Raw genomic sequence first — 232,599 nt, 5'->3', positions numbered from 1 at the left:
GAGTCAAGGAAAAAGAGGAAACAGTAAAAGTATGTTCCAAATAAAAGAACAAGACAAAACCTCAGGAAAAGACCTTAATGAGATGCAAACAAGTAATCTACCTGCTAGGGTTCAAAGTAATAGGCATAAAGATGCTCACCAAACTCAGGAGAAGAATGGATGAATACAGTGAGAACTTCAACAAAGAGGTAGAAAATATAAGAAAGAACTAAACAGAAGTCACAGAGCTGAAGAACATAACTGAACTGAAAAATACACTATAGGGATTCAACAGCAGGCTAGATGATGCAGAAAAATGGATCAGCCACCAAGAAGACAAGGCAATGGAACTCACTCAAACAGAGCCACAAAAAGAAAATGGAAATTTAAAAAGAGAAGATAGATTAGGAGACTTACAGAACAACATCAAACAGAATAACATTAGTAGTGTAGGAGTCCCAAAAGGAGAAGAGAGAAAAGGACAGAAAACTCCAAAGAGATCCACATCCAGACACATCATAATTAAAATGTCAAAAGTTAAATAAAAAGTCTTAAATGCACCAAGAGAAAAAAAAAATTATGTACAAGGGAACCCCTTAAGACTACTGGCTGATTTTTCAGCAGAAACTATGCAGGCCAGAAGGGAGTGGCATGATATATTCAAAGTGCTGAAGAAAAGAGAACTTCCAACCAAGAATATTCTACCCAGTAAATCTATCATTCAGAATTGGAGAGATAAAGATTTTTCCATGCAAGCAAAAGCTAAAGGAGCTCATCATCACTAAACCAACTTTACAAGAAATATTAAAGGGATATCTTTAGGCAGAAAAGAAAACACACTAATAACAAGAAAATATAAAAATAAAAATCTCACTGGTGAAGGCAAATATATAGTAAAAGCAGGAGAAAAACCACTTACAAAGCTAGGATTAAGGTTAAAAGATAAACGTAGCAAACATAACTATAATAACTAGTTAACAAATACACTAAATAAAAAAGATATAAAATATGACATCAAAAACATAAAACATGGGGGAGAGGGCACCTGGGTAGCTTAGTCAGTTAAGCATCTGACTCTTGATTTCTGCTCAGGTCATACTTTCTTAGTTTGTGAGATCGAGCTTCACATCAGGCTCCATGCTGACAGCATGGAGCCTGCTTGGGATCCTCTCTCTCTCCCTCTCTCTCTCTGCCCCTTCCCTGCTCTTGCTCTCTCTCTTTCTCAAAACAAATAAACCTTAAAAAAAATTTTTTTAAATAAAAACAACATAAAACATGGTAGGGACTAAAAATGTAGAGGCTTTAGAATATGTAAAAATTTAAGTTGCCATTGACTTAAAATATGCTGTTTTATATATATATAAATTATTATATGTGAATTATTATATGTGAACCACATGGTAAGCATAAAGGAAAAACCTATTATAGATACACAAAAGATAATGAAAGGAAAAAACTAATCATAACACTAAAGAAAGTCATTAAAGCACAGAGAAAAAGAGTGAAAGAAGAAAAAAGGAACAAACAGGAAATACAAAACCAGCTGGAAAGCAATTAACAAAATGGCAATAAGTACATACCTATCAATAGTTACTTTAAATGTTGGGAATGCAGGCTGGTGCAGCCACTCTGGAAAACAGTAAGGAGGTTCCTCAAAAAACTAAAAATAGAACTACCCAACGACCCAGCAATTGCACTACTAGGCATTTATCCACGGGATACAGGTGTGCTGTTTCAAAGGGACACATGCACCCCCATGTTTATAGCAGTACTATCAACAATAGCCAAAGTATGGAAAGAGACCAAATGTCCATCAATGGATGAATGGATAAAGAAGATGTGGTATATATATACCATGGAGTATTACTCAGCAATCAAAAAGAATGAAATCTTGCCATTTGCAACCACGTGGATGGAACTAGAGGGTATTAGGCTAAGTGAAATTAGTCAGAGAAAGACAAAAATCATATGACTTCACTCATATGAGGACTTTAAGAGACAAAACAGATGAACATAAGGGAGGGGAAGCAAAAATAATATAAAAACAGGGAGGGAGACAAAACAAAAGAGACTCGTAAATATGGAGAACAAACTGAGGGTTACAGGAGGGGCCGTGGGAGAAGGGATGGGCTAAATGGGTAAGGGGCACTAAGGAATCTATTCCTGAAATCATTGTTGCACTATATGCTAACTAATTTGGATGTAAATTTAAAAAATAAATAAATAAAACAAGTTAAAATTTAAAAATTACTTTGGGGCACCTGGGTGGCTCAGTCGGTTGAGCAACCGACTTCAGCTCAGGTCATGATCTCATGGTTTGTGAGTTTGAGCCCTGAGTCGGGCTCTGTGCTGACAGCTCAGAGCCTGGAGCCTGCTTCTGATTCTGTGTCTTCCTTCCTTTCTGCCCCTCCCCCACTCATGCTCTGTCTCTGTCTCAGAAATAAATAAACATTAAAAATAAAATAAAATAAAATAAAATAAAATAAAATAAAATAAAATAAATATAAAAAAATTACTTTAAATGTAAATTCTCTAATCAAAAGACACAGAGAAACTGAGTGGACTTAAAAAAAACAAGACTCATCTATATACTGCTTAAAAGAAACTCTGCAGAAGTAAGGACACACCTAGACTGAAAGGGAAGAGATTAAATAAATATTCCATGTAATAAAAATGAAGAGAAAGTTGGTGTAACTATACTTATACCAGAAAAAACAGACTTTACAACAAAGACTATAAAAGACAAAGGGCATTACCTGTTAAAAAAGCAGTCAACCCAACCCAGGATATAAAAATTATATTTGTGCACCCAACATAAGAGCACCTACATATAAAACAAATATTAGCAGATCTAAAGGAAGAAATTGTCTGCATCAATAATTGTAGTGTGCTTTAACACCCTACTTACATCAATGGATAGATCATCCAGATAGAACATCAATAAGGAAACATTGGCCTAAACCACACATTAGACCAGATGGACTTAATAGCTAAATACAGAATATTTAATCCCAAAGCAGCAGAATACTCATGCTTCTCAAGTGCACATGAAACACTCTCCAGGATAGATCACATGTTAGGCCACAAAACAAGTCTCAATAGGTTTAATAAGACTGAAATCCTATCAAGCATCTTTTCTGATCACAATGGCATGAAACTAAAAAAAATTACAAGCAGAAAACTAAAAAAAAATCACAAATATGTAGAAATTAAACAACATTCTACTGAACAATCAATGGGTCAACAAAAAAAAATCAAAGAGGAAATCAGAAAATACCTTGAGACAAATGAAAATGTAACTATAACAATTCACAATCCATGGGATGCAGCAAAAAATGTTCTAATAGGGAAGTTCATAATGATACAAGCTTACCTCAAGAAACAAGGAAAATCTCAAATAAACTAACTTTACATCTCAAAGAACTAGGAAAGAATAAATAAAGCCCAAAGTTAGTAGAAAGAAAAAAATAAGAAAGATCACAGCATAAATAAATGAAATAGAAACTAAAATTTAAAAATCAATGAAACTAAGAGTTGGTTCTTTGAAAGGATAAACAAATTTGACAAACCTTTAGCTAGACTTACCAAAAAGAGAAGGCTCAAGTTAGTAAAACTAGCAAGAGAGGTTATAACTGGTACTAGAGAAATACAAAGGATCATAAGAGACTTCTATGGACAATTATTTGCCAATGAACTGGACGACATAGAAGACATGGATACATTCTTAGAAACAGATAATCTTCCAAGACAGAATCAAGGAAGAAATAGAAAATTGGGATAGACAAATTACCAGTAAGGAGGTTGAATCAGTAATCAAAAACCTCTCAACAAACAAAAGCTCAGGACCAGATGCTTCACCAGTGAATTCTACAAAACATTCAAAGATTCGATACCTATCCTCAAACTTTCCAAAAACGCTTTAGAGGAGGGAATGCTTCTAAACTCATTTTACAAAGCTCTAATACCAAAACCAGGTAAGAATGCCACAAAAAAAGAAAATTACAGGCCAATATCCCTGATGAATATAGACACAAAAATTCTCAATTAAATATTAGCAAACTAAATTCAACAATACATTAAAAGGATCATACACTATAATCACTGACCTTATGGAACCCTGCCTTAGACTGTTGTAACAGGATACCATAATATGGGTGACTTAAACAACAAATATTTCCTAAAGTTCTGAAGGCTGGGGAGTCCGAAATCAAGGTGCTCATGGATTCGGTGTCTGGTGAGAAGGCCCTTTTCCAGTTTGTACCTTCTTGCTATAATCCTAACATGGTGAAAAAAGTGATCATCTCTCCTGTATCTCTTCTTATAAGGGCACTAATCCCATTCATGAGGGCTCCACCTGCACAATCTAATTACCTCCCAAAGGCCCCACCTCCAAATACCATCACCCTGGGGATTAGGGTTTCAACATATGAATTTTGCCAGGGGTGTCACATTCAGTCCCTACCAAATCCTTATTGTAGAAAGAACCAACTGAAAGCCTCTGAATATGCTTTCCCTGGCTAAAACAGTAAATGAGAAGCAATTTAAGCAAAGAACTGCAGACATTAATGCCATCTTTAAAGATTTTAAGGATGTGGGCAGAGTCTCTATATCCCCACTGAATTCACCTCTCTGGGCCTGGCAAAATTTAAATGGAAAGAGTTCTAGAGAAAAATGGATGGTGATGGTTACACAACAGTGTGAATGTACTTAATGCCACTGAATTGTACACATAAAACCTGTAAAAATAATGAATTTCATGCTATGTATTTTTTATTACACATAAAAAACAAACTAGATGGATTGTGGCAGAAAGAATGAACTATCTCAATTGCAGCTATTCTGGATGCTGTATCCTTGTTCTTTCTTTTTTTTTTTTAAGACAGCTTTATTGAGATAGAATTATTATAAAGTTCACTATTTTATAGTGTACAATTCTGTGTCTTTAGTATATTGACAAAGTTGTCACTGATCACCACTATCTAGCTCCAACACATTTTCATCACTTTGAAAAGAAACCCCATATCCTGGCAGCCACTAATCTACTTTGTTTCTCTCCATTTGCCTGTTCTAGACATGTCATATAAATGGAATTACAATATAGGGTCTCTTGTGACCATCTTCTTTCATGTTTTTCCAAGTTTATTCATGTTGTACCGTGTATCACTATTTCATTAATTATGGCTGAGTAATATTCTGTGTGGAAATATAATTTGTTATCCATCCATTGATAGACATTTGTGTAATTTCTACTTTTTTAGTTATTATAATATTGAAGCTATGAATATTCATGTATAAATTTTTGTGTGGACATGTTTTCACTTCTCTTGGATATATACCTAGAAGTAAAATTACTGGGTCATAAGGTAACACTGCTTAACTTTTTGAGGAATTGCCAAATTGTTCCACAGCAACTGAAGTTTTACATTCCCATCAGCAGTAGATCAGTGTTTCAATTTCTCCATATCCTTGCTAACACTTATTATTTTTCCATCTTTTTTGTTTGTATGTCAAGTGGGTATATTATTGTGACCTTCATTTAAATAGCTGCAATATCTTTATTAGAAAAAAAAATTAACTCATTCTCTGCCACTTGGTATGTAAATGCTAAACTGACAATGCCATCATTCTCAGGAATATCAAAAGCAGTTCAATTTAAGTTGATGCTACATATATGGGTTTATCATTCCTTGGATATAACAGGATCATATATTCTTGCTCATTGTCATATGACTTGACTCTGTACCCTGTATGAAGTCTGTGTCCCTGCCCTTGACTCTGGGGTTGACCATGTGATATCCTTGCTATAAACCAAAAGAATATGACAAGGCTTGACATTTGCCACAACTGAGCAGAAGCTTACAATTCTGTTTCCTCTGTCTCTCAGTCCTATATTGTCATATCCCAGAAAGGGGATGCTCCTTGAGCCTGGGTTCCATGATGAGAAAACTCATACAAAATAATCTATCTGTAGTCAAGCAAAGCTAAACCTATCACATGGTAAATACTTGGTAGATGAATTAAAATTTTCATGTGCATTTTTAAGTTAGCAAGAACACCATGGAGGAGGGGAAGGAAAAAAAAAAAGTTAGGGAGGGAGCCAAACCATAAGTGACTCTTAAAAACAGAATAAACTGAGGGTTGATGGGGGGTGGGAGGGAGGGGAAAGTGGGTGATAGTATTGAGGAGGGCACCTCTTGGGATGAGCACTGGGTGCTGTATGGAAACCAATTTGACAATAAATTTCATATTAGAAAATAAATAAATAAAAAATAAAATAAAATTATCATGTGTATTTTTATGTGCATAGAGGAAAAACAGTCACAAAAATTCACACTAAACTGTTGGAGGGACAGATTAAATCAGTATATGCATCAATAATTTTCACTTTTCATTTTGTTCATTTCTGTATCGTTTGAATTTTTAATGAACATGTACTATTTTTGTAATTTTTTCTTCACTCTTTTTTAAAAAAATTACCCATGCTGGCCTCCATTCAACATAGATAGCTTAGATTAAGTTATAATAAATTTACTTTTAAAGAAAAAGAAACCAACAATAAAAGAGTTGCTTTAAATAAAGCATTTTGTACGTGTGATTACATTGATAGCTCTCATTGAAAATACAAGCTTAAGAGAATAAAAATTATTAGTTCTTAGTGATTTCAAAAAGTTCTTTACATAAATAATAGATTCATAACAAATTAATTCCACCTTTACCACCATTATTAATGTAAATTTGCTTAGGTTAAACAGATCCTGTGTCATATCTGCCATCTTATATAACACTATCTTCTCTAAAACCCCACCTTGCTCTGGGCTACCCCAATTCTCAATTTATTCCTCCATTCTGCCTGGGGCTGAAAGACTGCTCAAGTATATTAAACCAGGCTAATTATAGGCTACTTGAGGGACATTCTGCCTAAGGTAGTTAACTTGATCCACTTCATCTATAAACAGTGCTATAAACATCATTCTCAGCTATTTTAAAAATATAAAGGATCTTCCCATGATTCTGTATATGCTGCATTCCCAGAAAAATTAACCTCAACTAGGAAACAAAATACTCCCTAAGACATTCATTTTAGTTTTTAAAAAAATTACTAGGGTCACCTGGGTAGCTCAGTTGGTTAAGTGTCTAACTCTTGGTTTTGGTTCAGGTCATGATCTCACAGTTAGTGAGTTTGAGCCCTATGTCAGGCTCTGTGCTGACAGCGCAGAGCCTGCTTGGGATTCTCTCTCTCTCTGTCTCTCTCTGTCTCTCTCTCTCTGTCCCTCCCCCACTCACACACACCATGCATGCTCTTCCTCTCTCTCAAAATAAATAAATATACTTAAGACAATACTAATCTGTCTTGGTTAAAAGACATAAGATGGCAAATAAAAGTAAACACTAAAATCGAGAATGTTTGTTTTAAAATCATGGCCTATGATTTATTTATGTTTAAAATATATTTGAGAAGTTCTTACTACATTATTTATAGTCAGTGTATAATTTCAATAGAACTTTAAACAATTGCAGTTCAACTCCATGTAGTATTAACTTTTCTTCTCTTCTGATTCTTGTGTCAATTTCAACTTTTTTTTAAATTCCATCTTATCTCGGTAGTACTGTTCAAATATTGGTTGATAAATATACATTCCTCCAGCAATTCCAAGGATGCTAGCAAAAAGCAGTTGTGGAAGAGTCAATCTCCCAAACATTTTTCAACAAATGCATTCAGTGCTTCTGCCACACAGTGGTTTTGAAAAATTATAGTCCACATCCAGGAAAGATCTTCAGATCTGTGTACAAAAATAAATGGGAAGCAAAGCAATAACTTAGCACAGCATCCTTGAAAAGATTCTATGCAGAGTGAATAGTATTTTCATCATAATATGTACATATCACTTGATTTAACTAAAGCACGAATAGAAATATATAGGGAGTATGGCAAATGAGGGTTGGGGATGGTGTGAGACAAAGCTAAATCCTATTACAGCATATTCTCCATAGTTTTAAATGGATAATTTTTAAAATGGCAAAAGTGAGGGGGTGGAGAGAGACATACTGTTTACACCTTCACATACTACATGAAGCTAACTACTGTAACAAACAGCTCCCAGAAGTTGAAAGTGACTGTCAATCCAATCTGAAGTAGAAGAAAGAGAATTGTTACTTTTCATTATTGCCCCCCCCCCCTTTAAACTATTTTATGGGTTTTGGCAGTATGTGTGATTAAAAACAATTTTTAAAAACAGGCTAAAAGATTTTGTGAGTTCCCTTTGATGCTTTAGAAGGTACAAGTAGACATCAAACAAATAATTTCCATCCACTTTTGATAAAAATATAAAGGAGATCTGGGTTTACTTTTAAAAGCTGAGGAGTTAAAACTCCACTATTTCTCAGAAAGTTATACTTGAGAACACTTTAGTGTCTGGAGAAAACATGTTTGTGAAAGAAGAAAGCAAAGTAAAAGATTTTCATGTTTTCTCATAGCAATCTTTCCCCGTCACCTAGACCAGCCCCCGAGGTTACAAAAATTAGTGGCAGAACCGGTACTAGAAACCAGGTTGTCCTTAACATCGCTAAAATGGAGAAGAAATCTAAATAAATGACAGCTTACGAAGCATGCTATGGTTAATCGCCTGCTGAATGTAACAGAAAAAAAAAAAAAAAAAAGCAAGTCAGCTGTTTGTAAGATAAACCAAGACCAAATAGGGAGATTCCTTCTTTTGCCGCTAGCTTGCTAAGTGACCCTATCCAAGTCACTTAACCTTTCCTAACCTCATTTCCCACATCTGTACATCAGCTTAAATCATCCTACCCTACCCACTTGGTTCGACAGTTACTGAGCGACCACCCAAATAGTGAAATGTCACGCAAACAAGTTTACTATTATCTTTACCACCAAAAACGTCCCGAACGCGTGGCCGTGGCTTCGCTGACCCCGCCTCCTGCCTGCCCCAGCGCAAGGGAGCTCCGGATCCTTCCAGCAGCTTCCGGAAGAGAAACCTGGGCTCAGAGACCTAGAAGCCAACTCCGGGCAGCAATCTCAAGAGAAGGAGAAGCCAAAGGAAAAACGCAGGCGAGCTCACGACAAAGCTTACCCGCGCCAGACAAACGTGCAATATTCCGAAGCATTCGCAGGCCGGCGTGAGGAGGCTGCCTTTTCCCAGGTATCTCCGCGCCTGCGAGCTACGGCTGCTGCAGTGGCCAAACTTAATGAGCGGAAGAGCAACGCGCGTTACTTCAGGGTCCTTCCGAGGGACTGAGGTGTCAGGGGATCCTCAGTAGATATCGAAATAGGTGCAGGATGGAGCAAGAAGGTGGCAACGGCCGACTCTTTTTCCGCGGTCTGCAGAACCGCTCCCACGAGAAGATGAAGCTGCGAAAGAGAAAGTCAACTTTGTACCTCAGCCCCCCGAATAGCTCCGAGCGCAGCGGAGGTGAGTGATGAGGTGCGGGCGCGGAGCTCCGAGGCAGTGGCGGGAAGCCGCGGACCCTGAGCTAGGGCTCCATCTGCTGGGTAGGGTTGCCAAGAAATCGTGCGATCGAGACCGGATTCTCGATCCCTGCCTCTTGGAGAGTGCTTTTCTGCATCAGTTAATTCTGCCGCCGCCGGCCGTGTGGAGTGAATTTACATGACGTTGCCACCCCCATTTTAGAAAGGGGGTACCCAGTCCGGGAGTTACCTGAGGTTTCGTAGCCGCGGAGGGGTTGATTCCTGGATGGGGTGGGACCAGGTCTGACTCCTAACCCATTTATTTTTCCCACCGCCCCCTCTGTCTTCTCTTTGGTATGTCGTGATGATGTTGACAGGAGAAAAATCACCCCAGCAAGTGGGTTTTTGATATGTCGGAGGGGGGTTTTAATATAAAGATGGACTTCTCATTCATTCAGTAAATATTTGAGCGCATTATATATACCAAGAACGGTATAAGTGGCTGAAAAGAATGCCGCGTTTGTCTTCTGGAAACCTGAGACCAAGAAAGGGGAGAATCATTTTGCTAAATGAAGAAGGAGGGTTGTGACGGGGGGTAAGGGAGAGGCAGCTGGACAAATAGTTGAACTTTTAGGGATTCAAGATCATCTGTCCAAGGGCCAGTTCTATGTACTGTTTATTCTCCCCAGTCCACAGAGTAAAAGGGTTTTTTCACAAGGTATGCTTTCAGCAGATATATTTCAGTCGGGAGGTTTCTTTAAGTGTTTCTGAAAGATGAAAGTTGAGATGGGGCATGTATGTTGTGTTGAATGTACCAATTGTCTGGAAAATGTTTAAATGTGATTCCTGGAGAAGAAAGGAGGAGAGTGGCAGGAACCTAGAATGATAGCAAAAGACTCAAAATGGATTAGAGTGCAAACACAAATGCTCAGGAGGCCAGACAGGCACGTCTAAATAAGTTAAAGCACCTTATATTTCAGAACCAGCCAGTTGCTGCCAGTTGAGCTCTGCGTCAGTTCTTAGTTTTGAAATGCGACAATATAGATTTTAATATAAAATAGGATTTTAAAATGTTGGCAACTAGATTCACATTAAAAAACAACAAAAACAAAAACAAAAACAAAAACCTCTGTATTGAGCCTGCAGACTGTCCACTTGTGGTAAAGAGCAGGGCTTTGGATGCAGCAGACAGACCTGTGTTGAGTCCTGGTTAGTCATTTACAACCTTTTTGACTTTGGACGAGACAGTTTAACGTCTTAGTCTCAATTTCCTAGGTAAAATGGGACCAATATCTACCCTTTAGCCTAGTTTGGAGGGAGGAATAAACGAGGTAAGGGGTGTGAAGGAATGAACTCAGCACCTTGCATAAACATCAATAAAGGCTATTTAAAAACATACAAAGGACCATTTGATATGCCACTGTTTGACATATATAGAAGAGTTGCTCCTTAGTACTTTGTTAGCTGGTTTCTTTCATTAGCTACCCATATAGGATATTACCTCATTAGCCTCAGGCTTTAGTTAACCCAGTCTCTTTTTCAGTATTTATCTTACTATTCTCTTTATACAGTTAGTTCCAAGAAAGATGAAAGGAGTGGCAATTACCCAATGGTGAGACTCTGGCCCTTGTATAACTTTCAGCCCAGTTCTGTTTTTTTTGTTTTTTTTTTTTTTAATTTTTTTTTCAACGTTTATTTATTTTTAAGACAGAGAGAGACAGAGCATGAACGGGGGAGGGGCAGAGAGAGAGGGAGACACTGAATCGGAAACAGGCTCCAGGCTCCGAGCCATCAGCCCAGAGCCTGACGCGGGGCTCGAACTCACGGACCGCGAGATCGTGACCTGGCTGAAGTCGGACGCTCAACCGACTGCGCCACCCAGGCGCCCCCAGCCCAGTTCTGTTTTGACGGGAGAGGCCAGAGTGTAGAGAGGCCAGAGTTCTCTACGGTGACTTAACAGAATCTAAGCAAGGGGCGAACCAGAGCATTAGTTCTGCAAGTGGAACTTGCCTGACTTTTATGCCACAATTACCTGTTTTGTTTTGTTTTTCAGATCTTCTTGGTGAAAACATTTATCTGGTCTTGTTTACTATAGCATTACGAATATGTAACTGTTTTTTAGTCCAGACAAGTTTTGTTCCAGATGAATATTGGCAGTCTCTTGAAGTTGCACATCACATGGTTTTCAAATATCCTTTGTAGTTTCTTTCCTATATTACGAATGTATATTCATCTTAGAAATTGTGTTAGCTTCTATTATGTACTTTTAGTCGATTTTCCATATATTCTCTAAGTAATTTTAACTTATCAAAGTATACCATTATTTTACACTAATATTTCTTCTATATCTTTCTTTGATGTTAATATACTTGACTCAGCCTTGAACTAGCATGTATTCCCATAGTGCTCAGTACTGTGGAGGATGTAGATGAAGTAAAAAAGCACATTCCCATCTTGAAGAAGTTATGAGTTTAATTGGTCGATTCTATTTTTAGTTTGAAAAACCAGTATAAAATGCTGTGTTTTTAAGCTTCTTTGTCAAAAAAAGAGTTTTATGTATAGAAATGAAAATAGGTTTTGTTTCAGTGCTATTTAACATTAGTCCTTAATATTACTAATTATGGTTATTTGACCTGGGAATGGACAGAACGATTGAGAGGTTACACTTATCCCTTAATCTTTGCAAGCATTTACAAGATTCTACACCTTTTGGGGAAAGATAGTGTTCAGCTGCTGGTAAGTTTAAATAAAAGTAATGAAAATAGTTATTAAAAGTAGACTTACTCCATCCTTTTAAAAAGGCTAACAATATATATTAACTAACTGATAGTAATTAAAAGTAGATTTATTCTACCCTTTTTAAAAGGCTAATGTATTTTAACCAAATGATAGTGGTATCAGAATATTTGTTTTTAGAAAGATACTGCTAAACTCTGACCATATCTAGGAAGCCCACAGTTCCAAAGACGTACTGTGATGTGTAACTCTTCATTACATGCTAAAACACAAAACTGAGCATGGAAGTGTCCTCCTTCAAGGAATCGTGTTAAGATATGCAGACTTTGAGAATGACTACATTGTATATTCATTATTTGGACTTTAGAGGTATTCTTCCTTCATGAAAGAATCACGTGACAGCCGTGTTGTAGCTAGTTGTTTTTTTTTTTTTTTTAATTTGCCAGCAGAAGACCATGTTATAGGAGCTTATGAAGACTGAATACATATAAACCTACCCAGGATTTAGTGTTGAAATTAAAACCTAGGGAAAATTAATTTCACAAGAATTTAATGATATACACAATTATTGTGCTATGTATGTAGTAATTAGGCAGCAGTAGTAAGTTAGATTGTAATTACCAGATCATGAATTTCTGGGGTCATTTGCCAAGAGAGGGTACAAAAGAAGAACTAATGGTGCCAAAGATTCTCTAAACTCATTTTCCTTTAAGCTGTCATCAGGTTAGACTCAGAAGTTTGGGACTTCCCCATTTTCTGTTAGGGAAGTGGCCCAGAATTCCAAAGGTAATCCAAATCCTGAGGGGTTTTTGGAGCCTGGAAAGAAAGACACATGGAAGGATCATGGAGAAGGAGAATTTACAGCAGTTGCAGAGTTTCTCCCACTGATACATGCAGAAGTTAGGAGCTGTGAATTCTCTTCTCCTGTCAGGGCTTCTAGATTGTGTAGGATAACTATAAAGTCTGGAAACACAGGCATATATATATTAAGGATATCTTATATGCCAAGAAGTAGGTTATATTATGAATGAAGGGTTCTTCAAGATAGAAAACTTCCTATTCCTTCAGAACCAATCCACTTTCCTCAACGTGTAGCTGACCCACCTGGCCATTTTGTGATTTAAAGTAAGCCTCCTATAGTCCCCATCCCCACCCTGCTGTGTTCCCCAAAACCTCTGTCCTATCTGGAACTTGACCAGGTGGAGAAACATTAAGATGCTATCAGTTGGTCACTCATACTGTCATAATTGATTATTTTAAACGTAGATTACATAATTTTGAAACTAGAAGTGGTCAGAGAAGTAAGGTAAATAGACCAAGGTCACAGCATGTCAAAAGCAGAGCTAGGGGAGCCAGGGTTGCTCAGTCAGTTGAGCGTCCAACTTTGGCACAAGTCACGATCTTGTGGTTTGTGGGTTCGAGCCCCGTGTCAGGCTCTGTGCTGACAGATCAGAGCCTGGAGCCTGCTTCAGATTCTGTGTCTTGCTCTCTCTGCCCCTCTCCTGCTCATGCTCTTTCTCTCTCTCTCTCAAAAATAAACATTAAAAAAAATTTTTTTTAAAGCAGAGCTAAAACTAAATCCTAGGTCTACTTATTCACAGCCTATTGCTCTTACCAGATAGCTTCTCTCCAAACTGCATAAAGTGTGTATACAGAATTAGGAATGGCTTAGAATTGCGCTAATATGGTAGCCACTAGCCACGTGTGTCTATTAAACATTTGAAATGTGGCTAATCCAAATTGAGAAGTGCTGTTAGTATAAAATACATACTGGATATCAAAAAATAAGTATAAAGTAAAAATGTAAAATATTTCTGCAACTTTTTTATTTTGATGAAATGATAATATTTTAGATATATTGGGTTAAAATAACTAAAATTAATTTTACCTGTTTGGGATTTTTTTTTTTTTTTTTACTTTTTAATTTGGCAACTATACACTTTTAAATTATGTGGCTCATGTTATATATAGTTCTGTTGGACAGCACTGGCTTAGCACATGTGAGAGGAAAGGGATATAGAAGGGAGACCTGAACAGGTTACCACACTGGGGACTTTCAATAGTCAGAAGATGCACAAGGGCATTTGGCCTCTGGAGTTTAATGGAGGAATCAGGAATTTAAAGAACAGGAGAATGGTAAACTGTCAACACAGCATCATACTCAAGGTTTACCCCTTGCATGTTCCTTCATACGCCCCAGCCCACTACTTTTTATTTTCAAGGGCCATATGCAACTATTATTTAATTCTTCCCAGGTCCTTACTATAACCTAGAAAATTATGGTATCTTAAAAGTCTGGAGAGGGGGTTCTCTGTCCTGACAGCGTAGAGTCTGCCTGGGATTCTCTCTCTTCCTCTCTCTCTCTCTGCCCCTCCTCTGCTCTGTCTCTCAAAATAAGTAAACTTAAAAAAAGAAGAAAAATAAAATGTCTAAAAAAAAAGTCTGGAGAGACTTCTAATAACTGAGAGTTTACATCTCCATTTATTTTTGTGTTGTACTAAAAATCAACCTTCTTTTAAATTCAAGATTCCTACATGACAGCCATTCAAAAAGTTTTATTTATCCAGGATAAACGTCTCCAGTTTTAAGTATCATAATCAGATAATGTGCTTTAGACATCCTGTAATTTGTTAATATCTGTCTTAAAATGTAGGTTTCCAAACTGAATACATTATTAAAAGCTAGAGTAGGAGCACCTGGGTGGCTCAGTCAGTTGAGCATCTGACTTCGACTCAAGTCATGATCTCACAGTTCGTGAGTTTGAGCCCCATGTCAGGCTCTGTGCTGACAGCTCACAGCCTGGAGCCTGCTTCAGATTCTGTGTCTCCCTCTTTCTCTGCCCCTCACCCACTCACTCTGTGTCTCTCTCTCTCTCTCTCAAAAATAAACATTAAGGGGCACCTGGGTGGCGCAGTCGGTTAAGCGTCCGACTTCAGCCAGGTCACGATCTTGTGGTTTGTGAGTTCGAGCCCCGCATCAGGCTCTGGGCTGATGGCTCAGAGCCTGGAGCCTGTTTCCGATTCTGTGTCTCCCTCTCTCTCTGCCCCTCCCCCGTTCATGCTCTGTCTCTCTCTGTCCCAAAAATAAATAAAAAATAAAAAAATAAAAAAAAATAAAAAAATAAACATTAAAAATTTTTTTTGAAAAAAAATAGAAAGAAAGCTAGTGTAACTACTTCAGAATACAGTGTAACCATTAACTCCATAAATACTATACTTCTGTCAATGCACAAGGATTCTTTCAGTTTTAGTGACTTCCTCATATTGTTGGCTTATATTATTTGTAGCCAAATTGGCTTTTCACATGAACTACTTTCAGTCCTGAAAGATAAGACATAAGCATATAGATCTTTATGCAGAGTAAACAAGGTATGTACATAGATGTCTTTTGCTGTATTTTACAGGACACAGTTTAAGTGAAATTATGAAGTACAGCATACCTTTAAGACTTAAACATTAATTTACAGATTTTTTAATTTACAGATTATTGACAAAGAAAAGGAACATAAAGTATTAGAAGCCACTGATACCTGATAGTAAAGCCACTCTAACTATAAAGTTAATAAAGACTGATCTAACAGAAATACAAATTTACATATATTTTTAGAAACACATCTTTTGAACAAAGTTTAAAAAACCTGTTTTTAGGGGCACCTGGGTGGCTCAGTCGGTTGAGTGTCTGACTTCGGCTCAGGTCATGATCTCGTGGTCTGTGAGTTCAACCCCCGCATCAGGTTCTGTGCTGACAGCTCAGAGCCTGGAGCCTGTTTCGGATTCTGTGTCTCCCTCTCTCTCTCTGCCCCTCCCCTGTTCATTCTCTGTCTCTGTCTCAAAAATAAATAAAACATTAAAAAAATTTTTTTTAAAAAACTGTTTTTACATTTATTTATTTTCAGAGGCAGAGCACGAGTGGGGGAGGGGCAGAGAGAGAAGGAGACACAGAATCTGAAGCAGGTTCCAGGCTCTGAGCAAGAGTTCAGCACAGAGCCTGACACAGGGCTTGAACCCACGAACAGTGAGATCATGACCTAAGCTGAAGTTGGACACTTAACCGACGGAGCCACCCAGGCACCCTTGAACAAACTAAGTTTAAATTGTGTTCTATCAGTGTGTTATTTTGTTAATAATAACTGACATTGTTTTAAAACTCTCAAAGATGCCAATGTGTAGCATTAGAATTACTAACTGTAATTAAGTTATAGTACATTTATTCTTTAGTTTTACTCTTAAATTTACTTTTTTTTAAAGTGTTCATTTATTATGAGAGAGAGAGAGTGTGAGCAATGGAGGGCCAGAGAGAGAATCCCAAGCAGCCACTGGCTGTCAGCACGGAGCCTGATCCAGGGCTCGATCTCACGAACAGGGAGATCATAACCTGATCTGAAATCAAGAGTTAGATGCTTAATCCACTGAGCCACCCAGGCTCCCCTTAAATTACTTTTTAATGTCATCTGATTACTATGTTTCTATAACTGTGGAATACTTGTCCTTTTATGAAAAAAAAAAAGTAATTTTATCATCTTTATTGCAGGATGGGGAAGTAATGTAACTTAGTAGTTAAGAGCACAGACTTTAGAATTAGGCAGACTTGGGTTTGAATTCTGGTTTCCACACTAACTAGCTGTGCAGCCTTGAGAAAATTATTTAACCTCTCTGTACCTCAGTTTCCTCACTTATAAAGTAGTACCTATCTCACAGAGATTGTTAGCAGGACTGAATGAGCTGATATATATAAAGTACTTAGTATGATACCTAGCACACATTACTGTATATAGTTCATAAAAATTTAACAAAAACCACTAAATGTCCTTGTAACATAGAACCTTAACACAATGAAATGTTTTGCTGGCTATCTAAATTAAAAGTAGTAGTGTTGGAATATATAAATTACAGAGCAAGAATGAGAATGATAAAACTACCTTGGGCATTTCTCTGAAAAATTAATGTAATTTTTGTAAAAAAAAAAAAACAAACAACAAATCTATTTTTGCAGAAGAATACTATATTGTCTATTTTTGTACTAAGAATGGCCTTTAATTGATAGTTGGATCAGTTTGTTGATTTCTTATGACAATTCAACATGAACCATTAAGATGTTTTTAATATCTTTTTTTTTTTTTTTAACTGTTGAAGATTTGGATTCCTAGACTTGCCCAAGCACTTCTGTCTGCTGTAGCAGACATCAGGCTTTATTCATTAATGAAGCAACTAGAAAATCAGCAAATGGCAAAATGGGTGGTAAGTCCTAAACACTTTAGAAACTATATGTCACTTACTTCATTCCTACAGGCATGAAACACATGGAAAAATATCAATTCTCAAAACAGCTTCAAAAGATAATTTGTACAACTTTTTTGAGGTACTTCCATAATGAAGAAAAACAAAATACAAGTGGTGCATGCCATATATTTCCTTCTGATTGCACCTTGGGTGACAGAAGCCACTGATGCCCTCAAAATCTGTGAGAGTCTGAACCCTAGGAACAGCCTGTTTAAGGACCTTCACTCATCAAACCTGTCAGAATCCTTGCCTCACCTTCCATAAAATTCAGTAGGAATTGCTAGGGGCACCTGGGTGGCTTGGTTGGTTGAACGTCCAACTTTGGCTCAGATCATGATCTCACAGTTTGTGGGTTCGAGCCCAGTCTTGGGCTCTGTGCTAACAGCTCAGAGCCTGGAGCCTGCTTCAGGTTCTGTGTCTCCCTCTCTCTCTCCCCCTCCCCTGCATGCTCTCTCTCTCAAAAATAAATAAACATTAAAAAAAAAAAACTCTTAGAAAAAGAAAACTCAGTAGGAATTGCCTACCTCACAGATCACATCCACTGTTTACAGGCTTCGTTCACTACCTCTAGCTACCTGAGACTGAGCCTAAGAAGTACATTTTCACTGAAGCATTCCTTCACCTCTAGCTAGAATGTTTGAAATAGACTCTGTAAGGGAGAGAATGTAGTGTAGAAAACTGTCTTTTGTCAGACTTTTTATTTCACAGTAGGGAGATTCCTGATCTCACACTCAATCTTGAATTCAGCCATTCAGTGGTTCCCATTGAAACCATATTCTGAAGAGTGATTGGATTCTTTAATATTGTGGTTAACCTCACTTGGCTCTTTCCTAAATTAAATAAACTTATATGAGCCAGCTTAGAAATCTTACTACCTTTTTAATCCTGTCTACTAGAAAATGTGTTCCAAGTTCCAAGTGACCAATTAATCAACACATTTCTGGAATATAATTTATTAAATATTTATTAATAAATATCAATAATTTAGTAATCATTAATAAGACATCTGCTGGTAGGGTGTTTGTTTGCCTTAAAAAGACAGATTGGAGTAGTGATTGACTCCTTCCTAATTTGATTCAAGGATAAAATCAGTCTCTATATACTGTACATTGCTGAAGGCTCAACCTAAAATGGCAAAAGCATAATGCCTTTGAAATCCTTACTCCAGAGTAGCAGTACTAGATTCTTCTGGTTTAGGAAAAGTCTTTAAATCCACAAACAATTGGAACATTTTTTAAAGGCTACATTTCAAGAGACAGGAAGCTAGTACTGCATGTTTAACATCCTTACACCAGCTAACAAGTGTCTTGGAAGACATTTGCTTTGTAGACTTGACGGTTCTGTTTGCATGTTCTCCCAAAAACTGGTTTATTATTTTAGTCAATTTCCAAATTAAAATTTAACGATACATCCTGATAGTCATGTTTTTATTCTCTCCTGTGCTGTCTTAATTTTTCATCAAAATATAAGGCAACATTCCCAACCAAAGTCAATAAAAAACCGTCAAAATACTTGTCAGTAATAAAAGGCAATTTTCAGGAATACTGACTGGAAGAATCTACTTATGAACTTCAGTCTTCTATAAACTCTATCAATCTGTTTTATGCCTTCTCTTAGTGGGAAGTGAGACTTCAATCAAATGCAATGCCATAAGAATTTACCTGAAAATATAAACTTAACTTTAACATATATATATGTGGAATCGTCACAGACCTGTGTGTAATATAACTTCTTAGAAACAATGTTTGGGCATGTCTGTTTTCAATATCATTTACCTTTTGATGTGATTTTTGCAGTATGTTGACTTGCTGTTTTCCATAGAAGAAGGTAATACCGAGCTTTTCCACTTCCCATTCAATATATGTTTGCTTATAATTGTTCTTAGTTTTTTTGCCAGTTATGCTCTTGGTTCACGTGGTATTGCTGTACCAGAACTCTTACAAACACCATGGAAACTGTTCTCACTATAATTGCTCTTTTCTACTATCCTTTGGAAGGTTCAAAGTCTATGAACAGGTGAGATATATTACTGTTAATAATCATGTACAAAACTTGGAAAATCTTAAATATCAACATATGTAATGTCTGGTGGACTCCCTAATGTTCAAGTTTATTAAAACCACACATTTTCAGTTGATATATTTATTATAGTAGGAAACAGATGTATGCAAACTAGGTAATGAAGGGCAGTTTAATAAAAGGACTATGTACAAATGTTTAGTCAGTGTTTAGAAAAGTCAATAAGGAGATAATCAGAGTACCCCCGGGCTAGTCACAGGAGGAGATTTCTGTTACTCCTTGGTCCCCAAGGAGAGGAAATTGTTACAGGAATCCATACAGAACTGTAACTTTCAGAGAGGACCCCAATAGGAGACAGGCACAGCCAGCCTTTAGCCATAGCAAGGAGAAAGCTGGGCGGGGGCGGGGGGGGGGGGGGGGGTTAAAATACTCTGACTCAACTCTTCTGCCCTCCAGTTAACCAAAGCCAACCAGAAGCCAGAAAGCAAGTGGGCTCATTGATGTAGTCCAGACAGGTCACCATCCCTCCACACAGAATAAGTTTAGAGTAAAGGAAAAGAGATATGGAAGGGCAGACAAAAAAATTTATGGATCCAGGAAATTAGGTCCAATATGGCAGCATAAGAAGATCCTGAACTCACCTCCTCCCTCAAACATACCAACTCTACAGGAACATATGGATTATTGCCTCCCAAAAAAGATCTAAAAATGAGATGAACTGCTGTCCACAACAAAGGGTAAAGATAGGTAAAAAAGGCAGAGACACAGTCTCACGACCCCCCCCCCCCCCACACACACACATACAGTATGGCAGCACCCAATAGGGAGGGTTCTCACCAGCTAGGCATTTGTTACAGAAGAGCAAGGGATTGGTGCTACACATCAGGCACTCCAGGCCCTGGGATCTGTACCAGAGAAACAAGCGCCCAGTACATCTGGCTTGGAAAATCGACAAGGTTGATGTCCGGGGTCCCCAAGTGCTATCGGAAACTGTGATTCCCCACTTGGAAGGCTCACATGTAGGCTTGCTTACCATTTAGACCCAGTGGAAAAACAGTAGTTTGAGAAGTATCCAATAGTGACCCACAGCAGGAGGGATATCACAGGTGTAGAGGTCTTCTCTGTGGAGAAAGGGGATCAACTCCACATCAGGAACACCCCCTTCTTGGGGATCTGCATCAGGAATATGGGTCCCTATGATGTCTGCTTTTGAAATCAGTAGGGTTTAACTCCAGAAGACCCGAGGCCCATAGGAAATCTAGACTCTGCTGTTTAAGGACCTACAGACAGTATCACTTGATCCAAGAACCAGCAAAGAGGCAGCAGTTTGAAAATCACCTGAGCCAGACATAAGATTTATTGACAAATTTTAGGGTGTGTACTGGAGAGGCTGGGCACTTTCTTCAGGAACAGAAGTGCCAGTAGACACCATTTTTCTTGTCCACCTTCAGCCCAGCTAGCCCAACACTGGCAAGCAATAATTTAGTACTTTCCATTTACCTCACTAGCATAGCTCATCATTCTCCTGCAGACCTGCCCCACCCAACCCACCCACCCTGGCAGGTGCCGCTCCAAAGCAGCTCCCACCCAGAGGGCACCCTCTGTTGGGACTGGTACCCCTTCACAGTGACTCCAGCCCTGGGATGGGGGTAGACAGCCCTGCCCACCAGCATACCACACTAGTTGTGGCTGGGTTTCGGAGCCAGCCACACTGAGGCCTAATGCCATCCATCAGCATGTCCACAGCAGCCACAGCCAGGCCTCTCAGCCAGCTGTGCCAGGGGCTAGCCTGCCCACCAGCACGCCCACAGCATTTGTGGCCTAATCACAAGAGGTCACACAGCCCATACAGAGGATACCCCTAGAATGCCTGGTTCTGGTGACCAGGGAGAATTGTACTTCTAGGCCCACGGGACACTACCTTTAACACAGGACACATAGCTAATCTACCTAAAACCAAGAAACAAACACGGAGAGATAAAACAAGATAGAGGAATATATTGTAAATGAGAATAAGACAAAACCTCAGTTAAAAAAAAAAAAAAGAAAACCTAAACTAAATGGAGACAAGCAATCTACCTGATAAAGAATTCAAAGTAATAGTCATAAAGATGCTTACTGAACGTAGAAGAGTGGATGAACTCAGTGAAAACTTAAGGAGATAGAAAAAAAAAATAAAAAATATATATATACCAGTTCTTTACAATACAATAACTGAAATGAAATATATACTAGAGGGAATCAACAGCAAATTAGAGGATGCAGAAGAGCAATCTAGAAGACAGGGTAGTGGAAATCATCCAAACAGAAGAACTAAAGGAAAAGGAATTTTTTTAAATGAGGAAAGGTTAAGGGACACTAGGACAACATCAAGCAGACAAACATTTGCATTATATGGGTCCCAAAAGAAGAGAGAGAAAGGGGTAGAAAATTTATTTGAAGAGAAAATAGCTGAAAACTTCCCTGACCTGGGGAAGGAAACTGATATCCAGGTCCAGGAAGCACAGGGAGCCACAAAGAAGATGAACCTAAAGAGGTCCAAAACAAGACACATAATAAGGAAGATGCCAAAAAGTAAAGTTAGAGAATATTAAAAAAACAGCAAGAGAAGAGCAACTACTTACATACAACAAAACACCCATACAACTACTAGCTGATTTTTTACCAAAACTTTGCAAGCCAGAGAGACTGGCATGATATATTCAAAGAGCTGAAATGAAAAAACCTATAATCAAGAATGTGCTACCCACTAAGAATTAAAGAGAGATTAAAAGTTTTCCAGACAGAAGTTTAAAGTTCATTACCACCATGCCAGTGTTACAAGAAATGTGGAAGGAAATCCTTTAAGCAGAAAAGTCCATAACTAGCAGTAAGAAAATTATGAAAGAAAAATTTCACTACAAAAGCAAAATACAGTAAAAGTAGTAGATCAATCACTTAAAGCTAGTATAAAAATTCAAAGACAATAATTATTTTTTATTGTCTTTTTACTTGTAAAAGTAAAAAGATAAAATTAGTAAAATCAACCACATCTATAATAATTAGTTAAGGGATACAAAAATAAAAATTTGTAAAATATGATCTCAAATACATAATCATGCAGAGAATAATGTACTGTGCTTTTAGAATGTGTTCAAATATAAGCAACTGTCAATTTAAACTGTTGTATACATAGTGTTATACATGAACCTCATGGCACTAATAAAAATCAATAACAGATACACAAAAAAATAGGAATCCAGGGGCACCTGGGTGGCTCAGTCGGTTAAGCGTCCAACTTCGGCTCAGGTCATGATCTCACGGTCTGTGAGTTCGAGCCCCGCATCAGGCTCTGTGCTGACCACTCAGAACCTGGAGCCTATTTCAAATTCTGACCCTCCCCCGTTTATGCTCTGTCTCTCTCTGTCTCAAAAATAAATAAACGTTAAAAAAAATTAAAAAAAAAATAGGAATCCAAGCAAAGCACTATGAAAGTCATCAAATCACAAGAGTAAAGAAAGAGAGCTACAAAAACAAACAATAAACAGTTAACAAAATGACAATAAGTACATATCTATCAATAATTATATTAAATGTAAAGGAACTAAATGCTCCAACCAAAAGATATAAAGTGACTGGATAGATTAAAAAAAAAAAGAAAGAAAAAAAAAAAGACCAGTCTATGTGCTGCATAGAAGGGACTCAATTCAGACCAAAAAATATGTACTGAAAGTGATAAATGCAGATATTCCATGCAAATGAAAGTGAAGAAAAAAGTGGTGGTAATATTTAGACAAAAATAGACTTTAACACGAAGACTATAATAGGAGACAAAGAAGCACATTACATAAGGATAAAGGGATCACTCCAACAAGAGGATATAACAATTGTAAATATCAATCCAACATAGCAGGACCTAAATATATAAAGCAAATATTAACAGACCTAAAAGGAGAAATACAGTAGTAGGAGGACATTTTAATGCCCCACTTACAACAATGAATAGATCGTCCAGACAGAAAACAGTAGCTCTACTGACGCATTAAATCAGATGGGCTTAACAGACATAGAATAGTTCATCTTCAAACACTAGAATACGTTTGTTTTTTTTTTAAGTGCACATGGAATATCCTCCACAATAGATCACATATTAGGCTAAAAATAAGTCTCAATAAAGTTAGGAAGACTGAAATCTTACCAAGCATCTTTCCTGATCACAACAGTATAACACTAGAAATCAATTACAGTTTTTTTAAAAAATGGGGGAAAAAAAACGTGAAGGTCAAAAACATGCTACTAAACAAGCAATAGGTCAACAAAGAAATCAAAGAGGGAATCAAAAAATACTGAGACAAATAAAAATGGAAACACAACATTGCAAAATCCTTAGAATGCAACAGAAGCAGTTCTAGGAAGGAAGTTTATAGCAAAACAGGCCTACTTCAAGAAATAAGAAAAATCTCAAACAATCTAACCTTGTACCTAAATGAAGTAGAAAAAACAAAGAAAACCCAAGGTTAGTAGAAGAAAACAATAAAAAATCACAATGGAAATTTAAAAAAAGAAAATATCTGTGAAACTAACAACTGATTCTTTAAAAGGGGGTGCCTGGGTGGCTCAGTTGGTTAAGCATTTGACTCTTGATTTCAGCTCAGGTCATATCTCATAGTTCGTGAGTTCGAGCCCCACATCAGACTCCACGCTGACAGAGTGGAACCTGCTTGGAATTCTCTCTCTCCTTTCTTTCTGCCCCTGCCATGTGTGCATGCCCCCTCTCTCTTTCTAAAACAAATAAACTTAAAACAATTATAAAAAAATAAATAAAAAATAAAAAGATAAGATAAATAATGTTGATAAACCTTTAGCCAGACTCATCAAGAAAAAAAAGGACTTAAATCAGAAATGAAACAGAAGTTACAGTCAACACCATAGAAATATAAAGGATTATAAAAGTACTACAAAAAATTATATGCCAACAAATTTGACAACCTAGAAGAAATGGATAAATTTGGAAACATGTATTCTTTCAAGACAATTAGAAAGAAATAGAAAATCTGAACAGACTGATTTCTATTAATGAAATTGAATCAGCAATTAAAAACTCCTAACCACTAAAAGTCCAGGATCAGATGCCTTTACAAACAAATTCTATAAAACTTTTACAGAAAAGTTAGTACTTATCCTCAAACTGTACCCAAAAATTGAAGACAAAGGAACACTTCTAAGTTCATTCATTGTGAGGCCAGCATTACCCTGATAACAAAATTAGACAAAGACACTAAAAAAAGAGAAGGAGAAGAAGAATATTATGAGCCAATATTCCTAATGAATATAGATGCAAAAATACTCAACAAAATATTAGCAAACTGAATTCAACAATACATTAAAAGTTATCATTTACCACAGTCAAGTGGAATTTATACCAGAGTTGCAAGGATCAATATAAGCAAATCAACATGATATATATACCACATTAACAAAATGAAGGTTAAAAAGCATTTGACAAGGGGCATCTAGTGGCTTAGTCAGTTAAGCATCTGTCTCTTAGTTTCAGCTCAGGTAATGATCCCACGGTTTCATGGGTTTGAGCCCTGCATCAGACTCTATGCTGGCAGCACAGAGCCTGCTTGGGACTCCCTCTCTCTCCACCCCCCCACCCCCCGCCTCTCCTCCGTTCACACTGTCTCTCTCTCAAGATAAATAAACTTTAAAAAAAAATTAAGAAAAGCATTTGACAAAATTCAACATCCATTTAGGATAAAAACTCACAACAAAGTGGATACAGAGGGAACATACCTTAACCTAATAAAAGCCTTATATGACAAACCCACAGCTAAAAGCTTTCAGCTTTTCATCTAAGATCAGGAACAAGACAAGGCTGTCCACTCTCACCACTGTTATTCCACATAGTACTGGAGGTCCTAGCCACAGCAATCAGACAAGAAAAAGAAATTGGTATGGAAGAGGTAAAACTCACTACTGCAGTTAATATACTACATATCAAAAACCATAAAGTCTACACACACACACACACACACACACACACAAACACACACACACAAACACAAACTATTAGGACTAATGAATTCAGTAAAGTTACAGGATACAGAATTAATATATAGAAATCTGTTGTGTTTCTATACAAACAAACTAGCAGAAAGAGAAATTAAGAAAACCATTCCATTTATAAATGCATTTTAAAAATACCTAGGAATAAATTTAACCAAGGAAGTGAAAGACCTGTACTCTTAAAACTATAAGACATTCATGAAAGAAACTGAAGATGACACAAGTAAATGGAAAGATATACCTTGTTCATGAATTGGAAAATTAATATTGTTGAAATGTCCATATTACCCAAAGCTATCTCATCAATGTGCCAATAGCATTTTTCTCAGAAATTAACCCTAAAATTTGTATGGAACCGCCAAAAAGCCCTGAGTAGCCAAAGCAATCTTGAGAAAGAACAAAGCAGTAAGTATCACACTCCCAGATTTCAAACTATACTACAAAGTTACGGTAATCAAAAAAGTATGGTACTGGCACCAAAATAAAAACATAGATCAATGGATCAGAACAGAGAGCCCAGTGCCTAGGTGGCTCACTAGATTAAGCATCTGACTTGATTTCATCTCAGGTCATGATCTCACTGTCATGAAATTGAGCCCTGCATCAGGCTCTGCACTGGGCATGGAGCCTGCTTGAGATTCTCTCTCTCCCTCTCCCTTTGCCCCTCCCCCATTTTGTGTGCTCATGCTCTCTCAGAAAGAAAGAAAGAAAGAAAGAAGGAAAGAAAGAAAGAAAAGAGAAAAGAAAAGAAAAGAAAAGAAAAGAAAAGAAAAGAAAAGAAAAAAGAAAGAGAAAGAATAGAGAGCCCAGAAATAAACCCTCACTTCTGTGGTCAATTAATCTATGACAAAGCTAGGCAGGAATACACAATGGGTAAAAGACAGTCTCTTCAAAAAGTAGTGTTGGGAAAACTGGATGGTTACATGGAAAAGACTGAAACTCAACCATTTTTTTCAAACCATATACAAAAAAATAAAACAGATTAAAGACCTAAATGTAAGACCTTTAACCATAAAACTCCCAAAATAGGTCGTAAACTCTTGGATGTCAGTTTTAGCAATATATTTTTAGATCTGTCTCCCCAGGCAAGAGCAACAAAAGCAAAAATAAGCTATTGGGACTACCTGGAAATAAAAAGCTTTTTTGCACATCAAAAGAAACCAACAAAATGTAGAGGCAACCTACTGAATGGGAGAAGATATTTTCAAATGATATATCTGGTAAGGGGTTAATATCCAAAATACATAAAGAATACTACAATTAAAAATCACATGAAAAAAATGGGCAGAAGACCTAAATAGACACTTTTCCAAAGAAGACCTATAGATGGCCAACAAACATGAAAATATGCTAAACATAACTAACCATCAGAGAAATGCAAATCAAAAACTACAATGAGATATCACCTCACACTTCTCAGAATGGCTATGTCAAATAGACAAAAAATAAGTGCTGGCTTGGATTGGAGAAAAGGGATCCCTTATGCGCTGTTGGCAGGAATGTAAATTGTTGCAGCCACTATGGAAAACAGTATGGAAGTTCCTCCAAAAATTAAAAATAGAAATACCATACATATAGTCCAGCAATTCCACATCTGGGTATTTATCCAAAGAAAATGAAAACATTAATACACACTTCTATGTTTACTGCAGCATTATTTACAATAGGCAACATACAGAGGCGACCTAAGTATCCATTGATAGATTAATGGATAAAGAAGGTTTGGCACGTGTGTGTGTGCGTGCACATGCGTGTACACACACACACACACACACACACACACACACACACACAGTGGAATATTACTTAGCCATAAAAAAGAATGAAATCTTGCCATTTACAACAACATGGATGGACCTAGAGGATATTAGTGAGGTAAGTCAGACAGACAAAGATAATTACCATATTATTTCACTTAAAGTGGAATATAAAAAACAAAACAAATGAACAAACTTAACAGACTCACAAATACAGGGAACAAACTGATGGTTGCCAGATGAGAGGAGGGGTGATTGGATGGGAAAAAACATGTGAACGGGATTATGAGGTACAAAGTTCCATTTATAAAGTAAATAAGTCAGGAAGATATAAAGTATAGCATTGGGAATATAGTCAGTAATGTAATAACTTTGTATAGTAACAGATAATAACTATATTTATTGTGGTAAGCATTTTATAATGTACATGTCAGATCACTATATTGTACACTTGAAACTAATAATACTGTGTATCAACTATACTTCAATTTTAAAAAGTAAATTAAAATATATATATGGGCCTGATTTGGGCTTATATAACAGGGGAAGCAAATGCCAAGCAAAGGGAACAACAAGAGCAAAAACACAGGCTGTAAAAGGGTTTTATCTTATCGTGGACAGGTTGTCCATTCTGCCACACACTCTAGTGTTCTCAGTTCTGTAGTGAGAAGAGAAGAATAAGGGATGAGTCAGAAATGGGACTCTGCCCTTCTGCAGAATTTAGACTTTATTCTGTAGGTTGTAAGAAACTATTGAATATTGAAGACTTTTGAAAAGCATGACATAACCAAATATGATTTAGAAAGAATTCTCTTGCAGTACCAGTATTTAGGATATAGTGAAAGGGGGAAAGCCAGAATTTGATCTAATTAAAAAACTAGTATCCATTCTTCCTATATAAAAAGGTTGTTGGGAGAATCAAATCAAATAAAATCGTTTCTGCATTAGACTCCTGATTGCAAGAACAGGCATTCAGTTAAGCATACCTATATGATGAGAGCTTTACTGTAAGGTTAAAAATAAAAATAAGGAAGGGGCGCCTGGGTGGCTCAGTCGGTTGAGCATCTGACTTCGGCTCAGGTCATGATCTCATAGTCCGCGAGTTCGAGCCCTGCGTCAGGCTCTGTGCTGACAGCTCAGAGCCTGGAGCCTGTTTCAGATTCTGTGTCTCCCTCTCTCTCTGACCCTCCCCTGTTCATGCTGTCTCTCCCTGTCTCAAAAATGAAATAAACATTAAAAGAAATTTAAAAATAAGGAAAAGAGGCACCTTGTAGCCAGGCGCAGAAGAAAATTATAGAATATCTCAGCCACATAAATGAAATGAATGAATTTTATAGAATCCAAGGCAGTTTTGAGGAAAAGTCTGTTCTGTTGTGTCTTTATAGCCTCGTCTGTGAATCTGTTTTGGTTGTCTAATTTTAAGCTTAGAGCTAGTCTCCATTTCTGTCCTCACTACCAACTGTCCAACATTCTCTATACACGTTCAGTTTGAGAAAATCTGATTAGGTCTGTTAAATGCATTATCCCTATTTGGACATAGTTTCACACTAGCCTGTCTTAGATTGCCTGGGTTCAGATGCCCTCCCCTGATTCAGTCAAGCAGGGAAGGTCACGTAGCACAGACGACTACTGCATAAGCATTCTTCCCTGGATAAGCATGACAGGTACTATTCCTGGCCTTAGAATATATGACATTTTGCAAACTTCTTTAAAAATGCAGTTATTACAGGAGCGCCTGAGTGGCTCGGTCGGTTAATTGTCCGACTTCGGCTCAGGTCATGATCTCACAGTTGGGGAGTTCGAGCCCCGCATCAGGCTCCTCATTGACAGTGCGGAGCCTGCTTGGGATTCTCTCTCTCTCTCCCTCTCAAAATAAATTAACTTAAAAAAATTTTTTTTAATAAAATAAAATGCAATTACTATAAATGAAAGATTTAATGATGGTGTGAGAATACCTAAGCATTGATTTCGGTAAAATGATAATAAAACGTCTTCATTAGAATTCAGTGAGAATCTATATAAAACATATAGCACAGGGTCTCTTACAAAGTAAGTGCTCAGTAAGTGTTGCTGATGACAATGATGTTAATTAAGTAAAGGGATATTTGAGGGCAATACAAAGGAAGGAAGGAAGGAAGGAAGGAAGGAAGGAAGGAAGGAAGGAAAGCAAGGAAGGAAAGCTTGACGAAGGGGAGGAGGGGGGAGGAGAGGAGGAAAGGAAGGAGGGAGGGAGAGGGAAGAAGGAAGGAAGGAAGGAAAGAAAGAAAGAAGGAAAGAAAGAAAGAAAGAAAGAAAGAAAGAAAGAAAGAAAGAAAGAAAGACATAGCAAATATTCCTGACAAGTGACAGAACTTGATGTAAAATGATGGGAATGGGAAGGAAACAAAGTGGATGTGTGGGATGAGATGCTGCTATTTAAGGGACTCTAAAATTTTAAGACTGAGAAACTGAGTGATACTATTAAATATTAGACACTGAACAGTTTTCGGAGAAGGTTTGGAGCTTATTTCAGACACTTTGATTTTGAATGCCAGTATAGATCTGTGTAGAAATACTCAGAAAAAAAGTAAGAAATACAAGTGTGAAAGTTTGGAGTGAGGTTAGGACTACAAGTGCACATCCATCCGGGGATGCTGTTAGTAGTTTCACTACAGCAGAGGTTGCATTAGGATGTATGCAAAACAAACCAACCTATGAATATATTTTATTTCACCTGCACAGTGGCTTTTGTTTTGTTTTTTGAAGAAACTACTTGGAAACATTTTAAAATTGGGAGATCTTACATAAAATCTGAATTTCTGGTTTCTTTTGAAAAAATGAGAGGCCCAGCAACATTTTGGGCAAAGATTCCTTCGTGTATCAGAGCCTCCCCATGGTCTGCATCACTCATTTTTATTATTTATGTGGTCTCTGTAGGCACTTGAATTTGAAATCCCTGCTCTTATATCCTCACCAACATCACAAATTTCTCTATAGCTACTTATTAGTTAATAGATATATAATGGTACCATAAAGTTGTTTTGTTTTCCCTGATTTAAATTTTAAGCAGGGCTAAGTGTATTTCCATGTAATAATCTGTCTGTAGTCCTCATGATTAACTTATTAGTCTCCTTTAGCCAGTTATTGAGAGAAGTCCTAATAATAAAAATCCACATTTCTATCCATGCTCTTAGAGTTTGTATAGTAGGGTTTGTTTTTTTTAATCAATTATACATACATATTTTTCATTTGGATAAAATTAGCAGCTTACTTTCAAAAGAAAATCATATGTACTCGGAAGCTCATCATTGCCTAAATAATCCTAATGTTTCCTTAAATGCATTTATTTTCTTTTTCTTAGAGAATGGTTTTGTGTGACTTTCTTTTATCTCCTTAAGAGAGACTTGATCATTTTTCCATCAGGAAAGCAACTGGCAGAGTTGTATAGCTAAAAATTAGTATACCTTTCAGCAAACAAGACCAACATTAAGACAATGAATAGCTTCTTAATTTAAAAGACTAGAATTGGGATATCAGAGCTGGAAAAAACCTTAGATATTACCTCTTTTAATGGATAAGAAAAATTAAGAGTCAGAAGTATAAGTAACTTACCCAAGATCACACAGCTATTTATACCAAAAGGAAAATGCTATTATTTTTTTAAATGTTATATTACAGCATAAATTGTAGATCACTTCTAAACTTGTTTCCTATAACACATTTTCCTTGCTTATAGTGTCAAGTACTCATCCCTGGTGGCACTTGCCTTCATAATTCGTCCCACAGCTCTCATTCCATGGATACCTTTGGTCTTCAGACATTTCTGGCAAGAACAGAAAAAGCTTGATCTTATTCTGTATCAGTTTTTACCTATAGGGTAAGTATGGCTACAATCCATCTATTAATTTTAATAACCTAAATAGATTATGAACAAGATTTTACATTTGTAGTCAATTATTATATCTTTTAATGTCAATGAGAATTGTCAGACTAAGGAAACAATATTTCCAAATTTATATTTTATATTTTTATATTTATGATTATGGTTAATAGTAATTAATTTGCTTCAGTGGGATTCTTTGCAATTTTTCTAATTTAGAACTTTTTATACTTCATTTCCTAAATGTTTCTTAAATACATTTTAGAAATACGTGATTCTTTTATATTTGTGTAAGGCTTTATAATTTATAATGTGTATTTAAGTATTATTTCATGATCACAATTCTTGGATCTAGACAATGTAGGTATTTTTAGTTTGTAGTAGAGGAAACAGACAAAATTAAAAACGAGTTAGCTAGAGTCATTGGTTGGTAGCTGTGATAGAACTGGGATTGAAACCCATGTCTTCTGTGCTCAGTTCACCAGCATATATACTAAAGTTAGGGGGGCACCTGGGTGGCTCAGTCAGTTAAGCATCCAACTTCGGCTCAGTGCATGATCTCACAGTCAGGCTCTGTGCTGCCAGCTCAGAGCCTGGAGCCTGCTTTGGATTCTCTGTCTCTGTCTCTGTCTGCCCCTCCCCCACTCGCACTCTGTCTCTCTCTCTCTCTCTCTCCCTCTCTCTTTCTCAAAAATAAACAGTAAAAACAAAAAAGTTTATACTAAAATTGGAACAATACAAAGAAGATTAGCATGGCCCCTGTGCAAAAAACAACCCGTTTCTTCTAATTTTGAGCTCCTAGGATCATACGTATCCCAAGTATCTAGTAGAGTATCCAAAACAATTATTTATTGAAAGGGCTGCATGCATTCTGACTCTTATAACAGTAATTTTTTTAATATACTAGTATTCACTCTGTCTGAGTATTTTTGGGTAGGAATCAAAAAGGGCTAAATCATCTGGAAGCCAAGTTGCCACTGCTGTCATTTCTCAGATTAACATTGTTTTTAATGTATTATATTCATTCAGTAAATATTTGTTTAATCCTAGTATGTGCCAGGTACTGTCCCAGGTGCCAGAGATATAGCAACTTAACAAAGTCCCTGCCTTTATGAAATTTATATTGTAGTGGGAGAAGACCATTAAAAACATGAGTAATATATATTTGTCAATTGATAATACATGCTATAGGGAAAAATAACAAGAGATAAGCATAGAATGCTAGTGTAGGAGGGAAGCAGTTATTTTTTATAGGGTAAATGGGGATAAGGTGACATTGGAGCCAAAACCTAAAGGAATTGAGATAATGAGATAAGGAAAGAATATTACAGGCAGAGACCAGCAAGTGCAAAGACCTTGACATAAGGGTGTATTTGGCATTTTTGAGGAACAGCAATGAGACTGAGCTAAAGGAAAGTGAGTTTGGAAGAACATGATAAATGAGGTCAGAGAGACAGCAGAGGCTCAGATCATGTAGGCTTTTACACAGGGAGATGAAAAGCCTTTTTTCTCTCATCAGCAATATGATGTATAGTTTATTCATTCAACAAGTATTGATGTTTTGTATCAAGCATTTGATGATTCAAAAGTGAGGAAGATGCAGTGTCTGCTCCCAAGGTCAAAATTGGTGGGGGGGGAAAGAGATATAACAATAATTCTTGACCAGCAATATAAAGTGTTCTAAGTAGTTATATAACAAAAATGTTATAGGAAAAAAGATAATAAAAAGCCTAATTCTGCTTGAAGGGGAAACATTATATTGGGAAACATTTATAAAGTAGGGGAAGTTTTAAATAACATCAAACATGAACATGAGTTTGCCAGGTCTAGGGAATCAGCATGCTTCAAGTTGTAAAGGCCTGAAGGAGCCTATTCATATAGATCAAATACTTGTTTATTTTGAAGGGAAATATAGGAAAGAACAAATGAGATAATGTATATGAAAATACTTTGAAATTGTACAGTGCATGACAAATATGATTCACAGTCCTAATTAGTCTTACACTCTCAAGTATTGGTACATAGAGTTTGGCCCTAGCCAAAAGCCTTTTATGTATTAAGGACACTTTATTTTTTTTTAATGTTTTTTTAAGATTTATTTTGAGAGAGAGGGAGAGAGAGAGAATCCCAACCAGGCTCCACTCTGTCAGCGCAGAGCCTGACATGGGGCTCAAACTCACAAACTATGAGATTATGACCTAAGCCAATATCAAGAGTCAGACACTAAACCAACTGAGCCACCCAAGCGCCTCATGCATCCTTTCAAAACCAGTTGCAGAGTGCCTGGCTGGCTCTGTTGGTAGAGCATGAAATTTGATCTTAGGGTCATAGTTCAAGCCCCACATTGGGGGTAGAGTTCACTTTAAAAAAAAAAAAAAAACAACACAAAATTCATCTAATCTAAACACTCCCACTTTGTAGATGAGGCAGTGGAGGTTCAGGGAAGAAAATGATACCTGCAAGCTCTTTTGGCTGATCAGGGTCAGAACTGGGACTAGAACCAAAAACCTCTACACCTTGGGCTTTTTATTTTGAAAAAAAGAAAAGAAAAAACAAGCAAACAAACAAAAAAACAGTTGCATATCCAGACAAGAATAGTATCTCTAAATATGGAGAAAAATCTCTTTAGTCTTAGGAAAATTTCTAATATGTATGGACCTACTTCTTTTTGCCTTTTACATGACCTTGAGAATTTGGGACATCATTTTGTCATTCATTCTGTAAAATCAAACATAATTCAGTTGTCTTTCAGCTGCCACATTCTCTCACCAACAATTAGCAAGACAAAAACATAGTATGGGACATCATTATAGATCATGTAGACATTAAGGAGATAAGAGGATAATATGAACAACTTTTTGCTAATAAATTTGACAACTTAAATAAAATAGATGAATTCCTAGGAAAATACAACTTACCAAAACTGGCAAAAGAGAAAATAGTAAATATGAATAGTACCATATATAATAAAGTGAATTTGCAATTAAGAACTTAAAGAAACGCCAGGCTCAGATGGCTTAACTGGTGAATGCTACCATATATTTAAGGAAGAAAAAACATTAATCCACACAAAATATTCCACAGAATAGAAGAAAAAAAAATTCCCAACTCCTTTAATGAAGATCCCATACCCTTGATCCCCAAATCTGACAAGGAACCTTGCAAGAAAAGTCAATTATAAATCAATCTCTCTCATGACTATGAATGCAAAAATCTAAACAAATCTTACCAAATTGAATCTACTGATATATTAAAAAGGAGAATGAATACATAACCAAGATTGGTTTTAGCCCAAGAATGTGAAGTAGGCTTAGTATTTGAAAATCAATCAGTATGAGTCATGACATTAACAGAATAAAGGAAAAAATATATCTGACTATCTTAGTAGGCACAGAAAAGCCATATGATAAAATTAAAAGCCTATTCATGATGGGAGAGAAGGGAAGAACCATTAGAAAATGTGTAATAGAAGGGGTCTTCATTAACATGACAAAGATTTCTATAAAATGTTACAGCAAAATCACACTAAGTCTTGAAGCACTGAAATCCTTTTTTCCGGAGACTGGAGACAATACATGTATGCTTATTATTTCCATTGCTGTTTAACAGTATATGTACTAGCTAGTGCTGTAAGGCAAGAAAAACAAATATTTGGAAAAAAAGAAGTAAAACTATATGGCATGACTGTATGTAGGAAATCCAAAAGAATCTAAACAATTAGGATTAGTAAATAAATTCAGCATGCTCACTGGATACAAGGTCAATATATGAATACTGACTGCCATTTGTATACTAAAACTAGTGGGTAGTCTCAATGTATCTTGCTATAAAATATGTATTAATTACAAAAGATAATTTTACAGTAGAGAAACTTGACAGATACTTCCTTAATCAAGTGATCAAAGTTAAGGGGCCCAAGGCTGGCTCAATCGGTAGAGCATGCAATTCTTGATCGCAGGGTTGTGGGTTTGAGCCCCACATTGGGTGCAGAGATTACTTAAAAATAAAAAATCGTAAGTAAATAAATAAATAAATTTTTTGGAAGTGATCAAAGTTAACATTGCCAGTAATTGGAGAGGTCAGTATCATGAAACTCCTGATTAGAAGCAGAGAAAACACCTTGACCCTTCTGTGGTATTACTGCCATAATGCATAGCCTGAATCTAATCATGAGAAAGCATCAGGCAAACCCAAAGTGACATACATTTTAGAAAATAAACTGACTTGTATTCTTCAAATATGCCAGTCATGAAAGATAAGGAAAGATTAAGTAAATATTCTAGATTAAAGGAGACTACAGACATACAACAAGTGAATACAAAAAATAATCAGGGTTTTCTTTTTCTTTGTATAAAGGACACTATTGGGCCAATTGGCAGAACCTGAACAAAGTGTAAATTAGATAGCCATAAAAATTTAATATTAATTTCCTGGTTCTCATTATTTGTGGTTTATGTAAGAGAATTTTCTTATTTTTAGGAAATACCACTAAAAGTATAGAGATGAAGGCGAATGATGTCTGCAACTTATTAAACAGTTAAGGAAAAAATGCATATTTAAAGAGAGGAAAGAAAAAGATAAAGCAAATAGGTAAAATGTTAATTTTTGGGGAATCTAGGTGAAGTATATATGGGAATTCTTTATACTATTCTTGCAACTTTTCTCACTCAGAATTATGTCAAAATAAAAAAAGGAAAACTATAATTTACAGTGGCATCAAAAAACATCAGATTTCTATGAATAAAATAATGAAAGGTGTACAAGAACTCTACACAGGAAGTTATAAAACTTGGGGAGAAACTAATGAAGACCTAAATAAATGGAAGAGTATATATATTATCTTCATGGACAGAAGACTCAATATTTTAAAGATATCAGTTCTCTCCAAATTGTGATCTATATATTAAGTGCAATTCCAACTAAAGCCCAGTATGGGGTGTGTATGTGTATGAAGAGATAAAGCTGATTTTAAATTTTTCAGTGGAATGCAAAATACCAATATTAGCTAAAAGAATCATAGAAAAAAAATGTTGGAAGACTTAAACTAATAGATATTAAGACTTATTACAAAGTTACAGTAATTAAAATAACTTAGAATTATTGCAAGGTAAAACAAATAGACTGGTGGAACACAATAGTCCAGCAACAGGCCTAGACATATAATCGCTCATTTATAACAACAGTGATAAGGCAGTAGAGAAAGGATAATTTTTTTCAATAAATATATAATTAGCTGGATATCCATTTGGGAAAAAATTAACTTTAACTCCTCTTCCCATAAGCAAATAAATGAATGAATAAATATCCAAAAGAATTATAGATCTTAACGTAAAGGTAAGAGAGTGGCACTTCTTCAGGATATGATAGAATATCTCCATGAACTTGAGGCAGGCAAAGATTTCCTAAATAGAATATAGTTAAGTATTAACTATAAAGGAGAAGATAAATACATTTGAATACATTAATATTTAAGACTTTTGTTCATCAGATTCACCGCTGAGAGTGAAAAAGCAAGCCACAGACCAGAAGATATATGCAATACAAAAAACATCACCAAGAAAAAAATTCCAATCAATTATATACAGAACTTGTTAAAATCTGCAAGGTAGCAATAGAAAATTGATTAAAAGACCTGAACTTCAAAAGATAAAATTTAAGTGGCCAAGAAGTATAAAGATACTCACCTCATTAGTCATCAAAGAAATGTAAATTAAAACCATCATGACATGCTAGTGTACATCTACCCAAATGGCCTAAAAAGATACAGAGCCCTTACATATTCCTGTGGGAATATAAATTGATACAACCACTTTGGAAAACTGTAAGAATTTATTAAGGCTGATTGCACATAAACCCTAGGGTCCAGTAATTTCAATCCTAAGTATATACTCAGCAGAAATGTATATGGGAAACAAAAGTTGCATAAAAGAACATTCATAGCACTGTTAAAAAAGGGAAGCATAGTGTTCATCAACAGAATACATACATTGTGGTATGTTATTCGTATTCAGTGGAATACTATATAGTATTGTAAATGAATGAGCTACTGAAATATACAAAAAACTGTGGCTTAATCTCATAAACATAATGATCGAAGGAAACTGGACATAGTACATATAGTGTGATTTCATTTTTGTAAAACTCAATAAAAGGCAAAACATCTACACTATCAGAAGTCAGGATAGTAGTTACCCTTGGGAAGAGAGTGGAGATTGGTTGGAAAGATGAAGAAGCCTTTTGAAGTGCTTCTAATGCTCCATATCCTGTAATCTATATGACAGTTACACAACTGTGTTAACATAGTGATGATTCATGAAAGCTTATATTCATAGTGTACTTTTCTGTGTATATGTTTATGGTAGGCAGCCTCTGAGATGGCCCCCATTGATCCCATGCCCTTGATATTCATGTACTTGTGTAATTCCCTTCCTTTGAGCATGTGCTGGACATTTTGACTCCATTCTGACAAGTAGAAATGTGGCAGAAGGGATGACACTTCCAACATTGGGTTATAAAAGGACTGTGGCATCCAGGTTGGTGCCCACCTTACTCTGTCTTGGCTGGCTCACCCTGAGGTGCCGATCTCCATGTTAGGAGGTAGTCTTAAGAAAAAGGTCACATAGGGGCGCCTGGGTGGCGCAGTCGGTTAAGCGTCCGACTTCAGCCAGGTCACGATCTCGCGGTCCGTGAGTTCGAGCCCCGCGTCAGGCTCTGGGCTGATGGCTCAGAGCCTGGAGCCTGTTTCCGATTCTGTGTCTCCCTCTCTCTCTGCCCCTCCCCCGTTCATGCTCTGTCTCTCTCTGTCCCAAAAATAAATAAACGTTGCAAAAAAAAATTTAAAAAAAAAAAAAAAAAAAAGAAAAAGAAAAAGGTCACATATGGGAGACTGATCCCTGATCTCGACAGCCATGTGAGAGAGTGTGGAAGCAAATTTCCCCACCAGGACCAGTGAAGCTTTCAGATGAAACTGTAGCCCCAGCCAACATTTTGACAGTTCATGAAAGACTCTGACTCAGAGACACCAGCTAAGCTCCACTTGGATTCTTGACCCACAATACTGTAAGATAATAAATGTTCATAGTTTTAAGTTGCCAGGTTGTGGGGTAATTTTGTACAGCAATAGATAATACAGTGTTTATTAATTTAGAAACTTTCCTTAAATACAGCCACTGTCAGTGGAAGATCTTTCAACATGTGTAAATCCACATTCAGTTGGCAAAATTATAAAGCATTTTTAAAGTGACTTTTGATGCCAAGCATTTGCGAAGCCATATGCCAACATTGGATTTTCAGTAGGTTCAGAATATTAATCACTCTTCTGTTTTGTTTTTCAGATTTATCACTTTAAGTTTGTCCCTGATAATTGATCGGGTTTTTTTTGGTCAAGTAAGTAAAAACATATTAAACTAACAGCTATTTTTAATTTAACCATTTATTACACTAAAAACTCAACCTGACTTCTTAATCTGTGAATATTTGGGAACACAGGCAAATCACTTTTTTAAAATTTTATGGGATACATTAAAAAAAAGGATTGGCATATACCTTTCATTCAATTTGCTGTGCTTTCTATAAAACATAATTTTGTATTCCTAGTTGAAGTTAAAAGGAGTCTATTTTATGACATTTTTGTCAAGTTTGTACAATTAAGTCAGGTTTGTTAACAATAAAGGTTAACTTTTTAAATGATTTTAATTGACCCCAAGTTAATCATTCAGAATTCCAAATTAATTCAAATACTCTCTATTCTTCAAGCATTTTGTTTGACTTTTTTTTTTTTAATTTTTTTTTTTCAACATTTATTTATTTTTGGGACAGAGAGAGACAGAGCATGAACGGGGGAGGGGCAGAGAGAGAGGGAGACACAGAATCGGAAACAGGCTCCAGGCTCTGAGCCATCAGCCCAGAGCCTGACGTGGGGCTCGAACTCACGGACCGCGAGATCGTGACCTGGCTGAAGTCGGACGCTTAACCGACTGCGCCACCCAGGCGCCCCTTGTTTGACATTTTAATGTCATGACTGTTGGTAATGGCCTTTGGTTGTTTTAAGTTCCTTGATTTTAAGTCACTTAGGGGCTCTGGAATCAAACGGACACAGTTTGAAAGCTAGTGCCCTCATTATTACCTATGTGACCTTGGATAAGTTATGTACCTTTCTTGCCATATTATGTACCTTCCCTATCTGGAAATAACTGTGGTATCTGTCTCATAAGGCTGAAGAGTTAAATGAGATACTGCATGTAAAGGCTTACTTACTTACAACAGTGCCTGGGAGAAATGACCACTTACTGTTACCTACTGTTGTTGATGTTACTATCTTCTTTGTGCTTTAATTCAAATGGTAATGTTTTCAAAGCTTTATCTTAATAATGTGTGATATCATAAGGTACTAAAGTTTTGAATATCAGTAACACACATACTCATATAAAAACTATTTTTGAGGATCTTTATCTATTATTGCATGTAAAACTTATATTATCAAAATACACATCAACATTTAATCATGCTTTCTTAAACTGCAGAAACTAGCTTATAAATCAAAAGAACATATTAAAACTTGGAATTTAAAAAAATGAATAAAGAATGATTTCATGGGGCACCTGGGTGGCGCAGTCGGTTGAGCGTCCAACTTCAGCCAGGTCATGATCTCGCGGTCCGTGAGTTCGAGCCCCGCGTCAGGCTCTGGGCTGATGGCTCAGAGCCTGGAGCCTGTTTCCGATTCTGTGTCTCCCTCTCTCTCTGCCCCTCCCCCGTTCATGCTCTGTCTCTCTCTGTCCCAAAAATAAATAAACGTTGAAAAAAAAAATTAAAAAAAAAATGATTTCATGTGGTCATTAGTCAAAATTATTAATATAAACTATCATCTTTTTTTTTAACTTCATTCCTGATTTAATGCCAAGATTCTGCCAAATTCTCTAATGCCAAAGATTCATACCTGGCACTAATACAATTCTATTTCTTTTTCCATCAACTATCCCAGTGGACCCTGGTTCAATATAATTTTTTGAAATTTAACGTGCTACAGAATTTGGGAACGTTTTATGGTTCTCATCCATGGCATTGGTACTTCAGTCAAGGATTTCCAGCTGTTTTGGGTACTCACTTACCATTCTTTATTCATGGCTGCTTTCTGGCCCCAAAGAGGTACCGAATACTTTTGGTAACTATACTGTGGACACTGCTAGTTTACAGGTAAGATTCTATTTGTGCAAATAATTAGACTTTTTTAATGCTACCAAGAAATTAACTAAATTCTTCAAAAAGTAAACTGTCTTCTGGAGATGTGTTAACTCATGATTCGTTACTGATATTATTTAGCAGACAGAAAAGATAATAATTATGCTGATGCTCAGAATGAATACTTCTGATATCTTTAGTTCACTTGTCAAGGATTACAATCAATTTTTAAGAAGTTGAAAACATTTTATTTGCTTCTAAAAATTGAAACTACCAAAATTTTAAGTACTGAAGGACCAGAGAAATTATATTTTTCAATGAAAATGTATATATCTTTATTCCAAATTTGAGTAATAGGACTTAGTTGGATTGGTAATAGAAATCTTTTTTAGAATGTAATTGTACTTTAGAATTTCACAGTGACATCAAATGTTAGGATTACTTTTAACACATCATCTCATAACTAAAAAGAGACTGCTTCCTGAGGCATGAAATTCAGTCTCAGTATTTAGAAAAACAGATGTTAACTATATTTCATTTTAAATATATTTATTTCTCAAACTGTCATGTAATATGAGAAAACACTATTTTCTCTTAATATCTGTTTTTATTATAGCATGTTGAGCCACAAAGAATTCAGGTTTATCTATCCAGTTTTACCATTTTGCATGGTGTTCTGTGGTAAGTATTTTTATTTAATATAGAAAAAGTTGTATTTATATAGAAATAGTTAAGACAATAAATTTTCCATAAAACACGAAAATAGTTTTTAACTAAGCTAAATGAGAAATTCCTAATTACAAATTATACTACTGCAGTATTCCTTTTGCAGCCTACTTTTTCCTGTGTCCTGTAATGTGAAATAAAAACAGGATTTAATATCCAAAGCCTTTGGGTGGTAATATTTCTGGCTGTTAGAAATCTTTCCCTATAAAGTAATGGAATAGGTCTATTTAGCATTTTAAGTTTATGATTAGACTATGAAATTCTTCATTCCATAAATAAAAAATATATTTATAGCTGTTGAAACTACTTTTTAATGTTTCTTTGTACACATCTACCCCTTTAAGACTCACTCTAATGCCTATGCAATTTTTAAAGTGATGCATACCTCTGATTTTATTTTTGACCTTTTCTCCATTTTTCCACTAGGTCTTTGCAGTAATTTTTTTTTTTACATATGACTTGTACAAAGTCTTCTATTCCTCAACTCTGGAAAATGTGAATTTTTACATTGGTTGGTTTGGAAAAACTGAAATTGAAACTACTAACTGCAAGTTTAATTCAGAATAAATGACTGTTGGCTTCTTTCAAATCACTAAAAAAAAAAAAAAAAATCACTGAACTAGGGAGGGAAGAAGTAAGTAATCAACTGAGACTGGAGGCTGGGAAAAACTAGGTAGTCAATGGCATCAAACTTTTTACTTAAAAAACAAAACAAAACAAAACCAAAAAACAGCAAACCACCCAAGGTTAAGCAGCCACCTTTGACCAAGTATACATCATGTACAGATCTCAGATGTACTGTCTTCAGTTGATAGACACACACACACACACACACACACACACACACAATCTAAATATTTGATACATCTGAAGTACTGAAACCAAAGGTCATTTGTGTCTCTATAGTCTTACGTCATATAAAAATGCAGGCACAAAAATATAGGCATCAAACAGAACAGCTATTTGGCAAGTCTTAAGAATACTGGGGCCATTCACCAGAGCAAATCTGTTTATGAACCACTATTCAGATTTAAATTTTTGCTTTACAATGATGTGAATTGGAGTTAAAGTTATAAATTGTTTGGTTTTTGCCCAGGTATATTGCCATACTGGAGGACAAATATTTGTGTGTGGTGTTGTTGTTTGGTTAATTTAGGAATTTGGTTTCATTCCATTTGTATAATTTGAGTTTTTCCAGCATTCCACTTCTGTGCCTTCTGTCTTTAGAGAATGTTTTAGAGAAAGACTGAGTTGTGTGAATCCTCATTCCCAGTCCAAAACAATGAATTGTTTAAATGGCAGGTTCCTCGTGACATTTCCAGTCCCAGAGATTGAGAAAAAATGCTGATGAGGGCTGAAGAGATCCCCTTCTAATGAACGATAATCAGCCTTTGTGCCATCCTGTGTCCACTCAGAAGGATCCCTAAAGGACCAGGAACTAGCAAAACCCCTCATCTTCTCAGAGAATGTGATCTTTTCCTGTGGATACATGTATCTACAGTCCTTGAATTAGACCTAAAAATTCTAATTCCTAGGAGACGTCTTTTCCCACTAAGAGTCCATAGTGAACCAACAGACATTAATCTTTGGATGTTCAGGAACAGTAGCAGGCAGTAGTTCTCTTTGGAGTTGTTTTAAATGGTCCAGTCTGTGTCATGAAATCTTGAGTTTTATTATATCTCAAATCTCAGTTTTTGTTCTTTTGTGACCTCTTTTAACCTGATTTTTATATAAACACAACTCCATCAATTGCTATGTAACAGCCACCTTTTAGTGGCTTAAAACTTCACTTATTATGTCTGTAGTTGGCACACTGTCCATTCCACCACATTCTTTTGGTCAAAGCAAGTCGCAAAGCCAGGCCAGATTCGAGAGGAGAGATAAACTTCAGGCTCAGGTAGGGACTGGACACATGAAGAGGAAAAACTGCAGCCATTTTTTCAATCTCCAATAATTTCTCTTGCCTAATTTGAATTTCCCTGAGTACTGTTCAAAATAGGACCTAACTCTGGAAAACATATCTTCTATATTTGGCTCTTATCCTTAGTGATCTAACCTTGTGCGTCAGTTTCCTCATCTGTTAAGACAGGTGCCATTGGCCTAGTAACATTGAAATTTTTAGTTGAACCTCTGTCATTTGTGCTGATGAGGTTCCTAACATCTGCTACTAATTCTACATTGAGTATCTGCTTAATTTGTTTCTACCAAAGTGGCCAATGCAAACTTGCTGATCTCTGATTAGGCCACTTTGTTTCTCCATATACTATTTTTGTCAAAATTGCACATGCCTGTTGTTTCAAAAGCCATTCCCTAAGTTTGTTTTAAAAAACAATGGTTCCCTTCCCACCCTCCCAGTTCCCCTTCTCAGAATTACCTAAACTCTTTTAGGTGGTTTGATATTCATCTCTTTAAATAAAATGCTCATAATGCCTTTAAACATCTTTGTTTTTGGCATTATTTAGGACTTCTCGCCATGAAGATGAAAATAGCTTTATTTCCTCAGCAAAGTAGGAAAACAAAATTCTTCCTGATACCATCCTCTGTGCCCAATATTCTTATTACTCTTATTCTTAATAAAGTCTCCTTTCAAATAAAAATAAACCCTCTCTTTCCCAGGCCCATTCTCCTGTATGTTACATTACAGAATTAAAACCACCCTTTTTCTCATGTAAACACTGAATTTAAGTTAACCTAACAGCTTTCCTAGAGTATTTCAAAATGAAAAGTTCAACACAGAGAAACACCTCTGGTTGGTAGAACCTGGTGGATCAGGAATATACAGCCCCTTACTTTCTCATCCTCTCCATTACAATGAACCTTACCTTGGGAAGAAGGAACTCATCAGTTACTGCTTAAGAATACAGATTGTAACATTAAGTATCCAAAACTTAAAAAGTAATTGTGTATATCAAGATAAATCATGTGATGATTAGAAGATACGTCTGAGTAAAAAAAGAACCAACTCATGCAGGGCCTTCTTTGCATATTCAAGTTTTTAGATTTTATCCTGGAGAGTGGTCAACTGGGACATAATGGTTTAACAATAGTCTGATAGTGATTGGATAAGAACCCAGTGTGTGTATTATAAAAATATACTCATGGTACAAAAAGACAAAACCCTATAGTTGTCACCCTCTGAATAATCTAGCCCCATTTCCCAGAGAGAATTTTCACTTTCTTATAAATTCTTACAAAAACTTCCTGTATACCCTTTTTTATGTACCTTTGTTGGCATAGGTAACAGAAGAAAATTAAATATTCTGGGATGTTATTTAGCACTGAGTTAGAATTTATGGTAGGCCTGCCCCTATTCATGGCTCACTTTCCACAATATCAGTTACCTGCAGTAAACTGTGGTTCAGAAGTACATGATCTCCTTTCTGACCATCCTGAGGTCAGTAGTAGCCTAATGCTACGTCACAATGCCTGTGTCATTCACCAGACTTCATCTCATCACATAGGCATTTTATCATCTCACATCATCACAAAGAGGATGGCTACAGTACAATAAATTTTGAGACCACGTTCATACAACTTTTATTATAGCATACTGTTATAATTGTTTAGTATTAGTTATTGTTAACTTCTTACCATGCCTAATTTGTACGTTAAACATCATAGGTATGTAGGTATAGGAAGAGTATAGGGTTCTCAACTATCAGCAGTTTTAGGCATCCAGTGGGAGTCCTGGAATGTATCCCCCGCAGAGAAGGGAGGACTACTGTATGTGAAGTGAAGGAATCTGTATCCTGACAAGTAGTCACTGGGTTCTTACCACATCTTTATTCTCGTAGAAATTACATGATAGGCTGACAGATTTCTGTAAGTGGTTTATAGAACAGATAGAAAGCTCCCAGAATCTTCAGTAATTGGGAGAGAGGTCTCACATTTCAGGTTAGGTAATGCTTACTTACATTACATTGTGAGGATTATTCCTTTCAGAAGCTAGTTCACTTTAGGGTGGATCCTTTCAATGAGAGCCGCATCTCCATATTATTTGTACATACAATTATGTAAACTTACTGGGCAGCAGTTACTAGGATCTTGTTAATTGCCTCTTTAAAATGGTGAAGAAACCATAGTACTTCCCTGTAAGAAAACCATGGATCCTAAGCTTCTCCTGTGGCACAGACTAGCACTGTAGCTATACTATATTTCCAACTCTCCCTTTAACAACTCCAGTTTCAGAAATCCCCTTGGAAATGTTCAATGTCAGTTTGAAAACCCTCAGTATTCAAATTCAAGTCTGTTCAACAGTTCATTCTTTCCTTCTCTTCCCAGCATTTTCTATGTATTATTTCTACAAATATGGAGACTGAATTCTCTCTGAAAGAATCCATCCTAAAATCACCACAAAGAAATAGAAGCATTACCTAACTTAAGACTCCTCTCCTTACTGAAGAAGCTGGAAATACAAGCACATTTTCTTCCAGCATTCTACCTCAAATGCCATTTTTACAACATTCACCACCATGTACTCCAGTTTTGTATCAGTCACTCATAACATTGTCTCCCTAATGCCAGTTTCTGAAAAACTTTAAGGAACATTTAGTGAATGAACAAATTGTTAACTAGTGTACCACTTCCCAGATGCCCAAGTTATACTTTATTTGAATATTCCTGAGGGCAAGCTGTCTTCTAAAGTACCTTGCCAGGATAGACTTGATAGCTTTTTGTAATCTGAGGCACTAGGTGACAGGGATGTGTGATACTCCAACTGATGAACAGAATGAGCTACAGGTAATGTTATCTAAAACATTTCCTTGAGGAACAAAATTGGGTATCTAAGATTTCCTGCACAAATTTGATTCAGCTATCAAGTAAGTGGCAGGTATCAAATGTCTTGGAATAGATGAAGTTATTTTCATTATTATTTTCAATAGCCGTATTTTCAATTATATTGTTTATATGCATTATGTTATCTATAATCTTCAAAGCAACGAATACAGATAAAAGAAAAGCTGTTAAGGCCCCGTATCTAATTAACATTTAAGTGTACAATGAAAGGTATCTTCAGTTTTTCCTAAACTGAATGTTAACAGTTTTCTTAATCTGCAACAATGGTAACTTGAAAGAATGAGTGTCTTCAGTTAGTGTCAAGTACTAGATGTGATTCAAGTGAAATACAGATCTTAATTTACTCCTGTTTTTGAAACAATCCCTCCTAGGCCAACCTTATGTTAATGTCCTTATATGGGAATAGTTCAAAATTAATTTTATTCATGTTCAATTGTTTTTAGTGATTGAGCCAAGCTGAAACAGCTGATAACAGTCAATTAGGTGATAATCATGGAAAACAGTGCCTTGGCCCCAGTGGGAATTAGTGCTAAAATTTCAGGCAAGCCACAGACTAGATTCTGGGTACCCAAATTCCAAAAGAACAATGATCTAATTCCAGGAGACAGTACATGTGGATGGAGAATGAACAAAATGGCAAGAAAGCTTTTTCTTTCCCAGTGTAAAGGCCTGTTATTTTATGGTATTTTCATCAGATCCTAATGTGCTCATTATCAATGATTATTACTGGGGAGCAGGACTATAGGAGGAGGACAGGGGACTTTTACTTTTCATTTACTCTGTTCTGCTTGGGGTTTTTTGCCACATGCAAGAGTTATTTTACAAATGGAAAAAGTGTTCAGCATCTCCAAATTGCCCAACATTGTAGCAAAAGACATAGTTCTTTCAGAAAACGATATCCATCCATGCCACCAAACATATAGGAACTACTGAAAATCTCCCCAGTGGTTTATTTTTCTAAGAGGATACTCTGCTGGTCTTCGTCCAGAATTACTGAGACTATATGTATGCAATCCAATGCTAGTGCTTGGGAGATGAAAGAGAAGAGATAGGTAAACAAACTACTATGTACCATGACAAGCACAGGACATACATTTTTCTAATACTTGGAAAAGTTACTGTTATCCCATTTGCAGATGGGAAACCTAATGCTCAGCAAAGGAAAGCAATTTGTGCCAGAGTTAGAATTCAAATCTGGGTCTGTTGGACTCCCTAGCCATACTTTTTCCACTATCATTTTTTCTAGAAAAAGGTCAAGACCAGAGGGCAATGATAGTGAATGGTTTAGAGAAATTATAAAGATCACCTATTGCTTATTTCTTGTTTGTCTATGACAGCATTACAGTTTGTGCTACTTCCATTAAAGATTACAAACGTATCTGCAGTTAACATTTGCTTAGCTATCCTAAAACAAGAGTGCCAGTATTATGGTTCAACATGTCTATCTTCATACAGGGTACTCACTAAACCACCTCAAAACGTGGAAGAAACCAGCACTCAGTTTCCTGTTTTTATCAAATATGCTCCTCGCCTTCTATACTGGTTTAGTTCATCAACGAGGTACTCTTGATGTCATGACTCATATTCAAGAACTCTGTTACAATAATCCCAATATATCTTCAGCCTCAGTGTTTATAATGATGCCTTGCCACTCTACTCCTTATTATAGGTAATACAAATTGTTCCACTATATGCTATTAAGAAAATGAAACTGACTACTTAAATTCCTCAGATTCCTGAGTTTAAATTAACTGACCACTGATCAAGTGATCTCTTTTCCTATCAGTTGTCTCACCTATAAAAATTAGTTAATTCAGTTAGATGATATCCTAATGCTTGAATTAAGTGTTTCTGAGAAATATAACACTAAAATTGCCTTAATTTTGCAGGACAGTTTAAAAGATATCCATTTGGTCCTATGCTTCTGTTCTAAGCTGCATTCATTACCAAATGCCCAATAATGGTACAAGAGTAAACTGCTTTCTTTTAAAAAGTTATACACCTACTTAACCTGGCTTTAAACAATCTCAAGTTAATTTTCCATGTGCATAGTCAACTAAATATCAAAGTTGATATCATTTTAAGGTAACTTAACACTTTTGCAATACTCTGCTTAACTGAATCATCAATGCCGGATCATTGATACACAATTTGGAAAGTTGGGATTGGCTAGCAAAAGCCACCAGTTTGATTTAAGACCCCAAGTATCCCTTCAACTTGAGGCTCACCTACTATATAAAAAAGACCAGAGCTGAGAGTGGGACATTCACTATCTATCCATGCTCATGATAGCAGTAATGCTGCAGACAACAGGAATTCTAAAGGCACCAAGATGCTTTTCATACATGGTTGTAGCAGTTGATGTCTTAGGCTTTGAATAGTTCACCAAGTTCTTATCTTACATTTTTCAAACTGCACAATGGAGCAAAAAATGTCTAATGCCTACTTTGGAGTAGAAGGCTGGCAACTTTTTCTCAGGTGTTTCTATTTTCTCCCTGAAGCAAGATTTTCATCTCCTAAATTATAAAAGTCCATGAAGTGTTAGGTCTTGTGTAAATTTACTTGTATGCATTTCATAGATAACAAAAACCTCTATCACACAGTTATATTTCCTGAGGCTAAGTTATAAACATGGCTTTTGCATGGTGCAAGCAACTGGCTTAAGTTGTCCTAATTCATCATTCCATCTTTTTTACATGCACTGTAGTCTTTCTATGCCACAATAAAACCATTACTTATTTGGATTTTAATCAGTGAACATATGTTGCTCGGTTACTAAAGCTTATTTAAATAAATCTAAAACAAACAAAAAACAAAAACCACACAGGAAAAAACTTATTTAAAGGATGTGATCCATCCCCTTTCAGAGCAGAAAGGGAAGAAAGCGAGAATCCTTTGTGGTTCATGAAATTTTCTACCTTGCCAATTAAGCCTATGGGGAATTACTCTTATTAACAAGTAACCTACCTGGTCCCAAAGGCCCCTTCCATTCTTGCAAGAGCATACTGTTACAGAAGATGGAGTCTCCCACACTACTTACTATCCCACCTTGAAGTGACGTTTCATGCTTTAGTTTGGACTTGATGGTTATGCTGCTGCGGCAACAAGCAACATGGTGTAAGAATCATATTGTCCATCTCTGAGAAAACTACATTAAAGGCTTGCTTCTTCACCTCAATTGGAACCCATTTAAGATTCAGATTTCACATTTTCTTATGTGAACATGATGGATTTTAAGAGTACTTGGAAAAAAAAAATTTTATTACTTCTTGTAACTTTTAACTTAACTTTCTCTTCACAGCCATGTCCACTACCCACTTCCAATGAGATTTCTCCAATGTCCCCCAGACCTGACTGGAAAAAGTCAGTATCTTGATGAAGCAGATATATTTTATCTAAATCCCTTAAACTGGCTTTATAGAGAGTTTCACAATGATTCAACACTGCCTACTCACTTGATCATCTTCAGCATTTTAGAGGAGGTAAGGAAACATGAAAAAAGGGGAAACTTACTATTTATATTTCACCTCAAGTTTAGCACTCAAGTAAATAGACAACATAACTTTTTTAAGGTCCCTTCCAACACCCATATATTTTTTTAAATGTTTTACTTATTTTTGAGAGAGCATGAGCAGAGGAGGGGCAAACAGAGGGGGACAAAGGATGTGAAGTGGGCTTTGCACTGACAGCAGCAAGCTGATGAGGGGCTCGAACTCAAACCGTGAGATCATGACACTCAATCAACTGAGCCATGCAGGCACCCCACCATCCCCCATAATTTGTAATTCGTCTTTTCCCTGGTGAAAATCCGTCCCAGTTCTATAACTATCAAGATACATATGTTACTTAACAAGTTAATTCTTTTATTAAGGAACTATATTGTTTTATTAAGAAAAAAGTGGTAGAGACGCAAATGAGGTCATTCTAAAATTCTTGAAACAGTGCTCAGCAAAATGTAGCCTTTATTTATTTAAACGTTTATTTACTTCTAGGAAATAAGTGCTTTCCTAATTTCAAGCAGCTACGAGAGAACTGCTGTGTTCTTCCACACTCACTTGCCAGAAGGTCGAACTGGAAGTCACATATATGTCTATGAACGGAAATTAAAAAGGAAACTCAACAGAAGCTGAAATTCTCAACTGTGTTTAAATCTTTTCTAGAGAAACAGACACTGCTGGGTAGAAATATTCAGATGCTGCGTAAATACTCCTGTAAATACTGGGTAAAATTTATGAACTAGCAAAACACCACTGAACTGATTTACCAAATATCACTACTGAGGCAATGTATGAAAAATATCACAAAGTATAAAATCATATATTAATACAAATGCCAGATTTTAAATAAAGACCTTTAGTTTTCCTCATGGTGTAGTTTTATTGTTTCTTCCACAATATTCAGATGTGCAAGAAATTTCACAAGAGAACAAGTCAGCAAGCTCATAAGAAGGCAGCAAATTCTTCACAAGTCAACGGGCTCTTGAACCCACAAAAAGACAAGAAGCAAGTGTAAGATTATAAAGTGTTAAAGATGAAATTCCATCACAAGGTACTTTTTCAAGCTCTACTGCAAATTTAACACAAATATCAGTGTTAATTACACTTTGTCATAGGATTTGAGCTTGCTTTAAGCTCATACACTGAAAGGAAGACTCATTTCATGCACAAAATCTGTTGCATGCCTGGCTTCCTTGAAACTACAGTTGAACATTTCCAGTGCCAAAAAAATTTCAGCAAAACTAAACTACAGGAAAATGCAAGTTAGTAAGCTTTTGCTTGATGCTTCTGAGTAATAATGTAAAGTCATCAAACTGATACTTAGAAATGATAGAAAGACATTATCTTGATAATTTCATTTTAGTTTCAATACCAAACATTGTAGATACCATCCATGTTTCTGTTACCATTTTCTAATTTAACTTAATCATGACAATCAATATTTAGGGTCAAAAGGTAACTGCCCCAATTCTATTTCAAGATTTGCCATGTGTCTTCCATTAGTGCGACCATATTTATGCCATTTACCTTCCCTTTTATAAGGTTGTGGCTGAGGGTGCTTCTGCTCTTGTTTTCGATGCCTGGAGTTTTCAATATTTACCATACGTTGCTTTTTATCTGGTCGACTGAAAGCAGTAAACACATTTTTCATCTATGTTAGAGTTAAATTTAAACAAGAAACAATTTTAATGTTTTTCTCCATTAATTATCTGAACACTGAAAAAGGATGTTAAATTAACCTGAAGTATAATCCTAATACAACCATACCAAAAAGATTCAGTATTATACTTTTATCCTACAGGCAGAAAAAATAGACAAACATAACTGTAGTGGCAACAAAGGGGAAATACTCAACAAATAAATAGAAATGTGACAATAAAATAATGAGATGTGTTTCCATTATTTTTCCTTTCCTGCAAAACCAATCCCTCCCCATTGGCTTCACCCCTCAGCAGGAATATTTATACATCTCTTACAAACAAAAGAAAGTCTTTTTTTTTTTTTTTTTCCTCTTTACAGCCGCAGCTAAGGTTCATAAACAAAGGTCTGTATTTACGGTTTTCCTCAAACTCCATAATCAGGCTTCTTCACTACCTCACTAAAACAGTCCATAATGCCATTCATGGCCACCCAATTCCCCAACCAAGAAATCCAGTCTCTTTTGTTTAATGTTTAAAGCATTTGACACACGTCTGTATATTCCTTTCACTTGAGATGATCTTTCAATTTTCATGATGCTATTCTATGGTCTTCTTCTCAGCCTTCATTCTCCACAACCCCTTACGTGTTAGTGTTCCCCAAGATTCTGATAAACACCCCCAGCCTAGACTATCTATATGCACACAGAATTTGGACTAGAGTCATGTATCTAATGGCCAACTAATTTTTTCCATGTGACTGTCAATAGTTACCTCCAAGCCCAATTCTCAATTCCAATTCCCCTTACTCAAAATGCCCTCGCATCCCTTACCTTAGTGATGCCACTATCCAACTAGTGATCCAACCCAGAAATCTGGAAGAAATGTTATTTTCTACTTCTCTTTCACAAGAAATACCACCAATTTTTCTTCTTATATATTATTCAAATCTCTCTCCCACTCATACTATTAACCTAGTTAATCATCAGCTCATGTCTGTACTTTTTCAAAGACTACCTACCAGCTTCACTCTTTCCAACTAATCTTCCAGGCTATTGCCAATGACCCAAAATGCAACAAGTCTTTTAGCATAAAATGAAGTCCTTCTGATCTTCACAAAAGATCTGTATCTTTTCATACCCCAGCACTACCTTGCCTCCTTAAAAGGACATGTCTTCACATCTCCAAATGTGTGCAAATGAAGTTCTCTTTGAATAGAATGTCCTACTCTATCTGCTTGACAAATTCTCATTTCTCCTTCAAAAACCAGTTTAAAGAAGTTCAGTTCAAAGACCACCTCACTCATGAAGCCTCCCAAAACATCTCCAGGTTGAGGCCACCACATACAATATCTCCATTCCTCACTTCATTTCTTATATTTACCTAACTCTCCAAAAGCTTGTGAGCTCCTTGATGGCAAGAGTTTTTCATGTTTCATCAGGGCAGCCTCACACTGTTTTGCTCATTGAGGCACTAGATATTTAATGACTAAAGATACCAGAATCAGTCTCATTATTTTATAGACACATTACATTTATTCAGAAAGATAATATATAACTATCTTAAGGATAAAAAAATAAAGCTAACATTTGAAGATTAGGTGAGTTTCAGGTTACAGAATATAAAGCTAATAAGCAATGAATAGTTTTATTTAGAAATTATGCATATAAGCCACACATATTATAACCTGTAGCTTGCTAAGTTTGCCTCTACCTTTATCAAAGATAATTTTGTACTAACTATTAAGTATCATAATTTAGTTGGTAAGTGGAATTAGATAAGTAAGTGGGTCAATGCAAACTGTTACACACGAGTTCTTCCAATTTCAGAGTGAAATCTGAATTTACTCACCCAAAGTGAGTAAAAAAATAAAAGATTAAAGGAAAATAATTTCACTTAATTACCTTTTCATATAAACTATAATGAAAAGAAACAAGATAGGCTAAAATAGGATCTTTTTCCCTTAACATATTTTTAAGGCAGAAATTAAACCATTTGCTCGAGTCAAAGTGATCATATGAAATTTTCAGTTTGTAATAGCTATTAAAATTTTATCTTTCCATTTAATTTATTCTAAATTCTCTAGCAATAAAGTACTTTTACAAATAACACTTTTTTTCTTTATAAAAAGTACTTTATGGATAGTAACATTCCACGATGTTAAAATGATAAAAATGCTACCCAATCTATAAATGTTAAAAACTATTATAATAACATGGTGCTATGTAAACCGACCTGGGTCCATATGGAGGGGAAAGAGTGTGACCAAAGAAGTGTCTATATATATATCCATCCAACTTCTCAAACACTCCATCATTATCTACTTGATATTCCTTCATGTCTTTAAGATAATCTTTAACATCATTAACAAAGTCTGTGAAGAGCTTCTGATCATGTATAAAGACACCATTTAGGAAAAACTTATTGATGAACTGATCAAGTTCTTTCCAGTGATGAAAACTATCCAGTTTTTCTAATAAATACCTTTCAATTAACTGTCTAAATTCATCTATCCTTACAGGATTCAACACTTTCATATTAAAAAGGTTAATGGATTCCTGTTGAGCACATTCAAATACACCAGAACAAGACTTTCTGAAAGAATCAAAATTTGCACTACAGTCATGCTCAGAACTGCATTTCTGTGATTTTGTATTTTTTCTAAATTCTTCAAAGTGAATTGGCTTTTCTTTCCTTCCCTCTCTTTGCATAGTAGGGCCTCTATTATTCTGGTTTTGTGTACGTGACTTATACTGTGGGTGTAAATATTCACTAAAGACTGTCGGTTTTTTAGCTGCTTCTTCTTTTGTTGCACCAAATCTTTTATTGCCCTTTTCATCAAAGATATTCTTGGTGGTATCTTTGAAATGCCTGAAAGTGGATTTAACTGAATCTGAAAACTTTTTCAGATTTTCTTTCACAGCTTCTTTAGCTTGTTTAATTTTTTCTTTATGATGTCTCACAAACTCCTTGGTAGAATTCTTCATGGCATCAAATGTTTCCTTAACTGAACCCAAAAATGTTTCCTTTGATTTATTTTTAGCCCTGTGGTTTCCTCTGCTCCCTTTCTTTTTTCCATCAGTTTCTTGTTTTACATTTTGATCTTTTGCCTCAATATACAGCCTTTCCCACAAATCAGAACGCTGCTGTTCAAAGTTTAGCTTCTGCTCCAGCTCAGTGAGTCTTTCCCGTAAGATTTCTATTTCCTTTTTTTCAGTCAATACATTCGGAGAGTCTGGGTTGCCATATGATTCACTAGAGCTTAACTGCTGGAGTTCCACCTTTAAAGCCATGGTTATCAGTCGTTCTCTCTCCAGTTCCTTCCTTAGCATCTTTGCTTCTGCCAAAAGAGTCTCCCTTTGATTAAGAAAGCTGTGTGTCTTCAGCTTTTCTTCTTCCAGATGCTGCTTAAGTTTCTGATTTTCTGTAACTAATTCAGTACCTGTCCCTTTATCTTCCAATAGCCTAATCTGTTCTCTTAGTTTCCTTAACTCTTCCTGTAATGAAGATAAGGCTTCTTCTTCCTTCTCCAGAGATATTCTTAAATACTGATTTTCTGTATCAAGGTTCTTTTTCTGAGTTTCAAAGGCCACCTTCTCTTCTTCAGTAAGGGCCCAACATCTTGCAAGGTTTTCCTTCAATGACTAAATTTTTTGAAAGAGAAGAAAGAAAAATGTCAAATGCCTTATTTAAAAGCTCAATTTAAATCTGTAAGATGAAATCATATATAACCAATACTCATAAATTTTTAGTATCTATTTTTTTTAAGATTTTATTTTTAAGTAATCTCCACACCCAATGTGGGGCTCAAAGTCACAACCAAGATTAAGATCCAAGAACCAAGATCACTCTACCGACTGAGCCAGCCAGGAGCCCCACGTGTCTATTTCTGCAGACTACCCTTTATGCAGTATATGTATTTGTAGTGTATATGTATGTATTTCAAGATGTAAAAATAAAAAGGTTCATATGGAAGAAAATGCACAGCACAGAGCTACATCAAAATAATAACATAGCTGGGGCCCCTGGGTGGTTCAGTATGCAAGTGACCAATCCTTGATCTCAGCTCAGGTCTTGATCTTGGAATCATGAGTTCAAGCTTCACACTGGGCTCCATGCTGGGGTGTAGAGCCTACTTTAAAAAAATTTTTTTTTAATGTTTATTTAGTTTTGAGACAGAGAGAGACAGAGCATGAATGGGGAAGGGTCAGAGAGAGCGGGAGACACAGAATCTGACACAGGCTCCAGGGTCCAAGCTGTCAGCAAAGAGCCCGACAGGGGGCTTGAACTCATGGACCATGAGATCATGACCTGAGCCGAAGTCGGAAGCTCAACTGACTGAGCCACCCAGGCGCCCCAGGGGTGTAGAGCCTACTTAAAAAATATATATAAAATGAAATGTTTCATTAAATATAAATAAACAGCAACAACAACAACACAGCATGTTGGAAGAATTTAAAGACCGGAAAAAAATTAGCTATAGCCTAGTTTATCCCTAGTAAGATTTCTAAAATAGAACTAGGAGTACTTCTGATTAGTGTTCATTAGTGATTACTATTTCCCATAATCATATTAAAGCCTTAATGGTTTCTAGGTCCACTTACAAGTTAGAAGAAAAGGAGACAGGTCTTCTATCTTTTGACTACAGGACTCTAATCTCTCCTGAGAAGTCTCCTAAAGAGAATTTAGGCAGGACTAGAGGCTTCTCGGACCCTTAAGTGAAGATAATTTTTTATAAAAATAAAATTATAGCTAGAAGTCAGCACCCTTGATAGAGAAAAAAAACTATGTTCAATTAGGTTTACAGAATTTTGCTGCATTTCAAAGTAGCCTTGAATGATCTTTCTTTCAAGATGTTATTAGTAATAAACGTTCACCAAAACAGCAAGAAACTAAACAATATGCTTAAACAAGTTAATTGTTATAGCATTATCTAATCAGTTAGAGTATCTTATGTATAAATCAGCAAATGACACTTAAATTTTACTTAATTTACCACAGACATTATGGTTATTCATTTGAATCAGACAAAAAAAAATCCGATATACAAAAACAAAAAAAAAAGTCCTTTAAGAGAATAACAGGGGGCACCTGGGTGGCTCAGTTGGTTGCGTGTCTGACTTTGGCTCAGGTCATGATCTCACAGCTTGTGAGTTCGAGCCCCACATTGGGCTCTGTGCTGACAGCTCAGAGCCTGGAGCCTGCTTCGGATTCTGTGTCTCCCTGTCTCTCTCTGCCCCTCCCCTGCTCGCACTCTCTCTCAAAAAAATAAACTTTAAAAAAATTTTTTTAAAAAGAGAGAGACAGAGAGAGATAGAGAATGACAATATTGGAGTGCGTGGGTGGCTCAGTCGGTTAAGCGTCCGACTTCAGCTCAGGTCATGATCTCACAGTCCATGGGTTTGAGCCCCGCATAGGACTCTGTGTTGATAGCTCAGAGCCTGGAGCCTGCTTCGAATTCTGTGTCTCCCTTATCTCTCTGTCCCACTCACACTCTGTCACTCTCTGTCTCTCAAAAATGAGTAAATGTTTAAAAAAAAATTTTTTTAATAAAAAAATTAAATAAAAGTATTTCCACTTGAAAGATAACCATCTGAAATGGACAGTTCACTGTCTTCAGTCTTCGAAGAACAAATTAAAATTTAAAATTTCATTATCATCATTTTATCTGCTCTCCAAATGAGAGAGAAAACAAGTTTCATGTATGCAATGGAAGTGGACCACAGGGTAGTACAGGGTAATGTAGCATTATCTTTAAATGCAAAAGCATAAGGGGCCACAGAATGACTGCAGGGTATATTCTGCATTCAGTAAACTCCATAGTCTTGAATTAAGTGCCTGATAAGCAAATCCAGGGTCAGGTCTCCCATGAAGATCTTCAAAGCCACATTTAACAGCTGGAGATAAGAGATCTGCAAGAACTGACTCAGTGAAGATCTATGCAGGGTCAGTCTCCTAAAAGTCAACATCATCCTATGGAACCAGAAACCATGATGGTAAAGAAGAAAATGGCTACTCTTTTTACAACATCCTTTGATCCAGGTAGGAAAAACTACACTATTAACAAATAACTTGAGTAGTCCCTGCCTGAAAGAATTCAGATGTCAAGTGGGATTCTTTTAAGGAAATGTAATGTGACCCTATAAGGGATACACACATCAACTGAAGGAAATTTAAAGGAATGGAAGAAAAAAGCAACAGTTTACTTTTCTACCCTGAGTTCTGCAAGCCCTATGCCCTTCTTATGGATGAACCAGATAGGAGACCAGCTATCGCGCTGGTCCTCATACCCACACAGGTATTAAAAGAGGTGCTGGGTGGTAGGTAAGTTTTAGGTGGGAAGTAGAACATGCTCTCTCTTCCATCCGATCCAACAAGAAACCAAAGAAAAAAAAGGACTGGCTGATTACTTCGTTTCCCTTGATGAAGGAAAGATCTTAGAGAGAGGCTACAAACTCCTCTTTCTCACTTATTGGAAATGTTTTGTTCAGTTCTATAAAAATAATGCTAATAATAACAATGTTTTCTATATATATCAATTAAAAATGTTAATTATAATAATCAGAAATAACATCTTTGGTGTCAGATAAATTCAGCTCTGCCAGTTGCTAGCCTTGGAAAAGTTAGCTTTTTTGAACCTCTTTCCCACTTTCCCATCTATGAAATGAAGTTAATACTTGCTTAACTCACAGAGGTGTGGTGAGCATTAAGAGTAATACTGTATGTGAGGTACTCACAGCAGTGACTAGGACACAGTAAGTAATCTACAATTATAATAGTATATTTACTCACTAATAATCTTCTTTGTACTTGTATCTGAACAGCACAATAATTATTGGCTAACAAGTCTTTTTTATAAAGTTTGTTAGTAGTACCTACCTTATAATCTATAAAAGATTCTTGTTCCTGTTGACATTGGGAAAGATAATCCTTCATATCATTCAATTCATCTTCATGTATCTTTCTGACTAACTGTTGACGCTTCTGAATCTGAATTGTGCCTGAAAAATGAATAAGTAAAATCTCATGATGTCATTCATCAAATAGTGGTAGATAAATGTTAATATAAATCAGGCCAAGTAGGTTAATGCATTTTTTTTTAATTTAGCACACATCCACAGATACTTAAGCAGTTCACTATCCTTTTGATTAAAACAAGCCAGTCTACCATAACAATGGCGCTCAAGTTTGTTGTTTTTGAGAGATGGCTGAGATATAAAAAAATGTTGTCTTCAACGGAAACAAACAAACCATGAAATCCATTCACAGGATATAAAAATAAAATAAAAATAAAAGGAAATAAAATAAAAATAAAGGAAAAATAAAAATGTCTATTTTTTCTCACTACATTTTTGCCTAAATGATGTAACACAGCCCAAAAGGTATAGCAAGGAAAATAATTGGCTGTGATTACCTACCCTTCTCACAGCCAAATCTTTTAAAAATTCTGCATTAGTTAGGTCTGTGCTAGAGTGCCACCATCCCCATCCCAGCAGTGAAAAATCTTAAGCCAACTAGGAGTCTCTAAGTTTTCACCCTAAAAACCAAAATGTTAATTTGCCAAGACATGCTGTTCACATGCTGCTACATTCCTCATGCATGAGAGAGAAAAAAACAAAATAAAACACTAAGTCAAAAATAAGGCAAAAGGGGTGCCTGGGTGGCTCAGTCAGTTAAGCATCCAGCTCCTGATTTCAGCTCAGGTGATGATCTCACGGTTTATGGGACTGAGCCCCATGTCGGGCTCTGCGCTGACAGCGTGGAGCCTGTTGGGATTCTCTCTCCTCTCTCTGCCCCTCCCCAGCTCATGCGTGCAAGTGCGCGCGCTCTCTCTCAAAATAAAGTAAACATTAAAAAAAATAAGGCAAAAGGCATTTGGCAACCATGACATTAACATCTACAGTGGAATTCTATTATGTAAAGACATCACAGAATTTGGAATGAAAAGATGTAATGATAGTTTACTACCTCTTCCCCTACTGCTAAAAAAAAAAAGAACCTTTGATTTCTTCAATAATCTTGAGAAATAGTAAAGAGAAAACTTTTGCCAAATTATAAACAACTGTTACCAGCTCTGATATTCTTCTGTTAGGGTTCACTTCCTCTCTTTTAATTTTCCAATTTATAAAAGTATGGTAAATTTGTTTCAATATTACTCAAAAGAATTTCAGATTTTTTAAATGTTGAAAATTCATTTGTAGTTCCCCAAATAACCGAAAACCTCTTTGTTTTCAAACTGCTGACAGGATGAATTCCTTCACCCCCTTGGAAAATAACCTAAAACTATGTGTTGAGATCTGAATTTGCAGTACTATTACACAGTACACGTTGGACATCTGTCTTAATGTAGCCTGATTTACCTCCTCTGCTATAGTCCAGCCAGTCTTCTCACTGCTCCCAAACCCAGCAAAGTTTACATTCAGATTATCATGTTCTCCGTTGCTGCAACAATCCACTTTCCTTCTACCTAGCATAAGCATAAGACCAGACCCGGCTCAAATCCTACCACCTCCAGGATGACTCAGTAAGTATAGCCTTTGAGCTATAATTCTTGTCTGTGCCACACAACTTAGTACTTAGTTATATTCTGTTACAATGTCTGAAGAGCAGGGTAGCCTATCAATACTTAAAGCAACTCCATGAGAAAGTCGAATCAACTGAACTCCACTGTTGATTTAGAATATGGATAGCCGACATGTATAAAGAGTAAGGAAGACAGGTGCTTCAAACACGAAAAATTTTTTTAACTTTTGTAAGCACCTTCAGACCCTAAAGCAGTACCATATTATCTGTAGTACATTGTTTTACTATCCTCACTCCTGCTAGTTTTCCTTTCCTTCTAGGAAAGGTCTGATTCTCCAAGCTCATACAGAGCCAAGCTTGGTGAATGTTCGGAGTGATTCACTTAATGGGATGTTTTGTTACATAATTAGTAACCAAATGATAGATTATGGAATGCAATGACTAATTTCATGGTGCATGAGAAATTCAAACTGGCTCTGAAATCAACTCAGAAGAGCTCTTAAAGTGTTGAGATAAGTGCCAGAATTAAGAAAAAAATGTGATGTCCTTTAAATAGTGACCTTGAAAAACTGTCAGAGAAGTTTTTATATGTTCACCAAGCTAATCTCTTCACGATGCAGACCTATTTCATATTACCCAGGCCTTTCATATTCCAAAAAGATGCTTTTAAAAAGTATAAGAAAATGTTTTCTTAAATATAATCATTAAAGTAAAATTTACAAGTAACCAAAATTTTAAACAGAGCAGTAGTTTCTTAATTTTGAAGGCACTCGTTTCTAAGTTATTCTTTCCACTAAATACTTAAAGGTCATGCAACTGGTGGGGTTTTAATGCAATTTGGATTAACATTAAATCACTGTCCAATTTTTTTAGTAAGAAAAAAAAGATTAAGAGAAGACCTTCTCCTTTGTTACCTCCATGTTTACCTGTGGGGAAAGAAATCATGCTCAAAAAAACATTCATACATTTGTTCCAGCTAGAAAATAACAAAATTAAGCATATATTTCAAGTCAAATCTCATTACAACAAACTTCAAGGGAGGATACAAATTACAGTATCTCAGTACTAAATTCAAGCAGATATCCACCAAGAGTCTAAATGTTCATTTTTTAATATAAAGTTAGACAAGAAGAAACACATTTTATTGACTCTGACTTTAAAGAAGTATTGACTGTCTTACTTATTCTAACATTACACTGTGCTGAATAATGTATCTTTTCCAAAAATTAACACATGGTGCATTTTGCATTAAGGTACACATTGTTGAAAGGAACTAGCAAAACAGGAATATTCCAAAAGTTAAACTGTGGATCATATCAGCAAAACTCAGAAGTTCATGTAAGGCAAATTGAAATCTATAAAAGTGACAAGATCTAAAACATTTGCTTCATGTGTTTTTTTTCAAAATTCTAATACAGCAAAGAGTGTGAATGCTCAGTTCTCAAACAGTCTTATCTTTGTAGAAACAATCACATAACTAAGATTCAACAGTTAGGCTCCCAAATGAAAAATAACACCATATGGAATTCCCTCCTCTTTTCATCCAAAACACTTTTAAGGGCTTTGCATTAAAGATGATCAATATACATAAACACTAACAAGAACAACAATGAGAAAAGTATAATAATAAATTATAAAAAAATAAATTCTCAATTCATATGAATCATGGAAGCAGCAACAAATGTCACAAAATATAATGTTTGCATAAAACCTGAGGGGAAAAATAATGAGCACCAATTATTATGACATTTCAAATATAACCATTTCAACTGAGATTTAAATAATCTTCCAAATAAAGCCACAATTAAAGCTAGTTTGTGATTCTAAATTAAAATGATGTCCCTTGTGGTAAGCACTTCAGATTTTTAATCTTTTTCTTTAAAGAAAAAAAAAAAAACATGGATGCTACATTTCTTAAATAAATACCACCAAACTTCAGTGAAAAACAGCTTTGTGAGATAGGCAGCACTATCCCCATTTCCAAATGAGAAAACTGAGGCTCAAACAGATGGCAAGCTTTGCAAGGTTATATATTTAATGAGGACACTGAAAACAGATCCCAGAATTCCTCACTCTTAGTAAGGGTCCATACACTAGACCATGAATTTTTATATAACCAATTTTCAAATACTTACCATAGAAATGTCCAAATCCCATGCTGATTGCAATCACCAGAGCAAGTATAACACATTTATTGAGACCACTGCTGAACTGGCGTTTATGCAACTCCTTAGAGGGTTCGGTTTCTTGTTCGGGGAGTAGCCGTTCTTCAGAGTCAGAACTAGAAACAGTCTTCTTCCTAACACGGCGTCGTCTAAAGGCAGGACTAGGCTGATGACTGGTCTCATCGCTACTTGATTCGTCGTCGCTAGGCTGGGATGAAAATACTATTTTAAAAAGAAAAACGTAAATATTAAAAATTTTAGAATAGTTTTTCTAGTAAATATGATTTAGAATAATCAATGCCATCCCTACATGCCCTTTTACATAAGACAGCCAAAAACAAAAACAAAAGAACACAAACACTCAAGTTTTCAAGTTTATCAACATAAAGCCATAAACATCAAAGATTTCAACTGTGATACACAAGAATCAACCATAGTCTGTGCCTTTGAGGGTCTATCTGGTTTTATTTTTCAAACCTCTCTTAAAGTTTATACTGTTAGAACAATCATTCTCATAGTCTATTAAATTTCTTTGCTATTAGAACCATAAACAGATACTGTTTCTGGAAGGAAAAAAAAACTGTCAATCTCTTCTTTCAATTTCAAATAGAGGCAATTTAAGCTCAACTGTTGAAGGGACACAGGGAGGTATACAAACAGTTCCTGTGACTTACAAAGTACAACAACTACCTAAAGTTTTCTTGGGTGTATCTGGACCCTAGTTTCATTTCCATTCCTTGAGTCCTCAATCAAGGTTCAAAGCACTATAGTTTAACACAGGTATCCAGAAGTCAGATGAGCCCTTCCCTTCGACTGCCACTCTTACTAGAAGGTTATTAATTTTACCCTCTAGTAAATATGTCAGCATGAGGAAGTGACACAACAGCTATCTCCGATATTAAGGACTAGTCTGGTGCTGCTCCTTTATGAAAAGAATAGTAAAGAACAACAACAACAACAAAAAGCCACAAGAAATCTCAAGTCCTGGTATATCCACTAAAAAAATCACCTTTGGTTTTTTCAAATTTATAATTTGTTAACACCGCTCCATCAATCAATAAACTATATGTTAACACAGAAGGTTAGATAGCTTGGTAACAATTTCCACAGGCCAGTTAGAGGAATAAAAAAAAAAAAAAAAAAGCACCAAAAGGATAAATGTGAACCTCAATGTTATACAAAGAGCTCCAAAATAACAAACATTCATGCTTCAAAAAAGTAAAATGGTTCTTCAGAAGACAGGATAACCATGCCACAGGAAAGTTGTTGACTTAGGTTAGGCAATACTTTTTAAAGATGGATCACAGAGGAATTCAGGTAACTTTCACACTGACAACAACAAACACAAAGACAAAAAGAACTACTGAATGAACGAATATTCCTAATATTTAGTGATACAGATGCCACTGAGAGATCTTTGGTCATGACCCTTATGCCCATCATGTTTATCTGGTTATTCTTGATCACTAGTTTTTCCCAGATGCCGTCGCCTCAGCTGTGAGGTTACATTTCTTGGACAAAGAGAAAGAAAGGAAGACTTAAACAAAGCATTACATAATACAAAGGCATTCAAGATCATGGTTGGAGCATTTAAGTCAGACTCTCTGGCAATATGTATTAAGATGGATAAATGCAAAAACAATTTGTCAAGATTCCTTTCAAATTTCATTTGAAATGTCACAAAATTAAATTTATTTAATTCTACATTAGCATATCACCATCATTATATATTCTAAGTAAACAAGGCAGCCTAATCTATATTAATAAATTCACCTCCTTATCTAATGCTTCCATCTTTTTTAACCCATACATAGGAGAGCTAAAATATTTTGGTTTTAAATTTCTTCCAAAGCTTAATTTGGCCCACAGTCCAAGATGCAGGCAACGCAAAGGCATGCAGTAAGCTCAGCCAGCTTTATTACAAGACCAATTTGAACACCTGTTTAGAGTATCACAGATGACAACAGATATCTTTAAAGCACTAAGTAAATAGTAAATGTGACTAGGCACACTCAGCTCTGGAAAAGCTGATCAGATTTAGTCACACCACCTTGGAAAGCGAGTTGGCTAGGAACATGGTGTTTCAGCTGATCATCCCATCCCCTTATGCATTCAGGAATCTTCCACAGCTTCTCCCACCACCTTTCTTTTGTGAATAAACAGGAAAAAAAGATGTATAAAGCTTTGTTATAAAGACTAAAAAGGAAAAAGAGAATTGAAAATACTTATTTTAATTATCACTTAACATCGTTATTTGTGCTCCATCAAAATTTTACAATCAAGCCTTTTAAAAAAAACATATGCAATACAAACTTTTCTTTTTTTTTTTTCCAACATTTTTATTTATTTTTGGGACAAAGAGAGACAGAGCATGAACGGGGGAGGGGCAGAGAGAGAGGGAGACACAGAATCGGAAACAGGCTCCAGGCTCCGAGCCATCAGCCCAGAGACTGACGCGGGGCTCGAACTCACGGACCGTGAGATTGTGACCTGGCTGAAGTCGGACGCTTAACCGACTGCGCCACCCAGGCGCCCCACAATACAAACTTTTCTACAGCTACCAACTTTGCTTTCCTGGGGGAGAATCCTCTGGCAGCAGTGGACAGTATTCTCAAATAAACAAAAAGTATATTGTCCCAAGAATCTAATTTAGAAGAAGAAAAAACCTAAAGATGAAATCCTACAGAGATGGAGAAGGGAAAGGAAAATCAAAATAACCAGGAAATAGGTAGTCAGGAATTAAACCAAGAAAAATAGGAGATAAGAGAGAGAAAACAAGACTCTTAGCAATGGATTTCTATATAGTATTTTCAACGTAATCCAAAATGTCCTTTTTTCTTATTACTTTGTAATACTTTATTGAAATAACTTACTCCTTTTGGAGATAGCAATGGATAAAAATACTCCTAATAAAATATTTCTCTTAACTGAAACTGTAAAATCCCCAAGAAGTCCAAGTTCAGAATGGAGATATAAACTAGAATAATGTGCTTTGAAGTGTCCAAATTCCTGAGAAAAATTGTTTATAGCATCAATTTCTTAGATGTCTGATTGGACTCTTCTGCTACTCCTGCTTCAATGTGACTACTTTTTCTGGCCCATGAATATTCTCAAATTAAACCAGCATCTACAGTTTTCCAAAAAAAAGGAAGGATGGAAAGAAAAAAGACTACTTGAACACAGCATGAATCCTGGATTTAAACAAAATAAAATCTGATGAACAAAAAAGGTTCTAAAATCATTTCATTAGTCCTTGTAATAAATGTACTACGTATACATTCTGGCAAAGGCTGACCACCACTAAGAATGCCAGTTGAGTATTTAAATATTTGAATGAAAAGCTCTTGTATACTAACTGAAAATAACTACCATTAAATGAGATAGCTAAAAATCTCTACTTGACATTTTTTTAGCTTAAAGTGGAATAAGAGAAATTCCATTTGTCTGATTCTGGCAAATGTTAAGTATTAAAGAATGGTAAATTCTAAGAAAATGATCCAAAATAGACACGTCCCTATTTTTCCATCAAATTAGGACATTTTGGAATCCCTTAGCAGTGCACCAACTTGTCTTTCCCACAACTCATCCTTGAGCTACTGCTCAAGTTATTGGTTAATAAGTGTGAGTTAATTCCAGGTCTGTTTATCTTCCAGTAACTTTGTGTCTAAATATTTATGTCCATGTGAAAAGACGTTATTATATACATCCCTCCAAATGAGCCAAAGAAATATAGAAAGGAATTAGCTCAGTAACTCACATTTTAACTTCCAAATCATTATCTGGACAGTAGGCATGAACTGCATTAATAATATGACTTAAAATAGGAACCTTTCATAACTCAATCTAAAATGAAAGATACAAAGGTCAGAGGCTTTGGGATGCTGCTGTGCTGCCAGCTCTTTGAACCCTGTTTAGCACATAGTAGCATCCAATAAATGTTTGTTAAATGATTAATAACTGAAAGGATCTAAAAGACTTCAATTAATAAGCTTATTTCTAGAATATAAAATTTGTACCACTGTAAGTAGAAACCTTAACTTTCTCCTGTTTTTAGTTACAATGGCACAATCTCCCACCCTTAAAGATCTAAAAAATGTATCAAATGCATTTGAGTGTTTCAGACAGTAACAAATCTCCTTGAAGATATTTTTTTCATCTTTCACTTAAAAGATGTTGTTATTTATTGTTATAGCAATTGTACTCTAAGTCCTACAATGTAAGAAAACACCAGATTTAATAGTAGGTTTTACAAAAAAAATCTCAAATATATTAAAAACTTGACCATTATATATATAAAAGGTGGTCACAGGAGAACTTAAGTCTGTCATCAGTGTATTCTTTATGCAGTTCTTACCAGTTTCTGGCTGACAGAATGTATACTGGCTGCTAGAAGAAGAGCCCATGTTAAAGTCTTCTGGACTCTGTGCTTCTTCAACAATTATAGCTTCCTGATTTCCCATTTCTTCTAACTTAGGTGGCTCAAGGGTAACAATATCAGAATCATCACTGACAGTTCCAAAATAGACATGGTCTTCCGACGACTTTTCTTCTCTCTGAAGAATAATTTTAAAAACAGTAAATTTAACAATTATTTAAGAGCCTTATGTTTTCTATGCAGTTCAAAGTGTACAACAGTTCTTAAGTGCTATGGTAATTTAGGCTTAAAATAAAAGATAGGAGTCCTGCCCAAAAGACAAAGATTACTCAGGAGTAGACTCATCTTTCAGATTGAAAACACCATCAACCCCCTTGACAATTATCTCTGTCAGAATTAGATCAAACTGCTGCCTAATTTTCATGGGCTACAGAAACTAAAAAGCTCACCTTTAAAACACAAGAACCATGGAAAAGAGGATTCATTTCTCACCAGTTCCATGGGTTTATTCGAGCATAATTCTATAGTCAGGAAGCCCGTAAAAGACTGATTACAAATTTCTCTGGTTGCATATGTAATAAAATTCAATAGCTATGCCATGTAAAAATCATATAAACTAGTTTTATCTAGAAGTCAAGTAAAACACCAAAAAACAAGATTTTGTTTGTTCTCAAATTTAAAAACTAATCTTCATTTTTAGAGATCAGTCCTAATAACTTAATTTCTCAGTATAATTCTAGAATGTAATCTACTTCAAAGTAAAATTATATTGGAGAGTAAATGAACAGATCTTTCACACATTTCCAAGAAACTACTTTTGTAAATTAAAAGGCATTTCACGGGGCGCCTGGGTGGCGCAGTCGGTTAAGCGTCCGACTTCTGCCAGGTCACGATCTCGCGGTCCGTGAGTTCGAGCCCCGCGTCGGGCTCTGGGCTGATGGCTCGGAGCCTGGAGCCTGTTTCCAATTCTGTGTCTCCCTCTCTCTCTCTGCCCCTCCCCCGTTCATGCTCTGTCTCTCTCTGTCCCAAAAATAAATAAACGTAGAAAAAAAAATAAAATAAAAAAAAAAAATAAAAGGCATTTCACTTAAGAGTTGAAACAGAAGCTAACGCTAATCATAAAAGTGACCAAACTGTGGAATCTCAAAATTTTTAATAAATGTTGCATAATTCAAAGAGGAATAAAAGTATAACTAGAAAGGGAAACCTTAATTATTCCTTAATATTCCCTAAGGAATACTGCTTACCATATATCCACAGAGTAAAACATATGTTTACCTCAAGTGCCGACTTCGTTTCCTCCAAAGCTGGATAAGCAGTTTCTCCCATTAACACTGTGCCATTTTGGCTACTCTCTGATATAAAGCAAAGATCAATTCAATCAATTATACTTAACTGACTTTTTATAGGCCACATATATTATAATCTGAGTACATAAAATCTATTCCTAATTTTGTAAGTGGATTTAATGAAATGTCATATACAATCATAACATCACTCTACTAGTGCTAAAAAGATCTCTGTATTTCAAATATAATTATTTGAAATTGTCAGAGGATAATTTTAGATACTGAACTGAACTCATTTAAATTCTACTAAAAAAACAATACAATCTCTAAGTAAACAACATAATCTCTACTGTACAATACCAAAGTACTAAATTTAAGGTGTTTGTAAAAATCTGTTAATATGGGAAAACATTTTTCAGACATCTGATGGTACATTTCCTGAACTCTTAGTTTATTCAGAATTCCTAAAAGTAGCACTATTCTAATGACTGTCAATACCTGGTAACTCAACAAACAAAACTACAGCTTCAAATTATGAGTTCTTTGCCATGAAAAGGACTATAAAAAATAAGGATTCAAAAGAACACAGAAAAACAAAATGTCACTACAGGAGATATATTTTATAAGTAACTCCTCAAAGAAAAAAATGTACAAAAAAACCCCTAGAGTTCATACAATTCTATTTTTCATACAAAAGGCTATAAAATTTTCATAGAAGTTAAAAATATTAAAATAATACATGATAAACATAAATTTTATGCACAGCCAAGAACATATACCAAACGTTATATGCATTTGCATATTTTATTACATTAATTTAAGATTACTATTAATTTTATCAATTTTTATGTATAGCAGTTATCTCCAGATAAAAAGAATTAAGGGTGACTTAAAATTTGTTTTGTTCATCATTTTTTTCTGTCATTAATGTGTGTATTTCTCATAGAATTTAGTCCCTCCAAAAAAAACAGAGGAGGAAAAAAAAGAAAAACTTTGCCATCTGTATGTGTTACATAGCCCCTAATAGAGTATTAATCTGAAATTAAGTCTTTCAGCAAAGGTGGACTTAGGTCCAAGAACTCCCAAGGAAGTCTGGAAATACTTTTACATATGTGAGTATGTGTATTTCTTGGGAGAAAAATCTGACCTATCAAAGATGAGGATCACTGTTCAAATGAGAATAATCAATACACAGGCTGAAAACAAGATTAACAGGTATAAACCATCATTACTTCTAGACATGATGCATCCACTTTATTCTCCTGAGGAGAATATGTTCTATTTACATTTTAATACAATTTTTTAAAACTGTTTAAGAAGTCATTTAAAAATGAAGAGTAAAGCAGTTAAATGCCTTTTTTTATCACCTCTTACCAAAAGTAATTTGAAGTGTGATGCTAACTAGAAAAGAGTTTAGTAAATCTCTTGTATTTTGTACATCACTAGTCTTAAAATTAGTAGTGTTTAGTTACTGGTTACACTTGCATTATCAAAGAGTTTATACGGAGGCTGAAATACATACTACAGCTGCAAATAAACCACTGGTTGGTGTCACTACCCAATCCACACGAAAATTTTAGTCATTTAGTGACCGTATCTGATTAGCCAGAAAGGCTGCCTGACTAGAAAGAATGCAAGATTCACACTATTGTTCACACATCCTATTTGAAAAAAATAAAATCAGACTCCTTTTAACATCGTACCTCCTTCCTCTGATTGCAATACTTGTAGCTCCTCTTGCTCTAAAGATGTGCATTCTGGAGCGAGCTCACAGCTGTCACTGGCTGTGCCATGTTCAGAATTCACCATCTCTATATCAGACCCCTAGGGAAAAAATGATCATCAGTTATATGTCTATCAAATCAAGCTCAAAGCTGGGTTTCACTACATGGAGATGCTTCCATTGTTAAAAGTCCTGGATGCTGCCATACTTCAAAGGGAACAGTATCTAATCTGACTACCTTTTATTCAATTTAGTCCATAATGGCCTATGTCAGGGAAACAGCAGAATGGAATCACAGGGTTAGGGTTAACCCTAACCCTTAGAATCACAGGATTCTAAGAGAAGTCAGCCAAAAGTCAAATGCTGTACTCTATTTTATAAGCCCAAGCAATTAATTTGATCACAGAGGGTAGGTTTTTAAGCTTTGCTATTTCTATTAATTTACTTCTACTCAACATTTACGAAGGTACTATGCAAGGCACTCTGCCATGTGTTATGAGGTATAAAAACCTCAATTCCAAAATTCAAATTTGCAACCTATTCAGAGAAATTTCCACATGCAAATAACTATTTACTATGGCAATGCAGAACTAAAAGTCTAAAGGCAAGGATTAAAATGTATCTATAGAACTGATGGAGTAAATTTTCTCTATAAAATTTTAGATTATTCTTTATTCTTCCAAGGTTGTCCTCCCTACTTTGATGTCAACTACCTTCTCTTTAAGAAAATAGTGGATCTTACAGTTTTTTCTCATACCTTAATTAGTAAAATAAAGTTAACCACTAAGTTGATTCTACCTATCCTCATGCCCCTCTCCCAATTTTTTGTGATTTACTGATCCATGAAACTGAAAGGTCTAAGTTCTCCTAATATACATAACTCAAAACAGCAAAAATTAAAAGAATTCATTAAAGGAGTAGGTTTTGAGTTTAGTCCTAAGGAGAATTCTGAATGTTAAGACTCTGGGAATGCCTAAAAGTGGTAGGGAAATGACAGAAACAGGGTAGGGCTGAATTGGGGACTGCAAGGGACACAGGTTCTGGCCTAAAACAGAATGGTAGCAATGGAAAAGGAGAGGAAACACATGTAAGAGACATTAGCAAGAAAGAGTAGAACTGGATAACTAGATACAGAGGGAAGAGGGATGAAAATACGAATCTGATCTACTCTGTGACAAGATTATCTCCAACAGAAGCACCCTAATGACACACTTTGCTAAGTGCATGAGAGGCTTCCTGCCTTGCTTCACAATGCAGAATCCTAAGACTCCCACAGCTTCCTTGTTCCTATAATGTTAATTATCCTTGAAGGAAAAGTTACTGCTATGGGAGCTGATCTAAGCTTTGTATAAAACAGGTTAAAAACAGAAAAGTCACTTATTTAAAAAGGAAACCACCCCAATCTCAATTGGTACAGCGGCTATTAAATTTTCCAACTATACTACAGAAAAAAAAAAAAAAATCCTTCTTTGGTTAATAGTGATTTTTAGAAGACAGGAGTAACCAACTGTCTAAGCCTTAAATTATCAAAGTAATTATAAAAAATACCATTTAAAACTTTTATTAGTCAAGGAAAACAAGTCAAGCCTTAAGAGATCTTAAAAACAAATAGGAAAACTGTAGACAAATCCATTAAAACTTTAAATATAGATGACTTTTAACTTATTGCTTCTATTTATCAGTATTTTATGATTTTTCTACAATGAACATATATTACCAATGTGGAAAAGAAATTAATGGTTATTATATACTAGTCATATAACATCATACTTTTGTAAGAATATTCATTTTTTTAAAGAGTTCTGGCCATAGCCTTGTTTCTGTCAAGTTCTGCTAATAACATAACATAACATAACATAACATAGCATACCAAAAGTAGAACATATGTTCTCCATGCTCCTTTCTGGTATGTTTTAATGCAGCCAACATTTCCTAGTTATAAAATTTGGCCAAATTAGCTAACCTCTCTAATCTCTAGTTTTCTCAACTATGAAATGAGAATGAAAACAATCTATACCACAGACGGTTGTTTACAATTCTATGAGAATGTAGGTAAGGTGCAGGCCCTACACAATAATAAACCTTCAATAAATATTTGCCTAATGTCTCAAAGCTGAGGAAAGCAATGTACTATAATGCAAAAGATACTGCTCGTTAAGAGTTTTCAGTAGTAAAGTTTAATATGGGTGCAAAAGTGTCCAAGCTATGGACAATGGAACCTTAGGCTTCAACATAAAAAAATAATGGCCTTCAAAAAGCCCAGCTTACACCACTAACACTGTAATATTACAAATTGCCTTATTTGTATTAAATAGCATTAAAAGTATTAATAGCATATTAAATATTAAGGTATTAAATAGCATACCTCATGTATTGAAGTATTAAATAGCATACCTCATGATTGATGACAGTCCAACCACAAGATGAATCACTGTCACTGGAATTTTCAGACATTTTTCAGGTCTACAAATATAAAAATATATTGACATGTGGGGTATATTTTTAAAAATTCTATAGGAAGCACTACATGTGATCTAGTATGAAAAGTGGCATGCTGCCTTCCAGGTGAAACTGAGACAACCCACCCACAGAATTATCATACAGGGCATATAACTGCATATTTCTATGAACAAATACAACCAAACTTTTAAGACAAGAGAACCTCCTCAGTTAGACTATACGGACAGTCATATTGTTGGAATAAAGAAATAAAGTCTGAAAGAAAATGTAGGATTTGGCCAGGCAGAACTGAAGGGAAAGGAGAAGCCAATTTGACTCTGTGAGTAAATCAAGGGTTGAGAGACCAAATAGCGGAAGAGCTCCCAGGCCAAGCAAAATGAAGTCTACTGTGTTGGCAACATGAAGCAATATAGATTTTTCAAGCAGGGAAAGAATACGATCAAACAGTTTTTATGAAAATAACTATGTTAGCAATACTCCACCTGAATTAAAATAAAGCAGGGGGAGGGGGGAGACCAAAAATGGGTTAGAAACTTGAGGTCATTGACAATAACCCAGACTCAAGTCCTAAAGCAGTATATATATTGGTCACTCTACCTGGTTTGTTCTCCCCTTTCTATCTGAAACTCCTATTTAAACTTCAAAACCAAGCTAATCAAATGATATTTTACTGACTTCGTTCAACATATTTAAGTCCTATAAATGCTCCTATTATTGTACATACACTGAGAACACATTAAATTCAAGTTGAATTAGCATTTCTAACAGAACGCTAATGCAGATAGTTCAATATGGAAACAGTGCTCATTTACAAACAGGCCAAAAAATATTGGTCTGAATCTTCTATTAGTGATTCTGGAAAAATTAACATTTTAACATGAGAAAATATAAAGAGGTGCTTGGCCACTAATAATATAAAAATTAGCATGTATTCAGACAAATTACTCAAAACCTAAAATGAGATACAAAGATGACTGTGTGACTTATACTGTCATGCTAGAGCATTTTCTAGTAAGTCACCTGATTATTTGATTTCCTACTTACAACTGATTAGGGCCCATGCAGTTTATAACTCCATAAATGTAAAGGTAAACTATTCCAGTAGAGACGATTACCCCAAAGGCTATAGCACTCCATATTAAGCTATTATACAATTCCCAATTCCTCATTGAACCAGTTTTTATGAGTTTAAAAAAAAAAAAAAACTTTGATACATTACTATTTGTACTTGAATTCTTTTATAACAATTTGAAAATTATGAGCTGACATATGAGACTACACAAAAACTGAGCAATTAACTTCACAGGAGGAAAGAGGAATGGTCAAAGTCTTTATGAGGTTACAATGTTTTTTAGACATGGGAGACAGCAAGTTTTAACTGAATTAGTTGCCAAAATTTAAAAGTTGAGAGATTTCACAAAAAAATAAAGTTGTTTCCCCTTTAGAGATGACACTGGATGTCCCAAAAGAACAGAAAAAGCATTACAGAGCAAAAACAAAGGCAGAAAACAACTAAATATGAAAGTTCTAAGCAAGGCAATTAATCTAGCATGAGTGGAATGTTAAAAGAAATCAGGTATGAATCTTTAAAAGTGCATATATTAAGATGAGGTAGCAAGCAATTAAAGAGCCCTAGACCTGGGAGATGCAAGCCATCAGAGCAATACTCCCTGGAGAAGATGAGTATACATTTAACCAGGATTCATGAACGGGAGGGAACAAAGAAAGGACAGGGTTAGGAAAGATTTGAAAAGACAAAGATTTTTGTTTTAAAGGATTTAATAACCAAATACAGAAGGGAGAGAGTGTTGGTAGGATAACTCCCAGGTTTCTGGTTTAAGTGACTGAGTAGTTGGAAAAACCATGGAACAAGAAGTAGGATAAAGAAAACTACCTGAAGCCTAAACATTCTTCCTTCCTGTGAAAGCTTCTAACCTCCTTTATAACCCACATTCTCAATACTGCTTCATCTCACCTCTGAGACTTACCAGTGCTTTACTTTCTTAATAATCTTCCAAAACTTGTGGGTTGATTACCAAACCCAGAGATATTTAGTGTGTACATATCTCCTACTTTTCTCTAGGTAATTTCCATTTAAACGGCTCTTTTAAACAGGTAGTTCCTAGCTTTCGTTTTCTAACAAAGTACTCTAGTAGCTCAAGTGTTCAAATTAACAAAGCCAACATTTCAAAATAAAGTTATATACATTGCTAAACTGGAACAACTTGAGCATATTTGAGATTTTCAAATCAAGGAACCCCATTAAATCAGGCCCCAGTTTAATTCTTAGTTTACTCATCTGGAAGGAAGGACAAATTTGACATCCAGTCCAAATGAGAAAAAAAGATTCCCTACTGGACATAACACCAGAGAAACAGTTTGGTTAAGTAGAATTCAGAGCCTTACTAAAGAACCCACTTAAGTCAGCAATTCTCAAAAAGTTGGGTGCACTGCAATTAAAGCAAAATTTTAAAAACTGAGCCCCACCCTAAATACACTGACTCTAAAAGGTGCCATTGTATATGAACCTCCTCATTCGTCAGTGACCTTCCTAAGATGATAATTTTATTATATTATTCCTTTAACATGCTAAGATTTTCATACTGTCTTCAGGGTAATGCCCAAAGGTACTGAATATCTAATGTTTCATCTCTAGCATCTCATCCTCACTCCATTCATTCCCTCTTTGCTCAGACTCTGATACCCTAAAAGGCTTGACATTGCAGATATTCTGATCAGTTCCCTAGCCCCTTACCTCAACCCAAACTCCTGTGCCCGTCCTTCCTATCTCATCCCCAAAGACTAGTATTTTCCCTAATCTACCACTTAAGAGAATGCTGTGCTGTAATTGCTTATTTACTTGCCTATTATACAATCCCAACACACAAGCACAGTGCTTGACACATATTAGGTACTCAAAAAGAAGAAAGGCAGATTGCTGGATGATGATGCAGTTAGTAACACAAGTCTAAACTGTTCAAGGAAATCAAAATTCCGCAGGGACCCATGAAGTTCCTCTCCCATTATTTTGACCAAAGGTAAAGGCACAAACTCCTCCCATTTTAAGAGCATTACTAATAATTTAGAAATATGCAGTTTATGGGAAGTTACAAAGGCATAAATAATCATACAAAGTTATAAAGTTAAGGTACTTTATATGAAGATGATAAACTTGAAGCACTTTTCTAGACCCAGGCTTCCTTTCAGTCTTAAGTAGTTTCTTTCTCATACATTTCCCATTGCTTAGGCTTCTTGGGCATTTCAAATATAACATCTACAAGACTTAAAATCATCTTCCTGCTGTTCTTCCTATTTTTGCTATCTCAGAGAACAGCATTAGCCAAAAACAATCTGGCTATAAGGAAAAGCCACAAAATATCAACCCCTAGATTTAGGATAGCTAAAACTTCACCTTGACCCCAAAATCTACTCTTACCCCAACTTCATCATTTCCCACTTCAGTTAAGGTAACAGCTCCCTCATGGATCTCTAACATGTGATCAATTCCCTTCCAGTCACTCCTTTACAAGGCTGCCCACACTAAGTTTATCCAAAAACATAAATCTAATCATTTGAACTACTCAAATCACTTAAAATTAGTCTCCACTGCCTTCCAGATAAAACCCAAAGTCTATAATAAGAGATTCCAGAATAGGAGACATCATTTAAATGGACTCTCACCTCGCAATATGTTAAGATTTTGTATGTAGAACTCTATTGAAGAGAATTTGACAGTAAGTATTACAAGCACATGGTATCACCAGAGAATACAGCACAAGCTGGTGATGATAGGATGTAAATTTACTCCATGGAGTCTCATCTCATTTATGAAGCTACTTACAGCAGAAAGACCAATTCTACATGGGTATAATTACACATTCTTCAGCAGACAGGAGGCCTAAGGTGATTACCATTTTAAATTCATTCCTTTACCCATCTGTTCAACATTTATCAAGTATCTAGGCACTTGCTAGGTATTGAAAATACCATACACCCAAGTACAAAACAGACAGGAGTCTTGCCTCCTGGGGCTTGAATTCTATTCATAGTTGAGTATTTTGAACTGCATCTGAGCCCTGTGATGGAGGAAAGCAAGGAACACTGAAAAATCTCCCAGTCCTGTTTTGTCTTCTGACAAATGACTAAATGCAAAAGGGCCAACCTTCCCTCACAAATCCCAGGTTAAGAGTCACTTCCACCTCTCCTCATGATTCCCTTGTTTACTTGCCCTTATAAAACCCCTTGGTTTCCTCTCTCTTTGAGATGTTTCTCATTAATGAACTTTCTCTATATTGCAATAGCCTGAATTAAAATCATCAATTATACTGTGCATTTCATCTTCCACAATGGAGACATTCAATAAACAATACATAAACAGCTAAAATACACAGTATATTTGATGCTATATTTCTAACTATGAAGAAAAACAAGAGAGGAGTACAGAAAATCCAAAGTTGGAAGGGACTGATTTTTAAAAACATAGTCAGGAAAAGCTTCATTAAGAAAAGTATATTTGAGCAAATATTTGAATAGGTGAGGCTATCCTTATGTGGTTAACTGGGGAAAGAGCATTTCTGACCAAACTGCAGGTACAAAGTTGGAATGAACCCTGCCTCCATCTCTGAGGAACAGCAATGAGGTAGAGAAGAGTGGTAGAGAAGAGTGGCCTGAAAAGAAAGCAGGAAAAGATGAGGACAGAGGGCTAACAAGCACATAGAGCCTTATAGATCCTAAGACTTTATAGCTTTTTACTCGGAGTTAAACTAAGAGTCACAGAAAATTTTGGGGGAAAGAAAGAAAACACTCTGGTAGCCTTCTTTAGACAGCACTGTGGGGGAGAGCAAAGGCAGAAGCAGGAAGATCATTTACAAAGCTACAATATCCAGCTGAGAGATTATGGTGGTTTGGACCAGAGTGATAGCCATAAAGACAATCAGAAGTGGACAGATAACACAAATATATTCTGAAAGTACAGCTAAGTAATGACACTTCCCAATATACTGAACATAGGGTGTGAGAGAGGAGTCCTGGCCTAAACAAATACAAAAACCAAATTGCCACTGAGACAGGAAAGACTTCAAAAGCAGTAGGTTATGAAAAGAAAACTGGTGAACTATTTTGGGGCATGTTAAATTTGAGACAGCGATTATCACATCCAAGTGGAAACATCAAGCAGGAAGCTGGAGACTGAGTTTAGGGGAGTTATGGGCTAAAGACGTAAAACACTTCAGGTGGCAGTTGTCAAAAGTAATAACAGCAACGTTAATTTTATCTCAGAAAGTATAACTGGATTGAGTGTTACCTGATATGATGGTGCCCCTCATCCTTCCTGAGTAGCTACATTTTACTATGGAAAAGGGTAAGGTTTCCTATCACCATATCTTCTAGAATTAGACATGATGGAGAAGAATGGGAGCATTATTCTCCCACAGGTCTATAATTCCAATGTAAGCCAACCAATGGGCTGTCAGCAAAGGTCTCAAAAGTGCTGCTGTGCTGTAAGTGGGATCAAAGATAAGGCAGTCTAGATAGCTTTCAAGAATCTATTTCAAAAATGTTTTTCAGGGGCGCCTGGGTGGCTCAGTCGGTTGAGCGTCGACTTCAGCTCAGGTCACGATCTCACGGTTCGTGAGTTCGAGCCCTGTGTTGGGCTCTGGGCTGATGGCTTGGAGCCTGGAGCCTGCTTCCGATTCTGTGTCTCCCTCTCTCTCTGCCCCTCCTCCGTTCATGCTCTGTCTCTGTCTCAAAAATAAATAAACATTAAAAAAAAAATTTTTTAAATGTTTTTCAAAGGCTCTGGAACTTTCACCTCCCCAAAAGGATATCAAAATGCCTGCTTTAAACCAGACTTCATCATGAGAAAGGGAAGAGGATCTAACATCCCAACTAATAAAAAATGTTTAAACACCCTTTATATTTAATTTTTTCTCCAATAACAACTCTTCAGAAATATTTTAAATGAGCCTATCTTGATCTGAAACATAAGTATTTCATTCATTGAGTCAGCATATACTTCTTGAGCAAGTACTATGTGCCATGCATGAATTATTCCAAGTGATGGGGATACAGCACAGCAGGGTGGCAAAACACCAGGACCTTCCCTGAAGAGTTCATATTCTAGGGCTACACACAAGCAGAATATATGGTAAGTCAGTTGGTGGCTAATAACTGTGGAGAAAAATCAAGCACGAAGGGGGAAAACTGAATGTAGGGATTGGAGGATAGGGATCAGAATAAGATTAGATAAGGTTAGGGAAAGTCTCCTACCAAAATATGAGGGCAACTATTTCTCCATAACCTCAAAAGGCTAACAACCATCATTAATGTCTGATCATCTCCTGAGCAAAAACTATCTTATTTTAATGCACATTCCCCAGATAACTTAGTGGGGTTGTATTATCTTTCCCAATGTTTACTGACTATCCTTATTTCCTTTTCTGTAGATTATCTCATGTTCTTATGTTCACTTTCTTATTGGATTATCTTTATTGATCTGAAGTTCTTTAAATTGGGTCACAAAATAATTCACTATTACACCCATCACAAATATTTTCTTCTAAAATGCTTCAGTTTTTTAAAAATACCTTCTATCATAAATTTTATGCAGTCAAATACAGAGGATGGAGAACAGGGTGTTCTTTAGAACACCTATATTATATATCTTGCTTGCTCTTAAAAAGTCTTTCCTAATCCAAGGATGACAAAACTATTCTCCTATATTTTCTATTAGGACTTTCTCAGTTTGGGCTTTACATTTAACGGTTTAAATCTATACATCTGGATTTTTTTCCCTTTTGGTGTGAGAAAATATCCCGATTATGGAAATTTCATACTTTTTCTATGATTTGAAATGCCAGTTTTTATTATGTAAAGTTCTATAGGGACACTTGGGTGGCTCAGTCAGTTAAGTGTCTAACTTCAGCTCAGGTCATGATCTCATGGTTCGTGAGTTCAAGCCCTGTATCAGGCTCTGTGCTGACAGCTCAGAGCCTGGAGTCAGTTTCGGATTCTGTACCTCCCTTGCTCTCTGTCCCTCCCCCGCTGTCACTCTGTCTCTCTTTCAAAAATGGACATTAGAAAAAAAAATTTTTTTAAGTTCTATACATTTATGAATCAATTTCTGTAGTCTCCATTCTGTTCCACTGATCTATATTCCTGTACCAATGCTGTTTTAATTATTATGGTACTTGTCACTTTCTCTAGTACCATTTTTCAACACTTTTCTTACTCCCTTCATAAACATATATAAACACCCAAAACAATTATATACAGGCAAAGATGAAACTGACGGCAGGTTACATACAATACTTACTCCAATCTGACCTTGAGAATAACTATTCTCTACAAACAGTCAAACCCTTTACAGAGAAATTCAGAAACTTTCACTATCTGGCAATCACTTAAGTCTCCCTCCTGAACTATCTCACCTGGTCAAAGTAATCTACTTACTATGTCTCCTGAATACGGAATGGACACTCATTCATCCATGTCTTCACTTACTCAAGTTACACTTCCTGGAATGCTTTCCTCCTCCTTTCTTCTCATTTCTATACTTAATGCTCAGCTCTCCTCCACGAAATTTTCCTAGATCAGTTTCTGACACAATGGTCTCTACTCCTGAGTCTTCAGCATTTACGTCTTACTTCTTAGCACAACTTGCCTAATGTAGTTTGTGTCACTTTTTTCCTTGAGTTACTCTGCTTGTTAGTATTATGTTCAAGGCTTTGTTTGATAAAGAGCTTCAACTTTAGCTCCACCCCTAAACTTGCCTGTGTTAAACTGAGCATAGTTATGAGTATTTTTTTAATGCTGTGTATTTTCAAAAGGGATTTAGAGCCACTAAAATCACTACCTACCACAGTGAAGAGGTCGAAACAGAAAAGCTTAAGAAATCCATTATCATCTACAAATTTCACCCACTCTTCAACTTCCAAATGAAGTCTCTAGCAGCAAGGAAAGAAAATTTGATGAAACCTAATGCCACATCACCCCAGTGGTCTGACCATGTTACTGTACTTCTCAATTCTAAAAAGACCTCTTACAAAAGCATAGCAAAAATCTATTGTAAAAAATGAAAGTCTCCAGCTGGAGCTGGCTTCTGTATCACTTCATCTTACTTTCAGCAGTCAGAGACAATACTCTTGTATCTATCAGGAGACCAGCCTTCCTGGTGTAATACTGAGGATGCTCTCAATTCAGTCTTAAAGATAGTGAAGCCTAGTTCAGATCTACGCAAAGGCATTTTACTCTAACTCTGTAGCACAGACAGCCCTCATAAAAGTGCCACACCTTAACATTACCAACATCAACTTTGCTTTGTTGTGATGCCACTGATGTACATTAAGAGTCACTTTATTTTTTTTTCAGAAGTTTTTTAATATTTATTTATTTCTGGAAGACAGAGACAGAGTGCAAGCAAGGGAGGGGCAGAGAGACAGAGACACAGAATCCGAAGCAGGCTCCATGCTCCTAGCTGTCAGCACAGAGCCCAACACTGGGCTTGAACCCACGAAGTATGGGATCATGACCTGGAACAAAGCTGTACACTTAACCGAATGAGCCACCCAGGCACCCCAAGAGTTGCTTTAAAAAAGTCCTACTGAACTCATTATCTTGTTCCTTGAAATTGTTAGTAAGCACATACTTCACTACATTTTCAAGCATCTTCTTTACAAAAGAGATCAGTAGAAATTTCTGACTTTAGTGTTAGAAGAACTGAGCTTATTCTGAACAGGTGGCTTCAGTAACTGAAGAGTTTTCCCTCTTGATACCTAGCCTTGGTAAATAACATAGACCTCATAATGTATATTTTGAGTAGAGGAATATCTTCATCCCTGGTTCCATTTCATAATTCCTACCATTATGCTGTCTCATTTTTCTCTTCTACCTGTGTTACCTTCTTCTATTTTGTCTACCTCAATAAGTTGCTTCAGCCCTCTGGCAACAAGATAAATTCATTCATTCACGTTCATTCAGCAATTATTTATTAAACATCAACTATATGACACTGTTCTAAATCCTTTTGTTTTAAATATTATCATTTAGGGGCTCGAAACAGGTTTTGATTAGGCAAAATGCAAGGTGAGTACAAACAGAAGCAAAACATGCAGATAAGATGGGGAGGGTATTTCAGGCAAAATGAAGAGCATGTACAAAGGCAATAAAAGGAACAGGCAAAGAAAATCTTCCTCAACAGTGGTGGTACATACAGTTTATATTTGCTGCAAATTTCATTTTTTAAGTTTTACTTTTAATTTATATCCAAGTTAGTTAGCATACAGTGCATTGATTTCAGAAGTACAATCCAGTGATTCATCCCCTAATGTAACACCAGTGTTCATCCCAACCAGTGTCCTTAATGCCCCTTGCCCATTTAGCCCATCCCCCTACCTATGCCCCCTCCGGCAACCCTCAGTTTGTTCTCTATATTTAAGAGTCTCTTGTGTTTTGTCTCCCTCCCTGTTTTTATATTATTTTTGCTTCCCTTCCCTTATGTTCACCTGTTTTGTATCTTAAATTCCACCATTCATGAGTGGAAGAGATTTTCTTTCTCTAATTTCACTTAGCATAATACACTCTGGTTCCATCCACATTGTTGCAAACAGCAGGATTTCATTCTTTTTGATTCCCACGTAATGCTTCATTGTATATATATTCCACATCTTATCCATTCATCCTTCAGTGGACATTTGGGCTCTTTCCATACTTAGGCTATTGTTGATAGTGCTGCTATAAATGTTGGGGTGTATGTGCTCCCTCAAAACAGCACACCTGTATCACTTGGATACTTACTGCAATTGCTGGATTGTAGGGTAGTTCTATTTTTAATTTTTTGAGGAAACTCCATACTGTGTTCTAGAGTGGTTGCACCAGTTTGCATTCCCACCAGTAGTGCAAAAGGGTTCCTTTCTCTGCATCCTCACCAGCAACTGACAGGTGTGAGGTGGTATCTCATTGTGTTTTTGATTTTTATTTCCCTGATGATGAGTGATGTCGAGCATCTTTTCATGTGTCTGTTAGCCACCTGGATGTCTTGGCTTTGGAAAAGTGTCTATTCATGTCTCTTTCTCATTTCTTCACTGGGTTGTTTTTTGAGTACTGAGTTTGATAAACTCTTTACAGATTTTGGATACTAACCCTTTATCTGATATGGCATTTGTAACTATCTTCTCCCATTCCATCAGTTGCTTTTTAGTTTTGCTGATTGTTTCCTTTGCTGTGCAGAAGCTTTTTATCTTGATGAGGTCCCAATAGTTCATGTTTCTTTTGTTTCCCTTGCCTCTGGAGACGTGTGGAGCAAGAAGTTGCTGCAGCCAAGGTCAAAGAGGTTTTTGCCTGCTTTCTCAAGGATTTTGGTGGTTTCCTATCTTACGTTTAGGTCTTTCATCTGCTTTGAGTTTATTTTTGTATATGCTGTAAGAAAGTGATCCAGGTTCATTCTTCTGCATGTCACTATCCAGTTTTCCCAACACCATTTCCTAAAGAAACTGTCTTTATCCCATTGGATATTCTTTCCTGTTTTGTCAAAGATTAGTTGGCCATATGTTTATGGATCTATTTTTGGGTTCTCTATTCTGTTCCATTGATCTGTGTGTCTGTTTTTGTGCCAGTAATATACTGTCTTGATGATTACAGCTTTATAATACATCTTAAAGTCCAGAATTGTGATGTCTCCAGCTTAGGTTTTTTTTTGTTTGTTTTCAGGATTGCTTTGGCTATTCGGGGTCTTTTCTGGTTCCATACAAATTTTAGTATGGTTTGTTCCAGCTCTGTGAAGAATGCTGGTGTTATTTTGATAGGGATTGCATTGAATATGTAGATTGCTTTGGGTAGTATCAACATTTTAATGTCTGTTCTTCCAATCCATGAGCATGGAATATTTTTCCATTTTTGTGTGTTCTTCAATTTCTTTCAAGAGCTTTCTATAGTTTTCAGTGTTGTTATCCATGGATAATATATACCCTACAGTAGTTTACACCGAAGTGAAATTGAGGCCCAAGAGAGAATCTTTGCTTTATTAATTTTCCAGCTTCTGGATCTCACTCTCCCAGCTTTTCTCATGCAACAATAAAGCAGACTAAAAGTAATTTCTCTCCCTGCTTTCAGTTTTCAGGATGCCCCACAAAAGATCGGGAAAGAACCCCCTCTCGTTAAAAATAATAATGGTATAATTATAAAATGGTATAATAATAATAAATGCTCAGCAAATAATGCAGTTAGGTTTCTCCCCCAATACTATAAACATGGAGGAGGTCAGAAAAAGGCGTTGAGGGTCTTCTGAAACTGATTTTTCCATCACCATTGCACAACTTCATTTAACAGACCACGGAGTTAAATCCTTTTGGAATGACGAAAAAAGAAAAAAAAAAAAAAGATTTTTCACCTCTTTGGTTAGGTTTACTCCTAGGTATTTTATGGTTTTTTTTAATGGTTTTTGGTGCAATTATAAATGGGATCAATTCTTTGATTTCCCTTTCTGCCGATTCATTATTGGTGTATAGAAATGCCACTGATTTCTGTGCACTGATTTTATATCCTGTGACTTTGCTGAATTCACGGGTCAGTCCTAGCAGTTTTTTAGTGGAGTCTTTTGGGTTTTCCATATACAGTATCACATCACCTGAGAAGAGTGAAAGTCTGACTTCCTCCTAGCCGATTTGGATGCCTTTTATTCCTTTGTGTTGTCTGATTGCTGAGGCTAGGGCTTCCAATACTATGTTGAACAGCAGTGGCAAGAGTGGACATCCTGTCATGTTCCTGACCGTCTCTCAGTTTTTCCCCACTGAGGATGATATTAGCCATAGGTCTTGAGGTATGATCCTCCTATCCCTACTTTCTTGAGGGTTTTATCAAGAAAGGATGCTGTATTTTGTCAAATGCTTTCTCTGCATCTACTAAGAGGATCATGTGGTTCTTATTCTTTCTTTTATCAATGTGATGTTATCACACTGACTGATTTACGGATATTGAACCAGACCTGCATCCCAGGCATAAATCCCACTTGATCATGGTGAATAATTCTTTTAATGTATCGTTGGATCCAGTTGGCTAGTATCTTGTTAAGAATTTTTGCATCCATGTTCATCAGGGAAATTGGTCTGTAGCTCTCCTTTTTAGTGGGGTCTTTGGTATTGGAATCAAGGTAATGCTGGCCTCAGAGAATGAGTTTGGAAGTTTTCCTCCATTTCTATTTTTTGGAATGCCTTCAAAAGAATAGGTGTTAACTCTTCTATAAATGTTTGGTAGAATTCCCCTGGAAAGCCATCCAGCCCTAGACTCTTGTTTTTTGGGAGATTTTTGATTACTAATTCGATTTCTTTACTGGTTATGGGTCTGTTCAAATTTTCTGTTTCTTCCTGTTTCAGTTTTGGTAGTTTATATGTTTCCAGGAATTTATCCATTTATTCCAGATTGCCCATTTTATTGGCATATAATTGCTCATAATATTCTCTTATTACTGTTTGTATTTGTGCAGTATTGGCTGTGATCTCTCCTCTTTCATTCTTGATTTTATTTATTTAGGTCCTTTCCTCTTTCTTTTTGATCAAACTTGCTAGGGGGTTATCAATTTTGTTAATTCTTTCAAAGAACCAGCTCCTGGTTTCACTGATCTGTTCTTTTGTTTTGGTTTTGATAGCATTGATTTCTGCTCTAATCTTTGTTATTTCCTGTCTTCTGCTGGTTTGGGGTTTTATTTGCTGTTCTTTTTCCGGCTCTTTAAAGTGTAAGGTTAGGTTGTATATGTGTGGCCTTTCTTCCTTCTTTAGGAAGGCGTGGATTGCTATATACTTCCCTCTTATGACCGCCTTTGCTGCATCCCAGAGCTTTTGGGCTGTGGTGTCATCGTTTTCATTGGCTTCCATGTACTTTTTATTTCCTCTTTAATTTCTTGGTTAACCCATTCATTCTTTAGTAGGATGTTCTTTAATCTCCAAGTATTCGTTGTCTTTCCAATTTTTTTCTTGTGGTTGATTCTGAGTTTCATAGTATTGTGGTCTGAAGATACCTGCAAATTGTAAATGTACCTGGGATATATCCTTCCAAACATTTTATATAAGCATTGGGGTCAAAAAGTATCCTGTTTAACAAACTTCTTAATGTTTAAAAATTATTCAAAAATGACTTTAATGACTAAAAAATGTAGTGTTATATTTATCATAGTTTATTATCCTATTAATGGATGTTTAAGTTGTTGATGGGTTTTTTTTATCATCAATGAAAAAGAGTGATGCAAGAAAAAAGTCATCTAAGGCTTTTAGTGTCTAATAAAGATGGTTCTGTCACTATACTTTATGGTAATTTGGCAGATTCACATTTTAAAAAGTTACACTGACATAAATATTTCTGTAGTTAGATGGTGAGAAATCTCTTTCAGGAACTAAGTAGTCTTCAATAGGTTCACTGTGGGAGGAATGAACTCTCCACTGTATTTGCTTTCTTTTTTCAAAGTAGTCTAACCTTAAGTGATAGGTCAGTTTACACTTTTACCATCTACAGTGTCGACCTCATTTTGGTCCCCAAATTCTAGCAATAAATAAACCTAGCTTAGGAGACCAGTTCAGCCAGTAAGCCTTTGTGCTATGGGAAGCAGAAATACTACCCTAAGGGAAGTTGATTTCAAGGCTTACTGGCTAGAATGGTCAGGAAAACCTTTTATTTGAAAAAGACTTAGAAAAAAAAAAGAAAGAAAAGAAAAAGGAAAAGACTAAGTTTCTGTAGGACTTTTAAACTGTTACAGCCGATAAATCTTGCAACGTATTTTCAGCAAGCAAAGGCCAAAACTAAGTGGCTTTCCAAAAGCATCAAGGAACAAAAAATTTGACAGGCAATTCTGAATATGGAACTAAATGCTGGCTATCATTCTGGATGCCCACAACACAGCACAGAAGCTTCCCACTGTTGATGTAGAAGGTAGAGGATCAAAGAGACGCAGAAATACAGCCACTTTCATATAAAATATTTCCAAATTAAAAAAGAAAGCAAATTTCATTGTTCTCCCTATCCTGCATCCCAAAGGAAAAAACTCAGTTTTTGCCAAGTTGCATCATTCAGGAACACAACCTCCACGTTCATAAACATGATGTTACAAAAGACTTTCAATGTCATCTTTTGTTTCCCTTGTAAAAGATAAGCATTATTAATATACAGCTTCTTAAAACTTTTAAGACCACCTGGTAAAATAGGGCTAAATATTTAAATGTACAAAATGAAACAACAAAAAGAATCAAAGAAATTGGAAAACAGCTTTATAATCCAGAGGTAAAGATGATCTTTTTCTGGGGCACCTGGGTAGCTCAGTCGGTTAAGTATCCAACTCTTGATTTCAACTCAGCTCATGATCTCACAGTTCACACAAGTTTGGGCCCCGCATACAGCTCTGTGCTAACAGTGCAGAGCCTACTTGGGATTCTCTCTCTTCCTCTCTCTATGCCCATTCCCACTCAGGTTCCTCTCTGTCTCAAAATAAATAAATGTTAAAACAAAACAAAACAAAACAAAGATTATCTTTTTCTAAGCTTTACACAAAACCCAGAAATTGTAAAGGAAATTATATAAAAATATACACTTGTTTGCCAAAAGTAACTATATGTAAAAATGAATGATATACTGGGAAAATATCTGAGACATGTATGCAAGAGTTTTCAAAACACTTCAAGTGCACCAATAACCAATAAGAAAAAAGGTGAAAGCACTGAGTGGAAAATTTAGCAAGGAACATGCTCAAGGAATTTTTAAAACACATAAAGTAGTGTAAAAAGAGAAACAAGATTATTTTAATGCCTAACAAATTAACAAAGACTAAACAGGTTAGTAGGTTGGATAAGATATCGGGAAATAGGCATTGCACACAGGGGAAGTGTATACTGTTATCTTTCAGTGATGTTTTTAAAGTTTTAAAAGTAATCTCTACATCCCATGTGGGGCTTGAACTCATGATTCTGAGACCAAGAGCCGCATCTTCCAACTGAGCTAGCCAGGCGCCCCTCCTTTCACTGATAGGCAGAAAACCTGTGACCCACCAATTCCATCTCATTTCCTATTATTTCATTTCTAGGAACTTATCTGACAGAAATGCTAACATGAGTATGAAAATATATACACAAGGGGCATCTGGGTGGCTCAGTCAGTTAAGTCTCCAACTTTGGGTCAGGTCATAATCTCAGTTTGTGAGTTCCAGTTCCACATGGGGCCCTCTGCTGTCAGCACCAGGCTTGCTTTAGATCCTCTGTCCCCCTCTGTCTCTCTGCCTCTCACCCACTTGTGTGCGCACATACACACAAGCTCTCTCTCAAAAATAAACATTTACAAAATTGTTTAAAAATTAAAAAATATATATACACACGTGTAAGAATGGTTGACGGAGTAATTTTTACAATATAAAATTAGAAAGTAAAATGCCCACCAAGAATGAATTTATTAAAATTAAAATTTGTAGCATCTATAATTAACACAGCCATTAAAAAGATCAAGTAGATCAACATGCCTTGGCATGGAGAGGTATCATTAAAAAAAGCGAGACAGAATAATATGTATAACAAAATGCTATTTATATTAACCTATGTGCAACATTAAAATTTCAGAGTATCTTTCAAATCTAAAAAAATTAAAATTATATGTAATATATCTGCTAAATTTTCAATGACCATTATTACCTTTATAGTCAGCAGAAAATAAACACTTTTTTAAAATGAAAAGACAAACCCAATTTTAAGCATAGTATATGACTGATACAAATCCAATCATCTTCTGGATGACCAGTTTCTTCAAAACAAGTTAAAGGGCTTAAGGGAGTCATAGAAAAATGTTTACTATCTGAGGTATGAGAAGTTTACTGTGGAAAACTGACACTAGAGAAGACAGCATTACTCAGGGCTTTTGATGAGTCCACAGTGCAATAATTACACCATTAAGATGTGGGTCCTATGGCTGCCCTGACTCTTGGTTACTATATTCATCGTGTGAGTGGATGCAAAGATAAACATAACCGATCTTTGTAAGTAACCCTCTCCTAGTTCTAATGGAATGGAATTTCATTTAAAACACTGAAATCTATCACTAAAAATAGGTATCTGGGGAAAAATCTAGAACAGAGTAGTAATTTCACATTATCCACATCCAAAAAGAGGCACCAACACTGTTACATACAGCAGAGTACAGCAGATTAACCTTTGGATCTAGAAAATAAATTCTCTAAGAAGTGAATCAATACACAGTTTCTTCACAAATTTCCTTCTATGATGTAACATCCCTCAAACAGGGAAACAAAAGCAACTACTGCCATATTCAAAGATAAAAGTATTCTATTTTTGCCTCAATCTAAAAGAAGCCACACCTTTGATAAAAAGTTTGAAATGAGGTAAACATTATGAATTCAAACTTCAACACTATGATGAAATTAAGATGTCTGTTAGCATGTAAACATTCCCTTCACCAGTATTCTCATTCTAAGAAAAAAATCTGAGATTGTTATATCTTAATTCTGGAAGAGCCCAAAAGAGCCAATAAATACATAAACTTGACCAGGCTCCATACTCACTTGGGGACCATGAGCCTCTGGTGGCCCCTTTTTCCCTTTTATGAATAAATACATAAATAAAACTGTTGGGTTTTGTCTTTTTGTTCTCCTTTATTCTCAAATTTTTTTAAAAATAATTTATTTTTGCTTGTTAAAAAATAAATATTCATCATAAATCTATACTTTTTCTTTAATTTGTCCTAATTTTATGAAAAACAAAGGGATTTTACACTTTTCTTGTTTTCCATTTTAAAAAATATAGAATTAAATATACATCCATTGTTACTTTTTAGTAGTAATATTAGAAAATATTAGTAAAGATACTGAGTTATCAACTAATCATATAAACAGCTGTTACCAACCCAGGATACATAATGTATTTCTTTGCCTTTCACTTTCATATAAATTTACTTACAGTCCTTAAAAAGTTTCTAAAAGACTTTTTTGCTTTAATATTCTATATGTCCATCTTATTGAAGTTAATCTCAAGGGTCAGATGCTATAATAGGCACTGCTGATTTCCCAAGAAGGTGTCTAAGCTGTAAACTATTTCTGAAAGACCAAGGCTTACACATGCAATGTATCTCTCAGAGGACCTACGATTTCATATACAGTGTAAGCTCACTGTTATGAGCCTGTTATGAAATCAACTTAAACCAACATTTTAGAACATTAAACACATTTAGAACATTAAAAACATCCACTTCCTACTGTTAGAAATTAGAATGATATGATGTGCAATTAAAAAAAAAAATCAAAACCAAAATTAAAAGCCCAACCATAAAAGCACACTAAAGTTTCAGGACCTTTAATGCAGAAGAGTGCAAAGTCACAGTCAGGACAAGGGCCAGGTTTCCTTCAACCTAGAAAAAGCCAAAAGTTCTACCAAAATATCAAAGTAATACCCCATTTGACATTTTCCATCAAACTTCCCTGTCAAAAAATACATTGTCACATTATCATCACACTTCAAATGCATTATATATTTTTATGTAAATGTTACTTTATGTAGACCAATAATACTATGCATGCATAGATCACTCTGCCACTTACAAAGTAATGTCTTTTTCATATCTGATTTAATCTTCACAAATACCCTAAGAAGTAAGGCAACCAGCTATTATGTACAATGTACACAGGGAAACAAAAGAGACTCATAAATTATGTTTATGTGCTCAACATCATTAAACATCCCGACTCCCAATCCAATGCTCTTTTTACATGTCATCACATTGGTAACATGAACTAGAAGGTTTTAGGGTTGTGATTCATGGACAAACACTAAAGAAAAATTAGATATCTGATTTACTGTAATGAAGGAGGAAAATCTTTGACTCACTTTACTCATTTTTTAATACTTCCTTCAGAAAACCCTACTGGCCCTTCTTTAAACACACACCAGAAGCCCTTTTTTAAAAAAAGAAAATCCCTAAACTTACCAGTTAACTGCAATCCTTCTCACATTATAGGGCTAAGTTTCATCTTAGAACTCAAACTGTAAACTTCTTTCAAGTTTATCTGATGCAATACATTGGACATATCCTTTGAAACACATTCATATCTCTAAATTGTTTTAATCTAGTCAAAACTGTAAAACTGCCACAAGGAAGTTCTTGAAAATAGAAGTTATCACATACATTATGGCAACTTCCTCACCTAACCACACATAACATGCAAACAATCCAGCCTCTAGTAGTTCTGCATTGTTAGATGAGTCTGCATTTTCTGTTTTAAGATATCCTGGGCTTAACAGGCCTTGCTGCTGTGTCCATGTTCTTTACATGTCAGAAACTACTGCTCTAGGATCTTAGCAGTTCATACTCACCTAGCTTTTTTAAATGTTTATTTAACTTGGATAAGAATACAACTACACAGTCTAGACTACAGTACCGTGGAAGCAGTTAGTAACTCAAACATGTTAATCAATTATGTTTCTTATGTCCAGTACATGGACCCAAATATCTAGTAAGATATTGAGGCAACACAATACACAAAATATACAAAATTAAAAAGTACAAAACAGTGAAAAGGATTTGGAATTTGAGGAGGAAGCAAAGCTCCAAAGAACAACAATCTAAGGAAATAAAATATGACTACTATAACTTGAAAAACAAAAAGCTTTAGAATGGAGTTTTTATTAACAGTTAATGGACACTTGGAGTTGAGGTTAAATCTCAATTTTTCAGGACTGATCATTGCAAACATAGATAGAATATTCCTATAGAAGACCAATGTGACCCTTTCCTTATGACAGAAAACCAAATGTGGGCTAAATAATGTGCTTCTTATCCATGCATAACAGACATATCCATAATAGAAAATAAAACAAAAGTAAGCATAATCCAAAATATCAGACATATTAAACATGGTACTCAAAGTGATTCAATGAAAACAAGCTTTAAAAGCCCACATTTTGTTACTGTTTAACTTCTTTATTTCCACTGGCAAATGCTTACAAATAATAAATTCAAATTTTCCCTATCTCCAGATCTTTTCAGATTAGTATGCCCATCTTTTGTCACCTGATAGATTTACAGGAATAATCAAGATTGTACTGCCTTAACACAAGACTAAGCACTTCTGTCGTTGATTTTATTCTAAAAAATGAAAACAGATTAAAAAAAAAGATGACATGTATAAATAATAAGAATTATTGTCATATGTGAGGGTTTTTTTTCCTTTTAATCCACCTAACGCCCCTTCTGCACAAATAATTTACATTCAAATTGTTACTCATATAGTCTGTGGATGCAATAGCAGGAGCTCTGTGTATGTTTTTTGTTGTTGTTTATTTGCTTTTTAAAGTAATATTTAAAAGGTTAACTGGAATTGCTGCTTAATTAATTTTTCCATAGAAAATTTGGAAAATACCAGAAAGTATAAAGAAAAAGTCATTTGTAGTTTCACCATCTACTCACTTTTACAACTATCCTTTGAGCTTATTTCTGATCACTTCTAGCTTTACAGTTTACACAATTAGAATTATACTATTTTCTAATCTGTTTTCATTTAAAAAGTAGTATTTCCCACATCCCTGGATATTATGAGTATGATTTTTTAATTGCTTCTTTAATTAGAATCCTATTCTTAGTGTAAAGGGTTAAAAATTATGCTTAAAATAATACCTTACTCCCGTCCTTCAACTTTACGATGAGAGCTCAGCAAAGAATAGTAAACCATTCACACTAGCGTTTAAGGTGGGATAAATTAGATCCCTCTGAGAAATGTGGGACCTAATAAGATTCAAACCTTAAACTATGAAGCACTAACAAGGATTTCAAGCGTTATCCAATGGATGTAACCTTAGCGGAGGAGGCAAATCTAAAATTCGCAGGACTCAAGTAGTTACCTTTCTTGATACGAGAGCCCCACGTCGTTTCTACATAAAGCAATTGTGAAGCAGTGCAAATTTCACCCACTCAACAAAGTACCCTAATTGACTGAGTTCATTAAAATTGGCGCTCCCAATGGCAGAGCTGGATTCATTAAATAGAGATAAATATGTAACGCACACAAGGAATTGTGTGGACAGCTGCTACAGGGGAGTTATCCATTAGGAAGACCATACTAGAGTGGGTTGGTGGATGGGGAAGAGGGTAAGAAAGGATATCTGACTACTGTCAGCCGGGCGTATAAGCAGAAATCTCAGCCGCATTATTTAATATTTAATCTTTCTATTCCTGGCATCACGGGGCTCAAACGTCACCAAAAAAGATGGACCGAATGAAAAACCCGGCCGGGTGACGCACGTAACATCTTACCATATGGATGCTCAACAATCAAGACCGAGAAGCGCCCCAAGCCAGCCCGGTGAAGGAAGGAGTGTCCCCCGGGTTATAAACTACCCCACGCCCCGGACACGCCGTTCGGGTCTGCCAGCGGGCATCTGAGGCTGCAGGACCTCGCCACCCGACGCCTCAAAGGCCGGCTCAGGCCCGGGGGGCTGCGGACTCGCGTTCCGGGACCACGCGCGCGCCTGCACACACCAGGCTCCAGGAGTCGGCCCCCGCCGGAGCGGACCCCAGTCCGAGCAGCCCCAGCCTCACAGAAGACCCCGCCTCTGCCTCCGGCAGAAGAGGGTGCTGGTCAGAGGGTGCTGTGCCGGACCGGTGGCCGCTACTCCTCTCCCGGGGTCCCAATCCGCCCAGGGCCGTACCTGAACGAGCAGTGCCACCTCCGCCCGACTGCGCTGACTGTCGCGGTGGCGGCGGTCACAGCTCCGAGCACAGTGACGCCTCTCTTAAAAACAACAACCTGCTCGCAGGCGTCCGCAGCCGGGAGGTGGTGGCCGGCGGAGCGACGCAACGCATGCCGGGACTCGTAGTCCCGCCTGCTCCTCATGTCCGGCGCCGGATGAGGGAAGAACTACGACTCCCGAAGAGAAGTGCAGCCCGCCGCTGCCAGGCTGCAGGAAGCTAGGCGGGGCAGCAGCGATCCTCACAACATCCGGGCCCCGGCGCTGGAGAGGCGCCGCGGCCGGTTGCTAAGGAGACGGGCTGCTCTTACCACTCTAAAGGATTCGCGGTTTCACCCCGAGAGCTACTCCCTGGATTAGGCGGATTAGTCGGTACATATTGATTCAGCCAGCGGATCACGTTCTCTTCGCTGCTTTAACTGGATGTAGTAAAAGGCCGCGTCCCCTGGATGCTCGCTGGTCTTCTTACCATCCGCTGCGGGGAAAGACTACGTTTGCCGAAAAAATAAGGAAGATAACGAGAATGACCGAGTACGACTGGGTGGGTTTGGGCAGAGGGCTGAATGTTTTTGACGGCTGGTACTCCTTGCTGTAAATTTGAGCATCGCCCCCCCCCCGCCCCCGCAAAAAAAAAACACACCTTTTTAGGCAACCACTGGGCTATACAGATGTAATTGCGCATTGCATTGGGCCAGAATTGCCTCTGAAAATATAAAAATGATTGGGGATGGTATGCAACTCGTACCCCATTGCAAACTGTGCGGTGATGGCTGTAAATGAGAAAAATGTACCTTGTTAATTTTCATTCTTACACTGTGCCTTGTTCAAAAGGGATAGGACCAAAAAAAGGATATGTTGCCCTTGTGTTTACTGTTGGTGGAAGCAGTAGAAAGTTAAGGTTTAAGGTTAAAGTTAAGGTTTTGTCCCTCAATTGTGGCAAAAAAAAAAAAAAAAGATTAACAAGGGAGATGATGGGCCTGGGCAGAAAGAAAAAGGTACCCCAAAATTTGACTTTTGGAGGGTTTTATTCGTTTGCTTTTGATGTTGCTCTAGTTAACATCACTTGTGACACAACACCAAAAAAGAAAACACAAATTTTAATTTTACAATTACAGCTTCCATAAAGGGCATTTTCATTATCTCAATGACTTATTCTTATTTATCTTTTTTTAAATGTGCATGTGTTTATAATGAAGAACTTTGAAAAGTCACAGTGGCTTGACTTTCTGTAATTCCAGGGGAGACTGAAAAGTACATTAGTGAGAAAGCTAATATCTATCTATAGATTTTTATTCTTTTCAAGGCAATTTCACAGTATAATTTTAAGACAATTTTAGAAAAATCATTTACAATTTTAATTAACCTTTTTATCCTTAAGTAATATTTGCTGTGTAACCTGGCAGAGCATTTAAAATAATCCTTTTGTTATTCTTTGTATGAGGCTGTATGTTTTTAATTGTATCTAGTTTGAACTCTATATTTTAAGAATATCAGATTTGAAGAGGGTGAAACCCAAATAAGAAAACTACAGTGAGGCCATGAATAAAGTAAAAGCCATGAATGTTTTTTTTTTTTTAAAGATTATTTATTTAGTTTTGAGAAAGAGACAGCAGGGAATGGGCAGAGAGAGAGAGAGAGAGAGAGGAAGAGAAAGAATCCCAAGCAGGCTCCACACTGTCAGCACAGAGCCTGACTTGGGGCTTGATCTCACAAATGTGATCATGACCTGAGCAGAGATCAAGAGTCAGTTGCTTAGACTGAATAAGAGTCAGAGGTCAAGAGTCAGACTGAGCCACCCAGGCACCCCTTGAGTATTTTGTTTCTAAGTCTATAAACATTTGTTAATTATCCTGGAAGTCTAAAAAGATTTAGGTAGACACTTAACATTTCCAGATTGTGTGGTACAAATTATGCCAACAAAGTTTGTCTTCTAGTTTGACTGGATTTGGTTTTCTGTATTATATTTTGGGCCAATGATCAGAATTTAGTAGCAGGTGATTCGATGAAAGAGTACTCTGTGACTGAGGTTGCTATGGGCAACCTGACTGGGTGTCCATAAAGTATATTAGGGTTGCTACTGTTTCGTACAAGTTACAGGGCAGCCGCCTTCCAACTAAGAAGCTTTTCCTGTGCTCCAGAAACCTACACACTTTTTTAAAAAATGTTTTTAAATTCATTTACTTATTTTAAGAGAGAGCAAGCATGAGCAGAGGAAGGGAAGAGAGGAAGAGAGAGAGAATCCCAAGCAGGCTCCACACAGTCAGCATAGTGCTCGCCTTGGGGCTCGAACCCATTAACTAGGAGATCGTGACCTGAGCTGAAATCAAGAGTCAGAGGTTTAACCAAGTGAGCCACCCAGGCACCCCCAGAAACCTACACATTTTGAGAAAAGCTGACCTGTTGAGATACCATAGGATTCTGGTGACTTGCTATTATCCAGTCTACTGTGATATTTTTAAAAAACACTAATAGGCAGTGTCACAAAGAATAAGTAGCAAGATCTGATGAGGTCTACTTCTAGGTTTGCCAGCTTCCTGCAAGATTATGAATATACTGGGGCACCTGGGTGGCCTAGTCAGTTGAGCATCCGACTCTGACTCTTGATTTCAGCTCAGGTCATGATCTTATGGTTCATGAGATCGAGCCCCTCATGGGGCTCTGTGCTGACAGAGTAGAGCCTGCTTGGGATTCTCCCTCTCTCTGCCCCTCTCCTGGGATTCTCTCTCTCTCTCTCTCAAAAAAATTATGAATATGAAGTATTAGTAAACTGTACTATACAGTTTATATATACTATACAGAAATGCAGAATCTCTGCCCTACCCCAGACCTGAGTCAGAATCTACTGTTTAACCAGATTCCTGTGTATTTCATATGTACATAAAAGTTAAGAGAAGGACTGTACAATGTAGTGTTATTAACCTGTAAACTTTAGAACTGAATTCTGGAACATCATCCATATGCACTGAGGTATATCTGAAAGAAATGATAAAAACTGATTCCATTTATATCACTTCAATTGTATTTCATTTTCTCTCCATAACCACAGGAACTATGGCAATTTTGTTTTGTTTTTTATTAATTTATAGATGATACATAAACAATCTCCTATTTAACACAACCTTTAAAAATCAGAGTACCCTGTCAACTACCATGAAGTTATTTAGATATAATAATGTAACTTCCTATCTGGAAGGATTTAGATCTTACATGTTCCAGAAGCTGCCAAATATTTTTATTTTTATATTTTTAAACTACCAAAATTTTTTGCCTATTTAGATACCACAGAACATACTTATTAACTTATTATAACTTATTAACTTGTCACAAATAAAGGGCCTTATCATGAGTAAATATGCATATCCCTTTATGCTTTTTGAATAACAAAATCACTTAGATCTGTTAAAAAGAAAACCTGGGGCCAAGGTGGAATCACTTGCCCCCAGGATAGCAAACCAAGACTTAATTGCAGTTTAAGCCACTCCATAAGAGGAATTTAAAACCAATCAATCTGGAATTTTATAGTAAGCACCAATCAGGTGATCTGTCACCTTGGCTCACCCTCTCCCTCCCCCAAAGGAAAATGAGGTAATCTGCATGATAAAACCCTCTGTCCTTTCCCCTAAAGGAAGGTGACCTTGCCTGAAACAATCTTTTCTTTTGCTAGTAACTTATCCTTCCTATGAAAACCTTCCATTTTGTACCACTCCTCAGAGCTACCCACCACTTACTTGATGGGATGCTACCTGATTCATGAATTGCTTAATAAAGCCAATTAGATCTTCAAATTTACTTTGTTGAATTTTGTTTTTTAACAGTTGCTATTGCTACATTTGGAGGGTCCTGATATCTGAGTCCTCAGATTAGAAAACAACCATCTAATCCAGCTCCTTCATTTTATATTTATAGACAAGGAACTTGAATCCTTGTAAAATAATTTCATCAGTCATCTAGCTATTAGTGCTAATATCAGAACACAGAACTGGTGACACCTAAGAGGTGCTCTTTACAACTCTTGAAGCAAAAGGTACACAAGTAGCAAGTTTCCCAACTAGTCTGTTGGGAAATAAGCCATGCAGGTATGATTATGGCCCTCTCTCTACCCACACTCCTTTGCCTATCTCCCAGAGGCCTCTTTAACTCCTAACTATGGCTTAGCCACAACTTTCATAACATCATCTAGGGATCAGCAGCTTAAGCATCTCCTGGGACTTTGTTAGAAATGCAGAATCTTTGCCCTACCCCAGAGTCAGAATCTACTGTTTAACTAGATTCCTGTGTATTTCATATGTACATGAAAGTAAGAGAAGGACTGTACAAGAGAACACTACTATGGATAAAGAACTTCTAGTTTCAGATAACTTCTCCATGTTATTAGTAGGTAGTAAAGCACTACTAAGATTTTGTTCCTGATGAGACAAGTTAAGAAAGAAGCAGGCCTTAAAGGTGGCTGGGTCAGTAGTAGCTGGAGGTTCCAATGAGATAAATATTCATAAAATAACGGTCTAATTCCCAAGAACTGACCAATGAAGTTTTTCTGAGGCCAAATATTAAAGTCTTTCAGCTCAAGGTACCAAGACAATAGAACAATAACCAAACACTTCAGACCTTTGTCAATTACAGTATCAGTCTTTAAAAAAATGAATAGTTAACCTGGAGAACTTAAGAAAAAAAAAAAAGACCAGCAATTTCATTTCTAACACCTATGTTTGCAACAGGGAAATTTACAGTAAGAAAAAGGCTTTTCCCTTTATTCAAATACAGCAGCAAAACAAGTGCTCTTGGATTGGATTTTCAGGAAGACCCAAGAGTTCTCAAAATTATTTAAAGAAGCTCTTCTGAAAAGTTACTTTGCTTATGAATGTCATTAAAACAGGCATAGCATGAGAACATAGTATACTAATTTGTGATACTACCTCATTTTATAAACTATAAATTTACAAACTTTTCAAGTTCTGTGGGATAAATGGAGTCATTAGATGATAATTAAAAGAACAAATAATCCAGGCTCTCTTATTTTACAAGCAGGAAACTGAAGCATAGAGAATCAGACTTACCCAGGTTCTCACGTTCCTGGCAAGTCCAGGAGGCCAGACCCAGCATTCCAGTGCTCTTTTCACTAAACTTGATTCAGATTTTTAAATCCCTTATTCACAGAAAAATACTTCCAAAAAGTTTATTAAGGGCTCTCTTCAAGTAGAACATTAATAGTTGACTGAAAAGTTGATTGAATATGATTTATAGTACTGGTTACATACAAAGGTAGCTTTTAAGGATGTTATTATGAGGAAAAGATTTTAACTCAGGTTAATTTCAACTTGTAGCGCCTTTTTATTTTTCAAGATTATAACCAGTCACAAGTACATCTATATTTTTAATGTTTATTTATTTTGACGATCACTTCACATAATTAAGATTATTTTTGTGGCAAGAACATTTAAAATCTCTCTTACCAATTTTCAAGTATATAATATAGTAATGTTAACTATACTCACCATTCTATAATTAGATCCCCTGAGCTTATCCCTCTTATAACTGGAAGTTTGTACTCTTTGACCAATATCTCTCCATTTTCCCCCATCACCCATCCCCTGGCAATCACTATTCTGTTTCAATCAGTTTGACCTTTTTATTTTTAAAAAAAATTTTAAGGTTTATTTTTGAGAGAGAGATAGCAAGCAGGGGAGGGGAGAGGAGGAGACAGAATCCCAAGCAGGCTTCATGTGGTCAGCACAGACTCCGATGTGGGGCTTGAACTCACGAACCCTGAGTTCACGACCTGAGCCCAAGTCAGCCCTCAACCGACTTAGCCACCCAGGCACCCCTCAATGAGTTTGACTTTTGTAAACTTTTAGATTAATATATATGTGACAATCTAGTATTCTTTATCTGACTTAGTTCATTTAGCATAATGGCTTCCACGTTGTCCGAAATGGCAGGATTCCAAATCCTTCCTTTTAACGGCTGATTAATATTCATGTGTGTATGTATACATGAGAGTATAGTATACTACATCTTTAGCCATTCATGCATTAATGGGACACTTAAGATTGTTCCCATTTCTTGGCTATTGTGAATAGTGCTGCAATGACCATGGGAGTGCAAATATCTCCTCAAGATAGTGCTTTCACTTCTTTTGGATATATAACCAGAACTGGGATTGCCGGATCGCATGTTAATTCAATTTTTAATTTTTTGAGGAACCTCCATACTATTTTCTATAGTGGCTACACCAATTTACATTCTTACCAATAGTGCACAAGGGTTCCCTATTCTTCACATCCTCTCCAATATTGTCCAATATTTTTGACACTAGCCATTCTAACAGTGAGGTGATATCTCATTGTGGTTTTAATTTGCATTTCTTTGATGATTAATGATGTTGAACACCTCTTCAAGTACCTGGTGGCCATCTGTGTGTTTTATGTGTGAAAAATGTCTATTCAGGTCATCTTCTCGTTTTTTAATCAGATTCTCTTTTGCTATTGAGTTGTATGAGTTCCTTGTATATTTTGGATATTAACCCCTTATCAATATGGTTTGCAAATATTTTCTCCAATTCCGTAGGTTGTCTGTTCATTCTGTTGCTTCTTTTGCTATGCAGAAGCTTCTTAGTTTGATGCATTGTCATTTGTTAGTTTTGCTTTTGTTGCTTATGCTTTTGACGTCATATCTAAAAACTCTGCCAAGACCTAAATCAGAGCTTTTCCCCTGTGTTCTTTTCTGGGAGCTTTATGGTTTTAAGTCTTACATTTAAGTCTTTCATTCATTTTGAGTTAATTTTTATGAGTGGTATAAGACACTATTGTGTTGTTTAATTTTGGTGGGGTTTTTTTCCCCCCAAATTTTATAATTGACAATAATTTTATATCTTTATATTTTAGGACAAGAAAAGTGCTTCAGCTTCAAATTCAGACACAGAAATGAAACCTGAACAACTTCCCCCTTGTGTGAACCCTGGAAATCCTGTGTTTTCATGTATGTTGGACCCAAAGACACTCCATACAGCTACCTCACTATCAAAACCTAAGATGATTATGTACAAAACCAGTTCAAGTAATTATGGTGAATTTTTACCTATGCCACAGTTTTTTCCCTGCAATTATAGTCCAAAGGAACAAGTATTTTCAAGCCATATCAGAGCTACTGGATTTTATCAAAATAATACTCTAAACACTGCACCTGACAGAACCAGAACCCTTGATTTTCCTAATTTTCAACACACTCTATGAAAATATATTCCTGTGTATATTTAAGAGAAAATATACTCAGGAAAAGTGAGTTCTAAATCTAAGGCTAGAATACCAAATTTGGACTAGAAAAGCATTTGCATTAGTTAAAAGAAAACTTTTAAGAAATAAAGCATTTGAACTGATAACTGAATGACAGTGACTTCTTCTTAAATTAAAATGTGTTCAAAATAGAATAAAAGGTGGATGCGTTTTAGTACAAAATAGAAAAGTAGACACATTTAGTACATTATTTAGTACATATTCTCCAAAAGTTTCAAAAGGCTTTAAGGATCTCACGTGTCCACTGAATATATTTAACAAGACAAAGGAACACAGGAGCACTAAGAAAAAAAATTGAATTAAGGAAGACTGACCAGTAATTTCCCAGTTTTCTGTTATTTCAACTAATGGCTTAGAACCTGGGGGAATGAATGTTAGTTTCCACTGCTCTGCGGGTAGAAAAAAGGACCTGCTATTCATTCATTCATTTGGCAGGTATTTATAGAACACTCGCTAATGACAGTCACTAATGCAAATGGAACACAGAAATAAAAGACAGTACCTTTATTGTTTCAATGAGTAATATTTTAGGGGAATGAGATTAGCAAATCAATAAAATGTGATAATTTATGTAAATTTTGCAAAAGGTCTTTCAGACACAAAGACAGAATTGCTCAAATTGAGACCAAGGACATCAGAAGAAGCATCCTGGAAAAGGTAAAACCAAATCAAAGGAAAGATCAGTAGAGGAAGAAGAAGCAATACATAGAAGTACAAAGATCTAAGAGACGCAGTACTTTTTTATAAACGCAAATAATTTGATATATCCTTAACACAGTGTAAGCAGTGGTGGATGACAGACTATTCTTTAAACTATGTAATTCCACTGTATACAGAGATTTATTTATTTCAGCTGCCATCTGTTGAAACCACACTTGAGTCTGAGTACCTTTAATGAAAAAAATCACGGCTCATATGTTTCCCTATTAGTGTCAGAGTCAGGATATTAACATCAATTAAAAAATAATTTTGAGGGGCGCCTGGGTGGCGCAGTCGGTTAAGCGTCCGACTTCAGCCAGGTCACGATCTCACAGTCCATGAGTTCGAGCCCCGCGTCAGGCTCTGGGCTGATGGCTCGGAGCCTGGAGCCTGTTTCTGATTCTGTGTCTCCCTCTCTCTCTGCCCCTCCCCCATTCATGCTCTGTCTCTCTCTGTCCCAAAAATAAATAAACGTTGAAAAAAAAAAATTAAAAAAAAAAAAATAATTTTGAGTTGCTAGGAGATCAGAAATGTGTATCTTCTATTTATAAAAAAAAGGTTTGATGTGAGAAAATAGTTCAAACTCTGCCTCATAAGATTTTTCCAAACACCTGAAAACTTATTTGATAATGACATAAAAAGAAAAATTAGTTTTGTTCACCTCCTCTGAAACACCAAAAATCAGGGCATTGCACAAGATATTGAGGTGAATACTGCAAATTTAAAAAAAACTTGAGTTTAGTTGCCTTTTCTCCACAAAATCTATACAACCTATTTTCCCCCTTCACTGTAGGTACTCAATTTGTGGCAAGTGAAGTCAATTTTTTAAAATTTAGAATCTATATATTAACCTAAAGATTCTTACTATAGCAGGTGGTTAGGCCCTTTTTTGTTTGTTGCTAAAATTCTCAGGTAGGATGAGTATCTCAGAATCAAGCACATTGTCTGGAATAGCCACTATGTAGTCATTTAGTGCCTGTTAAAGTCCAGGGATTTTCTAGGCACTAAGAGCATGTCCTCATGGAGCTTAGATTCTGGTAAATTCCAGTAGGGAAAAAGAGACCAAAAAACATATGTATAGAGGGGTGTCTGGGTGGCTCAGTAGGTTAAGTGGCCCACTCTTGATTTCGGCTCAGGTCATGATCTAACGGTTCATGAGTTTGAGCCCCATGTTGGGCTCTGTGTTGACAGTATGGAGCCTGCCTGGGAGTCGTTCTCTCTCTCTCTCTCAGAATAAGTAAATACTCTCAAAAAAAAGTATAGATATATATGTGGGTAAGTACATATATATATAGGCATATATTTACATTTACATACATGTATAAATGTACATATATAAATGATGTATACATAGTTACATGTAAATATTTATGTATGCCTATAAATACATATAAAATATGCCAAGTGATAAATGTTATGAGGAAAAAAATAAAATAGGGTTGGGGGAAAGGGAGTGCTTAAGCAAGGAGTTATTTTTGGTAGACTGGTCTGGGAAGGTCTCTGATAAGTTGATGTCTGACCAAACCCCTGAAGGAAGTGAAGAGAATCTCTGGGGAAAGTAGAGCTGTTGTGAGACAACTGAACGTGTAGTCTGGAGTTCAAGGGATAAGCCCATGTTGAATATAATCAATTTGAACAACATCCACACGAAGATATTATTTAAAATCATGAGGCCAGATAAGACTATAAAGTATTCATAGAAAAGGGACCAAAGGACTAAACTCTAGGGAACTCCAACATTTAGAAATCATGGGAATGAATATAAATAAACAAATGAGATCAAGAAGTGATTAGTGAAGGAGGAAGCAATTAGCAAACTGATGCCCAAAAGCCAAGAATCTGTTTCAAGAGGCCAGCTGTGTGAAATTATCTTGAGAGGTAACACATGGATTGAGATCTGAAGGTACAAATAGGCAATGCAGAGAACATTAGTCACCTCAAGGAGAAGTGTTTTAGTGACGTCACAGAAAGGAAAACTTTAATGGAAGAGGTTTAAGAAAAAATGGAAGTGGTACTTTTTAGTAGTTTTGCTGTACACTGAACAGAGAAATAGACTGGAAGCCGGAAGTAGACATATGGGGCCAAAGGTTATTTTTTAAAAGATAGGATAATATAGCCTATTTGTATTCTGATGGGATCACTTTTTGTGAACTACTGACCTGTACTAATCAGCTCTAAAGATAAAATGTAGTTGAAGACAACTACAGAGTAATGTTTCTTTAATATAGACTAAAAAAACTAAACTGTATAAAATCAAAAGCATGGATAGACAATATACAGAATTATTCACCAGCTTATAGTATATTTAGAATCTGGATACAAACAACTTAAAAGAAGCTTTAGAGTTTGGACTGTGAAATTCACCACTTTGTGAGATATACAACATAAAGCAATACATTTTTGGAATATGCTAAAATGTAAGTAAGTAAACAAATACACAAATTTGTAACTTACTTTACAAATAAGTAAACAAACACAAACGAGTTTGTAATTTTTCCAAAAAGAAGGATTTCATTTCAGAAAACAGTTTGAACAAATCATTCTTGTAAAAAATATTTAAACATATTAGGTAAAAAATTCAGAGGGGCCCGTGTGTGGCTAAGTAGGTTAAGCATTGGGCTCTTGATTTTGGCTCCGGTCATGGTCTCGTGGTTGTGAGATGAACCCCACATCAGGCTCCGTGCTGAGCAGGAAGCCTGCTTGGGATTCTCTCTCTCCCTCTCTCTCTGCCCCTCCCTGGGTCTGAAAAAACAAAAACAAAAACTCATATACTTTAGGCAAACTTTCCTACCTTTATATGATTATCAGAATTGTTGACATTTCACTTCCATTTCTTGACTCATCATTACTGCAAATACAGCATGAGCTCTCAGCTTCAAATAAAACAAAGTTTACCTTCCCAAAGTAATATTTTATCGGTGAGTTTAGGTCTGCCTCTCTTTTAGCTATAAACTAAAAGACTATCAGAAATCTAGTTTACCCAATCAAAAATCTAATAAATATATTTGAATAAGTTGATTGGTTTTTACCATGTATAATAGCTAAAAATTATTGAGTTTACTATTTCTATTATTGTACTGTTTTTTTTTTGTTTACTAAACAACAAACATGTTTATTAGGTCATAAAAAGGATAAAATGTCAAAAGTAGTTCCTTAAAGAGACTATTTTAAGATGGCCATAGGGTCATCATATGCCTTTAAAACATTTTAGAAAAAACAATAAATTAAAAAATAAAACATTTTGGAAAGGGGAATTACATTTCAAAAACTATGGGTAATGACAAAGAGAAGATGCTGGTAATGTGGTCATTATCTGAAGCATAAACCTGGTTTTATTGGAGAGTTAGTTACAGTGAGGTATGCCTTAGGGTTTATAAACAAACCTTATAGGAAAGAGGAAGCCTGCTGTGTACAATTGGATGCATGATGCCATGAAACATTCTATTCAAACTAATTCTCCTTGTTCTGATTCTATGTGTTAAAAAACAGAATTCAACTGAGTGAACTTGAAAAATTTAACCAGCTTTATTTAACAGTCAGGCAGGCAGCATCCCATCTAGTCAGCAGAAAAGTGCTCTGAGAGGCTAAACAAAATGGAAGATGTTTATAGGCAGAAACAGGGTGGGGCAAAGAAGCTATTAACCAAAAAAAAAGGGGAGGGGGAGGGGGAGAGGGGGAGAGAGGGAGAGAGGGAGAGTGGGAGGGAGAGGGAGAGGGATTGTTTCAGGTTTCAGGCAAGGTCACCTTCCTTTGGGGGAAGCATGGGGTTCTAGCAAGCAATTTACCTCACTAGTGCTGATCAGAAAATTCCAGATTGACTGGTTAAAGTTCAGATTCTTGCAATTATATCCTGATTTGCAGCAATGGGGGCAAGTGACTCCATTTTTATTTTACTTTTTTAATTTTTTTTTAATCATTTTTAAAATTCCAGAATAATTAACATACACTGTTATATTAGTTTCAGGCATACAATACAGTGATTCAACAATTCTACACATTATTCAGTGCTCATCACAATAAGGGTACTCTTAATTCCCTTCACCTATTTCAACCATTCCCTCCCCTCTGGCAAACACCAGTTCTCTATATTTAAGAGACTTTTTTTTTGTCTCTTTTCCCTTTGTTCATTTGTTTTGTTTCTTAAATTCTACATAGGAATGAATTCATGTGGTATTTGTCTTTCTTATACTGACTTATTTCACTTAGCATTATACCCTCTAGAGCCATCCATGTTGTTGCAAATGGCAGAATTTCATTTGTTTTATGGGTAACATTCCATTGTAGATACATACCATACCTTCTTTATCCATTCATCTATCAGTGCATACTTGGGTTGCTTCCACATTCCAGTTAATGTAAATAATGCTGCAATAAACATAGGGGTACATATATCCTTTCAAATTCTTATTTTCATTTTCTTTGGGTAAATAGTAGAATTACTGGGTCATATGGTAATTGTTTTTCATTTTTCAAGTAACCTCCACCCATTTTCCACAGTGGCTGCACCAGTTTGAATTCCCACCAACAGTGCCCAAGGGTTCCTTTTTCTCCAAGCCTCACCAACACTTGTTACTTCTTGTCTCTTTGATACTATCCATTCTGACAGGTGTAAGGTGATATCTCATTGTGATTTTGATTTGCATTTCCCTGACAATGAGTGATGTTAAGCATCTTTTCGTGTGTCTTTGGAGTAATGTCTCTTCATACCTTCTGCCTATTTTTAATCAGATTGGTTTTTTGTTTTGTTTTTTTTTGTGTGTGTTGTGTAAGTTCTTTATATACTTTGGGTATTAACCCCTTATTGAACATATTATTTGCAAACATCTTCTCCAATTTGGTGTCTTTTTGTTTTGTTGATTGTTTCCTTTGCTATTCAAAGCTTTTTATTTTCATGTAGTCCCAATAGTTTATTTTTGCTTTTGCTTCCTTTGCCTTAGGAAACATATCTAGAAAAATGTCAGAGAAATTACTGCCTGTGCTCTCTTCTAGGACTTTAGGTGTCATATTTAGGTCTTTAGTCCATTTTGAGTTTATTATTGTCTATGGTGTAAGAAAATGGTCCAGTTTTTCCAAAACCATTTGTTAAACACCCTTTCTTTTTCCCACTGCATATTCTTGCCTCCCTGGCGTAGCTTTATTAACCATTTAAGTGTGTGTTTATTTCTAGGCTTTCTATTCTGTTCCATTGATCTACATGTCTGTTTTGGTGCCGGTACCATACTGTTTTGATTAATACAACTTTGTAGTATATCTTGAAATCTGGGATTGTGATACCTCCAGTTATGTTCTTCTTTTCCAGATTACTTTGGCTCTTCAGGATCTTTTGTGGTTCCATAAAAATTTTAGGATTTTTTATTCTAGTTCTGTGAAAAAATGCTCTTGGTATTTGATTGGGATTGCATTAAATCTGTAGATTGCTTTGGGTAGAATGGACATTCTAACAATATTTGTTCTTCCAATCCATGAGCATAGAATATCTTTCCATTTGTGTCATCTTCAATTTCTTTCATCAATGTTTTATAGTTTTCAGAGTACAAGTCTTTCCCCTCTTTGGTTAGGTTTATCCCTAGGTTTTATTATTTTTGGTGCAATTGTACATGGGATTTTCTTAATTTCTCTTTCTGCTACTTCATTATTAGTGTACAGAAATGCAACAGGTTTCTGTATATTGATTTTGTATCCTGCAGCTTTCCTGATTCATTTCTCAGTTCTGAAGTTTTTTGGTGGAGTCTTTAGGGTTTTCTATATATATATATAGTATCATGTCATCTACAAGTAGTGAAAGTTTTACCTTTCCTTACCAATTCCAATGCCTTTCATTTCTTTTTCTTGTCTAATTGCTGTGGCTAAAACTTCCAGTACTATGTTCAATGAAAATGTTGAGAGTGGAAATCCTGTCTTGTTCCTGCCCTTGGGGGAAAAGCTCTGTTGTTCCTCATTGAGGATGATGTTAGCAGTGAGTTTTTCATAGATAGCCTTTATTATGTGGATGTCTACTCCCTCTAACCCTACTTTGTTGAGGGTTTTTATTATGAATGGATATTGTACCTTGTCAAATGTTTTTCTGCATCTATTAAAATAATATTTTTTTATCCTTTGTCTTATTTTTTAATGTTTATTTATTTTGAGAGAGTGTGCACACACATGAGCAGGAGAGGGGCAGAGAGAGAGAGAGAGAGAGAGAGAGAGAGAGAGAGAATTCCATGCAGGCTCCCCACTCAGCATGGAGCCTGATATGGGGCTTGATCTCACAACCATGAGATCATGACCTGAGCCCAGATCAAGAGTCTTAAGCTTAACTGACTGAGCCACCCAGGCAACCCTATCCTTTTTCTTATTGATGTCATGTATCAAGTTGATTGATTTGTGAACATTCAGCCACCCTTATATCCCAAGAATAAATCCCACTTGATTGTGGTGAATGATTTTTTTTAATGTATTGTTGGATTTGGTTTGCTAATAATTTGTTGAGGATATATGTATCTATGTTCATCAGAGATATTGGCCTATAGTTCTCTCTTTTTTTTGTAGTGACTCTATCTGGTTTTGGTGTCAGGGTAATGCTGGGCTCATAGAAAGCTTTCCTTCCTCTTCCATTTTTTGGAATAGTTTGAAAAGAATAGGTATTAACCCTTCTTTAAATGTTTGGTAGAATTCACTTATGAAGCCACAAGTGACTCCATTTTGGACCTGTTTCTTTTAACATGTTTACCAAGCAATTTTATGATGTGATTTACTATATACATCTGTTTATAAGGAAAGGTGAATTGTAATATAACCTATCATCCCCATGCAGATGCTCAATTTCTAATTATGAATTAATAAGTAGGCAGTCTGTTTTGCTGGGTTAATAATTAATAAGTAGGCAGTCTGTTTTGCCCAGGCAGTCTCCTGAGCTGGGTTAATGTGAATCTGATACTCAGAGATGGATCAGCTATTGATAGGTCTTTGAGAGTGAGACTGAGCCAGATCAGATCAATACGATAATGAAATACTCCTGTTGTCAGTCTTTTTGGGAGATCACCTACTAACCCTTTCCCCAGATGGTATGTGGAAAAATCCTTTGTCCTTATTTGCCACATGGATGAGTTCACTGGAAAGTACTTGGCTTGCTGGTGACAAGTGGTCTCTCCTTCACCAAACTCTAAACAGGTTCCTTTAGCCACTTTCCAACTGGGCCTCATCCTTGGGCCTTGTCAGGTTCAGCTGTTAGCAAGAATAATGCTAAGTTGGATTAGCCAGAATCCCCACCATTAATTTCAATCACTCTCAACATTTGACCAAATTCCTCATCCCTCATCATCCCTAGGTAATGCCCAATCAACCTGGCCTGCCTTCAGCAAGAATCCTGTTAGATTAACATAGCCAGAATCTCCCTACCCCTGATGTTTCCTCTTAGTGATTTTCTATCCACTGACAACTCCAACCCCCACCCCCAACTTGTTCCTTAGCTATTAATCACCACTTGTCCATTGCCCATGCTATATTATGAAAAGACCCCAATTCTACACTGAGATCTCTTTTCTTATCCTGTAATAGTTCCCAAGTGAAATCTGTTTTTACTGCTCTAACTACTGTCCAGCTCTGGTTTTCTTTGACTCTGGAAAACTGGACAGGATATGTTTATACAAACATATGTGTTTACTTTCTACTTAATTATTAGATAGCACCTATCTATTAGGAATAATATTTTTACTTCTGTCAGTAAAGAGCTAAAATGCATTAAAAAAATTATACCAAACCTGGTCTGGGACAAACCACTTTTGCTTAATGTAATTCACAAAACTCTTTCTGGGAAGAAAGAGATGAACTTTCCTCATAAAATGCTTAAGCACTTTAATGACATAAAAACAGGTTTAATCAAACTAGTTACCCATCCACCCTGACTCTCAAGTGACTATCAAAGGGCAAGTGAGTGGTATATTAAAATATTTTTTTAATTAAGTCTAACAATAACTATTTTCTATTCCTGTAAAGCATCCACTGCAAAAATGGGCTAAGTCTGATCTTTCCTTTGTAATCAATATGTTGATATAGTTTTGATATTTCTTCATAGCCAAATTTGTCAAAAAATCATCTTTAATTAACATGTATACTATGTATTTATGTGTATGGTAATCACATAGTAGTGGGGGATTAAAGATCCCTTCAGATGATTAAAGACCCCTTCAGTTTACATTTCTGTAACAGCCACATTTAGTTTGTTATCCATTTGGTATCTTGAAATTAATTTCAATTAAATAATTGACATTATGAAAAAAATCAAAGGACTACTATTAGAATTTTTTTATCTTTTATTCACAGGCCTTAATTAGCACTATTATTTGGGAGGTATGTTTTTATCATAAAAGAGATGGGCATGTTGTATCACTATTTCAACTCTGTCACTACTTCAATCTAAGACAAAAGTCCCTTGTAAACCATAGGAGATTGCTCAAAAGAGGTCAAGTATTTCGTAAATACAAATTCTACTGTTGCATTTAAACCAAGACTTTACTTAGAGGATAGGGTAAAAAATATTCACACACAACTAGTTAAGACTATCTCTTCTTCTATTCCTCCAAGGATAGATCTTTTGCCCTTAGGGCAGCTATTGGGCCCAGTCTTTTCGAGAGGGCAGGGGGAGAGGGGGAGAGGATGGTAATAGGAAGAGCCTGAAGCAGCACTAGTTTGGTTAAATATTTTGAACATCAAACTGGTATTTGACACACATGAAGACCCATCTTCATTTTGGTAACACTTATTTTTTAAAAATAAATTGACAAACCAGTGTTGATTATAAGCAAAAGCAATCCTTATTAGAAGCAAGTCTTATTAGAAGGTCTAATAACTGGACAAGGCTGCTATGTAAGTTATCAAAAGTTGCTTTATAAAAGTCTCAAGGTTGCTGAACTAACCTTATCTGTTCCCATTCAAAAAAAATATTGAGTTAAAAAAAAAAGAATGAAGCTGTCTTATGGTCCATTTGAATGATATCAGATGACCAAATGCTATAAAAACTTACTCCTAAAAAATTGTTTGATTTTTCTAAAAATCCTCTAAATATAAACAGACAATTGTGATAACTACTATGTGCAAAAGGGAAGCTATACTGTTTTTGCTTAATGCTTGCATCATGACAGTGATACAACACAAGTGGTGGTGCAATCAAATGCCAGTATCATACATAATATTCTGTGTTAACATTTCACCCTTTGCTGTCTTTTTTTCTTTTTCCTATTGTACTTGAAGGTACTAGAAAACTTACCTTCATCAGATAGTATGAAATATGATCAAGACTTTGGGGAACACTGCCTGTACCTGAAGTTGAAAACAAGGTTTCCCAAACAGTTGTTTTGCTAGATTGAACTGGTCTAACCTCCCACACAGGTGGTGGAGAAGTATGAAAGGGGAAAAAAAAGGTTCTGTGCATTGAAAACTAAGTGAACATCAGTATTGATTATACCAAGGTCAATCATTCAGACAACTAAGTAGTATATATAATTAAAAAAAATTTTTTTTAAGGTGGTCTTTTGTTTTCAAATTTTACCTTGTCAAAAATGAATCCATGTCTTAATACTCATCACACCGACAAATATTTGGTTAGTTTTAAGGGTAAGTTGAATTCAGTAACAACAACAACAATATATATATACATATATACATATGTATGTATATGTAGGTACATATATATGTATATGTATATATAATTAATCTGTGTATTGAAGAAGAATTAAATCATTCTTGTTTTGATTTACTTATTCAGAAACCATTCAAGTCACACATTTAATTTTCCATAGATTTGTAATATATAAATCTATAGATTTTGCCCTCTACAGAACTAGAGAACTAAAGAGAAAGTAATTCTGCACAATCAGCCATATTTACAAATATTCCTAATGTCTCCAGTTATTTTTTTAAAAACTTGAAACAATATCTAGTACAATACCTAGTTGCTTCAGCAGTCATTAAGATTTTAGTTCTGTTCCTTGAATTATATTCCGAATCTTCTCAGCATCATTTTGCACAATTTCATTGGACGGGTCAATCTTAAGTGCAGCTTCATAATCCTGTAAGCCTATATTTATATAGCAGTGATAGTCAATAAAATCAGTATTTTATACATACTTGTGTTATCTAGACAATTTTTTTTTTTACTAAAAATAACCAATAAGAACATGGTTCAGGACAAGTACCAGGTTTTCAATTAGATTCTCATTTTCATATATGCATCTCTATGTAGTATTTCTAAAATACTGCAGAAATTTTTCAGTAATTTCAGAAGTAATTATACTCACTTCACTCAGGATTTTGTAAGAAGCAGTTTTTTTAGGGTTTTTAAAAATTCATTTAAGTAATCTCAACACCCAATGTGGGGCCAAGATCAAGAGTCACATGCTCTTCCAACTGAGCAAGCCAGGCACCTCAGAAACAGTTATTTTAAATTCAAGTACAAATAAGCTAACAGCTTAAACTCATTAAAGCATGAACAGACTCATTTTTGAAAAATGCTATCTTATTTAGAAATTCTAGATTAGGAGAGCCTGGGTGGCTCAGTCGGTAAAATGTCCAATTTCAGCTCAGGTTTTGTGAGTTCGAGCCCTGTGTTGGGCTCTGTGCTGAAAGCTCAGAGCCTCGAGCCTGTTTCAGATTCTGTGTCTCCCTCTCTTTCTGCACCTCCCCTGCTCCTGCTCAGTGTGTTTCTCTCTCAAAAATAAATAAACATTAAAAAAAATTTTTTTGATTCTAGATTAAAAAAATAATTTTGGTAGACTCAATCCATACTTTATATAATCCATAGATTATTGTTTATGTTTTTTTCTATAGCTATCATACCTACAGAATTCTTTTGAGGAAATTTGGCTTAAAAGGAAAGCATTGTGGGCTGGTTGTTACATATATACACAAATGAGTCTAAATCTTCACCAAAATAAGCAGTAGGAAAATTTCTTTGAGAATAAGGAAACTTGAGTTCTAAGTGCTACTGATTTGCCATGCCATTGAGGTAAAGCACTTAACTTCTCCAAGCCTCCATTTTCTCATCTTTAAAATGAAGAGTACTTTTAGCTCAGAAAGTCTATAGTGCTATCATTTCTAAAGAATGCTTTAAAATCTTTCATTTCCTGCATTCATAATTTTTATCTTCACAAAGCTGGACGAGACACTTAAAAAACAAAAACAAAAACAGGGCATATAAATCTCATATGGGTGCTTTGGTTGGAAAAATCTCTGGGGTACCTGGGTGGTTCAGTCAGTTGGACATAGGACTCTTGATTTCACCTTAAGTCATGAGATCGAGCCCTGCATCAGGCTCTGCAATGCACGTGGAGCTGCTTAGAATTCTCTCTTGTGCACACATGTGAGCTCTCTCTCAATAAATTAAAAAAATTTTTTTTAATTTAAAAAACGAAAAAATTAGAAATCTAAAAATGTCAGAAACAAATTTAAAAACAAAGTCAGAAATAATAAAACCATATAGACTAGCCCCTTCCCTGGTAAGGCATCATCAAGGAGTATACCTTTAGGCCTTGAATAAAGGAAAGCTGAATGGTCCTCTGGGTACAGAAGTATGGGAAGAAGAACATTAAGACACTGACTACTAAAAATTTTTGCCTTTGGAGCAAAATGAGTAACTGCAAACCAGTCCCCAAACACATTAAAAACGAAAAACAATAAAAAATCAGTGTTATGGCTTCTATCCACCAGGCTGAATTACAAACCTTAGCACAGTCCCACAAATATAAGCAATGATCATATACGGTAGTACATCAGTTATTTCTGAGCTTGTGTGTGTGTGTGTGTGTGTGTGTGTGTGACCAAAGCAGTTCATTTTAAATTTCCATCATATCTTAAATGACTCATTTAAAAAAAAAATTTTTTAATGTTTTTTTATTTTTGAGACAGGGAGAGACAAAGCATGAACAGGGGAGGGTCAGAGAGAGGGAGACACAGAATCTGAAACAGGCTCCAGGCTCTGAGCTGTCAGCACAGAGCCCGACGCGGGGCTCGAACTCACGGAACATGAGATCATGACCTGAGCCGAAATCGGCCGCTTAACCAACTGAGCCACCCAGGCACCCCTTAACTGACTCATTTATAACCTTTATCACACATCTTTCTATGTAAAAGTTGTTTGATGCTACAGCATTTTCTGAGACCTAAACCGGTTGTTCACTCCCTTCTACAACAATAAATTTTTTAAGTATTTCAAAATCATTTTTGTCAGATACATTGCAAAGAATACACTAAATGCTAAAAATATAAAACAGCGGAGTCCTAAAAAGTTATGATTTTAAATAATCCTATTGATACTTTTTTCAGAGTATAATTTGTAACTTAAAACATTTCTATCAATTTCTTACCTTCTACATACAATTCTAGTTGACAGAATGCTGTTCCACGTCGTATATGTGCCTTCATTCTTCCATTAGCATTGTCTGCAACAGGTGGTGTCAGTAATTCTAGTGCCTTACAGGATAAAATGAGGGAAAGACAATTTCCTAATTTAAACTTGAGCAAAAACATGGTACAAATATTAACTTTGAAACAAGCCTCATGTCTTCACCCACCAAAATTTTGGGCTTAACTGATATAGAAATGTATCAAATACTTCTATTTGGGTTGAACAATTTAAAGAATTGTTCAATTGTTCCTATACAAGATTCATACCCTCTCTCCCAAAGTCATCTCTGGTTTATCATTTGAAACCTCTACATTTTTACCTTTATTAACAGGAATGATTAAAGAGTATTGGGCATTTCAGTTCATTCAATCATTCAATAAATATTTGTGGCCAGAATTGTGCTAATAAAAGGAAAACTGGATCCTAAGAATATTGCCAGATCTTTTAGTAGCTTAATAAGATCAAAGTATGAGGATCTGGTTATTTCTCCCATATTTTCAATCTCAAGGGGCAACCTAAGAGATTTTGCATGTGATTTTCCCTGTAGACAGGTTACTTGGATATGGAAAAAAAGAGAAAAAAACTAGTTTATTAGTAATGACATGATATTAGTAATGAAATTAGGATATACTAAGTTACTCTGAAAATCGGGAAATTACTAGGGAGCTATCCTACCGTGCAAGTGGTAGTGATAACAAGGGAATACCAAGTTTTCTTCCTTCAAACTTGCAGTAAGTCTGCAAAACTTTAATAAGAAAAAGGGTAAGCACAACTGACAAACATTTACTAATTTCCTTGTGAATTTCAAAGGATACATCAAGGAAATATAGGAGCAATTGATAGGGGATTTCTAATGAAACTTGAAATCTCAAAAAAAAAAAAACAGTTTCTTATCTACTCAAACACAGAAAAATCTTTTTTTCAGTAAAAAAAAAAAAAAGCCCAACAAGATGACTCTTATAATCCTTGCATCTCAACTACATAAATTTAAAAGAAAACACATGAAGGGTATCATTTAAACCAATAAATAAGGATAACAATTTTAAACCAACATACACACACACACACACACACACACACACACACACACACACACATACCTTAGAAGAATCTTCGATGGCCTTGTGTAAGTTTTTTAGTTTTAGGTGGCAAGCAGCCCGATTCAAATACAATAGTGGAATCTTGTTATTTAGTCTTATGGCTAAGTTATATGCATTAATAGCTGCCAAATAGTTTTCTGTTGCAAACAATTTGCTAATGAGACAAAAAAAAAAAAAAAGGAAAACAATATAACATTGAAATAGGAACACAGAAATACTATCTAGTAACATCTGGCCGAGGAGATGGTTTACCTCCTTTTCTATTCCCTATACAATGGTTTGTAGGCTACACTGCCCCCTACTTTCCTCCACATGTATCAACATATATTCTGAATGGGACTGACCTCACCCCCACCTCCAAAGGTAGCTATGGTAGTTTAATCTCTAAGCATATTTCTATCCTCTTGGCTACAATGACTGACTTGGGGATAAGCTTGTGACCTAAATTGGTCTATTCAGAATGAAGCCTGTGACTTTGTTTCCAATGTTGGAGAATGAAAAGTTGGGAAAACTCCTCTTGCTGGATACAAATGAAGACAGCATACAGCCCTAACTGTGGTGACCATTTTTTTTAAAATTTTTTTTTTCAACGTTTATTTATTTTTGGGACAGAGAGAGACAGAGCATGAACGGGGGAGGGGCAGAGAGAGAGGGAGACACAGAATTGGAAACAGGCTCCAGGCTCTGAGCCATCAGCCCAGAGCCTGACGCGGGGCTCCAACTCCCGGACCGCGAGATCGTGACCTGGTTGAAGTCGGATGCTTAACCGACTGCGCCACCCAGGCGCCCCTGTGGTGACCATTTTTAACACGATGGAAAGAGCCAGCACTAGAATGAAGCTGATACCATAGGATTATGAAAAGAATAAAAAGGCAGACAGAAGCAGAGTCCTTAGTGATACAATTAAGCTGCTGCATCAAGCTTTACCTGAAATATAACATACCTTTAGCTTTTTAGTTACATAGCCAATAAATTCCTTTTAACAGAGTTTAAAATTGTTTAAAAAAATTTTTTTATTACTTGCAAACAAAAGCATCTAATAGTTTAAATCTTCCAAAATTCTCTTCAAACAGATGTACATAATTAAGGGTTTTATTTAAAATGTAAAGTGGTTTTTATTTTTCATGTACAATTCCTAGAATTTTGGAAAATGCACAAAGGGAAAAAATAAAATACCAAATATAAAACTGCTATATAAAGAACACTTTGTATTTATTTCCAGTTGACTGTACTGCATACTGTACCGTTCTAGAACTTGATGACATCAAAATAAAAGCACCCAGTAAACCATTAGTTAAAGGTAAAACAACACTACTGTGACATCTAACGTAATCCTGATTCAAGTTTAAAATAACTTGCACAAACTAGAAAAGCTAATTCTCTGGTAAAAGTTTATGTTTCTGAAATGCCTCATATCAGCTAGGATGTTTTGGAATGCAAGTAACAGGATCCCAACTCAAACTGGCTTAAACAAGGAAGTAAATGATCTCACATTTAAAAAGTCCAGAGAGGGAAGCCAGGTGGCTCAATCAGTTAAGCCTTAGACTTTTGATTTCAGCTCAGGGCATAATCTCACGGTTTGTGAATTCGAGCCCCACGTAGTTCTCTGTGCTCACACGGCAGAGCCTGCTTGGGATTCATTCTCTTCCCCCTTTCTCTCCCCACTTCCCTGCTTGTTCTCTCTCTATCAAAATAAATAAGTTTAAAAAATTAAAAAGAAAACAAACAAAAAAACAAAACAGAAAAACAACTCCAGAGGGAAAGGCTCCATGCCCAATGAAATCAGCAACTTGAACATATTATCAAGGCCTAAGGTTCCTTACACTTCTCCATTATACTATACTCACAAGCTACTTCATCCTAGGGCTGGTTTTTCTCATAGTATAAGACGACTGCATAGCTTAAGGTGCCACATTCAAAGCACGATATTCATTAGAATAAAATGGGACGGTATCTTCTGGTATATGCTCCTTGAGAGCAAAAAAAAAAACTTTTCCAGAAATCTCCTGGTTCACCTCCTTTCCCATCTCATTAACCAAAAGTACCCACCTGAAAAAAATATTAAGCCTTGGGGTACCTGGGTGGCTCAGTTGGTTAAGTGTCTGACTCTTGGTTTCTGCTCAGGTCACCATGATCTCACAGTTCCGTATCAAGTCCTGTATCAGTTCCACACTGAAAGGGATCCTGCTTGGGATTCTCTCTCTTCTCTCTTCCTTTCCCTCCCCCACCTCAATCTCTTTCTCAAAATAAACTTTAAAAAATATATATTTTGTCTTAATAAAACCACCAGTCACTCCCTCTCTTCCTCAATCTATCTCCCCGTCTGTCTCTCTGTCTCCCCACTTTTACACCTCAGTACTACATATTGCTGTTTGGGAGCATTTAAGAAAATTCAACAATATGATAATCTTTTCATATTAAGAAAATTGGAGATACACTATATTTAAAGATTTTTTTTTTAAGCAAAGTATTCTCTAATTTCTGCCAGGATTTCTGAAACCAGTCTCCTCCTAATGATGGACATTTAGGGTTTTTGTTTCCTAATACTCTGCTTTTATAAACATTATAATAAAACATAGATCTAAAAACAAAACAACAACACAAGCAAATAAACCCACCAGCAGTGCAGTGAAAACCCTGATTTGTTGAAGTCAATCAGAATTTATCTCAGGACTTGGTCACATGGGTAATACGGTCTACACTCCTAACCAAAATAAGGTCTCAGCCAATAAGGATAAAGAGAGGGCATACATTTTGGCTGGATAACCTATAGTGTCTACTACAAGCTCCCCCTCCCCTTTTTAATTATGGCACAATATACATAACATAAAATGTACCATTTTTAACCATTTTTAAATGTATAGTTTAGTGGCATTAAGTACATTCACATTGTTGTGCAATCATCATCAACGTCCAACTCTAGAAGTTTTTCATCTTCCAAAACTGAAACTGTACTCATTAAACATTAACACCCCATTACCTCCTACCTTTGACGACCACCGTTCTATTTTCTGTCCTATGAATTTGACTGCTGTAGGTACCTCATATAAGTGCAATTATACAGTCTTTTTCCTTTTGTAACTGGCTTGTTTTAATTAGCATAATGTCTTCAAGGTTCATCCATGTTGTGACGTTTAACAAGAGTTTCTTCCCTTTAAGGCTAATGAGAATACACCATTCACAAAAATAAACTCAAAGTGGATAAAGGACCTGAATGTGAGACAGGAAACCATCAAAACCCTAGAGGAGAAAGCAGGAAAAAAACCTCTCTGACCTCAGCCATAGCTATTTCCTACTTGACACATCCCCAAAGGCAAGGGAATTAAAAGCAAAAATGAACTATCGGGACCTCATGAAGATAAAAAGCTTCTGCACTGCAAAGGAAACAATCAACAAAACTAAAAGGCAACCAACAGAATGGGAAACGATATTTGCAAATGACGTATCAGACAAAGGGCTAGTATCCAAAATCTATAAAGAGCTCACCAAACTCCACACCCGAAAAACAAATAATCCAGTGAAGAAATGGGCAGAAAACACAAATAGAACTTCTCTAAAGAATACATCCAGATGTCCCACAGGCACATGAAAAGATGCTCAACGTCGCTCCTCATCAGGGAAATACAAATCAAAACCACACTCAGACACCACCTCATGCCAGTCAGAGTGGCTAAAATGAGCAAGTCAGGAGACTATGGATGCTGGTGAGGATGTGGAGAAACAGGAAACCTCTTGCACTGTTGGTGGGAATGCAAACTGGTGCAGCCGCTCTGGAAAACAGTGTGGAGGTTCCTCAGAAAATTAAAAATAGATCTACCCTATGACCCAGCAATAGAACTGCTAGGAATTTACCCAAGGGATACAGGAGTGCTGATGCATAGGGACACTTGTACCCCAATGTTTATAGCAGCACTCTCAACAATAGCCAAATTATGGAAAGAGCCTAAATGTCCATCAACTGATGAATGGATAAAGAAGTTGTGGTTTATATATACAATGGAATACTACTTGGCAATGAGAAAGAATGAAATATGGCCTTTTGTAGCAATGTGGATGGAACTGGAGAGTGTTATGCTAAGTGAAATAAGTCATGCAGAGAAAGAGATACCATGTTTTCACTCTTTTGTGGATCCTGAGAAACTAAACAGAAGACCATGGGGGAGGGGAAGGAAAAAAAAAAGGTTAGAGAGGGAGGGAGGCAAAACATAAGAGACTCTAAAAAACTGAGAACAAACTGAGGCTTGAGGGGGGGTGGGAGGGAGAGTAGGGTGGGTGATTGGCATTGAGGAGGGCACCTGTTGGGATGAGCACTGGGTGTTGTATGGAAACCAATTTGACAATAAATTTCATATTAAAAAAAAAGAATATTCTGTTGTATGGATATACCACATTTTGTTTACCAAAATATCCATCAATGGGCACTTGGGTTGCTTCTACCTTCTGGCTATTGTGAATAATGCTACTATGAACATGTGTACAAATATCTGTTTGTTTCCCTGCTTTCAATTATTTTCTGTATATACCTTAAAGTGAAATTGCCGGATCATATGGTAATTCTATTTTTAATTTTTTGAGGAGGCTCCATACTGTGTACAATTTATATTCCCACCAACAATGTTCAAGGTTTCTGATTTCTCCACATCCTCACAAACACTTGTTATTTTCTGGGTTATTTTGTTATTTTGATAATACCCAGTGTAATCTATGTAAATTAGTATCCCACTGTGACTCTGATTTGCATTTTCTAAATAATTAGTGACATTCAGCATCTTTTCATGCACTTTTGTCTTTGGAAATCCTCTTTGGAGAAAAGTCTATTCAAGTTCTTTGCCTAATATATATATATATAGATATATAGATATATAGATAGATACATAGATAGATATCTATATAGATATATAGATATATATAGATATAGATATATGATAAATATATAAATATTTATACATTTATCATTTATACATATATTTATTTTCTTTGCCTACTTTTTAAGATTGTTTCGTTTTTAAACTGTTGAGTTGCAGAAGTTCTTTAAATATATTCTGGATATTAACCCTTTATCAGATACATGATTTGCAAATATTGTCTCTATTCCATGGGCTGTCTTTTCATTCTGTTAATGGTGCCCGTCATGTACAAGTTTTTAATTTTGATGCATTTCCACTTACTTGTCTTTTGTTGTCTGTGCTTTTGATGTCACATCCAAGAAATATTGCCAAATCCAATGTCATAAAGTACTCTGTGTTTTAGTCAAGAAATTCATTGTTTTAGCTCTTCTGTTTAGATCTTTTATCTCTTTTGAGTTAATTTTTGTATAAGGTGTTAGGTAAGGGCCCAACTTCATTCTTTTGCATATGAATTTCCAATTTTCCCACCACCATGTGTTGAAAAGACTGTCCTTTCTCCACTGAATAACTATTGAAAATCATTTGATCATAGAGGGGAGAGCTATTTCTGGACTATCTATTCCATTGGTCTGTATAACTGTACAAATCTTATATTAACCTATACATTTGAAGAACAATTCCATTTTTCATCTTTAACATAAGTTTATAGTTTTATAATATAAAAGTTCTTTCAGAAAAATTTTTCCATGTCTGAAGGGAAAGGAGTTTAAAATGAAAATTATTTTTAAACTATTTTTAACATTTATTTTTGAGAGACAGAGAAAGAGCATGAGCAGGGGAGAGGAAGAGAGAGGGAGACACAGAATCTGAAGCATGCTCCAGGCTCTGAGCTGTCAGCACAGAGCCTGATGTGGGGCTTGAAACCACGAACCGTGAGATCATGACCTGAGCTGAAGTCGGATGCTTAACTGACAGAACCACCCCAGCACCCCTACAATGAGTGTTATTAAAAGAACCATTGTAGGAGGCATAATAGCAAGAAATATAAAGTATTAAAATATTTTTAAAGTTTACATATACATATTAAAATATAAATCCAAATGAACATTACTTTTTTTTAACTTTAATGTCACTACAAAAATCCAAAAATCTGCCGTATGGCTTTCAGAATGATTTTGAACTTGGAAACAGCCAAATTTCAAAAGGAAAGGGAAAAAATTAAACCTGTATCCAAAGGGCAGTAACCTTTGAACAATTTAAGCAGAGAAGTTAATAACCATGAAGTCTTCATTGATGCTCGAAATAAGGCAATGCCAGTGAAAAGAATTATGCAAAAGTACTCATTAATTCAACATATACCGAGTGCTTATTATACTGAATGTATAGTGAGAATAAAAGAGACATGAACAATTGCAAACAATCCTGTCATTTTTATTTTTTTATTATTATTATTTAAAAAAATTTTTTTTAATGTTTTTATTTATTTTTGAGACAGAGAGAGACAGAGCAAGAGCAGGGGAGAGGCGGAGAAAGAGAGGGAGACACAGAATCTGAAGCAGGCTCCAGGCTCCGAGCTGTCAGCATAGAGCCTGACACAGGGCTCGAACTCATGGAGTGTGAGATCATGACCTGAGCCGAAGTCGGACGCTCAACCGACTGAGCCACCCAGATGCCCCAAATTCTGTCATTTTTAATGTTTATTTATTTATTTATTTATTTATTTACGTTTTTTTTTTTTTAATTTATTTTTGGGACAGAGAGAGACAGAGCATGAACGGGGGAGGGGCAGAGAGAGAGGGAGACACAGAATCGGAAACAGGCTCCAGGCTCTGAGCCATCAGCCCAGAGCCTGACGCGGGGCTCGAACTCACGGACCGCGAGATCGTGACCTGGCTGAAGTCGGACGCTTAACCGACTGCGCCACCCAGGCGCCCCAATGTTTATTTATTTTTGACAGACAGAGAGACAGAGTGAGGTGGGGAGGGGCAGAGAGAGAAGGAGACAGAATTTGAAGCAGGTTCCAGGTTCTGGGCTGTCAGCACAGAGCCCAACATGGGGCTTGAACCCACGAAGTGTGAGATCATGACCTAAGCCAAAGTTGATGCTTAACCGACTGAGCCACCCAGAAGCTCCAACAATCCTGTCATTTTTATGATGACTGACGGGTATGCCTTTGTAAAGAAAGAAACATTCTGATTAGCAATAGCCAAAAGGGCCCAAGATTTTGTACAAGACTGGGAGAAGCAACCAGAGGCAGGAATAATAAGAAAGAAGTGATGTAGAGAGAAGTAAAGAAAAGGGCAGAAGAGAGCTAGGAGAAATCAGTAGTGGGGCTTAGCAACAGCAATAGGGCCAGGAGCAACACATATTTCAACAGAAGACAGAACGGCTCTGTTTTGTGGGCAATAGGAACTGTAACAGCCACCTGCCCCTGAACAGACTTCAAAAATTGTTGTCTCTTTCAGCATCTTATCTTTCAGCATAGAAAACATTATTGGGTATCTCTAGAGCTTCTAAAGCTGAGTATCAGTATGCCTTTGTGAAGGCACATCAACCACTACAATTTAGCACTCAGGATGGAAACAGGAAAAAGAAACTACATACTAAACAAAATGACAAGTTAGGCCATAACAGGTAGTGTATTGCAATAGAATCTTACGGGCTATAAAATGCATACAAACAAGCAAATGAACAAAATGATAATTACATCAAAGAAGTCATCTTAGAATAAATATGGATTCTAAACTTCTATAAGTCAGGCAAAAGGTAGAAGTATAAGAAAACCGTCTTATCTCCAGAAACATAGTTTTTAAAATGCAGAAGAGGGGTGCCTGGGTGCCTCAGTTGGTTAAGCATCCAACTTCAGCTTAGGTCATGATCTCAGTTTGTGGGTTCAAGCACCTATGTTGGGCTCTGTGCTGACAGCTCAGAGCCTGGAGCCTGCTTCAGATTCTATGTCTCCCTCTTCCCAGCTCCCACTCTCTCTCTCTTTCAAAAATAAATAAACATTAAAAAATTGTTTTAATAAATAAAACGCAGGAGAGCAAGGCATATTTGGCAGATCTGTCCTGAAAGAAGGCAGGTGCAAAGGACTGTTGGAAGATGACTCTTCATGGGAATTTTATGTTCATGCATATCTTATGTCAGATGCACAGACGGCTTTTATTTGGGACAATCTTTTCAAAGATGTGCATATAGAACATAGCCTTGGAAAATATAGTGTCTCCCTCTGGGGCAAAGAGCAGATTTATCTGCTGTTCAGTATGAAAAAAAGATAGTATCTCCTTGTGGGTCAAAGGCTGGACATATTTGCTTATAATCCTCTCATGAAAAATTATGTTCTTTAAGCATGGTGTTCTCAGCTGTGGTTCAAACCTAGGCCTGCCTATGCATTGGCCTTGTGGGACTTGAGGCGCAAAGGGAACCAATATGAAGGTCACACTGATTGCTGTGCCTTGAATAACATTCCTTTGTCTCTGACCCGAGTCTCATGTCTTCTCCTGGTATCCATGAAACTGTGGTAGGCTAAACCTTCACAGTTCTTGCTGGGGCATGGACCCAAACCTAAGTATGTGGAAGAAATTCAGTTTGGCAAGTAGAATTATATACTGTGTTGGGAGAAGATGGTCAATAATCAGCGTCAAAAAGTCCAACATGAAGTAAAAGACATCCAGCAAGGCAGATCGAATCCAGACACAGAACATACGCAAACAATAAGGATACGGAAATACAGACTGGCAGACTAGGTTAGTCTGTTAGCAGATAGTGGGCTCCTACAAACAAAGTTGGGGCTCAGAGTAGAATTAGCCCGGTGGCAAAAGGGAAAGCAAAAGCAAAGGACATCCTCAATCTTAAAAGGAATGGGGTACTAGGCAGGCGACAAAATCTGACATGACACTTAGGCCAAGAGAATAAAAAGAAAATTCAGACCCAAGAACCAGGGTAGACAATGATTTTATGTAATAATAGCAATACAATGCTGGATTGTAGCATAACATATCCTTGATTCCCTCCTATCTAACATTGGACTTGGCTGTAGAGAGTGAGGTATGCAGATGGGATTCAAGTGGCCCTAGCGTGGGGAAAGAAGGTATGTAAGCCTAAAGTTAAGACAGGGTCCAAAAGAACTTACACTAAAAGTCAAGCACAGAGTAATGTCCTTGAGACAGAACAATGGTCCATTTACAGTCCATTTACTTCATGTGATTACAAGTGTCTAGAAGGACAGCTATTAAATTTATTTACAGATTCTGAGTCATGTAAGGCTGTTAAATAACATTATACATACCATGCATATACCTATATTAGAGCATCTAGACTCTGTTTTATGAGATGTTCTCAGTGAAAAGCTATCTGGTACATAATGTTAATTGGAAAAGGTAAAATGCTTTCATGAGCAAGTAAAATTACCTAAGCTTATGTATTTTCCCAAAAGGTAGAGATTTGGCATTTAAAACTAAGATACAGTAGTGGGAAGCTAGGCAAAAAACATGAAAACAATCTGTGGCTTTTTCTAAGAAAAAGCTATTGGTTTTTGAAAGGCTTGTCCACCTCTACCCTTTTGTGAAGCAAGTGTCCCATGAGTTTTAGCACAGTAAGAACAGTTTTGTCCTCTGTAAATATAGAAGGCTATCATGAAACAAAGCCTCTGGAGATGAAGGTATTTCATCCTTTGGCTTAAAGTCAACTAACCGCTTCTGAATCAGTTCTATTATGTCTATTTCTATCTTTTGTATTGCATTACATTGCTAGTGAGGATATTCTTCTAACAAGTCTTACCTTTCCTTTTATCTATTTGTACTTGGCATTTTGATTAACTGTACTTTGTTTCTCTGGGTGTTATTAGCTACTAAGTTTTCTTCCATCTCTCCTCATTCTCGGCTCTCTTCCTCTCCTCTTGTTTTGCTTCTCTTTCTTTTCCTACCTAATTGGAGGTAGTAAGGCAAAGTGGCACAAAAACAAGAGACTAAAAGTAATTATAATCTACCAGTCATGCCCAAGTGCTGCAAAGTATACTTTTGCACTAGGTTGCTGCCAATTTGTTGCTTTTGCCAGCAATTTTATTTCAATATTTTACTTTTAAAAATTTTTATTTAATTTAAAAAATTTTTGAAACATTTTAATTTTATTTTTTGAGAGACAGAGAGAGAGAAGAGCACAAGCAGGGGATGGGCAGAGACAGAGGGAGACACAGCAGGTTCCAGGCTCTGACCTATCATGACAGAGCCTGACACGGGGCTCAACCCCAAAATGCAAGATCATGACCTGAGCCAAAGTTGGACGCTCAACCAACTGAGCCACCCAGGCACCCCTAATTTTTTATTTTAACTTAATTCACACACACACACACACACACACACACACACACACACACACACACACACGTGTGTGTGTGTGCATCAGTCAAAATTCTAACCCTGGCTCAACGATCTCATCTGTCCTTTCTACTCTTAAACCCAAATCACATCTTAAGGGTATCAGAGGAAGACCAAACCAACACTCATAGGACCTTTAGCCAGTCACAGCATCACAACACCTATACCAAAGACCTGTCTCACTGTGTCAATCAACCCTGTTATCTTTGAGCACTGATGTAAAAGCACCCTTTTCCCCTGTCTTCGTGTTGCCGTTCTTTCCTACTCCCATCCCCCTCTACTCCTTTGCACTTTCTTTTTAATTTTTTGTTCTAATGTTTATTTCTGAGAGAGAGAGAGAGTGTGTGTGTGTGTGTGTGCCTGAGCAGGGGACAGGCAGAGGGAAAGGGAGACACAGAATCCAAAGCAGGCCCCAGGCTCTGAGCTGTCAGCACAGAGCCAGATGCGGGGCTCAAACTCACAAACCGTGAGATCATGACCTGAGCCGAAGTAAGCCGTTTAGCCGACAGAGCCACCCAGGCACCCTTGCAATTTTTTTGTTGTTGTTGTTAAAGCAATCTCTACATTCAAAGTGGGGCTGGAACTCGAGACCCCAGATCACGAGTTACACGCTCTACCGAACAAGCCAGCCAGGTGCCCCTCCTTTGCACTTTCTTATTCCGGGTTTTGCCATAACTGACTCCACCTCTCATTCCTTTCCTATAACTTTAACTTTTCTTAAAAATCCCGTCTAAAATAAACTTGGCTCTGTCCTCAGGGCAATGCTAATCTCTACCACCCTCTCCACTGCGTCCCTTCCTGAGTCCCCACATCAGGGGTTAGGACTGTAGAAACTGGCATTCTTCAGACTCTCTTCTGCTAGATATAAGATCAAACTCTCTCTTTATACACAAGTCATTATCCTTTGAGATTCCTGACATCTTTCCCCCTACAGCCTTCTAGTCACTGTCATCTCCTGTCTTTTTAAAAGTCACTATTCTCCTGGGACACCTGGCTGGCTCAGTTGTTAGAAGTGTTCAACTCTTGATCTCAAGGTCATGAGTTAGAATCCTATGTTGGGCGTGGAGCCTACTTTAAGAGAAAGACAGAGAGAAAAGTTAAAATCACTCTTCTCATATTCATTAAGGCCTTTGAAACTGGTTCCCAGCATCTGTCTCTATCCCGACTTCTGCCATGATTCCAGAAGATTCCAAAATCAAGAGTCAGATGCTTAACCAACTGAGCCACTGAGTTGCCTGGCATCTCTTCCTGTGTAACCCAACGTGGATTTTGTGGCTAAATACCTGAGTTATTTTTCTTTTTCTTTTTTTTTAATTTTTTTTTTTAACATTTATTCATTGTCTGAGAGACATAATATGAATGGGGAGGGGCAGAGAGAAGGAGACACAGAATCCGAAGCAAGCTCCAGGCTCTGAACTGACAGCACAGAGCCCAACAGGGGGCTTGAACTCACGAACTGTGAGATCATGACCTGGGCTGAAGTCGGATGCTTAACTGACTGAGCCACCCAAGTGCCCCAACTGAGCTATTTTTCTATGAGCAATCTGGTCCCTTGCACTACTAGTCTTTTACTGTACTTGTCAGTTAAAATTCCCACTCTGGCCCAAGATCTATTCTTAAATCCGAAAGAAGACTAAACCCTAAAGGAGATAAATCACACAGCTGTACTGACATCTCTATGAATTCATGTTCTCAACCTGGCAGAGCCAACAGTATTCACTAATCAATTTCCCTTATCTAGACATATACTTGTCTCCACTATTCTTCCCTCCAATCTCAGAAAATGAAGTATCTCTGTCTATTCCAAGTCAATCCGTCAACATTTTCTAGAGCAAAGTAATCAATCCAACAGGACAGCCCACTCAGTTTTGCCCATTTTAGCATTCTCAGGCTGCGAGGAACAATTCATAGCCAAACCAAACTCTGTCTTCACTAAGGCTAACCAACTGGATAAAAAGGACAAAATCAAGACAATCCATCCAATTCTTGGCTTTGACCCAATTTTCTCCACTCTGCTCAGGAGGATTTCAATCATCTCTTCTTTCTCTTGTCTCCAAATCTATTCAAATCTTTTATATTCTTAAACAAACAAAACAAAAACTGTTTCAACTTTCTGCTCCATTGGCTTCTGGGAATATTTTTGTGTACTCCTTCCTTTTGCCAGACCTTCAAATGTTGGTAGGTCACAGAGTGTTATCCTCAGGCCACTACTCTCCAGGTCTACACATTCTTTGTGGATATCTCAGACACTTTTATAAATTTAACTACAATATAAATGTTGATAAGCTCCAAATCTATTTCTACAGTACTGGCTTCTCCTGTGAGTTTCAAACTTGCCGGACAGTGTCACCCAGAATGGCCCAGAGACATCTCAAACTCAATATATTAAAAACTGAACTTACCTGCATTCTCTCCTGACAAGCCTCTCATCTAGTATTCCCTAATTTAGCTGGTGACAGCATGCAATCAATCATTCAAACTAGAAACTGAGAACTCCTCCTTCTTACTCCCTCCAAATCGATCAAGAGGTTCTGCCTATTTTATCTCATCATTATTTCTCAATTTGCCCTCCTCTTCACCCCTACAACACCACCTACCACAAGGCCAGTTCAAGGTCTTTGCTGTGTTTTCTGCAACACATTTTTTCCCTCTCCTTACAAAATAAAATCTAAAAAAAATCTAAAAAAAAAAACCACCTAGACTCTTAAGTATAGTGAACAGACTAGTAATTGCCAGGTGGGAGGTGGATGGGGGGATGGGTAAAATAGATGAAGGGGATTAAGAGTAACTTATCATGATGAGCACTGAGTGATGTATAGAAATGCTGAATCATTATATTTTATACCTGAAACTAATATAACACCAAATGGTAATTATACTTGAATTAAAAAATAAATTAAAAAAAGAATTTTAACCAAACACACAAGGCACCTGATGATTTTTCTAGGTTCATTTGTCATTACTCCTAGCCTCAAATTTTATGTTTTGGCAAAAAATAAACCACACATAGTTCCTGACCCATATATCACACCATTTCTTGTCTCTTGAGCTTTTGTTCATATTTTCTCCAATACTTGAAATGAATGCCTTTATTTCCCTTTCTCTTAAAACTTCTACTTATCACTAAGGATCTCAGGTGCTACATTTGCTATGAAGTTTTTCTGAACATACCTTCCTTCCTTTAGGGGTAAATGTCCCTCTTATGTACTCTCATTTTACTATGTTCTTTTCTATGTATTGTACTTCTCACAAAGTATTATAAGTATTTGTATAAGTATGTCTCCTTCACTGATCTTTGTAGCTCAGAGGCTAGTTGGTAAATAGCAAACAATTAATAGATGTTTATTTAATGGTTGAATAAATGGAGAGGAAGGGAGGCAGGGAAGGGGAGAAAGAGGAGGAAGGATCATGTAAGACTTTAATGTTGGAAGTAAAAGAAACCAACTTGTCAGCCCCAGGCCTCTGACCTTCAGAAAAATTGTCACTTCAGTTCAACTCTACATATTAATCCCTGGTGGTGTAACAGGCAAAAAGACCAAGAAAAAATAAGAAAAGAAAAATACAGATGCAGACATTGTGGTAGACAGATAATGGAGACGACCCCACCAAAAGATGTCCATATCCTAATCCTCAGAATCTGTGACTGTGTCACCTAACATGGCAGGAAGGATTCCACAGACTGGCCTAAATTAAGGTCTTGAGGTGGGAGATAATTCAGAATTAAGCAAAGGATACTAATGTAATTACAAGGATCCTTAAAAAAGAAAGAGGGAAGCAGGAAAGTCAGAGTGAGAGAAGGAGATGGGATTATGGAAGCAGAGGTTGGAGTGATGCAATTGCTGGCTGGAGGCCACATGCCAAGGAATGTAGGCAACCTATAAACTGGAAAACGAAAGCAAATAGATTCTTCCCTATAGGCTCTAGAAGAAACACAGATGATACCTTGATTTTAGTCCAGTGAAACCCATTTTGAACTTCTGATTTCCAAAACTGTAAGATAATAAATTTGTGTCGTTTTAAGCCACTAAGTTCATGATAGTTTATTATGGCAACAATAAAAAAATAAAAGTCTATGTCATGAAATACAATAAGTAATATCTACAACTGCCTCAAAATATGAAATCAAATTGCCATTCATAATGTATCAGATTGTACTGTTTTTGATAACTGTATAAAAATATTCACACATAGGGGCGCCTCAGTGGTTCAGTCGGTTAAGCATCTGACTCTTGATTTCAGCTCAGGTCATGATCTCATGGTCGTGAGATTAAGTCCCAAATTGGGCTCCATTCTGATCATGCAGAGTCTGCTTGGGATTCTCTCTCTCCCTCTCTCTCTGTCCCTCCCCCCACTTGTGCGCTCGCACGTGCTCTCTCTCTCTCTCGAAATAAATAAATAAACATTTTAAAAAATATTCACACACAGAGCAACATATAAATAAATAAAAGGATTTCATGGATATAAAATGAAAATTTATAAGATAAATTTGGTAATCTTATTTTTTTTTAAAAAAAATTTTTTTTTTTCAACATTTATTTATTTTTGGGACAGAGAGAGACAGAGCATGAACGGGGGAGGGGCAGAGAGAGAGGGAGACACAGAATCGGAAACAGGCTCCAGGCTCTGAGCCATCAGCCCAGAGCCCGACGCGGGGCTCGAACTCACGGGCCGCGAGATCGTGACCTGGCTGAAGTCGGACGCTTAACCGACTGCGCCACCCAGGCGCCCCTTTGGTAATCTTTTAAAGATGGAGATGAATAATCAAAGAAGTTATAGTTTCTGAAAAACACATTTCTAGGAAGGGCTTATGTTAAATATAAGTGATTTTAAAAGGGATTTTAATAAGTGATATGTTTCATTTCTATGACATTTAAATGAAAAATCAAATAAAAATAAGAGCCTTATTTGTTATACAATCTGACTTTTTAAATATGGAGGCCCTGCCTATCTAATTGGCTTATTTGGATTATCTTTCCCCAACAACATACACACATAAGCACCTATGTCAAGATACCTAGAAAATGTAGTTAGTACTACGGTCTACCTAAATTTATTATAAATCTCATAGCCAGAGTCCAAACAACGTACTTTCCTTTGTCCTTCAGCCATTCTGGATTCTTTTCTTCTTCTTTTAAATCAGAAAGTTCAGGAATATCAGTATTCAATGCTCTCCGTGCTTCCGCTTGTTTGTGCAACCACTGAAATCAGAGAAGTCTAATGAAGGACACAAAAATCTTATTTTTATTAACAGCTACTTTGACATTTGCCAGCTTCTATATAAAATGGAAATACTATTTGTTATGGACTGAATATTTGTGACCCCCAAAATTCGTATGTTGAAGCCCTAATCCCCAGTGTGATAGTATTTGGAAGTAGGACTTTTGGAGGTAATCAAGTTGAGATGAGCTCATGAGAATGGGGCCCGCATGATGGGATTAGTGTCCTTATAAGAAGAGGAAGAGACCAGAACACAGCTCTCCTCCCACTACTCCCTGTACCCTGATCTTGGACTTTCCAGCCTCCAGAACTTTGAGAAATAAATGTCTGTTGTTTAAGACACTCAGTCTAGGGTATTTTGTTACAGCAGCCTGAGTAGACTACTATACTATTTGATAATACTGATTTTTTTAAACTTTCAGTTTTTATCCTTTTTTGTTTAACATTACCAGATAGTTAAGACCAAACATACAAAAATTTCTAGTCCGAATTTCATACAAATGGGAGTTTGTGGGAGTTCGTGGGATTATTATTTTATTTTTCTTATCTATAACACATTTGTTTTTCTATATTGAAAAATACATAAATGACTTTTATTTTTTCTTTTTAAAAAAATTGTTTAATGTTTATTTTTGACAGAGAGAGAGACAGAGCATGAGTGGGGGAGGGGCAAAGAGAGAGGGAGGCACAGAATCTGAAACAGGCACCAGACTCCGAGCTGTCAGCACAGAGTCCGACAGGGGGCTTGAACTCATGGACAGCGAGATTATGACCTGGGCCAAAGTCGGACGCTCAACCAGCTGAGCCACCCAGGCACCCCATAAATGACTTTTAAATAATTATACTTTTATAATTCTAGAAATAGCTTTATAAATAATAAAATTTAGAATATATTGTTTAATAAGAAAATAGTTAATATTTATAAACTGTCATTATGTCTTAAGGATCTTCAATCATTTCCACAAGTTGTTTTTTTTTTTTTTTTAATTTTTTTTTTTCAACGTTTATTTATTTTTGGGACAGAGAGAGACAGAGCATGAACGGGGGAGGGGCAGAGAGAGAGGGAGACACAGAGTCGGAAACAGGCTCCAGGCTCTGAGCCATCAGCCCAGAGCCCGACGCAGGGCTCGAACTCACAGACCGCGAGATCGTGACCTGGCTGAAGTCGGACGCTTAACCGACTGCGCCACCCAGGCGCCCCTCATTTCCACAAGTTTTGAATTTGAGAGGCAACACTTAACACCTTGTAGTAAAAAATAATGCAGTTCTTAGAGTCTATATACCTAAAGATAAAACATTCAAAATGCCAGGGCCCAGGTATTTATAAATGAATGAGAGATATTCTAGAATGTCACATTAGAAATACCTAACATTAATAATGAGTAATTGTTGTATTAACAATAAATGTCCAAATCCATTACCAAAACACAAGTTTACAAATCTAATATAGAAAGTGATGTATGGGGTGTATGGGTGGCTCAGTTGGTTAAGCTTCCAACTTCAGCTCAGGTCATGATCTTGTGGTCCGTCAGTTCAAGCCCCATGTTGGGCTCTGTGCTGACAGATCAGAGTCTGGAGCCTGCTTCAGATTCTGTGTCTCCCTCTCTCTGCCCCTCCCCTGCTCACGCTCTGTCTCTGTCTCTCAAAAATGAATAGATGTTTAAAAAATTTAAAGAAAATGATGTATTTGATAAAATAGATGGCAAGTGTTTATCTCCTGGAAAAAGCAATAATACTGCATACTGAACCTGGAGACAAAAAAATTCTGCAAAATACTTTTCCATAAGGAAATACTAAAATATATTCAAGAAGTAATATCTTTAGTCTAATGAATACTTAAATTCAGAACCAGTACTAGTTTTAAAAGATGAAATAAAAAATATTTTCATTGTGATCACTGTAACTCACAGCAAATATACTTACCTCCTCTTCTTCTGCTACTTGTGATTCCCGGAGAGCAGTTGGAAATACTCGAGGGGTAAAGTTGATTTTAATACTGCCAACAGAGCGAGGAGCAGGAATACTATTTTCCTTTAACTTCTCCAAAAATATATTTTCTGAATTTCTTCCTTCAAAAGCAGTATTAGCAAGTGAGTTCTCTCTCATTTTCTAGTTAACAATCAAACTGACTCTTCAACTAATTACACAGCAAAGCTACCTCTAAAATCCTATACAAATAAACTGAAGATAACTTCTGCTAGAAAGAATGTAAAACCCATCATCAAAAGTGTGGCAGCAAGTTATCTGTCCTTTAATCAATGACCCCAGCTACTTTTCTAGGGTTCTTTTTGTTAAAACACAGTGTCTAATTTACATTCAATCTAGGGAAGGGAGGGCACTCTAGGCAACTCTACAACCACTTTCCATTTTAGAAAGCCATCACTGGAAACACTACCTCTATTTTCCTTAAGCTCCTACAGCAATATCTTCTATAAGCTTCCTTATAAAAGTTATGGTATAAAAGTGATGGTATAAAAGTTTTTCAGCCATCAGAGATAGCTAATGAAAAGAGGCAAAAAAAAAAAGTAATAATGAAAAGCTATACGTTTTAATAAAGATAGTTACATGTAATAATGGTTCAACCAATATAAGAGGAGAAATTAATCTACGTGTTAGAATATAATTTTTTTTTATTAACGTTTTTATTTATTTTTGGGACAGAGAGAGACAGAGCATGAACGGGGGAGGGGCAGAAAGAGAGGGAGACGCAGAATCGGAAACAGGCTCCAGGCTCTGAGCCATCAGCCCAGAGTCTGACGCGGGGCTCGAACTCACGGACCGCAAGATCGTGACCTGGCTGAAGTCGGACGCTTAACCGACTGCGCCACCCAGGCACCCCTACGTGTTAGAATATAAAGTATATGATTAAAAGGAAGGAAAATTAGGTTTAAAAACTGCAAAAGTACAAAAAGCATGATACACAGAAAAGGCAAATATCAAAAATTTAAAGAAAATCAGATTTTTCACAAATATGACAGTAATATCTTTGTTATAAAATACAAACAAATAAGAAAAAAAAAACTTCTAAATTAAAAAATTGGAAAATGGCCTAAATTGACATTTCCAAGAGAGGGAGGAAGGGGACAAGGAGGAAAAAAATAAGGACTCAAACAAACAAGAAAGCAACATCAACAAAAATTTGACTGCAAGTTTTCTATAGATGTCTGTAGTTGAGACAGCTATCTTCCAGTATCCTAGCCATTCTCTCCTCTTCCTTTTAGAAATAGAATTTGAGTTCTAGGCTAGGTACATGACTATGTCAGGCTAGAATCGATATAACCCAGCCTCCCTTAAGATTAGATGTGATTGGAGCGCCTGGTTTACTCAGTTGGTTAAGCCTCTGACTCTTGATTTCGGCTCAGGTCATGATCTCATGGTTGGGAAGTTCAAGCCCTGAGCCAGGCTCCACGCTGACAGTGCGAGGCCTTCTTGGGTTTCTCTCTCTCCTCCTCTCTTTACTACCCTCCCTTGTTCACATGTGAGCTCTTCCTCTCAAAATAATAAAGTTAAAAAAAAATTATGTGTGACTATATGCCAAATCTGAGACAACAAAATCTGAATAGAAGTGATGTATACAACTTATGGATCATCATCTTATAGGTACATGTGCTTGCTGTGGACTTCTCTTCCCATTTCCCACTGGCTAAAAAACAACGCCAACTGCAGCATCCAGAGATTGAAGACAAATGAGGTAATAACAGAGGCGGCCCCACCAGCCTGGATGGCCACATAGAACAAAGTCATCTATCAGGCCTACAAGGATCACTGTTACATAACAAGTATTAGATTATGGAGAACTATATTTCTGTCTTATTTGATCTGTAACTTGGATCTCCTTATTACAACAATTAGCTTTAACTATCTAATACAATGTCCCAAGAATTTTATATCCAAGTAAATTATTGTTTACTTATAAAAGCAAAAGATGTTCCTAGATATGTAGAACTAAGTGAATATATTACTTAGCCATCTTTTCCAAAGACAGTAAAATCTTGGTTTGTGAGCATAATTTGCTTATAATCCAAAGCACTTCTATATCAACACAAATTTCCCCCATAAGAAATAATGGAAACTCAGATGATTCATTCCACAACCCAAAAATACTCATATGAAAATGATTATAATACCATAATGTAATACAAAATAATAAATAAAATATACAATAAAAAGAAAAATAAATTAACCTGCACTTACTTTTGAAAACCTTCGTGGCTAGTATAAGGGAAACAAGAGAGAGGAGGGTTATTGTGTAAGACGACTTTCACTATCATTAACAGAAATCACTGCTATCTACTGGCTCAATGGAATCTTTTTCTGCATTGGGGCCATTGTATATACACATATGGATGTTGACTACAGTACAGCATCGACAAACTCTTGTCATGTACTGTATTTAATGTAACTGGCAATAAGGCAGCAGAGGAAAGGGTCTATATCTGCCAGCAGCCTGACTTAGAATAAAGCAAAACATTCCTAAGTTTACGGTTGTATGGAAAGCAAAGGACTGTCTGTAGGTGCTTTGAAGTGAAGAAAAATACACAAGTGCCAGTTGTGGGCACCTTGCAACATTCTGAAAAATCTGATTTCTGCCAAACACTACTGCATGAGATAGAGCATCTGAGCATGGTAGACAGTCACCCACAATTCTGCAGCCAGAGAGGACCATTGGCTCAGTTGTGATCATGTGACATTCGGCATCATGTACAACTCATATTGCAAGACATCACTCATGTATCACGTTAAAATTTATTAGAAATGTTTGCCTGTCTTGCAGAACACTCACAGAATAAGTTATTCACAGTCTAAGGTTTTACTGTAATATATTCAAAGAAATGTTCCAGAACATGGAGAAATGAAATTAAGAACCCAAGCATGGGGAACTTAATAGTAAAAATGGAAAGCATGGATTTTCTAAATAGTGGAGAAAACACTAAAAATTTATGAATAAGATTCTTAAATGTTAGTTCAACAGAAGGAAAGCAGAATAAAAAGTTAAAATGAAGCATCTAACTTCAGTATAATACTACTAATGATTACTAGAATACTGAACATGAAGGAAATAAGCACTCTTTTCCATAATGAGAAATTAAAAAATATTTTCTTACTAATTTTGCTAAAATAAAATTTTTTTAATGTTTATGAAAAACATTAAAGTGACCACTAGTTACCTTTTTATTTTTTTTCCTGAGAGAGAAAGAGCTCCATGCACGGAAATAGGGGGGAGGAGCAGAGACAGAGAATCTCAAGCAGGCTCAACACTCATCATGAATGCAGAACACAACTCCACAACCCTGGGATTATAACCTGAGCCAAAAATCAAGAGTCATATGCTCATCTGACTGAGACACCCAGGGGCCCCAACCACTAGTTAAATTAAAAATAGGGTATCCATTATAAAAATAGGGTATCTAGCCTCCAAAATCTTATGGTAAAATAAGACAAATAGTAAAACAACAAAATAAAAAGAAATTAGCTTTCTGTTTATAGAAGCATAAGTTAAAGGCTTTAGACACTTCTACAATTTCCAGATAAAATGTTATATACACATAAAATCCTTGATGAAAGTATAACAAATAAACAAAGGTTCAAATATACAGTTCAGTTCAAAAAGTAAGCAAAGAAAAAATCTTATCAGAGATTTATAGTCAGGTAATTCAAAAGCTGACAAAAAGCTGTTTGGACCCCCTACGTTCAGGAATAAGAGAAGGATGTCCACTCTCATTATTACTATTTAACATAGTATGGGAAGTTTTAGCTTCAGCAATCAGACAACAAAAAAAAATAAAAGGCATCCAAACTGGCAAGGAAGAAGTCAAACTTTCACTATTTGCAGATGACATGATACCCTATGCAGAAAACCCGAAAGACTCCACCAAAAAATTGCTACGTGAATTCAGCAAAGACAACAGGATATAAAATCAATGTGCAGAAATTTGTTGCATTTCTATACACCAACAACAAAGCAGCAGAGGGGCACCTGGGTTGCTCTGTTGGTTAAGCGACCGACTTCGGCTCAGGTCATGATCTCATAGTTTGTGAGTTTGAGCCCCATGTCCGGCTCTGTGCTGACAGCTCAGAGCCTGGAGCCTACTTCAGATTCTGTGTCTCCCACTCTCTCTACCCCTCCCCTGTTCACATTCGGTGTCTCTCTGAATAAATAAATGTTAGAGAAAAAAATGTTTACATACAATGGAATATTTTATTACTTACCATCAAAAAGAATGAAATCTTGCTATTTGCAATGACATGGGTGGAGCTAGAATGTATTATGATAGGTGAAATAAGTCAATCAAAGAAAGACAAATACCTTATGATTTCATTCATACGTTGAATTTAAGAAACAAAATAGATGAATATATGGGAACTGGGGGGAAGACGAGAGAAGGAAAGAAATCACAAGAGACTATTAATGATAGAGAACAAACTGAGAGTTGCTGGAGGGAGGGAGGTGGGTGGGAGGTGGGCTAGATGCATGATGGGTATCAAGGAGGCCACTTGTTATGATGAGCACTGGATGTTGTATGTAAGTGATGAATTGGGCGCCTGGTTGGCTCAGTTGATTAAGCATCCAACTCTTGATTTTGGCTCAGGTCATGATCTCATGGTTTGTGAGTTTGAGTCTGGCATCAAGCTCTGTGCTGACAGAGCAGAGCCTGCTTGGGATTCTGTTTCCTTCTCTCTCTGCTGTTCCCCTGCTTGCTCTCTAGCTCTCTCTCAAAATAAATTAAAAAATAAACTTAAAACAAAAATAAGTGATAAATCACTGAATTCTACTCCTGAAGCCAATATTGCACTGTTAACTAAAATTAAAAAAAAAAGTTGTTTAGAAATATATCTATATCTATATCCAAAATACATATATAAAGACAAAAGCTGGAAATTTAATGCTGATATAGTTACAGAAGTAGGAAGCTGGAAATGAAACTAGAAGCTTAGAAGGGCTGTATTCTTAGTGTAAAGGATACTTATAGGGGCGCCTGGGTGGCTCAGTTGGTTGAGCATCTGACTTTGGCTTAGGTCATGATCTCACAGCTCGTGAGTTCGAGCCCTGCGTCAGGCTCAGAGCCTGGAGCCTGCTTCTACTTCTGTGTCTCCCTTTCTCTCTGACCTTAACCCACTTGCATTCTGTCTCTCTCTCAAAAATAAATAAAAATTAAAAAAAATTTTTTTTTAAAAAGGATACTTATAAAATCTCCATCCACTGGTCTAGGAAAGCAAAGCCTGTTCTTCCTAGGGCTTTGGACAGGAGGAGAAAAAAAATGTCTCTTGTGAGAAATCAAAACTCCAGGTATTCCTGTGAACAACTCTTACTTCCACAAACCACAACACTTGAGTTTTTTTTATATGCACCCATTGAACAAAAAATCCTTACTGAAGATGAACACATAAGTCACATAAGGAAACAATCCAGTATGAAGGACAGTTACCAGACACAACAAACAGGAGGAATGGCTTCCTAAGAATTTGAAAAAATAGAATAATCCGGAAGAGATTAAAATAATAATTTTAAACATGTTTATTTAAAGACCAAAAACAAGCTAAATCCATAATGAAAAACTAAGAAACTAATGACATAAGCACAAACAAGAAACAAAAATGACAAAAGAATAAGCAAAACAAACAAAAAAAGGAACTTCTAAAATGAAAAATATTGTCACTGAAATTTAAAACATTTAGGACAAGTTTAGCGGCACATTAAGCACAGGTGAAGAAAATCTGCAAACTCAAAGAGATCTGAGGATAACAGAGCAATTAAGAAATATAAAGAAAACTGAGAAAGGTGATATTTGAAGACAATAACTTAGAATTTCCTAGAACTGACTGAAGACATACATTCTTTAATAAAAGTAAATTCCAAGTTCTGACATTATGAAACAAATATAAAACTGCACTGAGACTAATAAAATTGAACCACACCAAAGTGAAGAATTTTAAAGCAACCAGAAACAAAAGATGGATTACCTTATAAAGGATCAATAGCTAGATCAAGAGCAGACTTCTCAGCAACATTAGAAGGTAAAAGGTAATAGAAAAATATCTTTAAATTACTGATGGAAAATAACTACGATGTGGTATTCTACAACCAGCCAAACCATCCTTCAACAAGTAAAAATGTAAAGATAATCAGTGCGCCTGGGTGACACAGTAAGTTAAGCATCCCACTCAGGATCTCGGCTCAGATTATGATCTTGCAGTTCATGAGTTCAAGCCACACATTGGGTTCTGCACTTACGGTGTGGAGCCTGCTTGGGATTCTGTCTTTCCTTCTCTCTGCCCCTCCCCTGTTTGTGTGCTTGCTCTCGCAAGCGCCCACGTGTGTTCTCTCTCTCTTTCCTCCAAAATAAACAAATTTAAAAACATTTTTTAAAATATAAAGACAATAATTGAACTTACACCTATAAATCTTCATTAAAGAACTACTAAAGGATTTACTTTCATATAAAGGTTTTTTTTCAATGTTTCATTTGTTTTTGAGAGAGAGCGCAAGTGAGGGAGGGGCAAAGAGCAGGGGACAGAAGATATGAAGTGGGCTCTGTGCGGACAGCAGTGAGCCCAATGTAGGGCTGGAACTCAGGAACCATGAGATCATGACCTGAGCCAAAGTCGGACACTCAACTAGCTGAGCCACCTAGGTGCCCCCAAGGATTTATTATCAAAGGGAAGGCAGTTTGACCCACAAAGAAGTGAAACACAAGAAGCAAAGACAAATAAAACATCAGTAAATATGCATCAATCTAAATAGTAACGACTATTAGTGGAGAAAAACCCACACTAACAGTAATGACTAAATTTAGGGATTTAAAAATATAGTGAAGTCAACTGATCCCCCTGCCCCTCAAAAAAGTGGACTAAAATATTTAGACAATAACATAGAAGATGTGTATAACTATAATTTGCATACTAAATTTCCTTGTAATATTTACAAGTATGGTAGAGATTAACCATAAAACTTTGTTTAGTATGCATGTTAAAATATAGTAATTGGAATTATATCTATATGCCAAAACATATACAAAAAAAATTAATATTAATCATTCAAAGAATGAAAATAGAATACGTATCTTTCAAATTAGGAGAAAGAAAAGAAAGTAATTAAGAACACTTTTTAAATCCAAGGCAGAAAAACAGAAAAAAAGAACGAAAAAGAAAGTCTGGTAAATATAAATCACGAAGATAGAAGAAAATCCTAAGACAAAAGTGTATTTTTATTTATAATAATAAATCTAAGTGTCCCATTGTTTATTAAAAGAAAACCTCAGGATAAACAAAAATAGAGGTGCCTGGGTGGTCAGTCAGTTAAGAATCTGAATTCAGCTCAGGTCATGATCTTGCAGTTTGTGGGTTCAAGCCCCACATCAGACTCTGCTGACAGCTCAGAGCCTGGAGTCTATTTCAGATTCTGTGTCTCCTTCTTTCTCTGCCTCTCCCCTGCTCATGCTCTGTGTGTGTGTGCATGTGTGTGTGTGCGTGTGTGTGTCTCTTTCAAAAATTAAAAATTAAAAAAAATTTTTTTAAACACCACAAATACATATCATAAACTATAATTTATAAACATAATGATTCAGAAAATTTTACATATGAGAATTATAGTCACTTCCATTCTATACATTTGGAAACTAAAACCAAAACAAAACAAACAAAAACTCCCTTGTAACTCAAGGGCCAAAGGAAAAAACAATGATGAGTTACAAAATATTTGCAATTAAACAAGAACAAAAACACAAGATTCCAAGACTTGGTGACTTGGTATTAACATAGTATTTAAGAGGGAAAAAAATTTAACTTAACATGCATGTATTAAAATATTACAAAATTAATGGAAACAAGTTGGACAAAAAATAGAGAAAACTAAAGAAACTAAGAGAACACACAGGAGTTAATGGGATAGAGAACAAAGAAACTATAAAAAGGATCAACAAAACCAAAAATTGCTTTTTTGAATGGACTAATAAAGTTTACAAAATGTTACAACAGTAGATCAAGGAAAAATAAAATGGTGTTAGAAATAAATAGAGATAATTATGTTATAATTAGAGATAGAGATAAGTAAGAGAAACCTTATGCAAACAAATTTGAAAAGGCGATAAGCACAATTTTCTAGAAAAGAAATTATCAAAATTGACTTCAAAAAAATAGAAAATCTGGAAATCACTAACTATTATAGAAACTAAATGTACTTCTATGCCTAGACATATTAGGGGTAGTTTTACTAAACGTTTGAGCAGCAGATATTTGTTAGTGAAAGCAGACTATTTTGAAGAATAGAAAAAGAAAAAAGGTATAATTCCCAGTGTATAAATATTTTAAGAATTTACATGTCTGAAAAGTTTTTATTTTTGCCTCATGCCTGATTAATAAGCTGGGTATAGAGTTTCATAGTGAAAATTATTTTCACTTAGAATTTCGAAGGCACTGATCCATGTTTCAGGATTCCAGTGCTGAGGTTGAGGACAGATGCCAACATTTCCAGTCCTTTGTGCATGATCTGCTCCTCTTCTCTGGAAGCTTGCAAATCTTTGTCTAAAGGGTGCTAAAGTTTCTGGTAATGTGTTCATCAGTGCTTTGGCATGAATATTACAAAATCTACCATGCTGGACCTGATAGACTCTTTCAACATGGCAATTCATTAAAGTTTTCAGAATTTTTGTAACATTAAAAAATTATTTCCTCTGTCTTTCCCTCTCTCTTCCTTATACCCCTATGATTTGAATGTTGAACATCTTGGAAGGACACTCTGATTGTTTTATCTTTTCTACTTTAAATCTGTCCTTTTGTTCTACTTTCTGAAAAAAATTATAAAGTATATTCCAACCACTTGATTACAATTAAAATTTTTATCACATTTTAAATTTCCAAACTGTTGTATTCTCTTAGTATTCTTCACTGTAGCCTCTTGTTCTTGTTTAATGATTAAAATTTGTTTTGCGGATGCCTGGGTGGTTGAGTCAGTTAAGCATCTGACTCTTGATTTTGGCTCAGATCATGATCTCACAGTTCATGTGTTCAAGCCCCATGTCAGGCTTTGTGCTGGCAGTGCAGAGCCTGATTAGGATTCTCTCTCTCCCCCTCTCTCTCTCTGCCCCTCCCCCCACTCTCTCTCTCAAAATAAATAAATAAACTTTTAAAAATATATGTTTTCATTTCTTTGAAGACATTATAGTGAAGTTTTCTTCTGTTCCCTGCATTACTTGGCTGTTCCAAGTTGCATTTTTCTTTGTCTTGGCTGTCACCATCAATTAGAGATAAAGTATAAAAATTCTGACTGGAAGGTCTGTATACATCTGTTGGCTAGTCAGCTTTAGCAGGGTGAACTAGCTGGGCCATTGCAAATGGCGGGATTTTTTCATCCTACACTCACTAGCTTCCCTGTAGAGGAATTCTCCAATCTGCATCCCAGGTACACTAGGCTTGTGTATGCATATGTACATGTGCATGGGGATCCCTTGAATAAGTACTAAGATTTTCACAATGCAGGTTTTCACTCAATCTCTGCATTTTCAATGCAGAAGAATCTTACTCAGTCTACAACTGTGCAGAAAGCAAACCCCCAGTCTTCTGTCATGATGAGGAAGAGATCTGGTAGTGAAACTCTATTTACACACTTTCAACCAATCTTTTTTTTTTTTTCCAGACTTACATTTGCCCTACCTTTCCAAGTTGAAAAGGGACAAATTAACCTGGCCTCAAGTCTCATCTCTCCCTCTACAACGCGTTTAGTAGCTTACCGAGCAAGTCAAAACTACATCAACAGAACAGGCTGATTCCAGTAACAGAACTCCTTCTAACAAGATAAGGAAGTCCCCATAGTTAATTAATTAGACGTTCAATGATTCCCTTTCCCAGTCTCCTATAAATACAATAGTATGAGGGCCAGGACCCTCAAATGGAGGCTTCACTATGTCTGGCCATAAGCATAACTGAGGAATAAGAAGAACTTGAGAAAATCATGTGCACTTTGATGTTTTTCTGCCTAGAAGTATTTCCAATATACTCTATTCAATTTTACTAAGAAATAATTTATGTACAGTAAACTGTACTAATTTTACAGTGTATTAATTCAATGAGTTGACAGATGTATATACCCATGAAATCACAATCATAATCAAGACAGAAAGTTTCTATCACTTCCAAGAGTCCCCTATGGCCACTTGAAGTTCATCCCTTCCTTTTACCTCTGGCCCCAGATAACCACTGATGTGCTGTCAGTCATTATAGAATGGTTAATATTTCCTACAATTTCATGCAGTATGGACTGGTTTGGTCTCTCTTTTTTATTGCAGAGTAGTATTTCATTTTTATGAATGTATGAGAGTTTGTTTATTCACTCATCTGTTGATGAACATCACTTCCAGTTTCTTGCCACTGTGAATAAAGTTGCCATAAACATTTGAATACAAGTCTTTAGGTGTATACCTCTCTCTTGTGTAAAAACTGAAGACAAGGATGTCTGAGTTACATGATAGGTATGTACTTAACTTTTAAGGAAGGAGCCAAAAACTTGTCCAAAGTAGTTGTACCATTTTATAGTTCTACCATTGGTGTACAAGAGCTACAGTTGCAGCATATCCTCAATAACACTTGTGTTGATGGTCTTTAATTTTCTGTTTTAGTCATTTTAGTGGATATGTGCTGTGTACTGTATCTCACTGTGGCTTTAAAATTTACTTATTTTGAGAGGGGGAAAAAGACAGCAGGCACACATGCGCATGTGCATAAGCATAGAGAAGGGGCAGAGAGATTGACTCCCAGGTGGGCTCCAAGCCGTCAGTGAGGAGCCAGACATGGGGCTCTATCTCACAAACTGTGAGATCATGACCTGAGCCAAAATCAAGAGTCAGAGGCTTAACAAACCGAGCCACCCAGGTGTCCCTCTCATTGTGGTTTTAATTTGCATTTCCTTACTAACAAATAATTTGAATATCTTTTCATATGTCTATTGGCCATTCATATGTCTTCCTCTGTTAAAAGTTCATTCAAATCTTTCATCCAATTGTTTATTGGATTGTCTTCTTATGTATGTGTTATGTACACAGTGAGGTAAGAGTCTACCCTCATTTGTTTCCATAAAGATATTCATTTGTTCTAGACCTTCCTTTACCTATTGAATTATCTTGTTACCTTTGGTTAAAATAATTGAACTATACGTGTGTGGATCTATTTCTGGTCTCTGTATTCTGTTCTTTTGAACTTGTGTTTGTCTTTCACCAATTTCATCTTGTCTTGATTACTGTAGCTTGACGCTAAGTCTTCAAATCAGGTAGTGTGAGTCCTACATATTTGCTCTTATTTTTAAAAATTCATTTGGCTATTCTAGGTGATTTATATTCTCACATAAATATTAGAATCAGCTTGTCAATTTCTACAAAAAGATTACTGGGATTTCTACTGGAATTGCATTGAATCTATAGATGAGTTTAAGAACTGATAGGGGCGCCTGGGTGGCGCAGTCGGTTAAGCGTCCGACTTCAGCCAGGTCACAATCTCACGGTCCGTGAGTTCGAGCCCCGCGTCAGGCTCTGGGCGGATGGCTCGGAGCCTGGAGCCTGTTTCCGATTCTGTGTCTCCCTCTCTCTCTGCCCCTCCCCCGTTCATGCTCTGTCTCTCTCTGTCCCAAAAATAAAAACGTTGAAAAAAAAATTAAAAAAAAAAAAAAAAGAACTGACATCCGAACATTGAGTTTTCCAATTCAGGAACATGTTCTATCACTACATTTAGCTAGGACTTTTAAAATATCTCCCAGCAATCCTTCTGTAGTTTTCAGTGATGTGACCTTACACTTCTTTTGTTAAATTATTCCTACATATTTTCTCTTTTAATGTTATTATAAATAAATTAAAATGTAATTTCCCAGTTGTTTGCCTCTGGTAAATAAAATTTTAAGTGACTTATATCCTGAATTTATTAATTCACCTATTAGTTCTAGTCGTCATTTTTCATATTTCTTAGGGATTTCCACATATACAATTGTGTCATCTACAAATAAGTTTTACTTCTTTCTGTCTAATCTTCATGCCTCTCATTGCTTCTTCTTGTCGTAATGCAATGGTTAGGACCTCCAGTACAATGCTGAAAACAATCAGTGAAACTAGACATGCTTGCCTTGATCCTGGACCTACAGGGCAGGGCAAAGCATTCATTAATTCACCAATAAACATGAAGCTTACTATACATTTTTTTGTAAAAGGACTTCATTAAAGTAAAATAGTACCTTTCTACTCCTAATCTGCTGAGAAATTTTTTTCATAAATGGGTGTTGGATTTTATCAAATGCCTTTCTGCAATAGTGAAATGATCACATGTTTTTTCCTTTACTGTGTTAATATTCTTAATTACATTGAATAATTTTCAAATGCTAAACCAAATTTGCACATTATCCATTTCTATCAGTCAAAAGTTCTCTAAGCTGTGTGAAGAGAAAACACGACTACAGTTGATTAACCAAGAATGAGTTTTTGTTTTTGTTTTTCACTTAACAAGCTTGAAGGAAGGTAAGAAGGTAGTCCAGTGCAGAGGTACTGGCTTTCCAATGTCTTTAATGTTGCAAGCTCCTTCTTCTTCCCTATTCCATCATTCTTAGTGTATTTTGCCTCTTTGTGGTCTCAAGATAGCTAATGAACTTTCTGCAAAGACCTTCATCTTACGTAGGAAAAGGAAAGGAGAAGCAAGCAGAAAGGAGTAATACTTTTCTATAAATCTTTAGCAGATTTCTTTTTGCATATCATCAGCCAGAGCTTGTCACCTGGCTACATCGAGTTACAAGACAGGCGGGGGAAATGAGGTTTTTTTGTTTTACTAATTTAAAATTACTTTGTTTATAAAAATAATTCAATATGCTTTGTTCCTTATTTTTTTATAATAAAAAATTTCAAGCATATATAAAAGTAGGCAGAATAGAATAATTAACCATCATGCATTCATGACCTGACTTCAATTATCAACTCCTGGCCAATATCACTTCATCTTCTATCTAGTTTCACATATTATTTTGAAGCCAATCTCAGACATATTTTTTTTAACCATACATATTTCAGTAGGTATCTCTATGAGATAAGGGCTTTCTTTTTTTTTTTTTAATTTTTAAAAAATGTTTGTTTATTTTTGAGACAGAGTATGAGCAGGGGAGGGGCAGAGAGAGGGGGAGACACAGAATCCGAAACAGGCTCCAGGCTCTGAGATGTCAGCACAGAGCCCAAAGTGGGGCTCAAACTCACAAACCAGGAGATCATGACCTGAGCTCAAGTCAGATGTTTAACCGACTGAGCCACCCAGGTGCCTCTGGAAATTTTTTACTTCTATAATCACCTTAATATAAAATGCTAAGTAGTTTTCAACAAAATGACATCACCCAATATTGAAGTTCTAGGTCCAAGAAGAGCATGGATCTCACACACACATTTAACTCCTATGCCCTGCAAAGTAACTGAATCACAGTATAGACTCCTAGATTCACATTAAGAGATAAAATTAGGGGGATGTGCTTTATAATATGGAACTGGTAATTAAAACCTCCAAGGTTTTGCTATTTCTTCATTAGTAATATTTTGGTCAAGCACAAACTGAGTCACTCTTCAAAGTTATTTTAAGGCTTTGGGATGCTAGGCAACAAACATTTAAAAGGTATTATTTTTTCAAACCAGTATTACACACTTTGAGTACTTCTTCCCTAACACATTTCTGATTGCAAATGTCTCCTTCATACAAACAAACCCTGCCAAAATATGTTATGAATCAAATAATGAACATGGCTAATCTGCCTGTTTTATCTGTGTAGCAATATAACACAACAATGGTCTTAACCCACTCTGGAGCCTGATCACCTGAGTCCAAATTCTGACTCTACCATTTATGAGCAGTGTTACCGTGGGCTAGTAATACTCTCTATGCCTTTTCTCACCTGGAAAATGGGAATAATCATGGTTCTTAAATCATAGGATCATTTAATGACTTTTCAACACACTCAACCTCACTTAAAGTGAGGTAAAGACATATAGCCTAGAAGAAAGAGTATAGAGCTCAAATCCCACAAGTTAACTTATTGGGTAGTTTATCATTTCTGAATATCTATTTCCTCTAATAAGAATAGCAGCACTTAGCCCAAAGTGTTGCTGTGAAGACTGAGTCACACAATCAATAAAATCACCTGGCATAGAGAAATCACCCAATAATGGTTAATTATTGTTATTACATAAGTGATTTTGCTACAAAATGTTCCATTTACAAAATACACGAAATATACCCAAAGCAAAGTTTAATATTCTAAAATCAGATAAAATCAAACTCTTAGCTTTCAATAAAGAAATATGTTCTTTTACCTATTTCTAAACACATCAGGATCGAAGGCCAGGAAAACCCTTGTTTGCTTACAACTAAATTTGTGTAAGGGTACTCATGTTCCTCAGTCATGTGACGAAAATGTATTTTAATGAGATTCCTAGTTTCTTATCTCTAAAGAAATAAATGAATGCTCCTGGTGCTGCTAGTCCACTCCAAGTCTTTTTGGACCTGAGTTAAACACGTATTTAACAACACTTGCATATATTTCAAAATGAAGCACACAAGCAAAACCAACACTGAATCCTTGCTCATTGTATTTTGAAAATGTCACTACTTCCTAAAAGAAGAAATAGATCTTTCACCTTAGCCTTTATATTATAGTACTTATTCTCTATATACCAAAATAATGACCTAATAGTGTAAATAGATTATGAAAATAAGAAGTGACACATACACTTCACCAACAGGCCCCACTTTCCCAGAAAATATTAATCACTGTACCTTTAGTGGCAAGATTTCTAGATGCTGAAATTCTAGTATGGCTTTTATGTTTTAATTTTTTTCTCTCTTCTTCAATTTGCTTTTCTTGTTCACAGAATTTCTCTTCTCTATGAATTCTTTTTTGTTCTTCAGCTTTTCTTTGACATTCTTTCCAGGCTTCCAATTCTTTAGTTGCTTTCATTCGTTCATTTTCTTTCATATCTTCTATTTTTTTCCTCTCCTCTTCTTCAATCTGTAAAAATTACAATTACCAAAACTTTAAAACATGTAAAAAGCAACATTTTAAAAATAAAAACTGCATTATAATAGTCTTACCTCTAAATTCTTGTCATTGAATCTGCAGCAATTGTTAGTAGTGAATAAAAAATTAAAATGGGAATAGCAAATGATTTAGTATGTCAATGAACACAGGTTTTGGCTCCAGATTTACCATTAACTATTGATACCATCTTGAGCAATCATTTTCTCTAGCTTCAGTTTACTTATACGTAAAATGGGGGCAGGCATTCAATTAAATGATATCTAAGGGCTTGGTAAAAAAAAAATTGTTTTTTTCTAAAAAACAAGTCACTTGTTCCAAAATTTACATACACACACACACACACACACACACACACACACACACACGCCTTTCTATGTATGCCAGCCTTACCTTGTCTTGGGACTGAAGTTGTGCCTACATTCACCTGAGAAATAAGGGAATAGTAAGAAAGGAAACAGGAAGGATGAACTAGGGAATTTGTCTCTGGTGGGTAGAAATGTTTGAACTTTGGATGCTGTTGCCGGCGAATATGTTTGCAGTAGCAGTTACTTGAAGCTTCCACAAGAAAAGCTAACTATCAGATGAATCTGAAAGCAGTGCATCATACAGGAGTGTGCTCTTTTTCCCTCTTATAAAATTCCTTCATATGGGCAAGAAAGAAAAAAAAAAAGCCTGTGAAAGCCTAACTGGTTGGTGTAAATGACTGACCATGTATCTCTGACTTTCCTATGGTTACAAAAATATCCTGACTCTATTATCTAAAGAAGCAATATCTAACAGAACTTTTCTCAATGATGGTAATGTTCTGTGCTATTCAATACAGCGGCCACTAGCTGTATGTGGCTAATGAAGTACTTAAAATGTGGCTAATGTGGGGTGCCTGGGTGGCTCGGTTGGTTAGGTGACAGACTCTTGGTCTCAGCTCAGGTCATGATCTCACAGTTTTTGAGTCTGAGCCCTGAATCAGGCTTTGCAATAACGGTGCTGAGCTTACTTGGGATTCCCTCTTCTCTCTCTCTGCCCCATCCCCGACTGCATTCTCTCTCTCAATAAATAAGTAAACTCAAAAAAAGGTTTTTTTATGTGGCTAATGTGACTGAAAAACTAAATTTTTATTTTATTTAAGTTTCATTAACGTAAATTTAAGTTAATTTACATTTCTTTTAAAAAAATTTTTTTAACGTTTATTTTTGAGACAGAGAGAGACAGAGCATGAATGGGGGAGGGTCAGAGAGAGAGGGAGACTTAATTTACATTTAAATACTACATTTGGCACAGCTCTAGAATAACATGCTGAGATGGAGTTTCCTAGAAGCTGAATTATTTCAGAATACAGAATAAACATTCTAAGTATGAAACTGCACTGAAGAGGTGTTCTGTAATATCTCCATGACCTAATACCTTCTTCTGGAAGACTGTTATTTTCCTACTGGATCGTGGAACACTGACTTCAAAATAAATTTCACGGAGTACTGAACAGGAGTTTCCTATAGTCCGAGAATTGCACATAAGGCCTAAACTAAGCACAAAAGATGGTAATTTTTGCATGTTCTAAGTTCAGAGAGCTGCCAAAAGGTTGGGCCAGGAAGGATCTTACGTGTGGCAACGAGCCAGCCTTTAAATGACCGACAACAGGGCATGATGACCAGTCACTGTTAGCCAGAGTCAGCCACAACCCAAAAGGAGAAGATGACAACTTCACCCAGTTAAATATTATGTTTGCCTTTTTTCCTCTCCTTCCTCTCTGCCCCAACACAAGGAAGAAGGGAAAAGTATGTGCAGTCAGAACGCCCTTAATCCCTCAGAATCTCTACAAGTGAAGTGAATTTTGAAAAGTTTTTAAAAACATGTAAGACTAAGCCTTAACTACCAAAAATGAGACTACCCTTATAACCAAAAGTAACAGGAAAATTATGGTATTATAGCAAAGATATAACTAAGAGAACTACATATGTATATACATATATATATACATACATATAGAAATACACATACATACATATATACACATATACATTTATGATTTAATTTATAATACACTATACTTTTTAAAAAAGGCTAACTCTTCAGGGAGAAATGGGGAAGAGGAAGGGCCAAGAAAGGCTTTACAGAGCAGGTGACAGAAGGGACTAGAATGAAGAGAAAAACATGAAGAACACCACAAAGCTTACAATAAAAGGAAAAGAGAGACTAAATATATCAAAGAGAAAGACAAACAAATGTTAAACAATCCTTGAAGTTCCTTTGTTAAAAAAAATATGATATGGGAAACATACCTCTTAAAGAAAGGCTTTAATAATAAACTATAGTAAACAGAAAAACTCAGAAGGGGACTGAAGATGGGGACATCTACATTTCTTTTTTTTCCCCCTAATGTGTATTTTATTTATGTTTGAAAAAGAGAGAGAGAGAGACAGTGCATGTGAGCATGAGTGGGGGAGGGGCAGAGAGAGAGAGATAGAGAGGAGAATCTGAAACAGGCTCCCTGCTGTCAGCACAGAGCTTAACTGAGCCACCCAAGCGCTCCCATCTACATTTCTTTTAATTTGGAATGAATGTCTGGTTTATTAAGGCATTGTTCTTTATAAACCAATCTCTATTATGAATTACATGCAAAAATCATAAAATTAGCAAATTGAATTGAGGAAAATATTAAAATTATAATGCATCTTGATCAAATACCATTATTTCTTATTTATCATACAAGGAAATGAAAAAAGAAAAAACAATTTAATTTCATTACATGCCAAAATATCCGTTGATACTAGGCATAAAAGAAAAATTTTACTTAAAAAGGACTCATATAACATCACACTTCATGGTAAAGCATTAGATATATTTCTAGCAAAGTCACTAAGCCAGCATGACTACTATTGTACTATTTTCCTAGAGATCGTAGCCTATACAATAGAATTTTAAAAACAAGAAATACAAGTACAGATTATAAGGAAATAAAATTGTCATTATTTGCAAATAATTAGATTACCTGAAAGAACCAAAATAACAAACTGACAAACTATTAGAACTATAAGGAAAGTAAGTTCAGCAAGACAATTATACACAAGATCAACTAATACAAACTCATAAAAACTAACCTTCCTACAAACTGGCAGTAAACGATTAGAAAAATACATTGGAAAAAAACATTGCATTAGTAATTGGCAAAAAAACTTTAAAAATCCTAAGAATAAGCTTAACAAAGAAGCTATTTACTAACAAAGTATTTACTAACAAAGCTATTTACTAACAAAGTAAATCCTATATGTATGTTAAATAATTTTCCTGAGGGATAAGTCCAAATAAATGGAGATAAATGCCATGTTCCTAGAGAGAAATCTCAATGTAAATATGTTGATATTCTGAAAATTAACTTATAGAGTCAATGTAGATCTAATCAAAATACCACCAAAACTTCTTAGGGAGCTTTGTAAGTAATGTAAAAATTACCTGCAAAAAAAAAAAAAAAAAATATATATATATATATATACATACATACATACACACACACACATACAATTCCCATACACAAACATCAAGTATAAAGCTGGACAAATCTATCCAAAACAACCATTCTGGAGCACAGGAAACTAACCAAAGACAGCCTGCAAATTGAGAAGTGTTTGCTCTAGAATAAATGCTAAAGTTACAGGTAAGAACAGTGGGAGGCTAGACCTGTCTGCCTGAGGTTGCTCCAGACCACCCACTGCCAGCATGAATAATGAGACTGGCAGTTCTGCCAACATAAAGCTAGCAAAAAGAATGCAACAGCTTTGTTGGCAAAAAGGGTGGACTCATTTCAGGGTGGGGCAGCAAAAACCCATGGATTTGGTGGATAAAAGTGATGGATTTCATTGTGAATAAATAGGGAAATTTTGAAGTTGGTAGAGGTCCTGGTTAGGATAAGTGCCTAACTAGTCAGAAAATTAATAGAAAGATCATGTAAATGAGAAAACCACAGAAGGTCTACGAAAAGCTTACAAGTCTGGCTAAATGGAAAGGTATGTATTTATTAGGAAGACCTGAGAAAGCCTGGCATAAAACAAAACCAAGGTGAGGTGCCTGGCTGACTCAGTTGGTACAGCAGGTGACTCTGGACCTCAGGGTCCTGAGTTTGAGCCTCACATTGGGTGTAGAGATTAAAAATAAAATTAAAAAAAAAAAAGTGAAACCAACAAAGAGTTGAAAACTGGCTCCGACTTTGAATGTATTCTAAAACCTACCCACAGACCAATCAGCAAAGGGTGGTAGCCTTTACCACCTCTGCCCATATCATTAGCTAACAATTAAGCTATGCAGACACAGGAAAGACTTCTAAGGAAGCCAGCCTAAAGAATAAGAATTAAAAAACTTAGCAGAGACATCAGCAATTGTGTACTACAAAGGAGACCAGACTGATTTCACAGTTAAAGTACAGGCAAGTTACTAAAAAATAAACAGCCCTCAATAAATAAAGTAACAAACAAACAAAAAAATACAACAGGACCCAGAATTTCTATAATCTATTAACTAAATGTAAAGGGGTTTTTTTTGTTGTTGTTTTTTGTTTTTTTGAGAGAGAGTATGCTCACCCACACGAGTGGGGGAGGGGCAGAGGGAGAGGGACATAGAGAATCTCAAGCAGGCTCCATGCCCAGAGCAGAGCTCAATGCAGGGCTCCATTCCACAACTGTGACACCATTACCTGTGCTGAAATCAAGAGTTGGATTCTCAACTGACTGAGCCACCATAAAATGTGTACTTTTCAATCAATAATGTTTCAGAAAACAATTGATAAAAATTTCTCAAATTTGATGAAAACATGAATCCATAGCTCCAATAAGTTCAACAAACCAAAGTAAAATGAACACAGAGATATACCTGAATACAACTTAGTGAAACTGCTAAGTTAATACAAGAGCCAAACAAAGGAAAATCTTGAAAGCAGCAAGAATAAGACAGCTCATCATGTACAGGAAATGACAATACAAATAAGGCTAATTCCTCATTAGAAATGATGGAGGACATGGCACCAAAACAGACACATAGACCAATGGAATAGAATAGAAACCCCAGAACTAGACCCACAAACGTATGGCCAACTCATCTTTGACAAAGCAGGAAAGAACATCCAATGGAAAAAAGACAGCCTCTTTAACAAATGGTGCTGGGAGAACTGGACAGCAACATGCAGAAGGTTGAAACTAGACCACTTTCTCACACCATTCACAAAAATAAACTCAAAATGGATAAAGGACCTAAATGTGAGACAGGAAACCATCAAAACCTTAGAGGAGAAAGCAGGAAAAGACCTCTCTGACCTCAGCCGTAGCAATCTCTTACTCGACACATGCCCAAAGGCAAGGGAATTAAAAGCAAAAGTGAATTACTGGGACCTTATGAAGATAAAAAGCTTCTGCACAGCAAAGGAAACAATCAACAAAACTAAAAGGCAACCAACGGAATGGGAAAAGATATTCGCAAATGACATATCGGACAAAGAACTAGTATCCAAAATCTATAAAGAGCTCACCAAACTCCACACCCGAAAAACAAATAACTCAGTGAAGAAATGGGCAGAAAACATGAATAGACACTTCTCTAAAGAAGACATCCGGATGGCCAACAGGCACATGAAAAGATGTTCAGCGTCGCTCCTTATCAGGGAAATACAAATCAAAACCACACTCAGGTATCATCTCACGCCAGTCAGAGTGGCCAAAATGAACAAATCAGGAGACTATAGATGCTGGAGAGGATGTGGAGAAACGGGAACCCTCTTGCACTGTTGGTGGGAATGTAAATTGGTGCAGCCGCTCTGGAAAGCAGTGTGGAGGTTCCTCAGAAAATTAAAAATAGACCTACCCTATGACCCAGCAATAGCACTGCTAGGAATTTATCCAAGGGATACAGGAGTACTGATGCATAGGGCCACTTGTACCCCAATGTTCATAGCAGCACTCTCAACAATAGCCAAATTATGGAAAGAGCCTAAATGTCCATCAACTGATGAATGGATAAAGAAATTGTGGTTTATATACACAATGGAATATTACGTGGCAATGAGAAAAAATGAAATATGGCCTTTTGTAGCAACGTGGATGGAACTGGAGAGTGTGATGCTAAGTGAAATAAGCCATACAGAGAAAGACAGATACCATATGGTTTCACTCTTATGTGGATCCTGAGAAACTTAACAGGAACCCATGGGGGAGGGGAAGGAAAAAAGAAAAAAAAGAGGTTAGAATGGGAGAGAGCCAAAGCATAAGAGACTGTTAAAAACTGAGAACAAACTGAGGGTTGATGGGGGGTGGGAGGGAGGAGAGGGTGGGTGATGGGTATTGAGGAGGGCACCTTTTGGGATGAGCACTGGGGGTTGTATGGAAACCAATTTGTCAATAAATTTCATAAAAAAAAAAAAAAGAAATGATGGAGGACAAAAAAAGTCAAACGCCATGTCCAAAGCACTGACAAAAAATATATAAACTATGAATTCCATGTCCAGCAAAACCACTCTTCATAAATGAAGATGAAATAAACACATTCCAAGATAAATAAAACTGACAAGATGTGTTGTTAGCAGACCTGCCCTACGAGATATGCTAAAAAAAGTTCTTCAGCCTAAAAGGAAATGGCACCCAACACTAACACAGATCCATAAGAAGGAATGAAGAATATGGGAAATGGTAAATATGTGCATAAATATAAAAAACAATACGAATGGATAAACAAAATGTGGTATATACATAACAGACCATTATTAAGCTTTAAAATGGAAGAAAATTCTGACACATGCTATATGTGGATAAACCTGAAGACATTATGCTAAATGAAATAAGCCAGTCACAAAAGGACAAACATGGTATGATTTCAATGACATGAGGTACCTAAAGTAGTGAAATTCATAGAAAGAGAAAGGAAAATGGGTATTGCCAGGATCTGAGGGAATGGGGGAATGTGGAGTTATTATTGTTTAATGGGCACAATGTTTCAATTTTGTAAGATTAACAAAGCTCTGGAGATGCATGGTGATGATGAGAGCACAATATTAATGTATTTAAAGCCACTGAGCTTTAAAATTAATGATTAAAATAAAAATTTTATGTTACATATATCACAACTTAAAATAAATTTAAAAATATAATGCAATTCAACATCCATTTATGATCAAAATTCTCAAAGTGGGTACAGAGGTGACATACCTCAGCATAATAAATGCCATGTACATCAAGCTCACAGCTAACAAGATACTTGACGGTGAAAAGCTGAAAGCTTTTCTTCTACAGTCAGGAACAAGACAAGGATGCACACTTTCACCACTTTTATTCAACACAGTATTAAAAGTCCTAGTCAGAGCAAGAAATAAAAGGCACCCAAATCAGAAAGGAAGAAGTCAAATTGTCACTATTTGCAACAGACATGATATTATATATAGAAAATCCTCAAGACTCCACCAAAAAACTGTTAGAATAAACAAATTCAGTAAAGTTGCAGGATACAAAACCAATGTACAAAAATCTGTTGCATTTCTGTACACTAATAATGAGCTATCAGAAAGAGAAATTAAGAAAGCATGGGGTGCCTGGGTGGCTCAGTTGGTTAAACATCTGACTTCAGGTCATGATCTTATAGTTCATGGGTTCGAGCCCCATGTCGGGCTCTATGCTGACATCTTGGAGCCTGGAGCCTGCTTGAGATTCTGTGTCTCCCTCTCTCTCTGTTCCTTCCCCATTCACACTCTGTCTCATAAAAGCAAATAATACTTAAAAAAAAATTAAAGAAAGCAATCCCATTTATAATTATGTCAAAAGAACAAGGAGGTAAAAGACTTGTACACTGAAAACGATTAAGACATTAATGAAAAGAAATTGGAGAAGACACAAATAAATGAACTAAATTAATTGAACCAAGGAGGTAAAAGAATTGTACACTGAAAACCATTAAGACATTAATGAAAAGAAACTGGAGAAGACACAAATAAATGGAATATTCCAGGCCTATGAATTAGAAGAATTAATATTGTTCCAGTGTCCAAACCATGCAAAGCAATCTACAGAGTCAATGAAATCTCTACGAAATTCCAATGTCCTTTTTCACAAAAATTGAAAACAACAATCCTAAAATTTGTATGGAACCAAAGAAAACCCTGAATGACCAAAACAATCTTGAGAAAGAACACAGCTGGGGCAGCAAGCCCACAGATTTCAAACTATATTACAAAGCTACAGTAATTAAAACTTACAAGTATGGTATTGGCATGGTGCCTAGGTGGCTCAGTCAGTTAAGCTATCCAACTGTTGGTCTCAGCTCAGGTCTTGATTTCAGGGTTGTGAGTTCAAGCTCCACACTGGGCTCCATGCTGGGCATGAAGCCTACTTTTTAAAAAATAAAAGTATGGTACTGGCATAAAAACAGACACACAGATCAATGATCTAGAACAGAGAGCCCAAAAATAAACCAATGCATATACGGCCAATTAATTTATGATAAAGGAACCAAAAATATATAATGGGGAGAGGACAGTCTCTTCAATAAATGATACTGGAAAAACTGGATATCCACCACATGCAAAAGAATAAAATTGAGCCATTACCTTACACCATACACAAAATTTAATTCAAAATGGATTAAAGACTTGGATGTAGGATCTGAAACCATAAAATTCATAGAAGAAAACACAGGTAGTAAATTTCTCAATAACTTGTCATAGTGATTTTTTGGATTTGACACCAAAAGCAAAGGCAAGAAAAGCAAAAACAAACAAGCAGAATTACACCAAACTAAGAAGCTTCTGCACAGCAAAGGAAATCATCAACAAAATGAAAACAAAAATCTACTAAATGAAATATTTGCAAATTAAAATATCTTATAAGGGGCAACTCAACACCAAAAGTACAAACCATCCAATTAAAAAAAAAAAAGAGGATCCGAATAGACATTTTACCAAAGAAGACATACAGGTGGCCAACAGGTACATTAAAAAATGTTGAATGTCACTAAATACTAGGGAAATGCAAACGGAAACCTCGGTGAGGTATCACCTCACAGCTGTTGAATGGCTAGTATCAAAAAAGACAAGAAATAACAAGTGTTGGTGAGGATGTGGAGAAAAGGGAACCCTTGTACACTGTTAGGAGAAATGTAAATTGGTGCAACCATTACGGAAATCAGTATAGAGATTCCTCAAAAAATTAACAATAGAACTACCACATGATCCAGTAACTCTACTTCCAAAGAAAATGAAAACACATATTCAAAAAGATATACAATGCCCCTCCCCATCTTTACTGTAGCATTAATTACAACAGCCAAGGCATGGAAACAACCTAAGTGTCTACTGGTGGATAAATGGATAAAGAAAATATGAAATATATACACAACAAGGTATTGTTCAGCCACAAAAAGGAATAAAATTTTGCCATTTACAACAACATGGATGAAGCTTGAGGGCATTACGATAAGTGAAATAAATCAGAGAAAGACATACCATGTGATCTCACTTTTATGTGGAATCTAAAACAAACAAACAAACAAAAAAAAACCCCTCAAGCTCATAGATACAGTGAACAAACTGGTGGTTACCAGTGATGGGATGCTGGGTTAGGCAAAATGCATGAAAGGGGTCAAAAGGTAAAAATTTCCAGTTATAAAACAAACAAACCATGAGGGGAAAAAAGTACTGCTGATTTATTACATTACATTGTTTAATCAAGAAAAAAGACAATACAGACTTTTTTTGGCCTTTATTCTCTTGATTTATTTAAAACCCTAAGATTTTTTTTTAAAGCAGTAAGTTTTTATTTAATTATTTAATTAATTTAATTTATTTAATTTAATAAATTTAATTTAATTATTAAATTTTATTAATTTAATTAATTTTATTAATTTTATTTAATTTTATTTAATTAATTTTATTTAATTTAATTATTTAATTTTATTTAATTTAATTTTCTTCCAAGTCTTTATTTAAATTCAAGTTAGTTAACATGTAGTGTAGTATTGGTTTCAGGAGAATTTAGTGATTCATCACTTACATACAATACCCAGTGCTCCTCAAAACAAGTGACCTCCTCAATGCCCATCATTCATCTAGCCCATCACCCACTAATCTCTACTCCAGCAACCCTCAGTTTGTTCTCTATAGTTAAAAATCTCTTTAAGATGGTTTGCCTCCCTGTTTTTATCTTATCCTATTTTTCCTTCCCTGCGTCTATGCTCATCTGTTTTGTTTCTTAAATTCCACATGAGTGAAATCATATGGTATTTGTCTTCTCTGACTCATTTTGTTTAGCATAATACACTCCAGTTCCATCTACATTGTTGCAAAAAGCAGGATTTCATTCTTTTTGATTGCCAAGTAATACTCCGTTGTGTGTGTGTGTATATATATATATATGTATATATATATATATACATTTTCTTTATCCATTCATCTGCCAATGGATATTGGGCTCTTTCCATACTTTGGCTATCGTTGACAGTGCTGCTATAAATATGGGGGTGCATGTGCCCCTTCAAAGAAGTATTTTTGTATTCTTTGGATAAATACCTAGTAGTGCAATTGCTGGGTCGTAGGGCAGTTCTATATTTAACAAAAAGCAATAATTTTTAAAGTACAGTAATATGTACTGTTCAGTTATAACAAATACATATACCTAAATGGCAAAGCAGACCAAAGAGAGGAGGAGATAACAGAGTTTTATTTGAACAAACTTGCTATATATTACTGGAATAGAATCAGTGCTTACTTGAAGTAGATTGTTAGAAGTTAAAGGTGCATATAGCAACCACTGAAAAGTTTTACAACTATATATACATATACATATATACATATACATATACATATATATATATATGTAATAAAGGAGCTCTAGTTCCAGTTTTGACATGCAGAAAGCTTAGAGGTTGTTACTCCAATCCTTACAACAACAAAAAAAAGATGGACAAAGTGAAAAACAACTAGTTTTCTTGGACTCATTAGAGAAGTGAGTTGCAGGGCAAACTGTTAGCCTGAAATCTGGACAGACAGGTGTATCCAAAACATACAAAGATGTAATTGCCTGTAGCAAAAATAACTAGAGCTATAAACTAGTAGGAACACTTAAATGGGTCATTTTGACAAAATACTAGAACTGAAGGGTGGACTAGCAGGACTACTGATAAAGTGTTTGAGGCCACAGTCTTGAGAAGTGCCTGTATATTTTTGTGGGCTTCACCTTCAGAAACCACATTAGGCTACATTGATGAAGCTCTGAATATTAACTTTGTGTCTCTGGCAGAGGGAGGGGAAGAATAATCATTGTGGATTACAGAAATACCCAGAGCACTCTCCTTAACAAAGATCTACTAGCCAGAGTCAAGGACCTTGCCAGAGCGGAAGTCCCTTATCTCTGCTGGGAAAGAAAATCCCTCCCACTTCAGTCTTCTCCAGCTTTCCTGTCCCACTTATGGGGAGAAGGAAATAGTCAGTAGTCAAGGATTCAAGAAAATAGACCAGGAACAGTGCAGTCAAGGAAGGGAATAGGAGGCAGTGGGAAAAAGCTGTCTCACTGGAGGAAAACTTGAAAGATCACAGCTCCAAGATACAGGCCCATGGAAAAAGTGATATTTAACTGAAAGTCTATGAATGCTTCTCTTCCCTTATAAATTTACTACCATACCTAGGGGGTTCCAGGATAATGAGAGTAGATTATATAAGAGAGAGTCTTATGATAAAAACTCTTACAGAAGAGGAATAGAAGCCCAAAGTCAAAGGGGAGTTCAAAAAAACAAAACAGACACCAGAGGCCTCTGATACCAACAGCTACAGCTAACATTAAACATAGCCTAAATCCCAGCCACATTAAAATAAATCAGCCTAATAACCTGTTTCTACTACCTGATATAACATGTATAGCTTTCAATAAAAAATTGCAAGGCATGCCAAAGACATGTATGTTTACATACATATTTAATGTTATGTATGTTACAAAGTTCCCATTTGACTAGACTTCAAATTCACGGGAACAAAACTAAAAGAATTGATGAAGAAAAATTATTTCTCAAACCAGATTTGGACTAATGGAAATGAGTTAATATATTTTTATATCCTACCCTTTATGTTTTCCTTTCTGTTCAGTAATAATCTTGTTCATTTCTGATAACAGCTTTTACAGTTTCCTTTTTAGAGATGCCTAAGTGCATCCTGCTACTTCCATCTCAAGACTTTGCTGTTGAGAAGAGTAAGTACCATCTAACCATTTCAGTTCTTTCCATTTTTCTCTCAACAAAAGTATTTTTGCTTCCACACTCTCTTCTTTCCAAGGCTAACAAATATCCTAGTGGGTAGAATGAATGAATGAATGAATGAATGAATGAATGAATGAATGAATTTTAACCACACATCTGGAAAAGATGAAAAAGTTTGAAGTAAACAAAAAAATGGACATGCATGATTGCTGAAAGTATACTTCTATACAGATGTTGTGAATCTGGGATACACTTACACAAAAAGGATGTAGGTCAGCACACCTGACAAAATGTACATATAAGAAAAGCAGTGTCAGAGATACTGTCTTTTCTGATGACTACCTGTTAATAGCTAAAGTTAATTTCTCATATGCTTAGAAATTTGGTAGATTTACACAAAAATTAGTAAATTATTATTACAGAAAAAAGAAATTAAAGGTAGAAACAGTAATCATCAGAAGGTAAGTGTTGCTCCTTTTTAAAAAAATGTTTTCTTATTATGAAAAATATGCATTTATTATGGTGAGAACACAGAAAATACAAAAGAAAAAAGAAAAAAGAAAAAAAATTACTAGTGATCTCACTATTTTCTATTCATTTTCTATTTTCTATTCATTTTTTAATTATAAAAATAAGATTTTATATAATGATCTTTTCAAACTGCCAAATAACACACAGATATGCTACAATAATAACTGAAATGAAAAAGCCAATCTTTAAATCAAATAGAATTGCAAAGGCCCCAGAATAGCCAAAATATCTTGAAAAAAAAAAAAACTTGGGGGGCTCATACTTTCTGATGACTATAAACAACAAAATGAAAAATAACAAGTTTTGGCAAGGATGTAGAAAAATTGGAATCATTACATATTGCTGAAGAGAATGCCAAATGGTACAGTCATTATGGAAAATTGTTTGGTGGCTCCTCAAAAAGTTAAATGTCCCAGCAATTCTACTCTTAGGTATATACACAAAAGAATTGAAAACAGGTACTCAAAAAAATAAGTGAACGTTCATAGCAGTGCTATTTACAATAGCTAAAAGGTGAAAAGAACTTAAATTTCCACCAACTGATGAACAAAGAAACAAACTGCGGTATATCCATACAATGGAGTATCATTCAGCTATAAAAATGAATGAAGGTCTCACCTATTTTACAAAATGAATGAGGGACACCTGGGTGGCTCAGTCGGTTGAGCATCCGACTTCAGCACAGGTCATGATCTCACAGTATGTGAGTTCAAGCCCTGCATCAGGCTCTGTGCTGAAAGCTCAGAGCCTGGAGCCTGTTTCCGATTCTGTGTCTCCCTCTCTCTCTGCCCCCTGCCCTGCTCATGCTGTCTATCTCAAAAAGTAAATAAACATTACAATAAATAAATAAATGATCTCAAAAACATTATGCTTAGTGAAAAAAGGCAGATACCAAAGGTCATATATAGTATGTGAAATGTCCGGAATAGACAAATCCATAGAGACAGAAGGTAGATAGGGACTACAGAGGAGGATAGAATAGTGAGTGACTGCTAATGGGTATGGGGTTCCTTTCTGAAGCGATGAAAATGTTCTGGAACCACATAGTCATGATGGTTGCATGACTTGTAATTAAGCTAAAAGCCATAGAATTGTATACTTTATTTTTTTTTAATACTTTTATTTATTTATTTATTTATTTATTTATTTTAACTTTTTTTTTTTACATTTATTTATTTTAGAGAGAGAGACAGAACATGAGCAGGGGAGGGGCAGAGAGAGAGGGAGACACAGAATGTGAAGCACGCTCCAGGCTCTGAGCTGTCAGCACAGAGCCCTATGTGGGGCTCGAACTCACAAACCATGAGATCATGACCTGAACCGAAATCAGACACTTAACCGGCTGAGCCACCCAGGAGCCCCCAGAATTGTACACTTTAAGAGTGAACTGTACAGTGTATGAAGGAAATCTCAAAGCTGTTATTTTTAAAAAAGGAGTAAGTGCAGGGCAAATGATGGGATAAGAGAGGAAAAGACCAACCAAAAATAAAGGTTCTGCTTACCAACATCTGAAAGAATTAAAAATGGAGGAAAGGGGAATGGGTAGGTTTCAAAGATACATTTCAAATTAAAATGGCATTGAGGACCAAATCAAAACCACCATGAGATACCATCTCACACCCATTAGGATGGCTACTATCCAAGACAAAAAGTCATAAAAGAGTTAAAGAATATTCATTAGCTCAAGTATATTTTCTGACCACAATGGCATGAAAGTAGAAATCAGTCTCAAGGAAAACAAAAATTAACCAATATGTGGAGATTACACATTACTCCTGAACAACAAATGGTCAGAGAAGATATCAAAAGGGAAATCAAAACATATATTGGAACAAATGAAAATGGAAACACAAAATACCAAAACTTATGGGATGAAGCAAAAACAATTTTAAAAGGGAAGTTTATAGTAATAAACTCCTACCTTAAGAAAAAAGAAGGATCTCAAATAAACAACCTAACTTTACACCTTAAAGAGTTAGAAAAAGTAGAATAAATTAAACCCAAAGTTAGTAGAAGCAAAAAAATAATAAATATCAGAGCATAAAGAAATGCAGTAGGGCCTAGAATGATAACAGAAAAGATCAGTGAAACTAAGAGCTGGTTTTTTGAAAAGAAAAATAAAATTGAAAACTATTAAGCTAAACTAAGGTAAAAGGAGAGAAGACTCAAAAAATAAAATCAGAAATAAAAGAGGACACATCACAACTGACAACACAGAAATACTAAGGATCATAAAAAAGTAAAATGAATAATTATATAACAAAGTAGAAAACCTAAAAAAAATGGATAAACTTATAGAAATGTACAACTTACAAGACTGAATCATGAAGACAAAATCTAAACAAACCAGTTATAGGAGAATGAATCAGTCATCAAAAACCTCCCAACAAAGAAAACTCCAGGATCAGATGCCTTCAGTAGTAAATTCCACCCAACATTTAGAAAAGGATACATACACCTCATTTTTGAAAACCTTATAAAAAAGTGAAGGGGGGGAACACTCCCAGACTCATTTTATTAGGCCAGCACTACCCACATACCAGTCAAATAAGAACACTACATGAAAAGAATACCATAAGCCAATATCCCTGATGAATATAGATGCAAAAATTCTCCACAAAATATTAGCAAACCAAATTCCAGAGTACATTGAAAGGATTATACACCATGACCAAATGAGATTCATTCCTGGGATGCAGGATAGTTTAATATAGGCAAATCAATCAATGTCATACATCAGTTTAACAAAATCAAGGATTAAAATCATTTGGTCATCTCAATAGATGTAGAAAAGCATTTAGCAAAATTCAACATCCTTCCATGATAAAACTTTCAGCAAATTAGATCTATATGGAACATAGCTCAAAATGAGGGCCATATATGAAAAACCCAAAGCTGACATCATACTCAATAGCGCAAAGTCAAAAGCTTTTCCTCTAAGATCAGGAACAAGACAAGAATGTCCATTATCACCACCTCTACTCAACATAGTACTGAAGTCCCAGCCAGAGCCATTAGGCAAAAAAAAAAAAAGTAAGAAAAGCCATCCAAATTGGAAAGGAAGACATAAAAGTGTCTAGATTTGCAGGTGACATACAGAGAAAACTCTAAGAACTCCAAAAAAGAAAAAAACAAAAAACAAAAAAACCCTGTTAGAACTAATAAATGAATCCAGTACAGCTGCAAGGCACAAAGTCCATACAAAAAAAAAAATCAGTTACATTCCTACACTAACAACAAACTATCAGAAAGAGAAAATAAGAAGAAATCTCATTTACAACAGCATAAAAAAGAATAAAATACTTAGGAACAAATTTAACCAAAGAGGTGTAATATCTATACAATGACAACTACAAAATGCTGCTGAAAGAAATTGAAGACACAAATAAATCTTCAAGGATTGGAAGAATATTGTTAAATTGGCCATGCTACCCAAAGTGATCTACAGATTCATTACTACCCCTATCATAATTCCAATAGCATTTTTCACATCAATAGAAAAAACAATCCTAACATTTGTATGGAACCAAAAAAGATTCTAATTAGTTAAAGCAATCTTCAGCAAGAAGAACAAAAGCTGGAGTGTCACACTTTCTAATTTTAAACTATATTACAAAGCTAGAGTAATCAAAACAGTATGGTATTATTAAAACAGACATATAGATCAATGAAACAAAATAGAGCGCCCAGAAACAAACCTATGCATGTATGATCACCTAATTTTTAACAAAAGCACTAAAAATGTACAAAGACGAAAAGATAGTCTGTTCAGTAAATGGTGCTAGAAAAAAATGGATATTCACATGCAAAAGAATGAAACTGGACCCCTACCTTACACCACACACAAAAACGAACTCAAAATGGATTAAAGACTTGAATGTAAGATCCAAAACCTAAAACTCCTAGAAGAAAATATAGGTGATAAGCTCCTTGACATTGGTTTGGAAATGGTTTTTTAGATTTGACACCAAAAGCAAAGGCAACAAAAGCAAAAATAAGGTGGGACTACATCTTAAGAGCTTTTGCACAGCAAAAGAGAACACCAACAATATAAAAAAGTAATGTACTGAATGGGAGAAATATATATAAACCACAGAGCCAATAAGGGATTAATATGCAAAATATAGAAGACTCATAACTCAATAGCAAGAAAATAAATAAAAACTTTTAAATGTACCAAGGACCTGACTAGTCATTTTTCAAAAGAAGATATACAAATGACTGACAGGTATATATATTCAAAGGAAATGAAGTCACTATCTCCAGGAGATGTCTACACTACCACGTTTAGTGAGGCATTATTCAAGATAGCCAAGATATAGAAACAATCTTCAGAATCCATTGACGGATGAATGGATTGAAATGTGATATATGTATATATACACACATGCACATTCATTCTGTTCATTATACACACACACATTCATTCTGTTCATTATATACACACACATATATATACATACTATGCATGTTATATATAACATATATACTGCATGGTATCATTTATACATCAAATTAAAAAAAAAATTGAACTCACAGAAACAGAGTAGAAAGAATGGTGGTTGCCAGGGGCTAAGGGTCAGGGTAAATGGGGAGGAGTTCATTCATCAACTTTCATTCACTTTCAGCTATAAGTGCTGAGATCAAATGTAAGGATAACTGTATGAAGTGATATATGTGTTAATTAACTTCACTAAGGGATTCCTTTCACAATGTATATGTATGGCTAATGTTCACATTATATACTTTAAATATATTAGAATTTTGTCAATTACACCTCAGTAAAATTAAAAAAAAAAAGAAGCTTAAAAATAAAGCAAAGCCACCATGGTACACTTTGAAGGAGAAACAAACAAAACAAAGTGTATTTGGTCTGTAAAACTTGTCAATAAGAAATATCAAAGACAGGGGTGCCTGGGTGGCTGAGTCAGTTGAGCGTCCAACTTTGGCTCAGGTCATAATCTCTCAGTCTGTGAGTTCAAGCCCTACATAGAGCTCTGTGCTTACAGCTTGGAGCCTGGAGTCTCCCTGTCTCTCTGCCCCTCCCCTGCTCACACTCTCTCTTTCTCTCTCAAAATTAAATGAACATTTAAAAAATTTAGGAAAAAAAAAGAAATATCAAAGAAAAGGTGAAAAATAAAATTCAAAAGGAATAGTGATACAAAGACTGGGTATATGAATAGCATAATTAAGTGTCTTATGATGGCAATAACTGTCAATAACAAATAAGGTAAGAGAATGAAGACTTCACATATAAAGAGTTGGTCAAAGGAGTTAGAACAGGAGTTACCAAAAGCACAGAGCCCTAAAGATGGGTTTATAGGGAAAATGCTAATTACCTAAAAGGAAGAAACAGGATTATGAGAAAATCAATAGGGCTAACAGGGTACTGACATATACTGAAAGGAAAGAAGATGCAGAAAAAGGAGGGGCTGGGGGATACAAAAAATGCTAGGAACATTAAAATTACTAATAAAAAATAGAATAAAAGTGGCCAAGTAGTTCCTTGTGGTATTTTTGTACATTGTACACTCTTCCAATAAATAGCATATGTGGTTTCACAGATAAGAATTTTTTTTAACATTATTTTAGATAGAGAGGCACAAGTGAGCAGGAGACAGGGATGGATGGAGGGATGTAGGGATGGAGGGACGGAGGGACAGAGGGAGAGGGAGAGGGAGAGGGAGAGGGAGAGGGAGAGGGAGAGGGAGAGGGAGAGAGAATATCCCAAGCAGATTCTGTGCTGTCAGCACGGAGCCCGACACAGGGCTCAATCCCCGGGCCCCAGGATCATTACCTGAGCTGAAATCAACCCCCACAGATAAGAACTTTTTAAGGCACTATAGTATAATCTAGACAACTCCAGAAAGCAACTCATACTTCATCTGCATGATTAGGCAACATTTGTTTCACAGGTTGAGATTTCTGGGTTTTATCTTTAAGAAAAAGAAGAAAGCACCTCAAAATTGATCTACCTAGGTTAAAAGTTCAGAGGACAAAAGTCAAGTAGTACTTACCCTGAAGTAGAAAACAAAAGGAAAACTCAAAAGAGAATAGGGCAATCTATAAAACAAAATAGTAAATAAGATAGGAAAACTAGGCAATAGCAGTCAACACTGTCCAATAGAGCATGTTTCAGATTAGTTTGGCATCTGTATTCCAAACTTTCATTAGTCACCTCAAAACCTATAACTCTGCCTCAATCTCTTTCCCTCTTGCCTCCTTCATCCTGAGGGAGGAAGGGGGGCAAAAAAAAGGGGGGAAAAAAAGGATTCTTTTAACTATCTGTGTACTTAAGAATTTTCCAAATACTTAGTTATTCCTTAGCCCTGCCCTCTAGTGTCAAAAGATAAAATATCCCGCAGGGCAACTGGGTAGAGCAGTCGGTTAAGCATCAGACTCTTGATTTTGGCTCAGATCTCATAGTTGATGACATCAAGCCCCAAGTTGGGGGTCTGTGCTGACAGTGTGGAGCCTACTTGGGATCCTCTCCCTGTCTCTCTGCCCCTTCCACTTCTCTCTCTCTCCTCCCCCCGACTCTTTGTCTCTCCAAAGTAAATAAATATTTAAAAAATATATCCTGCTATTACTTAAGAGTAATTTTTTCACTGGTTCACCTTCATCCCACCCATTCCATTATCATCAATTCCTTGCTTTGGTTGTATTATCAACCTTTCCTTTACTGGCCTCTTATTCAACATGTAAATATGTTCAAAGTCTTTCCATCTTAAAAATACAAAAGTTCTGCCTCCACACTACAAGCACTTCACACTCAATAGCCAGAATGAACTTTTCCAAAATACAAACCCTATTAATTTGATATTCTTGCTGAAAATTGCTAAAGAGTGCCCCATTACCTTCAGGAAAATTTTCAAAATATTAAGATTTTATTTCTGACCAACAAATGTTCCCTCACTGTGCCACTTTCTGTCATGTGCTTATTCAAGCTGTCTGTAATTTTTCCATTTATTCTCCAGGTACCTGTGACTCATTCTCCAGTATTGGGCACAAACAACACTGCCTCATATTTCCTGCCCATACTCTCAGACTGAGATACCAGTCTTTTGTCAGTGTTCTCTTTTTATCCTCCCATGACCTCTCATGCATCCTCTGGTGCAATCTGTTTTTCTCGCCTGTCACTTTCTCTGTACCATGAGTAAACTGAAAGTGAAGACTGACTTGTTCAACTCTGTAGCAACACCTTTCACAGTATTCAACAAATGACTATAAAGTGAACAAATGATAGATCAGCAGCAAAGATAGTGAAGAGCTGATCCTGTAAAATAAGTTTGAAGCAACAAAGACTTCATGATTCATGTGAACAGGTGTCAAACTGATTATCATTTCTAATATCACTTTATAACATCTAAAGCAATTGTTTTATGGGTTTACAAGGGAGCCAACAAAATAGCCTGTCTTCCACTGGGCCTTGTTATATGCCGATGTAGATCATCAGCCTAGGATAAAATAGACACAAAGAAAATGCAGTGCTAAAGATGATGCAGACAGATGGAATCAGAGCCTTGAATGAACTACACCTGATCACTGCTTTATCACCGAACTTGCAAGGTGGCCCCAAATTCCTCCCATCCCTATATGCATGCCCCTTTACAATGTAATTTAATCACTCTTTCCTAGAAGAGGTGTAGTCTTTCTCCAGCCCTTGAATCTGAGCTTGCGATATGACATATTTTGGCTAATGAAACATTAGTAAATATGATACAGCAAAGTTTTAAAAGCACTTATTCAAGCTTACCTTCCAGGCAAGGTTTCAGACACTTGAGCGAGGCCATTCTAGAATATCCAGCCATAACAAATCCAGCCCCAAACCACAGAAAATGTCTCACCAACATACAGAATGTTGAGAAATAAGTATTTGTGCCTTTAAGTCGCTAAATTTTGGATAGTTTATTACACAGTGTTATTGACTGGGTGTTTCTGTGCCCCCAAATTAATCTGTGGAAGCCTTAATCCCCAGGGTAGCTATATTTGGAAAACAGGCCTTTGATGAAGTAATTAAGGTTAGATGAGGTCATAAGGGTGGGGCCGGATAGAAGAGAATTAGTGTCCTAGTAAGAGGAGACACCTGATTTCTTTCTTTGTCTCTCTCTCTCTGTCTCTCTCTTTCTCTCTCTCTCTCTCTCTGCCAACTGCAAACCAGAATAGACTCCTCACCCGAAACTGACTTTGCTGGACCTCAATCTGAGACTTCGAGACTCCAGAACTGTTAGAACTGTCTGTTGTTTAAGCTTTCCCATCTGTGGTATTTTGTTATGGTAGCCCAAGCAGACTAATACAGTACAGTGAACTGACATTATAATGAGTCTTAGCACCAGCCCTGCTAATTATTTTTAAAAGATTACTACTAAAAACTGTTCTTTTTCGAGATGTAATTCAAATTTTAAGTTAATTTTTTGGTTTCAGCTAATAACATGTTGCCTTTTGTTGTTGTATCTCTTCATCTACTCTTACTGAACCATGAAAGTTCTTTTCTGAATGTCTAACATCAGACAGAGTAAAAAAAAAAAATCTGTGTCTATCCATCAAACTAGAATGTTGCTACTGTCACAGGGTATTAGAGCAAGGTATTCACATTAATTAATTCAAATTTTTGAGTACCTACTATTTAACTTGGCAATGGCTATAATAAGGAAGAAAGAAAACATAATCCCAACTCTGAACTCTATTGAAGGAAAGAAACAAACAACATGGACAGTTTGGAGTAAAGACTATAGACTTACCATAGGTTCTATCCACTTTAACATTGTGGATGTGCTATACAGCTTCACATTGTATACACTAACACCCCTAAAACCATCTTTCCAAATACCAAAGTCAGGCTTTCAGATATCAGTATACTAATAACTTTGAGACATAACATGGTGGTACTGCTAGGTTTATTATTTTACCAATACAGCAGAATGCATATCATTATTTTAACTATTTTATTAGTTCAGTAAATATTTGTCCATTACCACAAATTTTATATTATTTTGCTTTTATTTTTTAAAATTCAGGAAAATGATAAAATCAAAAGGCTGATAGCAGCAATAACACAATAAAGAAAAGATGGAACTCAAATATACTGAAAGCAGGAATCTTTGGTCAGCTGACCATGTGTTCAGTTTTCAAGTAAAAGACAAAGTATATAACCATAGGTGCACGCACGCACGTGCTCTCTCTCTCTATATATATGTATACACACACATACATATATATAAAGTCAAGTAGAAGTAATGAAAGAAGTGGAGAAACCTTTGGAATTATGAACTGTTCATTATGAATAAAATAGTAATCCAAATACAAAAGAAGAGACTTGGATCCACAGAGCTCTTCATGAAATGCTAGTTATAGATTCCTTAATCATTTCAAGATGTCAACATGAGAATAGAGATAAGAAATTACTTGTAAAGGGGTGCCTGGGTGGCTCAGTTGGTTGTGCATCAGACTTCGGCTCAGGTCATGATCTCACAGTTCATGGGTTCATGGGTTCAAGCCCCTTGTCGGGCTCTGTGCTGACAGCTTGTCAGAGCCTGGAGACTGCTTCAGATTCTGTGTCTCCTTTTATCTCTGCCCCTCCCCGTTCATGCTCTGTCTCTGTTTCTCAAAAATAAATGTAAAAAAAATTTTTTTTTAAAAAAAATTTTTTTTTTTCAACATTTATTTATTTTTGGGACAGAGAGAGAGCATGAACCGGGGAGGGGCAGAGAGAGAGGGAGACACAGAATCGGAAACAGGCTCCAGGCTCTGAGCCATCAGCCCAGAGCCTGACGCGGGGCTCGAACTCACGGGCCGCGAGATCCTGACCTGGCTGAAGTCGGACGCTTAACCGACTGCGCCACCCAGGCGCCCCCAAAAAATTTTTTTAATAAAAAAAATTACTTGTAAAAATTAGTCAGAATAAGTAAATCTATAAAGACAGAAAGTGGATTACTGGTTGCCTGGAGCTGGAGTGGATGGGAGGAATGGTGAGTGACTCCTAATGGGCACACGGTTTCTTTTTGAGGTGATAAAAATGTCCTAAAATTGATTGTGGTGATAGCTGCACATCTCTAAATATACAACAAACTAATAAATTATAAGCTTTACATGAGTCAATTGTATGGTATGTGAATTATATCTCAAAAAATATATTGATTAAAAGCTTTAACTTGAAAGCCTCAACAGTTAAAAAAAGATACTAATATGTCAATATTTAGTGTTTAACTGGGCTCTTTTTTTTAATTTTTTTAAGTTTATGTATTTATTTTGAGAGAGCAGTGGGGGAGGAGCGAGAGAGAGGAAAAGAGAGAGAATCCCAAGCAGGCTCCCCACTGACAGCACAGAGTCCAGAGCCTGATGCAAGGCTTGAACTCAGAAACTGTGCAATCATGACCTGAGCCAAAACCAACAGTCGGACCAAATAAGCCACTCAGGCACCTCAAGACTCTTCTTGTTTTAAATAATCATGTCCATTATTTCAAGATTTAAAAATAAGTAAAACACTTCTATCATACAACCTTACCATTTTTTTACTACCTTGGAAAAAGAAAATTCTTCCTGAAACAAGTAAATCTATTGTTCAATCTTTATATCCTCCATCTTCATATAGATTTTCAGGAACACATGTAAGTGTAGATAGCCTACATAACATCATAAGTCCTATAACCAAAGCATGAACAAAGACTTGAGGAGGTACAGTGATTGTAATAAATTATCCTTACACAGTTTACTATTATCTCTTTAATTAGAGGACTTTCCTATCAATCTGCAACTTACCTGCATCATAACATTTAGTGCATATTTTTGATCTTCTCGCCTTGCTGCAGCTTTTGCTTCTGTAGCTTCTTTTGCTCTTTCTTGTGCTTGTAAAATAGATTTTTCCCTTATTCTTTGCATCATCTCTTTGTCAACTAAAACATAAGAAATATCACTAAATTAGGATTATGATGAATGATTTATTTAGGAAAAAACTGTCTGACATACTGATCCAAGATGAGATTTTGGGAGGGACCCAACTTCACATGGAAAAATGAAAACATTTTTCAATATTAAACTGGCCAAGAAGCTAACATTAAAAGGCAAGCAAGCAACTGTAACAGCAATAAGTTACTACAGAGGGAGATAATGATGGGGCATGGGGGAGGAGGATGAGAGAAAGTAGGAACAACAGAAAAGGTGAATAAGATGGGAACGATGAGGATGGGGAGAGGGACATAAAAGGGAGAGAAAGGGTAATGAAATGAGAGAGGGAAAGAGGTGCAGAGAGGGGGAGGGGACAGGATGGAGGGAAATGTACATATTTATCCCCCTCCCTCTCTGTCAAGAAACCAGGACTATTTGCTTATAAACCTAATCACAATAAATATCACATGAGGTCTCCTACAAGAGGAGGGGTTTTTTTGTGTGATGTACTAACATGTGCTTCTTCATTAATGCATTAAATAATATATAACAACAAGTGTAATAAATCCTATACTCTCAAAGTATTTTAATGAGTATAAAAGATAAAGGTACTTGTGATATAAATGTATTTGTGATATTTGTATTTTTGATACAACTGTTGTCTGTTGCCTACATTCATAGTTGAAGGGAATGCTAAATTTCAGTGGAGGTTCAATTGAATTAGGGGCAATCCTCTCTCTCTGCAAAGATAGCTTTGCTACTATTCTTCCTTTCTAATCTTATATTTTAATAAACTTTTGCCTGTTGTTCCAAAAAAAAAGTATGGAATTAAAAACAAATTTTAAGTCTACTTATTTACTGGGGGGACGGAGACACAGAGGGGGAGAAGGGGAGAGGGGGAAAAGGGGAGAGGGGAAGAGAGAGGGGGAGAGAGAAGGGGGGAGAGAAGGGGGGAGAGAAGGGGGGAGAGAAGGGGGAGAGAAGGGGGAGAGAAGGGGGGAGAGAAGGGGGGAGAGAAGGGGGAGAGAAGGGGGAGAGAAGGGGGAGAGAAGGGGGAGAGAAGGGGGGAGAGAAGGGGGGAGAGAAGGGGGAGAGAAGGGGGAGAGAAGGGGGAGAGAAGGGGGAGAGAAGGGGGGAGAGAAGGGGGGAGAGAAGGGGGGAGAGAAGGGGGAGAGAAGGGGGGAGAGAAGGGGGGAGAAAGGGGGGAGAGAAGGGGGAGAGAAGGGGGGAGAGAAGGGGGGAGAGAAGGGGGGAGAGAAGGGGGGAGAGAAGGGGGGAGAGAGGCGGAGGGAGGGGGAGAGAGAAGGGGGGAGAGAAGGGGGGAGAGAAGGGGGGAGAGAAGGGGGGAGAGAAGGGGGGAGAGAAGGGGGAGAGAAGGGGGAGAGAAGGGGGAGAGAAGGGGGAGAGAAGGGGGGAGAGAAGGGGGGAGAGAAGGGGGGAGAGAAGGGGGGAGAGAAGGGGGGAGAGAAGGGGGGAGAGAAGGGGGGAGAGAAGGGGGGAGAGAGGCGGAGGGAGAGGGGGAGAGAAGGGGGGAGAGAAGGGGGAGAGAAGGGGGGAGAGAAGGGGGAGAGAAGGGGGGAGAGAAGGGGGGAGAGAAGGGGGGAGAGAAGGGGGGAGAGAAGGGGGAGAGAAGGGGGAGAGAAGGGGGGAGAGAAGGGGGGAGAGAAGGGGGAGAGAAGGGGGGAGAGAAGGGGGGAGAGAAGGGGGGAGAGAAGGGGGGAGAGAAGGGGGGAGAGAAGGGGGGAGAGAAGGGGGAGAGAAGGGGGAGAGAAGGGGGGAGAGAAGGGGGGAGAGAAGGGGGAGAGAAGGGGGGAGAGAAGGGGGAGAGAAGGGGGGAGAGAAGGGGGGAGAGAAGGGGGAGAGAAGGGGGAGAGAAGGGGGGAGAGAAGGGGGGAGAGAAGGGGGGAGAGAAGGGGGGAGAGAGGCGGAGGGAGGGGGAGGGAGGGGGAGAGGAAGAATCCCAAGCAGGCTCCACACTATCAGTGCAGAGCCCAGCACGGGGCTCAAAACCATGAACTGTGAGATCATGACCTGAGCCAAAATGATGACAAATCAGATTTTTAACTGACTGAGCCACCCAGGCTCCCCTGGAATTTTAACTTTGAAAGAAACTGTCTTAAAAAGAAAAAGAAAAAAAGCATGGCATTTTTATTCATTCAAGATCTTGACTAGGGCTTAAGGACTAAAATTAAGTCTGAAGCCTCCCCCAACCCACTTCCTGTTTAATAACAGAGTGGAGACAGCTGGACCGGCTTTAAGGGCAAAAATAATTAAAAGAACCTACTTTCACTTCTAAAAAATGAAAAATATACCAAGAAAGAAGTCAGGAGGAAAAAATGGAGCAAATATGTTTTGAATAATGAGGCAGGCTTGGCATATAGACTGCAGTTCCACATAATTTATGTGAAAACCAGTATTTTTAAAGAAATAATTTCACTGAATCGCATGTGTAACTGAGTTTGATTTCTAAAGGAATCTCAAACCTTGTTTCTGAAGTAAAATCAGTGTTCATTACTTGTTATATAAGCTAGTTTTAAGACTGTTCTGATTAGTCTAAATCAGAGGTTGGGAAACTACGGCCAAATCTGACCTGCTGCCTATTTTCCTCTAGCACACAAGCTAAGAATAATTTTTATATTTTTAAATAGTTGAAAAATAAAAATAATATTTTGTGACATATAAACAAGATAAAATTCAAATTTCAGTGTCAATAAATATGAATGGTCTATTGGCTGCTTTTGAGACCATATGGCCCATAATATTCAAAATACTATCTGGTCCTATATAGAAAAATATTTAAACCTTGGTTTAAATGGTCAAAGTGTGGAATGGATGACCATCAGACCATGAAAAAGAAGAATCAAGTAAATGTGCAATGAAAGCAGATGTAAAAAACAAAGAGGAAGATCATGGTTAGGAAAGAAAAAAAAAACTCTTCAGTTAGTCTGGCAATCACTAAAGAATTAAAGTAACCTCAGTATGGTAATCTACCTTAACCAGTATTTTCTGAGCTGAACACCAGACTTTAGAGAAAAATCTACCTGGTCCTGGGGATTACAAAATTAAATTCCACTGCAAAATACCAAGAAAAGAGTAATATCAAGAATGATATTCATCTCCCCATTCTCAGTAATTCCTACTCAAGGTTTAACGCCAGAGACCTAAGAGAAATTTCAGGCAACAGACATAAACCCCTAGAATATAAGACAACTACAACAGGGAGGAAGGAAATAGAGGTAAAGCAGTAGAGGGCAATTACTGACCCACAAAGCCAATCTTGGTAGAAGAACAGAGTACTTATTAAGGGAATAGAGAACAGGGAATCTCAGCTTTGTACATTATAATCCCTGGGAAGTTTTTTTGAAACTACCGATACCTGTGTCGCACTCCCATAAACTGATTTGATTGAACTAGGCTGAGTTTCAGACATCTGTGTTATTTAAAAGTTTTGCAGATGAGTCAAAGAATCACTGCTCTAGAGTCAAACTGCTAGGGCTGCAGTTCCAGTCTGCCACTTACTTGTTGTGTGACCTGTGCCAATTATTCAACCCTTCCATGCCTCGGTAGCCTAACCTTAAAAAACAAAACAAAACAAAACAAAAAAAACTGGCAGGGCAGGGGATGGTAACCTAATAGGGTGTTCCTAGGATTACCAGATGTGTTAATGCCTACACAAAATAAGGTCATATCAAGAGACCTTAGCCTCTGAAGATACAAGTCCACATCTGCTTGAGAACTAATACAAATGTGCTCTAACTTTTGAATTATTCAATCTTTAAGTAATTTATCTTAAGTGTCAGCTGAAGCACTATATCATTTAAACCATGTTCATGTTCCTATTTTTCTTCTACTAGAGAAACAACTGTTTTGAAAGAGAATTTTTTTTAAAGGTATAAAATACAAAACACACAACCAGATGAACACCTTTGAATAAAAACACTTACCACCTGACAGTGAAAGGGTTTCCCACATGGCCACTTCTTTTTTATATAAGGTGAATATAATAGTGTCATTCCCAATCTTGGCTTTGCTGTTCTCATCATCTATGGGCGCACAGAGAAACACTTCAAATAAAAATGGAGGAAAGTTGACCTATTCAGAAGGGAGGGGGAGGTAAACGGAGGTTAATTTAGTTACACAAAATAAAGACTAGGCCTTTAAGAAAAAAAAAAGGGGGGATAGGGGCCAAAATCATTTTCTGACATGCCTGCTATAAATTTATTCGAGGTCCCAGAAGATTAACAAGGCATATGAGGAAATCCTAGATAAGAATAAGATCTGATCTGATGACATCTGTCTAAAGATGAGGTGTCACCTGATGGAATTCGGTTTGAAAAAACAGAACTAAATTTTAGGACGCTTATTTGCAACAACGCGCCCATGGAGTCTTCGGATCACGTCCCCGAGGGCCCTTCAGGCACAGCTCGAGTTCCTACCTTCAGATAGTTTTCCGTGCAAAACACGTCCGCGTCTCTGACGGAGACGCCTCGGAGGGGCACAGAGATAAACACCGAAGTCTTCGTCTGCTGCCAGGTGTAATCGCTAACCTGCAGAGGCATCTCGGGAGGCGGTAGTAACCGAGGATTCGGCTGTTTAGGACAAGCACCTGCTCGGTTGCTAGGGAAGCCGGGGTTACCAAGCGCCAGCGCTTCCGGGTCAGGCCCGGCTGCGGCGCCCCGCGTTCCCAGCGTGCCCCGGGCGCGCCTCTTCCACCGCGTTGTCATCGCCCCGTGAGCTTCTCTCGTGACTGCCGGGGCATCTTGCCGCCGGTGATGCCACCTCTCTGGCTCTTATCCGGTACCTGCGGTCTGAGTGAATCACCAAAGAAATAGGCCTAAGTCTTAAGAAAAAAGCCTTGCGCCTGTGAATGGAAAAAAAGGGGGGGGGGGGGAGGAGGAGCCTGGGTGGCTCAGTCCCTTAAGCATCCCACTTCAGCTCAGATGATGATCTTAGGATTCATGGGGTTCGAGTCCCCGTGGGGATCTGTGCTGACAGCTAGAAGCCTGGAGCCTGCTTTGGATCTGTGTCTTCCCTTTTTCTGCTCCTGCTCTGTCTCAGTCTCAAAAATAAACATCAAAATAATAATAATAATAATAATTAATTAATTAATTAATTAATACAATTTTAAAAAAAGAAAGAAAAAGGAAAGAAAAAGATGTGCCCTTACTGGAAAGAGTGACCTGGGAGAAGCAGGTGTGAGCCCATGCGTCTTGCAGCACTGGCCTTTTGTTACTATGGAGGCTGTCAGAGCATCATTTGGTGTTCCTGTTTTGGAGATTTCCTGATCAGACTGATATCCTGGCCTGGGAGCTTGGCCTTACTCTTGTAGTGCTCCAAATCCTATCAGCCTTAACGCCACCAAAAGAGCGTAGATCGGGTTCACTCCATGGTTTGAGACCTAGGGAGAAATAACTCTATGACTCATGTGACAAATGCTTGGCTGCAACTAAGCTGTAGGATAGCGTGGATTTGCATGGGTACATTTTACAATTGCTTAAGGAGACTTAGAACTTTAGCTCCGGAAGGAGATATGAAAGTGATGTAGTTCATCCTGCATATTTAAGGAATCTGAGGCCCACACACTTAACCCTCTGCCCACATACATGAGTGGCAGAATTGTGATTAAAATTATGATCCCTTAACTCCTATTCCAATTATTTTTCTCCAGGCTACTTTCTCTAAACTCAGTTTATAAGTTACTGGAATCTGATGCTTAAAAAAGAAGAACACAATGAACTTACATGAAATTTAAGCACCTATGAACTACTTGCCACCTACAGATTTGGAGTTTAAAGTTTACTTATTTTGAGAGAGAGAGCAGGGGAGGGGCAGAGAGAGAGGGAGAGAGAGGATCCTAAGCAGGCTCCACACTGTCGGCACAGAGTCTGATGGGCTTGAACTCATGAACCATGAGATCATGACCTGAGCCATAACCAAAAGTCAGACGCTTAATTGACTGAGCCGTCCAGTCACCCTGGATTTGGATTTTTAACTTTTTACTTTTGCAGGCTTTTAACACAAATTTCAAGCCTCCTGAAAATTTCCCTGAGGAAAGTTTAGAAGCAGCAGACTTGAGAGAAAAAAAAATATAATCTTGTCCCCCAAACAGGACACCCCTCAGTACCTTACCCAATTTTGTCAGGGGTTTATCATCTCAAGGTTCTCTAACTTTGAATACTGGGAGCCATTCTTAGATTTATTTTCCCTCGTCCTTACTTTTGGCATTCTCTCCCCTTTGGTTCTATTCTTACTCTTACCATTTTGTTTCAGACTTTCTATGCTCCAAAAGAGAGGATTTATGCATTTCTTTCATATAAAATTTTAAAGTCTAGATTCTCTGACTATGTAAAAATACAAGTGAGAAAATGTATGTATGGAAGATAGTAAAAGGGATACTTTGTGTTGTTTGGGGCTCTAAAAAAATCTGTTAGCAATCACTTTGTTAAGCACATACACACCTCTGCAGTTAAATTGTTCTCCAGCCTATCACAGTCTTACTAAACTTTCTGCACTGTGAATGAATTATCCTTTAAAAAAACTTGATAAGTTTATTACTGAATGATTGCACCAACGGATACCAATAAAACATTAACTTTTACACATTGTTTTATGTACTTATATAAACAGTATTTCACAAGCCTTGAAACATTCAATCTTAAAGTCTTAAACTATTTCTTATGACATTTTAAAAACAGAAAAGCTCTAATTTAACCCATATATAAATAGAAGTTTGATATATGGCAGAGATGGCCCTGCATGCAAGTGGGGAAAAGCACAGAAAGGAATGGCTATTGAATACATTGCTGCTAGGAGAAATGGTTACCACATGGGAAAAAATGAGATTAGATTTCTACATGCATATGGCGTCATACATACAAATGAATTTCAGGTTAACTCAAGACAAAAGTTTGAATATTAAAAATATATATCCATATGATCTTAGAGTAAGACAGGAATTCTTTTTTTTTTTTTTTTAATGTTTATTTCTGAGACAGAGAGAGACAGAACTGAGCAGGGGAGGGGCAGAGAGAGAGAGAGACACAGAATCCGAAGCAGGCTCCAGGCTCAGAGCTGTCAGCACAGAGCCCAACGCGGGGCCCGAACTCACAAATCGTGAGACCATGACCTGAGCCGAAGTTGGTCACTCAACCGACTGAGCCACCCAGGCGCCCCAACAGGAATTCTTAAATATGACATAAAAGCACCAACTATAAAGGGAAAACATTGAAAACTTGAACTAAAATTAAGAACTGGTATTCACCAAAAGGCACAACAAGGAATGTTAAGATATTTTATATATAACCCTTCAGCCAAAGACCACAGAGGCCCATGTACTTGAACAAGCTGAGTTCATTACTTACTTAGCAAGGTAGAAGACACACCATTGGTGTCTCAGGAAGAGGATGTTAGAATTTAGGGAAAGGTCTAAGGGAGGGAGAGTTCCCTCTAGACTGAGTCCTTTCAAAAAGCAAGGTTAATTCTATGATTAAAGAAGCAGCTTTCATAGCAATTTCCTAGCAAAAACCTGAGAACAAGCCAAATGTCGTCCATCAGTAGTTATATTCACACAATGATATCACGGAACAGTGAAAATGAATTAATTATATCTATACACTGGATGGATGAGTGAAAAGAATAAATCATGAGACCCTTAATAAATAATGCCATTTTTATAAAACTTTTATAAAACTAAATCTATTGGTTAAGGATTCCTACATATATGATAAAACTATAAAACCAAGTAGAGGAGAATAAAGGACAATGATTAACTCCTAGGTGAAGCTTGTGCCAATGGAATCCTTTGTGGTAGACAACAGAGCTGATTTCCACATAGACACACTGCATGATTTAAGATAGAGGTTCTCAGAGTGTGGTCACCTAACCATAATAACAGTATTATGTGGGAACTTGCTAGAAATGCAAATTCCCAGACCCCATTGCAGGTCTACTGACCCAGAAATTCTGGTAGTGGGACACAGCAATCTGTGTTTTAAGAAGCCCATTAGGTAAATCTGGCCCACACCAAAGTTAGAACCACTAGGCTAGGGCGCCTGGGTGGATCAGTTGGTTAAGCATCTCACTTCAGCTCAGGTCATGATCTCATGGTTCTTGAGTTCAAGCTCCATGTGGGGCTCTGTGCTGACAGCGCGGAACCTGGCGCCTGCTTGCGATTCTGTGTCTCCCTCTCTCTCTGCCCCTCCACCACTCATGTTCTCTCTCTTTCTCAAAAATAACATTAAAAAATAATAATAATTAAAAAAGAACCACTAGGTTAAAGGTTAAGTTTTATTGGTGAAAAGGGAAGCCTACTTACAAAACTAAGGAGAAAAACACAATTTCCCCCATTCTGCCATCATCTCAAGGAGAAGTATGTTGGGGCCAGAGCAATGTGTTGGATCTTCAGTGTGGATTTGCATTATAGGAGAGGAATTCCATCCCCCTGTGGCTCTCCCTTCTTACAGGGCAAACTTGAAAGGAATCTTGTCAGTAGGGAAATCACTGGGGCACTAGTCTTGGTTTAGGTGCAACTGTAAGACCTGTCCAAGAAAGTCAACTACCCAGTATCTGGGGACTTGATACTTTGGACTTGACTCATATGTGACTTGACTCACATGGGAAACTTTAGTTGGAAGAAAGTAATAGTACCATGGCCACCTGAGTTCATATGCAGTCCTTCTTATGGGGAGAGAAGAGATCTAGACCATATTGTCTGGTTCCCCAAGAAGATACAGGGAGAACACCCAAGATCATTTTTGTTTGATTCTGTTCATTACGTCAGAGAAAGCCATTGGAGAGCACCAAAGAAATTGCCAAGTTATATCTTTCTTTCTCTGTCTCTCTCTAATTTTGGGTGATGGATGTACTATTTATGTTATGATTCATAATGTACATATACAAATATATGCATTATTTGGACATGACAAATATATAAAATTAAAGTAAAAAATGTAAAAACTAGCTCTGTGGTAGAGGAGGGTCCCTATTTTCTCCTAACATATTGTGAAGTTCTTAGGGATTGAAAATGTACATTATGAACAATTAAATCTGATTTTTTATTCCTAACCTAAAATTAAGTAACTATAATTTGTTAATTTTTGATGGTCAAATTGTCATATTTTGCTATTGGGAAAGGTTGATTATGATTTTTAACACCATCCAGAATTTTACAAGCCTTTTAAAAATCCTTTATTCTTAGAACAAGATGATTTAGACCCACCTTGAAATTCTTTCTGTTTTTTTTAATCTCTAGGAAATGGAATCAGTTATTCTCCAAGAACTCTTAGTGCTTTTTAACGGAGAATACCATTTCAGACCAAAATATAGGCACTAGGTTTTAAATGTATTTGTTATTTTACTATTTTAAATTTGGGCTTTAGGAAAAGACAATGTGGTTGACAATTAGACAAGAATATATAGGTAGAGCTCATGTAGAAATTATACAGTGACTATTCCTTTCTTTTTGTTTATGGTCCATATATTTCAGATTTACACTTATAGAGTAGAGATCTTGATGATTTTTCCTATTAGCACAATATCAGTTTTAGCACAATATCAGTTATTTAATTTTTTAAAAGTCTGATCTAATATATAAAGAGCTTGGAAGTTACCACTCCATCCTATGTAAAAAGCTGAACAAAGTAAAAATTCAACAATTCTTCTTAGATCCATAAAAAAGTGAGGTCACAGAGAAAATCACTGCCCTCCCCCCAAAAAATTGGGATCACAACCAATCAGAAAAGTAACCTCCATGGGAGCCAGTGCCAAGGTAGAAAAACAGGAACGGTAGTTGACAAATTGCCAGAGCTCACCATGGGTAAGCCTCAGACATAAAAACTCCAGGAGGAGCCAGTCATCAGGGAGCCCCTACACTTCTGTGAAATTTTACTTCCTGAAGCTGTACCAGGTTTTCACAGTCAATATCAGAGAAAAATCCCCTTATGCTCCCAATAGGGGGAGGAGAAAAGGCACCATTTTGAAACAGGCCAAAACATTCTGTTCTTCTTATCAAAGTATGCCCTCAGATGAAACTATTTAACCAGATTCTAACTTGCTGGGGTTTTATCAAAGTTTAACTGACTAGAGGGAAATTTACAGCAGTTAATGCATATGTTAGAGGAGAGAAAGATATAAAATCATTCATATAAGCTTCTACTTTAGGCAACCAGAAAAACAGGAGTAAAATCTAAGCAGGAAAAAAAAAGAAAAAAAAAAAAAAAAGAATACAAATTGGAGCAAAAAATCAATGAAATTGAAAACAGGAGCTCAATAGAGAAGATCAATAAAACAAAGTTGGTTATTTGAAGAGTAATAAAATTGACAAACCTCAAGCCAGGCTAACTAAGAAAAAACAAGACAGGACACAAATTACTAATATCAGAAATAAAAGAGAGGATATAATTACAGATCCCATGAATATTAAAAAGATAATAAAGGAATACTATCAACAACTCTATGCCTATAACTTTGATAACCTCAATGAAATGGACCAATTCTCTAAGATATAAAACTTACTAGGCCTATATCTATTAAATAAATTGAATCAATAATCCATAATTTTCCCAAACAGAAAGCACCATGCCTAGATGGGATCACTCGTTAATTCTACTAGACGTGTAAGGAAGAAATTATACCAATTTTCTACAATCTCTTTTATTTTTTAAAGTTTATTTCTTTATTTTGGGAGGGAGAGAGAATGTGAGCAAGGGAGAGGAAGAGAGAGAAGGAAAGAGGCGATCCCAGGCAGGCTCTGCTCTGTCAACACAGAGCCTGACATGAAGCTCAATCTCGCGAAGCGTGAGATCAGAATCAGAATCAAGAATCAGTCACTTGACTAAGCCACCCAGCACCCCTCTACAATCTCTTTTAGAAGATAGAGGCAGAGGGTGTACTTAGCTCATTTTGTGAGGCCAGACATACCAGCTTCCTAGAAATCTCCAAGGAGCCACAGCCAGCCTTGTACCACGTCTTGAAGTTGGATATCGTTCAACTTTGTTCTCTTCCTTCAGTATTGTCTTGGCTAATTTTGGGTGTTTTACCTCTCCATATAAATGTAGAATCAGTTTGTCAATATTCATAAAATAACTTGCTAATATTCTGATTGGGATTGCATTGAATCTATAGATCAATTTGGGAAGAAAATAATCAATGCAGTGTAGTCAAAGAAAAATAGTCACAGAAATCAGTGGAACAGAATAGAGAGCCCCAAAATATACCCACATGAATATAGTCAACTGATTTTTGACAAAGGAGCAAAGGTAATATAATGGAGAAAAGAGTCTTTCCAACAAATGGTCCTGAAACAACTAGACATGCACATGCAAAACAGTGAATCTAGATATAACTATTACACCTTTCACAAAACTGAACTCAAAATGGATCACAGATTTAAATATAAAATGAAAAACTATAAAACCCTTAGAAAATAACATAGGAGAAAATCTAGATTGCCTTGAGTTTGATGATGACTATTTAGATACACCAAAGGCATAATCCATGAAAGAGAATTGATAGGCTGGGCATAATTAAAAATTAAAAATATCTGCAAAGCGCCTAGGTGGCTCAGTTGGTTAGGCGTCTGACTTTGACTCAGATCATAATCTCATGGGTTCATGAATTCAAGCCCTGCGTTGGACTCTGTGCTGACAGCTCAGAGCCTGGACGCTGCTTCAGATTCTGTGTCTCCCTCTCTCTGCCTCTCCCCCACTCATGCTCTGTCTCTCTGTGTCTTCAAAAATGAGTAAATGTTAAAAAATTTTTTTTTAAACTTGGAAGACCAAGTTTACATTTGAAATTCTTAGTCCCCTTGGAATTTTCTGCAGGAATATTGCATAATGAAAGCTTTTCCTTGAGGAAAGGGATATACACACAAGAAGTACAGGCCAACCAATGCAATCTTGAGAAAGAAGAACAAAGCTGAAACCATCACACTCCCTAATTTCAAACTACACTGCAAAACTATAGTAATCAAAACCGTATAGTACCGGCATAAACAGACACATAGATCAATGGAACAGAATAGACAGCCCAGAAATAAAACCATACATATATGGTCAATTAATTTATGATCAAGAATATACAATGGGGAAAGGACAATCTCTTCAATAACTAGTGTTGGGAAAATTGAACAGCCACACATTAGAATGATATTAGATATCACAAAAGAATATTAGACCACTACCTTACACCATAAACAAAAATTAACTCAAAATGGGTTGAATACTTGAATATAAGACCTGAAACTGTAAAACTCCTACAAGAAAACACAGGTGGTAAGTTTCTTGACACTGATATTAACATTGAATTTTTGTATTTTATTCCACAAGCCAAGGCAACAAAAGCAAAAATAAATGAGTGGGACTACATCAAACTAAAAAGCTTCTGCACAGCAAAGGAAACCATCAGTAAGATGAAAGGCAAATCACATATCCACATCCAAAATATGTAAATAACTCAGAAACTAATAAAATGAACAATCCAATTAAAAAATGGACAGAATGTCTACACAGACATTTTCCCAAAGAAGTCATACAAATGAACAACAGGCACATAAGAAGATCTTCAATATCACTAATCATCAGGGAGATGCAAGTCAAAACCACAATGTGATATCACCTCACACCTCTTAGAATGACTGTTATGAAAAGAAAAAAACAACACAATAAATAACAAGTGTTGGAGAGGATGTGGAGGAAAAGGAACTTTCATACACTGTTGATGGGAATGCAAACTGGTGCAGCTACTATGGAAAATAATATGCAGGTTCCTAAAAAAATTAAAGATACAATTACCATATGATCCAGCTATATCACTTCTGGGTATTTATCTGAAAAAGAAGAAAATACTAATTTAAAAAATATATATCACTTTGATGTTTATTACAACACTATTTATATTAGCTAAGATATGGAAAGAACTTAAATGTCCATTGATGGATGAATTGAAAAAGAAGACATGGTATATGTACAGTGGAATACTATTCAGCCATAAAAAAAGGAAATTCTTCCATTTGCAACACCACGTGTGGACCTTGACCTTGAGGGTATTATGCTAAGTAAAATAAGTCAGAGAAAGACAAATATTGTATGATTTCATTTATATGAAATGAACACACACACACACGTGTGCGTGTCTCAAACAAAACAAAACACATAGATACAGAGAACTGTTTGGTGGTTATCAGAAGGGAAGGGAGTGGAAGGTAGGCAAAATGGGTGAAGGGGGTAATTATATGATAACACATGAACTGGAGTTATTGTGGTGATTGCTTTGTAGTGTATACAAAGATCAAATTATTATATTGTATACTTGAAGCTAATAATGTTATTTATCAATTTTAGCTCTATTAAAAAATAAAGCAGCAGCAGCACGGGCTACCCTTAGCGGGCTTGCCAAAGAAAAGACTCATGATGTTCCTAAAGCATCCGAGGGCTACTGGACAAGGATCACAGATTTGGGGAAGCCCAAACATGGTCTAGAAGAGGGAGCATGGGTGCCAGATGACACATCCTTCCAACCAACATCTTCTTTGCCCTTTGGAGAAAATGCAGATAGAAGAATTTCAGAGAAGGACTATCAAAAACAGGGGATTCAGGATCTAAGGTCATGCATTTGGGCAAAAATCACTTATTAATTATTTATTAATTGTTTTAAATCAGGCTAATTGTGTTAGAACCCCAACTCTACTTTTATTAACTGTATGAACTTGAGCAAGTTTCTCACCCCCCTGAATCTTAGTTACCTCAATCTGTAAAATAGAGGCAATAATATCTATTTGTAGGGTGTTAAGAGGATTAAATAGGATTTTGTGTAAAGTGCTCAATATTGTATTTATTTAGACATTTGAACAGATCCAGGGCTTTTCTCCTGGACTTCGCCATAAGCATTTTTTTTCTGATGCACATCCTGGCATACATGAAATAGCTTTCTACTTGAATAGGAATAATAGTGAAGCTGTTAATATTCCTGAACTGAATGCTGTTGACTCTGACAACTATACCTTTGAAAGAGAGTACAAATCCAATCAATCTCCAAGTCTTAAGTATTTCTCAGATCCATCCGTGTTTCACTGCTCATTGTCTTCATTTCTTGAGCTATCGGTAGTTACCTAGTAGAAGAGTAACTATATAAGCAACCAAGTACCTTGATAAGTACCTAATAGAATCTTTTCTTCAAGACTCAAAGATTCTCTACCTTGACCGAAGACCCAGTTTTTTAAAATTTAATTAATTAATTAATTAATTAATTATTTAGAGATCTAGAGAGAGTGAGAGAGGCAGAGAGAGACAGAGAATCCCAAGCAGGCTCTGTGCTGTTAGCGCAGAGCCCAATGCAGGGCTCAAACTCATGAACTGTGAGATCATGACCTGAGCTAAAATCAAGAGTCAGACACTTAACCCAGGTTCCCTTGAAGACCCCATTTCTAACCTGTGGCTTACAGCAGAGACTTCAGGCAAGCATGAGAGAAAAACAGAAATACCCTCTTATGATGAGACTGATTGGTTGATGCTAAATGAGAATGAGGAGAGTAAACTTCTCTAAGAGGATGCAATACATAACTATTTAATAAGCATTTAATCAATGTTTCCCCCAAGGGGGAAAAACATACTGTGGATAGTGAGGACACTGACAAATTATGTTAAGTTCATAATGTCTCAAATATGTTTATATAAGTAGTATTTACCTAAAGGTTGACCTAGAAAAGATTGAATTTTTCTTTTGACAACTCTTTCCATGCGGTTCTTACAATAATGTTGAAACAATTAAGAAATATGAAACATATCTGGCAATCCAAAATATTTGGACCTTTTATTTATTTTTTGTAAGATAAAAGAATGAATCCTTGTGACTTCCCAGGGACCTCTTGGAAAAAGATATTTTACATCTAAAAGATGTTTTATTTTATCTTCTTAAATGTTTATTTTATTTCATTGAGAGATAGAGAGAGGCAGAGAGAGAGAGAGAGAATCCCAAGCAGGCTTGGCTCAAATCTCACAAACTTCCAGATCATGACCTGAGCTGAAACCAAGAGTCAGGTGCTTTTAAACATCTAAGCCACCCAGGTGCCCCTATCTTAAATTTTTTAAAATCATCTTATGATAAAAACTAAGCAAGACTTGGGGTGCCTGGGTGGCTCAGTTGGTTAAGCATCCAACTCTTGGTTTCGGCTCAGGTCATGACCTCATGGTTCATGGGTTCTCTGTGCTGACAGCGTGGAGCCTCCTTGAGATTCTCTGTCTCCTTCTCTCTCTGTACCTACCCTCCTCACTCCCTTTCTCAAAAATAAATAAACACACACACACACACACACACACAAAAAAACTAAGTAAAATTTGCCAAAATTTTTAACATATTTCATTGCTCCTTTTTAGACTTCTTACCTGTGCATATTATGAACCAAGGCAAATAAAGTTAACTTTCTGCATCCATTCATGTTTTTATCCTCTATAACATTCTGCATCAAATACTTTAGAATAAAACTACTCTCTTCATGATTTCTTGCCAGGATTGCACCTAGAATAGTCTTTATCATTCATATTCACAGAACACAACTTACACTTCACAGAAACTACTGGGAAGAGGCCACTGAGAATTACCTGCCTGTCACATGCAACAAGAATTTAGTGGACCAGTACAGCTCAGAAGTACACATAATATGGTCACACAGTCATCTCTTTCATGCTTGTGAATTTCACAATAACAGGACCCAAAGACAGAACCACTCTATAACCAAGATAATGCAATCCAAAACTGTATGTATGAAAATTATGCAGAGTTATATTCTAAATTACTTAGAAATTATCAGAGCATCCAAAGATTATTAATTAATTAATTCAATTTAATATAGTTCAAGGTCTTAAAGTTCACATTTAAACTAACACACTTTTAGAACATAATATATTCTTGATATTAAAAATGTTGTTAGAATTATAAAGCAATTTGATTAAGCAAAATTTTTCATTGTTCCTTATCCTAAATATGTAGGAGTCATGATAGTATATTTAATCAACTCTATACAGAAAATGGTAGGAATTTCAGATTAATTATTCTCTTCAAGAGAAAACAAATCCACATCTTTAAAAGAATAAAATGTACATTTGTATTTTACTTCACACTAATATAATCAGGAAGAAGGTATAGCCGGTTTTTAAACCTAAATTATCAAATAAGTCTGATTTGATTGCATGAACTTGATTTCTCATTTTTTTTAAATGGCTCTGAGTTAGCAGCTTTTGTGAGAATAATTTTTTTCTTTAAAAGATTACCACACTTAAAGTATTAGTTGTTTAGTTTCTTTATTTTGGGAAAAATTTGAAATTATTAGATTTATATTAATGCTTTTTAGTCTCTATAATAAGTTTTCTCACCATTGCCACTTATTGACATGTAGGGCAGACGATTCTTGGTTATGCAGGGCTACCCAGGACCTTGTAAGGTGTTTGGCAGCACACCAAGCCTCTACTCACCGGATGCCAGAAACACCTCCAAGTTGTGACAACCAGAAATATCTCTAGACGTTGTCAAATGTCCTCAAGGGGGGAGAAGGGGACAATTGCTCCAAACCAGTCAGAATAGTGCTCCTTTATTTTAATAGCTTTATAATTTATCAGTACATTCTAGAGGTAGAATTATATCTCACTCACACAAGCAGAGGTAAAGGTGTTTTTCACTTGTAGATGCACCCAAACACAAGAATATTCCAGCTTCAGCTTGGCAGATTAGTGGTGGGTGTATCTTTAATCTTACAAGAAACTGCCAAACGATTTCAAAAGTACAAATGTTCTGTTTCTACCAGCAGTGTATGAAAGTTTTGGTTACTTTACATATTTGCCAACCCTTAATAATATTAGCACTATTAAATAAATTTTAGCAAATCTAATAGTTGGTATCTTTTATGCTTTTGAGTTGCATTTCCCTAGTGACTAAAGATGTTAAGCATCTTTCCATGTGCTTTTTTGCATTTCACTCTTTTCTAAATTGTCTGTTAATGTCTTTTAATATTTTTTTAAAAAAATAGTCTATGTTCCTATTGAATTGTGAGCATGTTTTATATATTTGGATACAAGTCCTTTGTCAGATATGTTTTTCAAATATTTCCTCACATTCTGTGGTTTGGATAAAGCTTAGTTTATCAATTTTTAAGATATTTGAACTTTTTAAAATTTTTTTAATTTTTAATTTTTAATTTTTTTAATATGAAATTTATTGTCAGATTGGTTGCCATACAACACCCAGTTCTCATCCCAACAGGTGCCCTCCTCAATGTCCATCACCCACCCTCCCCTCCCTCCCACCTCCCATCGACCCTCAGTTTGTTCTCAGTTTCTGAGAGTCTCTTATGTTTGCCTCCCTCCCTCTCTAACCTTTTTTTCCCCCTTCTCCTCCCTCATGGTCTTCTGTTAAGTTTCTCAGGATCCACATAAGAGTGAAAACATATGGTATCTGTCTTTCTCTGTATGACTTATTTCACTTAGCATAACACTCTCCATTTCCATCCACATAGCTAAAAAGACCATATTTCATTCTTTCTCACTGCCACATAGTATTCCATCGTGTATATAAACTACAATTTCTTTATCCATTCATCAGTTGTTGGACATTTAGGCTCTTTCCATAATTTGGCTATTGTTGAGAGTGCTGCTATAAACATTGGGGTACAAGTGCTCCTATGCATCAGCATTCCTGTATCCCTTGGGTAAATTCCTAGCAGTGCTACTGCTGGGTCATAGGGTAGATCTATTTTTAATTTTTTGAGGAACCTCCACACTGTTTTCCACAGTGGCAGCACCAGTTTGCATTCCCACCAACAGTGCAAGAGGGTTCCCATTTCTCCACATCCTCTCCAGCATCTATTGTCTCCTGATTTGTTCATTTCGGCCACTCTGACTGGCATGAGGTGATATCTGAGTGTGGTTTTGATTTGTATTTCCCTGATGAGGAGCGACGTTGAGCATCTTTTCATGAGCCTGTTGGCCATCCGGATGTCTTCTTTAGAGAAGTGTCTATACATGTTTTCTGCCCATTTCTTCACTGGATTATTTGTTTTTCGGGTGTGGAGTTTGGTGAGCTCGTTATAGATTTTGGATACTAGCCCTTTGTCTGATATGTCATTTGCAAATATCTTTTCCCATTCTGTTGGTTGCCTTTTAGTTTTGTTGACTGTTTCCTTTGCAGTGCAGAAGCTTTTTCTCTTCATGAGGTCCCAATAGTTCATTTTTGCTTTCAATTCCCTTGCCTTTGGGGATGTGTCACGTAAGAAATTGCTGCGGCTGAGGTCAGAGAGGTCTTTTCCTGCTTTCTCCTGTAGTGTTTTGATGGTTTCCTGTCTCACATTCAGGTCCTTTATCCATTTTGAGTTAATTTTTGTGAATGGTGTAAGAAAGTGGTCTAGTTTCATTCTTCTGCATGTTGCTGTCCAGTTCTCCCAGCACCATTTGTTAAAGAGACTTTTTTCCATTGGATATTCTTTCCTGCTTTGTCAAAGATTAGTTGGCCATACTTTTATGAGTCTAGTTCTGGGGTTTCTATTCTATTCCATTGGTCTATGTGTCTGTTTTTGTGCCAATACCATGCTGTCTTGATGATTACAGCTTTGAGGTAGAGGCTAAAGTCTGGGATTGTGATGCCTCCTGCTTTGGTCTTCCTCTTCAAAATTACTTTGGCTATTCGGGGTCTTTTGTGGTTCCATATGAATTTTAGGATTGTTTGTTCTAGCTTCGAGAAGAATGCTGGTGCAATTTTGATTGGGATTGCATCGAATGTGTAGGTAGCTTTGGGTAGTATTGACATTTTAACAATATTTATTCTTCCAACCCATGAGCACGGAATGTTTTTCCATTTCTTTATATCTTCTTCAATTTCCTTCATAAGCTTTCTATAGTTTCAGCATACAGATCTTGTACATCTTTGGTTAGGTTTATTCCTAGGTATTTTATGCTTCTTGGTGCAATTGTGAATGGGATCAGTTTCTTTATTTGTCTTTCTCTTGCTTCATTATTAGTGTATAAGAATGCAACTGATTTCTGTACATTGATTTTGTATCCTGCAACTTTGCCGAATTCCTGTATCAGTTCTAGCAGACTTTTGGTGGAGTCTATCGGATTTTCCATGTATAATATCATGTCATCTGCAAAAAGGGAAAGCTTGACTTCATCTTTGCCAATTTTGGTGCCTTTGATTTCCTTTTGTTGTCTGATTGCTGATGCTAGCACTTCCAACACTATGTTAAACAACAGCGGTGAGAGTGGACATCCCTGTCGTGTTCCTGATCTCAGGGAAAAAGCTCTCAGTTTTTCCCCATTGAGGATGATATTAGCTGTGGGCTTTTCATAAATGGCTTTTATGATGTTTAAGTATGTTCCTTCTATCCTGACTTTCTCGAGGGTTTTTATTAAGAAAGGATGCTGAATTTTGTCAAAGGCCTTTTCTGCATCGATTGACAGGATCATATGGTTCTTTTCTTTTATTAATGTGATGCATCACGTTGATTGAGTTGCAAATGTTGAACCAGCCCTGCATCCTAGGAATGAATCCCACTTGATCATGGTGAATAATTCTTTTTATATGCTGTTGAATTCGATTTGCTAGTATCTTGTTGAGAATTTTTGCATCCATATTCATCAGGGATATTGGCCTGTAGTTCTCTTTTTTTTACTGGGTCTCTGTCTAGTTTAGGAATCAAAGTAATGCTGGCTTCATAGAATGAGTCTGGAAGTTTTCCTTCCCTTTCTATTTTTTGGAACAGCTTGAGAAGGATAGGTATTATCTCTGCTTTAAACGTCTGGTAGAATTCCCCAGGGAAGCCATCTGGCCTTGGACTCTTATTTGTTGGGAGATTTTTGATAACTACTTCAATTTCTTTGCTGGGTATGGGTCTGTTCAAGCTTTCTATTTCTTCCTGTTAGAGTTTTGGAAGTGTGTGGGTGCTTAGGAATTTGTCCATTTCTTCCAGGTTGTCCAGTTTGTTGGCATGTAATTTTTCATAGTATTCCCTGATAATTGTTTGTATCTCTGAGGGATTGGTTGTAATAATTCCATTTTCATTCATGACTTTATCTATTTGGGTCATCTTCCTCTTCTTTTTGAGAAGCCTGGCTAGAGGTTTATCATTTTTTTTTTCCAAAAAACCAACTCTCGGTTTCATTGATCTGCTCGCCAGTTTTTTTAGATTCTATATTACTTATTTCTGCTCTGATCTTTATTATTTCTCTTCTTCTGCTGGGTTTGGGGTGTCTTTGCTGTTCTGCTTCTATTTCCTGTAGGTGTGCTGTTAGATTTTGTATTTGGAATTTTTCTTGTTTCTTTAGATAGGCCTGGATTGCAATGTATTTTCCTTTTAGGTCTGCTTTTGCTGCATCCCAAAGCGTTTGGATTGTTGTATTTTCATTTGTTTCCATATATTTTTAAATTTCTTCCTAATTGCCTTGTTGACCCATTCATTCTTTAGTAGGGTGTTCTTTAACCTCCATGCTTTTAGAGGTTTTCCAGACTTTTTTCTGTGGTTGATTTCAAACTTCATAGCATTGTGGTCTGAAAGTATGCATGGTATGATCTCAATTCTTGTATACTTAGGAAGGGCTGTTTTGTGACCCAGTATGTGATCTATCTTGGAGAAGATTCCATGTGCACTCGAGAAGAAAGTATATTCTGTTGCTTTGGGATGCAGAGTTCTAAATATATCTGTCACGTCCATCTGATCCAATATATCATTCAGAGCTCTTGTTTCTTTATTGATCCTGTGTCTAGATGATCTATCCATTGTTGTAAGTGGAGTATTAAAGTCCCCTGCAATTACCACATTCTTATCAATAAGGTTGCTTATGTTTGTGAGTAATTGTTATATATATTTGGGGCTTCCATATTCGGCGCATAGACATTTATAATTGTTAGCTCTTCCTGATGGATAGACCCTGTAATTATATAATGCGCTTCTTCATCTCTTGTTACAGCCTTTAATTTAAAGTCTAGTTTGTCTGATATAAGTATGGCTACTCCAGCTTTCTTTTGACTTCCAGTAGCATGATAGATAGTTCTCCATTCCCTCACTCTCAATCTGAAGGTGTCCTCAGGTCTAAAATGAGTCTCTTGTAGACAGCAAATAGATAGGTCTTGTTTTTTTTTTATCCATCCTGATACCCTATGTCTTTTGGTTGGAGCATTTAGTCCATTTACATTCAGTGTTATTATTGAAAGATATGGGTTTAGAGTCATCGTGATGTCTGCAGGTTTCATGCTTATAGTGATGTCTCTGGTACTTTGTCTCACAGGGTCCCCCTTAGGATCTCTTGTAGGGCTGGTTTAGTGTTGATGAATTCCTTCAGTTTTTGTTTGGGAAGACCTTTATCTCTCCTTCTATTCTGAATGACAGACTTGATGGATAAAGGATTCTCAGCTGCATATTTTTTCTGTTCATCACATTGAAGATTTCCTGCCATTCCTTTCTGGCCTGCCAAGTTTCAGTAGATAGATCTGCCGCTAGTCTTATTGGTCTCCCTTTATATGTTAGAGCATGTTTATCCCCAGCTGCTTTCAGAATTTTCTCTTTATCCTTATATTTTGCCAGTTTCACTATGATATGTTGTGCAGAAGATCGATTCAAGTTACATCTGAAGGGAGTTCTCTGTGCCTCTTGGATTTCAGTGCCTTTTTCCTTCCCCAGATCAGGGAAGTTCTCAGCTATGATTTGTTCAAGTATACCCTCAGCCCCTTTCTCTCTCTCTTCCCCTTCCGGAATCCCTATTATATGGATATTGTTCTGTTTGATTGCATCACTTAGTTCTCTAATTCTCCCCTCATACTCCTGGATTTTTTTATCTCTCTTTTTCTCAGCATCCTCTTTTTCCATAATTTTATCTTCTTTTTTTTTTTTTAATTTTTTTTTCAACGTTTATTTATTTTTGGGACAGAGACAGAGCATGAATGGGGGAGGGGCAGAGAGAGAGGGAGACACAGAATCGGAAACAGGCTCCAGGCTCTGAGCCACCAGCCCAGAGCCTGACGCGGGGCTCAAACTCCCGGACCACGAGATCGTGACCTGGCTGAAGTCGGACGCTTAACCGACTGCGCCACCCAGGCGCCCCCATAATTTTATCTTCTAATTCACCTATTCTCTCCTCTGCCTCTTCAATCCGAGCTATGGCCACCTCCATTTTATTTTACACCTCATTTATACCATTTTTTAGCTCCTCATGACTGTTTCTTAGTTCCCTGATCTCTGTAGCAATGGATTCTCTGCTGTCCTCTATACTTTTTTCAAGCCCAGCAATTAATTTTATGACTATTATTCTAAATTCTTGTTCTGTTATATTGCTTAAATCATTTTTGATGAATTCGTTAGCTGTCGCTACTTCCTGGAGTTTCTTTTGAGGAGAATTCTTCCGTTTTGTCATTTTGGATAGTCCCTGGAGTGGCGTGGAGCTGCAGGGCACTTCTGTGCTGTCTGGAGTAACTTGTGTTGGCCACCCCTGGGGCCACAGTCAGACTGGTGTGTACCTTATCTTCCCCTCTCCCAGTGGTAGGGCTCACTGTGGACTGGTATGGCCCCTGTCTGGGCTACTTGCACATTGCCAGGCTTGTGGTGCTGCTTTGATGGGATCTGGCATATTAGCCAGGGTGGATCTGCAAGGTGCACAGGGGTGGGAGGGGCAGGCTTAGCTCACTGTGTTTTTGGTGGTCCCCTGCAGAAGGGGCCCTGCAGCACTGGGAGGGAAGCAGGCAGACCCGTTGGAGGGATGGATCCACAGAAGCACAGCATTGGGTTTTTGCGGGGTGCAAGCAAGTTGGGTGACGGGAACTGGTTCCCTTTGGGATTTCGGCTGGGGGATGGGAGATGGAGATGGCGCTGGCCAGTACCTTTGTTCCCTGCCGAGCTGAGCTGTCTTCCAGGGCTCAACACCTCTCCCTCCTGGTGTCCTCTTACCGTCCCTCTCTCCAAGCAGAGCTGTTGACTTATAACATTCCAGATGTTATGTCCCGCTGGCTGTCAGAACTCACACAGTCCGGCCCCTCTGCTTTTGCCAGCCAGACTTTGGGGGCTCTGTCTTGCTGGGCGGGCTGCCCCTCCACCGCCCCACCTCCCTCCCGCCAGTCTGTGTAGCGCGCACCGCCTCGCCGCCCTTCCTACCCTTCTCCGTGGGCCTCTCGTCTGCGCTTGGCTCCAGAAAGTCCGTTCTGCTAGTCTTCTGGCGGTTTTCTGGGTTATTTAGCCAGATGTGGGTGGAATCTAAGTGACCAGCAGGACGTGGTGAGCCCAGTGTCCTCCTACACCGCCAACTTCTCCAGAATGGATCTTCCTCTTTGATAAACATAGAGCAACATAAGCCTCCTTTCCTGCTTGCTTTGGATGTTATTCTGTGAGGAGATGATATATAGAACAATGATAACCATCTTGCAACCATGAAAGGAAAGCCAAGAGAACCACAGAGAAATCTACATGGTTTCCTGATACTGAGCTGATGACTATACCAGTCCTGGAACCATCTATCTTTAAACTTCATTTTATGTGAAATAACAACATGCTATTGTTTTTGCCACATTTGGTTTAATATTCAAAATGGATCTTGATACATGTTTGTTATTTAACATATAACATATACTTGAGCTATCACTTTTGATACAAATTTCTTTAAAAATCTCACACAATTGCTACTTTTTTCTTCTTGTAGTTGTGTTTTGTTTTATCTATGTTGAAACTCTGTGGTAAGCATATGTATTCACGATTGTTTGATCATTTTGGTGGGTCGTTCCTTTTATAATTACAAAACGTTCTCCTTCCTATTAATATTTTTGTCCTTACATATATTTTTAAAATGTGTAACCAGAAGTAGTTTTCCCAATTTTATTGAGATATGACTGACATATGGCATGGGGTACAACCTGGTGATTTGATATATGTATTGTGAAATGATCACCACAATAAGTTTAGTTAACATCCATCACCTCACATAGTTACAATTTTTTTCTTATGGTGAGAACTTCTAAGATCTATCCTCTTAGCAACTTTCAAATATATGATACTAGTATTGTTAACTTTACTCACCATGCTATATATTACATCACCAGAATTTATCTTATAACTGAAGTTTATACCTTTTGACCCCCTTACCCATTTTGACCCCCACCCTTCTACCTCTGGCAACTGCTAATCCAATTTCTGTATCTGTGATGTCAGATTTTTAGCTTCCACATGAAAATGATATCATGTGGTATTTGTCCTTCTCTGACTTATTTCACTTAGTCTAATACCCTCAAGTCCACCGATGTTGGTGCAAATGGCAGAATTTCCTTCTCTTTTATGGATGAATAATATTATATTATATTCACATTGTTTGTTTGTTTTTTACCATCCATCCATTGATGGGATACTTGTTTCCTTGCCTTGGCTATTATAAATAATGCTGCAATGAACATGGGGTTGCAATTGTCCCCTTGACATAGTCATTTCACTTCTTTTGGATAGATACCCAGAATTGGGATTGCTGGATCATATGTTAGTTCTATTTGTAATTTTTTGAGGAAACTATAGTGGCTGGACCAGTTGGCATTCCCACCAACAGTGCAAAAGGATTCCCTCTTTCCCACATCCTCACCAACATTTGTTATCTCCTATCTTTTTGATAATAGCCTTACATTATGTTTTGTCTGATACTAACATTGTTATAGTGGCTTCCTTTGATTAGCATTTTCCTGTTATACCTTTTGCTATCTGTTTACTCTTTTCTCTTTAAACTATGTTTTCTGATGACCAAAGGAATACATATTTATTGTTGACAATACTGAGGAGAAAAATCCAGGAAAAAAAAAATCCAGGATTATTCCATTTAATCCAGGAATAAACACAGTAACATTTTATAATATTCCAGACAATTATCTCCAGGTGGGTATACATAGACATATAAAATGTTTATTTTAAAAACTAATTGTGATCATTTTGTATGTAACTTTTTAAACTTTTTTTTTACCTAACAATTGTCATCATTTCTTCCATTTTTTTAATACAACATGAAGTTTTTTAATTCTTCATAATTTTCATTATAGAAAAGGTCTTACTTTAAAGTATACAATTATTTAGAATTTGGCTTTTCTACTTAATAAATATCACTGTACATAAACCATTCCTTTGCTTTTGAAATTTCTATGTGTATCTCTTGTAAAAGTCATTTGGACAAAAAAAAATTCATTGGTCTTATCTGAGAGTGTCATATAGGTGAACTGAATCCATTTACATTTGGTTTTAGGTACATTTTTCTTACTGTTTCTTTTTAGCTGCTTTTCTATCTTCTAGTGGCTTGATAAAATTTTCTGTATTCTGCTTTGCCCTCTGCTGGTTTAGAAGCTATATTGTACTTATATTCTTTTAATTGTGACTTTTAAATTTACTTAGAAGTTATGACTTTTTAAATACAGAATTCATGGGGTGCCTGGGTGTCTCGGTTGAGTCCAACTCAATTTCTGCTCAGGTCATGATCTCATGGTTGAGAGATTTGAGCCCCTTTTAGGGCTCCACAGTGAGCATGAAGACTGCTTAAGATCCTCTCCCTCCCTCTCTCTCTGCCTTTCCTGTTTGCTTGCATGCATGCATGCACGCTCCTAAACAAATACATAATCCACTATTTTTTCTTAAAAAATCTGAAATTATCCAGTATCTTTACATGTCTTGAATGAGATAAGGAACTAACATGCCTTAACTACCACTTGAACATCCTCCTGTATGTGATAACTGGGCCACATTTGAAAATCATATTAAGTCTTATATGTCCTTACTGATTTTTTTGGCTCCTTTTCTTCCTGATGGACTTTTTTTTTTTTTTTTTTTTTTTGAGAGAGAGAGAAAGTGAGTCGGGAAGAGGAGCAGAGGTAGAGAGGGAGGTAGGGTGGCAGGGAGGGGAGAGAGAAAGAGAGAGAGAGAGAGAGAGAGAGAGAGAGAGAGAATCTTAAGCAGGCCTCATGCTCAGTGCAGCAGAGCCTGACAAGGGGCTAGATCCTGTGACTGTGAAATAATGACCTGAGCCGAAATCAGGGGTCAGACGCTTGACCACTGAGCCACCCAGATGCCCCTCCCCTCTGGACTATTTTTAAGCCAGGTGAAGAATCATAAGCATTTCAGTATTCATCTTTTTAAAAATAGGTGTTTTATTAAATAAACACAATGTCCTTATTATAACAAAACTAAAATAATCACCAATGTCATATAATCCAATTTCATAGTCACTTTTCCCCAGCTGTGTGTTTTGTTTTTTTTTTAATCAAGAGCAAACAAGATCCACATTTTACTCCTTCCACTGCTATCTCTGTGGTTATAATCACATCATCTCTCACAGGAATTCATTATAATAGCTTCCTAACTAGTCTTCTTCCTTCAACTCCCTACCTCTTGAATCTATTTTTCAACACAGCACTCAGAATGATCCTTCTCCCCTGAAAACTCTCCAATAAAAGCCAAAAGCTGTACAATGAACTACAAAGTTCCATATAATCTGGGTTTCTGTTAATTTTTCAACCCCATCTCCTGTCACTTTTCCTCCTGTTCACTCCATTCCAGACACACTGGCCTCCTTGAAATATATGAAATGTGCCGAGCATGCTTTCCACAGGGTCATTGTACCTGCTGTTACCTGTGTCTGGAGTTCTCTTCCCCAGTTATCTGTGTGATGGTCCCCCTTACTTCTTCAGGTCATTACTTAAGTGTCTTTTAACTGAGCTATTAAAAATTAAGAACTTCCATCTCTTACCCTACCACCCTGAGCATTCCCTATCATTCTTTTTTATTTGTGCATAGCACTTGTTTTCTAACCTACTTTATAGCTTATTTTCTCGTTAGAATAAAAACCTCCTAACAATGGTGATTTTTATGTTTCATGTACTGCTATATTTTTAGCATCTAGAACAGTGCCTGACATAAAAAACACTCAACAAATGTTGAGTAAATGAATGAATGTCTACTTACCACGTTTCATAACTTTAATTTTTATTCTTTAGTTTGCCTTTCAGGTTCCTGTAACATACTTATCTTAAAGTCCTTTTCAGGCTGTTCTAATATCTTCATCTTGAGTGGATTGAAATTTCAAAAAGTATTGGCTGGCTGCTTGTCTTATCATCCAGTTTCTTCATGCATTTTGAAACTTTGATTTACAGTGGGCATATTCTTTAATTTTTTCTTTCTTTCCTCTGGGTTCATCCTTTCTAGAAGTTTTAAGGTGCCTCCGAATTGTGTCCTAGAGACCTCAATTTAGCCAAGTGTTATATACTAATTCACTGTCTCAATTCTTTGATTTTCTATCACCAATTCTTTGGTGATAACTAGTGTCTTTGATGACACCAGTTACTAACTGAGCAAACCTTGGGCCCACATCTTCCTATGAGCTGGAGCCCCATGTATCACCTGGAGGTAGGTTTTGCTGTTTAGCCTCCTTTCACAAGTGGTGGCTGCAGCAATAGAGAGGAATACCAGTTTGGCCTTTACGTAGTGCTCTTTTTGTCCCCTTTTTCATTCTTGTTATTTTTGCCATCAAAAAAAAAAAAAGTTTCACTAGAGGATCATCAATTTTATTCAACTTTTTAAAACTAACCTGCTTGTGGCTTTATTATTCCTATCCTGTTTTTTAGTTCCTATTTTTTTTTACTATTTTCTTTCTTCTACTTTCCTTACATTTTTAATTTTCTTATCTTCTTGAGATCAACACTTAGTTCATTATATTTGGGGCTTAAAAATTATCTAAAGGTATACATTTCTTTTAAAAAGTACTGTTATTGCATCTTGCAAGCTTTGAAATGTAGTTGCACTTTTAGATCTCATTACCCTGTCAGATTAGAACTTCTGGCTGCAAATTTCTACTCTGGACCTAGAGTCAGGCAGGCTGCTGCTTCAGCATGGTTCAAGGTTTCTTCCTATTATTTTTTGCCCTTGGATATGTTTTTTGGTCTTGAACCCAATTTTCTTTTTATATTTATCATACTATGCTTCAAACACAGGGGGTGCTTTAGAGCATCCACTCATGATGTTATTTTATAGGAAGTCTCTGTACATCTTTCTTCTACAGCACGTAAGATAAACACATTTTTTATTTTTTCCTTCCACTTATTTAAAACTTTTTTAAGTTCTTATTTACTTAAGTAATCTCTACACACAATGTGGGGCTTGAACTCACAACCCTAAGATCAAGAGCCCTACACTCTTCCAATTGAGCTGGCCAGGTGCCCCATCATCCCATAAATTTAAATAGAACTTTCATGCATTCAAATCTTATCTTGATATAATTTTATCTTATTGTCATTCCTATTACCTTGAATATCAAGTTGCATCAACTGACAGATCCACTTGCATCTTTCCATGTAAGTCTAGACACGTAATGGATGTTTCCAGCAAACTTTGGAGGTCTTTTGTAAACTTAATCTTATATTCAGACAAGTTTCTTCTTAATACTGCTACAGGGGTGTTTCTGTTTCAGGGATTGTTAAGCTGTGAGGTTGTAGAGCTCCTCTCCAATTAATTTTTTATTAACAGAACTTAAGTCCTAATTTGTTAAAATCAAAATAGAGATAGATTATGCTCAGACTTTCTAAGGAAACTCAGGGCTCAGTGTTATGTATCAACTTTACAGGGGAAAAAATGCATGTAACAAGACCTATCCAAAAATATTGGTTTGGTCCTCAGTATAAAATTAAATTCCTGGTAAATTATAGGCTGTTGTCCTGGTAAGTGTTTCCTGGAACATTTCCTACCCAAAGCCAAGACTTTCATACCTATAACCTAAAATTGTCCTGTTGAAAGTCAAGCACTTAAAAAAACAGTTGTTTTTCTCTTTGAAAACTAGCTTTATTTAAAAGAATCTGAAGCATAACACTATAGGAACAAACTTACAATACATATTGTTCAAGAAAGCCTGCCATACATAATTTTTACCAATAGTAGGTCTAAATGCTGATAAATAACATTCTTTATACAATGCACAAATGACATTTAGTATGAACCCTGAAAAGAATGGCCAACAATAACATGGAGTGTTTTGAAAGTGGAACTTCTACTTGTCTTACTAATTATCTGCAGAATAAAAAAACTAAAATGTGGACGATAAACTCCTCTTAAATTCTAGCATGGTGCTTAAGGAAGAAAGAAAGGGATCAAAAGCAAGAAATTAAAAGAATCAAAAGAAAAAGATAAATTGGCTTACCACTATTAATAGTAATTATTAAAAATAACTCAGAATTGAGAATTTTTGGTTTAATACTTGGAAGCCCTTAGACAAACTATCCATTATCTACTATATTCAATCAGTTACCAGCCAATTTTGCTTCTCTGAAAACTGTAACCTGTACAAAACCATATAAAGAAAATAAACAATTTGGGGGTAACCTAGTCATTTCATACTTGAAATTTTTCCACAAAGCAATTCCTGAATTAATTAATACTAATACTTCTTAAAACCTCCATGATTTAAATAGAAGCAGATCCATTTCTAAGAGATTGCATGTGAAGGTACCAGGAAAAAATAAATTTCTAACATGTAATTCTAAATTTTTAACCCTCAAAATAGACCCATGAAAACATTAGGGATTCAAATAAAATATAATGGAATTATGCCACAGTACAGTATATGGTATTTTTTTAAATATTAAGAACTGAATCAGATTTATTGCTATGTCAATCCTATCAATAATTGACAACCAAGTGTACAAAATACACCACACAACAACCAAGCCAAAAATGATGCTGTATAGAGATACCATTAACATAACACAGGTAAACATTTATCTTATAATATACATCACTAATACAGCAAAGCCTTATTCAGGATAGTTTGAATTGATAAAAGTCTAAAAATTTGAATATTTAAAAAGATATGCAGTTTAAGCACTCATGAGCATTCTTTTTTTTTTCTTTCAAGTATATAATTTCAAAAATACAAATTTGCACTGGCCAAGCATTATCAATTACAATTCTTCTGTGTACTTGTTTTAATGGCAAAAGAATGCTTTTGTATTCTCAAACAAATACTTTATAAAGCTATGTAGTATTCTTAAATGCTTTATAAAGCTTCACATTTTTCTAAGATTAAACATTTTTCCTTAAAACCTTATGACTTTTATTAACAAATCTTTTCATCAGATAGTACAAAGTAAACACCATTCAAGTCTTTGTATCAATGGTTACAAATTCTAAGTAAATTAGAGGAGTTTTATGGTATTATAATAGTTTCTTAAAAAATGAAGATTAGCATTTCTACTTATTTTGGTTATGAAGAAGTGAATGATATCTTTTGTTGGAAGATATCAGACTAGGTTCAAAGTCTAGAATGTAATTTTAATGATATGGGCTAAAAAAAAAAAGTCCTAATATGTACCACCAATTAAGATAATAATTCCTTAATAAGTTATAACTGTAAGAGGAAAACCAAAATTTTCAGAAGTATTTATTGTATTATGAGTGTTATGAATTGCTAACACCAAATTTTACCGCTCTCTCCCATTTCAAAACATCAGGCCATCTACTAATCCACAAATATTGATGTTTCACATACTTCATAGAGTAGCTTAAACATACCAGCGTAAGAAATAATTAGTATTACATAGTAATTTCCTTTGCCATAGGAATAAATGTTGGACAAAGTCTGGAAACATTTTATTTTCCAATTTGAATTACAGTAATTTTGCCACAGACCACAGCACTAGTGCATGTGTTACTTTAGACATGCTCTAAGAACAAAACAAAAAATTACTGCAAAAATACATGTCACCAATGTGGAACACACTCAGATTTGTATAAAAGTACTGAACTAATATCCCAAAAAGAGGTATATGTAAACAGTACATAAGGAAGAAATAGTTTTAATATGAAACAGTCATTTAAGTCACATACATCATGATAAGAAGCAGGACTTTCTTTTATAAAAGATATTTTAACTAACAAGCAACATCATCTATATCATCTACAGAACAAGAAAAGTACAGGTATTTAGAATAAGTTTTAATATAATTGCAAGTAATGTATTTTGACAAACTGACAAAGATGAAGCTTATCTCGGGTTTTCATTAAAAATTTTCAATGAAATACAGGCAGCCTCTGACGTATTCATGTCTGGCTTATTGACAGCCATTTTTCATTTCCCCTAGACCATATGTCTTAGGAGATGTTAATGCCAGCCTTAGCCTCCTTACTCCAGGAGTACCTCTAGACTTCCACTACTGTACCAAAAGTTGGAAAAATGCAGATGTGACTTCTATACTGCTCTACTGGATAAAGAGAATACAGAAAAGGGGGAAGTTACTAAAATGTGGAAATGAGAAGAAACCTCTGAGTTCAAAAGTTGAGGAAACTATGAAAATATCCAAAAACCTAAAGGAAATTGGGAAGTACTCTCAAGACAGCATCCATCAATTTGATAAAAATACTGCTTCCTACAGTACTTGAAATGTGGTCATATTGTCTGAAATCTTAGATATTAGATAAAACTTCATTCTGAATAAGCAGTCTTAAAAAAAATGTTTAATCCCACTTTCTTCACTATCTTCATTTGCATCTCTGTGGAAAACACTTTTTCCTTAAAATCTAGCCAGCCATAACCACAGAAAGAAATGGGAATTTTGACTGGAGGAAAAATATGGAATTTTGGAGCACAGGGCATCCAGTAAGGGAAGAGGCAAGCTGGCTTATATAGCATTCCACCGGAGGGTTTAGGATGTAACAGGGCAACTAGGAAACACTAACACCAAGAAACTAAACTTACCTGAATCACATCAGGAAAAAGGAAGACCTCTGTTTCTTTCTACCTCCTACACTGATTGGTTCCCTAAAGAAAACTGAGTGTTCAGCATGATACTATCGCTTAACTACATTATGGTTTAAATAAGCCTTTATGAGCTTTCCTAACAGTCTAATCATCTTATATAATGTTCCAAACCACTATTTACAAATGAACTTTGGGAGCCTGGATGCTCTTAACTGAACTTTTTAATTAAAAAACGTCTAAAATAGCACAAATGTTCATGCATATGAAACCTCTATACACTATAAAAAAGAAAGAAACTCAAAAATTCTTTAGAGCTCCCTTAGAAAAACCATTACTTACATATATTTTTTTTTTTTTACTATTAAATACAATTACTATAGTATGGACAATAAGTACTAGCACTCTTAATATGTTCAAGACAAACAAGTTTGAAAGAATACTAGATGAAGACTCCTGATACTTATTTGGATGATTAAAGTTAGCAGAATTCATGGTGACCCACACTATTGAGGTTTTTTCCCTACCAGTAGGCAGAGATGGGAGTCTAAAAAAAAAAAAAAAAAAAAAAAGATTGGATTTTTTTATATTGTTACTCTAAGAAGAATAAGCACTATCACAAGAAAATCTTGCTTTATGTACATAATCTAATTTGGATTAACAAGAATCATAATAGCAGTACTCTAAAAGTATTTCACACCAAAGGAAAAAAACACTGATCACAAATCTAATTCTAAGCACTCTATCTGAAGCATAAATTTTCTTTTACAAGCTAAGCCGTTTCAGCATTAGTGAGTCCAGTAGCATCTAGAAGCAGTGAAATGAATAAAAAGTGAGTTCTGAGAAAGGAACTGATGCATTAAAACTATCATGACTAGCTGTCGTGAGAAAGCCTAGTTGCTGAGGGTCAGTCAGGTTAAACTAGACAAAACTTGAGAATGTAAGAGAAACTATGATTTCCTGTTCAATTGTGTGGGTGTGTATGTGGGTGTGTATCTGTGTGCAAGATGAGGCCTTTCAGTGAAAGAAAAGGATTACATAAAAAAATGTGCAATGCTACTGGAAGGCTATTCGACCTATGTACATTTCTTCCTATCAATGAATATTTAAAAATGTTTAGGGAAGCTCATCACTTGTCCTAACAAAGCCATAACAATTTGTTTAATAGCCTTATTTGGGTCAAATTGGACAAATTGGTACCTGGCCAGTCTTATAGTTCATCATTTTTCCTATCAAAAACTGTCTAGATAATTTTTGACTTAGTGTCATATGGAGACAAATGTGGAACTAGTAAAGAAAAGTACTTCAAAGACATGAAAACATTCATGAACTATGATTTTATAGTTTTTCAGTGACTCACTGTCACTCAACCATGAGTTTTCTTTTGAATATTTACAGATTCTTATTTAAATAAGGTGCTCTGAAGACCTAAATACTTGAATAAAAATTCAACTGTAAGTTTTTAAAAACAACTACTTGGAAATGGAAAAGAATCTCAATACGAATCAAGTATCTTTATACTAGCTTGGGAGAGGTTACTTCACTTTCACCCAACTACTGAAAGTGTAAGCAACAGATGGCTTAAGAAACCACAAAATCAATTTTAACAATAAGTACAACTCAAGTCCTACCATGAAAAATGTTAACTCCTGAGGACACTGTAAGGTTCTACTCAATATCTAACTGTATTATCATAAAAAATCATGACCCAACGCTAGGAATAAGCATTTAGCATGCAGTGCATCATTTCTTAAAAATCAGCACTTACTAGGATTTCAAGAACATGACTAGAGCCTTAAACATTTAAAAAATTGTGTATCTCTAATAAAAACTATAATGTAAGCAAAATGGGATTTTCAAGTATGCTACTGAACACATCAAATGTCAGAGTCAGCCAAAAATACTGCCTTTAACCTGCTTCAACTGGTAAAGATGTCACACAGAGGAGTACCTAGTATTAGAATTTATATCATTTCATTTTCTAAAACTGTAAAGATATACATTTTACAACTATATTGAAAATATTTTGTACTCACCTCTAACTAGTCACAGGTAAATGGAGAAAACCTTCTACTACTTTGTACCATATGAAATTGCTGTTTTTGTAGGTCAAAATTAAAACACTGTATTTAAAAAAATAAGTTTTATTCAATCAAAATATGTATGAGTATTAATAACTTTCTAATAAGATATTAAATATTTCATTTTTAAAAAATTGGTCATTTTTTCAGATATATAAATTGTTCAGATCCTCCAATTACTACTTCTTAATTGGAGAACATGTTGTTTCTTAAAAAAAAAAAGCTTCAAATGATGAAAACGAAGGTAGTTCATTGGATAAAGGTCTGGTGACTACAATGGACATGACAACACTGAATATCCCAAATGAATTAACTTTGCTTTCGTGGCTTGTGACGTGTAAGGTCAAGTGCTGTCATGTAAAAGTGTGGGCTCATGTTTATTAATCAAAGGACCTTTCTTGATCAAAATTTTCATGCATAATTTTACTTCCTCAGCAATATGCTGCTGCTGTCGTTTCACCAGGGTTTAAGCAATAGTAATTATTCTTTTGCAGATCACCATATGGCCTTCAGAACATTTTTGGTCACAACGATGATGGTGCAAGTTTGGGAGCTTCAAAAATATCCAAATATTGTATAAATTGCTATCAATTGTCATATATAGTGACAATTTTTTTTTTTTTTGGTCACAGTTCATGATCCACTCTAAAAATATGTTTCTGCTTTTTTGAATCTTAATGAGTACACCTCCAACTGTCTTCATTCTTGATCATCTCCCAGGAGGATGTTCTTGGATTCATCTTTTCACTTTTCCCAGTCACAGCAGAAGCTCCTGTCTGCTTCAAGGCCTTGAATTGTTGTTTGTGAGTTAGCTCTCACCCTGGCTCTTAATTGGTCTTTAAGATGGATTCTGATCTCCCCTGAGGCTCATTTTTGAATCCAGATTCCCCAGAACAAGATTTTTCAAACCACCACTGAGTGGTGTTCTTTCCCCAGCGGAGCCTTGTAGGCCCAACTTGATATTTACACCTATCTCATTTGCAGTATTGTCCTGGCTTGAAATCATATCAAAAGAAGTATCCATAATTCTTCTGAGTATACTATATTATTTATTTGTCTGGAAAACAATAAGAACAAACTCAATAATCAAAGGAAATTGAAGAGTGAAGGGCATAACACTGTTACAATTCTAAATAGCACAACTAGAAACATACTTCACTTCAACTCTACTAATTGCAATCAATTTTCAACTGATCTAGTATTAGCAATTTCATGTGGTACAATCCACAAGTCAATCAACAAATACTTACTGAGCATCTACTATATGCTAACATCTGTCTCCTATCTGTACAAACAGATATCTTGGAAAGACTGACTTGAAAATAGGAAAGTCATTAATTTCAAGGACCCTAGTGGGGAGAAATCTGGTGTCATACTCTATTATTTTTTAAAACATCCATTAAAATTTATGCTTTCTTCCATGTTACAGCTACATATGCTTTTTTGAAAACATATGTCAAATAGATCCTTGAAAAATTTTTTGAACTGTTTAATGTAATATTGCCAAAGTTCAGCTCTGCAATGTACATTTTTCAATGATTCTAACTTTTAAAAGTCAAAACTTGCCTACATTTGCTATATATTATTTTGAAGCTTCAAGAGGCTTTTATGTTTATGATTAACAACAACAACGACAACTAACATTTATTTGTATAGTACTTTCTAAAGCACCCCCATATACATTATTCTCATTTAAGATAGAAAACAAAGACAATACAAAATTTGCACTGGTAATGAAGTAGAATATTAACAAAAACTGAAAGGTAAATAATCTTTTTGTATGTGCATTTAAAAAAATAATGTAAAACATTAAAATCCTGTGTCACTGAGCCTCTGAAATACACAGGAAAAAAAAATCACTTTAACTAATGCCTGTGATTAAGCATCACTGCCCACTGCAGGCGGACCAAAAGTTTCTCGAGTACGCATTAACTGGACATCTTTGTCAGCCATACAGGTATCACAGCCCCATACTGCTGATGCTTCTGCAGTTAGGAGGCCATAAGCTGTTTCAGTCATTCCAGTGCAGATCCGATGAAACCATTTCTGACAAGAGGCTTCACATAAGATGGCATCCTGATCATCATTCACTTCATTTGTACAAATTCCACAAGGATACACTGGGTCAGAAGAAGAATGGCCATGACGGCTTGGGTGGAGAGAGGATTTATTGCTTTTTTCAGTGGTGCATGCATCTGGGGCACCTCTAGGTTGTCGCGGCTTATTCTGTGTCCCATTTGCATGGCTGTTATTTGTAGCTTCTGTGGTACTGGAACGGCTATTCTCTTGACTTACTGCACTGTTTCGATTAACATTTTTTAATTCAATATTACTCTGATTCACTGTGTCATCCATATTTAAGTGAGGTGGATGAGCAGAGGAATTTTGATTAGTGTTTTTGGTTGCTCCTTGACTAAAGTCTTGTTTTTGGGGTGGTGCTTTTGCTTGACCAAAAGTGTTTGGGGGAGGAATAAAAGAATGATTAGATTCTAATGGAGAAGTAAAATTTGTATTATTTCCAGGGACAAAGTTAGATGCCAAGTCAGGGTTAGATACTTGGTTAGTATTCTGTGGAGGAATCTGATTGAAGTTTTCAGCAGGATTTTGTCTAAAATGTTGATTAGGCATGTTAACATTCTGACTTAGTGCATTATTATAAGATGGATTTCCAAAGCTTGAATTATCATGTGGCCCAAAGTTAAAAGCATGAGGTCTATTAAAACCCATGCCCAAAGGATTCTGAGGAAATGGGTGTGGCTGATTCCTGAGTGAGTAAGGACCACAGTATGGGGAAGACATTCTTGGAGGAACGTGAGGTGGCATTCTGAATGTGCTATAGCCTCCAAAGCCAGGATAACCAGGGCCAAGATATGGATTTGATGAAGGTAGTGGTTTATAGGAAATAGTATTATAGTTGTCATCAAATGGATTAGCAGCCACTAGATGGTCAGAGTTTGGATTCGGTGGTGGAGCATACTCAGACAATGGAGGAAAAGAAGGCCCCTGAAATGAGAATGTAGAGTAAAATACATGTTTTGAGCAAAGAAGTCATTAAAATTGTTATCTTAACATGTAAGAACCTAGTTTTAATCAAATTTTTCTTGCTATGTCTTTTGAAAATTTAATTCATCTGACTTTTCAATTCCAAATAAGTTTTATATTTAATTATATTTAATGATTAAAATGTATAGATTTCTTCCATTTAGGAAAGAAAATAAGGCATGCTTTTCTGAGCTCAAATTCATTGTTACTTCAAATTTCAAAGGTATTTATTAACCTTCAAAAGAAGCTTAATTACATAATTTGCATTTAATATGCTTAACTTTAGTTCTAGAATTTTTCACTTAAAATTCTAACTAAAAGTACCTGTTACACCCCCCAAAAAACCATAAAATTAAGTAACAATAAACAGGCTCTAAGTTTTTTTACTGGCTTAACTTCAGGGAGTAGCTATTAAAGTATTCCCCAAGCACTATGCTCTCGGCCTCAGAATGGAAAAATAAACTTCCAGTTTTAGTCACACTGTAATTTTAAGAGGTGGTGGCCAAAATGGAAAAAAATAATCCTTACACACAAAATACTTACTTGCAGTCTTTAGAATAAAAAGAGTGCTTCAAATTTACAGAAGATAAAGCCACAAAAGCCTGTTTTGATAACTATTTATTCAACCACATGTTGTACACAAAAGATGCCTCCCCCATGACTGCTCAATGATACGTACATACTACTAAATTATTATAACAGCTAAATATTGCTTCATGCTAACCCTATGTTCATATATTTTAAATCTTTTACTAAAACTACAGGCATCTGTGCTGTTTAAGTTAGTTTTAAGAATAAACATTTTAATTTGTCTGCCTACACTTCCCTCTTGCAATATCCACTCTAGGCCTATAGGCCAACAATAGCCATTAGTTACAGAATTAAAAAAAAAAAATCACTGCAGAATTCACTATTAGGTTACAAATGAGCAGGGGAAAAAAAAATCCATGACCAAATTTAAATTTACCTCATTAGCCTGATCATATCAGTGAACAAAAATGGTTATCAAAGAAAATGTCAATTTACCTGTGTATTTGTCTTGCGTTTTTTCTTATCTGGGCTTCCTAGTTGTACACCTGGTCCTCCTAACCCATCCAGTCCACTATCACCACCTAAAAGCAAATAAAATCCAGATAACATTTCCACTTGTAAGTGAAATCATTTTATATCTCTCACAGCAATATCTATCATAATTACCTGTTAATATGAGTTCTGTTTTTGTTAGATAAAAACGATACTAAGTTTTTAAAAAATATCTTTGCTTTTCAAAAAGTCTTCCCCATAATTTCAGTCAGAAACAGTCATTCATCTCTACTCCCATGGTATTTTTTTACTACTCTTTCATTGAGAAAGAAAGTCTCCATGCCACCCTTGAATCTTTAGTCATCTGGTTTCCTATCCCTGAAAGCAGCCACTAGTTACTGCTGTTATCTTTCAAAAGACAATCTAGATAAAATTCCAAAATAGAACCTTTTGTGGGGTGTACACACACGATGGCAAACGCTCTATACACAATGCCACTGTACATTTTCTTTCTACTTGGAAATCATTCCACATCATTACATACTGAACAGCTCCATCCCCTAATAACTCAGTAGTATTTCATAGAATGATTATAATCCAATTCATTGAACTACCCCCTCCCCATTGATGGATATTTAGGTTGCTCCAAACCTTTGCTGTCTGCAATGAAAATCCATGTATAAATGTCTTAAAATACATGTACAAATCATTCCTAGAACTGGAATTAAGGCATTAAAGGAATGTGGCCTTTTAATTCTTAAAGGTATTGCTGAAGTACAATGCACATGAGTATTATTTTCTCAACAGTGTATGATCAAGCAAAAGCAAAAGCTTGACTGAATTCAAGAAGTTAAAGTTTATCAACAGATTTTTTTTCCATTAGAAAAACATTTTTTATTATGGAGGATTCTGGGTCATTTAAAAAGTAGACAGAAGAATAAAGTTATGTACATACATATATAGATATACACATTTGTAATAGTTTAATAAATAAGTTCAGTGAGGTGACAGACAATTAGAGGAGACCTGCTCACATATGTGGATTCTGAGAAAGGGGTATTTAAACAGGGACCTAGGGGCGCCTGGGTGGCACAGTCGGTTAAGCGTCCGACTTCAGCCAGGTCACGATCTCGCGGTCCATGAGTTTGAGCCCCGCATCGGGCTCTGGGCTGATGGCTCAGAGCCTGGAGCCTGTTTCCGATTCTGTGTCTCCCTCTCTCTCTGCCCCTCCCCCGTTCATGCTGTCTCTCTCTGTCCCAAAAATAAATAAAAAACGTTGAAAAAAAACATTTTTTAAACGGGGACCTAAAGGAGGAAAACAAATCTCTGAGTAAAGAGCCTAAGGAAGAGCCTCTAGGCAGAGAACAGCATGTGTCAAGATTCTTAAGTAAAAAGAAGCTTGATGTGTTTGGGAAATTTAAAAGAGGCCAGCATGTTAAGGGACTCTGGAGAGTGCCACTAGAAAAGGTTAGAGACAGGCAGGGTCCAGATCATTTTAGAGCAGAGAAGACTGTGTTCCACTAAAATTCTTATTTTGAAGCCCTAATGCACAATATGATGATGTTTAGACATAGGGCCGTTGGAAGGTAATGAAGGTTACATCCAGTCATGAGGATCAGGCCCTTATGATGGGATTACTGGCCTTAGGAGAAAGAAGAGTGTGCTTGCAGACCCCCTATGAAGTACAAATACAGGAAAGACCATGTAAGGATATGGGCAAGATGGTGGGCATCTGCAAATGAGAAAGAGAGCACTCATCAGGAAGTGAACTGGCTAGCACCTTGATCTTGGACTTCCCAGCCGCCAAACTGTGAGAAAATTAATTTCTGTTGTTTAAGCCACCCAGTCTATGATTTTTGTTCTTGTAGACCATGCAGACTAAGACACAGAGCCTTGTAGCTTATGCTAAGGAACCTGAATTTTATCTGAAGAACAGTGGATGATCATTTAAAGGTTTTGAGTAGGAAAGTGATATGATTTAAGTTTTAAAAATATTATATTAGCAATTGTGTTCAGAATGAATTAGAGATGGGACAGGGGAAAAAGCAGGGAGACCACTATTTTACAATAATAGTTCAGGAAAAGAAATGGTACTTAGCAATAAAGAGAAATCAGTATGTTGGACATAGTCCAACCACCTAAACAAAATGCAAAGCAGATTTCTGTAAGAGCTATTTAGAGAAGTTTAAATACTGTGAAGGTGGAAAACTGACAAACAACAAAATTCAGTGAGGATTCTGGATGTTAAATTAATATTTAATATTAAAAAGCTTTCTTACGTACAAACTAAAACCAGTCAAAAGATACAGCAGAAGAAATGCTTCATTTATAGGAACAAAACTAAACCAAAATGGGTAGCAATAAATTCTAAAAATGTACAAGATCAGTATGAATAAAAACTTTCAAAAGTCCTACACTGAGAGACATAGAGGAAGATTTCTAAAAAGTGGGGAGAGTATTCCCTATTCTGGCTAGCCACCTGGAACAAAATAACATTTTTTTTTTACCTCACTTATTATCCCAAACAGCCCTGTTGTGCCCTCTTCAGAGACATCAGCACCAGGTATTTGAGTCTTAGGCCCACAGGGTCCACATTCCAAGTCCAGAGGCATTAACTAGCCTAAGTAGTACCCCCATTCTCAGATATCTGAGTTTAACCTCCACAGGACCTCTCCTGTGAATTTATATATCCTAATAATTTCAACTTCTTTCCTTTGTCCCACAGCCTTAGGAATGGTAGCTGTTTCCCATAGTTGATATCTCTGTGAAAACTTTAGTAGCCTATTTTTGCCACTTCAGTTTAATGTCTATTAACAATACCTTTTTACTAAATTCTTTCTGTTAAAAACAACTGATATGGCCTGGCTAGACTCTGACTGATACATACACATCTCAAGTCCCACCAGCCAGAAACTGTCATTACTACTAAGTTAACATTATTCCAGACATCTAGCTTATTATCTACCTACCTACTTTTCCTTCTGTGTATACAGAGCAATAGTAATACCTTTAGAAAGATAGGATACTGTTTTTTAAATAAAAGCATTAAATTTTAAGTTAATTAGAATTTAACAAAGGAAAAAAGAAGTGAAACTAAAGAGTACATTAAATGTTTCTTTACCATAAGAGAAGTTAAAAACAATTTTTTTTAATGTTTATTTACTTTTGGGGGGGGTGGGGTGAGCATGGACAAGTAAGGGAGGGACAGAGAAAGAGGGAGACAGAGGATCCCAAGCAGGCTCCATGCTGACAGCCCAAAGTGGGGTTCGAACCCATGAACCCCAAGGTCATGGCCTGAGCTGAAGTGAGATGCTTAACCAATTGAGCCACACAGGCACTCACACAGTAAGTTGTTTTTTTTTTTTTTAATGTTTATTTTATTTTTGAGACAGAGAGAGAGGGAGGGATCCCTGGGAGCAAAGAGAGAGAGGAGAAACAGAAACTGAAGTAGGCTCCAGGTTATGAGCTGCCTGCATAGAGCCTGATGTAGGGCTCGAACTCATGAACCATGAGATCAAAACCTGAGCTTACGCTGAACAAACGCTTAACCAATTGAGACACCAGGGTGCCCCTGCAATTCACCTTTAATCTGTTGAATTATCATCCTGTCTTTGAGCTCTCATTTTTTTCATTTTTTGTTTTTATTAAGGTCTAGCACTTGAAGTACATGTATTTCCTTCTGTCTTTTAAGTTATAGGTCTTCATCTTCTACATGCTATTTTTTTTTGTTAGTTCATTAGTTTGCTATAGTATGTTTGCACAGTTATGCTTTTTTTTTTTGTTTTTTTTTACGCTTATTATTTTGAGAGAGAGAGAGAAAGAGAGAAAGCATACACGCGCATATGTAAGTGGGGGACAGGCAGAGAGAGAATCCTAAGCAGATTCTGCACTGTTGGTGTAGGAGCTCAGTGCAGGGCTCAAACTCATGAACTGTGAGATAATGACCTGAGCTGAAATTGGACGCTTAACCGACTGAGCCACCCAGGTGCCTCTGCTTTTATTTTTATCTTACAATCCTGCTTAGATCTTTTACTTGCTCTGATTTAACATAGGTGACTTTCTTTTTTTTTTTTTTTTTTAATTTTTTTTTTTCAACGTTTATTTATTTTTGGGACAGAGAGAGACAGAGCATGAACGGGGGAGGGGCAGAGAGAGAGGGAGTCACAGAATCGGAAACAGGCTCCAGGCTCTGAGCCATCAGCCCAGAGCCCGATGCGGGGCTCGAACTCACGGACCGTGAGATCGTGACCTGGCTGAAGTCGGACACTTAACCGACTGCGCCACCCAGGCGCCCCAACATAGGTGACTTTCTGACTTTCTTCTATTGGTTATATGCTATATCTATTGAGATAATCGTGTGATTTTTTTCCCTTTAAATTATTTATTTTAGTGTTCAACTCAAGAACGACATTCCTGAAATAAAGCTACCTTACGTACTTTTATATGTTATCATTTTTATATGACTGAACATACTAATATCTTTTTAGAATGCTTGCCTATATTAGTAAGATTAACCTGTTGTGTTTCCTTGGAACATCAAGGTTCTTAATTCTGACTTTTTGTTAAGTGCACATCTACCTAGTTGTGGGGTAGAGTAACCCATTCACATGGGATGGTTTCCCTGTGTTCTCTGATACAGTGTATTCCTGGAGACTTGTACCAGAGATTAGTCCTTTTTTTTTAAAAAAAAAAAAAAAAAAACTTTTTGTTTTACTCATTTTTTCCTTACTGAAAAGAATGAGAAGATAAGAGTACTCATTGAATTTGCTTCTCCCCAGACTTGGGGTTATTAGTAAGAATTCTCAAAATTTTGTAAATCATCAGTAGCTTCCAAGGGCAGACAGTGCATTCTAGGCTGTTTCTACTTTTTGGTTACTAAGAATAATGCTGCTGAATATTTATGTACAAGTTTGTGTTTTTTTTTTTTTTATATATGAACATGTTTTCAATTATCTGGGGTATATAGCTAGTAATTGAATCACTGGGCTATATGGTATCTCCAAGTCTAATGTTTTGAGAACTGCCCAACTGTTTTCCATAGTGGCTGCAATATTATATATTCCCAGGTAAGTCTGAGGGTTCCAATTTCTTCACATCCTCCCCAACACGTATTTCCTGTTGTTTTTTTAAGTACTGTCATTCTAGTGAGCATAAACTAGTATCTCATTGTGGTTTTAATTTGCATTTTCATAATTACTAATGAAGTTGAGCATCTTTTCATGTATTTATTGATCATATATATATATATCTTTTCTTAAAAAAAAATTTTTTTTACATTTATTTATTTTTGAGAGACAGACACAGAGCATGAGCAGGGGAGGAGCAGAGAGAGAGGGGGACACAGAAATCTGAAGCACGCTCCAGGCTCTGAGCTGTCAGCACAGAGCCCGACGTGGGGCTTGAACTCACAAATTGCAAGATCATGACCTAGGAAGAAGTTGGACGCTTAACCGACTGAGCCATCCAGGCACCCCTATATATCTTTTCTTTGAAGAAATGACTAGTCCAGTCATTTGTCTATTTTTTAGTTAGGTTATTTATGTTTTTTGTTGTTATGTTGTAAGAATTTTTTATATACTCTGGATACTAGACTCTTATCAGTTATAAGATTTATAAAAATATTTTCTTCCAATCTGTGGGTTGTCTTTTCACTTCGATAGTGTCCTTTGACACACATATGTTTTTAATTTGATGAACTCTAATTTATTTATTTTTCTTTTGATTGTTTAGATAAAACTAGATTTATATACTTCTAAGGTACTAGTTTGCCTCCCTAAAATCTTATACACATACTGTCTTACTCAGCAGAACACAAAAGACAAAAAGAAAACTTGTGGTTCAAACGAAAGGAACTCCTATTTTTAAATTCTTTGATGTGGTAGTAATCCCATTTCATTAGATGGTATGTAAAGAACTAATAGTGAGATCCAGTCTACCCCTCAAAGTCATTGATTCAAAATCTGATGGTTCAGGAATGACTGAATCTATTACTAATTTATAACTTATTCAGTAACCTATATAAAATGAACTGATGATTACATATTAACAAACTGTATTCACTTTTCTTTAACAGTATATACTGACATGCTGAGCAGGGAAATGTGTTGTTCTCAAATCTGAATACTTAGAAATTTTGATGAGTTTGGTAGGGGAAAAGAATTAGCAATGATTTTAGAGGCCAAATAATAAAGTGGTTATATAAATAAACAAAGGTTCCAAACATCAAAGTCCTATACCTCCTAATATCTGTCATGGTTATTTCATTATAACAAAAATATAAATAGAAAAATGTAATTCCTAAAAATAAAAACAATTACTAATAAATTAATCTCTAATCTCCAATCTAGAATATAAATTAGCACTCACAGCATTAATACTAAATAATTATAATTTTAAAATTAAAATGCTGTAATTTAAAGATGGGAAAAATGTACTCTTAATGGTATCTACCATCTTTGTTCACTTTCCAAAAATTTAGTAATAATTGCTTATGTTCACTGTAAGGAAAGGCTCTGATATTGGCAGTCATTTAAATAAACTTACTATTTTCAATTAATCTGTGAGTAAAATGAACTAAAATTCTTTTTAGAAACTGACTTTTTCTAACATTTCCCCTCCATAAAGCAAATCTTCAAGTTCCCATTGGTGTCTGTTGCTCCATTTATTATTCATCTAAAGAGTTAACTACATAACACTTTCAATGGTTCTGACTCTTGGCATTACCCAGGTCCTTCTTGCTGCTACCTGTAATACTGATGGTTCTTCTCTAGAAGTAATCATTATGTTAGATCAGATTCATAGTCATCAGGGCTAATTAGAATACAAGCTACCAAGAACTTCCATGATTCTCTTTAAAAATAAAGTGAAAGGTTAGAATCCAGGTTACAGGAAAGTGGTGGTTATTAAGCTAGTCACTTACGTTACCCTGAGAACTTTTGGTACCACAACTTTTCTCTAGATGCTCTACATATTTGCTGCTGCTAATTCTGCAAGGTAAACCATGACTATTCAGTCAGGAGCTGAGAACTATGGGGTAGAGAACCAAGAAAATGGGAACTGCCAAAGCATATTATTAACACCAGCTACTGTGATACTTTTAATTTGTTAATACCTGAATTTCTTTATCTCATCTCTTAACTCCTACCTGCCCAGTAAACTCTGAATGCACAAGGGGAACAGACTGTGGGAGGATGATGACGAAAACAGAACAAGAAGCCTAATTTTAAGAAAGCTAAGGAATTTTCTCTCTCTAGGTATTATTACATTATGCCACTTAATCTCAAGCAGAATAATTCTCTTACCTCTTTTTACCCTTTAACCTTTTTTTTTTAGAGCTGGAAGTTGAAGTTATATGTCCTTTCATAGTCTTACAGGAGAGTCTAATCTGTTAAACAAGGAACTTTTTTCCCCATCTAAAGATTTTACAAATCAAAGATTTTTTTTATATGAAATCCATTTGTAACTGGAGATAAGCAATATGCCTCATAAAGAGTTCAAAGTAATGGTCATAAAAATGCTTACTGGACTGGAGAGAAGAGTGGAAGAACTCAGTGGGGGCTTCAACAGAGACAGAAAATACAAAAAAAAAAAAATCAGAGTCGAAGACTACAAAAACTAGAGGGAATAAACAGTAGAGGATGCAGAAGAATGGATCAGCAATCTAGAAGACAGGTTAATGGAAAGCACCTAAGATGAATAGCAAAAAGAAAAAACAAACAAACAAAAAATGAAGATAGGTTAAAGGATCTCTTGGGCAACATCAAGTGAACAAACATTTGCATTATAGGGGTCCCCAAAGGAGAAGAGAGAGAAAAAGGGCAGAAAGCTTATTTGAAGAAATAAGAGTTGAAAACTTCCCTAAACTAGGGAAGGAAACAGGCATCCAGGTTCAGGAATCATACAGAATGCTTAACAAGATAAACCCAAGGAGATCCACACAATGACATATAATAATTAAAATGTCAAAGGTTAAAGATAGAGAATTTTAAAAGCAGCAATAGAAGTGAAAATGGTTACACACAAAGGAAATACCACAAGCTATCAGCTGATTTTTCAGCAGAAATTTCGCATGCTAGAAGAGAGTGGCATGATATATTCAAAGTACTGAAAGGAAAAAAACCCTACAACCAAGAATACTCTAGCCAGCAAGACTATCATTCAGAACTGAAGGAGAGACAAACAAAAGTTAAAGGAGTTGATCACCACTAAACTAGCCTTCTAAAAGATGTTAAAGTAGTAAAATCAATAGCATCTTAATTAGTTAAGAGGACTCACAGAATAAAAAGATGTAAAATATAAAAACATATACGTAAAATGGGGACGGGGGAATAAAAATGAAGTTCTTTTATAAAATGTGTTTGTATTCAAGGCGTCTGGGTGGCTCAGTTGGTTGGGCGTCTGACTTTGGCTCAGGTCCTGATCTCATGGTCCATGAGTTCGAGCCCTGCGTCGGGCTCTGTGCTGACAGCTCGGAGCCTGGAGCCTGTTTCGGATTCTGTGTGTGTGTCTCTCTCTCTGACCCTCACCCATTCATGCTCTGTCTCTCTCTGTCTCAAAAATAAATAAACGTTAAAAAAAATTTTTTTAAATGTGTTTGTATTTAACTGACCATGAAATTATTATAGACTACTATATTCTTAGGATGTTATTTACGGACCTCATGGTAACCACAAACCAAAAACCTATAATAGATAAACCAAAAATAAAGAGAAAGAAAGCCAAGTATGACACTGAAGAAAGTCCTCATCACAAGGAAAGAGCAAGAGAAAAAGGAATAAAAAAACTACAAAAACAACCAGAAAACAATTAACAAAATGGTAGTAAGTATATACTTACAAAACTGTATGTAAATGGTCTAAATACTCCAACAAAAAGACACAGGATAATGGAGTGGATTTAAAAAACAAGACCCTTCTATATGCTGCCTACAAAAGACTCATTTCAGACCTAAAGATACATACAGATTGAAAGTGAAGGGATAGAAAATTAATATTCCAAGCAAACGAAAGCAAAACAAATAAACAAAAAACAGACTTTAAAACAAAGACTGTAACAAAGAACAAAGAGGGGCATTACATAATGACAAAGGACTAATGACAAATTGCATAATGATAAATGATAACTGCAAATATCTATGCACCCAATATTAGAGCACCTAAATAAGACAAATATTAAAAGGGATAAACTGACAGTAATATAATAATAGTAGGGGACTTTAATACCCCACTTGTATCAATGTATAGATCATCAAGGCAGAAAATTAATAAGGAAACAGTGTCTTTGAACAATACATTAGACCAGATGGACTTAAAGATATATACAAAACATTCCATCCAAAATAACAGAACACACATTCTTTTCAGGGTACAGGGAACATTCACGAGAATAGGTCACATATTAGGCCACAAAACAAGTCTCAATAAATTTAAGAAGACTGAAATCATATCAAGTATCATTTTCAATGACAGTATGAAACTAGGTATCAACTACAAGGAAAAAAAAACTGGAAAAAGCACAAACATGTGGCAGCTAAACAACATGCTACTAAACAACTAATGGGTCAATGAAGAAATCAAAGAGGAAATAAAAAATACATGGAGCCCAATGGAAATGAAAACATAATGATCCAAAATCCTGGGGACACAGCAAGAGCAGTTCTAAGAAAAGAAATTTATATGGATACAGGCCTACCTCAAGAAATAAGGAAAATCTCAAATAAACAACCTAACCTTATAACCAAAGAGACTGAAAAGAGAAGAACAAACAAATCCCAAACTTAGTACAAGGAATGAAGTAATAAAGATCAGAATGGAAATAAAAATGAAATGGAGGCCAAAAGGAAAGATCAATGAAACCTAGAGCTGGTTCTCTGAAAACATAAAGCTTACCAAACTTTAGCTAGACTCATCAAAAACAAAACTAAAAAAACAAAACAAAAAACCCCCAAAAACAAACAAACAAAAAAGAGAACATCCAAATAAACAAAATCAGAAATGAAAGAGGAGAAGTAACAACCAATACCACAGAAATATAAGGAATTATAAGAGACTACTACAAAAAATTATATGCCAACAAGCTGGACAACCTAGAAGAAATAGATGTTTCCAGAAACTTCCAATCTTCCAAAACTGAATCAAAAGAAACAGAAAATCTGAACACATACCAATTATTAACAATGAAATTGAATTGGTAATCAAAAAACTCCCAAAACACAAAGACCAGGACCAGATGAATTCACAGATGAATTCTACCACATACTTACAGAAGAGTTAACACCTATTCTCCTCACACTATTCCAAAAAATAGAAGAAGGATACTTTCCAAATACATTCTAAAAGTCCAGAATCATCCTGACACCAACACCAAACACACTACTAAAGAAACCAAGAAACAACTGCAGACCAATATCACCAATGAACACAGATGCAAAATATTAGTAAACTGCATTCAAATACATTGAAAGGATCACTTACCACCATCAACTGGGATTTGTTCTGGGGATGCAAAGATGGTTCAACATCTGCAAAGCAATCAACATGATACACCACACTAACAAATGAAGGGTCAAAACCACATGATCATCTCAACAGATGCAGAAACAACATTTGACAAAATTCAACATTTGTTCATGATAAAAACCTTCAACAAAGTGGGTTTAGAGGGAACATACCTCAAAATAAAAAAGACCACACATAACAAACCCAAAGCCAACATCATACTCAAAGGTGAAAAACTGAGAGCTTTTCCTCTAAGATCAGGAAAAAGACAGGGAGGTCCATGCTCAGTGCTTTTATTCACCATTGTACTGGACGTCCCAGCCATAGCAGCCAGACAAGAAAAAGACATAAAAGGCATCCAAACTGGTAAGGAAGAAGTTACACCATCACTATTTGCAGAAAACATGTGATACTATACATAGAAAACCTTGAAAGACTCCACCAAAAAACTATTCGAAGTAATAGATGAATTCAGTAAAGTTGCAAGATACAAAATTAACACTCAGAAATCAGTTGTGTTCCTATAAACTAGTAACAATTTAGCAGAAAGAGAAATGAAGAAAACAATTCCATTTATAATTATACCAAAAAGAGTAAAACACCAGGAGTAGATCCAATCAAGGAGGTGAAAGACCTTTACTCTGTAAACTATGAAAACACTGTTGAAAAAAATTGAAGATGACATAAACAATTGGAAAGATATTCCATGCTCATGGAATGAAGGCTTAACATTGTTACAATGTCCATACTGCCCAAAGCCATCAACAGATTCAATGCGATCCCTATCAAACGCCAATAGCATTCATTTTTCAGAGAACTAGAATAATTCCAAAGTTTGTATGGAATCACAAAAGACCCCAAAGAGCTGAGCAATTTTGAGTAACAACAAAGCTGGAGGTATCATAATCCCAGATTTCAAGCTAAACCACAATAGCTGTAGTAATAAAAACAATATGGTACTGGCATCAAAATAGACACATAGATCAAAAGAACAAAATAGAAAGCCTAGAAATAAATCCATGCTAATATGGCCAATTAATCTACACAGGACATAAGAATACATAATGGCAAAACGATAGGCTCTTCAATAAATAGGGCTGGGAAAACTGCACAGCTACATGAAAAATAATGAAATGGGACCACTTTCTCACACTATACACGAAAACTAACTTAAAATGGATTAAAGACCTAAATGTGAGACCTAAACCTACAAAACTCCTAAAAGAAAATAGGCAGCAATTTCTCTGCAGCCACAGCAATATCTTTCTAGATATGTCTCCTAAAGCAAGGGAAACAAAAGCAAGAATAAACTATTGGGACTTAACACACAAAAAAGCTTTTGCACAGTGCAGGAAACCATCAACAAAAGGAAAAGAAAACCTGCTGAATGGGAGAAGATATATATAATGATTTATTTCATAAGGGTTCAATATCTAAAATATATAAAACACTTATACAACTCAACACTATTAAACCAAATAACCCAATTAAAAAATGGGCAGAATACAAAAATGTTTTTTCAGAGGAGACATACAGACAGCCAACAGACCATGAAAAGATGCTCTACATCACTAATAATCAGAAAACTGCAAATCAAAACCACAATGAGATATCACCTTACACTTGTCAGAATGGTTAATATCAAAGAGACAAGAAATAATAAGTGCCAGTGAGGATGTGGAGAAAAAAAGAACTCTTGGGCCCTGCTACTGGCTGTGCAAATTGGTGCAGCCACTGTGGAAAACACTATGGAGGTTTCTCAAATATTTAAAAATAGAAATACCACAGGATCCAGTAATTCCACTACTGAATGTTTACTCAAAGAAAACAAACAACACTAATTCTAAAAGACATATGCACCCCTAGGTTTATTGCACCATTATTTACCAAGATATGGGAGCAACTTAAGTGTCTAATGCTGGAGGAACGGATAAAGAAGATGGGATACAAACACACATGTGCACACACAGTGGAATATTACTCAGCAATAAAAAAGAATGAGAGATGGGGCGCCTGGGTGGCGCAGTCGGTTAAGCGTCTGACTTCAGCCAGGTCACGATCTCACGGTCCGTGAGTTCGAGCCCCGTGTCGGGCTCTGGGCTGATGGCTCAGAGCCTGGAGCCTGTTTCCGATTCTGTGTCTCCCTCTCTCTCTGCCCCTCCCCCGTTCATGCTCTGTCTCTCTCTGTCCCAAAAATAAATAAACGTTGAAAAAAAAATTAAAAAAAAAAAAAAAGAATGAGAGCTTGCCATTTAGGACAGCACATATGGACCTAGAGGGCTTTATGCTAAATGAAATAAGCCAGACAGAAAAAGGCAAATAACCACATTATTTCAATGGACCTAGAGGGCTTTATGCTAAGTGACATAAGCCTGACAGAAAAAGGCAAATACCACGTGATTTCATTTGTATGTGGAATTTAAGAAAACAAACAAACAATAAAAGCAGAAACAGACCCACAAATACAGAGAACTAGTGGTTGGCAGAGGGGAGGGGGATGGGGGGAAAGGAAAAGTGGATGAATGGGAGTGGGAGATACAGGCTTCTAGTTATGGAATGAATAAGGGGGATGAAGTTACAGCATAGGGAATACAAGAAAAAATATCGTAATAGCATTGTATGGTGACAGAAGGTAGCTATACTTGTGGTGAACACAGTATAATGTATACAGCTGTCAAATTACTATGCTGTACACCTGAAACTAATCTAACACTGTTGCCAACTATACTTCAAAAATGTTTTTTACGTATTTTATAATTTTCTCCTTCAAAAACAGATATGCTTCAAGAGTAGTTCAAATAAGAATGCATTCTAGGGGCGCCTGGGTGGCGCAGTCGGTTAAGCGTCCGACTTCAGCCAGGTCACGATCTCGCGGTCCGTGAGTTCGAGCCCCGCGTCGGGCTCTGGGCTGATGGCTTGGAGCCTGGAGCCTGTTTCCGATTCTGTGACTCCCTCTCTCTCTGCCCCTCCCCCGTTCATGCTCTGTCTCTCTCTGTCCCAAAAATAAATAAACGTTGAAAAAAAAAAAATTAAAAAAAAAAAAAAAAAAGAATGCATTCTAATATATGTGTATATTGGTTTAAGTACATATACTATGCTGATTAAATGACACAAACCAAGTCTGTCCTTCCCAAAATTTACATGTTGAAATCCTAATCCCCACTTTGATGGTACTTGGTGGTGGGGCCTTTGGAAGGTGATTAGGTCATGAGGGCAGAACCTCTGCCCTCTAGGATGAATGGAATTAATGTCCTTATGAAATAGACCTCAAAGAGCTCCTTTGGTCCTTACATGTTATAACACAATGAGAAGACTGCCAAGGAAATAGGCCCTCACCAGATACAGAATCTGCTGGCACGTTGATCTTGGACTTTCTAGCCTCCAGAATTGTGCCAAATAAATTGCTATTGTTTATAAGCCACTCAGTCTATGGTATTCTGTTACAGCAGCTTGAACTAAGGCAGTGTTTAACATAATGCCTGGCACATGGGGACCCTCAAATACTAGTTTTCATTTTGCTTTCCTTTATTTTTTTAAGTTTATTTATTTTTGAGAGAGAGAGAGAGCAGGGGAGGGTCAGGGAAAAAAAGAGAGAGAGAATCCCAAGCAGGCTCCAGAACATCAACATGGAGCCTGATTAGGGGCTTGAACCCATGAACCATGAGATCATGATCTGAAGAGAAACCAAGAGTCAGACACTTAACCGACTGAGCCACCGAGGTGCCCCCATTTTGCTTTCCTTTAGACTAAACTATACCATAAGCTCACTTCACTTCAATTTCTACAGTATTTAATAACCTATCAAAATATCTAATATCCAGCATTATCAACACATTCAGTGGACAATATCAGTTTTTCATAACAGCAAAGAAGTCTGGGATGTAATGTCAGTTTATTCTATCATTTACTATGGATGTGAACATCTCAGCTAACAGCTTTACCTTCACCTGCAACATGTACTTCTGTAATACTAGTCTCTACCATGGAATGACAATATTAGGAATTAAGATGTGAAAATAGTATTATAAGACTTTCTCATGCATTTGGTGAAATAGCCTTATATGACTGGAATGAAAGTACCATTATACCCTTTGTGATGCCCAGATCCTGGCATCTTAACCTGAACATGTAATAAATATTAAATTCTGAAAACCCTCAACATCTGTGATTTAAGATTTTACATATTTGTGGTTCTTGTACCAACTGTTCTCCCCAAACTAACGATCTTTTTATTGCTGAGGTGCATGAGTTCTAAAGTTGCTAACAAATGTAAAGCTTAGGAGGGTGGGTAAATGGCATTTGTGTACAAAGCTGACTCTATACAATAATGCCGCTAATAATAAACTTATTTTATTAACAAAGTGAACCAAATTTTTAAATTAAAAAATTCAGGAAAAATGGTGAACAAAAATGCAAATATTCATTAAAAATCATGTAATAAACAGTTTGTATATGTCCTTTTTGGCAAAATTATAAAATCTGAAGGGTTTCTGCTTTTTTAATTTTTCTTTTGGTTCAGTCTTCCCTGTAAAGGGAGAGAACCTTCATTTCTGTTGAGTTCATACCCACTCCCAATCAAAACAAGAAAAGATATGCTGTCAGTCTTTTACTTATTGATTAAATATACCTAAAAGTGAGTGCTGATCACATTACTTATATTTTAGAATGTATATTTTAGAATGTATATTCTAGTTCTGATTTTAAAAGTAAACAGACAAAAGTGAACCAGGCAAGGTTTAAAGTGCTTTATGTATATTAACACATTTAATCCTTTAAACAACTCTGTATTTAAATCCTTTAAATAACTCTGTAACCAGTGTTATCCTCATTTTACAGGAAACTGATGCACAGAGTTTAAATAACTTGCCAAGGACCACACAGTTAGTAAACAGGAGAAATGGGATAAGAAACCCAGCAGTCAGAGACAAATGCTGTACTAATTCTCAATATTGCTATTAGCATGTCTATGGAGACTGGGAATAGGAAAGGAGACCCAAAATCACTCTTGACCATGCATTAGGGATACCTTGAAGGTAAAGATGACTTAGACCCCTTGAGTTGCCTGGAATAAGAGTGTTAAAGAGAGAATTATTCATCTTCCCAAGAGGTAACTCCTCCACACCTCTGGGGCAAGCAAACTAGGAAGACTAAATTACCTGAATTTACTGAAACCTCTTTGTTAACATTCATCAAATTAGATTTCAGAAACATCTGTTGAGTTTATTTAAGTGTAGAAATAAAAACAGCAATTGCTCTCTATAAGGATCCCATAATCTAGAAGAAACAATTTTTCTTCCTTTTTTTGAAACTAAATGTAATGAGATAAATACTATGATGCAGATGAGCACAGGATGTTGAAGGAACATAAGGAAGTCCCATCTAATAATGACTGAAGGAGGAGTATCAGGAAAGACATCCTGGGAATTTTTTTTTTTAAATTTTTTAAATGTTTTTTTAAATTTATTTTTGAGACAGAGAGAGACAGAGCATGAGCGGGGAAGGGGCAGAGAGAGAGGGAGACACAGAATCTGAAGCAGGCTCCAGGCTCTGAGCTGTCAGCACAGAGCCTGACCCAGGGCTCGAACTCACAGACTGTGAGATCATGACCTGAGCTGAAGTCGGATGCTTAACCAACTGAGCCACCCAGGCGCCCCCATCCGGGAGTTTTCAACAGAGCTGATGCCTTGAGGATGAGTATTCTATGAAAGGTGGGAAAAAGAGTGGGCAAGCCTAGCAGAAGGAACAGAATGTGCAAAGAAAGTTTTAAAGGCAAAAGAAACCATTACAACATCTACAGACCTGGAGCACAGGAGAGCATTTCATGGAATATGAAGGTTGGAGAATTAAGGGGTAGGCCTGGACCAAATTAAAAAGGGTCAATACAAGAAGGCTGGATTTTTATCCAGAGACAATGGGGAACCACTAAAGAATTTTACAGGAGCGCCTGCGTGGCTCAGTCGGTTGAGTCTAACATCTTGTGGTTTGTGGGTTTGAGCCCCGCGTCGGGCTCTGTGCTGACAGCTAAGAGCCTGGAGCCTGTTTCAGATTCTGTGTCTCCCTATCTCTTTGCCCCTCCCCTACTCACACTCTGTCTCTGTCTCAAAAATAAATAAACATTAAAAAAAATTAATAATTTTACAAAAAGAGTAACATGAATTGTGTTTTGGAGCACTATGGCAATGGAACACAGTGGGTAAGACTTTTAGCCCTAGAGGTCAGCTCTAGTTTTGCCACTTACTAGCTGGGTAAATTTGAATGTGTTGCTTAATCACATTCAAATTTACTTAACCTCTCTGAGCATCAGTTCCTCAACTATGAATGATGATAACATCTAACTCAAAGGGTTATTGAGAGGATTAAGTAAGATGATCCATTTAAACCAGTTAACAAACTGCTTGGTAAGTACTCAATAGATAGTAGTTATTTATCACCAGTGGTGATGTGGAAAATGGATTTAGAGGGACAAAACAGGAGGCCAGGAAACCAGTGAGAGCTGCTATGATAGTAATCAAAGAGATAAAATCTGAACTAAAGGAGTGGTTGTGGAAAGGTCAAAGAGATGGTGGATTCAAAACACCATAAGGACACAGATATTCTAGGACTTTGGGACAGTGCTGGGTGGGAGTGGAAGACGGGTTACTGAATAAATGATGTTCACCAAGATAGGGAATGCAGGAGAAAGAGCATACTGGACATCTCGCAGATAGATACCTTTCAATCAACATGTTAAAAACAAAATTCATTTATCTTCCTCTCATAAATCCACTCCTTTTATATTATCTTTACGGTTTTTCTCTTCTACCTCTCAGGCTACTCCTTCACATTCTGCTTTTCAGGGTCATTTTTCCCTTTTGTCTCCTAAATATTAGCATTCCCCAAGTTGCTTTCCTCAGTGCTTTTCTCTTCTCTCTTTTTACTCTGTCGGGTGAGCTATCTATTCCCAAGGCATCAATTAGTATTCACTTGTTTACTGATAACTTCCAGATCTCTATTTCTGGCTCAGACCACTTCCCTCAGTTCCAAACCATGTATATCCACTGTGTACACTGAAACATCCCGAGGGCATACTCACTTTCCTGATAATCTGCCTGGCCCTTATATGTACCAATTAAAAAAACAAAACAACAAAATCCCCCCAAAATCTTTCTTTTAGACTTTCATTGGCTCTTCCCTTCCATTTTGTGAGTACATAAGTTATGTTTCTTCTCCAATCATAACCCAAACCCTCCATATATTCACTCAACATTTTTTTAGTAAAGTCTACTTTTGTACTTTCATGACATTTCTGTGCTATTATCCCAGCCTAAAACACATTCTAACCTCTCCAATGTCACTGCTAACTCAGGTTAAAAACATTTTATCTGGAATGAATGCCTTAACTTCCTTCTTCATCTCTAGATTTGTCTTTCTTCATTCTTTTTTTTTTTCTGTAAGACTATTTCGAATCCTGATGTTATTCCCCTTCTCTCACCTGCAGAGACCTGACTTATGAGAAGGAAGTCTTGTCTGTCTCATCCCCAGCTTCCCACATTGAGTGCCTAGCACATGATACATATTTAAAAACATGTACTGAATGCTTTATTAATGAATTGCCCTCTCTTCTGCTGCCTTTCAGCTTCTCTCTCCCTTTACATTGGGTTCCTCTTTAAGTATACAAATATGCTTAAGCCTTTTTTCAAGGGAAATAAAAAGACACTTTCTCTTGACTTTCTCTCTCTCTAAGCTATTGGCTATGTCTTTCTGTTTACCACCTTCCTTAAGTCACATCTTTATCACTTAATTTTTACTACTTTAACATGTGGTTTTCTCTCAAAAGTGCCTTCTTAAAACCACTGCTGATTTCTTGGACCTTTTTCTAATCACCCATCTACTTTGCTGCTCTTTCTACATAACTTCCGCAAGGGAATATTCACTGTTTCTTAAAACTCTTCTCCAGGAGGCATTCCTTGATTTCCTTAAAAAGGGTAGGTTATATGTTCCCTTATTTCCTGTAGATGATCACAGTACTTACGTTATTCGTAACTGACTACTACTTGTCAGTATCCTGGTCTAAAGATTTCCTGAAGACAGTGTTATGCCTTCTTTTAAAAAAAATTTTTTTTTCAACGTTTGTTTATTTTTGGGACAGAGAGAGACAGAGCATGAACGGGGGAGGGGCAGAGAGAGAGGGAGACACAGAGTCGGAAACAGGCTCCAGGCTCTGAGCCATCAGCCCAGAGCCCAACGCGGGGCTCGAACTCACGGACCGCGAGATCGTGACCTGGCTGAAGTCGGACGCTTAACCGACTGCGCCACCCAGGCGCCCCTATGCCTTCTTAATATTCCCACTGTCTGGCAGTATGACTGCTCTATAAATATTTGCTGAATACATGAATGGATGTTGTGATCAGATCCACACCCAAGAGTTCTAAGAACACTGCATAATGGGAATGTTGGTTAAAAGTAACATTCTAAGAAAAAAAGGCAGTAAAGTATTAGGAGGAGCTATAGACAATCAGAAAGCATAAAGATATGAGTTACTTCATGTATTCACTCATTCATTTATTTGGTATTTACTACAGGGAAAGCAATGAAGGGAGAAACAGAAAGATAACCAAGATATTGTACCTATTTTCATGGATCTTTTTTTCTTTATGTTTATTTTGAGAGAGAAAGAGAGAGTGAGAGAGCACGAGCAGGGGAGGGACAGAGAGAGAGGGAGACACAGAATCTGAAGCAGGCTCCAGGCTTTGAGCTATCAGCACAGAGCCTGATGTAGGGCTCGAACCCACAAGCTGTGAGATCATGACCTGAGCCTAAGTTGGATGCTTAACCAACTGAGCCACCCAGGTGCCCCTCTTTTTTTTTTTTTTCTTAAAGTTTGTTTATTTTTTGAGAGAGAGCCAGCAGCATGAGCAGGGGAGGGGCAGAAAGAGAGAGAGAGAGAGGGAAAGAGAGAAGCCCAAGCAGGACTTGGGGTTCGAACCCAGGAACCTAATCCCATCAACAATTGTGAGATGACTTGAGCCAAAATCAAGACTCTTAACCAACTGAGCCACCTAGGCGTCTCTCTTCGGGGATCTTTCTTTTTCTTAGAGTCAAGGGTTGAGGGCTGGGGGAAGGAAAGAACTGGTAAAAAAAAATAGGAGTAAGACACTTTGCCACTAAATAGCAATTCTGAATCTAATATTAAAATATCAGGACAAGTTTGAAGACCACAAATCAGCTTCCTCGGGTCCATTCACCTTTTCAACCTACGTCTAACAGCAGCAATTCTCAAACCTTAGTGGGCCTAAGGAACACCAGGGGATCTTGTTAAAGATACAGAAAAATTTCCCTGAAATCCTGATTCTGTGGAGCCAAAAACTTACACTTTTTTTATTAAAATTTTTAAATGTTCATTTATTTTTGAGAGAGAGACAGAGTGTGAGCAGGGGAGGTGCAGAGAGAGAAGGAGACACAGAATCCAAAGCAGGCTCCAGGCTCCGAGCTGTCAGCACAGAGCCCGATGCAGGGCTTGAACTCATGGACCACTGAGATCATGACCTGAGCTGAAGTTGGATGCTCAACTGACTGAGCCACCCAGGCGCCCCCTAAAACTCACATTTTTAATAAGCATCCCAGGGGATATGATACTTTTGGTCTAAAGAATATAATACTGTAAAGTCCTTAGTCATTTATGTTGTCATAATTTTGCCACATCTGAGTTCCATCTATCATATTATTTTCTTAATAATTTCTTCAAACTGAAACTCTGGTGTATGTATCTTAGCCTTACCCTAAATGAGAAGTTCTATATCTTGTATTTTTTATAATACCCATGAAATAAATACGTAACTATTTAAAAGTCTGTCTGTATACATGAGTGGATGGGAAACAGTTTAAGAAGCATTGCTCACAGTTTATGTTCTGCAAAGTCCACATCCTGCATGTAGTCTTAGGATATAAATTACAACAAAAAGTTTCAGGGCAGTGAAGTTCAGCAGAACTGGGCTTCAAAAGAGCTCACATAGAAATTCTGGTACCTTTTATAAACTAATCCAAAAATGTTTTTAAAATGAATGTTATAGTCACTACAAAGTGACTTATTATAAAAATCCCTCCTCATATTGACTTTTTATTTTAAAAAGTGCTTTGTCTTTTATTCTGGTACTTAACTCGCAGCATATTCTTGAGCTGACACCTGAGCCAACTCCCAACAGCTAAGGCACCAAACTTAAAACCAGTAGCTGGAACAAAATAAAGATGGATCTGTGTTCTTGACCCACAATAAAATACTCATCCATTTTATTTAAAATTACATTTGATTAAGACTGATAATTGAGTTCAAAGGTATAAACTTGAGAGCCCTCTTTCTTTTCCTTCAACCCCAAAGTCATTTATAATAAAAGGCAAAATAATATGGTAAAAATATCAGAGGAATAATTGTATCTCAGGAAGGTCTATTCCTTAAAGTGTTTGGCCACTCAAAACCACAAACAGAAAAGAAAGCTGAAATAGAAAACCTTCACTCAATGAAAGATTGTGTTTATTAGGCCTTAAAAACAATATTCTGCTTTAAATTACATTTTTGCTTAAATGGCTAAGAAAATCAATCTCTACCTAAATATTCGAGTGATGTATTTTGGATACCACATTGGCACTGTGTCACAATCCAGTTCTAGATGTTTAATCTCTAGTCGCATGGAACAAAAACACAGATGAATGACTGTGGTTCTTGATCTCTACATCACTTAAGTCAACTGCAAAATTTACCTTACTACTTTATAAAGCACTGATTTATAAAGCACTTTAACCTGTTTGGATGAAAGGACTATTACAATAGCCTCCTAACTAGCTTCCCTGCTTCAGCCCTTGTTCTCTACAGTCTATTCTCCACAGAGCAGCCAGAGATACCTGTTGAAAACAGAAGTCAGATCACTCTTATCACCCTTTCTGCTCAGCTCATACTATTCACCCTTTGCTCACTCTCTGCCAGTTACCATAACTTCTTTGCAGTTGCTTGAATACACCAGGCAAATTCCAGACCCAGGGCCTTTGCACTTGCTGTTCTTTTTGCTGAGACTGCTCTCGCCACACATATCCATATGGCTCTGGTTTATCACTTCCCTTGGGTCCTGGTTCAAACATCACCTTCCACATGAGTCCTCTTACACATAATTGAAAACTCTCCATCCTCCTATGGATTTTCTAACCACTTTACCTGCTTTGTTTTTCTCCAGAGCACTTACTATGTGGTATTCTATATCTCTATCTTTTGTTTATCATCTGTTTACCCCACAAGTGTGTGAGCCCCGGCTGGGTGAAGACTCTTTTTGCTTTGTTCACTGTTGCACCCCAGTGCCAAGAACAGAGCGTAGCACACAGTATGTGTTCAATAAATATTTGCTTAATGAACAAACAGGGCTATTTCAACTTTGGGACTTTCAGCCTTAACCCCATTTTGAGCTGGAAATCAGAGCTGCAGGATATCCCCCAAATTTCCCTCCGGCATTTGGCATCTGTGAACTTACACGCATTATCTTTTGTCTGGTACAGCGTTCCCTCCGATTTCTCTCAGATAGTAAGGCAGCACAAAATTTCCTAACTAGGGTGCAAGGAAGAAGCAAACCAATCACGTATAAAATTGATTTTAGGTGATTCGATTCTTACCCATAAGCCAATAAAGAAAATGCCTTTTGAATTTATATAGTGTCTCCTCTTAAACCCAAGAAAAATAAGCTGTATATTTGTTGCCTGTGAGGGTGGGAAGGGGGGCTGGGAGAGACGCGAAGGCCCGGTACACCTTCCTCAAAGCGTCAACTCTTGAGCAGTCTAACTTACTTTTTGGGGGGTGGGCATCGTCCGTGGTCTCTGCCAGGGGGTGGTTTCTTTCTCACCCTTCGAGGTGCCTATTGTGCTGTCTTGCGAATGAGCTGAGGTAGGAGAGCGGGGTACGGAGGGATGCTGAGTGCGGCTTCAACTGCCGCCTAACACAAAGTCGAGGAGGCGAGGGCTCCGCGCGGGTGTCTAGGGGCGAGCGGGCGCGGGGGCTGAGCGCCCGGAACCGCAGCCTCGGCCCCGGGGCGCAGGCGGGACGCGGGCGGCGCGGAGTTAGGCCCGGACAGAGCCCCGTGGCCTCCCAGCGGCCCGGCACGCGGCCCCCGCGCACCGCACTCACCCCGGTCCCCCCAATCCCGCGCCCTTCCCGGTTACCTCGAACTCTCTTCAGCGAAATGGGATCCTTCTCCTGTTCTGCTGACATTACAGACCGCAAAGCATGACTCCCCCCCAGGCCGCGGGAATTCGGTCTCTTTGATGCTGCGGCGGCGGCTCCTCCTCCTCCTCGCGGGGCCGCTGCGGCTGAGAGGCGAGCCTCCGAGCCGAGGCGCGGCCGAGGGCGGCGGGGACGCTGGCCGACTTTGCAAAGTTTGGGAGGAAGACGAGGCCTCCGGGCGGCCGGGCGGCGTGCGGGGGCTGGCGGGGCTCAGCGGCGGCGGCCGGGAGCGCGGCCTGGGGGCGGCCCCCCGCCCGGGGCCGGCATGTGCGGAGGACGAGTGCGCCGCCGCCGCCTCCTCCCACTCCTTCTTCTTCGCCGCCGCCGCCGCCTCGGGAGCCGCTGACAGGGGAGGCAGGAGGCGGGCGGCCGGGCCCTGGCGGCTCACTCACAGCGCCCTCTGAGGAGGAGGTCTGCGCTCTCGCCGCTCCCGAGTCGCAGACACAAAAGCCCCCAGCCTGGAGACGCCTGCAAAACCCGCTCTGGGGCGGGCGAGGGACGTGGCGCGGCCCCGCGGCTTCCCCGCCCTGAGCTCCCCAGCCCCGCGCGGGGACGGACTTCGGGGGGCGGGGGCCGCTGCCTGGTCCCGCGGCGCCTGCCGCCACCGCCGTCTCGCGCTCCGCCTCGGCCCAGCCCCCACGGCCCGCGCGCGCCTCTCGCTCCGCGCCGGGACTCGCGAGCCCGCGGTCCTCGCAGCCGGGGCGGGCAGTCGCGCGCCGAGGGGCCGCCCCGCCCAGCCCCGCGCCTGGCCTCCCCTGTCGCCCGCCAGGCCCGAGGACGCCCGGCTCTGCGGCCGGCGCGCCCCGGCAGGGCTTCTGCGAGCAAATGGCATCTCCGAACTTCGTCGGAGGCCACAGCGGGCATCTTGGCCTCGCAGCCAGGGATCTGAAAGAGGAACGTACGATCCGAGAAAACTTTATAAGCGGGAGCTGGAGAGTTCTCGGCCGGCTTGTGGAGACCCACATTCCCCGACTCCGTGTCCGTGGTCTGGACACCTGTTTGTTGAATGCCCCAACTTCAAGTTTTAATGACTTGACTCTTCAAGAAAGAGCGTTGAGGAATTTCATACAGCCAAGGAGGGTGGGTAGGAGCGGTGAGAAGGCTGGACCTGATTTAGACGTTACATTTTAGGAGAAGGAGCCCTAGTGTGATTGTACTTTGGATTTGGTCACTGATTCCACATCCATCGGTTGGGCTGTGTGACCTGAGGCAACCTAGGCAACCTCTCTGAGTCTCAGACGTATGATCTTTAAAAGGCTGTGGGGCTGCATCTCTAACGTCTCATCTAGTTGTGACGTTCTTTGACTTTTACAAAACTGTTGTCCCTGTTCGTTGTTAGGTTTTACAGTTATCCTACTAAGGAGAATCTGTAGGCGCAGGCTTTGATCTTCAGTCAGTGAGACACTGGGTTTATTTTGATGTCATAATCACTGAAAAGCACTCATTAGTCATGAGAGCTAACCGCAAACAAAAGGAGTCTCATCCTTTTGAGACAAGACCCCTAAAAGTCACTCAACTGCACAAAGAATTTCAAAAAGAAGGTGTAAACATGAAGCTAATGTGTAGTCTTAACAGCTGCATCATGGACAAGCACCATCGCCACAGATTCAGCTTTAAAAGACAGGGTATGGTATGTGCAGGAGACAAAATTTACCCTTTCTCTAGTAAGTTTTGAGAAAAATTCGTAATTAGAAGATCCAAACTAGGATAGGCTGAGGAAAATTTTGTACAGAAGGCACATCTAAGGAGAAACACACCATCCCCTCCCCCCAGCTGGAATGTAAGCTCCATGCAGACAGGAATTTTATCCACTTCACTACTGTATCCTCTGGTACCTGACAATGACTGGCAAGTGTTCAAAATTTTATTGTTGTTGAATGAATGCATGCATGAATAGACAGACTGGAAGTGACCGTAGGATGATGGGATTGACAGAGTTCTGTTCAGTGTGATAAAGCCTAAGCTAGTTGTATGATAAAGCAAATTGGGTCTAAATTGGGTCTAAAGCAAATTCTACCTTGTTGAGAGATGAGCTTTGGAAATATCAGTCAGTATGGAAATGTAGACTTTTTATTACATAAACCTTAGTGCAAGGAGAGTGGTTGAGCAAAATCATTGCTAAGAGATTTTGAATTCTTTATTGTAATTCCCTAAAGCTAGAGACTCAGAAATAGTATGTAAATCAAGAGAAGCAAATTGGCCTTTTTTTAAATGATTCATCAGAAATAAAAAGACCATTTTACTTGGCTATGGATTTTTA

At 36.7% G+C, this 232,599-nt stretch overlaps 6 protein-coding genes and 1 pseudogene across 16 annotated transcripts; 3 read left to right on the top strand and 4 right to left on the bottom strand.

Annotated features, from left to right (window-relative positions):
* Nucleotides 1-7,383: 7,383 nt before the first annotated feature.
* PIGBOS1 (PIGB opposite strand 1) lies at nt 7,384-9,175 on the bottom strand. Of its 2 annotated transcripts, none has more exons than XM_043555377.1 (2): nt 9,066-9,175; nt 7,384-7,760 (listed from the first exon to the last, which is right to left on the bottom strand). In XM_043555377.1, exon 2 carries the CDS (start codon nt 7,677-7,679, stop codon nt 7,515-7,517), a length of 165 nt encoding a protein of 54 aa, XP_043411312.1. In that variant the 5' UTR covers nt 7,680-7,760; nt 9,066-9,175; the 3' UTR covers nt 7,384-7,514. The 2 variants fall into 2 exon arrangements, with proteins under 2 accessions (XP_043411312.1, XP_043411313.1); XM_043555378.1 differs by lacking the exon at nt 9,066-9,175 and adding an exon at nt 8,864-8,978.
* An 89-nt stretch (nt 9,176-9,264) lies between these two features.
* On the top strand, nt 9,265-50,164 carry PIGB (phosphatidylinositol glycan anchor biosynthesis class B). The gene is made up of 12 exons (XM_043555375.1): nt 9,265-9,404; nt 11,454-11,589; nt 12,019-12,136; nt 17,269-17,373; nt 19,301-19,431; nt 30,955-31,095; nt 38,433-38,484; nt 40,079-40,290; nt 40,892-40,956; nt 47,254-47,467; nt 49,100-49,280; nt 49,791-50,164. The coding sequence occupies exons 1-12, from the start codon at nt 9,272-9,274 to the stop codon at nt 49,926-49,928; spliced, it is 1,626 nt and encodes a 541-aa protein (XP_043411310.1). The 5' UTR covers nt 9,265-9,271; the 3' UTR covers nt 49,929-50,164.
* Nucleotides 31,796-31,890, top strand: LOC122469731 (annotated as a pseudogene).
* CCPG1 (cell cycle progression 1) lies at nt 49,744-92,336 on the bottom strand. 8 transcript variants are annotated; one of them, XR_006293289.1, is made up of 12 exons: nt 92,140-92,251; nt 71,402-71,470; nt 68,988-69,108; nt 67,274-67,350; nt 65,975-66,173; nt 63,671-63,766; nt 61,591-61,842; nt 60,370-60,381; nt 57,812-57,933; nt 53,168-54,576; nt 50,150-50,920; nt 49,744-49,888 (listed from the first exon to the last, which is right to left on the bottom strand). XR_006293289.1 is itself a non-coding variant. In XM_043555371.1 (12 exons), exons 2-12 carry the CDS (start codon nt 71,459-71,461, stop codon nt 50,260-50,262), a joined length of 2,463 nt encoding a protein of 820 aa, XP_043411306.1. In that variant the 5' UTR covers nt 71,462-71,470; nt 92,140-92,251; the 3' UTR covers nt 49,744-50,259. The 8 variants fall into 8 exon arrangements, 6 of the variants coding, with proteins under 6 accessions (XP_043411306.1, XP_043411303.1, XP_043411309.1 ...); XM_043555371.1 differs by having other exon boundaries at nt 49,744-50,276; nt 50,823-50,920; XR_006293290.1 differs by lacking the exons at nt 60,370-60,381; nt 63,671-63,766 and having other exon boundaries at nt 50,150-50,276; nt 50,823-50,920; nt 92,140-92,336.
* An 82-nt stretch (nt 92,337-92,418) lies between these two features.
* CB3H15orf65 (chromosome B3 C15orf65 homolog) lies at nt 92,419-99,558 on the top strand. The gene is made up of 2 exons (XM_043555376.1): nt 92,419-92,719; nt 99,060-99,558. The coding sequence occupies exons 1-2, from the start codon at nt 92,702-92,704 to the stop codon at nt 99,405-99,407; spliced, it is 366 nt and encodes a 121-aa protein (XP_043411311.1). The 5' UTR covers nt 92,419-92,701; the 3' UTR covers nt 99,408-99,558.
* A 4,925-nt stretch (nt 99,559-104,483) lies between these two features.
* DNAAF4 (dynein axonemal assembly factor 4) lies at nt 104,484-174,401 on the bottom strand. Of its 3 annotated transcripts, XM_043555366.1 has the most exons (10): nt 174,181-174,395; nt 173,689-173,836; nt 169,619-169,752; nt 145,864-146,095; nt 131,011-131,156; nt 128,959-129,068; nt 113,649-113,802; nt 112,508-112,613; nt 110,095-110,223; nt 104,484-104,531 (listed from the first exon to the last, which is right to left on the bottom strand). In XM_043555366.1, exons 1-9 carry the CDS (start codon nt 174,301-174,303, stop codon nt 110,114-110,116), a joined length of 1,263 nt encoding a protein of 420 aa, XP_043411301.1. In that variant the 5' UTR covers nt 174,304-174,395; the 3' UTR covers nt 104,484-104,531; nt 110,095-110,113. The 3 variants fall into 3 exon arrangements, with proteins under 3 accessions (XP_043411301.1, XP_043411300.1, XP_043411302.1); XM_043555365.1 differs by lacking the exon at nt 104,484-104,531 and having other exon boundaries at nt 108,443-110,223; nt 174,181-174,394; XM_043555367.1 differs by lacking the exons at nt 104,484-104,531; nt 112,508-112,613 and having other exon boundaries at nt 110,140-110,223; nt 174,181-174,401.
* A 24,128-nt stretch (nt 174,402-198,529) lies between these two features.
* Nucleotides 198,530-230,910, bottom strand: PYGO1 (pygopus family PHD finger 1). Its single transcript, XM_043555364.1, has 3 exons — nt 230,279-230,910; nt 207,612-207,697; nt 198,530-206,546 (listed from the first exon to the last, which is right to left on the bottom strand). Exons 1-3 carry the CDS (start codon nt 230,325-230,327, stop codon nt 205,422-205,424), a joined length of 1,260 nt encoding a protein of 419 aa, XP_043411299.1. The 5' UTR covers nt 230,328-230,910; the 3' UTR covers nt 198,530-205,421.
* Between the last annotated feature and the right edge of the window lie 1,689 nt (nt 230,911-232,599).

The sequence above is a fragment of the Prionailurus bengalensis genome, chromosome B3 (genome assembly GCF_016509475.1).
Source record: "Prionailurus bengalensis isolate Pbe53 chromosome B3, Fcat_Pben_1.1_paternal_pri, whole genome shotgun sequence".
NCBI classification, from domain to species: Eukaryota; Metazoa; Chordata; class Mammalia; order Carnivora; family Felidae; genus Prionailurus; species Prionailurus bengalensis.
This window is presented reverse-complemented; position numbering and strand designations above follow the sequence as displayed.

What these genes read in the sequence shown, in the direction of transcription:
- PIGBOS1 (XM_043555377.1), bottom strand. Translation starts at nt 7,679, where the DNA reads ATGTTTGGGAGATTGACTCTTCCACAACTGCTTTTTGCTAGCATCCTT.
- PIGB (XM_043555375.1), top strand. Translation starts at nt 9,272, where the DNA reads ATGGAGCAAGAAGGTGGCAACGGCCGACTCTTTTTCCGCGGTCTGCAG. An exon ending in GCACATCACATGGTTTTCAA is followed by an intron (nt 11,590 to 12,018) that starts ATATCCTTTGTA and finishes TAATATTACTAA; the next exon opens with TTATGGTTATTTGACCTGGG. An exon ending in ATCGGGTTTTTTTTGGTCAA is followed by an intron (nt 38,485 to 40,078) that starts GTAAGTAAAAAC and finishes CAACTATCCCAG; the next exon opens with TGGACCCTGGTTCAATATAA.
- CCPG1 (XM_043555368.1), bottom strand. Translation starts at nt 71,461, where the DNA reads ATGTCTGAAAATTCCAGTGACAGTGATTCATCTTGTGGTTGGACTGTC. An exon ending in ATTGCAATCAGAGGAAGGAG is followed by an intron (nt 67,351 to 68,987) that starts GTACGATGTTAA and finishes GCTTTATATCAG; the next exon opens with AGAGTAGCCAAAATGGCACA. An exon ending in AATCTTTTATAGATTATAAG is followed by an intron (nt 54,577 to 57,811) that starts GTAGGTACTACT and finishes CAAAAAATTTAG; the next exon opens with TCATTGAAGGAAAACCTTGC.
- DNAAF4 (XM_043555366.1), bottom strand. Translation starts at nt 174,303, where the DNA reads ATGCCTCTGCAGGTTAGCGATTACACCTGGCAGCAGACGAAGACTTCG. An exon ending in GCACGGAAAACTATCTGAAG is followed by an intron (nt 173,837 to 174,180) that starts GTAGGAACTCGA and finishes CCTTCTGAATAG; the next exon opens with GTCAACTTTCCTCCATTTTT. An exon ending in CCATCGAAGATTCTTCTAAG is followed by an intron (nt 112,614 to 113,648) that starts GTATGTGTGTGT and finishes TTATCCTGTAAG; the next exon opens with GCACTAGAATTACTGACACC.
- PYGO1 (XM_043555364.1), bottom strand. Translation starts at nt 230,327, where the DNA reads ATGTCAGCAGAACAGGAGAAGGATCCCATTTCGCTGAAGAGAGTTCGA. An exon ending in TTCGCTGAAGAGAGTTCGAG is followed by an intron (nt 207,698 to 230,278) that starts GTAACCGGGAAG and finishes ATTTGCTTTTAG; the next exon opens with GTGGTGATAGTGGACTGGAT. An exon ending in AACGCAAGACAAATACACAG is followed by an intron (nt 206,547 to 207,611) that starts GTAAATTGACAT and finishes TTCTCATTTCAG; the next exon opens with GGGCCTTCTTTTCCTCCATT.